Below are 288358 nucleotides of genomic sequence, written 5' to 3'. Positions count from 1 at the left end.
CCTCAAATATACCAGCCTTTTTAATTTTTTTCTAATGGTTTGGGTTTGAGAAAACCCCAAGCAAATTTTGCCAAACTGTTCGTATTATTTGGTTCGTGTATAATTTAAGGAAAATTCAATCCACGTGTTACTGATTTGTTTGCCAACAGAGCCTCACAGCAGGGCTGTTCGAGAAGCATTCCGCATCCCAGGAGATGCTTTCCGGACAACATGGGCTAGCAGTTCTGAAATTTTGGAGGGGGTGGTCGAACTGGGATCATCCTTCTAGAAAAAAAGCACATGCCTATCAAACTCTGGATCGAATTCTGGAAGGTGAACAGGCCTTCCCAAAGCCAGGTGAAAATACTAAACTCTAGAAGCCAGGGTTTGGAGGACACGTCTTGTCTTAGAACATCCAGGGGGAAATAAGACAAAAACCCAGGTTTGGGTCTTCACCCCACTGCTGACTGGCCAAGCTACCCCCATCATAAAACCCCTGCCCACACACCTGTTCCTCTAGGCCCCCGAGACTCACGTTCCCCATTTCTAAAGTGTGGCTAATAACACCGTGTGTAGCTGTCGTGAGGAGGAAACACACGATAACTGAAACTCAGCGGGATCGGGAGCTTCCGGCTCCTATCACGGTCCTGGGGAAGTCACCTGGTCACGTTGCCTGGGTCCGAGCCTCTTCCAGACTCTACTGTCACACTTTTGGAGGTCAGTTCCCCGGCTCACTCCTGAAAATGTCCGCCCTCATCAATCGTGTATTTTTAATGTATTTTAGTTTTTCTTATGGTCAAAGTAACACCTGTTCATTTTAGAAAACCATTACAAAATGCAAAGACGATCCAGCAGCAAATGAAAACCTACCTTTCAACCACCCAAAGAAACTGTTACTATTCTGACATATTTATAATGGGTGATCCAAGTGCAAATACATCCCCTTAGATTCCGCACCAGCCCATGTATTCACACACATAAGGTCACGTCTGTACCGCTGGGGCCAAGCGCCCTGAGTTCTCGCGAGGAGTCCCCGGCGTCTCAGTTACACCACAGCAGAGCCCATGTATTCAGCTCTCCTGTGCCCATCGCTCTGCTCACCTTGGTCACTGCTGTCCATGGCAGTGCCCACGAGACAGTGGGGACATCGGGCCCAAAGCCTGTCTCCTGTGGCCCTGAGTTCCCAGGTCCTTCACTAGCCCCGGGCCAGGGTAGTGTGCAATGAAGTGGGAAAGGCCTCTCCTTCACTCCTTCCCAGTCTGCCCTCTGGGCCTGCCAGTGTGCTGCTCGGCCCTCCCTCGGGCACACAGAGACCTTAACAGCCTCCTCAGCTTCTGTCTGAGGCCCCTAGCTCCCCAGAACTCCTGGGGCTGGCCAGGGGGCTACACCCTACCCCAATACCCCCTCCCATTTCTTTCCCGAGCCTCCACTTTGATGTTTTCTTTCTACCAGTGACATAAACTCGTACCATTAGGCACTTGTTTAATGAGCTCATCAAAACACAGAGACATGCCTAAATCCCAGGAGTCAGACAGACTCAGCTGGGACACAGGCGAGCTTTAGAAAACTGGAGTCGTATTTATATGCACTCTAGCATCATGTGGAGTTCTGCCTGGTATCGAAGATGCTTCTAAAACATGGTTTTTTAATTTGCCATTTAGCATTATTACATGTGATTCTTTCACCGCAATTTATATAAGCAATACCATATTTTTGGACTTTTTTATGGTGTTTATAAAAAGCACTTCAGTAAATGCTTTTGTATATCTGTGCTTTCGTGGAGGCATCCAAGAGTCTCAGTGGTTCCACCAGCTTTCTCTGTGCTTGGCAAGACACACACCCTCCCCAAGGGCTGGTTTTCTCATTCGTAAGTGATTTTCTCCAAGGTTCCCGCCAACTCTTAAACTGGAAATCAGATATTTCTCAGATTCTGGAAACAGAAAGTTTTATCTCAGAAGAACAGGCCCTCAAAGAATTGTCAAACTCAAGTCCTTGTCCAAAGGATTGCGAACTGGTGGCCCCTGGGCTGAATCTGCTTAGTATTGGTTCGGTTTAGCCAATACCACCTTTGACATTGACTTTGAATCCTTTAGCTCTGCATGGGCCACCACAGTGCCATGCTGTACCGTCAGCCTTCCCGTTATATTACGTCACTCAGCTCCCAAAACCCTTCCAGTTGACTGTCCTGCTTTCTAGCTTGACCCATTCCTCCTGTCTTGCCCATTTGGACTTCCAGTTAAGTAATCAGTCAATCAAGCTGATCAGTGTTTATTGAGCTGCCTTCTGTGTGCTGCTGAGAATCCAGCTGTGCACAGCAGGGCTCAGCTTTCCTGGAGTTGATGGACAGATGGGAAAGACAGACAGTTAACACAGACAGACATAGGACTCAACAAGCAAGACACTATGGGGTCCTGTGAAGGGCTGGGAGGAAAATAAAGCAGGATGACATGTTGGGGACACGTGGAGGATGTGTGCCTTTACAGTGGGACGTTGGGTCGGGCCTTTCTAAGGATGTGACACGTAAGCTGGGACTTACATGACAAGGAGGCAGCTCGTGAAGACCTACAGCGGTGACTCTCAGACTTTGCTGAGCATCACCCTCACCTGGAAGGCTGTTCAAACACGGGCTTCTGGGTCCCGCCTTCAGAGTTTCAGAGTCAGTGTGGGTGGGGCCTGCGGCTGTGCATGTCTAACAAGGTCCCCAGTGGTGCTGAAGCTGCCGGCCCTGGGACCCACTTTAAGAACTATTGGACGAAAGGGAGAGCGTTTTCAGTAAAGAACAAGGTGCCCAAGGTGTAAGGTACAAATGGGCTCAGTCGTTTGAAAGAATAGATGGAAAGTCAGTGTGGCTGGCATGTGAGGAGCAGTGGGAGGTAAGGTCAGAGCAGGAGTGGAGCAGAGAGGCCACTGGAGGCCAGGGGAAGCGATGGGGGGGGTTTGGATTTTATTCTAAGGGCAACAAAACATCTTTGGAGAGGTTTAAACAGTGAGTGCTATGCTCTTAACACGGGAGAGAAGTCGTAGGACCAATCTCAGTGTTGTTGTGAGGATTAAAAGAGTCGATACGTGGAAAGTGTTGAGAACAATGCCTAGGACATAGAGAGTACTCAGTAAAGTCAGGTATCATCACCATCACCACCACTACCATTACCATAACACCATCGTCACCATCATCTCCATCACGACCCCTCATCACCATCACCATCTCCATCCCATCATCTTCATCACCATCATCTCCATCATCATCATCTCCATCACCATCATCTTCATCACCATCATCTCCATCATCATCATCATCTCCATCACCATCATCTCCATCATCATCTCCATCATCATCATCTCCATCATCATCATCTCCATCACCATCATCTCCATCACCATCATCTCCATCATCATCATCTTCATCACCATCATCTCCATCACCATCATCTCCATCATCATCTCCATCATCATCATCTCCATCACCATCATCTCCATCACGACCCCTCATCACCATCACCATCTCCATCCCATCATCTTCATCACCATCATCTCCATCATCATCATCTCCATCACCATCATCTCCATCATCATCATCATCTCCATCACCATCATCTCCATCACCATCATTTCCATCATCATCATCTTCATCACCATCATCTCCATCACCATCATCTCCATCATCATCTCCATCATCATCATCTCCATCACCATCATCTCCATCACTACCCCTCATCACCATCATCATCTCCATCACCATCATCTCTATCACCACCACCACCATTATCTTCACTGTCATCTCCATCACCGTCACCACCACCACCACCATCTGATGCATTATTCATGAAAGGTACTTTGGCCACTGTGTGGAGAATAGATGACAGGGCCAGAGCAGAATCAGGGAGACCTGCCAGGACTATTCTAAGTTTTCAGATGAGAGGTGCTTGTGGCTTGTTCTAGGAAGGTAGCAGTAAAAACAGAGACCACTAGACACACTCATGATGTGTTTTGGAGATGGAGTTGACCAGACTTGCTGAAAAATTGAGTGTTTGGGTGGCTGGGGAGCATATCAGGTGGGGGCAGTCAAAGAGTTAAGGATGACCCCTTCATGCCTAGGAATGTGGGCGGCTCAGGGGATAAATCGCTGAGCCAAAAAAATGATGTAGGCAAGTGAGGCTTCACTCTCTGTCCTCCCCCACCCCATGTCTTTCTCTCCCTGTGGCTCCCATTCTGTTAATGATGGTTCAACCCAAGAAAACCCACCCAGAGTGGCTGGGCTAGAGGTGAGCAAGACAGAGCCCTTGCCTCAGTCTCTCCAATCAGCACACTATCTGGGGCCACCCACCGACCCCGTCAAAGGCAAGTGTGTAAACGTGTGTTCTTGTTCTCGTCTTGGCGTCAGGCAGCACAGGAATTGGCCAAGTTCTTGGGCTGTGAGCAGGAGAATGGGTTATTATCTACATTATCATCTACAGGCTTCTGAATGACATGTAAGTGATAAAAGTCATTCTTTTATTTTGTTTCATTTAGTTTTTTAACAGCTTTGTTGATATATAATTTGTGGACCATACAATTCCCCATGTAAACTGTAGTGCAGAACTCAGTGGCTTTTTGTATATTCACAGAGCTGTGCATCCATCACCACAATCAATTTCAGAAGGTTTTCATTATCCCCCTAAAAAAAATCTGCACTTGTCAGCCACCCCCCCCCCATCTCCTCATTGCCTCCGGCTCCTGGCAATCACTAATCTTTCTACAGATTTTTCTTTTTTGGGCATTTCCTATAAATGAATCACATAATATGTGGTCCTTTGTTGGCTTTTTTCATGGAACATAATGTGCTCAATGCTCATCCGTGTTGTAACATGGAGCAGTGCTTCATTCCTTTTCATGGCTGCATAGTATTTCACTGTATAACTACACCCCATTTTGTTTATCCATTTGTCTGTTGATGGACATTAGGGTTGTTTCTACTTTTTGGCTGTTGTGAATAATGTTACTTGAATATTCATGTACAAGTTTTTGTGCGAGCATATGTTTCATTTCTCTGGAGTATATACCTAGGAGTAGAATCGTTAGGTCATATGGTAACTCTATGGTTAACATTTTTTTGGGAACTGCCAGACTGTTTTCCAAAGTGGCTGCAGCATTTTACAATCTCACCAACAGCATGTGAGGGTTCCAATTTCTTCACATCCTCACCCACACTTGTTGTTGTCTGTTTTTTGACTATAGCCATACTGGTAGGCAGAAAATGGTATCTTGTTGTGGCTTTGATTTACATTTTCCTGATGCCTAATGATGTTGAGAATATTTGCACATTCTTATTGGCCATTTGTACATTTTTTCTGTAGAAACATCGTTTCAGATCTTTTGTCCAATTTCAGTGAGTTGTCTAATTTATTATTGAGTTATAATAGTTCTTCATAGTCTACTTAAAAGTTCCTTATCCGATATATGATTTGCAAAAATTTTCTCCTGTTCTGTGAGTTGTCTTTTCACTTTATTGATGGTGTCCTCTGGAGCACAAAAGTTTTTAAGTTTGATCGCATCCAGTTTATCTATATATTTTTTCTGTTGCTTGTGCTTTTGGAGTCGTGTCTATTTTTGCATTTTTTTTCTTTGCTTTCACGCACCTTTGCTCGTTCCTGCTTTCAACTGCTAGGCATCCACTGGGACCTCAGTTTCAAAATCGCTCCTCCAGGTAATATTCTCTGGCCTCCAAGACAGAGCTGGGGGGCAGCCCCTGTGCTCCCCGTAACCCCTACTCTGCCCTGTTGTACCTGCCCGTCCACATGCCAGTGTCTCCCAGTAGGTTGGAGCTCCTTGAGAAAAACGACTGTGTTTTCTTTTCTGTTGAGTGTGCCAGGCCTGGGACAGGTAGTTCTCAATGATGTTGAATGAAAGAAGGAAGAAGAGACGATATAAAAAGCAGTCTGAGCTGAATGTGGGGACCAGTTAGGATGGATCGGAAAGGAAACCTTACGCCAGACAGCATGTTTTATGTAAAAGATAAGGCCAGTAGTTTGTGTGTGGGAGAGAAAGCTGAGAGATTATATTGTGATTGTATTTTGGGAGACCTTAAATGTCAGGTTTAATGTCTACAATTTCAGACCCAAAAGGAAGCCACTCAACTTTACTTGCTTCTATGAAGTAAACAAAACCCCATGTCTTTTTAAAAATCTCTTGGTGTCCTGCAGATAAAAGAGCTCTGGATTGGAGTTCAGTGATTGCACCCAGATCTGAAAAACCCTCTGTGACCTTGTGCAGGTCACTTAATTTCTTTGGGTTTCAATTTCTCCCCTGCCACATGAATTAGTATGTTTTGGCTCTAAGCTAGCAATTAAAACAAAGTTATTTTGGAAGGTTGACAGGGGCCGATAGACTCAAGGGGTATCTGGATCACAGGCGTGCACCGTGGAAGGGATTCAGGGCTCTTAGTTCCAGAGACTGGAAAGCAGAGCTTCAGGCGAGGTCTGGTGTGGGAAGAGCCCCCATCCTGTTTCAGTCCTTTGGTTTATCTGTTTCAGATTTCACTTCTAGGGAGGGAGGGCCCACTTGGCTGGCTTGGGAGCGGTCCTTGCCCGTTAGCTGGGGCAGGATGGAAACTTCAGGGAGCTCCATCAGGCTGTGTCTAATTAGGAAGATAGTCTTCAAAAGGCGATCAAGGTGAAGGGCCAATAGATGCCAGCATTACAGAAAACAACGAGGACCCACCACAGCTATAGCAATGGGTAGGGCTTGGCATCGGCACCTACCAAGCCCCTTTGACACCTAACAGTGGGTGATTCTGTTATTCTACGGGGGAACGAAATCCTCTTTCTTACTCAAGAAAAGCCATGAAATGGATGGTCTCCAGCTTTGTAGACCATGCCGACCTCGATGTCCTCACCCTCTACGAAGCAGGATAGTCGAACCCACTGCTATCACTGATGGTGACAAGTGCCATCAGTTTTATTTCTCAGGCCAACACATGTAGAGCATGTGTTAGGTAGCAGACACTGTAGTTGTGAGTATTGCTATCTGTGTTTTCTCTTTGACTCTCCACAAATGACAATAGGAGTTGCACCCATTTTATAGATGAGGAACCTGAGGCTTGAAGCATGACAAACTCCTGGAATGAGTCGGTGCTGGCACCAGATTTTGACCTGGGACCTGTCTGTCTCCCAGCTAGGATGTATGTTGAATTTATGAGCTTTCCCAGGCAGCAGAAAGCTCCCCTGGTCCACAGGGCCCCGTTTGATCTGATCTCTGTCTCGTCTTGTATGACGAGAGCCTTTACTCTCTGCCCTCAAACCACACTGGCTTTCTTTGAGTTTACTGAACTCATGCTGCCTCCCAGCAAGAGGCTTTTGCCTACACTGTCCTCTCCGCTGGGGACATGGTTCTCTAGCTCTTTACCTGGTTGCTTTCCTTCTCCGACTCCCCAAGTAGATAGTCTGCGCCATGATAAGTCCGTGCCATCTTCATTGCAGTGCATGGTACTGACGCTTCTAATATGTTTCCTCAGTAATCCGTAAGCCCCAGGAGGGCGGGCGCCGTGTTTTGTTTGCCCTCGAGCACGTCTGTAGTGTCTACAAAGTGTCTAGAACATAGCAGGCACTCGAGAACTATACACGGAAGGACTGGCAGATGCTGCTACATACAGTCTACGTGGCAAAGTGGGCTGAGTTCTCCAGAAAAGGGAAGTGTAGCCAGGAGGACGTTCTCTACCAAACCCAACCTCCACGTTCAGCCCTAACACATTTTGAGATTGTACCTGTGGCGTAAGTAAAGCATCATCTTTCCCTTGAAATGTGGCTGACACTCCACCCCCACTGTAACAGAGGGAGCGGAGGTGTCATACGGCCCAGATTCCTGCCGTGGTTCATTAAAAATCAGGCACATGATGGTGATTAATTCCCTTTGTTCTGCTCTCTCTTCCTCTTCCCACTCCCATAAACATTTTCAAAATCTATAAACTGTTAATGAAGAACAAATAAAGTAAGTAACTGCATAAGCTCAGCCTCTGAGACCCCTCTGGCCCAGCCCCGAAGTCCTGCTAACTAATCATTTGCAGGCCACTTGGAAGCTGGAGCCCTGGGAAAAGCCATTAGGTCAGATGGGGCGTTTTGATGAGGGACAGTCCGTGGCCACCCATTGTTTGGGACACATTTTGGGGAATACTCTGGCCTTCTTTGCTATGTGAATTTGTTTAAATCACTTGCTCCCAAAATCGGATTCAAAGAGTGAGCTGAACACAAGCCAGCTACTGTTTGCAGCGCTCGCTATCATCATTTGCCCCAAATGGCCTCTGTATGTCACACTCTATTTAATAATCTTGCTAAAGGGTGAACAATTGAATCAGAGCATTCTTTAAACAAATTAGACTTTCACGACACCGAGATGCACCCCCAGATCAGACTAATAGGCTAGGGTGTTGACAGATACAAGCTTCTCGAAACAAACGACTTCAAAGAGAACCAGCCATGTCCATGTAAAATTGAAACCCCATTAAATTTGTCCTCTAGCTGCTTCTTTCATAGATCTGAGCCATTTCGGTTGACAATGGAGTCTGTTTTGGCTAATTAATTAAATGCCAGCTATTTTTTCATTGCAATGACTAATTCTTTCAATAACAAATGTTATAGGAGAAAATACTGGACAAAGTCTGTTTGCGCTTGTCAGATTTGCAGACTGTGGGCAGAGGAACCAACAGCAGAGGCGAGATCCAGTAGAAACCAGCACAGTTCTCTCTCTGGAGAGGAGGCTGTTGTAATCACGCAGGGTCCATGCGTAGTTTTTTCTTGGATTGCAATATAATCACCATCGATTCTTTCTTTCCATGAAGACCCTTTGTAAACCTCATGTCGCAGACTGACCTTTTCAACCTGGAAGGAAGCTGAGATCATCCTTTCCAAAATGCTCCCCTCCCCACTCAAACATTCTGTAGACACACAAACTGGGGTCCCAAGCGGTCAGGTGAGGTGATGAGGCTGCACAGATGTGAAGTTTATTGCTAGAATGTTCCATTTTAGTTCCCGCTCTGCCTTGACCTCTCCGTGGGCACTTAATACCTTACTCTTCCTTTTTGAGACACTTCCCTCTTCAGTGAAATAAGCACCAAGCTGCCCTGCCTTCCGCCCCATGAGGATGAAATAAGGTAACTGTGCAGGTATCATTACAGAACAGACACTCAAAAATGTGTTGATTCTAGAGACCATGGCTGAGGGAAGGAGCAGAGCCCTCCGCCGTCTGCAAAATGTCCTCTTTAGCCATCAAGAATCATGGCAGATATTTTTCGGCAGGTTTCCCTCCCCTTAGTCATGGCGCCTACATTTATCGAAAGCTCCCCATGTGCCAGGTCATGTTTGAGGCATTGAACTCCAATGCCCACCAGTGTCTGTGTTCTCCCCTTCTTTCAGCACCCGCCGCTGAGCTCCATTTTTGAGCCACTCGTCTGGTTGGCCGTAGTTGCCGGACTGTGGTATCATGACCCCCTCTTCCAGGCCTGATGCTTCCTGCCGTGCCCTTGCTGTCTTTCCCACATCTGCCAGGTCAAGGGAGAAAATTCTCAGGATCTCGAGGAAGGTGCGGCCCAAGGTAGAAGGAGACTGGGTCCCTGAGAGATGCTATGGAGGAGACGTGTTGCGAGTGGCTGCGATCGCGGATTGAATTATTACAGGAGCTGAAAGCACTGTGGGGTCTGAGTGACTTACATGTATTGACTTACTCATCCTCACAAGCCTTTTAATCCTCACTTTGCAGATGAGGACATTGAAGCACAGAGAGGTTAAGTGATTTGCCCAGGTCTCACAGCTGGGACAGAGCAGGGCTCGAGCATGCTCTGCACTGCACTCTGGAGACTTGGGCAGTGTGAAGCTATGGACATTTTGTCTATTTCTTTTGGAGGATCTACCCCTCCACCATCCTCCCTCCCTCTCTCTTCCTTACTTACTTCTTTCCGCATTTACTAAGGGTCAATCTATGCAAGGAATTGGGCCATGTCATAGTCTGAGGCTCTTATGATGACTCGGACATGGTCCCTGCCTGATAATACCCACTGCTTTGTGAGGAAAGAGACTAGAGAAGGGGTAATGATCAGGTCATGTGACGAGTGCCCTGATGGGACAAGCATGGAGTGCCATGGTGGCACAGGTAAGGGACAGTGACTCACGTCTGATTGGGGCTGTGCAGACGTTGTAGGTCAGGGAAGGGGTGATGCTTAACCTGGATCTTAAAGATGAAGAGACGGCACCAAGGACAAGAAGGTAGGGAAGGGTACCGCTTGAGCAAGGGCGTGGAGGCACAAAATACTGCCATGGTTGCAGACTTGGGAGTCTGGAGAGGAGGAGGAGGAAGGGCGGGCATGGAGGATAAAGGGCGCGGGGGTGGGGTGGGGTGTTAGGCTAAGGAGCTTTGATTTAACCCGGGAAGCAGAGGGTGCTGGGGTCAGATGACCAGTACAGGGAGCTCACCCCTGGGGCAGCCCAGCCTGCAGCTGGAGTCAGGAGACGGGCGCTGATGCAAAGCCGGCACCGTCCCCAAGATCCCAGCTGCCCCTGCCCTCTGATGCAGGCAGCCAGGCTCCTTTCCATCCTCTTATCATGAACAGGAACACCAAGCAGTTTATCTCCTCTCTTCAAGAGCCTTCTAAAAACAGACGCAGGGGATGTAACAACTTCAGAGGGCGGTGTTCCCACCAGGCTTCAGACAGCCTCTCCAAGGCAGCTCATCTCGCTTGCCAGAATGGGGCCAGGAAGCTGGCAGGGTTCGAGGAACTGCTATCAGGAAACATTTAAAAATAAAAAAAGCCTTCTCCCAGAGCGGGGATGTGTCTCCAAAATCCAAGAGCCCCGTCCTCGGGATCCAAGCCACCTCGAGTCACTCCTACTTCAGCGTAGATGCTGAAAAGCCAAGGTCAAGTGTTTGGAGAGGGACTTCTAAGTCCACAGAATGAATAGGGGTTATGTGATTCCATCAGGGGTACCACCCGAGGACAGGGCCAGGGCAGCCCGGTGGCTTCAAGGGGCAGCATTCCCTGACCAATTCAGAAATGACTTATCTTTTTGTACCGTTTGAAATCTGTGAATGTCAGATCTGGAAGAGAGGCCAGAAAGCAGTTGGATTCTACTGCAGGTGAGTGCCTGAGGCTCAGGGCTTCCTCATGCTGGAACCTTCTGTGGAGAGCCACCCTGCCAGGGTCTTTCTACCTGGTATTGTTGGGAATTCTGCCCTGTGAAGTGGGGTCTGTCCTGGGTGTCCCCGATTAATTTGGGGTTAATAGGTATTGAGTAGAGGTGAGAAGCAGGGGTCCTGGGGCTGGACCCCCAGCACTTACCTCCCAGCTCAGACACTCCGTGTCGTATTGTGCTGTGAAATTGGGCAGGTTACCTCATCTCCCCAAGCCTCTCTTTTTTCCCTCTGTGACATGAAGAAAATAACATTGCCTCATCATACTGTCACAGGAGGATGACATGAGATTTTGTCTGTGAAATCACCCAGCTGAATACCTGCACGTCAGCATTAGGTCCTTTCTTGCAGTTGTGGAATGCAGGTACATCTCATGAGCCTACTGTGTAATGATGACGGTAATTTTCTTTAAAATCATAGCCCTTCCATTTACAGGGTACCGCGCCGTACTCTGAGAACATTCTCATCCCATGTGGCTCTCCAGCAGTCCCACGTGCAGCCCTGTGAAGTTGGCAGGGCAGGGTGTGGCCTTTACTTTATGGGCCAAGAAGCTGATGTTCTCACAGGATGCTTGGCTTGCCTAAGTTAAGGGCATTGGCCAGGTCTGCTGGTACAATTGTTGTTGGTTTCTTTCCTCTTTTTATTTGTGATCAATCCAGCAGAGCTGTGTGGCAGAAACTGTTCCCTCCTGAGCCAATGCTGGGTGCTGGCCGCTGAGCTCGTGCATGTCATCGGATGGCCCTCACGTCTAGGACATCTGGGGGAACCTAGGCCCACAACTCCAGGACACCACAGATTCGCCATCGCTTCCTCTACCGCCTTGGGCTCGGTCGCAATTCTCAGCAAGACTCTTCATCTTTCTCTTGTGTCTGGAAGAAGAGAGTCACGTCATCTGTCCCCACAGACAGAAACCAAGGCCAATGTGGGCCTGTGGTCAGGAATAGACTCAAGTTCTCCCCAGAACAGCCAGCTCAGAGCAACGTTAGCACATGAAGAGGGTGTAAAACAGGCTCCTTTCCTGATGCTGGCAGACCGCAAGGGGCCCGATTTGTAAGTGCATGAGGGTAGATGCATCAAAACAAGTCCTTAAACACCACTCAAAATAATAGCATAAAGTGCTGACTCCGTGCAGAAAGGGGCATCGCACAAATTATTGGGTGGTCAGGAAGACTTTTGTCTTCCTGCTTGTGACTTGGGGGTCCATCTTCTCTGCAGACTCATGTTTGCTCGCCAGCGAGAGAGCGGGGCCAGACGGCAGGCCCAATGAGCCACTGACCCTTGGTTAATAAGCAGGGTCTGAAAGACGTGAGCAGGGTTAGGAAGAGTTGATGGAGTGGTGATCCATCCCAGAGGGGAATATGGGTTTGGGGAGGCAAGGATGTGGGAATTTGGTATTTTACTATATATACTATTTCTATAGATTTTGAAATAATAAGCATGTATGCATTCTGTAACTTCTCAAATAGAAATTGATCATAGGATAGACCATCATGCCAGTGGGCTGACAGGGGTTCTGGAAATTGCATCAGGACTTTGTCCACAGTTGGCCCATTTTACCCAGCTTCCAAGCACTGTCTTCTCTAGAACGTTATTCTGTGGAGGCAGCTTCATACCCCATTTGATGAATGCGTTGTCAATAGCTCAAGCCAACTGAAATAATAATGGGAGAAATGTCTGCTTCTGCCAAGAACTGAGAACTGGAATGACGCTGGCGGGTGTTTCCTGAAGCCAAAGGCAGGTTTCCTATAATTAGAAGCAATTTGCTAGAAAGTTTACCAGGCTCTTCCAAAGCACACAATATGGCAAATTGTTAAAGGTTTCTTTATTTTTCCTTTCCTTTCATGACACGTTGCAGATGGAGAGCATGGAATACTCGCTGTTCCTGGGCTGAGACTGTTATTTTAGAGGATCACGTCTTTGCCGAGTCAGTGCAGTGGGAAGAAGAAAACCAACTTTTTGTGTCACTGTGGGAAATGGGAGCAAACTCAGAATCATATTCTAAACATTTCGAAGCCCGAGGCCTTTCCAGCTGTCTCCGCTGAGAGACCTCAGCTTTAGCCAAGCAGGATCCAGCAAGTGAAAGGTACACCAAGACCAAGCTCAACGATGTCCGTTCCAGCATGTAAGAAAACGGGAAACTCAGACTGCACTTACACAAACTGCTGTTCCCATTTCTGTATCCACAGTGCAGCGATGGGTAGACGAACATCTCCGGACTTTCCCAGCTCTGAGCCAGGCACCTTGCCCGTTCTGTGCAGTGCAGCGTCCTCATCCCGCCCGCCCAGCCCAACCGCCCTGTCGTAGGTACTAACACTATTCTCGGTGTATAGATAAAATCGAGACCTAGAAAGGCGAAGGCGTTTTCCCAGAATCAGAGGCAAAGCTAAAAGGCACAAGATGGTCTGGCTGCTAAGCCAGTGCCCTTTCTACTGTTCCCATGTGCCTGGCTGTTGAAGCCACTCTTAAATGGATACAAGGCTGGCTCTCAAGGCCAGGGCTGACTACACAGGATTCCCAGATCCTCCCGACTTGGCCTCTAAGAGAGAGTGGAACAGGCTTGCCCCTCCTCCTTGGTCTAGAAACTGCAGCTCTACAGCGTTTGGAGCAGCCCCCTTCCTGGGGGCCTTCTCGTCCAGCTTCAGCGGCCCACCTCCTCTATGACGTAAGCAGTTGTGCAGTCAAGTAATCCCGGAAGGACCCTGACTCAGGACAGCACTGTTCTCAGCCATGCTTTCTAACGTCAGGCATTTGTATTCCAGAACCCTGGGAAGATGGCCTCCTCAATCCTGTTTTCCCATGAACCCAATGAGAAGAGACAGAAGGTGAGTGCCGGGGTCCTGCAGTGTGTATGTGGACTATGGCTCAAATGAGAGGTGGGTTAGACCAGGGACGTCCTGGATGTAAAGGAAAGAAAATGAATTTACTAATTAGGCCATCCACCCATCCATCCTCTCATCTGTCCATTCATCCATCATTCATCCATCCATCCATCCATCATCCATCCATCCATCGTCCATCCATTCACCCATCCATCTAACTATTCAACCAGTGCTATATCTGAAGTAGAACAGGCAATAATTGAGGGAATAGCCCCACATGAAAACAGACTGTGTTAGGATGATGAGATAACATGGTTTATTTCCCCGATGATTTTTTAAAAAAATCTGGCTGCAGCCTTAAAGAAACTGAGACAGAAGGATGGAAAAAGCATGGGCTTAGACACAGAAAGACAAATACTGCATGATCTCACTTATATGTAGAATTTTTAAAAACTTGAGTTCGTAGAAGCATTTGTACAATGGTGGTTACCAGTGGTGGGGGAGGTGTGGGGTAAGGGGCGGGGATATTGGTCAAAGGTGCAAAGTCAGTTCTCAGGTGCATCATTTCTGGACATCTGCTGCACAGCTTGGTGACTGCAGCTCATGCTAATGTATTGTTTACTTGAAATTTGCTAACAGAGTAGATCCTACATGTTTTCACCACACACACACAAAGGTAACTACGTGAGGTGAGGGAAATATTAATCAGCTAGATTGGGGGCATCATGTTACAATGGAAACGGGTATCAAAACATGACATTGTACATCTTAAACGTAATGATTATTTGTTAATCATACTGCAACAAAGCTGAAAAAAAAAAAAAAAAAAAAACCCACAAGGAAAAGAGTGGGCTTTGGCAGCAGAGAGGCATGAAGTCACATCTGGCTCTGCCCCACACAAGTCCAGTGAACCTTGAACATCTTAGCCTGTTTCTTCTTCAGAACCCTGGGAAGATGAGCTCCTCAATCCTGTTTTCCCATCAATCCAGGGAGGAGAGACAGAAGGTGAGTGCCGGGGTCCTGCAGTGTGTATGTGGACTATGGCTCAAATGAGAGGTGGGTTAGACCAGGGACGTCCTGGATGTAAAGGAAAGAAAATGAATTTATTAATTAGCATATCCACCCATCCATCCTCTCATCCATCCATCCATCCATCCATCCATCCATCCATCCATCCATCCACCCATCCACCCATCCATCCATCCATCCATCCATCCACCCGCCCATCCATCCCCTATTAGGGAAGGATTATTCATTTCCTTGGTGGCGATGCGATTTCCGGACCAGAAATCTGGAGCATGGAGGAGTTAGGAAGCATTTGTTGAGTGAATGAAGAAGGAGGCATCTGTGGGATGGATTGCGGGGCCTCTGTGACCCAGGACGATGGGCTTCAATTGATTCTGTAACCAAATGCCTCCTTTTACTTTTCATGATTAGATACCGTGGATTAGCCACAGGGTGGAGGCTTTGAGCGGGGAGGCAGGTGGTATTTCAACTCCTCACCTTAAACCTCTTTATCAAAGTGGCACATTTTCAGTCCAATTTGCTTTTGAAACTCAGCAAGTTCACTTGACCCTGGAGGCTAAGTGCTGCTGGGGCCCCGGCTTGAACACTTTGTCCTGGGAATGGAAAGTTTAGCAGGCTGTGCATTCCTGCCGGAGGCATAATCTGCTTATGAGATGACCCACCCTCGACTGGCTGGAGAGCGGCCTCTTTGGGCGCCCAGAGAAGGACAGTTTTCCAGGATTTTGCTGAGCTTCTTGGCCAGTAAGTGCGTATCTTAAGCCTAAGCGGGCTCATGGCAGAACCAACTCAGCAGGTAATGAAAGAGACAAAGGGCAAGAGAGGGTGACAGTGGTGATGTCACGGGGGCACCCAGGTCCTCAGCTGTACTGGGACGATAGCACATCTGCATGTGCTGTCGCACAGGCCTTTGGGGATGATCAGCAGACCAGGGTCCCCGCTCAGACTCCCAGCAGCTCCCAGGGAGCGAGCTGCCTCCCTCTCATTGGGATTCCTGTGAATCAGAACTTCCAGCTGTGTTTTCTTCAGCAGCAAGGGAGCCTCAAAGCTTCTGCAGGCCTGGCTTGTGCGTGTGTGTGGGGGGGGAAGGGTGGGCACCCAGGAGGGTGAAGCATGGGCGGGTCACAGGGGCACCGGCAGGAGTGTCCTTGTCATGGTGAGATGGCAGACAGAACCATCCTTTGTACTCCAACCTTCTCATAGAACACCACACAACCACTTCCACATTTTAAGAATGAAGTTTGTCCCAGATATAGCAGTAAGGAAAAAGTACAAGCTGCATCATAACAAAAATGTTGAGAGATGGTACATGCAGTGTGATCCTGTTTAATGCAAAAAACAAAATCCGTACCAGAATGATACATTTGCATGGACATGAGTGTAGACACAGAGAAAACGAATCTGTAATGATATAGCCAAAACTGAGTACAGTGGTCCCCTGAGAAGTGGGGTAAGGTGGGGGGATGGGAGAAGGATGAGAGAACACACTTACTGTATATCTAGATAGATATATATAAATCTATCTATCTATCTAGCTATCAATAGATAGATATATTTATATAGCTTTACCGAGATACAATTTACATACTGTAAAATTTCCCATTTAAAGTAAACCGTTCAGTATTTTTAGCACACTTACGGAGTTGTACAACTAGCACAATCTAATTTTACAACCCCTCCATCATCTCAACAAGAAATCTCATACGTCCCACAGGCAGTCACCCGCCATTGCTCCTGTCCCCTTGTCCAAGGCAGTCACCAGTTGATTTTCTCTATCAGTTTTCCTTTTCTAGATATTTCATATAAATATACTTTTATATGATGAGGTTTTTCCTTTTATAAGTATGGATTCTTGTGCAATTGAATAAACAACAAAAGGGGGCACCATCGTTTCCAGGGAGACTGGGATTCGATGCAGGAGAAACGCATTTGCACACCTCTGGGCTAGGCACTTGACCCAGGTCTCCTTTTAATCCACCACGAAATCATGTGACGTTTCTGTCATGATTGAATTATGTCCCCAGAAGCTATACTGAAGTGACCTTATTTGGAAATAGGACCTTTGAAAGTGTCCCGATGAAGTCAGTAGGATGGGCCGTGTCCAATACTAAGAGGAAGAGACACAGACACACACGGGGAGAGGTCATGTAACGATGGAGAGAGACCAGGGTGAGGCATCCAGGAGCCTCGGGCTGCCCACAACACCAGAAGCTGGGAGACAGGCCTGGAACAGTCTTACCTTGAGCCTTCAGAGGGAGCCTGGCCCAGCCGTGCCTTGATCTTGAACTTCTGGCCCCCAGAACTGCAAGAGAATAAATTTCTGTTGTTTTAAGCTGCCCAGTTTTGTGGTGCTGTATCCTGGCAGCTCCAGGAAACTAATATAGTTATTGCTCCCACTTTACAGAAACGTAAACTGGGGCTTAGACAGGGAAAGAGGCAGGTCCAGGTGACATGGGGAGGGGTTAGGAGGTTAGGGAGCGCTGAGCCGAATTGTAACTCAGCCAGGCGGGCACAGGTAGTCTTTCCAGCTGCCCACACAGAGGCTGGGGGCTGAGGCAGGACAGTCATTCCTTATCACAGTCAGTGAGATATCCTGGGAATCCACTTTGCTGGCCTCAAATAGCATGCATGGGGGAGGGAGGGCGGGGATAAACAAGAGAAATAAGCCAGGCAGGAGCTGGCCTCCCAAATCCAACTGGCATCTTAGGAAAAATCTCTTTCCACTAGGCACGTTTCACTGAGACATACTTTTTGCCTCTCCCACCTCCCAACCATATCCTGAGAGAAGAAAATTCTCTTCCTGCCCCTGCCCTGCCAGAAGCTGGTGTGTGCGTTGGGGTGCAGAGGTGGGGTGGGGTGGGGGGAGTGTGATAGCAGGCCACACTTCGCCAAGCTCTGCCCACCTCCAGAGGGACTGGCACCCTGTGACTAAGGGGCAGGTCCAGGAGAAGGCAAAACAAATATGTGAGGTGTGTCCCTTTTCCATCCCCAATGTAGCTAGTGGGTATGCAGATATGGTGCCCAGAGCAACCAGAAGGCAGGAGGTCGCTCTTGCCTACACAAGGTATCCTCCAGCTTTCTCATTTAATCCTCACAACACCACCTCTAGTTAATTACTCACGCTGGCAATGGAGGCTCAGAGAGGGGAGGTAACTTGCCCAAGGACACACAGCATAGGCAGATGCAGGCAGGGAGCTAGGCAGTGTCACTCCAAAGATGAGCTCTGTGACTCCCCCCCGCCCCCAAGCCCCGGGCTTTGGGATCAGGCAGTCTATGTTCAAATCCTCTGCAAATTACAGGGCCTGAGGCTTTGGGCTGTGAAATGGGATGCTATTCACCTCTACCTTCCAGATTGTCCCAAATGCTTCCCATAGTGAGTGCCTTGGAAGGTGTCAGGACTTCACAAAGGTGGCAGTTTTCATTCAGTCCCTGTCCTCTGCTGGAATGTCTCTCTTTGTCCTTGCTTCTCACCAAGGCCAGGGTCCAGGAGGGTAGCATTCCTGCCTCACCCTTCTCCATACTCCTGACTGGTAGGCACACAGTAGGTCCTCAGCACAGTCTCTTGGAGGCAACGTGATGTTGTTAAGAGACCTTGGGATTTGACTCCTGGTAAGAGGGGCTTGGTGAGGGACCTGGGGTCACATGGGGGCCTTGCTGACTTCTGACAGGTTCTCTCACCTCTCTGAGACTCGGTTTTCTCAGCTGTAAAGTGGGCCCATGACACCTTCTTAATAGAATCACTTGGAGGACTTAATTAGCGCTCATGTGAAAAGTACCTGTAAAAGCAAGTGCTCAGCAAGACTCCCATTTTCTTTCTCCTTCTTGCTTCTGTTCTTTCTTCATCCGTTTCTGAGCTTCAGATTTTCCACCTATAAAAGAGGGTGAATCAGAAGGTCCACCTTCCTGGGTAGACAATGGATGAAAGCCTCATATAAACCTAAAGCACTGGACACATCAATCAGAAGTGCATTGAAAGAACATCTACAAGCACAGAAATCATTTGAGTTTCCTGCCAGAGAGGATTGGCAAGATCCCCACCCACCCCAGCTCCGAGGAGCCAGAGGCCAAGGGATATAATGCTTTCTTGGCAAGAAAAGAACAAAGCCCTGCAGAATGAAGAAAATTCTAATGCACCTTTCCAGATTATTATATCAAGCGAGAAATGGTTTCAGCTGAAGCTGTCTGAATAAATTACTGGCAGTCAGAGGGTGAGGAAATTGAGCTGTGAATGCATTTATATAAAGTATTTATATGTCAAGCTTAGCTCCCGCTCTGTATATTTTTCTGGCTTTTAGACATAAGATATTTTACCAGATTCTCCTTCCCTCAGGAGGCAGTTGTGCAGGTTAGGAAAAAGCCCCAGACAAATCTCCAAGTGGGATAGCAATTCTTTCTTCGTCCAAAATGTTTGTAAGAAACTTTTTTTAAAAAAGACTCCTTAGTGTAAGATACACATTTGGGGACATACTTCTTGAAGTTGAACTGGAAAATATTTGGATGCAGCCTTAGGATGCCCTTGTCCTTCTCACTCTACTTGGTAAACTCCTACACATACGTCAAAGCCCGGGTTAGAGTTGCTCTGCTCTGTGCTGCTAATGCTAGTGGACCCCTCCTCTGTGCTTGGACCACCCTTTATAGACCCCTCTGTCATGGTCCATGATGCCCTGTTTATTTCCTTGTTTGTCTCTCACCAGAGGTTATGACCTCCTTGAGGGGAGGCACCATTTCTGATCCATGTTGGTGCCATGGAACCCAGTACAGGGCCCCCCATGGTGCGGGTCATGGGTGATGTACCTGTACTTGTAACAGACAGGTGAACACAGGTTATGGAGAAACATGGGGCCAAAGGTAGATGGGCCAAGGGGTGGCTTGCGTCATTTCATGAAAAGCCACCAGCAACCAGTTTTACTGGACAAACAATATTAAGAAACAGCAAACAGCCATCTCCATGCTGGGGAGGTTGATCTTCCTGGGTGTAAAGACAGCAAATAAGGCAAGAGTAGGAACAGCCAACAGTCACCTCGAAAATCTTTAAGTCCCCATAAATAACAATAAAAGTGGCTTTGTGTGTCCAACCTCACAGGTGACTTTCTCGGTCCACCTGACTTCCTGTTGGTGGCCCTCAATTTTCCCTTCGGTTTTCTCTTTGGAGAAGGATTCCATCGCTCCTCGAGAGTCTGTCTTTAGAAAACTGGATCCTGCCTGGCTGTGGTGGCTGAGATGGCCTTGCAGTCCTCCCATATTCTGTCAGTTTCGGACACATGCGTGGACCACGGCAGGTGAGAGGACCTCCTTGCCTAGGGGCACGTGTTCCCGGAGGGGAGGGCACAAAGCAACTGCTGCGTGACATTGTGCCACTGGGTCCGTGTGTGAGCAGCGTTGCCGTATTTATTGACTTATCTGTTCATGTAAAAGTACTGTTTAACACTATAATTCATTAAAATGTGTACATACCACATGATGTATAGAGACACGATACGCTAGCATTTGCAAATGACAGAAACCTCTGACAAAGTAGTTTAAGAAAACGAGGACAATTCTTTGTCTCATTTCATCAAACTTCAAAAAGGGTAAGACGGAGTAGGCCTTGGAATGACTGGGTATTCTCTCTCTCTCTCTCTCTCTTCATCTCCCTGTACAGAAGACAGCCTTTCCACACATACTGGGGAACACGGTTACTACCAGCCATAAATTCACATTTTTCCAGCTCCATGACTGAAAACACAAACAAAACTCCTCATGGTTCCAGCAGAAAATTCCCAGGGACAGACTGATGGCTTCAGCGCAGGTGGCACTCCTACTTCTATGGTAAGAAGGTGGGTGATTGGGTCCTGGGTAGACATGATATTAGCCATGACAGTGTCTGATTTGGTAGACGTCAGGTAGGACCCTGAATATACACTTTTTAAAATTCCGTTTGTGATTTTGACGCTCACGGTCAACTGTGAGTCACTGATCTATATGTATAAATGTGTTATATGGATATAAATTTCGAGTAATACATTCACAGACGGCAAGGTGGCTGAGAGAAATGAGCTGACCTCTACCCCCCATCACTACTTGTGTGTCTACTCTGTGCTATGCTTAAGGATATGCAGACAATAAGATTTGGACCCAATCATTAAGGAGCTAATGTTTAGTGAGAGAGACAGACACAAGTAAAGAGTGACAACTGAGCATACAGTCTACGTTATGTAACTGCACAGAGAAGGAAGCACTACTGTGCTTGGAATAACTAAGGAAGTCTTCCTTGAGGAGGTGTCATTTGAGCCAGGTCTTGAAGCGTAAATAGAAGCTTACCAGGCAAAGGAGCTGCAGTCAGGCAAAGGAGGGGCATTTAGTCTCAAGGGAACTGGATGTCCGAGAATCTGATGGGTCTTTAGAGCTTAGTCCTTGAGTATGTCACTTTCAAGGTGCTTCATGAGTTCAAATCCCATTCTTCCCGCTTAGCAGGCATGTGACCTCTGGAGAGATACCCAAGTTAGCGACCATTTCTGTACCTTAAGCTTCTCACTTACAACACGGAATTAGCAACCTCATCCTCGTGAGTTGTTATGAAGATCGCACTAGTTGATATTATAAAGTCGGTTTGCATACCAGGACTTTGAGTCACACATACCTAGGTGTGCGTACCTGCAACATTGCTTATTAACTGGGATCCTGGGCAAGTTATGATTCTAATCTCTGTTTCCTCATGTGAAAAACATGGGATAATAACAGTACAGATCTCAGGGGTACTTTTAAAGCTTGAATAAGAAATAATGCATGGAAAGTATGTGCCTCCAAACCTGGTACGTGCTAAGCACTAAATATACATTGCATGTCCTTATGGAATAATTACTTCACAAAGTGCTTAGTGCAATGCCTGGCACGTAGTAGGTGTGCAGTTTCTTCCCCCCATTACAGAGAAGACCGGTTCGTGGCCAGGAATCATCCTTGAAAATCTAACCTACCCACCGTCTTTGCTGAGATGCCGAGGGAAGACTGGGAAGGTGGCCCCTCCACCCACCCGGGTCAGGGTTGCGTGTCAGGCGGGGAGGTTGTCTCTATTCAGTGCAGCTCAGCTTTCTTGGGAAGAGGCCCAGAGTCTAATGAATGGAAAGCTGACACGCCAGGGAGTTCATTCTGGAAGAGAATTAAAGCCCATTCGAAGCAAATTCTTCAATCGGCTGGCCCATTCCACATGGAATGGCGTCTTGGCGAACATAACGGAATTACTAAACAGCGGGAATGGCACAGTCTTCCTTTCCTCGGGGTGTTTGGGAACCGGAAAGAATGCTCGCGCGGCCCATACTATTAGGCAGCTGCATTATGCTAATAAGCAGCTGAGCCTGCCGGGAGCGAGTGGCGTGAAGTCAGCAAGGGACCAGCCCTGGGCATCTCCCCAGCCACAGGCCCAAGCGATTTGTTCTACTTTCTAAGGCTGCATTCAGACAGGGGAGGGAAAGGAAACTCCTATGGCCGGAGTGGGCCCGGAAGACCCAAGAGCTGGCAAGCTTTGCCCTTGAGCCAAATCTCATCGAGGGAGGGCCGTAGCATTTACTGAGTGTCTTCACTTTGCTGATTCCTGATTGCTGTGGTCCCCCAAAATCCTGAGACACTGAGATGAGCAGGAAAGTGACCTGCCTGGGGTCAGAGTCTGTTTCCATCCAGGGTCTGCTGGGTGCCGAGTCTTGGGTTTTTTTCTTTGGCAAACTGCCGAGAAGGTGGCTGTGATCGCGTGACTTGTTTTGGAGTCATCCAGACGTGGGGGCTGCAACTTACTAGCCATGTGACCTTGAGAGCCTTGATTCACCCTATCTGTGAAATGGGAAGAGTCATGCCTGTTTCAAAGGATCACGGTGGGGATTCTATTGCAATAAAGGCTCTGAAAAGTATAAATTCCCCTTTTCTTATGTGCAGAGATGGTTTCGTTCTGAGTTCCCAGAGGGACTCGGAAACCAACAGGGAGGGTGGAGAATGAACCCTTAAAGGTGGCACGCTGGAAATCCCCCAGGGTGCATCTGGACCTTATTGGGCACCACGAAGAGCTTAGCGAAATCTGGGCCCACGGGAATATGAAAGGAAATCTGCATTGTGAGCAAACATGGTACCCGGTGGACCAGGAGCTTTCTGTGCCTCCAGCTCCTGGACCTGCAGAGTGATGCCTTCACGTGTAAATGACCTTGTGAATGAAACATCGAGCTAAAGCGGTTTCGAGCCCTGTGGGATGGAGGATGGCTGATGAGGTCTCTCCCCACGTCCACACGGCTTAGAGACGTCACATGTGCTTTTGTCGTTGTCGTTGTTGTCTTAAATGAATTATTCTTCTAAGGTTTCCTTAAGTGTGTTCCATTTCCTGACAGTCCCAAATGGGCTCTACTTTCCCTCTGCTCAGGACATTTCATTCTCATGTCTACGTGCCTTTATCCGCCTTTAAAACCAGGTGAGACATGTGCGAGGGTAGGGCGTGTCTGTTTTTCAACTGAAAACCTCTTTTGTGCAGTCAGGTGAAGAGAAAGGGCCGAGGTGTTGGGGCCCTAAGACAGGCTGGAGTCCTGGACAACTGTGCACAGGGCGACCTCTGCGCAGGGCTCCAGGGAAACGGGGAGGCGGGCGGCAGGGTGGGGACCGGCCAGGACACAATCGCCAATCACAGCCTGGAGGTGGGAGAGTTTAATCTTCCTCAGGAAATCCTCAGAGTGTAAAAAGTCGGGCCTGATATTATAAAAACCCTGCTGAGAGCTTTTAAAGGGAGCGGACATATATCGGGAGCCTTCTCTAGCTCCAATTTTCTCATTATAAAAGTGACCAAAGTATAAAAAACACCCAATGCACATTTAATATCTCTAATATGTGGCCGCCTTTTAGCCTCCGGAGAAGGACAGGTATTCATTTTCATAAATTACTTTTTAACTATTTTTTTTCAAAGGGGGGGTGGTGAAAGAAAACAGAGACAAAACAGATGCCTTGAGCCCTTTGATCAGCCTCACTGCAGACAAGCAGGCTGCCCGCTAGCACGTCTTTAACTACAGCTTGCCAGGAAGAAAATGACTGGTTTTAACTCTGCAATTACAGTGCCTGCTGAAGGCTTGTCATCGCAGCCAGGGGACCTGATCCCAACCAGCTCGGCTGTCCCCAGAATTACAACCAGCGGGGCAGAAAGTTAAATACCCCCTATGGCCAGCAGCTTCCACAGGCCCAGAAGCTCCGGGCCCTGGCCCGAGCGCCCCCCACCTCTGTCGCTATAAATGTAGAAAACTAAGAACATATACGCTGGCGCGGCCAGGCCAGACGGAAGAGAAAGGAGCAGGAGACAGTGGCCTTATCTCACACCCAGGAATCGGGAATGTCGCTGGAAGGGAGGGGAGGATGGAAGCAGAAGGTCGGGTTTCTGGAGCACCCCGTGCAGAACGGAGGGCCTTCCCTACTGGAGCCCATGGCCGCGTCAGCAGACAGCACATGGCTGGCCTTTGGGACGTTAAGCATCAGATGTCTACGGACTCTTCTCAGTGGGAAAGGAGGAGATGGTAATATCGACTCAGGCCCCTATCCCCAGGCTCTGTCCTCGGCCATTTGTATGTGTTGTCCCACTATATTCTGCCAGTCTCTTCACACACCCAGGGCTGGGCACCATGCTGAGCACGTGGTGGAACCCTAGAAAGTGTCAGTTAGATGAATGAGGGATTGCCAGTTTTGCAGAAGAGAAAATTGAGATTCACAGATGTTCAGCGACCTGCCCCAGGTCACCAGGGGGCGGGGGCGGGGGATGGGGGTGCTGGAGGCAGGATTGGGAGGCTGGTGGGCAGTTAGTTCTCCTGGAAGAGTGTGCTACCTGAGAAAAGGCGGTGCACTTCCCAGATAGGGACATGGTCCAAGGCTGTCCCCTGACTCTCAGGGCCAGCTCTGGGGTGAGGCAATGCCTCAGAAGCAGAATTTAAGGGGGTGTCAAAAGAAACTCAGTGATCAAGATAAGTAATATTTCGATTCAATAATTCCGACACCACAGTTAATGCAAAAAATCCACGATGAGCAAAACGCCAAGTTTACCGTAAAAACTGGGTCCACCTTACTGATCTCACCTTTTACCTCAGGCTATCGTCTGACTTGGCCTGGTGCTCCCGACTTTAAATTGCTGTGTGACCTGGAGCACCCATTTTCCCTGCTGGGCCCCAGTTTCCCGGCCTGCCCAAAGGGAGCTGGCTCCAGGGGCCTCTTCCGTCTCTGACACGCTGGTGCTGGGCTTCGAGCCTCAGCGGCCCCGGGGCGGTTTCTGGGGTGGGCGTGGCCGGCCGAGGCGCCTGCAGGTCTGCAGCTGCGAAGCTGGGGAAGGCATGTCCTTCCCAGACCACGTTCACCCGTCCTTTTGCAGCATCTGGGTTGAGTTTCACAAGTGCCTTCCTAAGAATACGCAGGAAGGCGAGGAGAACCCAGGCCAACTGCAGACATGACGTTGGTACATTCTTGGCTCTTCGGGGCGGAGATGACTCGAGGGGAGCTCTGCTGGCTTTTCGTGGTGGTGGCGATGGCGATGACAGCCCCTCGTGAAGCCTGTCCTCCTGGGATGCTAGCTCTCGGGGTCACTGCTGTTTAGTCATGTGGCTTTTTCATTTATCTTCACTCCCCCCATTAGCAGAAATTCTTTTATTTTAAAAACAATGAGAGGGACCTTGGGGAACCATTGTCGTTATTTGCATAAATTCTTCTGATATGTGCTCGTTGCTGTGTCATTGCGTTTCTGATTCTGTCTTCTCCCACATATGTAGTAGGGCAACAGATCAGTTGCAGCCATTCACTAGCTCATTTGTTCATTTGTTCATTCACATAAATACAGTTACTGCTACCTCCTGAGGGGACAGACTCTCATGGAGGGTCTTCTTCTGCAATGCACCATGCCAAGCAGTCACCGGTTGATCCATCCAGTCCCAACATGTACCACACACCTACTATGTGCCAGGTGCACGTACATTCTAGATTTACACTATGACGCCAACCAGCCACATTGCTAGTCTTGCAGCACTGAGGCCAGGCTGGGGAAACTGAAGTGAACTGAACAGTCATCAGCAAACGGTGGCTACCCTCTCTGTGACGGTCAATGGAGTGTGTCTGTGAAGGTGTTTCCGGATGAGACTAGCATTTGGATTGATAGACTGAGGAAAGCAGATTGCTTTGCCCACTGTGGGTGGGCCTCACCCAATCAGTTGAGGGCCTGAATAGAATAAAGTGGCAGAGGGAGAGTTTGCTCTTTTTCTGCCTAACTGCTAAGGCATCTTCTCCTGTCATCATTGGGACTGATGCCACTGGTTCTTGTGGTTCTCAGGCCTCTGGGCACAGATAGGAACGACACCACTGACTTGCCTGGGTCCCCAGCTTGCAAATGACAGATGTGGGACTCCTCCATAATCGTGTGAGTCAATTCCTTACAATAAATCTCTTTATATATGTAAATAGGGTGATGTGTGTGTGTGTTCTGTTTCTGCTGGTTCTGCTCTCCAGAATAATATCGCCCCTGAGAAGAGCCAGGAAGAAAAGGCACGCAGTGCTCTGAAAGCACATGGTGGAAGGATCCAACCAGGTCTAGGGGTCAGGCAGGCTTCTCCCGGGAAGTGCTAATGGGGCTGGGATATGAGAGACGGCCAGCAGTTAACCAGGTGTAGAGCGGGTGAGGGAGTGCATCTGGCACAGAGAATAGCCTGTGCAAAGGCCCTGAGGCAAGGAGATAGGCGAGTAGGAGGTACTGGAACAAGGCCGGGGTGGCTGGAGTGCCGAGGACAGTGGAATGAGGCTGGAGAGGAACATAAAGGCCAGAGCGCAGGCTGGGCCTCACAGGCTACATTGAGGAGTTGGGGCTTCACATCATCGTCCTGACTGCACTGGTTCTTACTGTTATCACAGTTTTTCAGATGAACAAAATAAGGCTGAGAGAGGTTCATTTGTCCTGCTAGCAAACATTTACTGAGCATCTACTATGTGTCAGGTGCTGAACTGAACGCTGGGAAGACAGCTGTGAGCAGGACAGGCTGGGCCTCGCTGCTGGGGAGTTTCCATTCCATGAGTGGTAGAAACACAATGGGGAGTTGTTTCTGCCTGTCCCAAAGGCTTTGTTGCTCACCCATGTCACAGCTTCCTGGGCCTAGCCCTGGGATGAAAGATGCCCCGAGTTGTCCCCCTCAAGTGCTCCTGGTCTGGGAGTGAACTAGGGGACCAACTGATTTGCCTCTGTGCTTTGTTCACTGGAGCCAGCCCCAGCACCCAGCCCCTAAGCGGTGTCACAGCCTCACCCCAAATCTTCAAAGGAGGAGGCTGAAACTGAGGAGTGGGGGAGTGGCCCTGGCCAGGAAAGTGGCAAAGCTCCTTAGGACCTTCAGCTGTTGGGCCAAATCTTAACCACCCCTTCCCAATCTCATTTCCATTTTGTGGATTAAAAATGGTCACAAACTCTTTAGGGCACTTTTCTTCAAGAGGCGGGGGCTCTTTCTCCTTCTGGGCTGTCTTTGTGACTTAACTTTGAGCAATGCAATCAGCGTGGCAGCAGGGACAGGGGCCAGCCTCGCCCTCCATGCTCTGGGGCGCAGCACCCTGAATGAAGACACTCAGCCCAGCTGCCGAGTGATGGGAGAGCCCGGGGAAGGGCAGGGCGGACGGAGGCCCCAAGGGAGCAGGCCAGGCTGGCCGAAAGCGGTCCCACGAGAACCCAAGGCGAGCCCAGGAGAGGAAACACCCTGCGAACCCACTGCCTCATGTGACAGAATAAGTCACGGTGTTTTATGCCACTACGTTTTGGGGTGGCTTGTAGTCCATCAAGAGATCATTGAAACACCACCAGATGTGTCTGGGGGAGAAATGCAGAGAATGATCATGGACAGGCAAGGTGTTGTTCTCCCTGAGCCCCCATTCCCCTTTCTTCTGCTAAGTGTATCCTCGTTTATATGGAGCTGGTTCATTGCTGAAGAGAGAGAAGGAATGAAAAGAAAAGAAGACCTTGCCCAAATGCTGTTTACGTCACTGTGCTATTATTCTTATTTCTGTGTATTGCACACAGGCCATCATAGCAAGAGTTAGCGACATTTTTAAATGAACCCCCGTCCCTTGATCCCAGTGCTGTCACTGCCCCTTGTGTCCCCAGGACTCCTCCTGGCATTAAGTGGCAGAGGCACCTGGCTTTTTCAAAGGGACCACAACACGTTTTTTAACTGCATTCTCTGAAAGGAAAGGGATTTCACAGAAAAAGTCATCCCCCTCAGGCCAGAAAATTACCTCACATTGCTGAATTTACTCCTGGAAATGACAAATAAGCCAGCTCATTGCTACAGCCCTTTGAAGCTGAGACTCAGATTTCCCCAGGCCCTGCCCATGGCAGTGGCTGCATTTTAGCTGTTCTGCCTCTTCATGTACATGGCTCCCCCAGCCCCCAGGCACGCACACATTTCTAGGAGCTTTGAGGGTCCCACAAGAACTCCCATATAGTCCTCGACTTCTGCTCCAGCGGCCTCTCAAGGCCCACTGTCACTAAGTCATGTTGTGCCCTGGTCCCACACCAGCTCCCTGGGGGCTCCGGTCCAGCTGAGGGAGCCCCTGGCCAAAGAGGCCCCCAGCTCCGTCACCAGCTCCTCGCTGCATGGGGCTCAGGTAGGGGCATCTGAGCTGAACTGGCAGGACAATATTCAAGACAGACCCAGGGGACCTTCCCGAGACTCCGGCAAAACCACTTCCTCATTCTCCTTCAGTCACAAACAACCAACCAAAAACCTCACAAAATTGACTCCCGGAGGGCCTGCCCAGGCCTTTCGCAAACAGGCCCAGGCTTGTCTGAATTCCAGAGTGGGCTCAGCTAGAGTCCTCGCCTCCAATTTGGTTCAGGAAATAATTTCCTACCTGCTCTCACGTGAGCTTCAGCACAATCCCATGAGGTTGGCAGGAAACATACCGTGTTTCCCTGAAAATAAAACCTAACTGGAAAATAAGCCCTAGCATGATTTTTCAGGATGACATCCCCGGAACATAAGCCCTAATGCGTCTTTTGGAGCAAAAATTAATATAAGACTAGGTCTTATTTTTGGGGAAACACGGTAGTTCTGTCTCTTTTGCAAATGGTGTGGCTGAAGCTCAGGAGGTTACACGGTGGGGGTGGGGGTGCAGGATCGGACCCCAGTTGGGAGAGCATAGGTCCCACTCCAACTGTATAGCCCTGCCCTCCACTCCCTTTTGGGCTGGTGGTCACCAGCATAAGTCTGGGGGCTGGGAACCCTGGCTCCTTAGCAAATTCCTTGACTTCCCTCAGCCTCAGTTTTTTCATCTGTAAATCAGGTAGAAACCCTCCCTACCTTGCAGGGCTGCTATGAGGACTAAATGGGACAATGCCTGCAAAGAACCATGCTGGGCCGCTGGCACAGAGAACTACTCTCTGGCTGCCCGCTGTCCTCACAGATGGGCCAGAGACAACCTCCCACCTGGAACTCAAAGCTTTGATCAGCCATTAATCCTTCATTGGAGGAAATGCTCCATGACCCGACTTGACACTTTGGCCACAAAATGGATATAAAAACACATTTTATTCCATGGGGTTCCTGTAAGGATTAAACAACAACAAAAGTGATGGCTAATCGATCATGACTGTCATCCCTGTCCTAGCACCTTCCTTGCGTGGACCCTTATGGAACGTTCTCCCAAAGGTAGAGTGAAAAACTGAGCCGCGCCCATGACGGAGCCCCCAGGATGCTGCAAGCACATTCGCAACACCAGCTCCTCCAGGTCTCGGAAGGAAACTTTCCCTTTTTACAGATGAGGACACTGAAGCTCAGAGGCGTCACCCAAAATGACCAGGGTCGCAGGACACGTGCGTGGAAAACCACGGATTCAAGCGCGGTTCCCTCTGACGGTCCCATCCCAAAAGGTCCTGGAGAAAAGAGTCAACACGCTCGTCGGGAGCAGCAAAACAGCCTCCCTGCTCATTCTCCACGGGGACTTTTATTACAAACCGAGCTGTGGGTTGGTAAGAGGTCAAAGGAACAAATAGTCCAGAGGTGGCCTTGTTAGAAAAAGTCCCCAAATGGGAGACCAGGCAGAGGCTCCTGGGATGGGACTGTGCTGGGAAGGAGGGCTGTGACAGGGCTGAGGCCTTTCAAGCTGAGTTGTAACCTGGGGCCCAGAGGTACCCCCCTCCGCCCCCCCCACCGCCGCCAGTGCCCCCAGGCCAGGAGCAGAAACCTGATCTCAGATATATTACTACTAGTGGGGCGACTGCCTGGCTGGCTGCCTCTGTCAGACAATGGCGCCCTCTGCTGGCAGCACGACGCAACAACTGTCAGTCACAATTAGAAAGCGGAAGGGCACCCTGGAAAGTGGCAAATGTCATTCCACTCATAGTGCGTAGGCTTTAGGTCTCATCCCTGAAAATTATTGCTTTTATTATTTTATGTGTTATTTATTAGTACCTATTAATCTATAGTTTTAATTATTATTATTATTATTATTGTTTATGTGGGCTAAATTTTGATACATTTATAAAATACTTATTTTAACTCATTTTTAAGCCCATTACCTTAAACATAACATGGTTTTATGAAAAATAATTGTCTTTTTGAAACAAAAACTATTTTGTGGAAGAGTGGCATCGTTTTGCTTGTGCAAATCTCTTTAATGTCTGGCTTAATAGAAGACAGCTGTAGTCTCATGCGGCCCCACATTCAATCTGTTGAGCGAGATTGGCAGCAGAATGTAAAAACAATCTGGTCTCTCACACACATGCAGTTGGAAAGGGAGGAGGATTTTAAAAGCCTTTTTCAAATAATTGTGAATATTCTTCTCAGACATGATGCCCCAAATTGACAAATGGTACTTTCTCAAAGGTCAGCTGGAACCTGGAACCTGAAACCGTATCATTGGATGTTTTGATTCCTCTGTGACGTTAAAACCCACTGTTTTCTCTCGGATGGCTCTTCGCTCCTGCCTGGCTGTGTAACGTCGTATGCTCATCATTTGGAAAACATTGGTTCACCGGGTCGTGCAGAGCTTCCAAATCTTGGCACAATTTCATTTAAAAATATCAAAAGACCACACTTGCTAACATTGCCAGATGTCATATCAGAAGAGTATTTAGAGATTGGAAAACTGTCAGTCTCATGGTGGTGGATATAAATTTTCCCCAATTCGAATTTTCACTTGCAAGATCAAATTTCATTATTGGTAACAAATATTATCATTTTTCCCCCCTTAAGGTGACAAGCTCATTCCATTTACTTTCAAGAAAATGTCTACCAAAAGGTGAAACCTGAGGTTTGTCAGCTGTGCTTTCAAGTGAAATGATTGTCAGCAAAAAAGGGGCTAGTTTAGCTCAAAAAATTGCATAAGTGCTTTTCCTCAACACGGCTATCCCTGAGGAGGTGGCAAAAGTGTTTCATGCATTCGTCTTATTTTGTCACACAGAGTATTAAAAAGTTTATAAGCAAGGCCTGAGATGTAATAAAATTAATAATGTACACAGCTTGATCCAGGCCATTCTTTGGCGAGGCTGTTTTGTGTTGTTTTGTTTTGTTGTAACCATGAACGCACGGTGATGAAGAATGCACTGACAGGACAGCAGTTCGGTGCCACTCCCTCTCACTCCTGCTAAAGCCCCAGCAGCTTCGCCAGCTATTGCTTTTGCACACTTGTAAAATTGTTAACATAGTAGAGCAGGCAAATAATATCTTCGTATTGTCATGCAGAGAGTTTTAACTTTGCAGTCCCTTGAAAGATAGTTGGGAGGCCCCTGAGCGTGCAGAGCATACTTGCAAAACTGCCATATTGCACCAATAAAGGGGAGTCAAGAAGTGGGACCCGCAGGGGAGCAGGGGTGGAGACGTCTTCCTGTTTGCCTTCCTGGCAGTGTGGGGGGTGGTGGTGTAAGTGAATGGAGAATGTATATTGGGCTCTGCCTCTGGTTCCTGGCACAGAGCTCCTGAAACCCTTGTGATGTCCTAAGTGATAGGAGCACCTCTTTTTTGAATCTTGATTTTTGATCCCAGTTCCTGACTCAGAGTTCCTGAAACCCTTGTAATTTCCTGGGTGATAGCAGTGTCTTTTGTTCTAATGAGGTGACTCTGGGTGGGCTCCTGGATGGGGGCTGCTCATCAGAAAGTCCAAGCTGTGATGAGAAGCTTGTAATTGTTAGCCCCTCTCCCCATTCTCTTGAGCAGGGAGAAGGGCTGAGAATGGAGTTAATAATGATCGGTGATGCTTCCGGTGATGAAGCCTCCATAAAAATCCCCAAACTATGGGGTTCAGAGAGCTTCTGGGCCTGTGAACATGTGGAGGTGCTGGGGGAGTGGTGCCCTGGAGAGGGCATGGAATCTCCGTGCCCCTTCCCTCATACCTTGCTCTACGCATCTCTTCCATCTGGCTGTTCATCTGTAGCCTTTATCATACTCTTTAATAAACTGTCAAACATAAGTAAGTGTTTCACTGAGTTCTGTGAGCTGCTCTAGCAAATTAATCAAACCCACGGAGGGGGGCATGGAAACCTCTGATGTACAGGTGGTTGGGCAGAAGCACAGGGGACAACCTGGACTTTCAACTAGCACCTGACGTGGGGGCAGTCTGGACAAAAGCAAAAACTGGGCTACGTTAATCACAGGACTTTTTGTTTTTTAAGATTCAAAGTGAATTAAGAACCTAAATGTAAAAAACAAAATGAAAATAATGGGGACATTTTAGGAATATAACGTTGGATGGAGGTGATCTTCATAAGCAAGGCAGGAGACCTAGATGTCTTAAAAAGCAAGGGAAACAGAGCTGACTTCACAAAATGCTTAAAATTTTGTACAGCAAAAGACACCATACGCAAAGTCAAAAGGTTTAGGGAAAACAGCATGTATGACAAACAGAGAGCCAATTTTCCCCTTCATATGAAGAACTCTTTATAAATTGATAAATAAATGGCAAACAACTCAATCTAAAAGTGAGCCAGAGAGATCCAAGATGGCGGAGTAGACAAACACTGTGCCTGCGTCCTTCCGTGAACACATTAAAATTACAACAATAGAACAATCAACCTAAGAACCATCTGAACTCTAGCCAAACAGAAGTCCTATAACTAAAAATCATAAAGAAGAAGCCATGTTGAGACTGGTAGGAAGGGCAGAGGCGAGGAACGGGCCCCAAGCCTCCGTGTGGCGGTTGAGAACCAGGAGGGATATCGCAGCCATGGAGGTTCCCCCCAGAGGAGTGGGGGACCCCAGGCCCACACCGGCCTCCCCAGCCCGGAGTACTGGTGCCGGGAAGAAGAGCGCCACAACATGTGCCTATGACAAACAGTGGGGATTCCTGACCATCTGGGTGGGACGGCGGCTGCAGGAAACCCAGACGTCCTCTTAAACAATTCACGCACAGACTCACTCGCTCGCAAGCACTCACCTTGGGCTCCAGCAGAGGGACAGTAACTCGAGGGTGTCAGACTCATATGGGGGACAGACTGAGGTGTAGGCAAGGGCTGGAGGACAGTCGCCATTTTCCCTGTGAGGGGTCCTCCTTCCTCCCCTGCATCCGACAGGCGGGCGCCATCTTTCCCTGTGTTGAGCCCGCCCCCACAGGCCAAATTTGAATCTGATTGGCCGGTGAGCTCCACTGGGACCCCACCCACCCAACTTCCCCAATGCCGGAGGCACTTTCTCAAGAGCAGCCAGCCCCACTTGTATTGCAGTCTGTCTTGTAAACTATCAGAGCCTGTAGGCCCTAGGCGGGCTGTGACAGCCTCACTGTGCTCGGAGACTTTTGCTGAGTCACTCCACGCTCAACTCTGGCACCAAACCAGAGGCTATATTAACCTGGGGACCATAACTCTTCCCACTCTAGTGACTCCCTGAGACCCTGCCTCACCCAATTCCCATTCCTCATGAGGCTTTATTAGTGGCTGAACCTTAAAGGAGCCGGCCAGTGGCAGCAGGCCTCAGGGTGTTCTGGCTTTTTGCAGGGCTACCCCAGGCCTGGTACTGGTGGCAGCTGTCCTCGGTTCAGAGCGTGGCCTCTAAGTACAAACTGGTTGTTACACAGTAATCATGGGGATGTAGAGTACAGGATAAGTAATATAGTCAATGATATTGTAATAACTATGTGTGGTGTCAGATGGGTACTAGATTTGTTGTGGGGCAGGGTGAAAAAGGTAAAGGGATTCAGAAGCACAAATTGGTAGTTATGAAATAGTCACGGGGATGTAAAGTAAAGCATAGGGAATATAGTCAATGATATGGTAATAACTATGTATAGTGCCAGGTGGGTACTAGACTAGTCAGGGGGATCGCTTCTTAAATTATACAAATATCTAACCACTACGCTGTACACCTGAAATTAATATAAAATAATATTGAATGTCAATTGTAATTAAAAAATTTTAAAAAGGAGTAAAAGGTGAAGGGGAATAAGAGGTCCAAATTTCCAGGTATGAAACAAATAAGTCATGGGGATGTAACATACAGCAGGGGGAATATAGTCAATAATATTGTGACAGCAGGTACAGTGTCAGATGGTTGCTGGACTTATCATGGCGATCACTTCTTTAGGTATGTAGATGTTGAATAACCATGGTGAGCCCCTGAAACTAATATAATATTGTATGTTAGGTATATTTTTAATAAAAATCTTTAAAAAAAAATGAAAGTGAGTCAAGGATATGCAAAGGCAAATCCATCTTTTGCCATCAGGGAAATGCAAAATCAAATAAAATGCAACATTGTTTTCACCCATTAGCTTTGCAATGTTCAGAAAGAGTGGTAAATCGATTCTGAGGTGGAAAACGTTGGTGTGGGAGTGTTACTTGCTACAGCCATTTGGAGGCAATTCTGGAAATATTTGTTATAGGTTCATGAACATTTACTTTTTGGCCCAGGAATCCCACTCTTGAAAACCTGTCCTCTAGCTCATAAAAATACAAGTATGAAGATGTATATTTCAGCACTGAAGGTGGAGACGGAAGAGAAGGAAGCCCCCGGGGTATTCCTGGGTTGGGGGATTAAGCTGAGGTAGTCCTTTCAGCGGCTGCTGTGCACGTCACGGAGCAGATGACGGGTCTGTCTGTGCCAACCTGGAGAAACGGCTGTGATCCTTAAGGGGAAATAACAAGGTGAAGAGAAGTGTGGGAGACACCATCCATTTTTTTTGTCAAACCAAAGCCCCCAAGAGATGTGAATGTATGTGTTATGGACTGAATGTTTGTGTCCCCCCCAAAAGTCATATGTTGAAGCCCTAGCCCCCAATGTGATGGTGTGAGGAGATGGGGTCTTTGGGAGGTGATCAGGATGTGATGATGTCATGAGGGTGGGGTCCCCATGATGGGACTGGCGTCCTTTTAAGAGTCAGGAGGGAGCCTGCTTCCTCCCTCCGCTCTCCTTCACATGAGGTTACAAGGAGCAGCCTGTGACCCGGAAGACGATCCTCACCAGAAACCTCCCCTGCTGGCACCCTGATGTCAGACTTCCTGCCTCCAGAACTGGGAGACATAAATGTCCGTTGTTTCTATGTTCCCCAGCCTGTGGTTTTTGGTCACAGCAGCACAAACAAACTAAGGTGGTATGCATGAACACAGAGAAACATTTAGGAAGCCCGCTCCCACCTGACGACTCCACAGCCCCAAGCACAAGGGACCCCTCCTTCCTTGAGCTTCTCACTCAAGCGTGGCCAGGCTGGTAACATTTCCACCACGGAAATTGGCAAATGGTGCACATTACGGTTCTACCCTCTGGAAGCCAGTTGTCAAGCCTTTACCAGCATGTCACTGCCACAAGGGCCTGAAAAGGGCTGCAGGCACTGTCTCCAGAAGCCCTCATTCAAAGGCCTGATTATTCCCTGCACTGGGAAATGCATGCACACGGACTAATTTTATAGCACACCGGAGACCTTTCAGCTGCAATTACCTGGGAGTCTCTGGCTTCTCCTCCGAGGAAACACTGTTCTTTCCAAAGGATTTTGCGATCCATGCAACCTGAGCCAGTGCAAGGGGCTATACTGCATCCTTGCCACTAGGGAGCAGTGTTGCCACAGCCAAGGTGCCTGCTCAGCCTGGAAGAGCCAGGATGGAGCTCCCACCGCTGCATTCACCTCGGCAGCACCTCAGACCCTCCGGCTCCCTGGGACCCTCCCCTGGGGTTGGAGGAGGCGAAGGGGAAGAGGACTCAAACTTTAGTGTCCTTAAACTCAAACAGTATTGATTTCAAGATTGGGGAGAACTATAACAGCCACTTAGCACATTACGGGCTATGCCACGTGGTTACAAGCCCTGTGACAAGTCACTGCATTACTGTGAGCTTCAATTTCTCCAGCTGCAAAACAAGGAGGATAACAGCACTGACTTCAGAGGGCTTCGTGATACTAAATGACATGATATGGAACGAGCTTAGCCTGGTGCCTGGCAGGCACGTGGTGAGCCCTCAGGGACCTCAGCGACTGCTACTGATACAGTTTACAGTGTGTTGATGGTCTTACCCTATCTGAGCTCATCCTCTGAGGCATCTACCATTATTTTGCATTTTATGAATATAACACTGAGAGACATAGAAGGGAAGTGATGGTCCCAAGGTTACACAGCGAGTAGGGGACTCGAATCTGGCCTACACAGAGCCAAAGTCTCGCCTCCCTAACTCAGCACAGCAGAGGCAATAGTGAGAAGAGTGTTCGCAGCCGGCTTCTCCAGGGCCTGACTGAGCCCTCCGTCCGCCCCCCACTCCTGCCTCCACCATAGTGGGCTACCTGGGGCTCAGCATCCCCCTGTCTGAGCCCAATTCCTTCCTTGGAAAATGAGACTTGCACACAGAATTGCTGGCAGATTCGGTGACAGTGAGTGAGGAGTGCTTCAATACAAAGAAGCCATCAGTTCATCTCTTCATTCAACTCAGGTCTATTGTGATACAAATATTTGCAAGTGCCTGGGCCACAGTGCAGGATAAAGCCCCAGGCTTTGCTCGAATGGGCTGGCAGTCTGGGAAGAGAGGGCTGACGGAGCTTGCTTCTTCCTCTGGGCACAAGCACCACAGCCTGGAAGAGCGGAGAGTCTAAGGGGATAGGCAAGGCACCTTTCAATACCCCCTCCTCCCACCCTTCCCATCACATGCATGCAGGCACGCACGTGCACGTATATGGAAGCCCTAACCCTCGATAGTTCAGAATGTGACTATATTTGGAGATGGGGTCTTTAAAGAGGCAGTTAAGTTAAACCAGGTCATTAGGGCGGCCTCCAATCCAATATGACGGGTCTTCTTATAAGAAGAGGAAATTAGGATACACACGAAAGGATACACACAGAAGGACGACCATGTGAACACAGAGAAGAGGACAGCCATTTACAAGCCAAAGGGAGAGGCCTCAGGAGAAAACAAACCCGCCAACATCTTGACCCAGAATCTCCAGCCTTAGGCAAGAACCGAGACAGAAAAACAAAGGGTCTCTCAGCCGCTGGCTGCGCGGGTGCAGCTCACCACCAGGGGGCAGCGTGCCCTCGCCGAGGTCTGGGGGCGCCTTTGTTCCGCCCCCCTCCCAGGGCTTGCGGGCGCACCAGGGTCACCTGACAGGCCCCACGCCGGCCCTGGGAGCCCCCGCAGACCCTCCTCCACACTCCCGCCCTCCCTCCTCTCCTCCAGCGAATTGGATTGCTTTTCATCTTACAGAGCCTGGCTCAAAGATCTTTCAGTTGGTTCCCCTTTCATGGAGCCTTCCTGGATCTTCTGCACACACACGGATGCTTCGCAGCCACCAGCCCTCACTCTGGGACCCGTGCTATGCAATGTAGATTCCAGCACCCCCATTCTGGCTACAGTGAGTCCAGAAGCCTGTCCTCAGTCCTCGGCAGAAATCTGGAGGCCCCCAAGGCCTCCTGGGTTGGGAGAGCAGACAGGGCCTCTGTCTGCCACTCACTCGGGGCTGGGAAGTTCTGCTTAGGTCTGGGGACCTCCTTACCCAGGCCGACGTCTGCGTTCCCCCTGTGCTCCAAGCCCAGCCTGGTTCCTGATAGTCAATCCCTGTGTGGGTTCCTGGGGTGCCCTGGCTCCTGGAGGCCCCCACAGGCATGCCTACTCTCCTGCAGCTGGCATTTCTCTTGGTTGGGCGTTGTGTTCTTAGGCTGGGAGTCCTTTCAGACCCCAGGTGAGCCCTACACTGGGGAAGATTACTTGGCAATCAACGGAGCAGGCATCTCAACCCAGGCAGGCTGTCCCCAAGGCTGCTCCAATTCAGAGTCCACCCTACCCTCAACCCTCCCCCCCCCACACACACACACAAGTGTCTCCAACTCACTCCACACTGAGCATTTCCTCTGTGCTGGAAAACGTCCTTTATGTGCATCTCTTCATTTCACCCGCAGACAGCCTTGCAGAGTACAGGTGCTGCCTCACCCGTTCCACAGATAAGAAAACTGAGGCTGAGATCAGGGATGGGACCTGCACAAGCTCTGCCTCCACCTGTGCCTCACAGAGCTGTGCCCTCCTTCTGAAACCCACCCACCCCCATTTCTTCTGCCTTAGCCTCGAGTTCTCCGGTATCCTCCTGCTGTCTCTCATGGGTCCCCATCCTGTTTCTTCAGAGACGTCGGTGTTCTCTACTTTCTCATGTGACTGCTGCTTCCTGTCTCCCCTCTCAGCTGAGTTTCATCAGACAGGAACTGTGTTAATTTTGTTCACCCCACACATAGTACTTTGCCTGACATATAGTAGGTTTGCAATGAAATGTGTTGAATGTATGAATGAAAATTCAGAACAACGTTAGGGAGTGTGTGACATCATCTCCACCATCCCCACCAGCCCCACCATCTCCACCATCCCCACCAGCACCACCATCTCCACCATCCCCACCAGCCCCACCATCTCCACCATCCCCACCAGCACCACCATCTCCACCATCCCCACCAGCACCACCATCTCCACCATCCCCACCAGCACCACCATCTCCACCATCCCCACCAGAACCACCATCTCCACCATCCCCACCAGCACCACCATCTCCACCATCCCCACCAGCACCACCATCTCCACCATCCCCACCAGCCCCACCATCTCCACCATCCCCACCAGCGCCACCATCCCCACCATCCCCACCATCTCCACCATCCCCACCATCCCCACCATCCCCACCATCCCCACCAGCCCCACCATCCCCACCAGCCCCACCATCCCCACCATCCCCACCATCACCATGCTACAGATGAAGGCTCCCAGGCTCAGAATGCGGGCTAGTATGGAAAAGAAGGAATGTTTCGGATGTATGTGAAGAAGAAGTCTGTCAAAGTGCATTTGGTTAGTTTATAAACACAAGATGACATGTATTCGTTCATATTGCAAATATTTTGCATGTTTTAATAACAGAAATCCAATGGGCTAAGATAGTCGACTTAGTAAAATGCATCTTGGTGTGTGAACCACACGAAGACGAAGATGACAGAACAAGGAGGCTTTAGAGTGTTTCTCTTGCTGTTACTACAGCTGTGGAATGAGCCAAGAACACAGCTGGAGCTGGACCAGGTGGGGCCTAGGGTCAGCCTCAGGCTGCAGTGTCGAGGCACCACACAGGCTGCCCTGGTCACGAGCCCCCTCCTCCTGCTAATGAGATCATGAAAACGAAAATGCAAGTGAAGGGCAAATAAAGGAAGCAGTGGGGCTGAGCCAGCTGTGGCCTTGCTAGCTGCAGCCCAGTGGGTAATCGGGGGGTTTGCGGGGAACTTGGGCTGCTAATAGAATGACTGCACTGACCGGCAGGTGTGGAGTCCTTAGGGTTCTGTCTTGTCAGGACGAGTTGGGGTCACCCTTCCTGTCTGGCTTGAAGATGGTGGTGGAGCCAAGTCATGGGGCCTTTGAATGCTCATCACTGAACTTGGATTTTACTCCAGGAAGCATGGCGGGTTTGGACAGAAGTGCTCAGGTTTGCATTTAGGAAAGTGAGGAGTGTGGGGGGAGGAGGGAGGCCGCAGGCTGGGTGTGGGGAGACGTACAGGTGTCTGCCTGGCCACGGACCAAAGAGCTACCCTGTTCCCACTGAGGTTCCCATTACAGGTCACCTTGTGCTCTGTCACTGAAGACCCACATCCTTCCTTCCTGCAATTTGGGGCATCCTTATTCAGCTGTTACTCAAATCCTGGCTCCTGTCCCTTTCTGCCCATTTCCTCTAAAACATCAGCATTTAAACATTTTTTCCTAAGGCAGTAAATTCATGGGAAATTGTTATACCAGCAGTAGGAGACCAATGCATTCCTTCCCCTATCTGGACTCTGTTTCCCCACTGAGGCTGTGGACCCAGGGAAGCTTCCTGCACAGGTATGAGTGAGAGGGGGCCAAGTCTGGGTCGGTATAAAGCAGACATTTCCAGGGAGGCTTGGTCTCTCCCCGTGTTCACCATGGCTCCCCATGTTCAAAGCAGAATGGAAGTCCCCAACTCAGATTCCTGCCCCCGGGTTCTGGAAATGGGTGAGGGGGGGCAGGTGAGAGAGGTGATAGGAACTGGTGGGGTCTGTAGGAAACACAGAGCAAAGGCTTTGGCTCCAGGGGCGGCCCCACCGTGTTGCCAGGTGAGGAGGTAGCCCAGGGTGGCAGGATCATCCAGCTCTGCTTAAAGAAGTGAGGAGAATGGGTTTTCACGGGAAATCTCTCAATCCTTAATGTTGCCAACCAATTAGAAAAGAATTAAACATGGAGTGAGCCAAACCAAATACATCTATAGGCCAACCTGGCCTCTAGGCGGCAGCATTGCTGCTTCTAGCTTCTTTTTGCAAACTCTGGGCTCTTGTGGCAGCCAGATTGGGGCTGTAATGCTGGCTAGGCCACTGCCAGGTCACCTGGGCAACTTGCCCGATCTCTGTGAGCCTCAGTTTCCGCATCTGTAATAAAGGAGTTAGAATGCTGAGCTCACTGGGTTGGGGGAAGAGAAGACGATGGTGTGCATAGAAAGTATGCCAAGCAGGGCCAGGCAGAGAGTAAGCTAGTGATTAATGCTTGTTGTTATTGTTATGACTGTTATCTTACTGTGTGAACGGAAGACAGCTGTCTGTCTCCCTGTGCCCTGGGCTGGTCCTGCAGGAAGGGCCTCTGGGTCAACGCTTGATGGCAGCTTAGAGACTGAGCCCCACCGAGGTAAAAGTCTGACAAAGCCTGTTGTTTCTGAGGCCACATGTGTGGCAGGTGTGAAGTGTTATGAATGTTGGAGTCAGAAGTAGGAACAAAGTGGAGGAAAGTGCTATAAAAACAAGGCCACGCACATTGCATCCCAGTTGCCACCTCCCTGCGTCAGCGTCCCATCCTGTCCCTTTATAAAACAACATTTGCAAACCTCAGATCACCACGCCCCACTCACTAGACCGAGGTCCACTTGCAGCAGCCACATCCTCTGCACCCTAAAGACATTTAGTGGACTTGGTGTTCCCTGAACTTTCGTTCCTTACACTACAGCCAGTATCTTCTACTATATTTGCATAATGTGTTTCTCTACGTTGACTCACTTTTTTACACTTCTATAAATGTAGCTCTAGCTTAGGAACGTCGTATATAAAACAATAGCTTTGAGGAGCTAATTATTTTTTTATGCATGTTAAGGAAGAAGTGTTGCTGTGAAAAATGTTAAAACTCATCCGTGTGAAGATGGCAAACGATCCTGCCTGCTCTTGTGATGATTGGGTACCTCTTTGGGGCTGGGCTGAGATAAGGGGCAGGTTTGTTCCAGCTTTGGTTCCCCTGCAATGGGGGCTTGCAGACATGGGAGGCAAAGGTGAAGAGAAGAGTCAGGAGAAATGGGCAGGCTCAGAAAGGTCCGGCCACTTGCCCAGAATTACCAGGTCCCCAGACTCTGGCCATAATAGGCTCAGCACACAGGGATGTGGGGCAGGGGGAAGATGGGGGAAGAGGTCCGGGAATCCGGGGAGACAGGCTAGGAGGTGAGACACGGCACTGCCACCAAGGGGAGGCTGCCTTCAGCAGCTGTCGACACTGATAATTAGAAGCATCATGGAGCCACCTGGGAAATGCTTACATGTGACCGCAAAGAAGAAACAAAATGGGAAAGCAAAACTGATTCTGCACCAGGACCTGAGCTATGCAAAAACAGAGCTGCCTGTGGACAAAGCCTGCAAAACATGCAGTCTTGCACTCCTAGGGCGCTGTGTTTGTGGGAATTTTTTCCCATCTCTTTTCTAAAATTTCCCTGATGTTATCACTTATTTATTTATTTTTTGACAGGAAAAACACACAGAGGAACCCTCCCTGCCCTCCTCCTAAAAGCAACAAAAACTGGAAAGCAAAGAAATCTGAAGCCCCCTGCACACAGCTCCCTTCGCTTGCTCTGTAGATTCTGCTCCCGCATTTATGTCACAGGTTCTGCGCTGCAGGAGCCACAGCCCTGCTGGAAACAACCTCCCCGGCATGCAGAATCAGCTGGGGCTGGCTGGGCCGGGGGAAAGGACAAAAGGAAGAATCTTCATGCCCCCTGCCAACTTCCTGCCATCACAGCCCCCTGCCAGCACCCAGGATCCTGTGCAGGAGGGGTGGGGTTGGGAGAGGTATTGCAGGGTGGGGTGAGGGGAGCAGAAATTGCCTTGGGTCCCCACTGTGGAGACGCTGCATTTGCACAATAAGCTATATTTTTCCAGAGTGCCTGTCACTTATTAATTAGTTATTCCTTCAACTTGCCAGGCAAGCTTATCTGCCAGGTGTTTGGAATACACGGCAGAGGCCCTGAGCTGGGCAGCTGAATGCTTTGGGGCAGAGGCCCCAGCTGAGGGATAGGGTCTTCAAGGCCGTGCCGATTCCTTTCAGAGGGCACAAAGACACGTTCATTTCTCCGCTCCATCATCCAGCTTGCGATATGGACAGCTATATATGGAGCTGCCACTGCGGGCCCCACACAGTTCTGGGCCCGGAGATCAAATGGTAGCCAAGCCATGTGAGCCCTCTGCTCTTGAAGAGCTCACAGGCTAATGTGGGGGACGGCCATCACCATTATCCCACAAACGATACGCAATTCCAAGTGGTAAAAAGGAAGGAGACATGAGAAGTAACTCTGGGCTCTGTCAGATCAGCCTTTCTGTGAAAGAGACGAGGAAGCATTGTGTGCAGAGTGGAAGAAGGCAGGTGGCTGTGCAGGAGTAACATCCCGGCATAGGGACCCGCACGTGCAAAGGCCCTGAGGCAAGAGGGAACATAGCACATTCAAGGGAAAGAAAAGCAGTACAGCTGGGGCAGAGACAGTAATTACAGAGGGAGGTGGAAGAGGGGTCAGGGAGGAAGAGGCGAGCCTCGCAGGGCCAATTAGGATCCGCAAGGGTTTGGGTCTCTGGCCTAAAATAGTGGGAGACACCGAAGGAGTTTAAACAGCTGAGTGACATGGTCTGATTTTAACCCAACGGGGTACCTACAAGCTGGGCTGGAATCCCCAGAGTCATTGCATTGCTCCAAGGTTATTTTCTTCTCTGTAAAGTGGGAGTCAGCAGGACAAGCTCACCAGACCATTACCATTTAATTGGTGTCTACTTAATGCCATGTGGGTATAACCTTCCTTGCTGTGGATGAGGGAACTGAAGCACAGAGAGGTGAAGTGACTTGCCCAGGGACACACAGCAGAAAGTGGCAGATGTTGGTATGACCCTGAGAAGTCTGTCACCCTCTATCGTTATATGGCCCTGGAATGTGGCTGGGTTAAGATAAGAGATAGAAGTGGGCAGGACAGGTGAGGAACTGGCACTCTGTACACCAGTTGTGTCTCCTTCAAATCTAGCCCCATCAGAAGCACAGAGGAAAAGACCAGTGAGGCAAGGGAGAGGGCACGAATGCTGTTTTGGGCCCCGGTCATGCATCACAAACCTGTATACTAATGCCTTGTGTTCACAGGCAGAACTCTTCCTGGGCCTGAGTTAGAACAGAGCTGGGGAGGCAGTGGCCCGTGGTGATTGCAAGGGCTGTGTGTCATTGGACTGAGGGTGCTGACGCAGAGGCTTTCTCAGAAAGATCCCTGGACACAGAGGCCTCCCCCTCCTCCAGCACCTACATGTCCTACCCGGCCACCTTCTCTCCTTACCCGGGCCTTTCCCTGTGGCCTCCTAGGCTCTGGTGGCCATGGGTCCTTGCTCCCTCTTTAGGCTGTTTCAGGACGGTTCCTGGAACAGCCATTTGAGACAGGCAGTTGTGCAATGAATCCCGTTTAGAGATGAGTTTGTTTGGCCTGCACTGTTGTTTAGAAAATGTGAACTGATGCTGTGAAAACAGGAGATTTTGTGTAAGAAGCACAGATTTGTGCCGGGCCCTGTGCTAAATGCCGTGGGCTCAGTGAGAAGAGTCCAGAGGCCCAGGGAGACCAACGGCCAACATGTGTGTATGCACGGCAGTGATGTTATTGGATGGTGGTCAGGGGGTCTTCAAGGTTGAAGAGGAGGCAGCCAGGTGAAGGAGAGGACGTGTTTGGCAGAGGGAGGGGTGGTCCAAGGGAGACACCAGCGTGCTCAGGGTTGGCTGGGCCAGCGCACCAGTGGGGCAGGTCACAGGCAGGCGGGAAGACGTGTAGGTCAGAGGACCTCGGTCTCGCAGGCCAAGGACTTTTGTCATGAGGCCCAGGGGTCAACAAGGGGGGGAGAATGCACAGATGTCAGTAAAGCCCTCACTGTCACTGACTAGTTTGTTGTAGCTGCTACATTGAACAAGAACGACTTGCAGAGGTGGTCAAAAATAACTTGCTTTTTCTCTCCTGCATTAGAAGGGAGGTCTCGTGCCTCTCCTCTTCCTCCCTTCTCTCCTGGGTAATGAGACAGGCCTAAGTCACTTAAATCCGCAGCCGCAGCCTCAGGACAGGAACTGAAGTGTCCACCTGTCCACGCACCCACCCACTCTTTCGCTTCCCCGGGGGGGGAGAGGGGTGTAAAGCAGAGAGAGGAAAGGGGAGTGAGTATGTGGAGGTGACCAGGTGGCTCTACATTCTCTGGCTGGGGCAGGTGGTTAGTGTGTATCTATGGGTGCTCTGGGGGCTCCCGTGCTGGGGACTCTGGCCGTCACTGCTGTGAGGGTGACGCCTCTCATTTCGATGGCTGCTCTTTCCTCAGCCTCTGCTTCCTTGCCCATCCCTCTGTACAGTGCTAGCTGCCTCTTCCAGAAGGTCCTCTCAGCAGAACATGAAGTCACTCTCAGATTTCTCTGCTGCTGGGACCACATCTGTCCCAGGAAACACTCACAGTCCCTGGCCGGCCCTGAGGGAAGTCAGTCACATCATCAAGGTCCTGTCACCACTGTCATTGTCACCGTCACCACCGTCGTCATCACCATCATCACCGTCATCATCATCACCACCATCCATCGATGTCACCACCACCATCATCACTCTCACTGTCATATTTGTCATCACCACCTTTTCCATCCCCACCATCATCAGTCTAAACCAGGAGTCAGCAAGCGTTTTCTTAAAGGACCACATAGTAAATATCTTAGGACTAGTGGGCCATTTGGTCCCTGTCTTTGAAGTCTGCTTTGAAGCCACAGACAATACGCAACGAAGGAGCTGGCTATGCTCTAAGAAAACTTTATTTACAAACATAAGCAGGCTGTAGTTTGCTGACTCCTAATCTAAACCGAATTCAGAAATAATATTTCCATGATGGCATGGGAATCCAACAGCCAAGCCATCCTCCATCACGGTCACAACCCCGCCTTACTATAGAACCCCAGCCCGTGCAAATGCTCCCACACACGCAAAAGCAGACACCAACATAATTCCACAAACCCCTCCCCTCGCTTCCCCAGCCACCGCCTTTCTGCCATTTTTAAGACCATGTTAAGAGGAAAAGTTGAGTGGCAGTGGTGGGGGCTAGGAGGTAGCCCACTAGGACGTAAGATTAAAAAGAGAAAGGAGCCTCCAGGGACCGTCTTCTCTGCTGGAGGAGCTCGCTGCTCTCTCTTTAAGTCATTTCAGAAGCTCTGAAGGTTTGAGGTCAGAGAATGCTTAGATCTTCAAACCTCAAGGCAGAGATATTTTCTGACACAGCTGCCCCAGCCTTGTCTGACTTCCTAGAATAGCTGAGGAGAGCTGCCAGGGTGAGTCTTCTTTGTAAGTTAAGTGGCTTCAGTGATTCTTGCCGATGATGGCACTTTGGGGCCGTGGAAAGTCTGGGGGCAGCTGTGAGTTTGAACATGAGACCCAACATCTGCTCGACCTCCGGCAACCACTTCACCCCTTAACCCGTATTCATGCTGGCACAAGGGGTGGAGAGCACCTGCCCCCAGAGGGGTGTTGCGAGGATTCCACGAAATAAATAAATGTCCTGTTTTCTTAAATATTCTGAACTCCAGGGTAGAAACATGAAACTGTTGTTTTTCTCCATGTCTGCTTTTGGCTGTGTGTCATTGGAACTCGCTTTTCCGTCCTTTGTCAATATCTCAGGCACATGATGGATGCTTACGAGTCCTGTTCTCTGGATCCAGCCCAACTTGTTTCTTTTGATTTCTCCTCCTTGTAAAGCCACTAAGTGTCCTCATTTATTCATTCAACAAATACACACTGGCATCTGTTCTGTGCCATGTGGCACAGAGATGAAATGGGCCGGTTCACTGCCATCTCAGAGCTCGGGGTCCAGGAGGACAGTCACACAGGAAACTGACTGAGGCCCTCAGATGGACGAGGTTAGATGGCCCAGGAGAGAGTACTGAGAAGGGCAGAACTGGTGCCGGAAAACCACCTCAAGGCTGCCCTGGGCCACATAAGAGGCCAAGGGAGAGGCAATGCCGGGATCTTTGAGCCTTCAGCTGAGTGCACAGTGTAGGGGCTTCGTCCATCCCCTCCTCCAGGACCCAAACACGTGCCCATTTCAGAGGTGTTCCAGCACCTTCCACACAGAGGCCATGATAGCCCCGTTAGGTTGGCCAGAGAAGCAGTGACGATCGAAAGACTGAGGAGGACAAGTGCAGCCAGTGAGCAGAGACACGTGTCCTCTTCCCTCTCCCTCCTCTTCCTTGGCCCTTGAAGAGGGTGCAGACAGGAAGTGTCCAGAGACAGATGGGAACAGCTGACTGTCCTACGAGATCAGGTCAGGGAGAGCGCCCAAACGTGCCCTGCGGGTGTCTCTCCACAGGAAAACAATATGAATGGGGAATGTTCCTTTTCAATTCCTACTGATGTTTTGGTATGAAGGGGTTCGGTTTCATGGCTCAGAGAGACCCTTATTTCTACATCCAGACTTGCCTGGGAAAGGGGGTGCCTATGGACTGTGGGGCCATGGGCGCTAGAGGGGGCTGTGGAGAGCTTGCACTGCACTACATGCCTAGGTGTGGGAGGGTTTCTGACATGGCTGCCATGATGCCCAGACCGGGCAGTCATGTCCTGGGGTAACCCCCTCCTGTGAGTGGGGTGGGACCTAGTGAGTTGCTTCTATTGAATAGAACGGAGCAGAAGTGATGGATTGTCACTTGTAAGATTATACAAGACTGTGATCTCTCTCACTCTGTCTCTCTCTTCCCTCTTGATGTCTTTTATCTCATGTTTCACCTGATGAAGCAAGCGTTATGTGGAGGAAGCCCACATGTCAAGAAACAAAGGGTGACTTCCCATCAACAGCCACTGAAGAGCTGGGGCCCTCAGTCCAACAGCCTGTGAGGGATTGAATCCTGTCAGCAACCACGTGAGTGAGCTTGAGAGCAATCCTTCCCCAGCCGAGCCTGGAGGTCTCCACAGCCCTGGACGCTACGTTGTCTGCAGCCTGTGAGAGGCCCTGAAGCAGAGGTCTCCGTTAAGCCACGCCCAGATTCCTGACCCACAGAGACGGAGATAATAAATTCTGTTGTTCTAAGTCATCGTGCTTTGTAGTAACTGGTCACCAGGCACTGGCTAACTAATACATGATTTCTTAGCACAGTACTAGACACATAAATGCCCATGAAACGGACACTAGTTTTGCTACATCTGACTTCTAAACCACCTCCCCAGCTCTCTCTCAAGGTTTGCTGAGAGATATCAGGTGGGTGCAAAAATAATTGTGGTCTAAAAAGTTTAAAATAATTGCAAACACCTAAATTACCTTTGTGCCAAAATAATACTTCCAAGGTTACAGATGCTTTTCAAATATCTTACTTCCTGTTCTCAGCTGTCCCTGAGTCTCACAAAATTAAGGAGCAGATGGTAGAGAAATGTTTTTCTTCCTTCTAGCTGGGGAGGCACTTAGAGACTGATACTGAAGTGAACTGATTGTTTTCTCCCCTTACTTGTGATTTGCTGGTCCTGCATTTGCCCCTCACCCCATGAATTTAGTTGCAGCTCAAATTCCACCCTAGCTGAATAGCTCTAAAGTGGTGTCAGCTAGAAACAGCACGGCCCACATAGAAACAAGCCTCCCATTCTCACAGTTGCCATAGAAATAAGGGAAAAGGTGACTAATAAGAAAGCTTTGCCTGGATCCTGGAAAACGGACCCAGCCACGATGCCTGGCAGATTGCTCACATACAACGTTCTCTGGAGCTTTATTCAGACGAACGTTTCCAGGGGAGCTGGCTCTCCTGGGTCCCAGGAATGTTGTGCATGAACTCGTAAGACAAACCGTGCTCTAGAGGTGTCTATGAGGTGATCTCCCATGTCTGATAATAAGCTGCCTTGGGGAGCCACCCTATTCCTCCCTCTGACATGCCCGCTCTCCTATCTGCACTGAGGATCAAAACACATTTCTGGACTTTTTTCATTCATTGCAGTTAAGGGAAGATCTGTGTGGCTTAGATATGCTAGGGGTGCAGGGGGCCTCATCGTCCACTCCAAGTGGCTCAGCCAAGTGCAATGAGATGCTTTCTCCTAGAAAAATACCAGTGAATAAGAAAAAAGTCTCCATTTTTTTATTTTTAGTAAATATATCCTTGTATTAGTTTGCTAGCGCTGTTGTAACAAAATATCAAGTAACTGAAATTTATTGTCTCACAGTTCTGGAATCTAGAAGTCCAAGACCAAGGTGTTGGTAGGTCTGGTTCTTCTCAAGGTTGTGGTCCAGGCCTCTCCTTGGCTTGTAGATGATGGTCTTTATGTTCATATGGTGTTCTTCTTGCATGTGTGTCTGTCTCCAAATGTCCCTTTGTTAAGACCCAGTCCTGTTGGATTGGGGCCCACCCGAATGACCTTACTTTAATTTGATTACCTCTGTAAAGAACCTACCTTCACATAAGGTTACATTCTAAGGTACTGGGGTTAAGACTTCAACACATGGGAAGTCTGTGAAGGCCTTATCTGTATGAGACTCTGACCACAAGTGCGGCTGCCTTGCCAAAGCTTCTCTGGGAAGCCAGAATGTCAACTGTCACCTTTTGAGTTATTATTGTTGGACAAATGATTAAAATCTGGCTCTTCAAAATTTAAGTAATTAACAGCTTTGGTGATTCTCTCCAAAGGAGATCAGTTGGACTGAATGTGATGGACTTTTAATTAACTCTTATTGGCAACATGGGTTTTCCCCCATTAGTGTGGACTTATGGAGAGGTGTTCCCTCATGTTGCTAAATGTGCTGTCACCTTGCTCATCCATGGTGAATGTGCACTCTCACCCTGACATGCAGAGAGCAGATATAACTCCAGAAGGCTCGGAGGAGGGGTCCCAATGTAGACCTAGTGTGTGCCATAGAGACAGCGAGACTAAGGAGCAGACTTGGGCATTGCCTAGCTAAGCCCACGTCATTTCCTGGGCGGAAGTTATGCTAGGACTACAGAATTTATGTTTGGTGTATGAAGCTGAGCAATAGACCCAATGAGAATAGCAACAAGAGATGTATTATTAGCCACTTTGACAGAAAGGAAAAACTCAACCTCAGAGAAGTTAAGAGATTTCCTGGAGGTCACGTGACTTCAAGCAACTGAGCCAGAATTTCAACTTAGATTTGATGCCCCCCAATTTTTTTCAATTACAGTTGACATTCAATATGATTTTATATTAGTTTCAAGTGTACAGCATCGCGGTTAGACATTTATATAATTTAAGAAGTGATCCCCTTGATAAGTCTAGTACCCACATGGCACCATATGTAGCTATTACAATAGTATTGACAATATTCCCTATGCTGTATTTATATCCCTGTGACTACCTTGTAACTACCAATTCTTAATCTCTTTACTTTTTTCACCCAGGCTCCCACCCTCTCTCCCATCTGGCAACCATCAGTTTGTTCTCTGTATCTATGAGTCTTTCACGAAAGTGTTTGTGACCATATAATATATGTCCAGCCCTGTAGTGGTCGTGTTTCATTAGCCCTGGGTTTTCTTTTGAGAATCTCCATTCCTTCACTCTTGGGTCACTTTTTTTTCAAGTGAGGCTAACCTCACCTATTCCACTACAAGATTGGAGGTTGGACACATGACCGAGCCTGGCCAATCAGAGTCATGACAGTTGGTTCAGGAGTGGGCATGTGACTCAATCGAAGCCCGTGAAATCTGCTGGAGGGGCTCTTATGGGGTGCTGAATTCGGAGCTGCTGGTGGTCATTTTCACCTATACTTGGGAAGAAGCTGCCTGACAATGAAAGACTCACAAAAGAAAACAGTCATAGCTAGAGTCAGGGTTAGCCCTAGACTTTTCATTCACAGGAACCAATAAATTTTCTTTTGTTGCTTAACTCTCATTGAATTGAGTTTTTTATATTTGTGCTCCAAAGAGTAGAGGTTAATGTTTTGGGAATTACCTTTAGATTATTATCTGCACGTAATGCCTACAGTCACCTTTTTTTCCCGACTTTTTTCTTTAGACAATGTCTGTTGGCTCCCTACTCTAGTTAAGCTGCGGCGATTGTTGTAGCTGAGGGGTGTGCTGTTTTCTCTTCTGGTTGGTCTGTGGATTTCTCGGCGACGTGGGAAATTTAAAACCTAGGGTGGTCATTATCCCACAGGAACCCACATGTTCAGAAAACTGGGAAATTTGATCAATTTACTGATGTTTGCATGCTCTGACGCCATCACGGCCTCTTCTGCCACACCACAGTTGTTGAGCTTTGAGAACCCAAGCACCCTGCCCCACCAGGCGATCCAGCAATTACTCTCGGGGGGTGCGCTCAGGAAGAACCATTTACCAGGCATCTTGTCTTCCCAGAAACCGTGTTAGTACCTTTATGCCTCTGCTTATGCTGTGACTTCTGCCTCAGGTGTCCTCTGCCTACTGCTCCATCTGGGAAAATTCCACGCATCCTTCAAATTCTGCTCAATGGCAGCCTTATGAAGCTCCCCCGCCCTTCCCCCTTACCCCGAACTTACTCTGTTGTGTTAGTGCATTTCTGCTTCTACTAGTAGCGTTACAGCATCACTTGGCTGAGACCCCCGCGTTGTGGTATTTGTTCCACTGGACCTAACGTTCATTCCCTGTCTTACCAAACCCAGAAGTCTTGAAGGCCAAAGAACGTGCCGAAGTTGTCTTTGTGTCCCAAGAACCCAGCACAGTGCTTGGCAGAGAGTCGCTGTTCTCAAACCTTTATTGAATGAATGAGCAAGTACCCACACAGCGCACGCCCGGCTTGCCTGGAAGACATGAGAGCAGTCTCACAAAGCCCTTCTCACCATTCACCAAGGCGCAGCCGACATCACAGACTCCAGCCTCCAGTTAGGAAGCACTTGGCTCTTGTATTCTGCTTCATTATTATTTTTTTTTTAAAGAAAACAATATGATACTTCCTTAGTGCTCCCCAAAGCACACCAATCAGCATGCTAATCACTCCTAAGTGTCATCTGAATCTGCCAATTTCATAAATTTGCATATTTTCCAATCAGTCCCTCCCCCCCTTCATTCGCTATTCTTGGAAGAGCTGCACTCCCTCCATATTGCTCAAACTGTCTTGATTTTTATTTTGCTTTGTAAAGACAGATTTGTGAGATGATGAATTAGTCATTGCCAATTTCATGCGTCTACGCTCCCTGCGTTTACACCTTATATTTATTCAGCCTCATTCTCCCCTTCTGGCTCCAGATGGTGTGGCAATATAGCCTTGGTGAGGAAGGGAGGAAACGCACCCTCCCTCCCTCCCGCCTCCCTCCCTCCTCCCATGGTTTCAGCTCCAGCTTCACTGTGCCAGGTTTGAATGGCACCCTCTGACAAACGAGCCTCCTCCTGCAGCGTTCCTGGCCTCTTAGAAGCCCAGAAATGCGAGCGAGACAATGGGGCCATCAGATCCAGACTCCTCACTCCAGTTCCCCAAATAAAACCACAGTGGGACGATATTTTGAAATATTTGCTGATATGTTTTTTTCTAAAGGCTTCCTCTATTCAGGCAGGGGCCACCAGTGTATCAAGAGAAGATTGACACAATGGAATTGTGGAACAAAAGAATCACATGTTTAGATTTTCAAAGTCAAAAGTCCTGGTGACAAATGAAAAGATTTGGAAGCACATATGATTGGGCTAAACCAGCAGCACGTCTTGCCTTCTTATGCCTGCCTGCAACGGGAGTCTAGACAAATATGTGAAACAAGGACTAGGATGGTGGAAAAAGGGTCAGAGACAAAGACGTTGGTGGTCCTTGAAGAAGCACCCTGCCCCTGACACTCCCTAAAGCTGAGTCCCTGGGAGGGAACAGACCACCGAGCATGGAAATCCCAGGTGACATTGGGGCCATCTGAGAGTGGACGAGATGTGCCGTGATTTCCAGAGGGAGACCAAGGCGGTGGCAAGTCTGTTTAGCTCCTCGTCCCCCAGAGCAGAAATGGTGCTGTGTTTATCACATCTCGATAAAGAAGGATGGAGGCTGGAGACAAGCACTGAGCTTCTCTTGTGATCAGAAAGTTTCTGATCCCTGAGAGATGAAGGGGACAGGAGCAGAGAAGGGGGTGGGACCTGGAGAAAATGAGGAGTCAGGAGTGAGTGAGGCCACGCTGACACATGCAGGGGGCACAGCTGAGGGTGCTAAGGAGTGGTGGACACTCAGTCCACACCCGCACGGACACAGGACACCAGGAGCAGATGGCCCACTCCCACGATGCCGTGGCCATACATACACCTCCGGGAACTCAGACAGTAGGGGGCGGGGGAGTGACGAAGACCCTGACTTGCTTGTTGAGACCCTATGTTGCTTGAGGTCACCTGGAATCCGCTGAGATTACCCCAAATGTACTGGTGAATGGAGGCTGGAGCTAAACAGTAAGGCTAGTCTCGGGGCAAGTGGAAGAGAATAAGGTCTGGCACATCTGTTTGGGCCTGGGATTTAGAAACACTGTGTGTCCTATTGAGCAAAAGGACCTGAGCTGACTTCTAAGGTTTGTGACTCTTAGATCCCTAAAGGGAAATGTGGAGCTGCTCAGGGCAATCACATGTTTTATGGATTTGGACATTTTATGCACAGAGTTGGGGGGTCCCCCAGCCACCGAGGAGGATCTCCTTGATCTTCAACTTTCCAACACCTCCAGAAGCCTCTGATCATGTCAGAAAAGCTAATTACAGTTCTCAACACAGATGTCCACACAAAAACATGTTACAGGGATATTTTCAGACATCTGTGGTGTGTGTGTGTGTGTGTGTGTGTGTGTGTGTGTGTGAGAGAAAGAGAGAGAGAGACAGAGAGAGAGACAGAGAGAGAGAGAGAGACAGAGAATGCAGAAAGTGAAAGGCATGAATGGCAAAAAGCTTCCGGGAGCAGAGGGTCTTAAAGGTGTTTAGATGTTGGGGTCCCTCATGTCGTGGGCTCCTCACAGAGCGTTGTGAAGAAGGGTTATCTGGACCAGGACTGACATTGTTGGCAGAAATGTGACCAGTCATTTTATGTTACTTGTAAAGCTTAAATATAGTTCATTTGCAGGCGATGAAATATAATGAGTTATAAAAAGAACGGTCAAATTCAGCCCAATCGGCTTTTCCCAAGTTTTCTCATTAATGTTGATTTGCTGTGTTTGCATCCCATATGTCACAGTCTCACTAAAAACTGGCACGAAGGGTAAGCAGAAAACTCTATGGATGAGGCACATTGTCCCCAGTTCACATTCGGCTTTTTCATGCGGTCTCGTTAGCAGTGCGGCCTCCACAGTCACCTGACTTTGAGACCCCAGCCCAGTGCTTCCCTCCACCAACCGGGACTCAGAATAATAATAAGAGCAGTAATTATTATTACCCCCTGGTTCCCTTCCCTGACTGTCTGCTGTGTGAGGCCCCGACAGTTCTGAATGTCCTCCGCCCCTGAGAAGCTGCTGTCCCCTCAGGCTTTCATTCAAGCATCACGGCACAAGGGAAATATCTGAGAAGTCCCCAGCCCGAAAGGACAGAGGCACTCAAGGACTTGTGTTCGAGTTGTCACAGAGGGAGGGGACCTGGGGACAGCTTCACTGTGGAGCTACAGGCACTTGTCCTGTGCAGGCCCCAGTGAAGATGTCATAGCAGGGAGATGAGCGCAGCAAAGTAAACAGGGCGACAACACAGCCCTATGGCCCCACATTTCATGCAGCAGCAGGTAGCATGGTAGCACAGCTCCAGCCCAGCTGGCGCCTAATTTGTAGCAAGTGAGTGCATTTCTAATGGGGCTCGCTTGGGTCCCATCTCTCCAAACACCCATTTTGCTCCGTCTTTTCCTGCTAATCAGGGTCCCTGGGGAGCAGCTCAGCAATTACGACTCCCCCAGCACATTGGGGCTCTTCTTCCTCCTTACCCCAGTCCTCTGGGCCTTTGTCTGTAGCCACAAAGCTTCCAGCAGCTGCTTCGCCACTGTTCTGTGGCTGTACAGCTTTCCCCTAAGTATACAGTCGGTGGTGTGCAGAATGATTTTAGAGGGTACATGGGTGAACATTTATAGACTCAAACTTATTTAATGTGTGCCATGGACCAACCTATAACCCCCTCAAACTCATATGTTAAAGCCCTAACCCTCACTGTGACTGTATTTGGAGACAGAGCCGTTAAAGAGGGAATTACGGTTAACTGAGGTCATTAGGGTGGCGCCCTCATCCGATAGGACCGGGATCGCTGTAAGAACACGTGAGACACCAGCAATGTGCTCCCTCAGAGGACAGGCCAAGTTTAGACACATCAGGAGGAGATGGCTGCGTATAAGCAAAGAGAGACGCCTCGCCAGACACTGACCCTGCCAACACCGTGATCTTGGACTTCCAGCCTCCATGCCCATAAGCAAATGAATTTCTGTTAGTTAAGCCACCCTGTCAGTGGTACTTGCTTATGGCAGCCCCAGAGACTGATACAATGTGTACCAGGGAAAAATAGATCCTTGGGACATCAAAATGCAATCTCACAGATGATACCTCAGGACGAGGCTTCATTTTCTAAGATGAAGAAATATGTTAAATAACAGAGCTTGGAGGGACAAGAAATAGCAACAATAATTCTAGAGGTGTTCGTCCACTTATTGAAGATTAGATGGCACCGGCTGAGGGGAAAGGTGGAATAAGGCCGCCCCGAGTTTGACGTTTAGCTTTGCCTCTCGTTGTCTGTGTGAGTTTGGGAAAGTCAGCTTCTCTGAAGTCGGGTGCCCATTGGGCAAAAGCAGGCAACAGAACTTTATGTTTTGATTTTCTTTTAGTGTGTCTGTCAGTTCCATGGGCTGTGAGCACGTCCAGGACCAGGCCAGGTCTGTGTCACATCCATGTTCCTGGGGCCCCGCCCAGGACCTGCCACTCGTGGGACGGCAAGTGGGGAGGAAGGCCACACTGTGTGCCCTTGGGACAATCATTCCGTTTATCTGAAACTTGAGTCCTCGTCTCTGAAACATCCATGTCAAAGTCTTGTTTTGTTTGGGGAATTAAATGAAGCATTCCCTGGACACTACTTAGCACAGTACAGAACAAATGTTTATCATTGTTATTAGTTCTGAATAAATGATAGTTGAATAAAACAGTGTATGTTTAGTCAAATGGAGAGATGAGTAGTTAGTGGATGAGTGTGGGGGGGTGGCTGGGTGGATGGATGGTTTTTTTAAATCAATGAGTGTATGTATGTGTGTATTTGTAAGTGAATGAGTTGGCGGATGGATGGATGGATGGATGGATGGATGGATGGATGGATGGATGGATGAAAAAACTTTTTGAATGAAGAGTGGTTAAGTAGGATGTGTGGGTAGATCGGCAAATGGATAGGCTGTGGCTGACCCATTTGAACCATCACCTGCTTTTTGCACAGCAAAAAATGACCAGAACATTAAAGATAGAGAGTGAAGGTGGCCTTGGGAATAGGAGTTTTAGTTAACTGCTATGTGGCAGTTTGAGACTGTTCTCCCTTTTAAATGGAAAGCCTGAGTATGAGATCATTGACAGCCTTCTTTTCTAAAAAAGAACATTTTGTTTTTCAATTACAGTTGGCACGCAATATTATATCAGTTTCAGGTGTACAACCGAGTCGTGAGACATTTATATAACTTACGAAGGGATCGTCCCGATAAATCCAGCACCCATCTGACACCATAGTTACTACCATACTGGCTGTATTCCCCACGCTATACTCGACAGCCCCGTGACTATTTTGTAACCACCAATTTGTACCTCTGAATCCCCTCCCCCTTCACTCATCCCCTCAACTCTCCTCCTCCCCCCCACAATCCAGGGGCCATCAAAATGTTCTCTGTAGCTATGAGCTTGTCTCTGTTTTGGTTGTTCGTTTATCCTGTTCTCTAGATTCCACATATTGGTAAAATTATATGGCATTTATCTTTCTCTGTCTGGCTTACTCCACTCAGCACAATTCCCTGTAGTTCCATCCAGGTAGCTGCAGATGGCAGATTTCATTCTTTTTTATGGCTGTCTTCCTCTTAAAGACACAGAAGGGAGAGGGTTGCTTTATGTCAGGCGCTTTGTCGTCTCCAGATTTCCTGGCCGTTTCACTCCCCCTCTCAGAAGCCCATTTACTCCTAATCTGATTAGCAAAAACTCTTGGAGCCCAATCAGACCTGGCCTCCAGGTATAGCCTTATTTGCAGACAAGCCCTGGGTAATCTATCATACCGATTTAATTACCAAGTGTCATCCTGGAGACAATGAACCTTTCTGTGCAGTCAGGCAGGTTTCTAGTCAGGCTGGGAAACTGCCAAGAAAGCACTTGCCACAGGAGTTTCGTCACAGGCTCTAGTTCCTTTAAAATAATCTAGTAATTGTCTCAGAGTCTCCAAAAGGGCCAGGTTCTCGGAGCGGCCAGGTGTTTGTGGCTTCATCCAAACAGCCTTGCTGGATTGTCAGAGCGTCCAATGGGGGCCGTGCTACAGATCAGCTCTCAGGAGCCCGTAGAGTTAAAATAAAAATGTGGGCCATTACCCACACCTGTTCTCTCTCTCTCTTCTTCCTTTCCTTTTCCCCCATTTCAGGGATAATTCATGGAGCTGAGGCTTTGGTCTTTCTATGGAGACTCCCATTTCTCATTCCTCTCTGCTTTTCCCTCTGCGTCAGAGGTTACCACGGACCGTACCCAGGGACTGACCTTGGAAGCAGGCAGAGCAGAGCAGGCTTCCAGGTAGAGCTCTGGGCTGGTTACTTAATGCCCCTGAATCTCTGTTTCCCTGTCTCTAAAACGGGCCCAATAAACCCTTGCCCATAAGCTTGCTTTAAGAATACAGTGAAATTATATGTGCCTTACTTGCCTCTTTGTTCATATTAAAACCTTGCAAAAAGGTTTAACTGCATGGTGCCATTCAGTCAATATTTTTTAAACACCAACCACGTGTAAAGAACTGGGCCAGACACAGGAGATGCAAATGGTGCCCCAATGTCTTCCTTCTGTGAAGTGGCTCTTGTGCTACTATGAAGTGACCAGCCAACAAGCTACGGCAGAAAATGGAAAGACAGAAGATTGGTCTTTTATGATATTGTCAGGCCACGGCCCCAAGCCTGCCCTGCCCGCCTCCAGTCTTTTTGTCTGAGGAAAATCAATCCCATATACGCTTAAGCTCCTGCTAGGCAGGTACTGTTACTTGCATCGCATAGCTTTCTTAAGTCAGACATCCACGACTGCCAATACTAAGTGATGCTTTTACGGCACAGTGGGAAACTCCAGCTAACAGTAGGCCACTAACACCAGCCTCAGACCAGACGGAGCCACACACGGGGCTCAACTGACCGAGTGGTTCTGGGCTTCGTCCCACATTTCTATCTCATGACGAATGTGCACCTGATTCCACATTTGTTCCTTCTCTGCTTCATATTCAAGACTATTTGGGACCTTGGTTTAATTACCGATTAGTCAGGACCACAGCAAGCTACAGATGGCAAACTCAAGGGTTTACCTGCAGAGGCGATTTACAGAGGGGCAGGCGGGGTTAACAGAACCCACAGAGGCTGATCCCGCTCCTCTGACTTGCACCCCCGGGCCCACGGATGCAAGAGACGGGAACGGTGTTCGTCACGCCTGGAGACAGCTGTGGACGCAAAGAAGGGCCGTGGGACAAGAGCTGTGGCAGTAGACACAGGCAAACAGCGGTGAAGTAGGAAGCACGTGAGGAGGGAAGGGAATACCCAACCTCTCCTTGCTCTGGCCAGAGCTTCCCATTGGCTGACCCCATAGGAAGCCGAGGGACCAGGGAAGGGAGGGAAGCGGGCCAGGGGGTGGGAACAAACAGACGGTGACTAGCACGATGGCCTTTGTTCTTTTCGCCTTAGAGCCTCCTGATCGTGCCACACTAGGAACACAGCTGCCACCGACAGTACAAATGTAATACTTCGTACCTGCTTTGTGGCAGGCTACAAACCAAGGCTGCGCCATTTCATACCTCACAAAGTCCCACCACAGCTCTACGAGAGAGGCGCTCTTAGTGTCCCGATGTTATAGACAAGAAGCCACATCTCCATGGCTCCCATTTCTGCCCAGCCATCCCTCATAGTGGTCCCCACCCAAAAAAAGTATGCACAGTAAGATTCAGGGAGGGGGGGACACAGATTGTCCCCGACACCCTTGCTGTACAGATGGCCCAAGGCATGAAACTGGGCTGTCTGGAGATACACCCCATCACAGTGGCCCAAACCCCTTAGGACAGCAAAGTATCTTGAGTGTTCAAGCCATTACTGATTTAAAATCTTGCCAAGTGCCTGTGTGTCACGAAAGCGTTGACATTTTGGCCCACATGAATGACTGCTGTGTGGGCATCCATCACCTTTCTTCTCCATGAGCCCCATGGCCTGAGACGCTCCCAGAGGAAGCCGGCCCCTGAAGACAGCTCCTTTAGGCTTTTGGGGGGTATTGTTTGTCACTTTATCTATTTATTTTTGACAAACGCGTTTACGACTTCCTTTCACCTGACTTTAAAGAGCTATTTTCTGTTCCTTAAATAACCTGCGTGAGCTAATTAGTAACTCATAAAGAAAATGAAATCGTGTGAAATTAGGCAGAGCGAATTACTCATGCCTGTGTTTCGTGCTGTCACCTTCCAATGGCATCTCCATTTGAGGGGGAGAGAAAACAATAATGAGAGCGTGACAAAGTCCCCCCTCCTCCCCTTCCCACAATATAATCCCATTTACTATCGTGGTGAAACTATGCAGTGGTAGCCCAGCAACATAACAATTACGATCATTGCAATCATGGTCACAACCAGTGGGGTTTGGTTTGGTTTGGTTTCTTTACTGAAAAGAGTAAAAGGTGGTAATACTTCTCCCAATCCACCGTTCTCTACTTATCTGAAAACTGCTTATTGAGAATCCTACTGTGTGGCAACTGCTGATTGTTTTGGAAAACTTGGCCCAGGCAATGTCACCTCCAGGAAGCCTCTCCCAAACCAAGCTTCTTACCACACAGCCTGGAATTTACCTGCTGTCCCCCCACAGAACCCCAAGCTTCCTGATGGCCAGGGTCCCGTCTCATTCACCCACTCCACCTCACCAAGGGCCTGGCTTCTTTCTCACCACCCACAAGGGCTTGAAAAATAGATAAAGAATAAACATGTGAATAGAAGTGATACAAGAAATTGAAAGTAAGCTTAATGATTGATTCATTCAATAAATAGCTATTGAGCCTCTGACGTGCCAGGCAGTCATCTAGATGCTTGGGGAGCATTCTGTCTGCCAGGGAGCAAGACAGAAAAAAAAAATCTCTGCCTTCTTGAAGCTCACAGTCTAGCCAGAGGAAACAGAAAAGAAACACAGCGAAAAAGGAGAATGCTGAGTAAGTTAGAAAGTGGTAAGTACCATGGAAAAACCCCACGGTTCAGGGAAGGGCTTTGGAGTGATAGAAGGGGGATTGCAATGGAGGGGGTGGGCTTGTGGGCCTCACCAAGCCTTCCCTGTGTGAGCAAGGACTCGAGGACTCCATGTGAGGGGGATGCCAGTCAAAAAGTATGTAACCCACAAAACCACATATTTTGCAGCCTTCGCAATAATTGTTATATAGATCTCTATTTCGTAGGAAAATATTCATTTTAAGTAAAAAATAAAAAGATACAAAATGACTTACATTTTTTTCTCAAGGATCGATGGCAAAACTATCTGAAAGGATTATACCAAAATATTAACAATGGTTATTTCTGAATGGCAGGAATATGTGTTTTAATTTTTTAACATTGTTTTTCACATTTACATCTTTTATCCATCCAAAATTGATTTTCATGTGAAGAAGGATTTTGATTTCATTTTTCCCATAGGGATAAAAACTGTCACAACACTAATTATTGGATAATTCTACAATGCCCACTCTGTCATAGGTCAAGTTGTCATGCAACTTGTAGGAGACCTCTGGGTATCCACTTCCTCTGTGCTTTTCCACTGGTCTATTTGTCTATCTCTTGGAATATCAAACTACATTGCTGTTTGATAGGGCAAGTCCCCCCATCCCGTTATTCTTCAGAAACTACTTTGCTATTTTTTGGCACTTTGCCTTTTCACTTTAGAATCAGCTTGTCAATGTCCATGAAAAATTATATTGGTATCTTGATGGGTGAAACATCAAATCTAGAGATCAAGTTGGGCAAAATTGATATCTTTATAATATCTTCAATAAAGTATAATTGTCTACCTATTTTATACATAAAGATCTGGCATATCATTTTAGACATTTTAGAGTTTTGTAAGCGTCAGTTTTTAAATTTAAAATTTCTAACTGTTGCTGGTATATATAAATGCAATCGACTCTATATTTTGGTGGTATATCCAACAATCTTGCTAAACATTTTCATTAATAATTTGTACGTAAATTCCTTTGAATTTTCTAAGTGGACATTTATGTATATCAGCTATGGACATTGAATTATTTCTTTTCTATTTCTCATAGCTGTCATGTCTCTTCCTTCAGCATAAAACTGAGTATTAGTGGAGACAGCACTGTTCCTTGTTTTATTCCAGATAAAAAAGGAATGCTTTTAACATTTCACAGTGAAGTAGAATATTTTCAGTCATTTTTTTAGTGTTCTTGTTTAGTTTTTGCTTATTGTGATTTATATAAACTTTATCAGGCTTCCATAAAAGCTTTGTTTTGTCTTTAATCATGAATAGTGGCTAATGTTTGTCGATTTCTTCTCCTGTATCTAATATGAATGATCAGATGATTTTTTTCTCCTTTAATCTGTTAATCTGCTAATTTACATAAATAGGTTTTCTAATGCTGAATCAACCTTGCTTTCCTGAAACAGAACCAACCTAATCATGGTATATTATCTTTTTTATCCATTATTGAATTCAGTTTTCTAATATTTGGTTTAGGAATTTTTCAGTTACATTCTTGAATTAGATTGGTCCACATTTTGTTTTTCAATATTGTTTCTGTCTGGTATCAAGTTTGTAATGACTTCAGAAAGTGTTTTCTCTTTTTTTCTCTGAATTTGTATGAAGTTTGAAATTATCTATTCTTCCAATGTTAAGTAGAATTTGTTGTTTTATTTATGAGAAAAATTTAATTTTACCATCAACTCCCATAATAATTAAACCATTCAGGTTTTCTATTTTTCTTGAGTCAGTTTTAATATTTTATATTATGCCCGCTTTTAAATTTAATTAAGATAAAGTTATTCATAGGTTCTCTTACTCTTTTTTATTTTTAAAATCCCTGCTGAATCTGCATTTAAGTCTATTTTCCCATTTTTAATACTTTTAAAAATTTGAGTCACTGCCTTATTTGAGATTTCTCAATATTGCTAGAAGACAATATTTTTAGAGTTTACAAAAAAACAGCTTTGGGTTTTATTACACCTCTTTATCTTTGTTTTCTCTCTTATTTTACTTTTGCTTTTATTTTTATATGCCATTCTTTCTAATTGCTTTGAGTTTATTTTCTTGTGCTTTTCCCTAACTTCTTAAGTTGGACACTTAACTCATTCCCCCCCCACCCCATCTCATTTACTTCTTTTCTAATATAATCATTTAAGGCTATAAAATTCCTTCTAAAAAACAATTTAACTGCATTCCACATTTTGTTATATAGCATTGTTATTATCACTCAGTTCTACGTATTTTTTAATTGTCTTCATGAGGTTGTCTTTAAGTCATGAGTTATTCAGAAGTTTATTTTTAAATTCTACCTGTTCTTGGGTTTTATTTTGTAGGCCAGGAATATCAAATTCTGCGACATCTGCTGTCACTCTCCCCTGCCACAACTACGCCTCAACTGACAATTGAGCCCAGCCTCTGTCCCACTGAGCCCAGAAACCTTCCCCACACAACACTCCAGGCAGCCACAGCCAATCGGAGAGGAAACATTTAGATGGAGACTATTGAACAGCCCTGCTGTAGGCTGGGGAGGCCATCCTGTGGACATGAGCTGCCAGGCTCATATTTGTGCTTAAGGAAAGTTACTCTGATCTTGAGACAATAAAAAATACCAACTTTCCCTGCCTCGGGACATTTTACTTTCAATCACAAGGGTACCAATGCATCGATTTAACTCACGGGCATTTATTGAGCACTTACTATGTTTAAGGCAGCTGGGTCTAAAGAACGACCAGGAAGGCTGCGCTGTCTTCCAGGCGTTTCCAGTCTGCCAGGGAACACGAAGGCTTTTGTTCAGCGAGCCTGATGGGGCATTCCTTGTGCCTGGCACGGCTTTGCATGTGCGATCTCATTTCTCAACATCTCTGGGAGGCAGCTGGTGTTACTTCTATTTCACAGATGATGAAACAAGACATAGAGAAATGAAGTAGCTTGCCCAAGGCTGCCCGGCCAGGATCAGAGCTGAAATCCAAAGCTACTTCGGTGCTGCCTCTTTGGAAAAGATTACAAGGTTTTTATTTTTTTTTTTTCTCTCCCATTTTATCCACCTGCTCAGCAATTGGAGAGTTGGAGGAGAATTGATGGCTGTGCAGTCAGTTAGTTTCTCTACCTCGAAAAGTACATCCAATCTTCAAACTGCCCTAAGTTACATTATGGCTAGCTGCCTGCAGAATTTTGCTTTGGGGGCCTGTGGTCTGTTTTCGTTATCTCTTCAGGAGGCTTTGGCCAACCAAGCAGAATCCTTATCTCGCAGCTTTAGGGTTTTGAAAAAAATGTGTTCTTGTTATGCCGAGTGTCCTTCCCTGGGGGCCTGTGTGACACAGTAACCATGGCTTCCCCCCCTGTTTCTCTCTAATTCCTACTGCCCAAGGCACACAGGCCGCCAGAAGTCTAGTGTGTTATGAGTCAGGCCGTTAGAGCTGGACACTTGCTATGTTACCCCACAGTTCTCACGGCCAGGACACCGGCTATACATGGCTGGCTACACGTAAGTCACGTACGTGACTGACACCTATTATCCCATTTCATCTTTAATGATTCGATCAAGGGTTATTATCACCATCTGACCCAGGATGGAAGACTCAGGGAGTACACACAACTTACCCAAGGTCACACAGCCATTAGCGGGCAGAACTGAGATTTACACCTTGGTCTGTCTGACTTTGTCTTCTTTTAAAGTAAAGACATATGTTCGTACAGCATATGCTCCTTCTGTTTCTGCAGATGTAAGGGGAAATAGCAGGGAGATAATGGTACCCAGTAGGTGTGTCCTCACACACCGATGGGTTTGTCCTAGCTGGAAGAACAAATATGCTATACAGCCACTGCTGTAGCTATGATAAGATTTGTCTTCAGTCTTGCTAATCAAAGCATGGCCCTCAAACCAGTAGCCTCCGCTTTGCCTGGAAGCTTGTTAACAAATGCAAATTCTCAGGTCCCATTGCATATCTACTGTATTTTTACAAATCCCAGGTGATGTGTATATACACTAAATTTTAAGATCTCTATGAGATGCCGGAAAGCCCATTAAATTAATTTTTTCCCATTTATACCCAGCTCTTTACTTGTGTATCAACACAGCCTGTAGGTCTAACCCATGTCTACATCTCAAAAATCCCAGTCTGTCCTTTGGGAATAAAATCCCAACTCAAGAGGATGATACTTCCGATTAGCTGGTTAGAGTCGTGTTTTTATTTTCTCTTTCCCTTTCTTATCAATGTTAATGAAAGGAAGGGAGAGGGGAGAAAAGAGGTGGGGAGGAAGAACAGAACAGAAATCGTGAGTGTTTTGGCATTCTGGGCTGTGAGTGCAGCTCAGAGCTCGGTGTAGGGAAGCATCCCCTGGGGGCCATTAGACCAAACAAAGCCTGGATGGAATTTGACAGGGGGACCTAGAGTAGCTGTACCATTTGGAAACATTCAAGCATCCTGAGCTTGTCATGTCAGAGGCGGCAGGGAGGTTTCCACTCTGAAGAACGGAGGAGGCACTCCAACGTTCCCAGGTAGATGTTTGACTGGAGCACACTTTCTAGGGGTGGAGGCGGAGGGGCTTAGCAATCCCAGCTGCAGTTTGGGTTTCACGAATGGTCCAAGCCAGCAGATGCTGAGGGCGGAGACCAGCCCTGGCAGGAGACGACTGAGGCTCTGGTAGGCGTCCCGGTGGCTCCTGCTGACAGCAGAGCTGGGGCTGAGAACTATCAGGGACTCGGCCATGGAGGAGAAGCCCTGAGCTAAGTGTGGGGTGAGCCCGGGCCCCGCACAGAAACACAAGACCCCTCCCTGGCCGTTACTCACACCAGGACGGATTTTGCTGATCTATCCAAGCATGTACCCTTCCTGCCTGGCCCAGACCCCGACTCAGATTCCTTCCCAGCACAGCCCACCATCAGCCACTGCCAAAGGATCCAGGCAGCACCCCGGAAGCCCACAGAGCCATCAAACCCGGGACGGGTCATCCATTGGCCAACACCGTCCGGTAGCACCATCTGGGATGATGGAAATGGCCGATGCAGGAGCCACGTGCCACATTGTAGCTGCGGAGGCACTTGAAATGCAGCCAGCGTAAGTCAGGAGCTGAATGTGTGCTTTCGTTTCATATTAATCAATTAAAAGTTTAAAATGCCACTTTTTGAGGGGAGAGGAGGCTTATGGATGTTAAGCATCTGTCTGGTGAAAAAAACTCTCCTTTCCTTGCTGATTTACCCGGGCACTTTTTGGTTTTTCTCATTCTTGACCTGCTGTGAGGTGTCAGCATTTCAGCCCTGCAGGACTTGCCAAGCCTTAGCTTGGCATTTAAACGGAAGTTCTGAGACCAGACTGCTGCTTCTGTTCCTTCTCTCTTCAGCCTGACACCGGGGCCCTTCTCTCCCCCGTTTTCAGGTGAGGAAACTGAGTTGCACAAAGGTGAGATGGTTTACCAAGATAAGAGAACGCGTACCTGACAGAGCCTGGTGACTCTCCAGTCCCCTGCTTTCCCCTGGACACTGTATGTCCCATAGCCAAGCTAAGATGGCTCCAGCCCCAGGACAAATGGCCCACACTGGACTGGGGACCACCACCTTCATTTCAGCCAGTCATCAGGTGCCAAAGCAGAGGGACTCCCTGGGACTCACCATCAGCTTATATTTATCTCCTTGCTAAATTGGATTTCTTTCGGGAAAGGCTGGGGTGGCAGATAAAAGTGATTTTGTGGCCATCCAATTTGGGCCAGTAAAAGTGGACGTCTTTCAGCTTTCCCTTTTAAAACCTGGAGGAAGCACTTACATGCTGAGGCCAATTTATCAGCCTTCAGGAGGCTTTTCTTATGAGTCACTCACAGCCAACATTTTCCCCTTTACGGACGGTTACCTATTGCAACAAACCTCTCCATCGAGGCTCAATGCTGGGCTGAGACTTGGAAAGCGAGGGGGCATGGAAGGGGGGCATCTCACCCCAAGTGAAGAATGAGGGGATCCACAAAGGCACCAGGGAGAGTCAAAAGGGGAAGAGGAGACTGTGTAACAAATGGTGCCGGAACAATTGGACGTCCACGTACAAGAAATAAACATCAACACTCAGCCCACACCTTATGCAAAAGTCAATACAAAATTGATCATGGATTTAAATTTTAAGCCCAAAACTATAAAACATCTAGAAGAAACTGAGAAAATGTCTGTGAACTTGGTTTAGGCAAAGATTTTTATAGCTAGGCCACAACAAGCAAAACCCATAAAAAAAGAATTGATAAAATGGTCTTCGTTAAAAGGAAAAACTTCTGCTCTTCAGAAAATGCTGTTCAGGAAATGAAAAGACAAGCCACAGAATGGGGAAAGGTACCTGTGAAACATTTCTGATCAAGAACTTATATCCAAAATGTATAAAGAACCTTTACAACTCATGATGAGAAGATCAGCACCACTCAAAAACGGACAAAAAATGTGAACAGACATTCAAAGTAAAGATACAAATGGCATATAAGCACATGAAAAAATGTTCACCATCATTAGCCATTTGGCAGCCGCACATTGAAACCATAATTTGATACCTCAGCACACCCATTGGAATGGCAAAAGCAAACAAAGAAAAACCCCAATACTGCTATGGTTTGAATGTCTGTGTCCCCCCCCCCAAACCCCCAATCCCCTCAAATTCATATGTTGAAACCCTAACCCCCAAGGTGATGGTATTAGGAGGTGGGGCGTTTGGGGAGTGATTCGGTCATGAGGGTGAGGCTCTCGTGAATGGGATCAGTGCCCTTACAGACGGAATCCCACAGAGGTCCCTAACCCTTCCGCCTAGTGAGCACCGGAAGTCTGCAGCCCAGAAGACACCCTCACCCAGCCCTGCTGGCACCTGATCACAGACTCCCAGCCTCCAGGACTGTGAGCAATACATTCCTGGTGCTTCTGTGCCACCCAGTGTGTGGTACTGCGTTAAAGAAGCCCGAACAGACTAAGACAAAAACTACCTAAGAGCAGCCGGTGCTCTCATGCAAGGCTGGCAGGAGTGCAAAACGGTCCATCCTGCCACATTGGAAGAACAGTTTGGCGATTTTTTATCTACAGTACTTACACACCCACTACGCAACCCAGCAATCCTACTCTAGATATTTACCCAAAAGAAATGAAGATATATGTCCACAAAAGACCTGAGTGCACATGTTCACAGCAGTTTCATTCCTAATCATCAAAAACTCGAAACAACCCAAATACCTCTTAACTGATGTATAAATTATATATCATTTTATAATTTCTAATTATAAATGTTACTAAGCTATAAAAAAGGATCAACTCCCGAGAGATGCCACAATATGAATGATCCTCAGAAAACATTACAAAAGAAGCCAGACACAAAGGTTATGCAGGGTATGATTTGATTTATATGATAATCTGGAGAAAGAACAACACTAGCTCCAAGTGGGCTGGGAGCAAGGGCCGGGGGACCGGGAGGGCCGTGACTACAAAGGGCCATGAGGGAACTTTCTAGGGTGTTGGAAATGTGTATCTGGACGGTGCTGGTGGTTCTGTGACTCTCAATCTTTGTTAAAATGCATCAAATCGCACACTTAAAAAGGAAAAATTGTACTCTTTGTAAATTTTACCTTAATAACCCGACTTTGAACAAAAAGCGTGCCAATTCAAATCCTACTCTTCCCGCCAATGATAATACATGAAAGTGGTAGTGGAGATGAAAGTATCAGCACAGCGACCCCAATTATAGAAAATTATACTGCGGCCCGTGCATCTACGATCGTGCGCCAAAGACCTGTATTCTCCAAGCACAAAGCCCGTGTGACATTGGGTCACCTTTTCCTTATCTTCTGTTTGTATCACCAAAAAAAGACTTTCATTTTCCAAAATGTCCTTTTCCTTGCAAAAGATAATATTTTATTTTTGTATACTCTATTTCAATCCACAAAGGAATAGAGGCAGCTTATAAGAACACTTTCAATAAAGTAGAGGCTGTAAATAAAAAACTCAGGGCGAAGGACACGAAACGTCACAAGAGAAAGTCAGGGACAAGGAGGAAGTTGGGGTGTGGATGGATGCACAGATCACGAGTTTCCAACACACTTCCTCATTTAGGCATGAGTTTCCTGATGGCCAAAAGGAGGGCGGTAGACTAATGAGTCAAGTAATTCCTACAGCACATGACCAGAAACCCTCAGTGAGAGCATTGCAAGGCAACTTGAATGATATCAAGGCAACGCCAACCACCAATGGTACCTCAGCAGCGTCCCCCATTTCTAACTGGCTTTGGTCTGGGAGAGACTTAGCTCAGCTGGGAAGCCCAGGGGCAAACATGACCTCTGCTTTCCCAGCTCTGGTGCCTGTCCGTATGGCACCACGTTGTTGTCCAGGAGGCTTCCTTCCCTCCAGCCAGACTGTCCCTAGGAGAGAAGCAGCCTGGACTCCAGAAAGTGCCCTGGACGAGGAACAGACGAGATTTCAGTCCTGGCCTGAGGGGCTGCATGGCTCTGCACAGTCTGCTCAACGTCTGGTGCCTCCGTGCAATCACCTGTAAATGGATGCCCCCCCACCCCCGGGGTTGTTGCACGAATTCAGTTAACAGATGTGAAAGTACTTTGCAAGCTGTGCAAGAAATGCAAGGATGGAGGTCTCCTCCCAGGAGGGAGCACACTTCAGGCTGCACTTGACCTTTCCGGGCTCAGGTAAACAAGGGACTGAGGCTCAAGACAGAATACTCTTAGCACGCAACCTAACCAACGGCAGATCCGTGGGCATTCTCCTCTTCCTGAGGTGGAAACACCTGGCCTTGGATCCAGACCCATCTTTGAGACTAGGAGATGGGGTGAGGGGAGGGCGACTTCCTCTGAGAACGCATAGGAGCCGTGAGCATTGTTTATGTAACTGTAAGCTCTTCATAACACGCTTTCTATGGCTACATCGAGGAGATAGAACATTTCACTAAATTGTTCCCTTATAGCCGCTCTCCCAGACCCCACTGTTATAAAATCTGTTGCAGCCAGCGTCTTCATGCACACAGCTACTCTGAGGGTGTTTCAATAGGTGACCAGACACAGCAAAAGGATAAGGCAAATACCTCCTATTATGGGTTGAACTGAGTCACACCCCCTCCCCCAAATGGTGAAGTCCTAACCCCTGTATCTGTGAATGTGACCTTATTTGGAAATAGGGTCTTTGCAGATGATTGAGTTAGAATGAGGTCATTAGGGTGGGTCCTAATCCAGTATGACTGGTGACCTTATAAAAAGGAGAAATTTGGGCACCATGGCAGCCACACATAGAAGGCTGACGACAGCACACACAGGGAGATTGCCATCTACATCCACGGAACGCCTAAGGCCCCTGGAAGCGTGGAGCACATTCTTCCCACAGACCTTAGAGGGAACCAACCCTGCCAACACCTCGATTTCGGATTTTTAGACTCCAGAACTGTGAGACACTAATCCGCTAGGCTAATCATCCATTTACCACAGTGAAGGGTTGTCACTGGGACAGGAAGGAGTGTCTTTGGTGGAATTTTGCAAACAGAGACACACAGAAGACAGGGTCCCTTTTCTTCTCTGCACGAGGGGGTCTTCCCACGTCTGTAAGTGCTACACCGAGTAGTGAGCGTCCGGGAAGCCGATGGAAGAACAAAGTTCACTGACTGAACTCAGATGGCTGAGTGGAGGATGGAAAAATACCGGTCTTGAACAGGATAACCGAGCTGCTTATCTCCTATGATAACTAGGCAGCCCAGAGAGCTGCCTCACTTCCAGCATTCTTACCAAGTGAGATAATAATAAATTTCCTTATTGTTTAAGACAATTTGAAGTGGAGCCAAAAGTACCCCGAGTCACCGCCTGTCCGAGGACTTAGTAATCCTTAACCAAACCGACTTTTCCTTCCAACAACAGAAAAAGGCGAACTGTCAATATTATACATAGAAGGTTCTATTAGATTTGGGATCAGGGTCTGTATTTGTGTAACAAGTTGGAGAAAAATTGAACTCACCAAAACTCCTCCTAAGGGGCAGCTGTCTTAAAACAATCATTTGCAAATGTTTGAGGTCCTGGCAAAGAATGTGAAGCGCTTGAGCTTCAGCAAAACAGAGGAGATCATATTATCAGTTGCTTGGGAGGACATGAAAGGGTGGAATAAGAGAGGAAAAGAGAGGCAAGGGAGCCAGGAGATGGCAGAGAACTAGGAACTACATGTGTCACGTCCCACTAGACTCTCCCCTCACCTTCTCACACCTTCCATCTCCAGTCCAACGTACAAACGTCACTACATGCTAATAAAAACGAACCGCTTGTAGAAACCAGTGACAGAGTTGATTTTGGCCTCCAGGGGATTGTAGGGTAAAGCACCAGCACACAAGAAAGCAAGCGTATGAAGACAGAAAGAACCACAACAAGGAATTTCTCATGAATTGCCCCCAAATCAAGAAGACACGTTTGGTTCTCATGATACTTCAATCCTGGGGCCTGAGTAACAGGGAGCCCAAAGTTATATCTGGGTTACATGACGAGTTATATTACCATTCCTAAGATGTGTTACTGTATCATAAATTACACTGGGCTCTCGGGCCTGATCTCTCCCACAATTTGGACCCCAGGCCATCGGTGAGCTTTGCTTTGAGCACTGCCACTTAACGCTCCTCTGCCTGACTCTGTGGCAATGCAAGCCAGGTGCCCCAGCCCCGTTGGGGAAAGCACCACCTCCAGTAGTCACACCCTCCCATTAGAACCCTGCGCTTTCTCCTTTGCTCGCTGCTCTTTCTTTTCTGCACCCGTGGCAGTGTCACTCCTAGACCTTCCAGGGTTTTGAGGGTTGGAATAAAGCCTTTCCCAAGGAAATGCCTTCCGAGCAGACTTTCCCATCGTGGGCAATCAGAAATTTGCATAAGCAAGCAGTCATTTGTACAGACGAAATGAGCAGTCGCATATGTGCCGATAGGTCCTAATAGGTACCGTATGCTTCAATTACCCGTTTTCCCAGCCCCATGGACTCACTGGCTATTATTAATGTAACAGATGGAGCAATTTAGCACCAGCAAACTCCCCAATGCCACCCTTCCCCTCCTCTTCCCAGACCCACAAGCTTCTGCTGGCATCCTCCCCTTTGTCACTGCAGAATGAATGCCACTGAGCAGAACCCAACACACGCCCTTACTTCTGCTGATAGTTAAACTGCATTTCTGTAATGAGCGCACCACTCGGGAAACCCCACAGGCCTGCCTTGTTAGGCACCCTCTCCACCAACCAAAGCTGGGTTTCTAAATTGTATCCTCTCAGTGTGAAAGCTGCCTGTTTGGAGTTCTGTCTTTGATGTGTCTGACGTGCAGGGGTAACTGAGGTGTGCTCAGATGACCCAGAGTTCTGATGAAATCCCGGGTGGCTGATGCGCCATCGTGGGCATGTGGCTGGAGCTCATCACACTCATGTCAGACCACCAGAGACTCAGAAACCTTTGGAGGTGGAAGCACACAGGAAATTTGGAGGCCAGCAGGTTTCAGCTGATTCCCTGGGAACCCTGGGGGTCATGGAGGTACCAACGGATGGGGGAGGTCTGAGAGGTGGGGACCCTGCACCTCACAGCCCTGCTTTCATCAGACCTCTTCCATTTTTTCCTTTTGGACTTTGTTATTTATTGGACTTTGTTTTCTTATTCATAGGAATGAAACGATCCCACAACTAAAATAAGGTGTAAACACAAACAGGTGATTGGATTTGGCCCTGGCCTTCCAAACTCTTTGACGTTCTTGAAGTGATGGGAGTAAAGGCGGCGGTGGAACCGAGCTATTTCTCACTATCTTGCAGAGCTTCCCGAGCCTGCCTGTTTACTGAAGGCTTCTGAAATGTCAGGGAGGGATCCGTCCGCCCCCAGCTCCCGCTCCCGCCTTCACAGCCATGACTCACAGCCTTTGTGCCTCCAGCACAGACCCCTTTTCCAGAATCCAGATCAGAATTGACACTTGTCCAAACCTCACCTTCTCTTGAAAATCTCAAGGCACCTCGAGCTCAGCATGTTCCAGCCAAGGGTGGAATGTCCTCCCTGTCAGCTGCTACCCCCACAGGGGGTTCTGGTTTTGGGGTTCCCATCTCAGCACTGGCAGTTTCCTTTACGAAACAAAACCCTGCAAATCACCCTTGACAATGCTCTCTGCCTTTCCTTGTGTATCTGGACCCTCACCAGGACCTGTTGGTTCTCCCTTCTTACTTAACACCTTCATCAGCCATTTGTTCTCTCCGTCTCCTCTGATGTCACCCTCCTCCAAGAGTCACCTTAAGAAGCAAGTGGAGAGTTTCCTACCTGGTCTCTGCTTCCATGCTTTTCTGTCAGCTCTAAACCCCTCCTCACATTTCAACTAAAGTAAATGTGACCGTGTCACTCCTCCACTTAAATTACATCAATGTTGTCACATCTAATAATGAAGAACACAACCTCTACCAGGGCCCAAGGTCTTACAAGGCCTGGCTCCAGCCTCACCTCTCACCACGTGGCTCCTTCTCTCCTGAGCTCCAGCCACTTGGCTTCTGCCAGCTCCTTGTATGTGTCAGGCTCTCCCCACCAAAGGGCCTTGGCCCATGCTGTTCCCTCTGTCTGAATGCTTTTCCTTCCCTTCTCTGACTAGTCAGCTCCTACTCATCCCTCAGAGCCCAGCCCAAGCCCTGCTCCCCCTGGCACTTACCCAGGTCTCTGTCTTCTAGTCCCTCTTGACTCCTATGCCCCTCCTGAGCAGCATTGTGACAATCTGGTTTGCGGACTATTTGCTGAATCTCTAACTCTGTTCTGGACAGTAAAGCTCCATGAGAACAGGGACCACGTCTATGTTTGTTCGTGGCTGTGCCCTGAGCACTCAGCACAGTGCCAGCACGCAGTGGGTGCTCAGTAATACACGTGAGAGGAGGCAAGAGGGAGGGCGATGCTTGCTGAGGCTGGCCATGGCCTGTGTTCTCTGGGATGTCACCTTGACGACCTGATGCTAATGAGGAGCTCCAGACGCACCTTGGTTTAGTGAGGTAATGATCACTCGTGTCCAGTGGTTTTCTTCTGCAGGTGGAATCTTTCAAAAGAAATGGGTACAAAACCAGGAGGGCTCCTTGATGAAGAGTTCAAAGCCTGGTGCCACCGAACCCCTTTATTTCTCCATATTGACCGAACATCTATTGTTTCTTCGGGCTTTTGCATGTATCATCTCAGGTGACCCTCTCAGCAACTGCACAGGTCGGTATATTACCCACTTTTTAATAAAAAAGGAAACTGAGGCTCAGAGAAATTAAGTAATATGCTCAAAGGCACACAGCAAGAAGGTGAAAAGGCCAGGATTCGAACCCACATCTGTCTCACCCGAAAGCTGGACCAACAGTTCCCTCATCACTCTACAGATGCACAGAGGCTACTTGCCCAAGGTCATGCTGCGAGTAAGTGACAGAGGAGGCAGGATGGAACCTCACCTCCTTCAGCACATGTGTATTTTACCATATTCTAATTGCACAAAAGTATGAAAACCGTCAGCACTTTAGAGGAGCCTCGAACCAGCCTGAGGGCACGCAGTTAGAAAAGCAAATCTCCATTGGCAATAGTCATCTAGGTCCCTGAGAAAGCAGAGCCTGAGAGAAAGCTGGGTGCTGAGACTTTATGGGGGATGGGGTACTCCAATGTCAACAAAGCACAATGAGGGAAAACGAAAGGGAGGCAGGGAAAGAGGGAAAGTCAATGCACGCTGGTTAAGTTGGTTCATTCCCCAGCAGGCCACAGCTTCACGAGAGAACAAGCCGTTGCTCAGTCACTTGGAACATTCCAGAAAGGCCGTGTGGGACCACTGTGTCTCAGAAGGTTGCATCAGTGTTGGGAGAGTGACCCAGTTCAACTGCCCATTCTCCCCCTCACTGGGCTCCAACACTCCCCTTCTAGATGGTGTCACGGGACCTCTGCAGCCTCCGTGAGTCTGGCTTGCTAGCATCGGGCTGCACCCCCGACCAGGGGCACGGCGGGCATGCGGGGGGAGACCAAGGCCACGGCCAGTTAGATGCTGAGTCACCCACCAGAGACTCTGGACGTAGCCACACGGCCTCCAGCCCTGGCCTCCCCGAGCTCCATACTGAGCTGTCCCTCTGTTAGGAAACAAAGCCACCGCAACCTCTGAAACACAACCCTGCAGTGCTCACCTTTCCCTCGCCCACCGCCACCTGGCTCCTCTCGTGGGGTGTGTACTGGCATCACCATCTAGCGTGAGCAGCTTTGGTCTGGACAAGAGTAAAAGTCCTGAGAAGCTGCTACACACACTGCATCTCAGCCGCTGAGGGGAAGGTCCTCCTTCTCTCTTGGCAAAGAAGGGAGGTGGAACTGGATGACCACCATCTTGCAGCCCCTAATGCAATAATGAACTTGGGCATTAATGATGAAAGGCCACTAACCTCGGGAAATGAGACAATCGGATCGCAGCCTCTCCCTGTGACTGCACCACACATGCAGTGGGGCTGCCAAAGCAACACACCCAGGTCTGCGAAGCTTCCAGAGCCAACTGCCAACTTACAGGAAATATAGAAGACAAAGGAGCTTCTTACATGCCCCCAAGGAAATGCAATTAGCAAAGTCAAGCCTGTGGGAAACCGAGGACAAATGACTCAGTTCTTTCCGCAGCAATGAATTGCAAGATGATGGGAAAAGAATTTCTAGGTTTAAAAAAGTCTCAGGCAACACATGAACTGATTACAGGGTGAATTTTGCTTGGGCCCCACTTAAAACAAACTTAAAAAAAAATGTATACGACAATTCGGAAGTATAAAAACCGACTAGATGTTTAACAATTTAAGAAATTGCTATTGATTATTTTGAGCTGTGATGATGGTATTGCGATTCTATTTTAAAAAGGTCCCCCCACCCCCACATAGAAACAGAAAGTAGGATGGTGGTTGCCAGAGGCTGGAGAGAGGGGGAAATGGGGAGTTCTTGATCAAAGGGTTTCGGTTACGCAAAATGAATCCATTCTGGAGATCTGACGCGCAGCATGGTGACACATAGCTAATGATACTGCCTTGTATACTTGAAAGTGGCTAAGAGAGTAAATCTTAAACTAAATCTTCTCAACACACACACAGGATAATGTGGAGGCGGTCGATAAGTTCATCAGCTGGATTGTGGTGATTATTCACACTGTATGCATATCAAATGCCACACCTTAAATATACATGTTTTATACAGCAACGATAGTTCAGTAAAGCTGTTAAAATAAGGCAAAAATGGGAGTTTTGCTTTTGGAGATACATTCTGAAATATTTGCAGATGAAGTGATAGGATGTTTGGGATTCACTTCAAAGCCATCTGGGGTGCAGATGGGTGGGGGTGTAGATGACAAAAGGTTGTTCACAGTTGGAAGTTGTCGGTTGGGTGACGGCTATATCGGAGTTTGATGCGCTATTGTCTCCACTATTTGTGTGTATTTGAAATGGACCACAATTCTGAAAAACTTTGAAAAATAATTGTCTTCCACAAGACTCATTAACAAATATTTTTTCAGCACCTATTCTATGTTGGGCACTATTTTAGGTGCTTGAAATACATTAGAAACAAAACAAAGATTCCTCCTTCCTGGAGCTCACACTGAGGTGGGGGGAGACAGACTCTGAATAATAAATAATAAACCTAGTAAAGAAGCAAATTATATGGTATGTTAAAAATGCTATAGGAAAAACTGCGAACAGACTAAGAGGGGTTGGGAGTTGGGGGTCGGGGCAGTGGGTTGTCGTTTTATACTGAGTGTGAGGGATATTTGTGCAAAGACCTGATGGAGATGAGGGAGTAGCCACTGAATATCTGGGGGAAAGGCATGCCTGGAGGGGGGAATGGCCAGTGCAAACGCCACAGGGGAAAACGTGCCAAGCTCGGGAGCAACAACAAGCAGACCAGTGTGGCCGGAGTGGAGTGAGGTGGAAAAGGAAAAACGCAGTTCAGAGGTACAGGGACCGAGGCAGGATCATGGACGGCCCTGCAGACCCTTGTCAGGACGTTGGCTTTTACCCTGAACAGGACGGGGAGCCACGCAGCGCTCAGAGTAGAGGAAGAGTGTGATCGGACCACGCTTAGAAAGAATCACTTTGGCTGCTGAGCTGAGAGCAGACTAGGCGGGGTCACAGGTGGTAGCAGAAGCCCCCTCTAGGATTCTCCTGTGGTAAGGGGGCTGGTGGTGAAGGGCAAGGTGACAGCAGTGGAGATGGATGGAAGGGCCTGGATACTGGATTGCGTGTGGGATGTGAGAAAGAGAGGAAGCAAGGGAGACTCCAAGGTTCATAGCCAGAGCACCTGGAAAAAGGGCACAACAGCCCTGGACGGCTTATTCTGGGCTTGCTGTGCACCAGAAAAATACGAGTTCTATGTCGACTCCCTCAACTGAGAGGGAGTGACATACAACACCCAGAACTTAGCCACGTCTGCCTTGCGGCCAGGAAATACAGCCACTATTCCAGATACCCAGTGAAACACTGGAGGTTTCATTACTGAAGAAAACAAAGCGAATGGCTATTAGGGTAAGCACATGCAGTCTCTGCCATACCCACCCATCCAATTGCCCAGAGCGGAACCTCGGTCCTTCTCAGCTGCTCCTCCTCAAGTAGTGTCAGTTTTACCTCCGCGATAGAATAGCACTCTGCTTGAAAGCGGGGCTTTGGAGTCAAACAAACCTGAACTTAAATCCCTGTCCTGTCCTTTAATAACCATGTGACCTTACACTTCTACTCTGCGATCCTTTGCATAAGCTTCCCCCCACTTTCCTCACTCTTCCTGTAACACACTCCTAGTCATACCTCAATACCCGATTCAAATGGCCCCACTTTGGGGAAGCCTTCCTTGACTCTGTCAGAGTCATATATATCCACCTTCTTTAGTGGTGGATTCTTCCTTAGGTACTAGGTCTAATCCATTTTGGTACGCCCAGCCCACATGCAACATTCAGAAAATGTTTCTTGTATTTCAACTATTTTCAAATATTTACATGTTTGCATTTAGTGAGAATAAACGGGAGCTATTTTTATATTGTGGTTATTATAATTATTTTGCTGCCATGAGCACAAAAGTGTGTGTGATTGCCTGATTCTTAGTCTATATTTGCAAAGGGACTCCACAGAGTGAAAATTCACCAAAGAAAATCCAGACAGGGAAAGGTCTTTGGAAAGCGGCCACAACAAGAAGGGGTGTTTTTATGGGGGCTGGCCACCTTGTCACAGCTAAATGCGCCTTCATTTGCTGTGTGTGGAGCCCAGAGCATAATCCAGGCACATTTGATAAAAACTTCTGTCTTCTTTCCAAAGCCTTAAATCAAAGAGAAATTTGCTTGCAGCATCAATTCTGAGTCTTAAAAAAGCATCAACAATGGGATTAATTAGGCCTCCCTGGAAATTGTTCAAAAAGGATTGTGCAGTTCTCCAGGAAGGTCAGGCTTTTCAATCAACAGTTATCGCCTCTTGCAGGCCCAGCTCTGCAGCAGGCAGAGTGCCTTCAGCCCAGGCTCTGAGCTCTCATGGCACTCACCCCACACTTCTGGTTCCCAGGGGAGGGGTCTACGCGGACAGGCTTTCTCCCAGGGGCAGCAGAAGTCCTGCGTCCTGGGACTGGTGGCTCAGGAAAGTCCAGCACAAGCCCTGCCATCACCTCTTTGGGCTTCACTGTTCTCCTCTGCAAAATGGGAGTGATATTCTCCACAGAAGAGCAAGGCTGCCATGAAGGTTAAAACGTGTCTCTGGCACATACCTATCCACTCTCACCCAAATGCTGTACCTCTTTGGCTATCCATTACTTAATATTTTCTCTTAATCAGTACATTTTAGGAGAAAAAGCGATAGTCTTACTTTAAGCAGAAAAACACAAGATTTTTTAATTCACGGTCAAAAACTATTAAAATGTTTTTTATATGTGTGTACCATCAAAAATCACCCCGTTAATCAGCAAGGTATTATGTGAGCCAAGCATTGGGAAAAACTGTGATGTTACCTGAGCAAGAGACACAGAGCGCTGCGTCTTTGTGTGGTTTGGCAATACTCCTCCCCTACGTGTTCCCACCCAGAGTCTCACCACTGTCTGCGGGCAGAGCAGTCTCCTCACCATCTTAAAAGTCCCATGCTGCCTGGCATGCTGATGTTCATGCACACTACACAGGTGAAATGGAGGGAGACACATCCCCTCGTGCCTGGGTCCCAACGCATCATGGAAGGACCTGGGCCCCATGCCACAGCTGTGGCTCAGCCGTGTGCAGCTCTGTCCCATGACTCAGGAACCCCGAAGGAAGCCAGACTGGTTTCTTTTTCCCAGTGTTATTCCAAGTAAACCACAGTATTTCTTCCTTTGGAATTTCTATAATTAGCCTACTAGAACACTATTTTGTTTCCAAACCAACGTATCATCAGTTGGAGCCTCTTTGATACAGGTGATAGAAAAATAAATCCTTTCTGGATGCACTTGAGTAAATAATAGGAACTTATCAGCTCACATAACTGAACAGTCCGGAGGCTTCAGGCAAAGCTTGATCCAGGGCGAATATCGTCTGACCAGGATGGGCTTCTCTGACCATGTATTAGCCCCATTTGCTTCTATGGGGCTTCCTTCTCTGCAAGCTCCTCCCCTGTGGTCATAAGTGACTAATATGAGTTCCCAGGGCTCATGTGTCTACATTCAAAGCCAACAGAAATATGTAAGCAAATCCTGGAGTCCGTTTTTAGTAAAAAACAGACACACGCTCACGTCTGAATCAATCAATCGCTGTCACAAAGGGTTATGGCACTTTACTCAGTCCTGGGTCAGTCAATTCCTCCAGAAACACACAAGCTGAAAGTTGAGGAGGAGGTGGCCCCATGGAGGGAAACTGTGGGTGGTTACAAGGAGAGTGAATGGGTGTTGGGGGCAGAAACCACGTGTTCGAGGTATCAGTATTATGTTCAGCTCTTTGTATCAGAAAACCAAAAAGAGGAGGGCTTTAAAAATATAGAAATACATTTAGCAGCATCTCTGGCCTCCTCAAAAAAAAAAAAAAAAAACAGATAAAAGAATGAAAAGAATAGAAATACAGTTCTTTCACACATAGAAGAAATATGGGGGTTGGTATTGCAAAGCTAGTGTGACGTCATTAAGAACTTGCATGTAGCTTCCATTCTCAAAGTTACACCCTGGTCTTAGGTGGGTGCTGTAAGTATAGCTGTTACCCTGAGTTGGCAGTAGGAGGCAGTAGATATGTGGGGGGACATGGCAGGCAAATGAGCCCCCTCCAAACTGAGTTAACAACCACTCACGTCTCACAGCCAGACCTAGTTCCTAGGTATGATAGTCTGGGGGAAAAAAGAAAAGTCATCTTTCCCCAAGAAACTGAACATCAAGATTCTGTTAATTACTGAAATCCTTTTAAATATGTGACCTCTGGCTCCAGCTTAGCATATGAGACACGGTTCCGTCTTGTTTCATTTGCTTTTTTTGTTGAAAGCTGTGAAAGCAAGAGCCATGACCTTCTGCATGCTTTATCTTATGTGATGCCTACAGAGCCTGAGGGCGGCATGACTGCTCCCACACATTACAGGTGAGAAAACCAAGTTCACAGAGGTGATGTAACTTGGGCCTCATCACACCAACGGTAAGTACCAGACCTGAGATTTAAACTCCCATCTCCTCATCCCACTAGATCTGTTTCCCCATCACTGCAGCTGGGGTCTCTGAGAACCAGGATGCATAAGAACCACTCACCCCCGGGGTGCAGCCTTGAGTCTCCATAAATGTCTGTTGTGGGCTGCCCGGGCAATGGCAGGCTCAAGGCAGAGACAATAGAAGAGGCAATGGTTGTTATTTGAATAAGAATGAACGCACACACTAACTGAGTCTCCTGAGCAATTCATTCTTAAATCAGACATTGTGTATCAGAGGGGAGGATGCAAGATGGCAGAGTAGATAAACGCTGTGCTTACTGCATCCCATGAACATATCGAAATTACAACTAAATTACAGAACAATCAACCTGGAGAACCATCTGAAGCCTAGCTGAACAGAAGTCCTATAACTAAAAATCATAAGGAAGAAGCCATGTCGAGACTGGTAGGAAGGGCAGAGGCGAGGAACGGGCCCCAAAACTCCATGTGGTGGTTAAGAACCAGGAAGGATATCTTGGCTGTAGAGGTTCGCTGGGGACCCCAGCCCCACACCGGCTTCCCCAGCCCGGAGTACTGGTGCCGGGAAGAAGAGCACCACACATCTGGCTGTGACAAACAGTGGGGTTTCGGACCATCCAGGTGGGACAGAGGCTGTGGGAAACCCAGACGTCCTCTTAAACAGCCTGTGCACAGACTCACTCGCTCGCAGGCACTCACCTTAGGCTTCAGCAGAGGGACAGTGACTCGAGAGGCATCGTAGACATACGAGGGACAGACTGAGGCGTGTGGCTGCAGGAGAGGGTTGGAAGGTAGTCACCGTTTTCCCTGTGTGGGATCCTTCTCCCATGCAGCCAGCAGGTGGATATCATCTTTCCTGGGCTAAGCCCGCCCCCTCACGGCCTAATCTGAATCTGATTGGTCTGGTGAGCTCTGCAGCTCTGTTCTGCTGACTCACTGAGATCCTGCCTCACCCAACGCCATACCACACCAGGCTTTATCAGCAGCTGCACCTCATGGGAGCCTGCAGGTGGCAGCAGGCCCTGGAGTGTCCTGGCTTCTTGCGGAGCTACCCCAGACCTGTACTGGTGGCAGCCAACCTCGGTTCACAACATGGCCTCTCCCACGTGCCTCCAGGTCCAGCACAGGCAACGACCAACTGTGGATCACTTTGTAGCTCCTACCAGGTAGACCCTGGCCAGTCACAGGCAGTGGCTGACCTGGGCCTGCACTGGAGCCCTTCCTAAAAGGCCCCAGAACCAACATACTTGGAGGTTGGTTTCAGACCACAGCAGAACACCACGCAATTAGCCCCACAAGTGGCACACACAAAGGGCGGTCTCAACAGACACCAGAGCCCGAGTGAGCCTGGGGTCCTTCACTCCTCTGGGGGAACCTCTGTGGCCGAGAGATCCGTCCTGATTCTCAATCACCACACCCAGGTGTGGGGCCAGCCCATTTCATGTCTCAGCCCCTCACAAGTCTCGACGTGGCTTCTTCTTTATCTTCTTAGTTATAAAACTTCCGTCCAGCCAGACTTCAGACAGTTCTCTAGATTGCTTGTTCTATAATTTAGTTGTAATGTTAATGTGTTCACGGAGGGCAGCAGGCCCAGTGTTTACCTACTCCGCCATCTTGGATCTCCGTAAAGCAAACTGATTCGCCTCCTGCCTGTCTCTTTACATCATCCTCCCTTCCTACACACCTGTGTTCCAAAGTCTCACCGTCAAACAATAGAGAAATCCACAGAAAAAGCAGCTCAGATAGCTCTGAAATGGGAAAACATCCTAGATCTTACTTATAGTAAGGAGAACTACGACTGCTTGGAAAAGCTGTTTTTCACCAATCGGAGTCACACAGATGAACACAACACGCTGTGCGGCTGAGACTGTGGACAAATAGGCACACGCGTGTGTGGCTGGTGGGTGGCACAGTCTGGGGAAGGGAACGAGGCTCCTCCTGTCCAAACCACAAAGGCACACCCCCAGTGCATCCAGAAACCACACCCCTAAGCACTTACCGCACAGCTCTGCCATCAAGCTTGTGTAAAACACTGTGGGTACCGAGTTCTGTATTTCAGTATCGTGATACCAAAGGATTCATCAAAACACCCTAAGTGTCCGTTAATAGGAGATTGCTCAAGTAAATTGTGGTAGGAGCCATAGAATGGAACACAGTTTTCAAAAAGAAATTAGTTATGAAGTGATGTGAACGAAAAAAGTAGACGACGAAGCACAATGTAGAACAGAGTGTACACGGGGCACCAGTGGGCGGTCACACAGAAAGTGGTACTAGTGGGTGCTTTCTGGGAAGAAAGCAGGGCGGCCAGGGAGGGGTGTGGGGCAGGCAATGGGCAAGAAAGGCATATCTCAACGTCTGTTTCACATGAAGGAATTACCTATTTTAAAATATATTCAAGTATGAAGAAAATTCTTACCATCAGGCCCAGGCCCATTTTTGTGTGGCTTATTCCTCCAGGCAAGACTTGGGCCTTTTAATAGTTTCCCAAATAAATCCAATTAATTTTTATTCTCATTTAATGAATCTAAATTAAACCAGTGCCAGCATGGGGCCAAGCTAAATACAGAGAAGCAACACAGACCACCTCATTCCTTTCCTTTCCTTCCCCTGACCTCTCCCTGCCTTGGCAGAGTTAACCCTTCCCTCTCCAGCATCCCCACCATGATCTGGACCTGTTAGAACTCAGGCCACAGTGACAGTGAGTCTGAGACGAAATGTGGCTCACAGACAAGCTTTGGACAGAGATGGCTTGGAATCCTGGTCTGGCCACACGCATGCTGTGTGACCTTGGTGGCTGGACCAACCTCTCTGTGCTCCGTTTCCCCTTCTGTAACATGAAGGGGAATATTGCTCCCTTTGTAGGGTTGTTGCCAGGTGGACCCCATGATTTTCAGGGCAGCCAGGCCTTCCTTGTCGGCTTGGAGACCAGCCGAAGGGGTGTGTGTCCCATTGCAGAGGCAATGCATGAGAGATGCCAGCAAGACCCCTCATAGGGGGTCAGCTGGTGAACGTTCTGTCTTTTGTAGAGAAGTTAGGTGGTGACTGGGCACAAATAACTTTCCACTCTCGTAAAAACACATGCCACAAGCCAGCTGACCCAGTGCTCTGTGCAAACAACGGGAGGTGCCTCAGATACCTAGGGGCTGTTGGATTTCACCACTTTAGGAAAAGTCTGGCACCTCAGGAAAAAAAGTGTCATTTGCTTGGGGTGGGGTGGGGTGCTAGGTCCCAAAGCAGGGAGGGTGTCCCTGGGCCCCTTGCTAAGCAACCCTGCATGGGTTATAGCCTGACTATCTCAGACAGAGAGAGAGAGAGAGAGAGAGAGAGAGAGAGAGAGAGAGAGCGAGCTGTGGGTGGGGGTTGTGCAGAGCCCATGTCCCCACTCCTGAAGTTTCTGCATCAGTGGGGACATGCGGAAGGGAGCAGAAGGTATCAAGCCAGGATAGTAAAGGGCAGAGGTTCAGAAAGAGCCTGGGATAGGAAGCCAGCCCAGGGGCCGCTCCAGAAGCTGGGTCAGCCTGGGGACCCTCACCTGCGCTCACCTGGGGCTGTCTCTGCATGGTGGACAGTCCAGTGTCCGCAGGGTGGATGCTGTCGGTTGGCAGGCCCAAGAAGCTGGCTTAGCTGTTGACGAGACTGAGGAGCAGCCACTGCCTGCAACTCTCTGGACAGCTCCCGTGGGCCACCCATCACACCCCCACCTCCTGGGACCCTCATGACACCTCTCCCAGGGGGATGGTTGTGGTGGATTCTAAAACCCCCACCTATGTATCGGGTCGGAATAGAAGCAGTCGGCGGTCCCCCTCCATGCACTGTTATAGTCGGACTTCCTCGTGTGTTGGGTTTGGGGCTTTTGTTCTGTTGTCATCACAAAGTCAAATTACATCTATTGATCTGAGACCTGCTTTTCCCAGTTCATAACCCGCTGAGAGCTCTTTCCTTGTCAGAACCTGTAAGACGGCCTTGCTTTCTCTAACAGCTGCAAAATAACCCATAACGTGGAAACAACAAAAATGGTAAGCACCCTCTATTTGGAACATTATTGTTTCCACTCCCAACATTGCAAAATAACACTGCAGTGAACACCGTGTGTGTGCGTGCATGCGTGCGTGCGCGTGTGTGTGTGCCTGCCTTTGTGCTGTTGGAGTGTGGAATTCCTGATGGAATTTTGACAGCTTCTGCCCTTTTGCCTTATAAAAAGGTGCCATTATTATACCTCCATGTTGTAAGCAATTTGGCTTAGAGAGAAAAGGGACTTGGCCAAGAACCCTCAACCTGGAGCAGAAGAGACAGGATTTGAATCCAGATGTGCCACTCCCAGGCCTCATAAATACGCACACAGCTGCCTGGGTTTGGAAGAAGTCTCCGTTGCCGTGGAAACAAGGGGCTTTGATGACTCTGGAGGAACCAGGTATCCACTGGGCCCAACTGGGTATGTCCCTGCCCCTACAGGCTCAGCCCTGTCTCCTAGACCTTTGTCCACCCCCCTCCTGAGGGCAGCCCCCATCCCCTGGAGGCAGGGACTGCCAGGTCAATGACCCTCAGTCTGGAGTCAAGGTTACCCAACAAAACAAATGTGCCGCCTGGGCCTCATGGACAAGCAGATGGCGAGACGGTCTTTCTCCTTCAAGCCCCACTGCAGATCTCTCTGGACTGCAGCTGCCCGGTCTCAGGGGGATGAGGAAACTTCTGCAGTGTTCAGCACATGCTGCGACCCAGCTCCAAATGCCGTCCCCATTAGTGAGGGCTAATGAATTTCCGGCTTAAGCTGATGTGAAGGGCCCGGGTTAACAAGGCAAGAACAGAGACAGATTTTGGGGGCTGTGTTCAATTCCCCCTCTGAAGTTGGGAAGAGGGCTATTTCTTTCTCAGAATATATTACTTACGGGCAGTATGTCAAGGGAGAGGGTCAGACATCAAGCAGAGGTCAGCATTAATTGGCAAACAGTCGGAGCAATTCATTAATCTCCCTTCCTCCCAGCAGGCCAGGCCAGGCCCGTTCCTCCAACTGTTTGTTAATTCACTGTAGCTCTTGCCGACTTCCGGCACAACTGCCGTGTTTCCCCAAAAGTAAGACCCAGCCGGACCATCAGCTCTAATGCATCTTTTGGAGCAAAAATTAATATAAGACCCGGTCTTAGTTTACTATAATAATAAGACCAGGTCTATAATATAATATAAATCATATAATACAGGGTCTTATATTAATTTTTGCTCCAAAAGACACATTAGAGCAGATGGCCAGACTAGGTCTTCTTTTTGGGGAGACACGGTACTTACTATTACACTGGGAGACTAGTGTCCACTCGCCTGTCATGCCTGGAATGTGAGCTCCTAACCGGTCCTGGATGGAAAGCGCTGTGCTGCCGTCCTCTCCACACTCTGCACAACGTCCAACACACAGTAGGTGTCCCATAAATGTCTGATGCATGGAGGCTGGGATCATTATTCATTCATCCATCCATTCATTTATTCAAATATTCCACAGCTATCATATGCTGTGCTTGGCTCTAACTGGGTTTTCCTGACTCGGCAGCCAATAACTAGGCAAACTAAGATATGCGATGGTTCGAGGAATCCTGCTTGGCCAGCTCCCTTCCTGGGTATCAGCTTCCTCCGCTATGACAAGGCCTCCATGTCCCTACAACCAGATTTGCAGAAAAGTCGGTAACCTCTGTCAGCGTGTGCAGCCCTTCAAGGAAACAGATGTGTTGCTTGCTGAGCACCAGATGTTAGACAGCAGCGATCAGTCTTGGGGCAGTGACCTGTTTGTGCTGCTCACAGACAGAACAGACGTGCACCAGTACTGACGGGTACACCCACAGCCACTGGCCGGCAATGAGAGGCTGAGGCCAGGGCAGGGTGGGTCAGGAGCGGGCCAGGGCCCTGGGCACAGGGGGACCTGGGCGTGAGGTCTTGCTCTGCAGCTTCCTGGGGCCTGTCTTAGAAGCCGGGAACCTCTCCCAGCGTTTTACCTCCCACCACTTGCATGAGAACTGAAGGAACCAGGCTTGAGACTCTGTCAAGAGCACAATGGTTAGTGTCCGCTTTCTGGAGCCCCATGGTCTGGGTTCATCGTCCCTGTCTTAACCTTGCGAGGTGGGGATCATGGACAAATTGTCCACTGTCGTTTTTCATCTAGAGAATAAGTAATCATTTTTTAAAAAAATTATAACTTTTCAGTAAATGGGAATTATTAACATGTAATTGCCTGGCACACAGTAATTGTGAAATACAGCCGTGGGACTTCACTTGAAAAACTGACCTCCTCCCTACCCAAATTCTCAGATTCCTGACTTTTCTCCCTCCATTAGACAGTAACCCACCCTCAGTTCTACTCCTTAAGCTTCAAACCCACACCCGTCACTGGCTCAGCAGAACAAAAAGCCCCTGCGCCATAGAATTCACTCTGTTCCGTGTGTGTGCGCGCGCACCTGTTTCAGGTTCCCCTTTCTCTTCCTCACATCGCACTTAGCATCATCCGCAATTCCTTTGTGCCAGTATTTACTTGTTTGTCTTCCAGACGGGTGACAGCCTGCTCGAGGGCAGGCACCAGCCCCTTTTACTCTCCTCTGTGTCCCCAGTGCCTGTGGCACTATCTGGTGCAAGGAAGACAAAACACTCACTCAACACCTGAGTGAGTGAATTCCTAATGAACATGGGAATGAGTTCCATGAAAGAATTCCGCCCGTGCTTGCAACCTTAAAAAAACAAATCAATGTGTTTTCTAACTATAGCTGACACACGATATTATATTAGTTTCAGGTATACAACATAACGATTCGACATTTATATGTCTTTCAAAGTGATCACCATGATCAATCTAGTACCCACCTGTCACCATCCAAAGTTATTAAAATATTATTATTGTCCCTGTGCTTTATAATATATCCCCAATGACTTATTTATTTTATAACTGGAAGTTCGCACCTCTTAATTCTTTCATCTTTGGTCCATCCCCCAACCCCCTCCCCTCTGGCAACCCCAGTTTATTGTTGGCCGCTATGAGTCTGTTTCTGTTTCATTTCATTTATTCATTTGTTTTGCTTCTTAGATTCTGCCTATAAGTGAAATCATATGGCACCTGTCTTTCTCTGTTTGACTTATTTCACTTAGCACATTACCCTGTAGGGAAAAAGAGTTTTCTTTTCCTGAAGGCATGGCTTAGCTGGTGAAATATAAGTTTAACATTACTCGTGGCTATGTGAGAATGAGCCCCACACAATGGGGCAGCAATTTCTCATTGAGCTCGCATTAGTCCCTGGATCAAGTCATGCCTGAAGGTGGACCTCTCTTGTTAAGCCAAGTCAGAGTTGGGCAACTTGCAACTGAAAGGTTCCTGGCAAATGGCAGACATGTGAGTCATCACTATCCCACCAGTAGGAACACACAGCTTGGGGCTCAGGTGAGGCCAGGGAAGGCCTGGTAGAGTGAGGACATTCAAGGTGGATCTTAAGGAATGAGCAAGAACTCTTGGGTGAATCCCTAGGCGATGGGAATAATGTACACAGTGTCTCCACGGGGTCAGGCAGGCCCAGTGCTGCTGGAACACAGGTGGAGTGGCAGACACAGAAAGCGGGATTCAGCATGTCTTCACGACGGGTTTTGAACGCCTCCTCAAAGAGTTTGATTTTATGGTGCAGGCGGTAAGCTCTCATTCAGGAACTTTCAACAGGGGGAGCTGGTGTCTGGTTCTCCTGGAACAGGTGATGCTGGCCTCCTCCCTTCACAATCCTGTCACCTCTGCTTGGGTGGATTAGCGGCCCCCAGCCCCACTGCAGCCTCAGCTGAGGCACCGGCATAATTAAGCCATGCTGGGCATAATTCCAGGAGAGACCCAGCCAAGGCGGAAGAAAACGGTGATTCTATTCGAGTCTTGGATTTCTTTCAGACTCAGGAATTCTCCTGTCCCTTCTTTCCCCCTCAGAAACAAAACACAGCCCACCTGTAACTGGGCTCGGCATGGTGTGGGTTGTGGGGTTTACGGGGTTCCAGCGATCCCTCAGGCAGCGCTGATGGGGCTTGCTCAGGGGGTGTGACTCGACTGCCCAAAAGAGGGGGTGCCCACCACACTGCTCCACTCTTGACAAAGGAAGCCCTGGACAGAGGAAGGAGCAAGGAGTGGGCCTGACACAGGGAGAGGATGAAATGCCAAGATCGCTTTCAAAGCCCCTGTGTCTCCTTAACATCGTAACTGTGCAAAAGTCCCGGCGTTGCCTTGGCTTGGGGGATGGGGGAGGACGTCAGCTGTGACAGTGACCTTGGAAATGCTGAGGGTGTCAAGACAATCCTGCACACACCCCTTGAGCATAATGTCTGCAGACAGATGCCAGTGCAGGACCTATGGGTGTGGTGATGGCCAGGCCTGGAGCAGGCTCATCGTGTGTCACTCTAGTCCCCGCCTACCTTGCCTGTCCACCCCTGTTCCCTCCCAACCCTCGCCCACCAGCTCACAGCATTGCTGTGCCTGCTCTGACCCTGCCTGCGGCCCACACGAGGCTGGATCTGGGGCCGAGGCAGCCACCGAGCCTGGAAAGGAAATTACCCACAATAGCTGAGGCCTGCCACAGCGCTGGGGGCTCCGAGCCGGTGCGAATGGGCTGGGAGGTAAAATTCCAGTCTGACCTGACGAACCTGGTGAGCCCTGTTGTTTTCTTACCTGGCTGCTCCCTCTGCCCCAAACCACAGACCCATGTGCTCTTCCCTCTCCTTCTCCCCATCAGGTCTTGACTCCAGGGCCCCTTCTCAGCAAAGCCTTCCTTGGTCATCCTATTTAAAACTGAACACCGCCTTCCCTTCACACACTCACACGTGCACAGTCACACGCGCACACAGCCACTCCCGAGAACTCCCCACCCTTCCTTCCCTGCTCTATTTTCCTTCTCAGCACTAACTGGCAATCTGTAGACATGCTTGCCTCATGCACGTGTATGTAAACTTTTTTTCACAGTACCAATTGCCCTCCATTGGTCACTCACAATGTTCCAGGCTCTTCACCGAGCACTTCGTATACAGATTGCTCCTCATGACAATCTCAGGAGGCCGTTGCCAGCACTGGGCTCTCTACCCATTGCTGGGTGTCCTACAGTTTTGTGGGGTAGCGGCCTGGGCCCAGCCTGGCTGCATCTTCTACTCAGTGTCAGCTGGGGTCTTACCAGAGGCTTGTGGCTGGTAGTAGAATTTGTGTCCTTGTGACTCTAGGACCGAGGTCCCCATTTTCTTGCTGGCTGGTGGCTGGGGCTGCTCTCAGCTCCTAGAGGACGTTGCTTCTCTCTGGGCCTCAGTTCCCACACTGTGCAGTGGGCGTAGCAACCCCTCCCCTCCAAGCTGGCTCTGTGAGGCTCTCCAGGTAAGGTGTGGAGACTTCCTGGCACATGGCTAGCATCCTAGAAGCAAATCATACCTGCCCATTTCAGGTGGAGGGAAGTTCTGGGCTTTACCTCATTCCTGCTGGGACCCCTTCGTTTGATACTTAAGGCAATTTGCCTCCTTCTAAACTTCTCTCACCTGTGGAGGCTCTGCATTAACCATTTATGACCGCACACACGCCTTTCCCCATACTCCCCTGTGGCCCCTCTCTAGCGGGACTGGAGACTGATGGACCCTTATATGTCAGACCTCAGGACTAGGCGTCACCTCTGCTTTCCCAGGCATGGCCCTTCTGAGCCTCCACGTCTGCATCTGTACAATGGGTGCAAGACCCATGTCTCCCTTTGAGAGGCTGTTGAGAAAAGCTGATGAGTTATGCATTTGGAAGGGCTTTGTCATTTGTGAAAAAGCTTGGGTGGTGATGCATCATCGGAGATCGTGGAGGATGCTGGCATCTCAGACAAGCCCCTGCAAAGTCCCTGCAAAGCACTGGGAGCCCAGAATAGCCCCTATCTGCTCAGGACGCTGGCTGGGTGTGGGCACAGGCTGCCAGGGGCTGGAGAGAGAATTCCCTTGTTCGTTGGCTCCTCCCCCACTCCCATCTCCAGGTTATATTTGGGTTTGGATGTGATTCAGAGGAAAGGGAACAGAGACAGCTTCAGAGAGGGTCCTGGGTCCTCCCAGACAATAGCTCTAACCTCCTAGGACCTCATTTGCCTCCCACGGGGACCATGGCAAGACTCAAAGCAGCATATCCACCACCCCCACCCCCAATCTCTGCAGCCATTCCTGCTCCCTGAGCAATGGGAAATAAATCTACCGCTTTTAAGGGCTAGAATTCTCAGACTCTTGCCGGTGCCTGGTTGCCATGGCAACCTGAAGCTCTCCTGTGCCACCTTCAGGAATGTCATTAGGCTGCGAGGGGGAGATGGCAAACAAAAGAAGACTTGTCAGGCTGCGGCAGCTGCTAAGAGGGCAGCGCTGAGGGGCAGAACCACTTTTTGTAGCAGGTTTTTTTCCCTTTCTCCTTAAATAAAATAGTAAACCATTTCATTACATCACTAAGGCTTTTCTTTTCTATGGGAAAATCAAAGCTAATAAAATGTGCCTCAGTGCCCAGTGGGGGAACTGAAAAATATATACTGATGTTTTAACAAGAACAGCAATCTATAATAAGGACTTTACATGCCCCATCACACTGAGCCCTCCCAACCACCAGTCTCACAGACGAGAAAACTGAGTTTAAGAGTGGTGAGCAGCCTGTCTCAGGTCACCGAGCCAATAAGAAGAGGGGCAGGGATGTGAGCCCATCTCAGAGCCCTGCTCAGCACCAGAGGTGCCTGCAACACAGCTCTCCTGGGAAACAGTGATCACGTGATCAGGGCCTGCATTAGGAACCAGGTGCCTGTGGGAGAAGGGAAGGGATGCTGGGTGCCTTCTCCGCTCTCGTGTCCCAAATCGGTGAGTCCCCGTCACAGGACTGTCACCAAGAGAGCAGATAATGGAAGGGCCATTGGTCCTCTGGCCCAGGAGAAAGTAAGTGCTCAGAAGAAGGTCAGGTGACAAGACTAGAGGACAGAACAAACCGAGGCGTGTGCCCAGCCCCCAGGCAAGGAGGCACCAATGGTGGAATCCTCAGAGGGATTTTTAATAATTTGCTTGTGTTTAACTTCACAGTTTAAGGAATGTGACTATAATTGCATACACCCTGACAAGCAGTAGCAATCGTGATGGTAGCACACATTTCTGAGCACTTACTGCGTGACAGGCACTGACAGCTCATCTTCTCTAAACCTCACAGTGTCTATTGTACAGGTGAGACCCCTACGCCCATTGTACAGATTGGGAACCTGAGGCTTCCAGACATCAGTTCACCAGACCACATCACATGGAGCGACACAAGAGCCCCCAGGCTGACAGCTTCCACTGTACACCCCAAAGCTGAGCTTGAGGGAGGCACGTGCCCCACACGAAGACCTGTGGATTGACCGAACAAGAAGGGGGAATGCACGTCTAGTAGCTCACAGCCCACAGCCCAGTGCACTCCAGCCAATACAACCAAACACTGGCTTTGAGCACCGGCTGTATTCCAACCCCAAAATAAAGCCCTGCTTAAGCCCGGGTGCTTCCGTGATGGAGTCACTCAAAGTAAAAACCTTCTAGATGCATCACTGCCACATGCTCCACATGCTCCAGACCCCAAAGGCGTGTTTCCACAGTTTGCATTTTCCCGGCTTCAGTTAAAATAGTGCTTTCTGACAGTAAAGAACCCAACGTAAGAAACGTTTTTTGTTTTGTTTTGTTTTGTTTTTGCCTTTTTATCTCCACAAAAACAGGGTGTGTCATTACAAAAACCTAATTAACAGCTCTTTCAAAAGAATAGGGCTGCTTGGGCTGTGTTTGTGGTGTTGGACTTAGCACTGAAAATTCTACTTGCACAATATTATAATTGTCACCACCAATTCTGTCACCCTGGAAGCACTAAGTGGGGACCTTTTTGTGGAAGGAAAACAAAGTGAACCCTTTCTTAACGACGACTAAGTAGCATAATGAGAGACAGTTTGCTCAGTGGTCTCACCCACGGGAGAGTTCCAATCCTAGTCCTGCCTGACTAGCTTTGTGAACTTGGGCAAGTCACTTAACGCTTCAGAGCCTCAGTTTCTTCATCTGTAGAATGGGGGTTAGCAAAATGATGTCTGTCCAAGCATGTCCCAGAGAGCCGGGCACAAAATCAGTACTCACGGGCATTATTTCTATTTGATAGCTTGACATTATTTCATTGAATTAAGGTGATGGCTGGTGCGTGCTCAAGGGAATAGTCTGTATGTTCTCGCTCATTGTCCAGGTAAGTTCACCACTTAGACCTGAGGAAGTCACTCTCCCTTCCCTCTTCCTTCCTGGGAGAAGCCCAGATCATAAAGCTCAGAGACATGAAGAAACTATCAGCTTCGGCTCCCAGGCCTCCATTTCCCATCTGGTCATTTCTCCCTCACTGGTTTGTTGTGAATATTGACGATAGTGTATGAAACGTCTTCCTCGGTGCCCAGCACAGTTTCTGCGCCATAAATGACTCTTCTTCCTATGGTGCCCACTCCACCATTCGTTGCTCTCTGCACTCCCAAGAGGGAGGCAGAGGGACGGGTCCTTGTTTTTGCTGGAGCACAGAGGTAACCTGAGCTCTCTGAGGCACTCAGCTGGATAAAGCTGGACTGGAAAGTCAGCCTCTGAGTTCCACTCCTGCTCTCTTTCTAATGCTTCACGCTGAGCCACCTCGTTCATTCCACAAAAATCTGCTTCCCACGTGCCAGGCCGAGGGCCGGGCTACTGCACCAGTCCAGGCGTAATTTAATGGGAGCCTGACCAAGGGCAGCACAGAAGGTAAGGGAGCCGCTTCTGTGCCTCCTCCTCTCATTTCCTCTCTCCAGGGTCTCACCACCCACACAGCCAGCCACATTCTGACAAAGTTAATAACCAGGCTGCCAGCTTTAAATGCCAGTTAGTTCAAGGGAGAGAACCTACTTGCCAAAAAACAATACAAAACAAAACAAACCTGAGAAAAACCTAACAAGAGGAAAATGCCAGTTGAGCTGACCCATTACCACAGCCCATGGAGTTCCGTCTGCAAGAGCTGTTATAGCGCATTCATTCATTCATTCATTCATTCTTCAAACAAGTATTTATGACCATCGATCTGTTAAGTGTTAGACGTTGTTATAGGCCAGAGGTCAGCAAACTTTTTTCCATTCATGGCAACAGAGCGAATATTGAAGACTTTGTGGGCCATATGGTTTCTGTCGCTCCTGCTCAACGCTGTTGTTTAGGGTGGCTGTGTCCCAGAAAAACTTTATTTACAGAAATGGGGCAGGCTGGAGTTTGCCCACCCCGGCTCTGGGCACCCGGACACAAAGAAGGAGACCTGGGCTCCTGCCTCATGGAGGTCAGAGTCTGGACACGGACACAGACCGGGATGGCGCACTGTGGCAAGAGGTAGGCCAGAGGATGCAATGAGAACGATGATTAGTAGTTGGTTATATATGGAGAGTCTGCATACGCCAGGAACTTTACCTCAATTATTGCGTTTATTGTTTCAACAACCTGTTGAAGTGACTTGTCTAGATCACATGGTGGTGACCAGTGGAGCCAAGACTCTATGTATCTCTCTCTCTCTCTCTCTCTCTCTCTCTCTCTCTCTCTCTCTCTCTCTATTAATTATCTATTATCTATCTATCTATCTATCTATCCATCCATCCGTCCATCTTACAATTAGAATTCAAAAGTGGGATAGTTGTCTCAAGGTCAAGTTTTTTTGAACTAAGTAATGAAATTGGGTATTTTCCGACAGTTTGATGTGGCTGATGGTTTAAATGAATGGCCTTGCCATTAGGCAGGGGGCAGACAGTTTTCAAAACTGAAAGAGCTAAATGTGCAGCTTCAAGGTTTCAAAAAGATAAGTGTTTCAAGCAAATACTTAACATACAAGAAACAGTAAGTTCCATCTTTTACAATTGTTTAACCTTATGATTTAAAAGAATCAATGTACCAACCTGAAAATGTGCAAGTGACAACAAAGCTTTTAAAATTAGTATTGTGTTAGGGGGGCTTTGAGTAAAACTGTTGGAAGACCCCTGCTTTCGGACACTGCCCTTCATCTAAACTCAGCTTCTCAAGGTGCGTCTTCCAAATAAATATAGGGCTCTGCTGGCGAAGGGGGAAACCTGGCGAATTGAATTCTGCCCATGTCATTGCATGAAGGGCCCAAAATAATAAAGCTGTCCTTTTGCTTTGGGGAAAGGAAATTTATTGGCAAAGGATTCAATCTGCCACAATAAAGCTGTCCGATGGGCCTGGTTGAAAGAGAGATGTATCGGAGAGGAACACAATCTCTTTTCACCCACATTTTCCAGGCCTCGGTTGACAGAGGCTTTCTTCCCAGAGCTGCGGGAAGGGGTGGCAGGCTGATGCCCCAGCCCAATGCTGTGCTGGGTGTTTTGCAGCAATGCTGAGTCTGCAGCCCCTTTGCCACCTTCACTTGAGGGTGGCACTCCATCCGATGTGGGGGCGTCCTCATCAGCAGCCACCCCACCCACGTGCTTAGGGCGCATGGCGAGAGAGTGGACTGGCTGTGGGGCTGGCCTGAGACCAGCTCAGCCAGGTTTCATCTGTGTTACTGAGCAAAGGGCTAAGGAACAACTAATTAAAACAATACTTCTTACGCTGGAGAAAAAACGATAATGACTTGAGAAGATTTTCCTGTTTTCTTTCCAAATGCAATTAGATGCCAACTACCTTTGCAGATTTCAAGCCCAAATGGCTGATGCTATTTTATCTAACTCATGATTACAAGGGCACTGGAGAGCCAACAGCAAATGTGTGGGGGAGAAAGTTGCTTTTCCAGCTCATCTAGTCCAAATGAAATCTCTGTCCTATTTGTTTCTCCCGACCAGCTCATGGTTGGGCTGTGTGGTGGGTGTCACCGTTGGGAGGACACCAGTTGTTATTATCTGGGGACGGTGCTCCCTGTCACCACACTGTGAAGGCCCTGGCCCCAGAGGCCTCGGCACGCTTCCTTCCCACAGCCCCGATGAGTCCTGTCTCCTAAGGGTCAGCAGGGAGCTCTGGAAGGGTCGGGCCAGGTCCTCCCCTCTGTCAGTCTCCAGCCCCTGATCCAGGAAGAATCGTTGTGGGACATTTCAAAGAACATAAAGCATCACTTACCAGCTGTACGTGTTTGACGTCTGTCACTATCGCCTGGAAGGTGGGGTCTGCACTGTCATCCTCACTGGCTCCCCAGTTCCGAGCAGAGGTCTGGCCCGTGAACCCTGACTTGGGTGGATTCACTCCACCTGGTACCTATTTATAATAATAACTGCACAGAGGTCTGTCAGCCTCTAAGCGCTGTCATAAAAAGCACAACAAACTGAGTGGCTTAACGCAGAAGTGTACTGTCCCATAACGGTGGGGGCTAGGAGTCAGAGAGCACGGTGTTGGGGGGCTGGTGCCTCCGTGACTCTCTCCAGCTTCTGGTGGTTTGCTGGCAGTCTTTGCATGCTTTGGTTTCTAGATGCAGCACGCTGAACTTCTGTCTTCACCTCGCATCTGTTTCTTTGTCCTTTTTAGGACACTAGTCACACTGGATTGGGGTGCACTGTAATGACCTCGTTTTAACTTGATCACCTCTGTAAAGACCCTATTTCCTAATAAGGTCACATGCTGAGGTAGTGGGGTTTCTACTTCAGCCCAACTTTTCTTAGGGGACACGTTTCAAGGCCCACCAGAATCTAATAGACCTGGATACTTTCTCAGATGACCTTCCCAGCAGCCCTGTGAGGCTGGGATTAGCATCTTCACTTGACAGATGAGAAAAGGGAGGCCTGAGAGGTGGTGCGAGCTGCCTGGCGTCCCACAGGCAGGGCTGGGATTCAAACCCAGGTGTGTCCAACTCCAAGCCCGGGACTCTGGACACACTGATCTGCTGACAGCTCTTTCATGTTCTCTTTCAAGAGCTCGCTGATCTGAATCGTGGTTTTTTTTCTCCCCCTTTCTAATTAGTTGGGCAATTTGGATAGAAGGGAATAAATTGCCAACATAAGAGGCACATCCTCTTAATCAAACGTGTTTGTTTAAAGCTGCAGGGGGAAAGCCAGCCCAGTGGAGACGCTGTGGTCTTGCAGGAGAGGGGGCTGGGGGCCTCGAAGCCAGATGGCAGGGGGGGCTGCGAGGAGGATGGAAGAGGGTGAGGGTGAGGGTGGGCCCTCCCTGCCTGGACACTGGAGCAGCAAGGCCGGTTGGAACCCCAGCACTTTTCCTCTCTGAGCCTCCATTTCGTCATCTATAAACAGAAATCATCATAATGATGATCCCTACCACATATTCTACTGAGTGTATAAACAACTATAAACCAAGTCATATGCCTGTTATCTAAATGACTGTACATGCCTACGAACAAATAAGAGATGAACGAATAACTACACATATGGTAGATAATAGACTCATATTTTCCACTGTCAGAAACAGAAGTTACAAGCAAGCAAAGAGGGAATGCTGGGATGAACCCTACCTTGTGTTTGATTTTGATAGACAGATTAGATAGATAGATAGATGATAGATAGATAGATAGATAGATAGATAGATAGATAGATAGATAGATAGATAGGAGAGAGGGAGGTGCATCGTGGCCTAGTATACATGCATCATTTTCTAGCTTTGCTCCCTGAGAGGCCTGGAAACAAGGACAGTCTGGTAGCAAAGAGCACACCTAACACCCAGGTCTTGGTTTCTAAAACCCACTCCTTCCTCACTAAGAAGAACCAGGGCTCCAAAGGGAAAGTGCAAGATGAGCCTGGAGCATCTAGTGCTGCTACAAAGTAGGCAGTGCCCCCCTCCCCAAAAAGTAAAAGAATAAAAGGTAGAAAGTGTCAGAAGAACACAGGAGCTAACTTGAAAGTGCCCCCAATGACAAAAGATGCAACTGTTTGAGCAACAATATAAATAATGATAGTATTTGACTATAACCCAAGAATAAGGAAATAGCCATGAGTTCATACTAATATAAAGAAATGATTGAATAAGCAAATAAATAGGGAGAAGGGACAACGCTTCTTTACCAAAGAATTCCAGTGAATACATGTAGAAAAAATGGGGGAAATAGAAAATGACCGTTGGAACACGGCAGTGGAAATGCTGCAGGCGAGACCCACTGATAAACACTGAAGTGAGTGTGTGTGAGTTTAAGGAGAAGCAGGCAGTTGCATGTGCTCTAAGTACCTGCCCCCAAATGTGCACTAGTTACAAAGGGGAAAAGCAGTAACATCCAGGTGAATGTCACCAGAATAAGACAAGTCGACATCCTGCAGCCCTGGTGTGAGGCTCTGAGAAGGGTATGTTGCCTCTGTGCCACCTTCCCCAGGAACCACGTCCTCAGTGTGACCGGAGGAAAACATCAGACATACACAAGCGGAGGGACAGTCTCCACCACACCGGGCTGGTGCTCTGCACAAGTGTCAAGGACGAGGAAGACACGGAAAGACTGAAAAACTGTCACAAATCGGAGGAGACTAAGGAGACAACTAAATGCAATGTGGGATCCTGGGACAGAAAACGGATTTTCAGTGGAAAGCTGGTGAAATCTGAATAAAGTCTGTAGGTTAGTTACTATTTTTTTAATGCATGTAGTTTGATGCATTAAAAATTATTTCAGGAAATGTGCTGGAGACCTCAAAGCAATAGTTTAATGTTATCATTAAAAATGGTATATTTATGTAACTAAATATAGCAATCAAAACCCGTGGGTAGGCCTGAGGAAAACAGACTGCGTGTGGCTTTGTGTTAGGGGCTCCGTGGAGATGACACGAGAGGTCTGAAAGGTAAGGGGCGCTGCCGTGAGCTTCCTCAGAGCAGGACAAGGTAGGCGGTTCCATGTCCTGGGAACTTCATGGCCATGGCCTTATTTTAAGCTATAGCAACCCCAGGAGGGGCAGTGGTTAAATAATTCCAATTTATAAATGAGAAAACTGAGGCAGAGTAAGAGGCTTATTCAAGATACAGTAGCTACAATTTGTTGTTACAGGTAAGTCTTTAAATATTATTCCACTGAATTCTTGCAAAACAACGTAGGTACAATTATTAGTACCCCACCCCGTGCTACCCCCCACCCTCACACACACACACCCAGCGCAGTGCCCATCAGGGACCTCAAGCTGAAAGAGAAATTACGTTGAGTCAGCCCACAGCCTCTAGTTACCGTCCCTTTGATAGGAGACAGAATGGCAGAGACAAAGACGAAGACAGATCAAGAGAGACTGGAGGCAGGAGAGAGGCAGAGGGCGTCCCAAGAGGGGTAGCCATCTTTGGGGCAACTCCGACTAATGACATCTGGGCCTGGGTGCTCAGAAACAGAGCATTTCTGAGAAAAGGGCAGAAGCAGATACACACCCTGCTGTGCCAGACTGAGACTGATTTGCAGGGAATGTTGCCATGGAAACCAGCCCTTTTCCCTCAACTGTTCGGGAATCCTGGTTTTCTTTTTGTAAGAGATGGTGGTGTGTGCTTCTTGGAAAAAATTATTGGGGATTTGTTTCTTCTTCTTCTACATGACTCCCCAATCAGATTAGAGCACGTCACAGAGGTGGGGGTAGGGATAAATTGATTGACTGCAGTTCTGACAGGCGGTCTTTCAATTTTCCAGAAAAATGTATGTCTTCTTACATATCTTCCGACGTGATCAGTGCTGGGATTCCCCTTGGTGCCATCGCTGCCTCTTCCCAATTGTCTGGTTACTCGTGTCCCTCCTTCTGCTGCTCAGCCTTGACCGCGAGCGCCCGGGGAGTGTAGCAGCTTCCTGTGCCTCTTTAATCTTTGTGCGCAGCACGCACACAGCAGGCATCACAGGAGCATTTGTGAGGAGCAGCCCTGGGCTGTCTCACGCCCACGTCGATGGTGCTGTCCGTCTTCTCTCCACCCTCCTGAAGTCCTCCTGCACACGTCCAGGGCCAGCGCCTCCAGGGACCCCGGCTGACACCCACGACACACCCCACCCTCCTCAGAACTCCTGCCCCACCACGTCCCCTGCACACCTCGCATGAGGTTCGCAGTGTGGGCGAGTAGATTAAAAAGCGCAAATGCTACAAACAGAGCTTGTTCTGTGAACCCAGGAGCTGTGCTCTCCACGCTGTCCCGCTTCTCCCGACCCTCGGTCAGCCAGCCGTGCTCTGTGAAACCCGTCCTCCAAAACCAGAGCTTTCCCTGACCACACCGCCTCTGCTGAAGCTCTTCTAGAACCCACCTCCCACTCCGTGGGTATTCATGGCAACGGTTAGGCACCCTCCTTCTTTGTGAGGAGCTGGTTCTGACTCTGCTAGGAATAGCGCGTGGGCCCAGGGTGCCACTGAAAACAGCCCTCCTTTCCCTGACATTCTCTCTTCCTCTCGGTCACACACCTAGAACCTGCTCATTCCAGAGAAAATACAGGTTTGGGTTTATGTTTTGAGGCAATGGAGTGGCAAATCCATTTGTGACAGAATGTTTGAACATGTGTTCATTAAGTCTTTAGTTGACTTTGTATAATTGAAAAAAATAGTGGTGTTTACATGCTGGCCACACAGATCAGCCTGCCTCTGCGAGTGGAACGCCAGTGCAGACCCCTGCCCGGGCCTGTCCAGCTCACCGTGCCCTGAAGAGAGGCTGGAGGCCAGTGCCTTACGGGCGTGGGACAGCTGGCCTCAGGCCCCTGCTCCGCCCAAAGGGCAGGAGCCACGCTCTCTCCCTTCTCCTTCCCGCCCGCCATGCGCGTCCAGTCACAACGCCGTGCAGCAGTGAGCTTGGAGCCTCAGCCACGTCAGCCTGGTCTCTCCCTTGAAGGGCCTGCCACCTGGGTCTGAGAAGAGCTGTGAACACAAACCGTCAGCTACCAAGCAGGCTGCCGACATGAGCAGTCAGTGCTAGACGGCACTGTGGGGAGACGCTGGTACCAAACCTGTGGTTGGAGTCACAGCTCCGCTGCTTCCCAGACACGGGAGTGGTCACCAGCGGCTGCTTGGCTTGGAGTCTCCATTCCTTCATCTCCAAACAGCGGCGATGGTGAGGCCATGATGACAGTGACGATGACAACGGGGGTACCTGCCTCCCAGAAGGTATATGAACTAAGACACACACAGCACTTAGCACGTGGCACGGGCAAGGGGCATTTATAGGTAGGCTATGAACCGCGGGTATTGAGTCCCAGCTGAGAATAACCTACTTGGCTTTTCTGATAACTCATTTGAGTTTCTGGGAAATGAACTACAACCTCGAGAGCATTGCTCGGGGCTTTACAGAAGCAGTCTGGGGGGCAAAGGAGTCACACACAGCTGGCTTCGAACCCCAGGTCATCTGCTACAGCCCTGGGCCACCTCTTCATCCCTGCATCTATGTTCTTCGGCTGTCAAATGTGGGTGAATAACCCCTACCTTCCAAGGTGATAAGAGGCCTTAAATGAGCTGATCATGAAAAGGGCCCCACTCACTACCCAGCATCTTCCTCCTCCAGCTGGTGGCTAATGGCCAATTGTATTGTGCCAGTGGCACCCTGGCTCCCCTTTTGCTTGTCTGTTTCCACTGGACTCCCCTCTGGACTTCAGGACAGGGAATGTGCAGCGCTCGTTGCTGAATGGCCGTGCTCAGCACCGCCTGGCCCTCAGGTGCTCACTGCAGGACGTTAGGCTGCGGGGCGAGCACCCAGGTGCGTTTCTGGGTCCTTGCTTCTCACCTGAGCATCATTCAAGGTCCTGCTACCTGAGGATGGACGGAGGCTCCCTCACAGCCCACTTCCAGCCCCAGCTTAACAGGATACTCTGCCCCCAGCCTCTTCCTGACAGGCTCACTGAGCAGAAGATAAAGAAAGTTATAAAAGGACGGTCACGACTCTCAGACACATCTATCTTTATTTGTTTCCTGTCAGAAAAATTCAAAAATTACACCAAAAATACTTCAGCCTCTGCTACCTACTGACAAAAATACACCACAAAATTATAAAGCGCTCAGCGGGTTGGCCAGGGACAATTTGTTATTCTGCTCCGGATGACAAATGAATTTACAGGTGACTTGGGGTGCTGGGAGGGTCGGGGGGAGGAAAAGTCAGGTGGCAGCGTTTGGCAGGATAGTTTGAGCTGTGCCAGTCTTATCACCCAGCCGTAGTGTCTGATGAGTTCGGAAACGTAGCCACACACACACACACACACAAAATGCCCTTCAAATGGCCCGTCAGACCTTCGTGGGAAACAGTAGCACATCTCAAAGGACCCACTCTGCCAGCCAGGTCTGGCCCTGTTGGGCCTGGCGCCGACACCCACAGAGTAGACCTGGGAGGACCTGATGTGACCCCAGGGCTGGAGGGCCGGACGCTGCCTCCTTGTCACAGCTTCTAGAACCAGATCAGAGAGTTTGGACCGATGTCCCATGTCAACACATCGGAGTGGGCAAAAGCCTCCTCCAGAAACGCTCTGGCTTTGCTGCAGCCCCATCTCAGCTTCCCTGGCTGTCACCTGAGGTTCCTGGCAATGACCTTTATTGTTCTGCTCATTGTTGTTAGCACTTGGGGAAAACAAACAACCGAACGAAAATTTAAAACTCGGGTGCCTGTGCTTAGGGCTTGGCCCAAGGTCACATGCCCGTCCTGTCCATCTCTTCCCTGCCACCCCTGCCCTCTCACACACACGGGCAGTATCCAGGTGTAGATCTGGAAACACAAGAAAAGACAAAAAAGCCTGCCCGCTTCTCAGTGCTGGCTTACACCACACATATCCGCAGGCCACGTGGGTCAGCCGTGAGCCACCCGTGCAAAAGCGCACTTGGCTTGTCTGCTTCGTGGGCTTACAACGTCACAATCAGTCCTCTCCAACTCGGCCCTCCAACCTCCCCGTGTTCCTCTCCAACTAAGTAGCACCCCCACCCCTACCCCCGCCCCCACCCCCACGTCGTCAGGTATTCTGTACCTTCGGAAGCCCATGCTGAAGGTAGTGTCTCATCTAAGAAGCCCAGAGGGTCTTCACTGCCCTTCAGTGTCTTCCAGATGCAGCCAGTTTAATCCTTTTTGTTGTTGGTGGTGGTGTTCTCTGTTTCTTTCCTTTTCTGTTCTTATCTTTTCCTAACAAATAATAAGCAGCGGCTTTGAAAATATTTTACATGGGAACAGTCAACACGAAACATGCCTTTGTACATGAGCCTGACTCGGGGACGAATCAACAATATCAAAGACAAAAAGAAATACCGATTCAGACAACTCCAGTGCACAACAGTTTAGGTGAGACCCCCGCCCGCCCGCCCGCCCGCCCCACGCCCACACCCCGGGAGCACAGCGTCGTCTGTCACTGGAGCTCGGCTTAGCCAACGGGCCCCCTCTCCCCCCTCCTCTGGCGGTGGGTGGGCCTCTAGTGGCCCTGGCTCTTGGGCGGCTTGGGCTCATGGATGACGGCGGCCGCCGACAGCCAGGGCCCGATGGCCCGGGCCGTGCTCTGCTTGGCCACACTGTAGTGGCTGATGACCGTGTAGAAGCGGCTCCTGGAGCTGGGGTCCTGGGACGAGTAGTAAGCATCCAGGGAGGCCGGGATGCAGCGTTTGTGCTGGGAAAGAGAGGCACAGAGTCAGGGGTGGCTCACAGACTGCTTCCACCCCGCCCTGGGACACGGCCACCCCATCGGGGGCCACGGCCAGAAGGCAAGTGACAGCACCTGGCCTGGGCCTGGCACTCAGGAGGCCTCCCAACCATCACCACTATCATCGTCACCAAGGCTGACAGGTCCGCGAGACACGCCGGAGAAATAAACATGACGCGACAGTCATTCAAGGGCAACCACCACCGGCACTTCCTGTCTGTGTGGCCGCACTGGACACTGTTGGTGGCCCGCAGGCTGCTCCTCACCAGGTTGACCCCCCCACACACACACATACACTGCTTCCCGCAGCCAGAGATGGTTTATCTTATTGCCTTGATTTTATGTGTATCCGCTCTCCATCAAAAGCCTTGGTCCCTCACAATATTGACATAATTGCATATTTGCTCTGTCCTACACTATGTACATATCCAAGGGTCACAAAATAACCCCAATATCACGACTAACGGACTAACTAGTGAACTTGAAGTTCTCTCCACAGCTGTCTGTGGCCTTGGAATATGTTCCGCTGAGGGTGTACAGTCAAGGTCCTGTGCTGCAGTTGTTTGAAACATTTAATTCTTTGTAAGTGTATGTCCCCAGCTTGATATAGGGCTAGGTTCTTTGGTTCATTTGTTTTTAATGTTCAGGAATTACTTGGTCTTATTTAAGGCATGTCAAACATTTACAAATGTCAAGGACAAATATATACAACAAGACACGCCGGGGAGCCTGGATCCTCAGCCGTCCCCTCGACTCTGCTCCCTCCCTTCCCCCCACCCCAGGAACCGTTTATCTTCACTGTTTAATTTTTCCTTCCGGAACTTCTTTCTGAAAATATAATTGAATGTGCTGTACCCCTCACCCCCTCGTCCTCACACACAGGCAGTGCCTGTTTCCCTCCGTTTTATCCTGACGGTAGATATTGCACGTCCGTGTCTGGACACCTTCCTCCCTTATTTTCACTGTTGCCTGGAGTCCAGTGTGTGGATACGTCACTGTTCAGTCAACTGTCCTCCATGGTAGTTGTCAGCAACCTTTCAGACCCTCAGCTTCATACTAAGAATGGCGTCTCAGGAAGTCACACAGCAGAACGGAAGGTCGTGTGTTTTCAGTGGGGGTATTCTACATTTGATACCCTCCCTTTGGAACGTTACTTGATGTCTTAACCAAACACTTCCCATCTCCATTTCCTCAGCTGTAAAGTGGGAGCAAGGAAATGAGGTTTTCAGAATGGGCACGCAGCTCCCTTGAGGGAATGGCTATGAAAATGTCTAACAGAGGGTTATGGCATCTGATAGGTTCTCAGTAAAGGGTGATTTATACATATTAATGTCACCCGCTTTAGCTCTGAAGCAAATTCTAACATCTGCTGAGAGCCCATTCTCTAAAAGGTCCTTTGCTGACTGATTCTACTTAAATTCTCTCCGGAAGGTCCCACAAAAGCCTGTGGGGTGGGCATTCTCAGCACTCAATTTGCAGGTGAGAAAACAAGAGGCTTGGAGGGGAGAGACATGCAGACATTTCAGTTCTTCAAAGGATGGAGCAGTCAGAGTGAGAGTCAGGACTCGGGGAGACCAGCTCAGAAGCATCTGTTCCCTGTCTTCACCACCATGCAGGGCAGAGCTTTCTGAAGATGCAGCAGCATGTCTCGAAAGAGGGTGACTGTCCCTCACTGCGGACGTGCAGTCCCTCTGGTGAGTGCCACCCTGGAGACTGAGTCCTTCATGAAATCTTGGAAACCCTGTGCCAGGCACAAATTACATTTTAAACAGTCTGCAGGGAGAATGCCATACCCAGAATTTGAACGCCAATGAGAAGAACACATTGATAAACTCTAATTGAAGGTGACAGCTACCTGGGGCCACTCACCTGCCAGAAGGCCCTTACCTTATAGACAAACCCCTCTGGGCAGCTGTGGTCGTAGGTGAAGGCTTTGTAAACCACCAGGAACACGATGCAGGCGAGGAAAGCCAGGGCCAGGCTGACGAGGATGGTGACCTGGAGGAAAACAGAACTGAGAGTCACCAGCCTCAGCTACCCGCCTTGGTCCACACGCGCAGCCGCGAATCGGAGCCAGCAGGCAGTCTGGCGTGTCAGAGAGAGTGGGGGTACCGGGGGCCCAAAAACGGACCTGTCTCAGCTCTGTCATAACGTGCACTGTGACCTTGAGCAAACCACCTGTACTCTTTTGGCCGGTTACTTTCTGAGGCGCCTTTTTGGCCCAATGTGTGATTTTCCCCTCGTTTACTTTTCCTGTTAACTGTGTGTGTGTGTTGGGGGGGGGGGAGGTGATCAGTAAGCCCATCAGTAAGCCCATCAGAACGGCACTTCCGGAACTCCTGCCTTCCATCACCACCACGATGCCAGCACCGAATTCCAATCTCAGATATCAACTGCTCATTTCCCCTCCACTTGGCCGTCCCATTGGCACCTTAGACACATTCCCAACCCAAACCGCTCTCCTCCCCCCCAGACCTGGACCCCTGCATTGATCCACATCTCAGGAAATGTCAATTCCACCTTTGCAGTCACGCAGGGCCCGATCTTGAAGTCATCCTTGACTCTCTTTCTCTCACATCCTACATGCCATCGACCAGCAGCAGCTATCATCTCTGCCTTCAAATACATCCACGATCTGACCGCTTCTTGCCACCTCAGTCACCCCCACCCTGGCCCACGCAATCATCACCTCACCTGCACTTTCGCCACAGCCTTCCAACTGTGGCCTGCCTGACCCCTACAGTGCATTCACACAGCGGCCAGAGAGGCCCTTTCAAAACCTAAGTCAAGGCATGTCACACCTCTGCTCGAAAGCATTGAATGGTCTTCAAATTGCTCAGTGAAAACCCAGCTGCTAACCATGACCTACACACAAGCTTTCAAAAATAATAATAATAATATAGCACCAAACAAACCTGGGGCAACCATGAGGATTTGTCAGAAAGGAGTAAATGGCTGATTCCGTCCGTACCCCGAGGCTTGCTCTGGCCCATCCATCGCCTGTGTACAAAGTGGTGGGGAACTAACTCCCACGACATTGGGTATCTATTGTTATATAACCAGTATTGTTTTTATTCATGTTGTTTTAGAAAACTGGTGCCTTTTGAGTCCATTGGTCTAGAAATATGGCAGAATTCCTCTTATGGAGACAAAGTTTCTTTTGATTCAGAAAACAAAACAAAACCCAACTTTGGGGGTCCCCACCCCAGGTCCTCCCCACTCAGGGTGCGGTATATACAGACAGAAGGGTACGGGAGGCTACGTTGGTCCGAACACAGAGTGGTTTGTTGCCAGCTTTAAATAAGGGGTGGGGGGGGGATTCTGAAAAGGAAAAGAAGGAGGATGCAGGGAGGGCGTCTGTCCAAATCCCACAGGCAGGCACTGTCTGTGAGCATGAGGTCTTAGGACAGTGTGCCGTTGTGATCTAATAAGAAATGTATACATTTGGTCCTAGTTCCCATTTCCCAGCACAGAGCTCCTAAAGAGCACCAGGAATATTTGTTATAGTATTTGGTTTTTGTCCCCAGTTCCTGAAATAGCTCAGATCCCTACAGGTGAAAAGAGTGTATTTTATTATTCAACCACAGCTGAGTTTATGTTAATGAGGTGATTTTTGGAAAGCCCTGAAGCAGGGGGGCAGGTTGCCAGGGAACCAACCACGTGATGAGAGGGTTGGACATGTCAGCCTCGCCCCCGACCTCAGGGAGACTGAGTTCAGTGGCCGATGGTTTAATCAATCACGCCTATGTGATGAAGCTGCCAGACTCGCTGGCTGAAGAGGTAAGAGAGCGTGCACGTGAGGGTGGTGTAGCCCCAACCGGCAACCGGGATAGCAGCTCCTGTGCTCGGGACCCTTCCGGACCTCCCCGTGCATCTCCTCATCTGTCTGTCCCGTAATAGCCTTTGCAATAAATGAAGCACTTTCCTGAGCCCTGTTAGCCATTCTAGGAAATCACTGAACCTGAGAAAAGGTTTATAGCCAGTCAGAAGCACAGGCCGACAGCCTGGGACTTGACTCGCGTCCGCCTTGTGGGACTGAGCCCTTCTCCTATGGGGTCTGGGCGAACCCGGGCAGTTAGGGTCAGAGCTGAGTTAAATTGTAGGACTTCCAGCCAACGTCCACCGAGAAGTAGACAATTGCGTAGTGTGGAAACCCCACCCCCCTACATGTGGTGTCAAGTGTTGTGAGAGTACAGAGAAAAGTGCTTTTTTTCCTTTTAGATGGTGACGTGTCAAGTCCAGTTCTAAGCTACTGTTGACACTGTGCACTGGCCACCCTTCCATTTGTCCCCTGAACCCTCAGACGCAGCCTGTTGCACTCTCATCGGCCTCCTGCTTGGGCGTGGGGTGGTCACAGTGTGAGGTGACATGGTACAGAGATCAGGCTGGAGTCACCCGCAAGATGTGGAGAGAGATCGAGAAAGAGACAGCGAGGTCAGTGAGGCTGGAACCTGTACCCCCTGAGGGTCCCCGAAGATAGGATTTGATTAGTACAGGGAAGGGGGACTCCCAAGACTAGGACGCAATGCTGAGGACGGAGAAACAGCTGTTTGGAGTACAGATGTAAAGAATTTTCAATGCCCAGACTTCCCAATGGTCAAGAGGTGGAAACAGCCCAAATGTCCGTCAACTGACGAATCAGGTAAGTAAACTGTCATCTCGTCAGGTGACAGAATGTGGCTCAGCCACACAAAGGGGTGAAGGATGGGGAGATGTCACAAATGTGGACGGACCTCGAACACACCACACTCCGTGGCGGAAGCCAGACACAGACGGCCACACGTTGCATGGCTGCACTTCCACGAAATCCCCCAGGGACGGAATGCAGACCGGTGGTTGCCGGGGGCTGGAGGGTGGGGTGGGGGTGGCACTGCCCATGTGAATGGTTTCCATCTGGGGGGATGGAAATGTTGGGGCACCACATGGAGGTGATGGTTTCACAACACGGTGAATGTGTTGAATGCCACCTAATTGTTCACTCTAAAGTAAATTTGTGTGATGTGAGTTTTACCGCAATTAAAAAAAATAAATGCTCAGAGCCCAGGTAGGTTCTTTCTGTCAAAGGGACCTTAAGCTCCTGCTAGCATCGCCTCACCAGAGCTGCCGCCAGGCTGGGACACAGACGTGCCTACTGGGCAAAGGTGCGGCCGCAGACCCCGCACGTGCAACGGAGCGAGTGAGAGCGGCAGCCCACCTGCCACCACCTGCCACCAGCCTGATGCTGGGCTGGGGTAACCCCAGAAAGCCTCCCAACTGCATGGTCGTGTGCAAGGGCAACCGCTGACTGAGCAGAGGCCCCGGCTCTCGGCAGACTCAGGAGCAGGACAAGACCTCCCAGCACTGGCATCCCCAGGCCGGGCTGGACACTCCCCTCCCCCTGGTCATCAGCTGGCTGGGAGATGGAGCAGGGCCCAGCAGGCCTGGCGACGGGACAGGTTCCCTTACTCCATCTTTCATTGATGAAAGCTCCGCTTGGGAGGGGCAGGGTCTGATCACCACAGTACCCCCAGAGCTCCACCGGGGAGCATAGCAGATGATGGTCTTGGAAAAAGAAAAGACAGGGAGGGATGGATGGAGGGAGCGAGGACCCTAAAGGGGTCAACACTGATGCCCAGAGGCCTAGCACCCTCGGGGCTGACGCAGTGGGTCCAGAGCGCGCGTGTTTTTGTCAGCTTTCTGGGTGGGGACAACGTGCAGCCAGCGGTGAGGACCACCACTCACTATGTAAGAGTGGCCAGAACCACTCGTGCAGCATATGCCACGATCCCGGAGCTCAGGTCCTCTGCATCCAAGTATTACCCGTATTTTACGGCTGTGCAAATAGAGGTGCAGAGGCACTTGTCTGAGGCCTGAAGCCGCAGGCCTGACCGGGATTCCGGAATGTCTGATTCCGAGGCCCTCGGTCCTAACCACTTCTAACCATCCTTTTGATCCATGTCTCCTGGTTCCACAGCTGCATTTGCCACAATCGTGCAATGAAGCAAGACACGGTGTACTGCACACTTCTTCTTGCAGGATATGTCACCACAGATGTGGAAATCCCAGGAGTCAGGAAGGGAGAGGAGCAAAACCAAGCCCTCCCGCTGTCGGCCAGGCCAGGGTGCAGATCCAGGCCCATCCTGGCGGCAGGAGGCGTGGACTTCACTGTCTTTCACGTCCCGCAAAACCTCGGCACCACAATACCCGAAAGCCCCCCCCCCCTTTCTTTTATGAAGAATGCAAACCCTGAAAACCTCAAAGCAATAGAACTACTCACTTCAGGGAAATTAAACTTTGTGGGGAGATAAAAACAGAGCGGCCCCACAGACATTCATCTCGTGTATGTGAGAGCAGGAACCTCCAGAGACAGAATCAGGCCACCCAGCGCCTTGCTCCTGGCTCGGCCTCAAAGATCCTGACAACAGGGTTTGAGTGGAAAGTGTGAGGGGATCACAGCCTCCATAAATTCTGCCCCAGTGACACCCTGGTTTCCTGGCCCGCTGCCTGGCACCCGCCACTGAATGGAGGAGAGACTTCGGAGCCAGGCTGTCTACACTGAAAGCCCGGTTTTGCCACTTACTTGTATGTGACCCTGGGCAAGTTGCTTGCCCTTGGGAATCCTCAACTTGCTTCTGTCTAGAATGGGGGTGACACCGATGGCTGCCTCACACTGGCTGCTGTAAGGCAGAACGTGGTAGTGCATGGAGCCCCAGGATAGGCCTCGCCATGGTAACGACCTCAGTTAGCATCCATGCAGCATAGACACACGTCCTCAAAACCCTGCAGGGAGGTACTATCAATGTGCCCACTTGACAGATGGTCTTTCAGAGGCAGACGGAGAGGCTTTATGCATCTGAGGGCGGAGTGAGGATTTGAACTCAGGTCTACAGTCCAGCTGCCTAACCCCATCTTACACGGCTGATGAATCTAAAACTAAGTTAGAGTTCATTGTTTTATTAAGAATGCACTGCACCATTATTATAAGAACAATATTGGAAATCTAAGAGGAAAAACACCCACTATGATCTTGCCATCATCTCAAGTCTGCTTTCATGCGCTTGCTATTGGTTCCTGCCCATGTGCATCCATGCGGAAAGCACCATTCCTTCTGCTTCTTCCCATTTTACACACTGCGGCCCATCCGCTCCGGATCATATAGAATATTCTCACACACCTGGTCTGGACCACCCCAGCTTCACCATCTGCAAAGCGGCTCTACGTCATTACACTAATTTACACAAAACTGTCATAAGCTACAACCAAGAGGAACAATGCAAATAGCAGCACTGTGCAAATGCCAAAGTGACAAACTCCTGCTTCCTGCGGCCTCACGGGGACTGTTACCGTTGTGCATCCTGAGAGCTGAATTTGGTTCAGGTGTTACCTCAGCAGAGAATCATTGGATGTTATACTGTGTTGCCACCAGCTGTGACCTGTCCTCCCAGACCGACAGCCACCCCCCGCACACACACACACAGGCTGTGCTCTGTCTCTGGGCTTCTGAGGGCCTGTGGGTCCTACTATTTAAAGGGTTTGCTGGTGATTTGTGTTGATGGCGCAGAAAAGCACCTCTGACATGGTCTGCCCACCTCCCCTTCCCAATCCACCTGAAGGGATCTTCCGAAATTACTTTTCTGACCATTTCAAGGTGGGGCTGACTTCCTGTCCTGACGCAGTGGGTCTACGACTTCACTGAGCCTCAGAACATCTCAGAAGACAGAGCAGATGCAGTCCCGGGCCCCACACCCAGAGATCTGACCCCCTTGTCAGCCATCACAGCCAGAAACCAGCATTTCCACGCAAGTCCAGGAAATTTGCATGCACATGAGCTAGAGCCTGCGGTTAGATCAAGACAAGGTCTCAATCCTTTGTCTGGCTTCCGGAGCGAGGAGGGCAAGAAACTCACCTCCCTTGGCTGTCAGCACTGCACACACAGGATCTTCTCAGCCCTACCCTGGACCTACCCACACAGTGGAGACCGTTGATAGTCCTGCTTTCCCAGTGATGAACGTGAGGACTGCAGAGGAAAGTGGTGGGATTTTCTAGCCCGTCAGTAGTGGAGCACAACCTAGAAGCCAGGTCTGGCTGGATCCAAAACACATGTTTTTCCTTGGCACTACACTGTCTTCACCATGTGGCCTCTGCTTATCTGTCCCATGTCACCATTTGCTACTGCCCTAGGAACACACACACACACACCAGGAAGCCTTCCCAGACCTTTGCCTCACGAGCAAGGCCTCTCTGTGGCTCCCAAGCAATTGTCCTGGTCACGGTCACGTGTCACTCTGTGTTACCATGACTTCTTCACCCACGAACCCGCCCCACCAGACTTCACTTCCCGAGGGCAGGGATGGGGCCTGCTGACCCCCTGCCCACCTCTGCCACAAAGAGCATCTGCGTGAGCTCTGGCGGAGTCACATCCATTGCTTCCCCAAGCCCAGAGCCAGGCCCCAGAGCAGGGCTGTCGCTGTCCATACACATCCCAGCCTAGTCACAGGCTCACAGCCGTCTCCCGGCATCCCAGCCCACCCATGTCTACATGTAGCCTGCCTCTCCGTCTCCATGGAGACACCAGCCCTGCAGCCCAAATAGCCTGTCCCATTAAGCTACTTTCATTCCTCAATCCCCTTTCTTGGCAGAACAGCTGATAAAAAAAAAAAAAAAAAAATCAGGTCAGCAAAATTGGTTTGGAAAATTAGAAATCATCTTCTCCCAGTTCCAATGTGTGGCACTGCTAGGCATGCCAGTGGGGGTTTCTGAGCCAGAGAAGCTGCTCCACACTTTCCCGTAATTCATGCAAGGGTGAGAAATAGCGCCTGTCAGCTCCACGACAGCACGCACAGCGCGGCCCTCTGCACACACAGCCAGGCGGGAGAGGCAGCATATGCGCCCCTCTGTCAATGTCTCCCTTTGTCCAGGAGGAGGGGACCTCTTCCTCCAACAGCCGGCTACCTCCTCACCCCTCCAACCCTACACACACACACACACACACACACACACACACACACAGACACACACACAGAGTCACACAGACACACACACACACACATACACACACACAGTCACACAGATACACAGACACACAGTCACACACAGACACAGACATACAGACACATACACAGTCTCACACACACACAGAAACACAGACACACATACACTCCCCGCCTGGGAGGAGTCTTGGAGGCATTTTCACAGAACAGGGAAAAAGGAGCTGGCCTGACGTTGCCACGCTTGCAAAGGTCTGCTGCCAGCGTGGCCCCTGGCAGCCGTCCGGAGCTGGGCGCCCAGGGGTGTCCCCACCATTCCCAGAATAGTAAGAGCAGCTGCCCTCCTTCTGGGAGTCTGGCACTTGGGCACAAAGTCGGGCAGCGGGCGGGAGAGCCTACACGACCAGCCCCCAGTAAAAGCCCTGGCCCTGAGGCTCTCCTGATTCCCTGGTGGACATTTCACACGTGTTGTCACAACTCATCACGGGGGGAGTTAAACGTGTGCTGTGTGACTGCACTGGGAGAGGACGGGAAGCTTGGGCCTGGCTGCCTCTGGACGTCACCTCCCACTCCTCCTTTGCTGACTGTACCTGGTGTCCTTCTGCTGTAATAAGTCACAGCCCTGAGTACAGCTATCTGCTGAGTCCGCGGGTCCTCCTCCTGGGCGACATCCGACGCCGCTCCCCTTGTCCCCCTTCCTGGTTCCCCTGGAGGGCAGGCATTGTGGATCTTCTTTTACAGAGCCTGGCATGCAGTGCCAGGCCTTCTTCTCTCTCACCCAGGCCCTGGCACCGGCTTCCAGCCTCTGACGTCTCCCTTCCGGCCGCCCAGAGCCCAGGGCCCATGAGCAGCTCTTCACTGTCTTCTTGCCTCTTGGGTCAGGGCGAGGGTAGGGGTGTCACTGTCCCCGCACAGGAGGAGCGTGGGCCATCTCTTTTCTGGTCCAACCCTCTGCACCCTGGCGGCATCGTGACCCCGACGTCATTGCTGGGCGGGCCTGCACGAGGCACCGAGAACAAACTCTCCCACCTTCTGCCACATGTCACGCCCTCCGCTGATGATGAGTGCTCGTCGGACGGCTCGTTTCTTGGCCTGTAGCAGAAGACGCCTCCCCGGGGTGAGGGAGGGCAAACCAGGACGAGAAGCTGGACACCCACTTAGGCCTCCCACCCCGAGCCTCGTGCCCAGCTTTGCTCCTGGGAGAGGGTAGCTCTTATGGGTGCTTGCCAGTGCTTCGTCTGCCAGGTGGGACCTGTCCTTACGTACAGACCTCCGTGGCAGGGGGCCGCAGGAGGATTCTGGCAGCCCACCCCTTTCCGAGCCCTGGCCAACCCACAGGCGTGGGTGAGTGGGCTGATTCCACAGCCACTGGGTCCAGTGAAGGCACTTTTCACCTCTAAGTAACACCTAGGGGCCGAGTTTGGCCGCCAAGCCGCAGTGGTCTCAGCTACACATGTATGTTTCAGTGTGGACTCGGGTGGAACACTTTCTGTCAGTCTGTTCTGTCCCAATAAAGGGAGAAAAACAGGGTGGGGACCAGAGAGCCTTGTTTGGATTCCAGCCCCACCACCTCCTGGGTCGCTTACACCGTTTTCTGGGCCTCAGCTTTCTCATCTGGAAATGGGGTCACTGTGTGGCGACACAGAGCACAGCGCCTGGCACACAGCTGGTGCTGAGATGGTCACCTAGTTTTCATTCTCACCAAGCACTTGGGAAGAGCAAACACGCCGCAAGATCTAAAATCCTACTCCCTCTGCGTGTCCCATGGCTCCATGTTTGGAATAATTTGATTCATTAAATACTAGCAAATTCATTCTCTTATTTTGGATTCTGCAGACTCATGGGCATACCTACCCATGGGAGTTAACCAGAGGGACAAAAACAAGGACCTGGGAGGCTTTTGTTGGTCTGTTTGGCCTACTCAGAAGAAAAGAAACAGTTTCCTTGGGGTCTTGTGAAATCTTGGGACGAGGCTGAAGCGGCCATCACTACTGGCCAGAGCTGGTCTGGAGCCAGTGCCAAATCTGAGTACAGACAGCTCTCCCCCCACTTTCTGCTGACTTTGGACAAGCTCTGTGACACCTCCAAGCTTCGGTGTCTTCATCTATCACATGGGAGTTACGATGATTCCTGGCTCCCAGAAGCACTAAAAGGTGACGTCAGAACACACAGACCACCTGTCTGGCTTTGGTCTGAAGCATGTCCGGTGAGGGAATGTACCAGCACAATTTCTGCCATGGTATTATCTCTTGGGTAGAAAAGCCGACACTGAAACGGCAGGGTAGATCTGGAGCGTGAGCGTCTATTGTGTTCAGTCCCATGCACTGTTTAATTCCTCAGGTGGGGTCACTCCCTGCAGAGGAAGTTGGCTTGGCGTGTGGGCCACATTCCCACATCCAAGATGACTTCCTGGGAAAGGTTTACAATGGACAGTAGGAATTAGCAGGCATGGTGTGGTTATTTGAACACTATTTCCCACTAATCCTTTTTAAAACCAGCCCCATAAGGTATCATTTTCCCCATTTTATAAATGAAGAACCTAAGACCCAAAGACATTGAGTCACTTGCCTGAGGAAACTCAAATAAGGCAGAATGGAGAAGCAGGATTTGAACTCAGGTGTGATCCCAAAGGCTGTGTGCACTTTCTCCTCACTCCACTTCCTCTGGAATGGCTGCCCCTGGAGCGGCTGTTTGGAATACAGAGATGCCCTCCGTCCCCAAACCAGAAAGATTGCATTATTACGCTGTTGGGTCAGCTCCCCATGGAAGACCCTAAAAACCCATTAAAGAAGCCCATTCTCTGGGGCCCGCTAAGTAAATTGCCTTTTAAAAGGAAACGGAAAAAGAAACATCTGTGGCCTCAGACTTTCTATGAGCAATAACGTAAGTGTCTCTCTCAGAACCCAGAGGGGAAACTCCCCACAGGAAGGAGGAGCAGTGAGAAGTACGCGTGACTCCAGCCCAAGTCCGCGATGCATTAATATGTGTGGAACCCTTGAAAGAGAAAGCGCAGTTTAAACTGGAACGTTTCAAAGCAATAATTCACTGCCCGGTTTAATTTGCTATTGGCATAAGCATTAGAAAGAAGAAATGAGGGTTGGGGGGCCTGGCTTCTGAAGGAGACAAATTTCTGGCCTCCTGAAGTATTTTTCATTTAGAAAATTCAAACCATCGGTCAACTTGAACCAGAGGATATTAAGACCTTTGACAGTGAACCTCTTACAGGATGGAGAAGCCGAGGCCTTACTTCACAAGGTGGTGTCGTTATAAGCAGATAAATCAAAGGTGAAAGCAAAGCGGAGACCTGAACGTGTGCAGCGACGTCTAAACAAGCTGTCAGGCGGGAAGGCACCAACCTTTCCGGGTCACCCAGGGTGTGCGAACACAGAGCAGATGGACAGCAGAAGCCAGTGAAGAGGCCAGGTGTGATAAACAGGGTGCACTGGGGACTGGAGGGAACACGCCCCGTCTACAGGGACAGCAGCTGCCGGGCCCCAGATGATTCTGGTCAAGAATGGGAATGAGGCCCCAACATGGCTGATGTGCTTTTTCAAGGAGAGACGGAGATCCTAAAATATAAGTGAAACTTTCCAATTTTTAAATGGGAGCAGCAGATACCAAACTGTGCTTCTATTTTAAACCTTTCAACAACCCTGTAAAGATGAGCTGTTCAATCCTGTTTCATAGGAAATAAGGTTCCAAAAAGCAGGTGGTTCAAGATGAGACAGCAGCAAAGGCTGAAAGCAGGACTTGTCCCCTGTCTGGCAGAAGGGAGGTGACGAGGTCCAGGGTAGATCAGGGCGTGTGACTGGTCTGGGGCTGGGCAGGCAGCTCCCAGGTGGCACCATGAGCACCTGTGACCGATTACGGTACAGGGCAGGGTGGGGATTACGGGGGTCAGGGGCAGGTGTCCATGAAACGGCGCCACAGAGGCCGGGCGCCCTCCCCGGAGGAGGAGGGGTTGACTGAGCTTCTGCTACAAGCCAGGCACTGCCTTCCTGAACCCACACACAGCCATCTGGTGAACACGTGCTTATCCCGTCTTACTGCAAGGACTTCCCAGGGTCACACAGCCAGGCCAGGTTGAGCCTCTATTTTCTAATGTTTGCTCAGCACACCTGGGCCTTCCTCCTGTCTGAGCTGCTGGGCAAGGAGACGCCTTGGAGCTTCCACTGCAAGCTTGTCAATCACCAGCATTTTGTAAAAAATGGTCCAGACAGGAAGGCCCTCACAAATTTCACCAAGGATTTTGCACAAAGTGAAACTTGGTAAGTTCAGATGTGACACAAGCCTTGCTGTGTCCACAGGGAGTGACTGTAGGTACAAATCTGCCCCAACACGCAGACTTTGAGCAAAGAGGTCATGAAGTTTATTTATTGCTGCCTTGGTTATGATATTAATTTATTATTAAGAAAATAAAAGGCTTCCAAGGGTTGGGGGTACAGGTGGTGTGGCAGTTCACTTTTGGCTATTCTGGGATGCAGGGGTTTAAAATGGAAGCAGTGGAAGAAGGAGCCGGGCTCTCGCACCAGACTGGCCTGAGATCCAGTCCGCTTTACCTTTTACTGGCTGTGTGACCTTAAGTAAGTGGCACCACCTCTCTGAGCCTCGGTCTCCTTATCTGCAAAAATGGGATTACTGATAACACCCACCTAGCAAGCACACTGGAGGATGCAGAGACACTGGAAGTAAGCTCCCAGCAGCACAGGATATAGTTACTGTCATTGTCATTGAAACACATTCTGTAAGCTGTTGCCTATAGAGCCAACTGCTGACTTCCTGTCACTAAAATAGCAGGATGCCCAGCAGGACCTCTTAATTTCATCAAAATGATCTGCTGAGTCACAGCCTTGATGGACTTTCCCCTGGCTTTCCTGGAGCAGGAATCCCACCCTCACCTTTCGTCCAAGCTACTTGGCTCCAAATAATGGGAGTGCCTGTCCTTTATGAACAGTTCTGACTCTACAAAGACAAGCAAATCAGCAGACACAGGGCTGCACACACAGCCAGCCTGCGAGGCCACAGAAACCTGTCCACAGAGCACTAAGGCAAGGGCTTGGAACGTAATGAAATCACCTCCCCTCCACCGAGTTCCCACAGCGCCTGCAATCTGGGCCCCAGTTTGTGTGCTTATTTAACTGTGACCTCCGGCCGTTCCCTCCCAGCAGCCCCAGCAGGATGCACTGGGCATTGCAACGGAGAGTAGAGTCAGCTACTCTTTGCAGGGTTGCAGAAAACCATGGGGTGGGGTTAGGGGGTGGAGAGCAGGGGGTTCAGGTCAGGGCCGCTTCCTTTACACGGAAAATACAGCAGAGAGCATGGAAGTTCTAAGCTCCAGCATCCAGGGAGGGAAACCACAACAAGCTGGATGAGAAAGCCCGTTTGACACTGGCCTGGGCAAGTCCTGAGTTCCGACTGAGCTCTTTGTTCCTTGGGGGCCCCTCCTGGAGGATGCCTCCTAGCCCCTGCGTCTGGCCAGGGCTTGGCTGCGGAGGTGCTCACTAAATCTGTGCTAAGTCAATCAATGCCACCCAACTGGTTTCATTCATCTTCTTTTTATTACACCCTCTCTCTCTTTCCAGAAGTGATTTAAGGCAACTTCCAGGCTCCACGATTTAGTAATCACCGACACTCACGGCGTGCTCACACTGTGCCGAGTGCTGCCCTGAGCACGTGACATGGGGTCCCCACTGTGTCCCCACAGCAATCCTCTGCGGTAGGGATTTTTACTGTACCTCCATTCTACACGAGGAAAACAGCAGTGAAGTAAATGGAAGGATCAAGGATGGGCATGAACCGGAGACAGGACTTACAGCAGTGCCCACGTTATAAGCCTGACAGGACAGGAAACAGGCACGCGACCCATTAAAACGTGCACAGAGTCTGGGAGCTACAAACACACTGCTCAGAGGATGCACGGATGGCTCCTATCTGACGTGTGGGGCCCTGGGGGAGTCGCTTCTGTCTCACCCGTGGAGTTTTCTTCTGTGCAAAGGGAGCGGGGACAGCACTGTCCCCATGACCAGGCAGTCATGCAGGTCGCAGGAAAGGCTGACTGCAGCAAGCGCAGGGCTGGGACCCCGGAAGGTCTCCCATCGATGTTCACCCTCCTGTTATTTCTGGACGTTGCCCCTCCACGTATGGAACGAGGCTTCTTGGCGTGTGGGTGTGTAACTGTAAAATCATTGGCAAGGCTGCCCAGTCAGCTCACTGTTACTTAAAAAGAAGAAAGAGGCCACGCAACGTGGCTCGGGGCTTGTCAAGCGCCTGCTCTGAATTTCACGAGCGAGCGGGAGGCTGAATGGTTTGGTGACTCCGCCTGGGCCCCCGCGTGAAATCCACATTCACCTGAGAAGTGCCTCCAACGCCCCCTTATACGGCGGCACCCTGGGAGGCTTCGGAGAGCCACGCGTTTCCTTCATCTCCTGCAGCTGAGAAATGCAATGGATTTTCCTGGCCTCCTTTTTTGTGTTTTAAAGAACCATTTCCCCAGGGCTCCTCTGAGAACTGGAATGGAGAAAATCTCATTCATATTTTACCATGTAACCCAAAGCCTTATTGTGTACCTGACAACAGACAGTGGAGGCACAGCTAGTCTACAGCTGGCCCAGGGCCAGGCACACGGGATGCACAGGTGACATACGTGCAGCCTCTGCCCTCAGCACAGACCTTCAGAAGGCAAGGTGAGAAGCACTGTGATAAAGACAGCGCCCGGGAAGGGGGCTCCTAAGCAGGAAGGGGAGGGGAGAGGGTGGCCCAGACAGAGACAACAGCCTGTAGGAAGGAATGGAGGTGTGGGTGGTACATGATGTACATGACGATGAAAGAGGAAGCTTGTAAGGTAAAGGGGGCTGAAGAAGGGGCACGGGTGTCAGACTGAACAGTTTATTGGGAGTCCTAGGGAGCTAACAGATGTTTGACATTTGGAGTTCACTGAAGTGGCTGCATTTGAGTTTCAAAAATTACTTTGGCAGTTTGGATGGAAATTCTGTTGAAGGGGGTGAAACTATGAGGTAGTCAGGGGCTCTAAAAATAATCAGACCTGAACAAATATTCCATGATCGTCTTCTTCCTAGCCCAGTACCGAGCTAGGTATCTGGGGAGATACCAAACTGAGGAGAGAAACAGGTTTACTGGGTGCCAACTGTGCTCTGATGCTTTATATGTGTTATCTCACCTAAGCATCACAAAACAAAATTAGTATCCCCATATTTAGATGAAAACCCTAAAGCTCAGGGAGGTAGAGAGAAATGAGTCACAGAGGGAGCTAGTGAGTAGGCAGGTCTAACGGGCTCCCCCTCCTGTAGACCCACGTGGACCTACTCTGCACACCAGGGTCAGAAACAGCAGCGGCTCCAGCACAAAAAGGAGAGACAATGTGTTGCATCAGTATGTACTGTCTGCAGTGAGACGTTTGCTCTAGATCCAAGAATGACTGATGGAAGCCTAAAGGTAACTGTAAATACAGAGCCCCGAGCTCTAGGAATATTCCATGATAAATGACGCTGCTTTAAAATCAATTTCACAGAAATGGAGGTTTCAGCTACAGGGCAGCATTCTGGGAACATCAACTGTGGGCCATGCCTGGTACTTCCATGAATTACCCACACTACCTACCCCAAGGCCTGGGACACGGTGGCTACTCTGCAAAAACTTATTAACTGAACGGGGCCACTTTGAGAACGATATCTGAAGGGAGTTAGAATTAAGAGAATGACAATGGCTTCGCTTCAAAACGTCATCTTTCAAAGCTTTAGAGGGGTAGCTGGGTACAAATGGAATTCATTTGTTTATTCTTCACATATTTACTGAAAACTACTCACATTCTTCCAAATATCACTAAGCCAGATGATTTTACGAATCCTGTTTTATTTATTTATTTATTTATTTAAAAAACAAAAACAAAAAAACAAGAATACCTAGAGAAACAGATTATTTCTCTACTCTTTCAAATTTTCTAGAGCACAGAGAAAGGAAAAGGCAAGTACATTCTCTTTACAAAGGCAGGAAAATACTAATACCATACCTGACAAAGACAGCACAAAAAAGAAAACTCAATACAACCTCATGATATTAATAACGCAAAAATTTTAAATGCTATATTAGCAAACAGAACTCAGTGATACACCATGACCAAATGAGGACAGGTAACAATGGCTTAATATTTAAAAATCGATTGGCAAAATATACCATAGTATTAGGTCAAAGAAGCCAAACAGTCTGATCATGTCCACAAATGCAGAAAAGGCACTGGGGTGGGGGCAAGAGCCATCAAAATGTAAATGGTAAAACACTAGAAACAGATCTGAGAGTTCTGACCAATGCAACCAGACAAGAAAATGATATTAAGAGTCTAAAAGTTGAAAGAAGAAATAACATAAGAACACTAAACACCAGAAAGGGAAGCAATATTAGCATTATGGACAGATGATACAATTTTATATGTAGAAAATCCAAAGAATTGAATTATTAAACAAATTTTTTGAAACAATAAGAAAAGTTAGTACCTGCCTGGTGGCAAATGTACAAGATTCAAAAGCATTTCTATTAAATATAAATATAACCAGTGAAAAACTACAATGGAAGAAAAGGTCACCTTTACAATGTCAACAACAAACAGATAAAATACTTTGAAATAAATTTAACAAGAACTGTAGAAGTGATTTTAAAACTCAGTTGAGAACCTTGAAAGAAGACTTCAATAGATGCAGTTAAATCTTGTCTCCAGATAGACTCGATATTTTAAGGGATGTAACTTCTCCTCAAGTTAATCTATAAATTCACAGAACCCAAATTAAAAACTAGCATGAGTTTTTGGGAACCTAAATAATACATTGATATTTTTTCTGAAGAAATAAACATGCAAGAATGAGTAAAGAATTTCTGAAAAGTAAAAGGAATGAGGGAAAGACAGTTTACACAAGTTTTAAGATGTATTGTAAAACTATGTAATTGAGACAATTTGGTATTGCCTCAGTTTTCAATACTAAATAATTGTAAGATCAATGGAAGAAAAGGGAACACAGAAGTAAACTCAAATACACATGGGAACGTGGTGTCTAAAGAAGGTGAACTGTCAAGTCAGAGAGGAAGGATTAACTAATGAGCATAGACCAATTAACTGGCAGCTGGCCAATCACAAGGAAATAAGCTTGGATTCCCCCATCAGACTCTACAGATTCCAGATTGATCCAAATTTTAACATAAAAAACAAAACCATGAAAGTACCAGAACAAACCATGAATTTAGGGTGGGAGAAAGCCTTCATTTTGGTAGAGTCGAGTATGTCAATATTGTCCTTTATGACTTCTGGAGTTTGTGATGAATTTGAGTTAAAGCAAAAGTAAGGAATCCCTCAGGCTTGAAAAAGAAGTTATACCATAAACAAAACCAAAAGGCAAAGAAAAAACAACTGAGAAAGTACCGAATAAGAGAGGATGAATGTGCCCCTCGCTTTGGGAGGAGGCCGTGCAAATCAGCACGAAGGAGTAACAAGTGGTCCAACGCGCAGGATGTTTCCCAGGAAAGAAGCAAAGGTCAACAGTCAATCAGGCCAGAGAAAGAGGCTCCATCTCACCACTAATGAAAAACACACAAATTTACACAAATCGGAGGTGTCATTTTCTATCTGTCACATTGGTGAAAATTTAAAGATTGGTACAGCTCTCAATGTGGGCAGAACACATTGGTAGGCACGGGGGAGGAAGTAGAGATTGACGGGAACCTTGGGGAAGATAATTTGGCAAAATCTATTAAAATGGAAGACTCACATACCCTCTGGCAAGGATCTAAGATGAGGATTCTCATACCCTCCAAGTACACCTGTGAAACATATGAAGGGTGCACAAGTGCGCACGCATGCACACTGAGAAGGAAACTGAGAAGGATTATGCGTCTCCTCACTGTGCAGCGATTAACGAGAGCAAACGGGATCTCAGTGTGCTGAGGCGCGATGACCTGAGATATGTTATTAAGGGGAAACGCCAGGTACAGAAGGACGTGTACAAAATGGACCCATTTTCCCATTGGAGAAAATGAAAAAGGATATCAAATGTATACATGCGTATACATGGGGATATATATATATATATATATATATATATATATATATAACGTGTATACAGACAGACATACACACACATGCACACAGACATGCAGAAAATACCTCTGGATGAGAACGTAAGAAATGATTCCTGGGCTGCCCAATAGAGCTTTCTGCAATGATGGAAATGCCCTATAAATCTGTCCAATATGGTAGCCGCTGGGCTCATACTGAAATGTGGCTTGTGCGACTGAGGAATGAAATTTTTAATTTTATTTTATTTCATTTTGATTACTTTACATGTATGTAGCCACATGTGGACAGCACAGACATAGATATTTTCAGCAAGAAGGGTTATGAAGGGAGAAAAACAGAGACTATTTCTTTCTATACTGTTGCAATTTTGCAGCTGTACGTGTGTCACTCTTATTTAGAAAGAAAAGTTCCTGACCTCCTATTGTTTTCAAGGTCCCAGGGTCCATAGTCAGAGGGGATGCAGAATTGAATCCAGGCTTTCACAGGGCCATGGAAAAACGCAGATACGGAACTACGTGCACGAAGCAGGTCAAGTTGACAAACTCTCCCCCAGGGAGGAAGGTCCCAGAGGAGGAACCAGTCATCTCCACATCCCACAGTAGGAGAGAGAGGAGCTGTTTGGACAGGTGATGTTTGCGCCAGACCTATGAGAGGAATAGGTGTGCACTGGACGTTAGGGGGAGAAACGCATTCAGAGCAGGGGAACAGCTAAGCTGAGGGGTGGGGGCAAGAGAGGGCAGTGTGTTCAGGATTCCACGAGTAATTTAGGTTGGCAGGAAGGATGTGCAGGCAGGTAGGAGAGGGGGTTGAAGAGATGAACAAGAGACGGGCTCTGAGGACCAGGTACTATGGACGAAAGGGCTCAGAGTCCTCCCTGAAGGCCAGGGGAAGCCCCAGAACGGTTTTAAGCAGAAGACGTGATCACGCTTTGAGACAAGACCCTCACTGGCTGTGACGTGGAATGTCAAAATCAAAGACTGAAGCCGGAAATGAGGGTGCAGTTGAAATATATACAAAACTTATTTTTATTCTCTATGGAAAAATCACAGTAAGGCTATTTATGGATCCAAAATTGCATTCTATACATGTTATTTTGTCCACGAAACAATCACATTTGGTCTGTTTAGAGTTATGCAGGACCCAGAGAAAAGAAAAGGCAAAGGAACGTGTTATTCCCACCGTCCACAGCCATCTCATTTTTCAGTAAGCCCCCTAGGAGTTGGAGAAGTCATGTGTCTTTCCGTTACTAATTCTTCTAGGGCTTCAAATCTCCAGGAGATGAGTAGGATAAGAAACTGAATACCCAACAAATCATACATGTCTCCGTAGGTTGACTGTGGCATGATTTCTCTTTTTATGTCAATAAACATGGTGGTAAATCCTAGACCAAGGTTTCTTAGCCTCCGCACGATTGACATTTGGGGCAGGATCATTCTTTGTTGTGGGGACATCTGGTCCCTTACAAAGCTTAACAGCATTTCTGGCCTCTGCCCATTAAATGCTAGTAGTGAGCAACACAACACAACACAACACAACACAACACAACACAACACAACACAACACAACACACACACACACACACACACACGCCATTTCTGACAACCAGAAATGTCTCCAGACATTGACAAATGTCTCCTGGGAAGCAAAATCATCCCTGGTTGAGAACCACTATCTTTGAACCTCAAAGATAGAAGAGCCATCGGGACCAGCCCACCCAGTTTCCTCATTTCACATGCGGGAAAACAGGCCCAGAGACTGAGACAAGAAACCAGGTTTCCTTACTCCGTTTAGACAATTGTTTTTAGAGATTAGAAATCCTTTTCTTAGCCTCAGAGAAATGCAAGAAAAGAAAAAAAAGTTGGAGACATTTTAATTCAAGTCAGTTTCATCTAGCTGAATATTCATTTATTCTTTCTCTCTCTCTGATCTGCACGATTCATCTTAGAATTTCTATTTTCTAACTTGGTTTTCTAGCCACAAATGCTATCAAAAGTAATAATAATAATATAAAAGATGATGGACACATCCGCTCACTCTAATTCAGCATTTTTCCTTTTTTCTTCGTTCATAGTGAAGAGCTCTGGGGAAGATGTCTGACATAGGGGCTGTCCTGTCCCAGGCCCTCTGCGAGGCCCCTCACAAACATAATTGTTACAAAAGCCCTCTGAAGGGGTCACTGGCATCCCCATTTTACAAAAGAGGAAACTGAGGCTCACAGAGGTGAGGTGACTTGTCCAAGATCACACAGCCAGTGAGCCAGCATTCGAACCCAGGTCTATTGGATCACAGCTGAGTTCAGATGGTGGAGAATCAGGATGAGTTCATGATGGTCACCCTGGTGAGAGCAGAGCCTGCTCAGAGAACCAAATTCCCTCCGAATTGCTCAGATCACAGAGCTAAGGAGCTTGTCAGCATCTCCAGGAGAAGGCTAGATCTATATGGCAGTTGCTATGACAACTAGTTTTCTTATAATTATAGAACACTTCGGTGACACGACAAGCTGCACATACAGTCACTTTGTTAGGACCTGTCTTCCTCTGACAGTTCCTGGAGCTTAACCATCATAAGTTAAAAAAAATAAAAAATAAAAAAACCCACATTTAATATAATCATGCATTGCAGCCACGGAGGCCCAGAGAATGAGAAAGTCAGGAGATTAGACCTCCTGCCGTGTGATGGGACCCGTGAGGCAGGCCACATGACAAGCCATGAAGAAATGGCATTTCTCCCTTGGGAAATGTTTGCTTCTGTTTCTCTTTTGGATCAATGCCTTTCAGGACTTGGCCAAAAGTGTATTCAAAGAGAAGAAAGAAGAAAGGAAAGCCAAAGCAAAATTAGCCGAGTACTTGGCAAATAGCAGGGATAGACAGCAAAATTTTAGTATTCTAGAGACCACTTCTCAGTATAATTTAGCCAGTTCCCCAGATGAGCAGGGTTTCCCGATGTGGGAGACGGTACAGACAGAAGAACACACACACACACCCTGCGGGTCTAACTGCCCTTATTGGCTGTGTGTCCCTGAGTATCTTAACTAACCTGGCTGATCCTCGCTTTCTCCATCTGCACATCAAAATAATGCCTCCTCCATGAGTTATATAGTAAAGATAAAATGGAAAATGACTAGCCAACTACCTGGCACATAATAGGAGCTCAATAAAATGGAAGTTATTGTTATTAATTACAAATAGTAATTTCTAAAATACGGCTTTACTTGCCATCAACATCTTCCTTTTATGACCCCACGTGGGATTTGAGAAAACTTTATGAGGCTCTGCCTTCAGAACTACCTTCGGCCATCCAGCCAGGTAGCAGGAAAGGCACCGTGGAAAGGCTGAGCCAGGAGGAAGAGCGAGGCCGGGGCAGCATCAGTTGAGACAGACAGCCACGGAGACAGAGCCAGGCGCAGCTGTCCTCTGGACACCCAGCCCGGGGGGAAGCCTCCCATCCAGTCAGACGACCTGCTCCCCAGAAACGAAACTGCCATGTAATGACAAGAGGAAGCTCTCGCGGAAGGAGCTACCATGCGACAGTGTTGATTTGTTACCTCACACCAAGCCTACGACACAGCTGTCACCACCCCATTTTACAGACTGGGAAACACCGCTTCAGAGAGGTGAGAGGACTTGCCTTTGGTCTCACAGACCTGCAGTATCAAACCCCAACACAGCATCTTTCTTCTTCAATACTGCCTTTCACACAGTTGTGTGCTGGTCAACCAGCTCTTGGGGGCGGGGGCGGGGTGGGAAGCATGATTTGTAGGGTTTGCACATTTCCACGGTGTAAATACTCCCACCGGGTAGTTACAGGCTTCCAAGAGTTCAACAGCTGGTTTACAAACTTTTCCTCGTTGTCTGGGGAGCGGGTGTGCACCAGCTGTAGCCCACCCCTGCAGGAGACCCTAGGAACCAAGAACATTCACTAAACTCTACAAGGCTCCTACTAACGTCATTACCAAGTGACTGTCTTTACTGGAGCTTTTATTTCCCAATGTTTGATTCCATGAGAAGCAGAAGCTGGCAATAGAAGCAGCCTAGTCATTTGGCCGTAGAGCAGTTGCTGGATCACCCAGTCCCTCATCCAAAACCCCAGCACATCCCTCCTGACACAGCACCATGAATGGTTTTGTAAAAAAAAAAAAAAAATTAAGCCACATTTGCTTTTCGATAATCAATGAATCACAATATACATTCTGGAAGGTCGCTCACATAGTATAATTCCATCGGGCCAGGAGAAAGCACCCAGCCATAGTCACAGACAGCATCTTTATTCTGCATCTTTATTCCGACTTTCAGGAAAACCCTGGCCAGACGTCAACAATAAACACCAAACACCACAGCAGCCTTTCTGGGCCAGGTACTCACGTGCAAATCCTTTCTGCACTAGGTAACGACTCCGCTCCTAACCCAGCGGGCACTATTTTCAATAACTTACCAAAAATGTTCCTCAAATAATTTTTTTAAAAATAGGAGAACAATAAAACCAAGGTAAGACATAACAAAGTAAAATCTCGATCTCCATGTGCTGCCGTCAGCAAATATGAGAATCCCACCGATGCAAGGCGGGCAGAAGCAAAGGGCAAAGCTACAAATGGGTTTCTCACCTCCCTAGGAAAGAGGCATCGGGAAGAAGCTGCTTATGGGGATGTGTCATCTTCTAGAGGCGGAGAAGCAAAGTGAGGGCCCCAATTTTAAACAGAGATACTGAAACGAGGAGCCACAGCACTGGTGTTTATGACCGCCGAGTTTCTCCGTCAGCTGCGGGGCATTTCTGTGTGCTCAGTCACCCCTCTGCTCGGTTATCACACACACCTTTTGGTGGCCAGGTACTGGCAAGGCTCCTGGGGGGGGCGGCAAAGATGAAGAAGACACTAACCCGGCCTCAGATCGGGGGGGAGACACCGCAGGTAACTCAGTTACGCCAACACTGTGAAAGCGGTGCTGGTATGCAGGACCGGGGAGCAGGTGTGGGAAGCCCGAGGAGCAGGACAGACGAGGAAGAAAGGGGAGGCAAACAGGCAGGCAGGCCACAGTGTGGCCAGGACACGCCGGGTGGCGCTGAGGTGTGGCGGAGACACTGGGAGGGGGAAGCACAGAGCTGATTCTTGTTTTGTTCTGACAGGCCCTGGCTCGGTGGCTTTGGGAGTCACGTCACTTCTCTGAGCATCAGTCTCCTTACCTATAAAGTGGGGAGAGTATTAAGGGTACCACGTTGCTATAAAAGCATTTTTAACAGATTCTAGATTATACGTGTTACAGCTGATGTGTGGAGAAATAGCCTACCAAAAAATTACTGCCTACTCCCCAGGAATCAAAGAAATGGCTGCAGAGGTCTCTGTTGAGAGCCAGAGGCCCAACAGTGAACTGGCTGCTCTTTGAACAATTCCAGGTTTCCCAGCCACATTCCTGGGGGAAAGCCAGGAAAGGGAGGCCGAGGTCTGTCTCAACCAACAGACAAAATCTGGCTAATTAGTCAAGAAGCTAAGAACCCAGGAGGAAGAAAGGGATCCGGACAGGAAGGTAATAAAATGGTCATCCAAGGCCTTACACTATGTTATGTCAGGATTGTGTCCTGGCTTATAGATGAGGAACCAGGTGCTCAGAGAGGTGACGGGACTTGCCCAAGATCGTGACACTAAGCGGTAACAGGGACATAATCAGCTGCCCGGGGGAGTCCAGCCCCAGAGCCCACGAGTGCCCCCAGAACACCTCTCATCAGCTTAACACAAACAGCCTCCAAATGTAACACTCACTTCCTTCCCACACCAGCCTGGGGACAACCAGGTCTGAGCGTGGCCAGATGCACCAGTCCCCTCCATGCCACCAGCACCCTCCACAGAGAAGTCAGCATTAGAAGCACCCCAGCCCCTGGGAGTCGGGAAGGAGGTGCTTCTCTCTGCATGCACCCCTCTTCTCAGATAAGCCCCATGGACAATCTTTCACATCTGTCGCCCTCTGCAATGACTGCGAGAGCCCTCTTGGTTTTAGAAAAGACAACAATTCCAGGCGATTCCTTCAGCCAGTCTTGCGCAGTTCACCCCTCCCCACCCTGTTCTCTCCTCTCGTTCTCTCTCAGCGTAATTGCTGTGAGCTGCTCTCTCCAGGTCGGTTTTGAAATGTGCAGTCACGAGCCGTCCCACCTCTGTGAAGGTACTAAGATGTGGGATGCAGCATCCTGGCTGCTCCCATGGTTACCTCTGCCGTGAGCAATAGGCTGGAGGGGGGCCCAGTGCCACGCTCTCTAAGACCAACTGGAAGCTCTGACTTCCAGCCCTGGGTCTCCAGCCCAAACCTCCATCCTGCCTCCAGACCAGTTACGTCCAAGGGCGGGTGGACCACCACCTGCCCCCACAGCCCCCAGGCTCCTCCCACCCAATGCATCACCCCCAGCCCAGGCCCCCCAGCTCCCACTTGAGTGGATGGCATCCTCCTGGCCTAGTCAGCCAAGCCACACACCTAGAAGCCCCCTGACTCCCCCCTCTCCAATAAGTCCTGTCAATTCCACCTCCCAACAGCCCACCTGGACGGAGCCCCGCTGCAGCAGACAGCTCAGAATCCGGGCGCTGCTTACGTGCCCCCAGTCTCCTTCCTAATGTTTACCCTCACCCCAGCAGATGCCTCCTCCACAGGACCCAGAGGGCGCTCTCATTAAGAACACAGAAGAGGCTAACGAATGCTCACAGCTTTATATAAGCAAAGGAATTGCTCCATTCCTCTCATTTTGTTCCAAGTGGCAGGGCCGTCCGCCCACACCTGACAGTCAGTGCTGACAAAGGGCTGCCCCCAAACCCAACGCCCTTCCCTTCTGGCCCCCAGGACTAACTGAGTCCAGCTGTGTGGGGACTTCCTTCCGCAGGCACTGGACCCTGAGTCAGCCCCTCCGTTCCGCCCAGCTGACGCACTTCTGTTCTGAATTATCACATGTCTTCATAACCATCATTTTAAATGACTACTAAATAAGGAATAATTTCATCATAAACTTGTAATACTTTGTTTGGTAAAAAGAGCTTTTTAAAATAATTCATTTCCCCCCCTGATTATTGAAACGATACATGCTCGTATGAATTCTGGAAAGCACAGGAAAATAAAAAGAAGATGGAGAACTCTCATAAGCCCCTAATTCAGAGTAAACTAAATACCCTGGAAAATCAAAACAAAACAACAACAACAGTCTCTTAGGAAACTGTTAAAAACAGTCCATCCTATGGCTGTGGTCATATTTACGGAATCATGAGAGTTGAAAGTCTGGCGTTGTTTCCAATACTTTGATTTTATAAATAATACTGCAATAAATAATCTTGTATGTGAACCTGGGCATGTTTCTGAAGGTCTCTGCTGCCAGGACAGGTGAGCTTCACTCCCCGGCCCGGGGCACGTGATGCCCCAGGATACGCCCCACCCTCCCCACACAGCTACCTGCTGGTTCTCGCAGGTACCTGCGGCCCCTCCAGGCCATGTCCACCTTCACTGGGCCCACACTGTGCTCCAGACACTGAAGCCAAAAATAAGAGTCACCCCTGCCCTCACAGAGGGGATCAGCGTCCAGGGGAGTCCCACATTCGGGGGGTGCCCACAGAGCTGCCACATTCCCTCAGGCCCACTGATTTAGCAGGGACAAAGTGAGGGACAGAAACAGACCAGCATGCTTATCAACATACACGCACCAATTCCCAGATAACCAACCAAGGGCTGCTCCCCTTTCAAAGCCCCCAGTCGCAGTGGACACAAAATAGCTGCTATTAGTTGTGTGCTCACCATGTACAGAGACAAGTGCTTTGCATGTATTCTGTATGTTACCCTCCCAGCAATCTTCCTATGACGACCATGCGATAAGTGAGGTTTACTGCCCTGCTGTGGCCTCCTGGCTGCCATAGGGGGGAAAAGGGCTCAAACCCCGCCAGACTGCGCCAGTATCCGTCCACAGAGCCACTGTTCTGCTGTCTCCAGGGCTGCTTTTGCCTCCTAAATCTGTTAGGTCGGCCCGCATCTCTCTATCCGCTTACCATCCTCTCTGAGCCGCTGCTGCTTTTTCACTTGGATGCCTGCACTCAGCTGACAGTCTTCCCACGCTCCCTCTTACCTGCTGCAGTCCAGCAGCCACGCAAAAGCCAGTGCTTTGGTCCAAACCCAAATTCAATCGTGTCTCTCCCCTTTCTAAAGTCTTTCAGGGGCTCCCTTTATGCTTCTAGCATAAAACCCAAACTCCCCCACTCTACAAGGCCTGGAATTGTCTGCCCTCTGCCTGCTTCTCCTGCCTCATCTCTGCCTCCTCCCCACACCCCTCCTACAGCCCAGCCTCCCCTCCCCGAGTCCTATTCAGTGTTGGACCAGCTTCCCTCCAGCCTCAGGGCCTTTGCACAAGCTGTGCTCTCCTCAGCCACTAAGTCCTAAGCGACCCCGCCAAGGTTCCTCGTACATCCTCAGGTGAATGCCTCCCGGCTCCTCCAGCAACTCATCCCAGGGACATAGCTGTCCGTCCTGGTGACCCCTCCACCAAGAAACAGAAAGTCACCTGGCTGGTCTTTACCATTAAGAAGTCAGCTTTTCTCTCCCTTTGTTTTTATTGTATTTTGTTGCAACCCTCCAGCGACTAACACCTGAGTTTCTTTACACATTTTCATCACATTTCCTGGCAATTGCGATGGAAAGGCAGAGAGATGGGGACAGGAGGAAGAAGAGGAAATGAGACACATTTATCTCTTATCAAATTATCTGAACATGCCAGAGCAGGAGAGAGAGTCATCCTCAAGAGGCAGAGCTCTTGTTATTTGATTAGACGCAGTGACCCAGACAGAGTGGCCTCACGGTCTCCTCCCGAAATAGCCCACATCGGTTTGCACTCCAACGGCACCTGCGCCATAGCACCAGGTGTCTGCGCTGGCTGAAGCCAGCCTTACCTTTACTCTTCCTGTTATACCATCGAGAAACTGACCGTAAATTCAGCGATTTTCGGCACCCGGAACGTCCCTTTGTTCTTCTGTTCGGGCTGATACTCTGTTCTTGTCTTCACAATCACCTGAAACGGTCAACCAGTGTTAGCTCGCATGGCGCTCAAATACTTTCCTTTCCCTTTTCCACTGCCAGTAACTCAAATTCATTATACAGCACATAAAGATCAGGAAGGAAAGAACCTCCCTCCCTCACACACACACACACACACACACACACACACGAAAGTTCAAATTACCCATAATACCTCCCCATTCCAACAGAGACAACCATAGGTGACCATTTGGGTCATACATTTCTAGATGTTTTTATATGTATATTTGCCACTTATAAGGATCTATATTTTCTTTTTATGATGGGTTTATACTTTATGAATTATAACCTGCCTTTATCGCACAGCATTATACCAACATTTTTTTCACAAATATATGATTGTATTTTGCCTTTTTCTTTTTGAAAGATTTTATTGGGGAAGGGGAACAGTGTGTACTTCCAGGACTTTTTTCCAAGTCAAGTTGTTGTCCTTTCAGTCTTAGTTATGGAGGGTGCAGCTCAGCTCCAGGTCCAGTTGCCGTTGCTAGTTGCAGGGGGTGCAGCCCACCATCCCTTGCGGGATTCAAGGAGTTGAACCAGCAGCCTGTGGTTGAGAGTCCACTGGTCCATGTGGGAATCGAACTGGCAGCCTTCGGAGTTAGGAGCATGGAGCTCTAACGGCCTGAGCCACCGGGCGGGCCCCTGTATTTTTGCCTTTTGATGTAGCATAATACTACAACTAACCTAATTAGCCTCTCCTGTTGAATAGTTACATTGTTTCCAGGGTTCGGGTTATATAAACAAGCTGTGATGAACATCCTAGCTGAACCTTTGCACATATACTTAATCCCGATTTGATTTAGGGACTTCCACAAAGGAAAACATAAAGGTCTATCGAATCTATTGCATCTTCTTAGTTTTCCCAAGACTGAATATTTTACAGAGGTGATTAATACCTTATCAAGAAACGCTGCCAACCTGCCAAGGCATTTATGGAACTCCCTCCCACTGTGAAGGAAAAGGGGGAGAAAACTGGAGAGTGACAGATGATCTGTGACTACTAGTGCGAGTGCCACAGTGTCCTGGGGAGCACAGCAGCTGGGGGAGCCTCAGGGCCTCACCTACAAAACATGGAGAGTGATCAGAATACAGCCCCCACTTACCAAGGCTGTGCGCCCTGTGAGCCATAGCCTTGGGGCAATGGGTGCCTCCGCCTTGTACAGCAGGCAGCATTCTAAGACGGCCCCCTAGCTTTCCGCTCCCAGCCCCCACCCTGCGTGCCCGTACTGGATAATCTCATCCCTCAGAAGAGTGTACAGCGTCTGTGAATGTGATGGCCCAGCCACGCCCATGATTGCATTACGCTGTGTAAAACTCCATCAGAGCAGACTGGAGAGAGAGTCTCCCGCTGAGATACTGTGAGAGGGCCGTGCAGCTAGTACCTTAGGGCAGCCTCTAGAAGCTGAAAGCGACCTCAGCCAACAACGGGTCACTCAAGGAAATGGGACTTCAATTCTACAACCACAAATAACCAAGTAACTGAATTCTGTCAACAACCTGAATAAGCTTGGAAAGGACCCCCACCGCCAGGGGAGAATGCAGCCCAGCCAGCACCTCGATTTCAGGCCTGTGAGACCCCAAGCAGAGAACCCAGCATCTGTGCCTGGACCTCTGACCTACAAAAACTGTCAGATAATACATTTGTGTTGTTCTGAGACACTACATTTTTGGTAATTTGTTACACAGCAATAGAAAACGACCCCAGCTTCCCACATTGCCAAGTTCACATCAGCCGTCTCGTGGCTTCATCTCTTTGTTCCAAGATTCTTAACCATCACACTGGTCTTCAGCATCTACATATCACACATCAAATGTTGCAAAGCATTTGCTTCCTAGTCCTTCCCTCTGCCCCTCTATTTCTATAAATATCTTTCCCAAAGCTGCTCATAAAACTCAAAACCATTTTCATCATTCCATGTAAATTTAAACGGCCCTATGCTGTAGCTGACATGCTGAGACAGGAGACAGAACTAAAAATATAGGACTGTCAGAATAAGGCAATGAATAATCATTATAAGCAATATCATTCTAATTGTCATAATAAACATTGTGTGGTTGTTCCTCTAGCATCCACCTCCATCATCAATCAAAAGCCTTCCCCCCCATTCTTTTTAGGAGCTCACCCCTGCCCCACTGTGTGGCAGCCATGTGGTTATGTGGGATCCCTCCCTCCCTTGATGACTGGGATGGTCCCTAATTAGGTTAAGCCAATCAGAGCATACTATCCTATTGATTACAAAATTTTGATTGGCTCAGAGGTGGGCATGTTACCCAATTTGGGCCAATGAGGTACAAGGCAGTGCTGACTAGAGACTTGGGGAAAGAAGCCTCCTTGCTCTTTAAAGGTGTTCCTCAAAGAGCATCCTCTCCCTCTGGCTGTTGTAGTAAGGAGTTGAGCTCTGGAATTGCTGACGTAATCATTGCCACTATGAGGAGGAGCCAGGATGAGGACAGAGGCAGCACACAAAGGAGGTCAGAGCCTAGAGGGACACGGGAAATGGACATGGGCCCAGAGGACGCCCTGCCCTCTGGGTCACATCTTGCCTGAAGGCAGATCCAACTGGACTCCGCAGTCATGGGGGTAAATATGCACTGTTTGCGCCTTGATCCAATTTGGGTTAGGTTTTCTGTTACTTGAGGTAAACACTTTATATCTGATACAAATGGGTTCCAAGAAAAATGAACTGAAAAGCTATTAGAATTCATTACGACGGCCAAGTACTAAATAAGTATAACAAAATCAATAAATGTCCTTAGCTCCAGCAAAAAAGATACCTCAAAATGCAACGAGTCCACCTAAAGATATATACAAAAATGTATGCAGACACTTTTCTCATAATAGTTCCAAAATGAGAACAACCCAGGCATCCATTAACAGGAAGATGGATAAACTGTGGTTTATTGATAAAAATGGAATGTGACCCAGCAACACTACACACACACACACACACACACACACACACACACACACACGGGTCAATCTCACAGACTTCACATTGAACAAAAGAAATCTGCCACAAAAAGTTTTTCTTATATACTGTATGATTTCATTTATGTCAAGTTCAAAAAATATATTTATATATTATTTGTTTATATGTTTATAATATATAAAGAATATATGTGATATTTATAACATATAAGATATTTCTTTTAAAAGTATCCCATTTGCCATTTACAGTAATGGGGTGGGGTGCAGAGTCTAGGCAGAGTTGGGGGTCCTAGCCCCCTTCAAACCCATGTCCTGTACCCCCTAAGCTGTTGTTTACGTCCCGAGTGACTTTCTAATGAAAACTGTTCCTTTGGCTTCACAGCCTCCCTCCTCACACCACCAAGTTCACACACAGGCCAAGGGACAGGTGGGCACCTGACCCTGTGTTGGTCCGCAGGCATCTGTTCCACGTTTTCTCCAAATCAGCCCAGGTTCCGACACAGTACTTTACTTCTACCCCAGGAAAGTGCTAGCTTGTCAGAACCCCACCTCCACGTCCTTGCCCACCTGCCTGGAACAAATGGACGGTTGGTCCTCTGGCCTCATCCTCTTTGACCGCTCAGTGGCCTCTGAAAGGCTTACTCACTCGCTCCTCCTTGAAACGCCCTCCTCCCTGGGCTCCCTGGGTCCCTGGCAGTCTCTCCTTGCTTCTCTCCCTACTGGCTGACCAGACCGCCTCCGTGTCCTCTCAGGCTCCCATCCCCCTTCCGCCTGACCTCTCAATGTCAGGGCTAGGTCACGGGCACTCCTCCCTCCTCCTACAAGACCCCCCCCCCACCTCCCACAGCGTGTCCCCACGCCTGTCACTTCCAAGTCCCTCTTTATCCTCATACGTCACATTTACATCTCCAGTTGGGACCTCCCCCAGCACGCAGATCACCCCACTGGACCTCTGCCTTTGGGTCAGCATCCTAACCGTACCGTATCCACGGCAAAGCTCTTGGGTTCCCCGACTCACCTGCCCCTCGGCATTTTCTTCCCCATGTCATGCCCAGCTCAGAAAATAGCAACATTATCCACCACCGTTTATGTCAAATCATACAGAAGAATCTCCCATGGTCCCTCCCTTCCCTTTATTCCCCAAATCCATTCCATCACCAGTTCCTGCTTTCTCAACAATGTCTCTCGAGTTGACCCATTTGATCAGACACACGGCTGCCACCTGGCCCAGAGCATCATCACCTCACCATGAAGGTTTGCTCTGGCCAGCTTCCTGGTTTCCATCCGTGCCCTCCCCAAACTCAGGAAAATGCTTTGAAGACTGAGAGAGCAGCGTCTACCGGCAGACATTCAGAAGACAGCAGGAGGCTGGCACCTGAGCAAACTACAGAAGTGGTTTTGAGTGTCCAGAGGACAGGGCAGGTGATGTGAGGGTCTGACTGAGGCTCTGAATGCTACACCGATCATCTTGAACAACAACTATAGGGCAGCGAGGAGCGGAAGAAGGGTTATAACCAGAGAACTGCTTTCCAGGTACAGGTACAGTGGATCTGCCATAGCGGAGATCACCATGGAGATGGAGAAAGCAGGAAAATCCAGTCCTACAGTTACTGGAGTCAACCAGCTGTTAGGCGTGGCAGGAGGCGGGGTGTTCTGTTCCCAGGCAGGGAGTGGAGCCAGAAACATCTCCTTCTTAAAAGGAGACATAGTAACAGCCACTTTTTTTCAGTACTATGAAGAGGAAAGCATAAGAAATGTTAAGCAATCATTATTAATTGGACCTTGGAGGAATCAACTTGCATAAGCAAAGAAAGAGAAGAGCAAATAAATTTGCAAAGAAAGTCTCTATGCTCAGCAGTTAGGGAAAAAAAAAAAAAGAGCACAGCAGAGCCCTGAGCGCCTTCCAGAATAAAAGAAATGGGTGAGGGGTGGGATGAAGTGGAGAGAGCAGAGGAAAAATTCTTTCTGCTCTTTTTATTATTCAGAGTGGGGTTTACAAATATTTGAAAAATGAACTTCCAGATTTTTAAATATCATTGTGGATTTGGGCAAAGAAGTAAATTTGTTTTCTTTTCATATTTATATATGAGCCCCATTGTCCTGTCGGCAACTGATACGAAGAACACCATTTAACATAATTGGCATTGTGAAAATGGGATAAATTATTCATCCTGAAAGGACCCCTCTTCTGGATCTATAGCCCTTCGCTGGCAAGGCCAGATACTACAAGGTGGTTCAGATGGCGCCAAGTACAGATCATGAAAATTTAAAATATTGCTTCCCAGGATTATCAGGAATGAAGAGGTTCCCACATGGAGAGGCCCAAGGATTGGCAGGATCAATAAATAAAAGTGCGGAAGGGCTGACAAGGAGCAAGATTGTGCTTTGATGAGCTGGACGTGCACGGGCCAAAAATAGATGGAAGCTGCAGCCTTTGGCTCAACCCTACAGCTGAAAGAGAAGCTCAGAGCAGGACAGTGAATGGCTGGCGGCTGAGGACCGACTGGTGCCACGCTCTGTGCTAGGGGCCCTACCGATGTGCACTCAGCTCATCTCCATAACTCGCCTCACAACATTCTCTCCAACCCTCACATCTCTGCTTTAAAATCATTATTATTCCCATTTTTCAGAGGAGGAGATTTAGCCAGAGAGGGTTCGGTCACTTGCCTACGACCAAATGGCTGGTAAGTGGTTGAGCTGATATTCACACTCAGGGTTACCAGGCTCTTTCCTATCTATCACGTTGTTTAACAGGGGAGACACCACTACGTGCGTGGCACCACGCCAAAAGCCTTACTCCTGTATCACAGCAAATCCTCCCAGTCAGTCACTCTGAAGGTGGAGGGATTACCCCCCTTCTACAGATGAGGGACAGAAATGACTTCACAACCTCACACAGCCATCAAGAGGCAGAGAACCTGGGCTGCTGGCTCAGATCCGAGTGCCACCCACTAGGAAGGTCACCACTCAAGAATCACTACACTCACACTCTGACCCAGTGGCACCTGGTACACAGCAGGGGCTCCATAAACACCGCTGAATGAAGGAACAAAGGAACGCATCCTATCTCTAAAGGGACAAGGCGAGGTTGCCAGACAGGGCCTGAGGGCTTCGGTGGGAACCTTCTCCCATTTGCTGCCCTCACTCCTCACACCCGACTCTGTCTCTTTGGGTCTGAGTCTTTCCCTGGGTCCTTCAAGCTTGGTATTGGGCCCCGGACACAGGGTAAAGTGTCAGTGCAAAAGGACGTTAGTGGGATGTTGTCCAGCCCCATCAATTCACAGATGGGGAGATGGGAGCCCAGAGCGGAGAAGGGATTGGCTATAGCCGCACAGCCAGACTGGGCAGAAGCTGACTCCCAATCCAGGCTCCTTCTGTGGGATCAGGTCTCTTTGCCTTGCCCGGCCTTTGCTTCTCCAGAGGCAGAATGGAAGGTTGGCCAGTATGGCCTCAAATGGCCTCAAATGGACGACTGAGTCCCTGAGTCTATGACTCTCCAACTATGGGGCAAGATGAGCAGGTGTCCATAGGGCCTTCCAGCTCCTTCTGCTCTGGGTAAAAGCTCACTCCCTGGGCTGGAACCACCGCAGCGGAAGTCCACAGTGATGGACTCCACCGTCTATGGTCAGGAGGCCCGGCCGCTTCCCGGCTCAACTCTCCATGTGGCCTGGGGCCAGCGCTGTGCTCTCCAGGAACAAAGGTCCTGGCACTGAGCTGATGAGGATGAGAACTACAGCAGCAGCAGCAGCAGCAGCAATAATCGTAACGACCTCGCGTCAAGCATTTCCCCTCTGCCAGACCCTGTGATAAACATTCGACATGTGTCTTTTCTTTTCATCCTTTGAACAAGTCTCAGAGGACGATACTATTGTCCCCATTTTAACACTGGGAGGTCAGAGTGGTTAATAAACTTCCCTCGGGTCACGTAGCCAGTAGGTGGGGGAGTCGAGGTTTGAACTCAGACGGCACTGCCGTTCGCCTACCTCTGCAGGGACACCGGCTCACCCCACAGAGGCCTGTCGTGTGTGAACGTGAGCAAGTCACTAAGCTCTCTGAGACTATCTCACCATCTATGAAACTGGCGGGACATTTTTTAAATAGAAAATTTGACACATGCTCATGGTAAAAAAAACACATTAAAAATTATAGAATAAAATTCTTCAAAGGGCCCCACCCACCCCCATCCCTACACCTTAGGTGTTTAATGCTTTCTCATGTGTCTTTCTGAAATTGTTTTACGAATTATAAGCATAAAACATACACACGTTTCCACAAGCGGGATCAGTCCACGCCACGCTCTTTAGTTTTAACGGGACGGCATTAGCACAAGCAAGTCTGCTTCATTCTAACAGTCACTTAGGACGCGGTACCCACGAACCAGTGTATTTAGCCATCCTTCTCATGGAACATTCGAGTTGTTCCCAGTTTCTTTTTTTACATATAGGCCTTTGCATACTTGAGAAACTGTGCCCATAGGATAACTTCCTACCAGTAGAAAGCATACTGGTAAATGGTATAGTTTAAATTTTATAAACAATGGAAAAACATCCTCTGGAAAACATGGCACCCAATTATATAACCAAGAAGAGGTCACTGAGGAGAGCTGCTACCTGCTAGTGCTAGCAACACGAGGCGTTATCAATTGGTTTGGGGGTTTGGGGTTTTTTTTGTTTTGCCAATTTGATAGGTAGAAAGCTATATTTTTAAATTATGTTTTTAAATTATAACAAATTTTCCATATGCTTAATGGTCATTTTATATCTATTTACTGGAATCGCCTAGTCAGAGCCTTTTCCCCAGTTCAGGGTGATTTATAATCCATCTCTTGAGGGTCTCTGAAAAGCAGAACATGGGGGGGGGGGGGTCTATGAGCCTGGAACCTGCAGAGAGGGGTATTTCTGTTGCTCCCTGGGGAAAGGCTGATGTCCTCTCAGCCTGTGTCCCAGGGAGAAAAAGAAATCCTCCCGTGAAGCCATGGGAAGGGCCGAGAAGGGACACAGGACTCAGTTACGTATAAGAGCGGCAACTCCTTTGCCCAGCACCCCTCCCGGGCCACCCCGACCAGCCTCTAGGTCCCCGCGCTTGAAGCCCCATCCTTCTCAGCACCTTTCACTTTTACAACTGGCCTCCCAAACTGTCAACTTAGGAGATATTTTCTTGATGTCCAGGGAAGGAAAGAAACTATATCAATGAGTGCCTTTAGACAATTTTTATGTTTTTCCCTCACAGTACCCCTGTTAGGTAGATATTCTGCTCACTTTAGAGCTGGGAAAAAACCCAAAGTGATGCTAAGTGACCAGCCTAAAGACACACAGTAAGTGAAGAGCTTAGCTGGGACTGGAACCCAAGTCTCTAGGACTTCAAAGCACACGTGGTCTACCACACAAAATAGGACGTGTGCCCTGCATCAATAACTGACCTCTAAACGTCTGCATTCCTTTCCTCCCCTACGCAGGTGAGCCAGGATGTGTAAAGAGTAATCAGTAGAAAGGAAAGGCACGTTTGCCCCGAGCCTGGCAGCTGGCTTGCCAAATGCACGATTCATCTGGGGCTTCTCTGAGGCAGGGCCGTGCCCGTCTGTGGCTTGCTTTCTGCACACCTGTCATCCACTCGCTGCTGCTGGTGGCTCCCAGCATACCTGCCTCGGCTGCACCGTTTTCTTTTGGTGCGTCCTAGGGCAGCGTTTCTCTCTGAGCCTGTTTCTACATCTGTGAAATGGGGATAACGATAGTGACCTCACAGAGGGTTTGTGGGGGTCTCTTAGATAAACCAAAGGCAGCGAGGCCCCAAAGGCCTGTCCCGAAATTTGGTGTCTGCAGACTGATGTTTCAGCTTCTCAGGAGCTTGCCCCCATGGCCTGGAGAAGGCCACGCAACTGCTCAGATTCAAGTCTATCCCCGCGCCTGTCAAGTGGCCAGATTAAGTCCCGCTTTCACGAGACAAGGGACGGGGGCCTCACTCCGCCAGCACGTCCCACTGCCCACGCCATGCAGGACTACGGCTCCAGGTGAAGCAGAGTCAGGGCACTCAGGCCTGGCGAGCGAACCGCCTAGTGCCAACCCAGCACCCAGTCTACACAAATCCACACACCTCCCCCTTTCCAATGCCACCGCCCTAGGGCTCACCCCCACCATCTCCTCCACGAACATGGCAATGGCCTTCTGGCTGGTCTCCTGACATGCACTCTCTCCTACCACTGCTGCTGGGGAGCTGCAGGAAACCCAGTCCCTTCTGTTTTGGGGAAACAACTCTGGTGCTTCAAGGAGGACTGATTGGAAGGGGAGAGGAAGAGGCTAGAGACTAAGCCTGAGCCCCCTGTCTCTAGGGTGGCCCACGGCAGCCAGAGGAAGCTTCCTAAAATACAAATCTAATCCTGTTTCTCTTCTGCTTTAAAACCCTTCCAAAACAACACACCAGGCCCACATACGCTGGCACCCACCTCAGCTCACCTTCCAAATCTCTCCCCCTCACCTGGTGTGCCTGGCCAACCTGGCCTCCTGACTGTCCCTTCAACTCCCGCAGTGCCCATCTCTTTGCCCCCCGTTCCCCTAACCGACCCATCTCAGCCAGGCCCTCATCTCCAGGACGTCCCCTGACCGTCTGTCCTCCATCACAGTGAGGTCCCCTGAAGTCTTCTCCTCTCTTACATTACAGCACCGTATTCTTTCCATAATAGCCCTTCTCACACCCATGTCTCTGGGCTTCTAGCTGTGCGACGGCTTGTGTGAAGTCCCTCTTCCCCATTGGACTGGAAGCCCCATGAAGGCAGGGGCCATGTCTGGCTTTCCGTGGCTGTATATGCATCGCCCAGCACAGGCCTGTCCCATGGAGGGCGCCCGACAAGACGTGCTGGACGAATGAGTGAGTGAATGAATACCTTCCAGTGGGGAACGTATAAGCACAGCTATAATTACGGGGTCAGGGGTGTCCAGGAGAGCTGCCATCGGAGCTGGGTTTAGGGAGACAAGCACTGGCTTATAGAACAGGCACAGGGCTGAGACGGGCACTGAGGGCAGAAGGGATGACCTGTGTGACGGGGAGGGAGCACGCAGCACCCTGGGGAGTGTGGCAAGCTCTAGGCAGGGTTTCTGAACCTCAGCTCCAGTGACATCTGCCCGCTGCTCCCCTTACCCACCCATCTCAGCCAGGGCTTGTCAGGATTCCACACCAAGCACACTCTGTAGTTTACATTTTCAAAAAGAAAACCTGTGGTTGAACACTGGGGTTAAAGAGACTTCCTTCTGACTTCATTTTAGCTTCCAACACGCACCATCTGACTGGAACCGAATCAAAGAGCTGACCACCGTGTCAGGACTCACTTCGCCCTCCCTAGGTCGGGTCCCGACACTGTCCTCCACTTTCCACACGAGGAAGCCGAGGCAGAGGCAGTTTGAGGAGCGAGGCTAGGAAGTGGTGAGCCGGCACGGAAACCCATGGAAACCCACCTGCGGAGGCCGCTGCCGTCTACGCTGGTAATTGAGCACGCGGAGGGCCCATTTGGCTTTTGGAGTGGAATTCACTTTTAATACATCTGTTCTCATGTCAGGGGGAAAGCTTGTTCGCTCTTGTAAAGATTATAAAAGCCAAATACCAGCACAGGAGGCTGCTAATGCCATGTCCCCCTCAGAGAAGAGAAGACAGAGGCCTGAGTGAGGAGACACAAGGCACAAGTCGCACTGGGTTGGCAAGTGAGCGCAAGCGTGAGCCCAAGTCTAGATGCCTGGGCCAGCTGGCTCCTTGTTCCTGCAGAGGTGGAAGCTTCTGGAGCAGCACTGCCTGGGTTCTAGGTCCTCCAGACATTGCCAGGATGCTTGCCAACCGTGTGCTTTGGGCAGTGACTTTCCCACTTGGTGACTGAGTGTCATCATCTTTGAGAACTGGATTAAAGTAGCAACTTCCTGATTGGGTCCTATTAACTACTGAAAAGGTAAAATTGTGTGTGTGTGTGTGTGTGTGTGTGCATCTCTGTGAGTTGAAACAGCATCCAGCATTTAGGAAGCACTTGAAAACAGTCCTTACTACTCTCTTATAGTTTCATGCCAGGCACTCTCCACATGAGGCCACGTCTAACTGTGTTCTGACTGCTGCGAAGGGGGTGGAATCCTCCCCGCCTCACAGAGGAGGAGACTGAGGCCCGCCAGGTGGGAAGACTTCGTCATGAACATCAGAGGAGCCCGTGACGTGCCCCTGCGGGACGTGCCCCTGCGGGACGTGTCCCTGCGGGACGTGCACCTTCCAGGATGCACTGCCTTCCCTTTCTCTGCAGGTCCACAGTGCTTCTTTCTCCGTTAGGCTTTGGGACAGCTGCGTGGTCCATCTGGACTGAGTGCTCAGAGGCTGCTTCCCCTCTCAAGGAGACAAGGAAGCCCCTGGAGGCAGGAGGATGGGGCAGGGTGGGAGAATGTGGGGCGACAGAGGCCATGTATCTCTGGATGACCTGTGGCTGCAGGTAGGGGGTCGAGGGGGAGGTGACCTCACCACAATTCCTCTCCTTGCACACATCGCAGGGACAAAATCTTTACAACGGTAAAGATTTTTCCTGAAGCTTCACAAAACCTCAAGAGAATATCTCCCCTTCTCCTCCCCAATTTCCGTTGTATCTAGGCTCAAATTCCAGCACTACTTCTGTGAGCTCGGATAACTATAACTAACTACATTTCTCTGCTCCGCCCTCTTTTCACACATAAATGAGTGCAAAATCCGGACTCCCAGCGTAATACGCGTCCAGCACAGTGGTTCTCAACGTTGGCTGCACACAGGAGTCACCTGGAGAGATTTAATTAATACTGACGCCCGGCTCTCACCCCGGAGATTCTGATACAATTGTTCTGGGGTGTGGCCTAGATTCCAGGAGTTCCAAAAGCTCGCGAGGTAATCCTAACATGCAGTCAAAAACTGAGAACTTCTGCTATCCACGCAGCAGATACCCAATTAACATTGTCCCTTTACATTCCTCTAGTGCTAACTGCCTGTTCAAATTTTATGTTTAAAGATCGAATCTGTTTCTCAGGATGGCTCAAGGCTTCTTTATTTCTGACACCCTCACACACGTTCTCATATTGACAACCTCTGCACTTTCAAAACAGATGACTCAACCCCCAGCCAATCGCCAGGGCCCTATTATCTAGCTTTGGCTCCTCTTCTGTTCATTGGGTAGAGCCAATTGGTTAAGACACACAAAGCCCGGAGACGCCAATGAGAAAATCAAACAGATGGAATGATCCACTGTTCACTCTTCAGCCAGGGAACTCCCTCACTTGCCTCTACATGTATCTCTTACAGTGTGAAGAGCTCACACTATAAAACCCCAGGGATTCTCTGATGGATCTTAAACAATAATGTTTCTCTCCCCTGTGTCCATGGGATAACCCCCCCCCCATACACACACACACACACACACACACACACACACACACCTTTGTATAAATGCCCACCTCCATTCTTCATGGACTACTCCCACGTCAGGAGATGTGCCATCAGCCAGTCACTCATCTCCAGCCACGCCTCCCACCACAGACACTCGGCTCCACTCCTGCTATTTCCCCAAAGCTCTCCATGCTTTGCACACGAGTGCCCTTTGCCTTAAATACCTTTGCTCCCGGCATCTACCTGGAAGGTCTTCACTCACCTTTACTAGCCAAATTCAAATGTTCTCCTCTGCAGCTTACCTCACCTGTCCTCCCAGTCCCCTCCCCCCACAAGAGAATTTAGCTGTTCCCACCCCTGTACTTTCACGATCTTTGTGATGCTCCGTCAGGAAGTGTGTTTACCATGGTGCATATATTAAGTGTTGGCCTGGATGGGGGTTTGTAATCCATCTTTTTATAGCCCCTTCCAGCACAGGCACAGGCTTTAGCAGGTGCAAACTACATGCTTGGGCTGCATCCAATTCCCTGCCCTCAAATCCACACCAGCCGGTTTCTGAAACACCGCCCCCGAATAATCCAGCCCATTTTCTCTGTCACCATTTAGAAGCTTATCAGTGTTCATCTGCTATGATCAAACTTTAAAAAGGAAAGGTTACTTTTCGTGCTCATGTATGTATACGTGAACCAAAACAAGATGAATAAACACTTACCACCAATCTGAAACCACACAAGAAATGGCATGTCCCTGGAAGGAACAACCACAGTTTACAAGAAAGGGTACATATTAGGCTGAGGAGGAAATGAAGGGTTTGGGGACGGGCGTTTTTGCTGCTTTATTTCCTGCGATGGGGGGAGGGGGACGGGGGTGATGAGACGAGCACCTGCTTTACCTTTTCTGGAGCAGGCAGCTGCAAGTGGTTAACCTCCAAGGGCGTGATGAGAGGAACGGTCTGGAAGCCATCCTCAACGGAAGGCGGCTTGGTTCCCTTCTCGCTGGGGTTACTGCTCAGCTTCACCACCATCCTTAGGCTTTTCTTCCCAGACCTAAGGCAAGCAGGGCGATCCTCGTTACAGTGGGAGGTGAGGCCGGGAAAGAGAAAACAGCGCGATCCTCAACGGCTCCACCTGGGCGGTTTTCAGTGTACAGACCAGGGTCACTGAACTTCCCCTACATTTCCTGACAGGCTTCTCATGATCCAGGAAAACTTTCATCATCAAAATATGCCACCTGCCCACAGGGCTCCACAGCCCTCAAATTTGGGAAACTCAAGGAGAATCCCAGACTCACACACACAAAAATACAAGCTTGAAAAAGAAAGATCCAAGACACTAGAGCTAATGTAAGCATATAATCTCAGTGAAAAGCTTATTCTTACGACAAAATTGAATCCTACTATTTTGGATTACCCTGCAGTATGATAAATTTCACCTTCCCACCCTGGCTGCTGTTTTATGATACTGGTTTTTCTGCAGCCCTCTCCCTAAAACACAATAAATACATTCAATGTCCCTATGTGTAGTGTACCCTTTTACATAACATGTAGGTTGCACAGGCGATACAATTTCCTAGAACAAAAAAGGACTGGCTTAACCTCAATCCGGTTATTCCACCACGGAATGCCTGCATTTCCTCAACAGTGAAGGGCCATTTTTTTTTCCTTCCATGGAAAGTTAACAACCCCTGTATCGCAAAATTGCCAACTAAATAAACAAATCACATTTATCCCTCTCCAGCTCTGTTGGACGTCGAATAATGCCGCTCCCACCCCACCCCAGTAGACCAGCACAGCTGAATTTCTCTTGTCAGTCCTGCTGATGGAACGTTATTAGACAAAATAGGGCTGTGGTGGGGGGTGAAAAGGGTGGGAGAGGGCTGGAGGCTATCGGGGAGTAGTTATAGCAAAAAGACAATCGATGTGAAATGCGTACTTACTGTGCTGCACTCTTGGGGTCCCAGCAGATTCCAGCCAATTTGCAGAGGCGGAGGACAGCCAGAAAGTCCTCCCTCCCGAGCCCGAGCTCGTGGTGCTGAAAGGACAGCGCCTTGCGTGTGTCTGGATTGGGAGCTTCTGAGAGCGAGGCGCGAGCGAGCGGGGAAGAGCTCCTGGCAGCTGCCTGCCTGCTCGCTCGCTCGCGTCCCCTCCCACCGGGAAACGGGCTCCCACACCATCTGTCATCTGGCACCACCTGCTGTCTCTGTGCATGGCCACAACCACGGCACGGGACTAAATGGTTTCAAGAAAGTGGGAGGGAGTCTGGCCACAACACAAAACAAAATAAAAAACAGTAAAATGTAATATGCACCATAAAGCAAGCAATCCTTGCACATGTAGAAAAACTGGAAAAGCACATTTATTAGGAGAAGGCACCACCCATAAGATCTTCCAGAACAAAGCTGTGGAATACAGAATGGTTCAGGACCTGGACCGCTCTGCCCTGTGGGAAGGGAAAAAGGGAACGAATATTTTTTGAGAATCTCCCAGGCAGCGGGCACTCCTCCAGGCTCTTTCAGACGATTTCCCTCGTTTGCAAAATGTGATTTCTAATAGTACTTACACGGTGGGGTTGGTGTGAGGTGTGAAGGAGACAAGGTGGGCAAAGCAGTTAGCCCAGAGCAAGCCCAACGTAAACACAGACCACGATTCTCATAACGCCCCTGGGATCACACAGGTCAGATAAGGTCAGGGCTGGCAGAGCACCAGTCAGTGGCATCTGAGCCCTGGGCCATCGCCACCTGGTTGAAGTGGACAAAAGCATTTCTTGGAAGACAGGAAGGGATCATTTCCCAAAATGGAAAGGAGTGCTGTCGAGCGCTGCAAACACCAGGTGTCTATCTGTAAACCACAAGACCACACGCGACTGCCGCCAGTGCATCATCTCTCCTCCTCCCAACTTAATACAACACCCTTCAGGCAGTGGATTGGCACTGACCTGGATGAAACACAGAAATACTTCTTCTTTTGAGCATCCTCTGATAATTCTAGGTGGCTTTCACTATGAACTGCTTATAAAGAACATTTTAAAATTATCCATGTTTTTAGCATAATACATACGCATTTTCACCTAGAAAAATTGAATTGCTCTTTATTTTTTCTATGAGTTTGTAACCATTTTCCTTAATAACTGTGCATGTAGTGTGGGAATTAAGCACAGCCTTTGGAGCCTGACTATCTGGAATCACATCCCAGCTCTGCCACTTGCTAGATTTATGATCTTATGTAAGTTACTTCACCTCTCTGTGCCTCAGTTTCCTCATTGAACTTGAGGGTAGTACAAATACTGCACAGGATTGTTATAAGGATTAGATTAGTTAATAGATGTAAAATGCTACAAGTGCAAAACAAGTATCTACTCTTATTATTTGATTATTAGATAAGCAGTTTTTAAAACTAGCTCATACATTGATGGCATTTCTCAGTTTTCTAATTTATTAATTTATACTTTTTTAAACATTTTCTTCTTCCTCATTTCCTTATCTCATTTTTCTCTTTTGAACTTCCTGGGACAAATATCTAGTTTATTGATGTGCCTTCTCCCTGTCTGATAATGAAAGAAATTAATGCTATGACTTTAACTGACCTCTGAAATACTGCTGCCCTTTCATCATCATTCCTCACATATTTAATATACAGTCGTACCTCGGTTTTCGAACATCTCTGTTGATGAACATTTCGGTTTACGAACGCCGTAAACCCGGAAGTAAATGCTTCAGTTTTCGAACATGTCTGGGAAGTTGAACATGTCACACAGCGTCCGCTGAGTGCAAGATCCTGAGGCCTAGCTGTCGGCTGTTTCCAAACGTTTCAGAACCCGAATGGTCTTCCGGAATGGACTACGTTTGAAAACCTAGGTACCACTGTAACTAAAGGTTTGCTTCTCTGACTCGAGGGTCATTTGGTAAAATCGTTTTGTTTCATTTTAATTTCTAAATGTCTGGTTTTCATTGTTGCTAATTTATATCTAACTAGTTATATTATAACTAGTTTCTAATTTTATTGCATGTAGTCCAAGGGCGTTTTCTGTGTATTTCCTGCATTGGGGAATGTATTAAATTTTCTTTGTGACCCAAGATATGAATTATTTCTGTTAAAATTCTCAGAGCATAAAGAAAGAAGTCACATTCTATATAGATTTTTACACGTAACTATTAAATCAAGTGTGTTACTCAAGTCATTTAAATCTTCTACATCTTCACTATTTTTTACTTGCTTGATCTGTCAAGAAATTAGAGAGTGGTGTTGCTACTTACCATTACTGTTGTGATATTTCTCCTTGATTAAAGCTATGTTATTTGGCACATAGATATTTGGTACGTGATGTCACATCTTCTCATGACTTTTCCTTTTAGGATGTAAAATGATCTATTAGTCCCATTTAGTGTTTTGTGATTTGAATTCTAGATCTAAAATACAATTGAAAACCCTTCTTTCTATGGTTTCTATTCCCTGCCTTTTATAATTGGATTTGATTTCTTGGTCATTTTAAGTAACCTTTTTAATATGGGAATTTAACTCTTTACAATCAACTCTTATAATGACATGTATTGTCTAATACTTGTCATAATTTTTATGGTTCCTTGTTATTTCCTTCATTGTTTTTTCTACATAAACTTTTTCCTTCCAGTTATTGGGAGGGACACATAATGTTTTAAAATGTTGTCTTTGGTTATTTATTAATACATCAGAAATATATATGACTCGACATTCATCTCCCAGCTTCCAGAATAAAACAAATACTGTTGCTCTCCTCCAATGTAAAATGAGATAATTGGCACTCATTTCTTTCTCTTCCTCTTCCTGCTTCTCATTTTCCCCATATTTATCAGATGTTAAACCTTAGTCTTTATTTTCACTGATGCACATTTTCTCATTTTATTTCCATTTTCTGAGACACTCTTGTCAGAACTGGAAGTGGGAGAAAAGTGAATACAATGTCTTTTTCCAAAGGCTCAAATGATGCTTTATCTGAAAATAATTATTTTACATACGTAAGTTTCAAAGATGCTGTGATGCTTTTGTGATTGGTTTCATTATATCTTAGCATTAAGTGTTTTGTTTTGTTTCCATGTATAGATATATCTCCAATGCAAGAGATCATAAAAGCACTTTAAATGTCTCATTATAAATCTTAAGCTGCCAGTTTAAGAATGTTATTCAAAATTTAATGGTATGATAAGAATATAAGCTTTTTAGAAATCTGTTCTAAGAATCTCCCAGAAGCAAGTATAAAAGGAAGCTATGATCATTCTATTGCTAGTTCTATATTTAAATTTCAAATAATAGCAGTCAGAAAACTATGAAAAGCATGAGATTCTGTTTCCTCTTTAAAAGGAAGTGGGTCATTGCCTACTTTTGATTTAATGGGGAAAAGGACAATAGAGAGGCAGAAAGCCAAGTGGCAGAAAGGCCAGTCCAAATTTCTCCTCTGATTGGCTGGAAATAGTTGATAAAGGAGGCAGCCCTGGGGGTGAAAACTGGTATCAGCTTAATACAAGCAGGATAAGTACAGAGAACCCTTCCAATTACAGGACCCACTTAGAAAGAAATAAGTTGATAAGAAAAAAGGCTTTTTGAGAAAGTTTGTGAATTTTGCCTAGAAATGTATGTCCTTACAAGGCATTCCAAGAGACTCTTTTCCTGTTAGATGATCCATTCATCTGTCCTTTCTAACAAAAGGGACAGTCTATGTTGTAAATTCAGTCACACTTGAATGGAAAGTTTGGGTTGGAGGACAGTTCCCCAAAAAGCCAACTCTGGGGGTTTGGAATGCAGGAAGTTAATAGGGAGAGCTCTCAGGGTGAAGAAGGGAAGGAAACAGAATTGATCAAAGGGAGAACTTGAATGGTTATGTCCGCTTAACAAAGCCCTCAGCCAATCTCACAAGTGCCTATGAAGCTAGGATGGCCCTTTAGACTTGTCCTGTTTTGAGCTGCAGATGGGAGCCCTTCCCCAGCAGGGCAAGACCTTGGGCAAGGTGGCTCCCGTCGACCAAGGGCAACTTTTGGAGAGGGCTAATGGCCAAGGCTGTCGGCCAACGGCTGAGGGACAAAGACTTTCAGTCCCAGGGGGCTCTATCTGGGCCGCACAGTCTCCACGGGGGCTCCGTCCCAGACATGTCCTCATACCATACTCCCTCGCTTGACAAGCACACACTGTGACTTCAATTACTCCTCGGGTTTCTCTCCAGCAGAGTTCTTGTGGACTCAGACCCACAGGCACAACTGTTCCCTTCACGCCTTCATTGGGTGGTTCACAGGCACTTGAATCAACATGTCCAAAACTGAAGCCCTGGTCTCCCCTGGAACCTGCTCCCCTCCATCAATGAAGTGCTCCACCATCCAGGCAATGCTCCAGTCAGAACACTGAGAATTCCTGACTTCTTCACTCAACATCCCATCACCACTCCTGATACTTCTCCCTCCCGAATCTCTCTCCAATCAGCCCGCCCGTCTCTATCTCCATGACTCCCCCTAATCTGCCCTATGTCCGTCCCTAACAAGTCTCCTGACAACTGTGCTTTCCTCCCCATCTATTCTTTGTGCTGTAATCCAAGCAATGTCTGTACAATGAAATTCTGGTAATGCCACTTCTTTACTTAGAACTCTTCAGAGGCTTTTTAAAAAAGGTCGGACCAAACTCTTAAACTTAGCTTACACAGCTCTTTATGATTTGTCCCTGCCAACCCTACAAGCTTCACCTCCAGCCACTTTCCCCCTTACAAAGCCACTTTCCCAGCTTCCCTGGCCTCCGAACACACACGCCTTCCCAACCCAGAGACTTTCCAACACGGTGTTTCCTCTGTGGTTTCCCCTTCAGAGAGGTCTCCTCCCGCTCCTTTAATTAATTTCTTAGGATTCTTCAGAACCATTTAATTATACTTCCTCAGAGAAGTCTCCTCTGAGAGCCCAGACTATATTCAACTCCTTTGTATATGCTCCCTTAGTTCTGTTCTTCTATGTAGCTGTCATTCTTAAAAACTACACAATTATGTGTAGTGGTGGTTTAATGAGAATAGGGATTGAGCTCTTGCAACCTAAATATCAACCACCAGAAGGTGGATGGGTACATTTTGGTTCATCCCATATGATGAAATATTATTCAGTCATTAAAAAGATGTCATAGAATATTGAATTAACATGGGAAATGTTTATAATGTTGAGTAAAAAGAGGAATCAAATTGTATAGATATTATCTCAACTATGTGAAAACATAAAGACTTAAAGATATTAAAATGTCTATAGGTTATTTCCTGGATGGTTTTATGGGTAATTTTCATCTTTTCTTAATACTTGTTTTTCTCTTCTCCACAAACATGTTATTTATTTTTAAAACTCTGGGTAACTGAAAGCAAAACTATGCATTGGGGGGACTACTGTATATAATACAGCATATCAACTACCATTGATAATGTCACCATTGTGTACATTAGATCTCCAGAACTATTCATCCTGCATAACTGAAATTTTGTTCCCTTTGACCAACATCTCCACATTTCCCCCACCCCCTCCCAACTCTTGGCAACCACCATTCTACTCCCTGCTTCTGTAAGTTAGACCATTTCTTAAATTCCACAGATACGTGAGACCATTCAGTATGTGTACGTCTGTGCCTGGCTTATTTCACTTAGCATAATGCCCTCCAAGTTTATCCATATTGTCATCAATGAGAGAACTTCCTTCTTTTTTAAAGGCTGAATATTCCACTGTTTGTGTGTGTGAGTTAGTGTGTCACATTTTCTTCTCATTCACTGATGGACACTTAGGTTGATTCCACATCTTAGCTGCAGTAAACATGGGAGCTCAGGTACCGCTTCAAGACACAAATTTCATTTCCTTTGGCTGTATACCCAGAAGTGGGACTGCGGGATGACATGACAGTTCTGTATTTATTTTTTAGGAACCTCTATACTGTTTTCTATAGTGGTTGTACCAGTTTACATTCCCACCAATAATGAACAAGGGTTCCCTTCTCTCCACATCCTCGCCAACCCTTACGTTTTGCCTTTTGATAACAGCCATTCTAACAGATGTGAGGTGAGATCTCACTGTGGTTCGGATTTGCATTTCCCTGATTATTAGTGATGTTTAATATTTTTTCGTATTCCTGTTATTCTTAAACAAAGTGCATCATGGATGTGAGTGTCGCCTCCCAGAAGAGGGACTACATTATCTTCGCCAAGGAAAGAGAACTTTAGTATTTGCAAATTCCTCATGAAAAGTCCCTCTTTGTAGAGAAGTTTTACTTGCTTGATTTTTTGTGTTTATATTAAAAACCATGGAGAAAAATTATCCCTCACTGACTCCTCTATAAAGTAAGAAGGCCTTTGCCTTCCTTCAATCCATTCTCAAAACAACTGCCAGAGCAGTTCCGCTAAAAGTCAGTCAGAGTCAGTTCACGTCCAAACTCTACTCAGAACCCTCCAACAGGTTTCCATCTAACTCTGAAGAAAAGGAAAGTGCAACAGGATCTGGTTTTGTGACCCTCTCCCCTCCCCTCCTATATCTTTCTTTTCTTCTTTCCTCCAGCCTCAGGATCCTGGCCTCAGAATGTTCTCATGCTCGTTCCTCCTACAGCTGCATGTCTGGCTGCCTTACTTCAGGGTTTTCTCTCAAGTCACCATCTCCGCGGCGCCTTCCCTTCATCCTCCTATTTCACACTGAGCCCCTTCATAACCCTCATCTCTACTTTTCTCCATAGTACTTACTTTTTAAACATACTGTATATTTTAGTTATTTATTTTACTATCTGTCTTCCCCTGAAGACAGGGAGTTTTATATGTTTTGTTCACTTACGTTCCCCCAGTGCCTAGAAGACGATCTGGAACATAATATGTACTCAATAAATATTACATGAAGAAGTGAGTTAATGAATGTCCCACTTGAACCTGAATCACAAAGGTCGGAGACTTGTGCCTAGACGTCACCACCCTTCCACAACCTCTGCCCCAGATCATGATGGGACTGAAGGCGCCACCTGCGGGAAGGCTTGAGCAATACATGTTTGGTAACTACTGTACTTGGCTTTGCCTTTTGCTGGGATAATTTCAGTTGTCAGTTGATCTGCGTCTCTTGATGTCCAGTAGATTCATTTCATGGTGATTTTTTTTTTTCAAATAAAAGGTCTAGCTTCTGACATATATGCAATTACATAATACATACACTACTAAAATGACATACAGAAACACTGGGACTAAGGGAGTCACCTACTGTCACATAGGGTATTTCCAGTTGTTCAAAAAATATCTCTAAACTTCACCAGATTCCTGAAATAAGAGTCCAGTGAGAACAGGCTAGGGTCTCAGAAAGACCAGCATGGCAACTGACAATGAAATGGAGCCATTTGAGATGATATTAGCGCTCTTCCAGAAATATGAGAAAGGTCCCTCATACTCAGATTCTTAGAAAGTGTAGAACAGGGTAAGTGAGGGTGCTCTGCAAAGCTGTGAGGCAGGCTCTTCACTCAGGGGTCTACAGACCAACTTGCTTTCCTACTGCAACCTTTCTGGGAATACATGTTTCTGTAGTACACACAATCAGATTTCTAAAAGCATAAAGGTCAGAAGACTCATTCAGGATTATCATCAATAAAATTAACCAGATTAAGCAAGTGGTTAATGAATTTATCATGAGGAAAAGTGGGATAATCTGGGCTCAAATTATATTATTCCCAGGAATGTGGATATCGCCTCACACTTGACTTTTAGAAAGCAGAATAAAACCAATGAACCACAAGGACAGTCAACAACATGCGTGAATTTTAGGAATGCAATATTAAGAGTCCAAAAACAATATATGTAACATAATGTCTTCATTAGAAAATTAAACACCTAGATTTATAATGCAAGTTTTAGGAAGACATATAATTGCAATAAAACTATATGAAAAGGAAAGAAATCATATACATGAATTCAGTATGATGGTTATCTTGAGTAGGAAATCAGGGAGGGTGGGACAACAGGATTAAATGTAAATTATTTTCAAGATATTGTTTTGGCGGTAGGCTCACAGCTGCTTATTGCATTATTAAAAATAACTGAATAAAAGCAGACCATGCACCACTCAATGGGATAGCACATGTGGGAGTGAGGAGTAAGTGGGATCAGAGAGGACAAGCTGCCCAAGCAGGGGGTCCACACTTGTGTCACCCCTGGAGCTGTACTAGTTTGCCGCCCCTGCCTGCACCTACGGCCATACAGGTGGTCCTGTACAGCCAGATGAAAGAGGAGAAGTTTGAACTCCGGATTAGACATGGATGGAGGTGGATGATCATGGACGAGCCACAGGGATGGCGGCGGCACTACAGCCACATCCCACTGTGGCTCTGAAAGGCCCTGCAAAGGGCAAAGGGCAGAGGTGCGAGCAGCACGCCTTGTCATCCACTTTACGTGGGAGGAAGAGGCAGGTATGTATTTAGCAAGTGAGAGCTCCTGCTCATGGGAACCAGACAAAAGGAGGCGGGACCTCATACATAGTCTGAGGGCCGTTCTTGTGTGGATCATTAACCCTCTGGAATTACAGAACCAAAACTAAATCACAGTCCCAGCACTGATACTCAGTGATGTGTCAAACAAAAGTTAGATTCTGTTTATTATATTCTACATAACAAAACAGAGATTTAATACATTTTCACCAGGAATTGTTAAGAAGATTCAGAGTGCCTATCTAGAACACTCATTTCAGTAGGAGTCGTCATCACCTCACGTTCTAGAACAGTGAGACAAACTAAGTTTGTAGCCAGAATTAGACGCATATTTTAAATCGAATAAACATTGGCATACTTGATAAATTAAAACAGACTATTTTACTATGTTAAGCAGTATAAGTCACATAAATATAAACCTACAATGAAGTGAACATAAAATCCTCATTCGCATTCACCACAAAACTTTATGCAGCATACATTACAGTATAAACAAGTAAATGTCTCCCTTTACAATGACTTAAGTTGTATAAGCTAAAATTTGAAACTTTACCCAAGATTTTGGCAGCCTTGACACTGACCCAGCACATTCCTAGTAAGCTGCATGACCCCCCTGCCAGGGACCTTTGGACAATGCATGACAGGCAAGGCCTAAGTCTCTTGTCCAGGCGATGTGGCCTTCAGCTGGAACACGCCGATTTACTAGAGTTACTAGAAGAACATGTTGTCATAAATCCCAGGCTGTTGTAGTCTCACAGTAATTAAGTTATAACCAGAGGAAGAAACAAAACTAGAATTACTTTACTGTCCTTACATCTTGTACTATTCTGTGAGAATTCTGTATTACTGCCACTTTGTAATGCCATTGTAAGAGAAATGAGGAAGCCCACCCTTTCTATGCCCTCGAGAAAGAATGATGTCATCGCTGTCATCACCCTGAATAGAAAAGGGGACCTTACACGCCAAGGGGAAGCAGCAGGAGTGTGCATGGAGTTTGATCACGGGCAAACCTCTTTTTGTCTCTCCCTCCTAATTTTTCAGCTCCACCTAAGCCTTTGATACAATTTAGGAAGAGAGACCGCATCACCAAAAGGCACAGAAACAGGTGTAAGTAACAGGTAATTACCACTGAACACTGAGTCAAAAATAAAAAGACTGCACTGGAAAGCACTTCTAAATTATTTTCAGTGTTCTAAATCTCTCATCCATTGACTTAAAAAAATGTATTAATTAGAAGCCTGGAAAAGATAAGAATGTCTCCCTTAATCTTTGCACAAAAATTTCCCTAAAATATTATCATAGAGAATTTGCATAAATTTACTACCTTTCCTTAGGACGAAAAGATGGCTTAAATAACCATTAGTTTTAACACTCACAATAATTTTTGGTATGTAAACTGTAGGCTTTATCATAAAATAATTGAGAAATTTTTAAAAAGTGAGGAAGCCAAAAATAATTTAAATTAATTCAAGTTTAATTTCAAGGTTACATCTAAATGAAAGGATGAATAAAGTAGCAGTTGTAGCTTCATTAATAAAAGGGAAACGCTGGCAATTTAAATGCATGCTAATTTAAATTTCATGTATAAGTTTAACTTAAAAGTATATGGATAAATATTAATTCTGAAAATAACACTTGTATGCATACAACAATATTTAACAAAAATTTTACTAACTTGTAAAGAAATAGTATTAATTTATAAAGGTCATTTTTCTATTCAACTACTTAAGTCCCTATTCCAACAAAAAACACCAAAATGAACAAATAATTATGATTCAATTTAAAGTTCTATCTTTAAACTCTTCATAATCTTCTTTGGTAAATAGATCCAAAGATAGGTTAATCCTAAATGAAAGATGACAAAATTGAATCTTGTTAATATAAAATGTCATAATCAGCAGTCACTAAAAAATTTTAACATTTCTAAGACTGTAAAGCAACAGTTAGCCCTCCCTAATTTACTGTTTTGATAACTTGTACATTCTCTAGTTGACCATAAAAAGTTTCTGATGGCCTCAATGTGTAATTCATTATTTTTCTTCTCCACTCCAACTCCTGCCAATAATATTGGTGACTTCAACAGCCCCATTTACACAGACTGTGTCACAGAAGCACTGCATCACACGCCTTTATCTCCAAGCCACCTCAGCCACTCATGAGGTCATTGCTGGGACACTGGGATCGCTTGGAACTTGGGCTTTGCTTCTAGGTGCCGGAACTCTTAAAATGTTCCCAGCTGCCATATGTCTGTCCTCCTACTGTCTGTCCCCTACCCTCATTGAGGTCACTGCCAAGCCCTGATCTCCTTCGAGCTTCATTTGTGTCCCGCCTGAGTTCTACAATCTCCTCACGGCTCCCGACTTAGCCCTTGGGACCCTCTTTGAAACTGAGAATTCCTCTTCATCTCAGACATTGCCCAGCACTGTGTTCTCGGTCCTCTTCTCCTCCCTCCTCACACTGAGGTCGTCACCTCCTGCCAGAACACACAGGACCGTTCTGCAGTGTAGGTATCACACCAGCTCCTATACGACACTGCCAGTTGGAAATTTCACCTGAGTACCCTGCTATCAACCTAAAATTCAACATGCCAAATAAAACTCAGTAGCCTGACAAACCCATTCTTTCTCCTGATTTTGTATCTACTCATTCTCAAAACTCAGCATCACCTTGCTTATCCCCTACAGCCGATCCTTTATCTCCTCTCCAGCCCCTCTGCCACTCTCATTCAAAGCATTTTATTCTTCGCTTGGACTGCTTACAATGCCCAGGTTTCTATTCCAAACCCTTGCCACAAAATGACACCAGGTTATTTCTAAAATGTACATAGATCTGATCAACCCACTGCTTTAAAATGGTCCATACCGATGATGTAAAAGATAAATGCATGGCATCTCATTAACTTTCCATAAAACACTAATTACAAAAGGAAAAACAGTAACTACATATGTAAAGAACAAATGGACAAGTGAACCAACAGATCAACATCACGCCATCAATAAGGGATAAAAGAAGATCACATTACTCAAAACGTGACACGCTGAGAAGGAAGCAACATGACTTATACAATTTTTCAGCCAAAAACACAAAATATGAATTAAATCATAAGATGCTATTGGCAAGTCCGGAAGGGTAGTCTGAAAAGTAACTGGCCTGTACTATTTAAAAATGTCAATACCATAAAAGACAAAGAAAGGCTAAAGAACTCTTACAGATGAAAGAAAACTAAAGAGACAACAACTAAATGCAATACGTGATCCTGTACTGGACCTGGTACCGGCAAAAAAATCCCATTACAAACATTATTGGGACAACTGAAAAAAAACTGGAATATAGACAACAGATTACATAAAAGCTTTATATACTATATTAATGTTAAACTTCCTGCGTTTGGTAACTGTAGTGTGGATACATAAAAGATATCCTTGTTCTTAGGATATACACTCTGAAAAAGTATTAAGGGGTAATACTTCATACACTTACACATAGACATACAGAGAAAGAGAGAGCGTATGAGAATGCTAAAGCAAATGAAGCAGGACGTTTAAAATCGGTGAAGCAAGGTAAAGCTTATTCTGGAGTTCTCTGCACCATTTTTGCAACTTTTCTGCGTACTTGAAATCACTTAGAATAAAAGGTTTAGAAAATGATTCCTGTTTCTTCATTGCCTACTGAACTGAGTACAAATCCTTGGCCCAGTATTCACATAAGACACTTTCAAATACAGTTGCAGTTTACTTTTATACCTTCCTTCTCTGTGACTGCCTTAAGCAAGGTTTAATCAAATCACACTTCCTAAACATTTTCTTGGACTCCATGAACTTGCTCACGCCCATGTCTGAAATATACTCCCCTCGCCCACATTCATTTCCACTTATAAGAGTCTATTTTCTCTTTTCCAAGGCCCATCTAACTTACCTTTTCTATTACTTTCCAAATCCCACCAAACTAGGTGTAATCTCTCCCCAGAACTTAATGAGTCCAGATGATTAGTAAACCAGAGCACAATTCAAAAGAAAGGGGGAAAGATGATATGCTGTTTAAAACATGGGAAATTTAAAAGTAACTGCAGACTAGCCTAAAGAAATTTGGAGGTACATAATCAGAGGTCAGGGGTAGAATAGACACTTAAGGGTCTATACCCAGAAAGAGTAATTGAAGCTACAAAGATGGGTGAGTTATCTCAGAACAAATATGCAAAGAGAAAGTAGGCCCAACAATCACACCTCGGGCAGCATTTGTTATTAGATGGTAGCAAGAGGGACAAATAAAAAATACACAGAAAACATGGTCAGAAAGGCAGAAAGAGAACATGACATAGTATTCAGAACATTAAGAAAGATGAAAAATTTGAAGGCGTAATAGTAAGATAATATTAAATGTGACAGCATGTTCAAAGAGAAAAAAGAACTAAGCAGATATGTGAACAAAAAAACAAAACGAAAAAAACCATGGACCACGGAGAGAGTAGTTTCAATAGTATTGTGAAGATGGGACCCCAAATGAAGTTTATTAAATTTCAACAAATATTTAAAGAGTGCTGACTATGTGCCAAATACTGGGCTTAAGGAAGGAAACTGGCTAGAATTAGCAATGGGTACATACTAAAGGTTGGAGGAAGTTGAGTGTAAAGGGGGAATAAAAGAAGTCTATACTTTATAATTGTTATCAAAACGGATTCTTACCAGAAGATGATAAGAAGATTCAGCTTGTATAATTTGAGTCTAGGAACAACATAAAATATAAGGAAATTCAAGTTGGCCTCTAGCACTGGTTTTCCCATTAATAAATGAATATTAAGGAACAAAAGTTATAATACATTTTAAAAACATAATTATTAGTTTTTGTAATACTTTATCTACTTTAAAATTGTAATACAAAATAATGAATTACAAGTATACCTTTTGTTTATAAGAGGTTATTATTTCTGAATTTTAAATTATTAAATAATACTTACAAGATTGTTTGATGGTTAATAGAAGGCCTCTTGCTGAGGCACAAGAGAACGCAACAAGTTCAAGGTTTTATGGCCAGAGCAAAATTAGATGTAATCTAACATGCTTATTAAAGTAACTGGACCTGGATTAACACTCAGAACAATGTCTAGAATTTTTACACGTTGCTCTGCCTATTCAAACATCCTTTTCACCTAAGGAATCACTGACTACCTTTTTCCCCCTCATCCCCACTCTTGCCTCATTCTTTTTTTTAACTGGATAAGTAAAATAGAGTATCCCTAAGCTGAACGTTGGTTTATATGCCATTATTGCAAATAATTTATGCTATTGTTGATGTAATATTCCATGAACAGTAATGAGTTTCCAGTGCCACACTGCTTACAAAATGGCATTCTGTTCTAATTATTATTGTTTGAAAATATTCTTCTCAAAATTAAATTCTGCAGATTTACTGACTGTCAAAATAGAAGTTGTCATCAAGTGACTGTGCTAAGAACCTACTGAAGCATTCAGCATGGTAGCGTGTATTAATGCTTGTGAAGGAAAGAAAATAACTACTATGATTTATCAATTCACATGGCATTATTGGTTACACAGATTTTTATCCACTTTAATTGCTTGAGAATCCAGAACTTCCAATTACTTTAATAAATATACCAGATTACATCTAATTTTGCTCTGACCAAAATATCAAACTCAATTATTAAAGCAGCTTTAGAACATGATTTAATTTATGAGATGTTTTCCAGGAATGAAATAATGACATCAAGGCCATAACTCATGGGCAGATTTTGTTAAATGCATTCATTTGGACAGCAGCGTCCATGTGACTAAAGAAAGCGACTATATGAAGTGAGACAGAATATATAATTTTTATATTGCTGTTAAAATGTTTTTCTTCGTTAATATGGATGAGTTTTGTAATCTCTATTAAAGAGTTGGCATTACAATTCAGCTTTAACAAACAAGTGCGTTCCCTCTGCTCAGTAAATTCCAGTCGACATTCGCCTTCCGCAGTCTTCCACTCACACCTACACCTGTGGTCTACTCGACCTCACTGCTTTCATGTAAGTGGTGCTTTTAATGAGGATGAACAGTGGTCATGTGGCAGCTTCATTTCTACAGTTCTGTACATTGCATGTGATAGTTTGGTCAACTACTGGTGTAACGTGATCCAAGAGTAACTAAACTGTTATAGAAGACAGTCCTTTAATACAATAAAAATTGTAACTTACTTTCACTAGATAAACGTTGGCATTTCAGCCTGAGTCTATATTTTTCATTTTCTTCAAGCATTCTAGAAATGATTTTGTGTACTCTATTCCACACTGAAACCTTAAAAAGATAAGCACAGTTAAGGAACACTGAGCACAGAAGCAGGGATACATTTTGATGGAGGCAACTGAAAGTGATTCAATTGTGTTCCATGTCAATCGATATCATGACAAAGCAATATTAGTACTTAGAGACCTAAAACTTAAATGTAATTGTTTTGCCACGATCCCTGAATTCTCTGATCTCTTTTTCCAACTTCCTAGCATTTCCTCTCTGTAGTATTTCAGTAACTGTTCTGAATGAAGTTTCCTTTCAAAGTTCATGTCTATAAAGCCCTACCTAAATGGTTCCAACACAGTCAATGTTGTTTTGAAAGATAATAAGAATAATGCATTTCTATTTTTACATCTAAACCACTGGGCAATAATTTGATTCTTAATGTATTTTATTCTAGTTAAGAAGTAAACATTTCTCCTAGGACATACCAAAGCAGAATTACTAGAGAGCATGAATATACCAGAATAGAAAGAATGAGGATGATGGAAACAAACAGGCGAGGCTCAAATTCTGGCTTTTCCACGTACCAGTTGCTTGACACTAGGCAAGTGTTTGACTCTCATCTAGAAATAACTTTAGACACTGGATTATTAGAATTAATGAAAAATATCTGTGAAGCACTTACCCCAGTGTCCGGCACACAGTAATTATAAGTAAATATTGGCTATTGCTCTTTTCTCCTCACCCAAAAGAAACTGGTTCTTGGAAGAAAGGTTTCTTAGTGGGAAGATTAGGTGCTCTCACAAAATACACGTGCTGCAAGGGTTAGTCACCTGGAATGCTTTTTTATGCTATATGTGGATTATAAATCAAACAAATTCAAAGCTCAAAAACAATACAATTTTATGTGTACTTATCAACTGAGAATTTCTTAAAAATGAAAAATAAAATATATGGTAGGAATCAAAGATTAGTAGAGTAACTGATCTTGAATATGTTTAAAACACTCAAGTTACCACGACATTTGGACAACCAGAGGTAAAAAAGGTCCAGGACTAAAGGCTCATCCTTGTCAGCTATTCTGCTAGACCAGGGGTGTCCAAACTTTTTTCAACGTTTTTCACCAAGGGCCATATGCGGTAAAATACACAAACAGCTGGGCCACTCACTCGAGGTGAAGTAAGTATTGCCTCACCTGGTTTATTTAAGAAAACTAAATATATTTTTGGAATTTGCTGCGGGCCAATGAAAAATGGATTGCGGGCCGCAGTTGGCCCACGGGCCGCAGTTTGGACACCCCTGTGCTAGACACTTAATGTACATCCCTTGTCTTTAAATGCAATATGACACCAATATAGATACATTATGCTTTTCTGTGAAATCCATGATTTTCTAATATTATCGATCAGTTTGTTACAGTCTATGCATCATACATTTTCATGCTTTGAAAAATCTCCCAGTGGTTACACTTTGATTAAATTGTGTTTTTATACCTTCAATCACTGCAAGGACTATTCTTTATGGTTAATAAATATTTCCCAACCAACTTCCATTTCTGTTAAATTAATTCTATTTTCTCATTTCAGTAAATTAAATTTTTCAAAAGATGAAATGATTTTTACTGTCTTGCGTATCTTCACACTTTTATATTTAGAGATGTTAATATAAAATTCAAATATTGCTCATTCTCCTTTTCAATAATATACCTTTTTCTTTTTCTTCATTATTCTGGAAGTTTCATTCAAAGGTCTGGGAAAATCAAATTTTTTCGCTAAAGTCTTCTGGGTTAAACCTAATTTAAAAAAAAAGAGTGTGAGAAGGTAAAATATCAACATGTATTTAAAAGGATTCACTATCCTGAGAACAGAGGCAATTATAAATGTCTCTTGAGCTCTCTTTGGAGAGTTTTATCATAAGTATATTTCTGATCACTAAGTAATACCAGTTTACCAATTAGCTAATACTACGCTGGGGGAAACAAATAAAACAGAGATAAACAACCTTGGAAGTGCCTAGGAAATCTTCCTTTCCTGATTTGAAAAGTGAGTCCCTGAAAGGTCAGCAACAGAGGAAACAAAACCCAACGCACAGTCTCCTTTTGTCTCCATTCCATTTCAGGTACATTATGCTTACAACTACACAAAACACCTGGCGGATCCTCAAATATGTCTTGTTCTTACCCCTCCCGGCCTTGGCACATGCTGGTCTATCTGGCTAGAACACTGTACACGCAAGTGTGTACACACACACACACACACACACACACACACGCCAGGCAAAGTTCTATCTGCACTTCAAGACACAGCTCACATGTCCCCTCGTCTCTAAAGCTTCCCCTCTCACATGCCCAGCCCCGCACACAGGACTGGCCAGGAACACCTTACTCAGCACTTAGCGCCCTTGCACAGCGTGTGTTTATACTGTTTCCTCCACCAGCAATGGCCTGTGTGCCTCATTCATCTTTCTGCCCACACCAGCAGTCACACAGGAGATACTAACAGAGGCCCCCGCCTCTACTCACTGAGCCACGCTGCACGCCCAACTACTAACTGCTAGAAGAAAGCCTAAGGCCTGTGTGTCCACAGACAGAATCACGAACCATTGAGCATGGGTTCCCTGAAAGCCTTTCTATTTGTTCCCCTTTTGTCTGGAACACGCCCAACCCTTCCTCCCCTCTTTCCTGCCTTACCATCACTCTATACCTGGCTTTCTTCTACTCGTTCTATATCTAGCTTCCCAGGGGCCTCCTCCGGTCTCACAAAGCGCCCTGTGCTCAGTTAGCATAGGATTTATCGCATTGTTTACCTGAGGAGTGTACTTGATTCTTCATTAGAAATCCAGCATCTAATACTGTAGGTATCAGATACACAATAACTATTCCATTTGTTGACTGACTTCGCGTATGTTCTAAAATGGCATTTCCCGATTTGTGCACAGCATGTCACTGACTCTGGGTGGGGCAGACATAGCACTAAAGGACATTGACTCACATGGCAAGAAACTCAGCCCCCTTCCAATTCTTCTCCAGTCTTATCATATCAAGGAGTTAGTACGTCATTAAGACTTATCTAAGCCTTGCTAATCTCTTCATGACCACAGACAACCTTCAGCAGACAACCTATTGGGCTAGAATTCAATATTGGTTTGCCTTTATTAGATTGTTTTTAATTAACTTCTATTTATGGCAAGTGGTTCAGATTTTCCACTGAGGTAATGCCGTAAAGTGTTCTAAAAATAAATTTGAGAGAGAAAAATGCACCTATTTAAATAAATATATTAAGTAAGGGACAGTCCAAATGAGATCAGTATATGATGTACCGTGTTCCCCGAAAATAAGACCGAGCTGGACCATCAGCTCTAATGCGTCTTTTGGAGCAAAAATTAATATAAGACCCGGTCTGATATTTTGTTATATTATTATATTATATTATACCCGGTCTTATATTAATTTTTGCTCCAAAAGATGCATTAGAGCTGATGGTCCAGCTACATCTTATTTTCGGGGAAACACAGTAGGAAAATAACTCAAGTTTGGGAAACCCCATCCTCCATGCCCCAAATTACCCTTCCCTCTAAATGCCTATGATCGTTGGGACACTACACTTGCAGTGGTCCCAGGTGTCTTCTGTTTGTGAGTCCTTGAGCTCAGGATAGGAGCCGTGAAGTCTACCGGTAGTTAGATGGGGATCTGAAATATGTCAAGTAGAGTACGGACAATGTGACAAAGAAAAAGGACGTCTTCCATTTACTTTGTGGCTCTCACTGAGGCTGCTCCCGTGTATGCCACGGACCTTGATCTGACCTACGTACCTTTCAAATCTTTCTCTAGTCCTCATTCTACACACTCTGACCCAGTCAAAATATACTTCCAGAATTTCCCTAACCACTTGCCATCACTGATCCATACTTGGGGCTTGCTTCACACGTTTCTCCCAGCTGTAATTCCCTCCTGTCTCAGCAACATGTGCAAATCTCATGGTGCTTCCCCACCGTGGGGCCTTCCCTGATACCTTTATCCCCAAATTATTCACCACTTCCAAAGCATCTATTTGTACCTCAGTAGGACTCATCATCCTCTGTTATATATAAATATGAAACTATCTCCCAAGTTCTGGGAGGAGAGGGAGCCAGCCTGATTTATTAGTCTTGTTTGAAACATCAGAAGTTACCTGATTTGCCTGCTGCCCCTGGATTTCTCAACTACTCCACCCTACAAACAGCACACAAGTTTATCTTCCAGAAGGGAACCTGTCTCCGATAGCCTCCCTCCACCATTCAAAACTCTTCAGTGACTATACAATGACAATCTCCGGGGCCTTCCACAGTCGGGTCCAAAGCTTCTTCATTGATTTGATAAATGTTTGGTGCACGGGCCCTAGGTGCTGGCACTGGGATGGCCACCTTCCCTTCAAGCCCCCCCTGTGCCGAGTGCCCCCATTGCCTGGCATTTGTTCTGTGCGAAGCCTGTGCGCGGCACTCTGCCTGATAGCTCCATTATCTTCACAGCCCCTTGGTAAGGGAACTGTTACCCCCATGATACCAACAAGGAAACTGAGACTCAGTGGTGAACTAACCTGGCCACTATCACACTGCGAACAAATGGCAGAGCCGAGGTTATGTCCTTCTGACTTCGGAGCCAATGCTCTTGATAATCTCCTGTCCCACTAGCCATTTCTCCATGCATGTCCCTCGATTTCCTACCTCCGTGCCTCTCCTTTCCCTGAACTATCAAAGCCCTTCTAAGGCGTCTCTCTCACAGCACGCATGCCTACTAGCTTACATTTCCATGATTCATACATAAGTCTCTTGAAAGCAGAATCTTTGTCTGATATATCTGTGTCACTAGCACCCAACCTAGTGCCCACAATATGGTAGATATTAAATAAATATTGTTGAATGGATAAATAATTCAGCTTTGTTCCCCACAGAAAGCCAGGCATGAGGATTTAACGAATGTCTAAACACACCCCAAAGTGAGTAAACCTAAGCACTTTCCGTCTTAGCCTTAGCCCAGGGCCGCCTTCCCGACCCTATTCCTAGTTTCACAAGCACAGCAGGGCGGCCACTGTGGGTCATGGCTCCATCATCTGCCCCGATGCCCAGCACAGGAACTTCAGACATGGCCTCGGCCCCTCCTTCGCCCTCCTTCAGCCAGACACATCCTGTCCCTGCGCCTCCACTGCCACTGCCTTAGGTCAGGGCTTCCGTCTTTCCAACGGGTCTCTGGCCTCCAATCTCCCTTCCCCCCGCCCCTGAATCCCACCTCATTTTCCTCCCTTCAGATCTGATCATGTCACCCCTGCCACAGAGGAACACCAAAAAGTCCCAACTTTCAAAAGCAAACTTCAGAACCAACTGCATTTCTGTCATTCCCACCCCCAGAGCAGCCAGCTAGGGCAAAGCCAGGCTGGGGGAGCACAGCCCAGGTCACAAAAGCAGAGCTGCCATCATCATGGGGGCTCTTTGCGACCCAGTTTTCTCTACCTGGCATGTGGGGAGCTCCCGCACTGATTTAAGCATTCCTTCCCTTCCCCCCATGAATTTCTGCATCTGTTTTCAGTGCTCTCCACTTCCAACCCACTATCTTAGAGCTGGACTCCTGTCTGTGAACAGTGGTGCTAGAGCAACACGAGCTGTGCACTGGATGCATTTTCTTCTTCCCTGGCTTCCTGCTCGCTCCTTCTACGGCTGAACGCTGCACTCCCCTCACCCATCACCATCCTCTCTCTTTTTCCCAGAATAAACCTTTTATCTGTTTTTATTATTCAAAGAAGCTGGAAACCCAGGGCTCAAGTGTCTTATACTGCGCCTGGATTTTTAAATCACCAGCACAGGGGCCAGAAAAAAACAAAAACAAAACACGCGAGTGTCTTTTACCAGTGGAGACTGTAGAGGGGCATGAAGTCCCAAATAATGCCCCTGCTTAAATATCTTTGAAGACCTCCCCCCACAGCTCATTCTCAGGGGTCAATCACGTTACACAGAGTACCGGTGTATACGTCTCAATTGTCAAAGGAAATTCGGTTCTGGAAGCATACCAAACAAAACATGTATTTTTCAGCATGGGCTTTAGTCTTGCCTGCCTGCAATTCGAGCTCCCCTACGTAGCACGACCCAAGTAAACCTAGCCCTATCATTTCTGTTCAAAACCTTTCAGTGCAGGATTTCTGGGTAGCTGAAGACAATGGGGGGGCAGAGGTGTAGGAATCAACTTCCCAAAATTTCACCCCAAACAACTTCACATTACAAAAATACTACACAAAACCACACTCTCAGCAATACTTGATAGAAAATGCTGAAAGTGCAAAATAACTGTAAGTAAAAATAAGAAAAATCATCAAATTGTGGTGCTATAATTCCATATACTCCAGCCTCACCCCAAGCAGGGCTGTGTGGCCAGTAGGGAAGGAAACAGAGGGACAGAAGAAAGAACATGTCTGCAGGAGAGCCGGAACAAACAACAGAAAGATTAAATTCACCCTAAATCTGAAAGCAGTAAAACATAACCAGCAGATCAGAGCACAGAATTATCCCACAAAAAGCACTAAGCCTAGATCGTTTCACAGAAGAGTTGTACCGAACCTTTAAACATCAGAGTCCCAATGTTCTATAAATTATTCCAGAGACTTGAAAGGGAGGCAAAGTTCCTAACTCCTTTTATGAAGTAAGTGTAACTCTGACACCTAAACCTGATGAAGAAATACAAAGAAAGAAAAACTACACATCACTGTCTCTCACGAATACCCATGCAAAAATTCTAAACAATTTATCAGCAGAGCCAACACTACTGTAAGAAACCAAGCAGCATTTATTTCAGGAATGCAAGGTTGGTTCAATATTAGGAAATGCATTACATCATACGCCATATTAATAAAGCTAAGAAAATGTTTATCTCCATAAACCTGAGAAAGCCTTTGACAAAATTCAACGCCTACCCATGATCAAAACACTGAAGAAAATAAAAATTGAGGGATACTTTTCTATATTTTAAATATATATGCCTGAGTCCGAAAGCCAGCACCTATTTAATGGGGAACACGAGAGGCATTTCTGCTAACATCAGGGGCAAGGCAAGGATGCCAGCAAGTTCCACTGTGATTCAACATTGTACTGACTGCGTTGTATTAGCCAATGCAATCAGACCAAACAAACCTACTGCAGATGTAAGAATGACTAAAAAATAATCTCTACTCATAAATAGTACCTGGAAAATCATGAGTATCAACTATAAAGCTAACTCTATATAATAAAAGAGTTCAGTGAAGTATGAGGATCTAAAAATAACACTCAAAAATCACTCGGCTAAATGAAAGAAGCCAGTCAGGAAAGCTCACATATTGTATGACTTGATTTACATGAAATGTCCGGAATAGGCAAATCTATGGAGACAGAAAGTAATTTAGGGCTTGCTTAGGGCTGGGACTGGGGATAGGGGAGGGCAGGGAGGGGGAATAATGGGGGGAACAGTGGGTATAGGGTATCTTTTGGGGGTAACAGGATTGATCGTGGTAATGGTTACACAACTCTGTAAAGAAAACACTGAACTGTGTGCTTTAAATGGGTGAGTTGAATACACTGTGAATGAGATCTTAATAATGCAAAAGGTTTTTCAAAAGCACAGGTGGAGGGATGAGCCCTCAAAAGAGAGGCAGGGCTTTTTGAAGTGATGGAAATGCCCTATGTTTTGAGTGGGGTGGTGTGTTACTAGCACGCGTAACCTTGTCAAACCTCCTCAAAATATATGCAAATCAATCCGAAAAAAGGTTGATTCTTTTTTAACGATCAAGAGGCTTCATAAGCAGAACACAATAAACACTTAGGGGACCTGATGGAAAAGGAAACGCCTTCACCCTAGCAGAGAAGATCAAACACGCAGGAATACGCTGAACAAGACACAGGCAAAACCTACAGAGCGAAATTTTTAAAATGCAAACCATTCCCGAGAGACACAAAAGTAGACCGAACAAAAGGAAAGTCTGCCTCGTTTTTCCAAAGACAGCGACTCAACGTCTTACAGATGTCGGTTCTCCTTAAGTGAATGTATGCGTTCAGTGACTCCTAACGGAAGCCCCCTCATTCTGGGGACTTCGGGGGCTCCACCCAGAGACCTCCCCTCGGACGTAGCTCCCTCCTGGTCGCACGTGACTGTCACGTGCCCCCAGCGCCTTTCCGGGCGCACCTGAAGCCAATGACAGGACGTGTCTGCCCCCAGCGCGGGCTGGTGGACCCACGGGAGGGCGGAGCCTGGCCGCCCCCGGCCGCAGAGCCCACCCGCCGGGGACCGTCGGGGCTGAGCCGCCGGCAGCCCGCCCGCCCCGCCCGCCGCTCCCCTGCGCGCCACCTGCACGCGCCGCCGGCCGGGGGCCGCTCCGCGCGCTCGACGCCGCCGCGGGTGAGGGGGCCGCGGGTGAGGGGGCCGCGGGGGCGGAGCTGGGGGGCCGTTCCCCGCCGCCCGCGGCCCCCGCCGCCGCTCCCCGGGGCTCCTCCTGGCCGCAGCCCGCCCGGAGACCGTGGCTCCACCGGCCCTTCGCCCGGCGGCCGCCCAGCTGTACGACGCTGCCACACTGGTGCGAGCCGAAGCAGGTCACGTAGACGAAGCGCGCCGGTTCCCGCTCCTGCTCGCCGCCTGTCGCCGCCATCGAGCCCGTGGCTCCCAAACGCCCCCGACGGCGCCCAGCCACCTGAGGCGCCACCGACCGGAGCGCGGGACTGGAGCGGACCTTAGTGTGGGGGGCGGGGAAGGGGCGGGGAAGGGGGCGGAGAGCTGAGAGGACGGACCACTGTGCGGGGGGGCGGGGGGAAGACTGGGGCGGGACCACTGCGGGGGGGCGGGCGTGTAGCTGACGGGAAGGACCACTGTCGGGGGGGGTAGCTGAGGAGACGGGCTGGACCACTGTGCGGGCGGGGGGAACAGACCACTGTGGGAAGGGGAGCTGGACCACAGTTGGGGTGAGCTAGAGGGCACACTACTGTGGGGGATTCCAGCTGGGGAGCCAGATCACTTGCGGGAGGGTGGCTGCCAGTGGGGGGGGGGGGCAGAATTCAGGGCTGGGAGAAGCAGTAGGGCTGTGAGAGAGGCTAGGGAGCCAGATCACTCAGTGGGCAAAGGGAAGAGGGGAGTCTGGAAGGACCAATCTGCAGGGAGAAGGGAGGCCTAGCGAAACTGGAGGAAAGGGGGGAGGGGGGCACAGGAAGGCACTTGGTTGGGGGGATGGTGGGCCACGCATCTGGAAAGTGGTGTTAAGAGTTTAGAGACCAGATCACTGGGGAGGGGAGCAGACCCGAGGGGGCAATGCGCTGACTTGCTGCCATTGGGTTCCAGTGGGACCTTTGCCTAGCATATGTCAGTGCTGAACCAGGGTCCTCAAGAGAGCCTGCACAGAGAGAACATGGGCCTGACGCCCATCCTGGCTCAGCTCCTGACCAGCTGGGCTATTTGGGCAAGCTACTATACTATCCCTCTCTGAGCCTCCAGTTTCCTCAGATACAAACTCAGGATAATTGAGGTGTTAAGATAGAACAAAATAAAGCATATTAAGCACCTGACACATAATAAAAGGTAGTTCCCTTAGGCTTGATTTTAATTTCACATTTCTTAAGTACCAACCCTGTGAAGTGCACATGGCAGTATCTTTACATTTATACTTTACAGATAGCTTTCCCATGGACCATCGCTTTAAACCCACGCATCATCTGACAACAGACAACTGAGGCTCCAAAATGTGGAGTGACTTCCCCAAAGTAATAGGCAGTGACATACTTTCTTAAAATAAATTTTTAAAAATTGAGTGATAAATATGTGCAGAAAAGTGCCACGATCAATATACAGATGGATGAATTTCCACACAGTGAATATTCCCGTGTAACATCCACCCCCGTGAGGAAATGGCACACGGCAGAAGCACCTCGTGTCCCTGGTCAGTCCCAATCCCCTTCTCTTTCTTGGTTTCAAACAGCATCAGTCAGGTTTGCCCATTGTGCTTGGCTTCTTTCACTCAAGTGATGTTTGTGAGACACATGTTATTGCATGAGTTGTACATCATGGAATATACCTCCATCGTGGAATATTCATCTGTTTCACTGTTGGTGGACATTTGGTTGTTTCCGATTTGGGGCCATTGTCGATAGTGTTGCTAGGAACATTCGTGTATGTACCTTTTTTTTGAACATCGGTTACCGGGTAGAGTCACTTAGGGTGTTCATATGTTCGGCTTCAGTTGATACTGACAAAAAGGTACCAAAGTGGTTGTAGCAATGGATACTCCCACCAGCAAAGTGTGAGACTTCCAGTTGCTCCACACATTCACAACCATTTGGCATGGTCTTTTTCATTTTAGCCATTTTAATGAATCTGTGTATTACAGTTCTCTAGGGAAACTGAACCAACAGGACATGTGTATACATAGAATAGAATCTCATATATATATATATAATATATATATATAATCATATATACAGAAGGTGCCCAAAAATGTATACACATTTTAAGAAAGAGAAACTATATTAAAATTGTAATACTCAATATATACTGATAACAAAAGATGAATACAAGTCACATTTGACTTCTGCAATGACAAGAGGTGCTCAAAATGGTGCATCAGAGTCCAGACACTTCTGATGACGGCGAACTACTGCTTGAGCAACGTTGACCAAAGTGTCCACGTGTATACATTGTTTTGGCACCCTCGGTATATTATGAGCGAGAGAGAGAGATTTTCAGGAACTGGCTCAAGCAATTGTGGAATTGTGGATACTGACTGTCAAGTCCAAACTCTTCAGGATAGGCCAGCAGGCTGGAAGCCCAGGAAGGAGTTGATGCTGCAGTTCAAGTTTGAAGACCATCTGCTGGCAGAATTCCCCTTACCTTGAGGGAGGTTATTCTTTTTATATTAAGGTCTTCAGCTGATTAGATGAGGCCCACCCACATTATGGAGCGTAATCTGCTTTACTCAAAGACTACTGGTTTAAATACTAATCTCATCTAAAAAATACCTTCACAGAAACATCTAGAATAATGTTTGACCAAATATCTGGGTACTGTGGCCAAGCCAAGATAACACATAAAATTAACCATCACAATGTAGTAGTTCTTTCTTGTAATTGACATTTCCCTGATGATTTGTAAAGTTGAGTTCATTGGCCATTTGGATACCATCTTTGGTATTTTAATCTCTTGTCTGTTTATATGTGGTGTTGTCATTGAGAGGTGCATCCAGATAATTAACAAATTGCTGTATATTAGCAATTTGTTAATTATATGTTTGCACATTTTTTTCTTACCTTTTTATATTCTCTGTGGGCTCTTAATAAATTTTACAAGCCAGATTTATGCTAAGCATTTACATGGAGTGTGTATTTATTTCTCACAGTCATCCTATGATACAGGGACGGTTGTCACCCCCATTTTACAGATAAGGAAGTGAGGGCACAGGAGATGTTTAGCAGCTCAGCCAAAGTCCAGCGGGGAGGTCCTAGAGCAAGGATTCAAACCCAGGCTGTACGGTTCCTGTATCCACGCCCTTAACCCCTACTCAAGACCGTCCCTATCACAACATCTGTCACTGTGGGGTAGCTGTTCCTCTCCTCCCCACCACGGAGCTTCTCCCCCCCAGAACAACCCAACTGAAGAGTGAAGACAGGAATGAACGGTTGACTCTTAAGTAGCCTTTTTAGTGGCTCAGCTAACATCATCCACCAGGGGGCAGTCACAGCTCCCAGATAAAATGGTCTCTCTTCCCTACCCAACCTCCACCTTTAAGAAAGAACTCAATTTTTATTTTTACCGGGGAGTTGCCTGAATTCCAACCACGACTCTTTCAGTTGAACTTTTTGAAAATAGCACTTGGAGAAAATGCATTTCCAATCCAAATGCGCCTGGGTGAGTGGCCCCGGCTGCTCGCCCAGGGCTTCTGGAGAGGTGCAGACCAAGCTTGCTGGTGCACTGCACCGGAACCCAGGAGCGAGTGAGTAAGATGCCATCTCAGTCCACAAAAGACATGCCTTCCTTCTCCCTCCCCCAGGCCTCATCAAACAGCCGCAGCAGCTGAGAGGAAAACCAAAGGATACACGTCCTGGTCATGAATTCCAGTTGGCCAGCTGCAGGCATGGATGGGGATGTACGGTCCCTCGAGGAGATAGTCACTGATAACTGTCAGAAAATGGCCTTCCTGCCTCATCTGCTCTGAAATGCTGTTTCTTCACCCTCCACTGCTTCTGCCATATGCTTCTGGCAGCTTCCAACATGTTCCTGACAGTGGAAAGGGGACTGATTCCAAAGGGATGGGGGAGCTGGACTGGCCCTAGCTCCTAATCCAGCCCCAACTTTCAAAGGGCTGACCCCAGGACTTGCCCAGAGGAGAGAGGCCCAGACGAAGTTCATGGTTGGGGTGCAGGAGGGAAGGCATATTTTTCTAAATGGAGAAATTGTGATATATTTTAAATGCTCACATTAAACAAATATAACCCACAAAATACAACATAACAGAATGATGCTTCTCTCAAGAAATGACAGGACTTTCGGGTGTTTCTTTATTGAGGTATAATTGACATAACATTATATTAGTTTCAGGTGTACAGCATACTGACTCGATACTTGTATTGCAAAATGATCACCACAGTAATTCTAGTTAACATCCACCACCAAACATAGGCACAATTTTTCTTTCCTTGTGATGAGAATGGGACTTATTTTTTAAGACTAGAGTCTTTGTGCCGTGCAGGTAGAAGGTTTGATCGTGATAACCATGAATAAAGGTGTAGGATGGCTCGATTCTATTGTCACGCCTGCCAGGGGATCTCTGTGGCCATTGTTTCATCTGGAGATAATGTCAACTGTCTCCGTTTTCTGCCCTTCTGTGAACAAGAGGACCTTGGGCTCGAGGGGACCGAGCCCCAACACTGATTTGGTGGGACTGAATGGAGGGGAGGACCCCACCCCACCTTGTGGGGAACTGAGAAGTCTCTAGACCATTCCCTCCCTGCCCTGCTGCCTCACTGCCACTAACCCCCCCCCACACACACACACACCTCATCTCCTGGTTTTTGAGCCCCATCTCTAAGATTAAATAGTGTGCGTCATTCATCCACCTCATCTTGCTCCCATAAGCCCCCTCTGTGTTAGAATAACGCTTCCTCAGAATTAGAGCCTGTTTAACGCATCTAAGCACCACTCATTACTTGTTCAAGCAGGACAGCTCATGCCATTTCAAACAAGCAAAGCATTTAAATGAGGCTCCAGAGGACAGCAAGGGAACCAGGTAAAAATCTCCCTCAGTAATCAATCGACACCCTCCTTCTGAAGGTCCCGTGCATCTAGGCAGGATTAGGACAGGCCTTGTTTCCTCCGGGTTTCATGAAGGTTTTGCCTTTGCTGAGGTGTTCCCAGGAAGTGGGATTAGTACTGCTGTGAATTGCGTTTCCTCCCAAAACAGCAGAGCATGTGGGATTTTGCCAAAGCCCAAGTCATTCTCTGCATCTTCCTCACTCCCCACGTTCCCTCCAACATGCAGCCCGAACGTGCCCACCTCTCTCCATTCTGCTGCCATCGTCCTGGCCCAAGCCACCGTCATCTCCCGTCATCGCTGTCCAAGCCCACTGCCATCCCCTTAAGTGACTCTTCTGCTCCCACTCATGCTTCCCCCACAAGCTCTTCTCCACACAACTGCCTGGGTGACCGTGAATTAGCGCACATCCCCCCCACCCCCCACAGCTACTCTTCAGTGACTCTCTTTCTAATTTAAAATAAAAGCCAAGCTCTCTACCCTGGCTGCCAAGGCCAGGCCTTGTCTGGCCCCTTGACCTCTCTGAGCTCAGCTATGACCTCTCCCCTTTGTCACTTGCTGTGCCCAGTGCCCCTGATCTTCCTTGAAAATAACAAACTCAGGTTGCCTCAGGACTTCTGTATGTGCTGTTCCCTCTACCCAGAATACTTTCCCTCAGATTTCAGCATGGTTTGCTTCTCTTGATAGTCAGATCTCACTATACATCTCACCTGTCAGAGCCGCCTTCTCTAAGCTCCCACTTCAAGTTGCCTGACTCCCAGTCTTCACCAAATTACCCAGTTTCCTTCCCACAAAACCCTTAGCACTAACATTTCATGGTTTCCATGTGTTTACTTGCCGACTGATTTCCCCTCCACGTGCACATGCCAACAGGACAGGGACGGTGATAGCTTTGCCCCCCAATAGCCCCAGAGCCTGGAACAGTGCAGGTCGATAAATGATTATTACACGAATAAGGAAACGCCTTGATGTGCTTCTCCCTTGCAGATTTCCTCCTTTGGCTCAGAGACAGCAAGTTCACAATTCAGACTAGTGGGTCTGTGACTAATCATAACGCCTTGTCTTTGTAAGGCGTTATCTCCTGAGTTCTTCCCAACAACTGCCTGTGTTGGGTGTGGCCTCCCATTTCGCCAGGGCTCAGAGAGCTGAAATGACTCCCCCAATCTCACACACACACCTGAGGACTCAAATCCAGGTCTGTGTCCAAAATGTTAACGCCAAGAGACTCTGCCTGTCTTGTCCCCACAGCATTCTCTGGGCCTAATAATGTGCAAATATTTGTTGAAGAAACGAATGGATAAAGGAATGAGCAAACTCCTGGATAGAATTCTGTCTCTGGGACCCAGGGAAAAATCTAAACAAAAATAGTAGATTCCAGCCTCTCGGGCATCTGGCTGGTCTGCGGGGGTGTCCGGAGGAGCCAGCTCTTTCCTCTTCCCCTCCCACTCTTGCCTCCTGGGACCCAGCAGCTGGGACCCCGGGAGGTGCACCCACAGCCCATCCAGGCTCTTAAGCTCACCCTGTCCTTGAGTCCAAGGTTTGAAAATCCGAGGCTTTCGCAGGGACGAAGTTCTTGCTTCCGCAGCGTGCATGGTCCGGGAAGCTGCAGCATCACGTGAGCTCACGGGAGTTTGTCAGAAATGCAGAATCTTGGGTTCCCAGCAGTGCTGAATTAGCACCTGTATTTGAACCATCTCCCCAGGTGAACTCAGTGGATATTAGCATCTGAGGGCTCTGGCTACTTTATCAGGCATCACTTGTGAAACACCTGCTCCTTGGGGCCCCATTAGCTGTCAGGCTCTCCTGAAGAACAGCCATCCTCTTGGTGGCAGTTTTGCGGCGGGGCCTAGGAAAAAGAACTAACATCTGGATCCTCTGAGTCACTCATCCAGCAAACATTTATCAGACACTTGTGATGTGCAAGGCACATGACAGGTCCCGAGGACAGAACTATGAGAAAGACAATCTTGGTGTCCACCACCAACCCCCCAAAAAAATCCTGGTAAAAAAATTACATATGGTGATAACGACACATTGTAATCAATGCCAGTACGAAGGAAGTGGTTCTGATGACAGGTAAACTGTAATGATGGTACGACGTGGGGGGGGGGGGGCGCTCCAGAAAGAGACCCAGGAAGTTCTCTGGCAGGAGGTGCCAGCTAGGCTGAGGCCCAAAGGATGACAGAGATGCCATATCTGTTCTGAGTTGAGCTGAGAGAGGAGAGGGTGGAACAGGACAGGACAGCTGATAATTTGTCACCTAGGAAATGACGGGAGAAGACCACACCAGGAAAGGGGGCTTGCATTAGAGGGAGGAGAGAGGCCCATCCTGAGTGGCTGCAATGCATGGGACAGGGAGAGGAATAGGAGACAAGTTGGGGTGCGTCCAGGGCCAGATCACGCAGGGCCTACGGGCCTGGGAGAACATGGGAGGTGGATAGAGGGTTTTAGCCAGGCAATGGCAAAGCTAGATTTCTGCGACACCCTCCGTGCAGGGGGGGAGGAACAGCAGCAGGGTGAAGGTGCAGTGGGGGGAGGGACCATGGGGTGGGAGGGTACAGAGGAATGGATTGCAGCAGGGTGAGGGTGCAGGGGGAGGGATTGCAGCAGGGTGAGGGTGCAGGGGGGAGGGATTGCAGCAGGGTGAGGGTGCAGGGGGAGGGATTGCAGCAGGGTGAGGGTGCAGGGGGAGGGATTGCAGCAGGGTGAGGGTGCAGGGGGAGGGATTGCAGCAGGGTGAGGGTGCAGGGGGAGGGATTGCAGCAGGGGGAGGGTGCAGGGGGAGGGATTGCAGCAGGGTGAGGGGTCCAAGGTGAGGTGCTGGGCTGCAGCCCGCTAGGGTGGCAGGTCACTAGGCATTCACCTAACCTGATCCTGAGGATCACTGTCCCCTCCGTGCAGAGATGGCAGGGTGGGGGCTGGACGGTATAGTAATATCTCAGAGAGGGGAAGGGGCTTTCCTCAGGCCGTTGCAGCCGGTCCGGGACAACAATGGTACCAGGGGAGAGTCTAATGTGCGTTGTGTAATGCTTTTCTCCTGATCGCCACGTTTAGTCCTTCCCGAAACCAGAGGAAGGAGAGATTAGTATTTGCTCCTTCTGACGACTGATCCTCAGAGATTTCCCGATATGGCCAAAGCCACTCAGCCAGAGGTGGCAAAGGGACAGAAATCCTGAAGGTCTCACTCCAGTGCCATGTCCCTAACCCTAGTGACCCGTGTTTGGGGTATGAGCCCCACTTCGCTTGACTTTCAAACCCAAGTCGCCTCTGCTTTCCAGGCACACCCTGCCAGGGTCCGCCTTCACCTCCATTTGCAGTTTATAAGGGCAAAGAAGAAGTAATTGAGGAACTAATAATCTACTTCCTCAAAGGCAGTATAATCGAGCTGTCAGCGGAGGGACTCGAGGCCTTTTCCTTGCTTCTTCCCCAAAGGGAAAGACTCGGCTCCTCTGAGTCTCCTGCAAACCAGAGGCCCGGGGCGGCCCCTTGGAGCTTGTGTTCACGTCGACAGCACACGCTGGTCACCCCGAGCGGCAGTGCATGGTTCCCACCACCAAGGAGCACTTCCTAAAATGGGAAGAAACATAGGAAGAACTGGGCACCTGAGTGGTGGGCACTGGGCCTGGAGTCTCCCGCTTTCTCTGTCACCATGGCAACTCCTGCAGGAGGGATGGGGTGGCAATCCTGAGAATGTGCAGGAGGAAAATGCCACCAGCAGAGGGCTCCTGCCTGCCGCTCAGTAACTCTGCTGCCTGCTCCCGCCCGCAACCCAGCACCGGGACCGGCCCTTCGTAAGGGCCTAGATGCTAATTGTAGCAAACACAACATCATGTTGACGCTCCTAATAATAACTAATAAGTATTGTGGGCTTCCTCTGGGCCACCCGCGGCGCTAGCAACTATCAGGAACAGATTAATATGGTATAGACGCCAATTTCTGAAGCTTATGGGGCTCCACTCTCCACGTGTAATTCAAAGGAAACAATATTGTACTACAAAATATGCATAAGGAAAGCCAAGAAAGACCCCAATTTTTCCTATGATGGGTGACGACTGTGTCACGGCAAAATCGCCTCATTCTATGAGAGATGAGATTGAGACAAGTGTCAGATGCTGTGTCCCTAGCTATGGGGTGTGTGTGTGTAGGAAGGAGCTGGGGGCTTCTGGACACAAAATTGCTTCTGGCAATTGAATTCTATTTCCTTTCTCTTCCTACTCCCCCTCAACCCCCCCGTTCTTCCCCCTCCCACCACCCCTAGGGGAGGGCTTCGGATCCTGACTTAAATAGGATACTTTGGGGGACAAAATCCAAGTTCCCAATCGCATGCACCCCTTCCAATTTTAGGATTTCGTGTTTGGGCTTTGTTAGATTTGAATTCTCCGGGTGGCAAAGAAAAAGGCAGTTGCTGATGACTGTATTTGGCTGTGGCCGTCATAGCTCCCTCAGGAGGACATTTTACTGCAAATGTATGTTCAAACATTGTAAGGTGGCCCTTCCAGGCTCCACAGCATCACAGCTGTTCAGGCACAGCTGTTAGGCTGCAGCAATGGTCCAAGCTGTGCAATGCAGAGCTGCGGTGCTCTAATAACGGTGGCACTTCTCTTTTAAAAAAAAAAAGTGTATATATATATATATACACATATATACACCTATATGTATAATATATATATATATATATATATATATAATCAGGAATATAAATTCTCTGCAGAAATCTGTTTTAGTGATTCTGCCATCTCAGCCCAGAAGCTAGATATTCAAGCGCGGTTTTACAATTCACCAGGACACACCAGTAAGATAGCCTCTCTCGCCCCTTTGGAGTTTAGGACTTTCTTTGTGAGATCAGAGAGCTGCAGAGTCTCAAAGGACAAGGTGCGTGGGAAGGGGCTTGATTTCTATATAGAACGTATTGTCCAATTAGTGTCCTATAGAAAGAACTAAAATCCTTTCTCCTTGGTGGGATTTTCCTTGAATCTAAGAAAAAATTTTTTAAAAATCCCATGTATAGATGTATCTAAATCTATGTGCCTACCTACCTACCTACCTACCTACCCATCCATCCATCCTTCCTTCAATCTCTCCTTCCCCCTTTCCCTCCTTCCCTCCCTCCCTTCATCTGTCCATCTGTCTAGTGAGCTAGATTTCCTTTCCTGGCACCCATGTGATTTTGGTTGATCGGTCCACTTCTCAATCCCCTGACAATTTAGTTGGCGATGTAATGACCACAAGGAATAGCTGTCACACATTGTTAGAGACATCCCTGCCAAACAAAATACTATATGGGAAATGATTTTTCACTGGGTTTGTAAAACGGGCTGTGTCCCTTCCGTCTGGCTTCTTTGTGCCCGTGTTTGAATCCTGGCTTTGCAGTTGGTTAACCACTCTGAATCTTGGCCACTTTGAAATGCATGGTGCCCGTCTCCTATGGATGTGGGGACACTGGAGAAGAGCCTACAGCACCACGCCCTGTGCTCGGTGAGCACCCCACCAATGCTGGCACTTGTTTCTGGAACTTTGGGTTTCACAGTACTCGTTTCCTGCCTCAAAGCGATGTTGTTTCTTTCCTTGGGGGTAAAGGGAACGGAGATGCACTGAGAAGTCTGTAGCTCCTCGCAGTGAATGGAGATGACATTGACTCCCTTGTTCCTACTCCTGGAAATGTAACCCCAAGTCTGGTCACCGAACCACAGGCACACGTTTATGAGAGGCCAGCAAGGCTGGCAGCGGTGGACCTGAGCCCCCAGTCTTCACAGACCAATGGGCTGGTCTCCACTCCCCGAAGCTATGACCTTGAGCAAATCCCTTACCCAGGAGTCAGTTCTTCAGGAGCAAGGGGCCTCATGTGAGGAATCAACAATCAAAACTCATCCTCATCAGCAAACTTTGCTTCATCCCCTTATCGCTCTCCTTTCAAATATGGTAGCTTGCACCCAGGTCAGGTTTAGGAAGGAAACTTCTGTTTGGAACACAAACCCATCGCTATTCCAGGGGCAGTGAGGCGGCTAGGGGACGAATTTGGGATTTGGTAGACGGGAAGTGGGATCCAGGCTTCCTCACGCATTAGCTGTGTACCTACCTTCCCGGTCACCCACTCCGAGGGCCAGTTCTCTATTCTGTTCAGCACAGTGGGTCCTTGAACTATGACATTTCGCTTAGTGTCGTTGACGAGATGCCACAGGAACTTAACTTGTTTGCCTCAATGAGCCTGTGGTAAAACTGGTTTCCTTATACGTCGTTTCACTTCGCAGAAGCCATCGATGACATTGCCTGAGGCCCTACTGTACCTCGTGGGGGTGTTAACATGCCAGCGTCTGTACGGAAGTGCCTGGTACACCACTGAGCAGCAATGATTAGTTTCCTCTCCCGGAACCAACCCACTGCCTCATCCCAGAGCCAGGAGAGTTGAGAAGCACGGGACACACGAGTCCACCCCACACCCCCCGCAGCAGGCCATCCTCGGCCAACAGGTAAACACACAAGGGGATGCTTCACTTTCCCATCAGATAAGAGCAGAGAATTAGGCCTCCATTCATTCAAATAAGGAGCCTTGGGTCTTCACTGGATCCTGCCTTTCATGCAGTTCCACCGATTTCGATCACCACCCGCTCTCTTCCTGAGCAACTTATTTCAGAACAAGTTTTACATGCCCTCATGTTTTCAGTGGGTCCTGGGGGGTCGTTCCTGGGTATGTTTGGTCCTTCTCTGTTTTGGTGTTGGGAGTTGCTGGCAGAAGAGTTGGAAATAATCTCTTTAAAATGGTGACAGTTGTTTGATCACATGTTTATGGTATCAAAGCCCTGCTTACTGCACTAGGACTCCAACGAAAAGGATAAAGAAAGCTCCCGCGTAGCTGCTGGCATTCCTACTCCCTGATTCACCCCCAGCGCCCTCCATCTACCCACAGGCAGTTTCTACTGACGCTTAATCAGATGAGAGGAAACAGAAAACACTGCTGGTTTGCCCACACACTGAAACTGGACGCTGCTGCTCCTTTTCTAACTTCCTTCAGACAAACTGTTCTTTTCCAACTCGGGTCACCCCACTGACTCACAATAAGACACTTCCTTCCAGCCAGCCAACAAGTGACACCCAATCGGACTAGAAAAAGGTCGAACATAAAATATCCCGACAGGACGGGGGTGTACCACAATAAAATGTTCTCCAGTAAGACAGACAGAATGGGTATTGCTAGATAAAGTGCTTACAGTAGGGCACAAATGTTCATTTTCTGAATTCTTAAGAGTTTACTCAAAGCCTGTGGTCCCTATTCTCAGAGCATGGGGAGCAACGCTGGGGGACGTTTACAAAGGAAAATTTTTGAAAGGGGGAAAATGATATGAATTATCAGCAAGATAGAAAGCGTATCAGGGAATGACAGCGTCAAAGCATAGGCTGCCTGTCTGACATGCGTGTAGCACTTGTGAGAAATGAGGGCTGATGGAGCCAGTCACCAAAACAGCTTTGATGAACCGAGGGGATGGTTCATTCTGCAGGCCGACTGCTTTTAGTTCTTCTGAGATGGGAGAAGACGAAGAAGGGAATTATGGAGCTGAATTGGAAATGGGACAGGGGCTAGAAGCCAAGCAACTAGGGAGAACCCCAGTAAAGTTAAACGTGGACAATGGCAAGAGCTCTTGATGTGACTAAAGGGAATCCTTGCAGAAAAGCCTTCCTGATTCCAGGAAACACACTGTGGGATCCTGTGTTACCTGTAGAGATTCTGTAGTCACAGAAATTTAGGGGGCAAAACATTTTAAACAAATAGGTTTCTGCACTGTAGAACTTCTCAAAGCCTTAATAACCTAATTGCCTATTTTTGTCTTTCCAAGAAACAGGGTGCCTAATTTTCTAAGTTTATTTACTGACAAAACTTTTCATTTTTTGTTCTTTTCTTATGGTAAGGATTATCCTAGTACTCTAAAGATCATAATCTGAGAAGTAAATATTAGAGTTTCTTGCTGTTTATTATTCTGTCATTACATACTTCAGAAAAAACATTGCCCTGTAAATGTTTCTAACTCATTAGCATTGATATTTTCTATGTTCCCTAATTTTTAAAATCAGGAATTTAGTTTCTCCATGACTTCTGATCAGACTTTAAGGGAATATTTCTCAAACTTGAAAAAAAAAGAAAAAAACCCTAAAAAAATTACTTATTTTTCTTCTGAACTGGGTGTGGATACAAACCCATTACCAGAAGAGGTTATGAAATAACTTAAGAATGGTTAAGAATAGGGCAGAGAACTTGCCTCGTCAGGTGGGTTTACGTGAACTACCAGTTGAATAAGGAAATGCAGCCCAGATAGTATCTCATAGACTTTCCAGATTCACCATCCTGTGATTTCAAACACTTACATAGTATTTCAAGATATAGTTGTTACATCACTTGCAGCTGATAGAGCACTTGCCTAAAATAAGTATTTCCTGCAGTAAAACTAAATCTACTCGAACCTTCTCTCTTTCTTTCTCTCTCTGCTGAAACCATCTCCGAATGCCTAGGAATACTGCAGAGGTGGCAACCAAATGCCACCTCCATTTCCAGTGTCCCTGGGGCGTCCCCAGGGGCCCTTCACTGAACTCTGAACAGAAGTTTTGCTACTGCCAGGTGAGTTCTGCCTATTGCCAGCCAAAGCTTCTGTGACTTGGTCCTCCTGGGGGAGCCTAAGCACCGGGGGTTCAAGCCTCAGGAACCCCTGTGGTTGGCAGAATTGCATCCTGGGAAAGAAAACTGAGAAGCAAAAGGTCTTTAAGCCCATTGGTCTCAGGACAACTACTGCTTCTCGTCTTAAGGATCCTACATTCAAGGTGTAGATGCCTGACCACTGCGCTGTACACCTGAAGATGACTACTACTAAACATCAACTATAATTTTATATATTATATTATATATATATATATATATATATATATGTGTGTGTATAGTCACAGGATGTGGGGTACAGCATAAGGAATAGAGTCAGTGGAATTGTAACAGCTACATACGATGTCAGAGGGGTAGGAGATGGGGGAGGAGGGTTATCACTCTGTGAAGTGTATAAATGTCTATTACATTGTTTTGTACACCTGAAATGAAAAAAAAAAAAAAAAGAATACTACATTCAAGGTAACAAAAAGAGCAGAAATTAAATTTGACAAAATGAGATATTCTCAGTGTTATGTTTTGTTATGAGAAATCCTTAAGCTGAAAGTCTGGAAAGAAAATTTAAACTATAAATACTAACACATTACAATACTCAGTTGTCCACGTGATTAAAGGACCAAAGCACAGACAATACTTTCAATTCACATGCTATAGAGAGGACGCTCCCTGAGGCCACATCCTGTGAGGTTAGGATCTAGGCAGGGACTGGGGGCTGGAAGTCAAAAGAGGCTTGCTAACCAAGACCCTCGGGTTGAGTGGCCGGAAATCCAGACGCTTCATTGACAAAGACCCCAAACTACCCCTCCCAGATCCCCACCTTCCCTATTAAACATATACCCGTTCCCTGACTTTTACAGGACATTGGGCCTTCAGCAGACGACTGAATGCATGGGTCCAGGGCTTAGGCATCGACAGCGTACTACTAAAGACTACAAATAAAAAGACCTGTGCAGGGCAGCAGGTGAACTCACAGTGCAGGCTGAAGACATAAGCCAGCGGCATCCATGGGCTGAGGTGAGCCACGCACACTTCACCACTAGCACTCATGTGACTGGACATTTTTGCATATGCGTTTGTTCTGCCTGGGCCCACCAATATAGTCTTAACATTGCTTAAATGTTATTTCCTCAACCATGGAAGCATAACCTACTTATGTTGAAAATAAATAAGTATATTAAAAGAAATCTGAGTTAAAAGTTTTATTCATTCAACATCTCACATTACAAATATTTAAAAATTATATGCATACTGGTATAAATAGTCATTTGCAAACTATTTAATAACATTAATTTTCCACTAGCACTTCAACAAATGAACTCTTTTAAAAAAGGAACTGTGTTATATAACTTAAGAGTAGAACATACAAAAATAGGAACTTAACGTGAAAATGACTTTAATAAAAAATGAATTACCCTTATTTAAAATGCTATAATAAATACTACAAGCTCCCCATACACAGTAAAAACTATATGGAAATTCAGCCAAGTAGTACAATTAACTGACATACTTAAATAACTTTTCCTTCTGATAATATGAGCAATACACTGGAAAAAAAAAACACATTAGGGATTAGTAAAAACTAGACACCCACTTGCTAAAAGTTTCACTTCCAAAAAATATAACAAAAATCTGATGAAAATTATAAAAACTAATTATACTTTAAATTTTAAAAATATAAAAAATAAAACAGTTGAATACAATATTGTCCCAATTCTTACAATGCTATCAATCACAGTAGCTTTAAAATAATAAAATAAAGCAAATGACCAAAACCTCTTTTATTCCATTTTTAAAAATAATCTCAAATTTACATTAGTAGAAAGATTGATTTCTGATTCTTTTCTTTAGAAACACCAGCAAGAAAGAGGATTACTCTTAACAGTAGAAAATGACATTTTTAAATGTCTGCAATTAAAAACAAAGAATTACACTGCAAAGATCTTTCAAAAGTTTGAAATAAGTATTGCACATAACTTGAAGTTAACTTGCCACAATTCATCACATTCAAGTTTTAAATCACCTTTTAACAGAAGATTCAACTCTTCAAAACAAAAGGGGTGAATTATCAAGTCTTTCCAACAGCACTCTCATAAAATGCTCAATTCATTCACTGCAAGTTTTATTTTGCATTCTGTAGAGGTCTGTGTATGGAGAAGTATATATATTATACCAAAGCGTGGGGACCAGAAGGGGGGAGGGGCGAGGGTTCCTTTACATAGAAAATAATCAGAAACACTTTATTTTACATTGCAAAAATAACCATGTAATTACTCTGTAACTACATTGTAAATACATGGCTGGTGCCATGCTGGTGCGCTAAAGCTACATGCTTGGTAAATTGAAGTGATACCCTAAAATCTGTAAACTAATTACATGTTAATTCTGTTTTGAGTTACATGGTAACTCCCAACTACAATCCCATGTAATCTGAAGGACATGTAATCAAGAAAGCTCAGAGTAATACATAATAATTGGTTATGCCCTGTAAATTGAAGTGTAACCAAATAATCTGTAAACACGCTTGTCACACAATCACAAGTAAATATTAGTAGAATAACGATTTCTTACATTAGTCATGCATACTAACATTACACACCTGTCCCACGGCAGGTTATTTTTTTTCTTTATATATAATTTAAAAGAGCAGACATCTCTGAATCAAACACCTAACATCAATTTATTAATATTAAAAATGGCTAAACATTCACCAAAAATGTCTGCGTTATGAATAATTTTTAAAACTCAGTAAGAAGCTGTAGACAATTTTGTTATTTTAAATTTCTATCCTATGCTTATGCATTTAATTTTTTTTTTTTTTTTTTAGGAACTACAGTGTTATCTGTCACTTTCATGCGAATTTTTTTTTCATTAATTTGTGACTTTACATAGACTATTTTCTTAAATTATAGGAACACCAATAGCTGGTGCTGGGGAAGGCTGTTTAAGCAACATGCTTTCTCTTTTCTGCAGACTCTAAAATAGCATTGCCAGTGCACAACATCCATAATTTAAAATGTATGCAGAGCACTGAAATGTATAAAAAGCAGAATATAAGAAAATAAAATTTATTAAAATTATTTATATTAAAAAATGAAGTATATGAAGATCTCTCAGTAATAAAAGTACAAAAAGCTACTCTTTGCAATATGAAAAATTGAGGTATTGCATAAAGAGATATCCCGTCAGTGAAAAGTGTGCCTAAAAATGTTCACTGTTGGAAAAACAAGATATACAAAAGTAGTGCATGACAAATATACATTATGTGCATGACAAAATAAGTTAGCTACAAAAACACGGTACCGAAATTCAGCAGGTCATGTACAAAAGGAAAAATTATTATTCAAAGCTAGTTCTCAAACAGTGTTATTTCTTCATCACACCTGTTTACTGAGTGGGAACAGCACAATAGCACACCCCAAGCCACCTACAAGCATTGAAAAGAAGAAAAAGAGGCAAATGGACATTCCAATTAGAATTATGTAGTTCAGGAGAAAAGAAAAAAGTCCCTGACCAGCTACACAAGAGCACCCTCCATTCGCATGACTGCTTTCAACGTTTGCAGGGAATTCTTTAAAAGCAGCTCCCTTTCTATGTTGGACTATTAGACAGCAAATGCTTCCATTTTGACCTTTGGAACTTAACAGGTATATAGTTCATTAAAGCCTGTATTAAAAATAAAGGACTGCTTTTCCTAAAGATAATCAGTAGGGGTCATCAGCCAGGTGGTTCCACCGTAATGCTGGGGCAAGTCTTTGGTTTTGAAGGATCTAAGATGGTTCTGTTAGGTAGCACAACTAGCAAGATTGCCATTAGGCTTTGTTTTGTTTTGTTTTTAATGTTTTGCACACTGATTATAATCCTTTTAATGGTTGGTAGGGCATTTAATAAGAGAAAGTCAATTAAAATGAAAGTTACTTCCATGACCAGGGCTTCAAGAGACTATTTTAAATTTACCCCTGAAGCATACTTTTCAACACATAATAATAACGTCTTTCAAAGCTAGAATTTTATTTATAGTAAAGCATGCATTACTTGATGAAGTTGGCACTTCAAACACCGACTATGTCCCATGCTAAGTTCTGAAACTGTAATGTTATTTTATTTTATAGGAAGAGTAAGATAAACATACGTACCTTTGCACAGATTTACACAGTTACTTAGTTCAACAGTGCAAAACACTTTGCAACTACTTAACTTTTTTAAAAAACTTTTTTTTCATTTTCTATGTTACAACTAAATTACAGGATACCCAAAGTAACTTTAAATCTAAAAGTAAGCCAATCAGCAGCCAATTTGTATATCGATTTTTGTCTTCCAGTTTTGGCTACGAGTATACTATAACACAAAATCAAAAACGATATCCTTGAGGTATCTCTAGATGGGGTTTTCTGTTGTTTTTTTTTAAACGTCAAAATGGAGAGCAAAGGCTGACACCTGATGAGTGTTAGTAAATTAGGATATAGAGTTTATATATAACATCAAAAATAAAATTTATACATTTGTTCTTCAGGAGAGGAAATGCTAGTTTTCCCACCAGTTGTAGTTAATTCTAGCTTTGGTAGGTTTCCTGGGGCTGTGACCAGATAAGTGAGTTTAAAAATAAATAAGTGCACTCCTTCAGCCGTAAATTTCCCCAATTTTTACATTCTACAATTTTAAAATTGTTTCAAAGAAAATAAACCTAGCTCTGCCTACTTTATTGTGTTTTTTTGTTTTTTGTTTTTTTTGTTTTTTCCTGTTCTGATGTGGTAACTCTGAGGCAGAATGAAATTATATTCAGCCTCCAAACCCTTAAAATGAGTGATAATGCTGCTTCAATCTTGCTCATGCATTTGTGTTTGCTTTCATGCTCTTTCCTGTTAATAATTGTTAACTTCCTCTGCTGCTGTCAAAAGAATAGAAAGGGGATGGAAAACGAGAGGCAGGAGAGAAAAGGAAGGAAAAGGCAAAAGCTTCCCTGGGGCACAGTGTCAGGGCAGACTGATAGTGTTACTGGTGCATGGTTATTTTAATAAAAGTATTCTTATCTGTTATATTATTAACAATAATTTAATTAAAAAACCCAAAATACTCTATTGTTTCATTTCTCTTTTAATATTTCTCTCTCCTCTAAGAAAATGTTGCAGGCAGTTTGGATCCTCTTGCTCTCCAACAAGAGAATAAAACTTCCAGGCAACATGATGGCAATACAACAAAGGAGTTCATATGTATTGTTTTCAGTGACACGAGAACCTACAAAACCCCTATACTATAGGCCATTCTTTTCCTTATACTATTGTTAAGTTACAGACTGCTATAAAAGGGCATGCCAGCGTGAAGAGGTTGAGGAAGGGGTGAGAATTAACAGAAGAGTGCACTTATTCTGGGGCCTGGAAACGAGCACTGCAGACGCCCTTTAGTTCCAGCGGAATGAAATATGTCGAGGACGGTCGCCGCCTTCCTTCACCAGGGGCTTGTGGAATTCCCTGCCAGCGCGAGAATGAATAGCAGCCCAGCAATATTCACAGTAATACTGCAAACAGGTAACATTAGCGCAGAAAAATGGAGCAAATTTCCCCCCACAACGGGCCCCCTGACATTCATCACACAGCTGATCATCCAAGACATATGGCTTCACTTCCACCTGCAATCAAAAATGTAAAAAAGGGGTTTACATTTTCAGTGACTGGACCAGGCAACTCTTATAGTGTGTGCACACCTCCGTCTCCTGTCTGAATGACTCTGTGCCAAGACGCCCACTAGGAAGGCTCAATAATCCTCTTACTGAAATGAAGAGAGTCCACCTTTTAGGAACCTGCTGAGGTTTCTATACCCATCACTCTACACTTTTGTCTTATTAAATAAACGCTTTTCAAAGGACAAAAGGATTCCACCAGAAATTTTAAAAAAGTGAAGGCAACTGTTTAGACTAGTACATTATGAAATCAAACCCACAGGAGAGGCTTCTTCATAGACACAAACTGTCATTTTAATTAGTGGACCTCTGTGTTCACCATATGTGGAATTATAATTTAAACAAAACCAACTAAGAGCTTCCCAGTTCCATAAAACAGCACTTCAATGTTCCAATCAGAGGGCAGAGGCCTGGTTTCAGCGTCACAAGCTTCTGAGCTGTAATAAAGCCTGGGGCATGGTTTCTATTTGCAGTGTACACATCTTGGGTTATAATCACAAAGCTGGAGCTCTGGGAAAACAAGATGCAGCCATAATACAATCTAAAACCCTGCGCTGCTCTTTGTCAGTAGGAATGGTTTACTTGAGTTTAAAAGTCAAAGGTGAATTTATAAAGTGGGCCTGTTCCGGTGTTTCACAGGCCAAACTGTCATTTGAGCCTCTTGAGCATTAAAAATAACCTGGCTATTAATTCACCAGTGAGAAAAGTGCTGGTTATTTTTAGTTTTGGAGAGGCTCATGGCTGAAACTCCCTTACACAGACTATCATTATCACTGGTGCCATCCAGTTCTGACAAGCGGGCCTGACAGAGGTTAGCTATGACAAGAGGAGAAGAGTGACATGGAACATAGGAAGAGCAACATGACTAAGGCATTTTGGGCTCTGGCCCCGAGGGCCTTCCATAATATCTACTGAGTGGCAAGAACGCTGGTCGAAGAATTTGATCATAGAGGAGTAAGTCTGAATTTCTAACGACTAACGTTACAACTCTGAAGGCTATGCTGGAATGAGGCAATAAGGCAGGAGAGGCTGTTTAGTCAGATGTACATATTTTTTAGTGTGAATAAAAGACAAGGAGGCATGTTTATGTACACTGCAGCTAATACTGCCCTATCCCTCCATGTTTATATTAGAATCTACACTTTTCTCTTCAGTATATGCACAGTATGGTTCGATGACCACTATGACCTTACACTTTGTACTGTCACAGAAGTAGAATATACATGAAATGAAAAATAAGCAGCACGTGTAAACTACTATTGACCTGATAGTTTCTACATGACAAACAGAACAGCACAATACAATCAATCCTTTTGAGCACAACGCTTCATAGCAATGGACAGCTAAGTCAGCCCTAACGAAAGAGCCCGTCTCCCATGAAATAAGGAGCTAACACCAGAATGTAAATGAATGCATTCCGTCCTTCATATCAAGAAGGTCTTTCTATGAGGAAAGAAAAAGTCAGCCGAATTAAACACTGAGCTTCCTAAGGTAGTTGATTCACATTCTGGTGAAAATTCCGATCTCATCACAAACTAGGAACAAACTGTTTGCCTACTGGCAGTCGATTCACAAACCGACTCTGAGTAGCGCCAGTGTAAGACAGAGTCCCATCTACCAGCCATAAACTCACGGGGATGGGGACTTCTTGTCCTAGGCACAAAAACGTTTGTTGAATGCATGGAACACAAAGACAAGAAATAAATCTGCGAATGCAAAGAACCAAGATACAGAATGGAACACAGCGTTTCAAATACATTAGGAAAGAGAGGAAAGGATTCTCTTTGAGGTTTTCTGCAATCGTTTGATTCAGAGGATAAACTGAACGAAGAGGAATCTGAGGTGTTGGAAGGAGCGCTGACTAGTTATCACCTCATTTCCAGTAGCAGGACAGATTACAAGTGAAGAGGTTGTGATTTCTTCTACTTCACGTGCTCTAATGAGAGAATTCTAAGACATGCAGTCCTAGACATGAATTTATTCAACCATTTGTTGCACAGGGCGTTGGAAAATAGTGCTTACTGAGGTACTCATGATGTCCCAGGGTGAAAAAAATGGTCAGGAGACCTCAAGGGCATTCATGCCGGTATAGGGATGTAACGCAGCACAAAGGATTTGGTAAGTATTTACTGAATGACTAACCGAATAAATGAATGGATGTAGGTGACAGTGCAGGAAAAATTAAATTGACTCAAGTAAATTGATATAGTGCTCTGGTCAGGCTACTCAAAAAACTAAGAGATAGAAGAAATCACAGGAAATTCCTACATGCGTGATACAACATACATCTAAGTGGTCCTTCAGGCATAACTGTCAGCTGTCAGTTTACTGTCATATAAAATTCCCCCATTCCAGGCTTGTTAATGGCACATTTAGAGGGCCATTTCTAGAACTTTCCAGAATGTAGTCTAGGACTTACCCGTTTATCTATCTCTCCGTGCTGCAGCTGAACAAAGCGGGCACTGATAGCAGCTATGTAACTTTGTTGATTAGAGAATGCAACTCGCCCGGCTCCTTTTGGGTATTTCAGCTCAGGGTCGGTATCAATCCCAGCATAGCACACACCACCATACAGCCGATCCATGATCATGGCGAGCTCCACTAAATAACAGAGAAGCAAAGAAGGTATTTGAAACCAGGAAAACTTATCTGCCTCACCAAAGCTTTCATCAAAAGCAGGTCTTCTATACTCTGAGCTCACGTCATTATAACAATTATTTAAAATCAAACGTTATTATAACCAGTTGTCCATTGTTTTAAGTTTTTTTTATCTTTTAACTAAAGACAAAGGTCTGCTGGGTGTTTTACATATGTTCTCTTTTAATCTTCACAGCAACCCTATGAAGTAGGTAGTGATTTCTTCAGGAAACTGAGGCACAGAGGATGATCAATCTGTCCCAGGTCACAGGTGGTTAAGTGACAGTGCTGGGCGTGGCACCCTGGTCTGCCTGCTCCGTACCATGCTGCTGCCATATATTTACCAGTTAACAAGGTATTATTTAATATAAATAATAATTTGAACACTAGAAAGCTGATTGGTAGGCTCTCTGTTTGGAGGTCCTCCTAGCTTATTTCCATCAAAATTTTATTACCTTTCCCCATAGTCTCGCTATTCACGTTTTTTCATATGAAAACTTGAAATAATGAATGTATCATTTCTCCATGAAATGGTACAATTCTGAAACTGCATTCTTGTTCATTTTATGTTCTTTACCACACTTATACTATTAAACCTCAAGTTAGTTAGTTGGGGATGAAATTCTTCTGTAAGTACTACTCTAAAAACACAATACACTGCTAAGAACCCTATCATATTGCAGAGCTCAGTAAACAGCAGATAAGCAACTCAGGACATAAGCACTAAACATCTCATACACAATCTGTTCTTGAAGGGTGGCGTCTCCTTTTCAGATGATGAGAGAGGATTACTGGCATTCTGACACATCACACAAAGCACTTGGCATTGGTTACCTCATTTAACCCTCCAAGAAGCTCTATATAAAGTACATCCAGTTATTACTCCATTTGACTGATGAGGAAATTGAGAATTAGAGAAATTAAGTAATTTGTCCAAGGTCACTCAACTATTAACTGGGAGCAGAACACATGAATTCAAACCCATACACTTTGATTTTAGAACTCGCACATGCAGACCTTAACTCAAATGCTTACAGAGAATTTATCCTGAAAAGCCTTTATAAGATATTTCTTATGCTAAAGGAGAAAGAGGAGTTTCCATTTGTCTGTTCAATCATACCAGCTCGTAACGGTCGAGGAACACCACCAACAAATATAGTTTTTCGTGGGTCAAGGGGCTGTGAACCATCCATCACAAAGTCACTGTCGCTGAGATTCCAAGGTCGAATCTGTACCTAGGAAGTGTGCAAACCGAAAAAGCTCATTCTCAGAACACTTTATACGGAAAAAAGTTTAAAGACGTTGCAGAGTATTTTATATTTTTAAAAGCAATAATCCACATCATTACATCAAAGCAATAAAGCTGTAAAACTAGAAAAGACTTAAAAAGAATGTGTTCCAACCCTTCATTTCATTTTTAAGAGTAAGCTGAACCAAAGTGGAAATTTAATTGCCTATTATAAGCTAAATCTATTTTACAGAAGCAATTCAGCTACTTTACCAAATGCATTATCAAGTGAAGTCTTTTAATAGTAAAGATTTACCAATGTTTTAATTAACCAAAACTTCAATGTCAAAATAATACGCACAAATATACAGAAGGTCAATGCTAGAGTTGAAAACAGTAACAAAACTTGATTTCTATTCTACTCACAAACGTGTCAATTAACAGAAACATCAAGCTGTCTGTGGGTTTTTCAAACAGAGTAGAGATGGAGGCCAAAACAAGAAGCTATGCTGGGATGCACTTACTGGCTTATCTTTGATAGTGGGACTTGATACACACAGGTAGAGTTTTCCATCTTCTTCAATACACGCATCAATGAGAGCCTGAACAGAGCTTTCGTCTTGAAATAGCAGAAATGCGTAGCCTGATGAAAAGGAAAAAAGCTTATATGGTTTCCTAATTTTTTTCTAATTCTTCAAGAGAAAGTTAGTATAAACAAAAATTAGGGAAGGGAAAGGAGTTAAAAAATGATAAACAAGAATTAAAACTTAATATTACTATCCAAAGGCTGATATTATCAACATTAAGTTCAGTTTGATATCTTGAAACATCTTTTGGGGTAAAATTAAATTTGAATTGAAACTATATGTTAGGTAGAAATTTTAAAGACGCATTTGGGAAAACATGAGTTTAACAATGGCAAATTTTCCAGTGAAGATAGACATTTATGAAAATGCTAACCATTAAACAATATAAGGATAAACTGTATGTGTATACTGAATCTTGAGAATTACCTTTAGGAGGAAAATAGGATTTGCTCTCTGCTTTGTGAGGCCAATCCACAATCAAAGGGCCAAAGCGACGAAAACTAGCTGTGATCTCATCTGATGAACAAAGCAAAAAAGTAGATTTAAATATTTTAATGATCATTTGGGGAAGTAGTTTAGAAAAGGCAGTTTCAAACCTACTATTTACAAGAACAGGACCCAAAACTCCTACATCCCTTCATCTAGATCCCTCAACTGCTAATATTTTGCACACTTGCCTTCCCCTCTCTTGCCTCTTTCCCTTCCTCCTTCTAGCTATACTCATGCACGATTCTACCTACCTACCTACCTACCTACCTACCTACCTACCTACCTACCTTCCTGTCATCGTTTTCTGACATGACACTTTATAACCCAAAACATAACTGTTGGAACCTGCTCAAAACAAAGTCACTTCCTTATATTCCACGATATAACCCTCCCAATCAGGAAGTCAATTCTTACACAATACTACTACCCAATTCACAGAACAGACTCCATCCAAATTCCAACCTATCCAAACAGTATCTCTTTTCTCCTTTCTGATCCAGCACACCTGCTGCATTTAGATGTCATGTCCCTAGGGCTTCAGTCTTCTTCAGTCAGGAACAGCTCCTCATTCTGTCCTGTCTTTGACGTCCTTGACAGTCTTCAAGTTCACAGACCATTCATCCTGTAGGATGGCTCTCAACCTGGGTGTGTACTCTGCTTCCTTACAACCAGACTCATGCTATGCATTTGAAACAGGATTACCACCTAATGATGCTATGTCATCCTGTCCTAACTGGGCATGTGAATCTTGTCACCTGGTCATGTTGGTATCTGCCAACTTGGTGTTGTGTTACCACCAATATCCTATTTCCCCATTGCTTTGGCATGGACTAAAGACTCCTGCCTGCACCAGCTACCGCAGTGATAGCTGCCAAATGGTGAGTATCTAATCTTATCATTCCCTCTGTATTTACCAGTTAGTATTACGAGTGTACAATAAGAAAGAGCTTTCTCTTCTCACTCATTTATTCAGTCACGTATTTGTATCAACACAGACTTGTTTTATTCAATGAGGTATAATCCAGTTCTCTCCTTATTTATTTTGATGCTCAGTTCGTCTCCCAAATTGTCCCTGATTTGGCCAGTGGAAGTTCTATGTCCTTTTGCACTAGCCCACCATTCCAGGGTTTCTCACCCAAGAAGGTACTCCAGGCTCTCATCTTGTTCTTTGTCTGCATAGCCCTAGAATCAGCTTTTTTTGTTTGTTTTTCTTCAAGAAGTCCTTTCAGCGACTAACGATCGTTAGAAACTAAGGTCTGGGTACTCCATGTGCTCATTGCTAGTGAATATTCATTATTTCTAAGTCTTCTCAGTGGACAAAGCTAGGAAATATATAAATATATACACACAGACTCGTTTATGACTATTTCTATATCTGTATGTGTATATCATATTGATACTTCCAATTCCACTCCAACAGTTCATGGTTCTTTAGTCATCCCCTTTCCATGTTTGTAAGCTCCCTTCTCACAGTGAGAAGCCTAGCTCCCGTTAGCCTCAATATACCCACCTCCTTGCTCAATGTAACCAATCTTTCAGCTACCCTGGGAGTTTCTGCTACCTCTGCCTCTGCCTCAGCGCCCGCTGCCCTGATTCACTGGACAGCACACACACTGCTGCCAAAGCCTCTGAGCAGGCAGCCCCCCACCCCACCCCCCACCCCCACCACACCGCCTCACACACCCTCACCAATCGACTTCCTTGGACACCGTATTTCTGAGCCTTGCGAGGAAGGGAAAGGAAGGCAAGGAAGACTTGACCGCATTTGACTATTAATTTAAAAGTACTACTTATGTTATACTATATATTTGGACAACTAACGAGTAGACTATAGGAAAAAAATGTCCAAGGAACATCTGGATAAGACCTGGGAGTAGGGCAGTACAGAGGGACAGAAAAGAGAGATGGGGAATATGTTGAAAATCCAGGTTGGTGGAACAATTTTGAAAGCATAGCCCATTGTGCTCTGAGACCTGCTCTACAGAACCATTTAGCTCGTGTGAGACTAGTAAATGGGGGAATGACTTCAATGTAACCTGGAAGTTACTGGTTCACAAAGGATTTTTCCTAGGCTACGTGAGCTAGCATAGTGGGGGTAGAATTATAAGGTTCATCAGGTGAGGAAAAAGTCCCGAGCTGTCTGATGTGTAGGCAGGCACCCTCTCGGTTCTCTTAATAAGAAAATGAAGACTGAACACAGCATCCAGGGCTCTCTTGCCAACCAGGTGGACCCCAAACAAGCAGGGCTCCCACCTCCTGAGAGTCCGTACTTCTCAGGTGCTCACAGGTCCACTTCCACCTGTGTTGTCTCCAAGCTTGCAAGCCAGTATTTCTGCTCAACCGGTTTGATGCATTTGCAATGTTCCTTGAGACAGCCTCTAACCTCTGCTACATGAATTGTCCAAGTTGTCTCCAAAGGACCACAGCCGACCCTTGAACAACACGGGATTGAACTGCAGGGTCCACTTATATGCAGCTTTTTCTCAATAAATACGATAAATGTATTTTCTCTTCCTTATGATTTTCTTAGTAACATTTTCTTTTCTCTAGCTTACTTTAGTAAGAATACAGTACATACAGCATATAAAATATGTGTGAATTGACTGTTATCGGTCAGGCTTCCAGTCAACAGTAGGCTATTAGTAGTTAAGTTTTGGGGGAATCAAAAGTTATACCCAAATTTTTGATAGTGTGGGGGCAGGGGGAGGGTTGGCACCCCCTACCGGCACCTACCACGTTATCCAAGGGTCAACTATAATTCTCTTTTTGTTAATGCTTCTGGTACAAAGTTCATTGGGTTTTAAACGATCTTCCTCCAACACTATTTTCCCCATAAACCCTGTGATTTTTAGTGCATAATTCTGCAGAACACAATGTTCTTTAGGAATACATACTTCACATCATAGTAGAAAGGCTTGCCAACCTAAATTGCTACTGACTTATCAACATACTTGGTCTTAAGGATAAAGCAAGACGACTAGCACAATTCCTATTAATTTTGCTCAGTTTAAACTACCTCCTTTGCCAAATTTGTCAGATTTACCTGTGCCTCTAAGAATCTTAGGAACTGTCTGTTTAAGGTTGTTCAGTAATTTTCCAAAAAGGCGTGGGTTATCTAGGCCAGAGGAGTTTATCCCAGGCAAGGTCAGGGAAGAGTCAGTCTTCTCTCCTCTTTTTGTGTGCAGGCATATAATTTATTCATCAAAGACCATGTGGGTTTCAGGAGTGCTAAAGAGTTGACCTTAAAGGGAGAAAAACCCTAGAATCCGAAATACTAAGGAACATGAGGATTCCAGTCAAAGAAAAGAAAAGGTCACCCCAGGAGCTTACTAGAGTGGATAATACTGTGATGGGACGTCAGCCCAGGACGAAGACTATGAACACACGCTCTGCCCTTTGAGGAAAGGAGGAGATTGATTCAGGCTAGCCGGAAATTTCAGCACAGCTTCCACCAAGACATTTTATTGTACATTAAAAAAAACCCCAACAACCTATGTTTATTTCAATCTTTGGCTTTTTGAAACGATTTTTGTCTCAACCTTCCAAAAGAATGATCTTCTTAAGGGAAATAAGGTGGCTCAATACATTTAATCTCAGTCTAAATGGGACATTATTAAACCTTATTATTAGACCTTATAGATTTTGAGAGAAAACTCTTTTATTCTCTGTAACATTAACTAGTTTACTTCCATTTCCAGTCAGGACACCAAGACAAAAGAGATTAAGGGAAAAAGCAACCAAAGACATATAGCTGCTACACAGTCTGCTACTTTGATTTTTATTAGGGTCACTTACAACCACAGATGAATAAAATACTTAGGGACAACTAGTCCTCTAAATCTTTGCATGGTTGGCTCCTTATTCAGGTCTCAGCTCAAATATCATTTCCTCAAAGAGAATTTCCTTAACCGCCTACTCTAAGAAGACTCCCTACTATGTTGTATCACACCACCCTATTTTCTTTTAGAAACTGATTCTCTGCTCTTTTCTTGCACGCTTCCATGTTTTTTATCCGCTTCCCCCACTAGAACGTAAACTCTCTGCATGCAGGGACTGTCTGCCCTGCCCACTACTGTCCTCCAGCCTACGAGCCGGGCATGGCAGTTAGGATGCAGGGAAGGTTTGACAAGTAAAAAAACACAAAATAATATAACGCTCATAGTGCAACTGTAGGCCATATTTTTCAAAAGTTCATGCTTAATCTAAGATTGCAAACTTTTAAACATTTATGGAACACTCTTAAAAAGGTGGGAATAGGAAAACACATCATTGATTTGGCCCAGGAGGCACACAGACAAAAATGCAGTTAAGCGCCTCCGTCTGCCCACCGCAGAATCCTGGAGGTTTCACAATGTTTACGCTTTTTCATTTAGTCCAGCCACTTGCTTCAGCTGGTTCACTGCTCCCCTTCCTCCTGTGAACTAATCTCATACACCAGGCTAGGGAGACGTGAAAAGAGCACAATGCAATCAAAACTGAGCACCTGGAGCAGGTCAGACTCCCATTATACCAGTAACCACTATCTACGAATCACCTACTGTGTGCCACAGTCTGTGTACCGTGCTATTAATACTTGTTTTTAATATACCTTCATCGATGTCAGGAGGTAATCCACCCACAAACACCTTGCGAGAATATCGTTCCACTCGTTCTCCATTCTGGTGAGTGAAGCAGTGAGGGGAACCTAGGCCACTATGGAGAGGCTGTTCCCCACGGCCATCGTCCAAGAATCCATCTTCCATTGGAAACAGTGAAGACTGACCTGGAAGAGAAAGCAGCAGAGAGAGCTAACAGAAAATGTTCCTGGCCACTGATTATCTTGCACAACAAACGAGGACAGCTGATTCAACAAAACTGCTGCTTTTGTATTTCCCACTGAGTAACAAATAGGATTACTTACACATATGCTCTTGAATTCCTATCCCCTTAAAGTCCCATTGAGTCAGAGAGAAAGTACAGGGTTAACTAGAGGGCTGTTCAGCTCTCCCACTGGGATCCAGAAACTTCTGTGAGTAAAATGGAAGTACAGCAGAGAGAACTCTTCTGAAAGCAGCTGGCAGCAGACTGCACTGCCTGGGCAGGGCCCCATGGCCACTGGCAATCTAGGCGTGCATGCTAAGAATTGGGATTGATTGTCAGATGCTAGATCACTTAACATTTTTTTAAAACATCAAATAATATAGCCTGTACAATTTCCTCTAAGAATGTCCTTAAAATGAACGTGTCCATTTTTAAAGTGAGTACTCATCTTAATTTACCTTAACTAATGGGAGATCATCAAAACCCACTTCATGCTGTTATCTAGCTTCACTGTCTCGTCTCCTAGAAGTTAAGATTTTTAGGCATGCTAAAGATCTATTTGTTTTCAGTTGAGTAATAATAAGCTGCTATAGATGCTAATTCTCAAAATTAGTCATAAAGTTTGCTGTTTGAAAATCATGTCGTGTAGGATACGTGAGCAGAAAAGACCAGACATGCCAACGTAGCCACTAGTCTTCCCATATTGCCCTGACAGCAAAATGCAAACTTTTAAATCAGAAGCAAAACCCAGAGCTACAAATAACTGCAGAATCTCTCAAGCACTCTTTTGTCCCTTTTAGGCAGCCAATTTCCTTCTAGGTACTAGACAAGGAATTTGTTAATGGATCCTCCAGAACTGTATCTTAAGTGCTCTTCCATGATTGAAACATTCCAACGTCTTTTCACTGCCACACTTGTCTCCCTTTCAACTTTCATTACTACACACGAATAATAACAGAATATTTGTTATGAATTTGTCCTGTAAAACCACAGCTCAAAAAAGTTATATAATGAAGATGAAAAAAACGACTATAAAATTGGAGGCTATTTCCTGAATGATCTTCAAACATAATTTCCATTTTGAAGCTGAACTATTTGACTGTCTTGACTTTCTTGTAAAAAGGCAAAACTATCACACACGGCAAAAATCAGGTTTACTTAGGCACCTCTAGGAAACGATACTTTAAATTTTTCTAAAATTTCTAGAGCTTCCCACCCGACCCCATGTTTGAAATTTATAGATTCATCATTTATTTAGCTAATCTCATTTTAAACCAAATGTATTATGCTGACTTGGTTAAAAAAAAAAGAGTAGACACAAAGTATTCAAGCATAATTGAACCTCTAATATAATTAGGTATTTTGAGATGAGTCAGACTGTATTTTCCTGTTTAAAGAGTCTTAATTTTTTTCTCCTACAAAATTCCTTTCAGAAATATAAAAGTAAGCAAGTCTTTAGATATAAACGAGTTGAGGTTATAATACAGTAGGGAAAGTATTTTGATTCAAATCTAAATCCTATCATTCTGATCCCTTGAAATTAGAACATCTATAATGTCAATTACAACGTGTCAAATATGCATGGATCAAACTTAGGTTTCATTCCCCCTCCTCCCTTCCCCACAGGTTAGAAGCTGAGCAAACTTGTGTCCTTTGCAAATATAACTGTACATTCAAAGGTTAAAAACAACAATGTTACCTCTCCTTCGCCCGTATGTCCTTGCTGCATGTCAAATGAGAAAAAAAAACACACAACCTTTCAAACATTGTAAAAGAATCAACTGTGATTTCATCTACCAGCTTTTGAAACGGAAAAAATTCAGCTATATATAATTTTGTCTCAAAAACAAAGAATTTGGATGGTGAGAGGTCAATTTAATACTTTCTTTTTCAAGTTCTTCAAGGACACTGTAAAGCTGTATTGAACCTTATTTGCTTTCAGGGAAGCCTTTTGCTGTAACTGTCACTCAGGTCCTAACTAGTATGAAACTAAGGGAGAACGTGACAGGATCTACACCAACTACACCACATTAATCTTATTTTCTCTCAGAATTCCCTGCTAACTTGCAGTTCAGTAAATATTACAATGTTTCATTCTTGGCTTTTTCACCACTACAGGATAAATAGGAATCATTTCTCAATTAATCCATAATAAAGAATATCAACAAATGAAATCTTTAGGTAACTTATAAACTTCCTTTTCGCCAAAGGTTTCTTGTCAATAATCAAATCTTCCACTATGCTCCAAATGTTGACAATAAAAGGCTTGGTACTGTATGGCCAAGTAGGCTGTAGCCAAGAAGACAAGTATGTCAATATACTTATATAATTTTATGTACTTCACTGAATACTCAAGAAATGGCAGCATAAACTTTAAATCAGAAAACTCTTGAGAAAATGTTTTCCCTGAAATAAATTGGCCCTTCTAAGCCTAGCTGTTCCAATACCTCAATTCTATCCAACAAACATTTCTTGAACGCCTCATCTTGCTAGGCACTCTGCGGACACAGCACATGCCCTGATGCCACGGCCACATGAGTCAATGATGACAATGTGGCCTATTTGCTACCATAGTTATGCGATAGGTGCAACAGGAACAGAGAGCAACTGGGTTTGATGAAAGAATCAGCAAGAGGAGAGTGTGGCATTTGAGGTGGACCTTAAAAGGAAAACAGAGACAGGCCATCGCAGGGTGACAATGGCGCCAACAGGGATCCTGTGGTGTTCAGTGACCAGTGCCCAGGACAGAAGCACATGGAACAAGTGGGGTCTTGGTCGGAGGTTAGGTCTAATCAGGAAGCTGAGATAGGTTTTCGAATTAGAAGGTAGAATGACATATTTAAGAAGTCATTACACAAACTGGTCAGGGTTTTAATTCTTAGCCCACTAGGTAAATGCTAAATAAGCATATCTCAGATCTGAATTATAAGCAGTACCAGAGTATACTTGAGATTTCAAAAATGTATCTCTCTGCTACTGAGTAAAAATTTTCTAGTCCCCATCAAAATTAAAATGAATACTATTTATATGTTTATTTACTTTTATTTTTACTTCTTAGTTTTGATTCATAAAGTCCTCAATGATTTAATGTTCAGTACTAACAGGATTCAAGAATGTGCTAACTGGGCTGGAAACATTATGGCTATAAATTTTTGTAACTTCTCAATGCATGTTGTTATTAGGTCTATTAATAAATACTTTATTTTCAAAATGTCCTTACAGGACTGCTTACAAATGCCCTCTATTCATCATTAAATTCCTTCCAGTAAAATATTCCACTAATCTGGGATGCTAGACTTGCAAAGAAAGTACAGAAAGACTTATCATGTTATTTTGATATACTATATATAGATTTCATTATAAAAATGAAAATATTTATCTCTTAAAAAGTATCTTTTCTCATTTGTTGTAACATTTGTCACAATCAAAAAAGAAACAAACTATCCACAATAGTGATACATCCATAAGAAATACATAGTTTGCAGCCATTTAAAAAATATGGCACATGTGCTGGTACTAAGATGTTGTTTGTATGAGGTGCCTAAGTGTCTACTGTATGATTCTTACCGTGTAAATTTGAAAATAAAGAAAATATAAATAGATATGTGGGCATACGCACAAATCTTTTTTTCTAGAAACAACCACAAGAATCTCTGGGGAGAGAAATTGGAACAGGGAAAGAAAAGATTTCACTTCTTGTTTTATCCTTTTATTTTTTGTACTATTTAAATGTATTATTATTGTGTACACTTTATTGCTATATTTTTTTAATGGTCCCTTTTTGGTTTTCTTGGTACTTACATTAGAAACAAATGCTGTACTAAAGAAAAGTATCCTTTCCTAATTCTGTAAAGAACAGGACTGTAGGCCATGAGGGTTAAAATTTCCTAGGTTTTCAGAGGCCACGAAAGACTGCTCCTATTCGGGCGCCCCGGCCTACCTCAGCCCCCCCCCCCCCCCCCCCATTGTTCCAGGGCTGAGAAGGCAGACAGCAGGGCTGTTTGGAAGAACAAGGGGATAGCGCTCAGATTAGGTGATGTTATCAAGTAACTGATGCTTCTTGTAGGACTAAAAAAAAAAAAAAAAGTATGTGGGGGAATTAGTCAAAATAGTAAATTGGTTAAAAACACATAAATCAAAGGCTGGAAGGAAGCTAAAAGGAATGAATCTGTAAACAAAAGAATAAAGATGTTAGAACCAAAACACAGACAATCATCACAAAGACTGGGGCATACAATTCAACAAAGATGCAAAGAATTACTTTAAATTATTTTATACATCAACCCCTAATTTAATGAAATTACTGTCACAAAATTATTTTAGATTTATGTTTAATAGAATTTCCTATGTCAGATTGGCTTGCATTTCTACTAGCTTGTTAGTACAACAGTCACAGAATGTTGATGAGATATAGTAAGTCTATGAGACTATTATTTGCAAAGAGCTATCATAGAGAAGGGCAGAGACTATAACTAGTTTCTGCATAACTGCTAACCCTCAGTTTCTTATTTATAAAAATGGAGAGCTGATGAGAGAATAAATGATACCACATGTATATATGATGGTCAGTCAGATGCTCAGTAAATAGTAATTTTCCCTTTTCTCAAAAGTAAACTCGTATGTATATATTCTTAGGTTGGTCTTCAACAGTTACTCTCAGCTTTTCATTATTATTCTAAGGCTAACAATTGTAAAGCACTTTAGAATTTACAATATGTTTTCATATTATCTTTTTCATGAAGGGATCTTTCAACGTGCTCCTTATGTGGCAACTAGAACCATACTGTATACATTTTCAGTGACTATAATCTACATTTCTCCTTGGTAAATTATACCCTCCCTTTTCATAAATTTCTCCCCTCTACCTCACCCCTTAAGTGAACGAACAATCTTCCTCTGTTCATTCCAAAGAACTATAATTAAGAGATGTTGTCCTACACTAACCTTTAAAAGATCTCTTACTAATCTCCTCTGAGACAAGCAAATATTTTAAATGATGCTTCTAAGTGAAAGACATCTACAGGGGAAAGGAAATACGCACAAGTCTGTTAAAACTTAATATATTTTGTTGTTGTTCTGTAACTTTTCCTGCTGCAAGGTTCCTTTTTGAAGCAGCTAATCATGAGGGCTAAAGCAGTGGAATGGGAGGTTGGAGAAAAAAGTACAACACATAAGCACTTTTATAAAGAGGTGGTAGTGGCTGCATGTTAGTTTTCTTAGGCAAAATAAAGCTCCAAGCTGGATAAAGGGAAAATTAATGTTTTAATATGATGTCCATCTCTGAGCTAAATCAAAGCACCAGAGGAAGCTGAGGTAAACCAATGTATGCTTGACACTCCTTTCTGACTTAGCTGAGAAACGGGAGTAAATTTCAGGCTTGTTTCCATAACCATAAAATGGATATTATAACTATACTCCTGTTACATAAGATTTAAGAAATCTTATTATGTAGAAAGAGGTATGTTATTGGATGAACTGCTTCCTCTCCTCAAAGTTCATTTGCTGAGGTTCTCACCCCCCATTCCTCAGAATGTGGCTGTATCTGGAGAGGGGTCTTCAAGGTTACATGAGGTCAGTGGGGTGGGCCCTAATCCACTATGACTGTGTCTTTATAAGAGGAGATTAGGATAGAGACGTGCACTGAGAGAAGACCACGTGAAGACACAAAGAGAAGACAGCCATGACTAAGCCAAGGAGAGAGGCCTGAGAAGAAATCAACTCAGACTTCCAGCCTCCAGGACTAAAAATTAATTTCCGTTTAAGTCACCCAGTCTGTGGTAGTTGTTATGCCAGCCCTAGCAAAATGACACTGTATCTAAAAAGTAGCTAAACTGTTTTTTATATATATACACTTAGGATCCAAGGATTCCCTCCCAAAAAAATCTCTACATTAATAACCCGGCAATAAATTGAATAATTCCCTAGAATGTGCACAATATTCTTTGCATAGTTATCGTTTATTGTTTGTTGAATTATACTGACAATGTATTTAAAAGACATGATGATATATGAAGGTCACTGCATAGTACGAAAACTGATAATTGAGAGTGCCACCCCACCCCCAAAATGTAATTTGACCAACTGGATGAGTCAGCCCTTTTAATCTTCATACACGCAAATTCCAACACCATTCCAACATAAACTGATGAAGCGGATAGAACTACTGTGAATCTTTTTTATTTTTACTTATTCAGGATTTAAACCCACTTCTTTCCAAAAGGCTTTGAGATTGCTTGAAATTTTCAAAACACGTTATACAATAAAAATCATAGTCGAAATTCAAATGTTCATGTGAGAAAGAGAATAAACAGCTCTTTCATCTTTTTGTCCAAACAAAACAAGAAATGGCTTTCAACTCAAAAGGGGCTTGGAAGAAAAAGCTCTGAAAGTTACAGTTGAAACAAAGTAGAGCAGCTATATAATCACCTTTCTAAAGGCTTTAAAAAGCAGAACAAACTATTTATGTTGGACAGGGAAGAACAGCTCCTTATGGTTCCTTAAAGTCTTAAAATTAAATAATGAATATAAAGCGACACAATGTGTTAGGCTTTTATTTTCAGTTGGATTAAGATGCAAAGGGACTGCATTTAAAAGTGGATATATTAAGTATTAGGTTGTCTCTCTTAATAACAGACAAAGAAAGCATGTTCAACCACAGACAATTTTTACAAATTCATCTTAATCCCTTATTTTGTGTCTTTTTCTTGTAAAACTCTAGCACTAACAGTCCTAACAACAACAACAAAAATGACATTCTATTTTAATTTTATTATGTGCTAGGTGCAAAGCTAAATGATTTACATGCATTTAGTTTTCATCCCAGTCCTAGGAGATGGGTAGTATTTGGTGATTTCTGAATTTATCTTCATTAATCACAATTAATGCATTATACTAGATTTGCAATATGAGTACTCCCAAAACCTGAGCTAAAATGAGAGCAAAGCTACTCAGAATCAATACATGAATGAGATTAATTTATTTACAGAAGCAATCCACCATAGATGTTTCATAAATTGGACTGAAGAAAATGGGCTATGTATATGCCTAAATTAAGGTGACTAAGAAATTATTTTAACGCCTCTCCATCCCCAACTTGTTCTAATTTCATAATTTCTAAACAATCTTCTGTTATAATCTAGACTTTACTATTAGAAAAACACTAAGTCTATCAGTCAACTCCAGCATCTGGTCTACCTAGAAGCTTTAGTCCCCATTATGTAAATGCAGAAATTGACATCTGGTCTTACTTACTTGGTTTTGAGGAACTAACACTTTATCAAATCTGACAAAATCAAGTTCTGGTGCCCTGGATCAAAAATACTAGATCTGAGACTGAGGCCGTCATAACCCCACACTCTGGGGTCTTACTTGAGGAGCCAGCACGTCTCTTTGACGACTCTTGGTTCTTTCTTTATCTTCCTATCATTGGGCTTAAGACAATGTTAACCTCAGCCAAGTACACCTTTAATAATAAATAAAGTTTCCATGTATGCAATGGTAAAAACCATCTAATCCCCTTCTAGAATCTATGGACTAATAAAATTTCAAAACATATATTTTTAGGGAGATAAGTTACTTATTTTTCTTTGCCAAGTGAAGATCATTAAAAACTAATCTATTCATTAAAAAAAAGGATATTTACAGGGGAGAAGGGGGAGAAGGAAAAACAATCTCATAACAGATTCTTTAGAAAATTGAGTGAATTTAGTTTTAAGGAAAACCCACTAGTGTTTATTTTTCTCACCTCAACAAAGATGGATCAACTGATCTAATTTAGTGACTTCATGAGGAAATTGGGACAAAGAAGAGTTGACCACGTTGCCTAAGATCACACAGCAGTATCTGAAAGCCTGGTTCACTGTAATTGCCACACACCCAGACCTGACTCTGGAACTTGTTCCACAGGAAAAGCTAAAGCCCCGCTACAATGGCAACCCTTACAAGTTATTCCCCCTTATCCGATGCCACCGTCACCACTGGGTTTAGTTTTCAATCTACACACATTTATGCTGAAATATTATATTTTGTCTTTATTTCTGGCAGCTGTAGCAGGAAAAGACCAAAGTCTGATGGACAAGTGAGGTTTTTATCAACCACATAGTCTCCAGAGGACCTGCTGCACGCACAGCCACTCTCATAAATCAAATCTCCTCACTTTTCCTGGCTTCACCTACGTTCTACAGAACACGGATTTCAAACACAAACCCCAAAGAGGTCCAGTCATAGAGATAATTTTTAATTCCCCATTCACAATATACCATAGACAAGGAGCAGATTTTTATTTTATTTTTTTGGTTTTGCTTTGTCTTTGGAATGACGAGACTACAGCTACTCAGTCAAGAACACTTAGAAGCGGTGGGACTGAAGATGCATTTAGGCAAATGGAAGGCACCATGAGCGCATAGATTTGAAATCCACTTCATAGTAAATGAGTAGAAAAGAAGTACACAAGACCTCTGTGTTCCACCCAATTATTTTAAACTATAGTATTATCAAACTTTTTGATTCTTTAATTCCTTCTGTCTATAGCTGCTTCCTCCTTCCCTGTGAAATTCAGTGTTTTAGCTGAAGCTCATACAGTAAAAAGCGAGCTCAACAGCACACTGGGAATATTGAGAACAGGTGAGGAGACTTTCCTGCGGCGCTGTAGAAGCCAGTAAAACTCCGTGTTTCTTGTTCTCATTAGACAGCAAACAGTGAATGACCTTGTCCTGTGCGATGTCAAGCCCTGTGGTCTCAGGCTGCTTTTTCTGGTTTCGGATTTCTGATTACCCACCCTTTCTCCTGGAACAGTTTTCCAACTACATGGAAATGGCTTTCATGTTGACATTTCAAAGGTCACTCTATAGAATCTTAAGTTAGATTAAGCCATCCTTTATGTATCATTGTGGGATTCTCATTTATTCTCAGGGTCACCAATTTCAAGACAGAGAATCAGGGCTCTCAAAGTTTAAAAAAAGTTCTTGCCACAATAATTATTCATAAAATATCTGATAAAGTAATAGCAACTTGCAATTATCATTACACAACACACTCAAGTCGTGTCTCTACTTGTTGAAGCATACCTACTATGTTTTCTCACCTAGTACTAACTAGCTTGTTTCAGTTCCGTGAACTTCCCTGGGGTGAATCAATGAGCACTTACCATTAATAAGCAGAGAGCTATCGGATCCTGGATATGAATAGTTTAGACGACCTGAAGGTAAAAGAAGGCCGTTACTAAATTTATTTCTTTCATGGATGGTTTCAGCGTATTCAATAACCAAACTGAATTAACTGTTTTAATACGTAAGGTATTTTAAAAGTTCTATTATGGGATACAATTTTGTTGTGCTAATAAATGCAATGAGTCAGAGGACACATCAATCAGCATATTCACAAACATTCAAAACGGGAAAAGTTTGAAAGTAGGAAAATAAAATATCCCTCATGTTTAACTATTCGGTCATTCCAGGTTCTAAGTCCCTATCCAAAGTAACTTTCTTTATACCAGTATGTTCTAATACCAACTCATAACAACCTTCACATTTTTTTTGCCCCGTAAGTGTGAAAAAAATTTTCATGTGTATAGTTTTTGTTGCTTTTTAGAAGTATGTAATTAGCAGTAATATTTTTCTACATGATTTGTAAGAAAATTGCCAGGCTTATGCCTACATGTACAGACACGCTAATGGGTTTAAATTTGCGATTGGGCAAATCAGTACAGAAGGTAAAGAACAACCTACCATTGCACTTACACATTCTAGAAAATACCAAAGCACACAGCACAGTGGCCAGAGCAGAGCAGGCACTCAACAAATGCTCGGTTAGTTTCCTTTGAATTTTTAAGTGGTCCAAAATCTAGTTTGGGACCTAAAATGGACACCGACAATGCCCATCCAAAAAGAATTTGTGACGGTACTAAAATTTTTGGAGGATGCGGCATCTTCCTAATTGGTAACCAACCACAAATAAAGGGGGGGGAAATGGCCCTGGGATGTCTCCATCTATGAGGAATACCATTTCTGTTTGGGAAGAATTTTTGTATGTAAGTTGAGGGGTATCCAGACAATAAATCCTTCCTGAATGCACACCATACACCTAATTCTAGGTTGTAAGTTATAAAAATCATTATTGGCAACATGTTGAAGTCTCCATATTCCACAGACACCCACCTTCGTAAGAATGGTAGAGAACCCTCAACAAATTCTTGCTCAGCTAAGGAATGACTGGACAGGGGAACGGGACTGCTAATTATCTATCACAGTCCAGCATTGTATAAATCAGCAGTAGTGTGACAATTTCAAATTGACTCAGAATTACAAACATCCCATTAGGAAACAGCAATCTAACCTCTGCCCCAAAGAACCACAGTAGGCTCTCCAAGGCTAAAGGAAAGTGGGGAAGCAGAGGTTCTCGAAGGCCTCGAGGCTGGAGCAAGCCTTCCAAGATTCCAGGAAGACACTTCCTAGTTCCACTGAGCACTACGGGAACCAGAGCTAAAATGTGGCCCTATCAATCCAATAGCCATATACTTACAACTCTAAATAGTCTCCACAGAAATGAACTCATGCTGTGAAAAAAGAAAATTGTTCTCTACTGCTAATATAGCGTTAATTAATCCATATCCAAAACGTGGGAGTCTAGTATGAAACAAAATCTGAACTTAATAATTTTCCTACAATTTAAAATCAAATATAAGGATTGTTTTTGTGGTTACTGTTAAGTGTTCTACTTAAAATTTCAGGTTGTTCCCATTTAGGGAGTGGAAGTAGGGATGGAGATGGGCAAGGAGGAGGTAAAAATTAATTTCATTATTTCAATTTCTTCCTAAAAATTGACTTCATTATTTAATGCTAATATGTAAAGTACCCAAGTCCAGTGAATTCCATCTGAATTGCTTTAACGACAACCCCAGATTGTATGACCTGTCACAAGTATATTTTTTAAAAAGCACAGACTTGAGATGATGAAATAAGAACATGACCTTAACAGTTAAAAACCTGGGAGTATTGTTTATGAATCACTGAAGTCAAAGTAGCAGCTGATTTTCTATAATAGAACACAGCATCCATTTTATAACTGTAAAACCCTCTAATAAATGAACCAGCATCCGTCACACATACCATTTTTATTTATCATAAGACATTTTTTAAAAGATGACGTAAGTCAATACAGAAACAAAAATATTTAACAAGCTGAAGTTAAAAGGACATGTTTGGTTATTTCTCAGTGGATATACATGAATTCTAATATTTTTAATGCTAACATGCCAGCTGAAATCATGGCTGTTTCCTAAGAACTATGATGCCTCTTCTTTGATGCCGTGCAAGAAGATTAACAATGGGAATCCAAGGACAAATCACCAAACAGGCCGGGCCAGTTTAACAAGTCAAGTTCTACCTCATCAGAAACTCACCTTTTGGGTATCTTTTAAGGAGAGAGAGAGAGGAGAATTTCAAGTTGACAGGCACAAAAGTGTCCCGTGATTCAGTTCTGAGTTTGCCTCACAGCACGTCTCCTAAAGAGACCCCACCCTCCACCCCCAAGGTAGGCAGGTGAACTTTGGTATTTCTTCTGCTTTTCAGACTTCTGAATGCAGTAATTCTAGCCTGCAGCTAAGACAATAAGGCACTGAAGAATCACTGGCAGGGCTCATAGTTTAACTCTGTAAAGTGATACTTGTTTTTAATTTTCTGACCTGGTCTTATGAGTCCTGCCAGGCTGGAATCAATTTTGGCCTCTGAGTAGCAAAGGCATCTGTGACATTTTGTTAATCAGTAATGCTTTCTACTTCAATTTTAAAATATAAGCGGTGACATTTAAAAAACAAAAAACAAAACCCCCCCTTTTTGAAAAACTTTCTTAATGTTTCCCTAATCTGTGTGCCCTATCCTGCTGTAAATTCTTTCTATAATTATAATATCTAGAGTCACCCATTCATGACATCTATCATGGATAATACCTGTCACTTCCTTTCTGGAAATCTCCTGAAAGCCATGCCACTTTCACATTCTCCTCCTCTCATTTCTGCCCTAATATGCTCGCTGGGGTGTGGATCGCAATTATCACCGGCATTTCTGCCTTTTCTAGTCCAGGGCGGGATTACCAACAAGCCCCTCCTTCATCTGAGACAGCGGCCCTCTTTCTTTGTCCCAATGGAGGGTATTTTTCAAACGTTTTTCCCCCCAGATCCACCATTTTTTAGGGTACCGTTCCCCAAAAGGAATCCCCCCCCTTTTCAGATTAACTTGCCAAATTTTATTTGTAGCTGTGTTGCACCAGCCGACCTTCTTGGGTAATCATTTCTGCTACTGGCTAACTTGCTGAGCTCGCTTACATAATAGCTGCCTTTAGGAACTAGAGTTTTTGTTGTTGTTTTTTTCACCTAGTACCTTGAGTTTCCTGTTTGGGCACCAGGTAAGCATTCAGTGAGTTCATTCCACTGAGCTTAAAACACCAGCGTTTCACAAATGAATAAAGTGAAGTAAAATAAAAACAACTGATGGATCTAAATATGACTGTCACCCAGTGTTTGTGGTTTTGGTTTGTTGGTTTTTTGATATCTATCTATACACATAATCCAGGTTTTGGCACAGTTAGAATCGAATTCCTCAAGGAAGAAGGAGGGCATTAGGATTTCAGGCAAGTGAAACTACTTGGTGGAGAAAAATTCAATCTTTGAAGGCTCTTGGTATTGACTGCGTTATAAATGTAAAGAAATACTGCCTGATCAGCAGTCCTGGTCTTAAGGGACGCTATGACAGGGAAGTAATGGTCTCGGGAGGCCAGGCTGGCATTTGGAGTCAGAAGCCTGGCATACATCATGCAGAAGGCAGAGACTATATTTGGTGACATGACTCAACCTGGCCAAATATAGGCAACTGATACAGTGCGACTCTGGGGAACTACACTACCAAAATCTACAGCCTAGAAAACATCACACTCCAGCTAGCCGATTCTATGCTAGATATTTGCGAGTTGGACAGAACCAGTATTTACCAACCGGACTAAGAATTAACTGCTGGGAGGAGGAGGTGCTCAAAGGAACAGTATGTACTATTGTGCTCTTGTAACACACTAACTAAAGTAACCCTAGTCAATGAGCTGAAAGGAGAAAGGACGAGAAGGAAATACTCTAATATATTAGCAATATATGTATACACTACTTTCAAAATGAGCTAAGTGATTTTCTAAAAAATAACCCAGATATTCTTGCTGATGATTCGGCAGGAAAGGATACAATAAATGCTGCTATTACAAACAAACAAACACTGAAAAATACCAAGTGCTCTACAGTGCTATTAGATTTCCGCGATGACCTTCTGTTTTTCATAGTCATGCCAGCTTGCTGGTGATATGGTGCAGGCCAAGGAATGACAACAGGGGATAACTCTACGAGGCTGTCCAAAATAAAGTCATGCAGTCCTATAAAGTGCCAAGTAGTATGAAATTCTACATCAGTTTTCTTTATTGACTCACACTATAAAATCTTCCATACTCCAGAGAAAAGGAGGGGTCTTCAGTGAACATTATTAAAATTTTCTGATAGGGAAAGGGTAAGTAAGGGCTTAGGCCCATTGCTGAGGTAGATCAAAGATTTACACAACACACACACACACACACACACACACACGTTGTGGTTGTCTAACTAGAGATGCTCCTACCACCTTTGCTCCTGCTCTTTTTCTGTAGCTCTAAGTATGTCACTAAGTATGTCAAAGCTAGAATGCCATAAATCATTTTTTAAAGGTGCTCCACCTGCCTTTCCACACCTATTTTTACCAACACTGCCTGAGATCTGCAGCAAGATGGCGCTGTGGGGACCTGGACCGCGCAGAGCAAAGCTCAAGAAATGTGCAAATCAATTCAGTTTTTGAACACCAACTTTATGCTGATACAAATGCAGAACACATATCAATCTGAACTAATAAAAATGTGTTCCATATGTTCTATCACCAAATGATATAAAGGTAACTATCTGTAATCAGTTATTCCATTGACCTCAAAATAACGCCCCAAATCAAAATCTGTATTCCTATTCTACCTCCTGACCTACCTGTGATACAACCAAGTTCCAGGAAAGATGTCTGCATGCAATATCACGACGGGGGAACTGGCTGGGACAACTTGTCCCCCTCCGAAAGAGCCCTTTGAATTAATAAACACACAGAGAGTTCAGGCTAAACGAAACCCCGCTAGGAGATAGAACTGGCTTTCGGTTTAAAAACCAGGGCTTATAAACATACTTGTTTCCTTGCCTAGCTCTGCAGGTTCATTTCTGTACACGGCCCTTTCCCTTCCCACATTAGGCACTTCAGACACTCAGAATGACTGGCCCGTTAACTTTTCCTTCTGGGTTCCCCGCTCTGCCTAGAATGCCCCCCTCCCTGTCTGCCCCAATGTCTTACCACCCAAGCCCCCCACACTTTTGCCCAGGTAGCTTCTCTCTCAGGTCTCACCTCCTCTGGGAAGCCTTCCCTACCCCAAGCAGCGTGCTCCATACAATACACTTGACACTGACTACACTGTATTTACACTGTCTATTCCTAAACTATTTCTTCCTTTAGGGCAACCAGATCTTTGAGGACAGATTTTGAGGTGTTACATCCCAGAGCTTGGAGCAGAGAAAGGTGCTCAGTGATAGCCGTTGAATGAATGAATGAAGCAAAGCCAGCAATTGGTGGGCTCTCTGCCATGGAACATGCAGTGAAAAGGGTAGAGAGTCAGACCAGTGCCATCTCGTGACCAAGGTCAAATTACTTAGCTTCTTTGAACCTCAGTAAAACAGGGAAATTTCCATTTACTTCACAAGGCTGTTATGAGAAACTCAGGAGACAATTTTTGCAGACTGCCCAGAAAAATCCCCAATACAGAGTAGGTACTCAATCAATATTAATTCCTGTCCCCTCCCCAACTATACGCCAGAGATAACCAACAATTTTCCACTTGTGAGAGAAAGAAAGAGGAAAGATTCCTTTCAGCCAAATAAGACCCAAACTGGAAGCTGGAGAAGGGAGTGGTCATCTGGGGGATTTTTCAGCTTCAGAGAAATGAGAGTTTGTTAAGTGTTCTTGGTTGCAAACAGAGATATAATTCTTCTCTGGGGGAGAGGAAGAAAAAAAACCTAATTCCTTACTTTTTTTATTACAGCCAAACTGGCAAAGCAGCAGAAGTCTTGTAGGAAATGGAAACTTAGAAAATTCAACTTAAAAATTTTCCTTTTAATAAGGCCTGGGAAGATCTTCTTTTTGTACCAAAAGCTCAAATTAAATTTTCAGTTGTGATATGATAGTTGAAAAACAGATTGTAATAATGGCAAAAAAAATAACACTCATCTGAAAGTAAGGTCAATGGGCTAGGTTCCTACAGATTGCGGAAGGTTTCATATAAAAGGGATTGCTTTGATTACTCAGGGCAGGTACAAAGTTGCCAGATCTAAAAGCATCTAAGAACTTCAGGCAGGCAGAAGGGAATGTCTAGAGAGAGACCAGCAAAGAGCTGACCTAATTAAGGAATTCCAAAGATTTCCCACTGCCAGTAAACCTAACAACAAACCAGCACGCAAGAAGGCTATTTTTATCCCTGCCAGAGGATTTCTGACTCTCGATGCTACATTTAGAGGACAGAGCAACAAGATAACTTGCCTTAAGAGGATGTTATGATACCAGTGATAAATGGCAGTTTTTTAAACTTTCAAAAAAACATGGCACAGTTTTCGTCTAAATTAAACCAGCCAAATCCAGTTTAAAAAAACAAAAACAAAAAAAGGATAATACAATGGAAAGAAAAGTGGAAAAAAGAGACTAACAGGTAGTAGAAAAGCTTGAAATAATCTTAAAAAAAGCCAAGGCAGTAAATTAATATTCTCCTACCTTGCAAAAAGTTGATTAAAAACAGCATGTGTAACAAGAGACCCATTTTAAAAGAATCAGTGAATAAATATCAAGAATTGTAGAACCAGCCCCAAGGTAAAAATGGTTTTGAGCAATGGCTCTCTGCACTGACGTGAGCATAAAAGATCAAGACACACTTATGAAATCTCTAGGAACCATAAGCGAGTGATTTAGAACTTCAGAGAGAAGAGAAGCCACTCTTTAAACTGGTCTCTAAAGTCCAAACCCTAACAGGCAATCTGCAAAGTCACTAGTTGGCTTTCCACGCACACCTGTCATCGGCTCTAATCACTTATTTCATATAAATTCTGATGACTTTATGAAACCTTAGTCAAGAATGTGCTTGAATTTCATAGCTGATCGAATTTCACCTTTAATTATTTCTCTCTCAGAAGGCCCCCTTCCTATTTTTTCCTACTGATACTCAAGACACCGAGTCTTCCTCTTATTTATCAGCCTTCAAAACTAAATACTTAGCGGGCTGTTCAGACATCGGCTAATTATTTGGAGGATATGCTGCATGAGGCCAGAAGTCTTTGTTTTTATTCCCTGATATATAAAATACATAAAATAATGCCTGGCACAGAGTAGAAGCTTGATACACATTTGTCGTATGAATGGCCTCCCACAGCTTTAGGCTTCACATACCATGTTTCCCTGAAAATAAGACCTAGCCGGACAATCAGCTCTAATGCATCTTTTGGAGCAAAAATTAATATAAGACCCAGTATCATATCATATCATATCATATCATATCATATCATATCATATCATATCATATCATATCATATATCATATCATATCATATCATATCATATCATATCATATCATGACCCGGTCTTATATTATAGTAAAATAAGACTGGGCCTTATATTAATTTTTGCTCCAAAGGACGCATTAGAGCTGATTGTCCGGCTAGGTCTTATTTTTAGGGAAACAGTATATGTCCGAAGTGAAGAGCGGTGGGGAGGGAGAGAAGTATATCTGAATCACTTCAGGAATACACATGTGAATCAGGGAAAAGAATGAGCCAGCTTGGAAAAGTTTCCTCAGTGATTCTATTCTAGTTTGACCTCTACTCTCAATAAGGCACCTTTCTATAAGAAACCAACAGGTGTGAGATCTGACTCTTTTACAGAAGATTATGATAAAATACAGGTCTTAAATTCTGTACCGTCTCGTAAATAGAAATTAACAAACTTGAATGCCTATTCTCTGTCTAAAGCATACTAAGACAAAAATGTATACTTTTTTTTTTTATGTTTGTTTCCCTCTTAAATGCTACACAATAAATACCCAAGCTATCGAATCAGGAGCCAGAGGCTGTGTGTTCCGATCTTGATCCTCTACGTACCAGTTAGCTGATCGATTTTACAGACGCTGCAGCATCTCTCTGAACTTCAGCTTCTTCAGTTGTAAAACGGAGATCACACAACTCACATAAAAGGACTTAGGTTAGAGATAATTCTCAGAAGGGGCACAGAACAAGAGACAAAAGCAAGAGCCCTTTCACTGGGAACTGCTTCCTATATAGAATACCCAGGTCTTCCTCAAGAAAGAAAAGTGGAGACCAGCACCAAATGTGTCCTCTGAAGTACTACTGCCTGGTAATGGAACATACTCGAATGCCAGTGGAACTGGAATATAAGCAGAAGCTAAGATGTAGGATACTCCCACAAACCATGTCGCTTAAAAAGGGCTGGCTTCCCCTCCTAACCGGGGCTACCACATTACCCAACTCCAGGGTGCACCCCCCTTGTCATATGATGCCCCTGCACCCTGCCATGTTGCCTACAGAGCCTGCAATCCTAGACCTGCCTCAAAGGATAAAAAGATGGCTTCAGATGTCAGAGACAAAATTCCAAAACGCTATTTGGTGGAGCTAATAATGGAGGCTAGGGTAAGTGACCTCCTCATTCCTCTCTGTCCTCCTCACCATTTCCTCTCTTAAACTTTTTATGTTGTGTTCCTTTTGGTCATGGGGACCAGTCTAATGGTAGGAGGTGACAGCAGAACAATTAGAGAAGTTCTCTAGAGCAGTGTTTCATAACCTTCTATAATTATTAAGACCTACTTTGATCAAAATATTTCAGAGAGGCTGCCCACCATGATAAGCAGTGAAGCCCCCACTCCAGTGACTACTGTATGTACGACAACTACAAAAAACAAAACAAACAAAAACCCCTTAATAATAAAAGGCTACTATGAATTCAGCAACACCTTTAAATGTATTTTAATTGCATTACACCAGCATCCACATGCTTTGGGAAGAGCATCATGCCTACCCAAAGGGCAGATCTATGATCTAACTGGAATGCTTGGTCCTAATGGGTTCACAGGCCCCATCAAATAATTCCCACCAGTGACGAGGCCCGTGGTGCACAAACTGAGAACAGAAACATTTCATGAGGCCAAGTTTTAACACCTGTTTCCTAAACGTAATATTTTTAGGCCTAACTCAAAAAGAAAAGATGCAGTCTGCAAGCAAAGCCCTCACTCAGCCAACTCAATTCGATTTTTGGTTAGATCCTTTTTACAAGCTACTCAATATGAAATCCTGCCACACCCAGACTCACATGAACTTCATATACTACTTTCAGTCATTAAACTACCAATACCTTCAATTTTGTCACTTAGGAGTAGCACGCTAGAGAGACTGTATGGGATTGCTGATGGGAATTTAAAGCTCATGAAGTTTAATCCCTCTGTTCATAGGTGAGGAAAACCAAGATCTAGAGAGAAGTGACTGATCTAAGGCCACATAACTGCTAATGGCAGAGCCAGGTATGAACACAATCCTAAATGCTTCTCTTTTTATTTCTTATGATTTGGGAAAGTCTGTTATAAGCTAACAACGTCTAATCATTTACAATAAAGAGATCAAGTGGCTGATTTAAATCTATTTCATTAACCATGCCAGGCATTTGGTATTTGGAATCTTATAGCCAGAAAAAGTTATACTATTTTTTTAGGTTCATTATACTTCAGTTAATCATGGCTGCTCTTCAGAATTAAGATTTGCACTTTATTGTTGGTTTCTCAAGAATTACAAAAGGGTCCTCTAATTGGTCGATTCCTCCTTCTCTTTCCCTATGTACAGCAACCAGCACCGACCCAACTGGATTCCAAAGAGATTATGGAACTGCTTTCCCTTCAGAGTTCCACTGATGTTCTTAATTGACTGGTTACCAGGTAATACCCGGAATAAAACAAAGCCTTGGATTTAGAACGGAGTGCACTGGTGTGGGACTACATTCAGAATCAGTCAATTAGACAAAATAATAAAGCCCACAGGCAGCCTGGCCATCTCAATATCTGATTCAAAAAGTAGTAACTAGTTTAAAAAGTATTCCTTTTGCAAATTTTTACTGCTGAACAGCAACAAACTCACTGAGTTTTCTCTCTTTTAACTATGGTAGTGAGGATAGTGGCAATAGCAAGGGGAAAAAATAAAGAGCAGTGAGCAGAGAAATTCAGAAATCAGGCCTGTACAGCTGATAAATCAATCAACTGCACACAATATCCTGGCAGAAATTCCACGGGCATCAGGAAGAAATAATTGTGTGGCACAACTGTGCAACTTTTCCCATCCTTCCTGTTGCTAAATTGAAAGCAAAGAGAATCCTGGATATTTTATGACAGCTATGAATTAGGTGGCACTGCTTCCCTTCCCTCAAAGTCAGCAAATAACATGTTCCAGGCTTATGTAACAGGATCGAGGAAAGTCTTAAGACTATCACGACAACCCCCTATTGTATTTCTCCATAATCAAAAGGGCTTTCATTAAGCAGAGATAGTAGTCTGTAGGGCTGTTTCAGTAGCTGTCAGGAAATGAGACAGCAAGTCACCTCTCTACAGAATTTTATAACACAGCAGAAAAAACAGAAAAACAACAAGTGACACAATCAAAAGGTACACAATATACTATTACTAATTTGGACGTGGCACATGGACAAAAGGATCTCTATAAATGTGCAGGACCACCTCCTACTTTTTGTACTGCAGTGAGGTTCCTAAAAACACTGACGAACTGGTGGCAAAGTCTGAAAACCTTATTACTTAAATGTTAGTGCTCAGATTTCATTTCTCAATGGGAAGCAATATTATTCCTGTGTGTCCATATGGTAATACCTATACTTACTGAGTTATACACAATACTTAATGTGAAATGTAAAACATTACAGAAAAGCAGTGGTTAATTTGCTACCTGCTTGCTGCTTGTTTTCTGATTTATTATTTCTAAGTGTCACATATAATTCATTTCTTTACCCATTATTGCCTTGAATGTGTGTCGATCAAAATTGAGTCACAACAGCCATAAGATATGTTAACCTTAATACATTTAAAAAAAAAAAAAAAAAAGGTAATGAGTTAAAAGACTCTTTAAAAGAAAAGTTTAGGATCTTTAAAACTTCTAATAACATAAAATGTTTCCTGTCACTCTCTCCTCTGCCTACCTTTCCTCTCACCTGTCACCCAGGTAAAATTCAGAGTTGCAACAATGTTTTAAGATGACCACTCAATTATCATGGACCCAAAATAAGATTCTTTGTGCTCAATGTTCAGGATTAAGCTAAGAGGACTGCTTAAGTAATATGGACCTACGTCATGGATGACATAATACAGATTCCTCTTTGCGACAGACAACTGCTTATATGATTTTCAGAACAAAGGAAAACCCAGGGTCACTATTCTATCACACACATGTGGAGGGTAGAGGGCGGAGGATCACTACTTCCTACTTACCAGAACGTGTTACGTAAATAAACTGGGCAGACGAGGAGCTGCACAGGGACAGGAATGGTTAGCATGAACCCAGCTGGTTTCAGTTCAGAGGCCAGAGCAAAGAAGACTTCAGCCCAATACTGTGAGCACATGGGTGTTCACAAACATCACATTTTGTTCTCCCAGGCATTTCCCTTTCCCCTCCTCCTCTTAAAAAAACAAAACAAACAACACACAAAAACAAAACGACACCAACAGCCACCCCCCGTCTGAAAAAGTGTAGTCACACTGTTCAAACTCCATACTTTCGTAAACTCTGCCTCCACGGTGCTGGGAGGAATCTACCAAATCCTGATCAACAGTAAACCAGAAAGGGCCAGTGGTTCGGAATTCAGAATACATCCTGCACCAGTAACACAAAGAAAATCGTGCCCCACTACTTCGCCCTCTTCTTCCTCACAAAGGAAGTTACCTCAACACAGAAGCCCAGGTCCCATCCTCTGGCACAACTAAGCCCAGCAGAAGAGAGAGGCTATTTTAGGATGTTCCATGGCAGCAGTCAGGAAAGGGAGAGTGCACAAGAGAAGGAAAGCGTGTAGTTTCTAAACAGTCACACAAAAAAGTTCATTGCCGCCGAGTTTAAATTGTATTTTTTGCTGTGTACCTTATTACTCCACGACTCGGAAGGCTTCTAGAACTAGGGCTAGTTTCTACTCCCCAGAGACCGCAGCCACTCCCCTGCTATGTGACTTCGAATCACTTGGTATCATCCACACAGAGCAAGAAAGAACCAGCCCAGTTCAGGAAGGCTCCCGCCTGGCTCCCGGGCCGCTGCCTGGCTGACTGAATCTTAAGACTTGTTGCCTTCAAGGTGCCCCAATTTGCCGGAAGACATCTGAACACCAAATAACGGTAACTGACTTGGAAGGAGATATTTGATTATGAGTCCAAGTAAAATGAGCTGGTTTGCATTATCCATTTCTTTTCTATGGCACTTTGTACCAGGCTCCATAAATTTCCCCTAAAGGAAAATGTCCTCCTGGTCCTCGGAAAAGGTGACGGGAGTAGGGTGCAGAGCAGTGCGTAGTGGTCTTTTCTCAAATCACTACAGGCAAACTGACTTAAGTAGGAAAAGGTTAAATATTGTAAGAAATGATACCGGCAATCCACTTGAAATAAATCATTTTAATAGTATAGCAACAGAACTATTTTAGTAAGAGTTCCTTTGGCTTTTAAAAATTTTATTTACTCAGAAATTCAAATTCAGAACTCAATGGTATAAAATTTAGTCCTATTTTCAGCAACTCTCATAGACTGTAGAGCTCTCAGTCTACATAAAGTTGGTATGCACTTTCCGTTCTTAAACATCTGTGTCAGTACACAACATGTGTTCTTTAAAATAGTGACTGCAATTGGAATATGTGACTGCAATTTGGAATACAGGAATATTAATAGCGGATCAAAGGAAAATGTAAGGTTTCCTGGTTATTATTTATGGCATCTTTTTTCAAGTAGCACTAACATCATTCTCCTACTGTAAAGATACAAAATTTAAATAATTATCCCAATAGTCACTCTCTTACTGAGACATAAAAAATCTTATATAAAATTAATTAAACAGGCTTTGTGCACTAAACTTTCAAATGAGCCTCATGATCTTCTAGAGAGATTATTATGAATTGTTTTGCTAAGCAACGAAGAAAAGAGGCACAGATGGAATTTTCACTTGCCCTCTCACTGATGCATTTATTTCAAACCCACAGCAATGAAATACAGAGGGGGAAAGGGCATCCCAATTTAATGTGTAAATAAATAAAGAAAAATATATCAAAAGTATTTTAAAATGCAAGGTCATGATACCTTCGGCAGTTAGGAATTAAATACAGAGCATTTTTGAAGCCGATCCAGCCCTTAAATTCTTATTAAATGAACGCATGAAGCAAGTGAGGCAGTAATGTCTAACTGTATAATGTACTCCCACTACTGACGACATACGCAAAAGGTTTCTTGGGCACTCTGGGGATGGGTAAAAGATTGTCACTTTAAATAACTTGCTTTTCTGAATGCAGTCATTACTGCTTACATTCTAATTAAGTATTTTAAATGTCTGACACTCGAGGGGTTGGGATGGATGTGTTGAGGTCCCCCTTTCAAAAACTGAAAGCAAGATACACTCTATAACAATATGAAGAGAAAAAGACTCCAATTTCACAATGCTCTGGGGAAAAAGAAGATGATGTTCTGACTCGTAATTTAGTTAATTAATATCTGAAGGACAACTACAATGTTTTGACAATTTACAGATTGCCTTTATTCTCAATAATTTTGCTGTCTCATTTAGCTTTCTAGAGAAATGAAGCAAATTGGATATTAAACTATTTTCATATATAGCATATAAAATACTCGACCACTTTTATGAAATTGTGGATGGTTCTACTCCGTTTGACATCTGCTAAGTTTCAAGTGCTGTTTTCTGTTTCTTTATTCCAGTGCTTTCTCCCTCTGCCTCCAGTCCACAAACTACTGCTTTTTGGTTGGTATCTATATTCCTTCATTCCCTTCACACACAGGAAAGATAAAAAGGCTCCTTAATTTTCAGAGGTCTTTCCTACTATCTACTGAATGTAATGCCGCTTCATGAATCTATTTATTTGTGTCCAACCTGTGCTTCAGAAGCCTGAAAACAGACATATGCACATGTGGCTTTCCCCTGGTTCATGCCTTGCCATGACTAAACAGTAAGTCCCAATTTTACAGACAAGTGAAAACACAAATAACAGTAAGATACAATATTCCCCAAACAATCATCTGAGCATCTACAAGAGTAAAAGACTTTCCTGTCTAGGGGAAGAAAACACTTGATAAGCCTAATAATATTTAGTAATGCACACCTGGAAGATCAAAATTCAAATTCGGTTTATAGCTCGGGCTCTTGGCTTATGAGACTGGGCAGGAAAGAAAATAAAGTTGGTCTTTGGAGAGGAGCGTCTGTGGATTGTCACTGGCTTTGGTTATACAGAAGGCGACACAATTTCACAGATGAAAATAACATACAGACACGCCAGCTGATCAGAGAAAGGACATGGAGATAAAGTAGAGGGATAAAGTAGAGGGACCCTCTTCCTTCCCAAAAGCTAAACCTCTGCACATGGAGAAAATATTAGCCTTAAAATTCTTAGAAGAACTGTATTTAAATAAACTGTAAAATAAAATTAATATAAATTATGAAATGAAGGTTAGGTACTCCTTTTGCACTTTTGTTAAAATATTTAAAAAATAAATAAAAGGTTTCCAAAAGTCAGTTGCAATCAATAACACATTTATACAGAAACTCAAAAAGTATATTTGAATGTTTCTAGGCATATTAAGCATTTTGCCATCTGTTGATGGCAAAAATAAAAATTTTAAACCCCATTATGTTAAGGAAGATTTCTTTTTCCCCAAAAGGGAAAGGTAAATTCAGTTTTCTGTTTTCTTTTTTAAACTTTAGCAAGTAATATAGCCATATCAATTCACTGAACTTGTAGTTCTTGTATCAATTTTAGGCTTTATTATTTAAATACATACATACAAATAGCATTTCTATGAGGAACCGCAAATGAAAGATAAAAATAAATGAGGCCATTCGTAATATATTTTATGAAGTTATTTTTAAGATAAAATGAACCCAAATATAGAATTTGCCTTCATATGATGGAGTCTTATTAAAACAACTCTCAAATTAGTTCTTTTAATTAAATTTTTACACTTTTTTTCTGAGAGGCATATTATTCTCTATTAGTCTCATAGAATTAATGCCCATTTTCTGTTTTCTCCGTTTCTAAAGATGCAGAGCACGTGGAGAGGCAATTTCTCTTCAAAGTGGACAGTCAGGTTTTATATACTTATTTTAAAAGGACAATACGTTACTTTTTAAAAAAAGATATTCAACTTTTATTATCACTTTAAACAAAACCTCACAAAACAAGCAGAACCATTGTTAAAAGCAGGCCTAGTTTTCCTAACAGCTGTCTAAATCAGAAGAGAGTTGCCGAGAAATAAAGTATTCCCCCGAGCAAATCTACATTTTGGCAGTGCTAGACTACAGTGATATAAAGTTCATTATCTTGGTTAAAAAAATATATATGTCAAGCATAACTATAATCTGGCATGTTAGGACCATAACTCATCTGTGAATTCTTTATTGCTCTTTGAAGGAAAATATATACAAAGTTCAATTAATATATTGTCACCTTGGCACTTCAACTTAAATTGAAACTGGCTTTCTCATTTGATAAGCATGAGAACAGACTTAATAGACGTTTAGTAATAATCCATATCATTTATTGAGTGTCATTTATGAACGAGGCAACATGCTGGGTTTTATAGATACATCATGTCATTTAATCTTCACAAACTGTGGTGGCAGAGTGGCAATTTAAATCCAGATCTATCTGACTCCCAAACCCTTGGTCTTTCCATTCTGCCATATTTCCTCTTATAAACCACAATTTTATAAAACCTTTATATTCCCAGACTATGCCAATCAGATTTAATTTTTTTCGGTCATCAGACTTAACTTTTGGTTATCCCTGCAGAATCAGGTTGAAGAAACTTAATAATTTAGGTAAAAATTGGTAAGAGGAAATTAGAAAGGGAATATAAAGGCAGAACGTTACACAAACATTCAACAATAAGAGAGAAGAAACAGACCTGAGAGAGATGTCCTTACTATGTCTGAGAAACCACGGAAATGCTACTGTTATCCTGAGGATAACGTGTGCAAGTTCTTATACCTGACTGAGGACTAATCAGAGCCTTGCATCTTAGAGCATCACATAATCAATTGTTTTCACCTGCTGCTGTTTGTAAACTGTGCTCTCTCTAATACAAGAACAAGTACATATCAAGAAAAATGATTTCTAATTATTTATTATCCCTAGTATCTAGTATATAAGATGCTCTCAAAAAAAAAAGTTGCTGGAGTCAAATACATTAAGAATAAACAAATGTCCGTTAACTTCTTTTTCTGTACTTAACGTTTAATTTTGAAATAATTATAGATTTACAGCAAGTTGCAAAAAGTGGTACAGATAGTCCCATGTACCCTTTATCCGGTGTCCCTAAATGGTAACATCTTACATAACTACTGGGGGTGCCAAAAAAATGTATACACATGACTTGTATTAATCTTTTGTTATCAGTATATATTGAGTATTACACTTTTAATACAGTTTTTTCCTTTCTTAAAATCTGTACACATTTTCTGGGGCACTCCGTATGGTACAAAGCCAGGAAATTGACATTGGTACAATCCACAGACCTTATTCAGATTTCTCCTTTAGCTACTTTTTAAGAGTGTGCAGTTTTTTCTGGTGCTAGAAAGGGCCTTAGACTCTCCTCATTTTTCTGATGAGAAAACGAGAAGAAGGGTCAAAGAGGCTGAAGGACGACCCACGATCCAAAGTCCGAGTGCTAAGAGGTGGGAAAAGCAGAGCCAGACGGTCTCTGAGGGAGAGAGGGATCCCCTCTCAGACACAGAGTCGGCATCCAAATTAGTCAACCAGCAGAATTCTGTGAGGACATCAGTCAAAACCTTCAAAAGAATCTTATTTCAAAGTTACCTCATCAGATGGATGCATATTTTTTTCATATATTTTTCATATATACTCCAGACACCAAAAAGCTTTCCTCATTAAAAAATTAACCACTATTCATTTGTTGAAAAATATTTAGCTTTACTATATCAGTAATATGATAAACCAAACTCAAGGAAAAACTGGACCAGGCTGGTCACCACTTGAAGCAGCCGGCTGCCTTGCCACCTTTGACCCCAGTGCAAGCTGTGTCTGGCACAAAGCAGGCTCATAAACATTGAATGAATGAATGAATGAATGAATGAATGCATGAATGAATGAATGCATGAAATGAACGAACAGATAAATGAAGCACGAATAACTTAAGTGAAATGATTAAATATACCAAACAACACAAATTTTTTTTAAAAAGTGCTTTCAAGTAAAATATGATTTTTGTGCAAAAGTATTTTATGGGGTAGTTTTCACAAAATCAGAGCTGGAAGAACCCTTAGAAAATATCTAGTCTGGTCATTCTCAACCCTGGCTACACATGAGCATCAATAGATACATTAAAAAATAACATGTCAAGCCCCACCCACACATGGGACAGGGCCCAGGCATCTGTCTTTTATTTTTAAAGCTCCCCATTGTAAGTTCCATATTGTAAAAGTGATTCTAAATCCCTTGTTAGAAAGATGAAGAAACTGAGGCCTACTCGAACTTAAATGTCTTATTCATGATCACACAGCTAATCAGTCACAGAATTGGGGCCAGAATCCGGGTAGGAATAGCACTGTTCTTTACTTAACATAATACATAGGAAATATTTCAAAAACCACAAAACTTCATTTTAACTTTGAAACTTGGCCATTTAACAAAATGTGAACTAGGACAAAAAACTATCAACATTTGAACTCTTCCCAGTGTATAGTCACTGTCATGAGTGGACAGACAAGATTTTAGTCACTAAGCAGGTCTTACCTGAGATATAAGGAAAGGATATGTATGATCCAGGTCTTTCCCGTTACCTGCCCACCGTAAGCAATTAGTAAGTACTCTTATAGTTCTCTTAATTAATGTTATGATGGGCCTACAGTGGATGCCTATCGAATATGTTTGATTTTTTAACAAAAAGAGGTACATGCATAAAATTGATGGAAGTAGATACAAAATATGAATCCATAATATTTTCCATATTGTTCATCAGATTACACAAGTAATACATAATTTTAACTGATTAAAATCAAAGAGTTACATTTTTAAAATTACCTTTAATTGAATCGTTTTCAGCTCTCATTATGTCAATGAGTGAACTCTCCAGGGAGTGCATGTCAAACGTCCGGGGGCGATCCTGTAACACAAACAGCCACAGACCACTTTTAAAATAGCTTTTAATTATAAAAGAGGACAATAAGCTACACTGAACGGGACACAGATCAAAAGGGAACCTTCCCTCTCTGCGGAAGGTACACTATTACTACATTTTATTTTTAGCACTTACAAAACACCAAAACCACAAAAGTAAGTGCCCCGGGCTCAGCAAAGAGTGATGTGATTTCTAATAATAATTTCAATAAAAACATTAGTTTTACTAATAAAGGAGAAACAATTACAAATAATTTTACACAGTTAAGGGCATTCAATAAATATAAAATTCATAATCCTCTGCCACTTGCGGTTGCAGTATCTGCCAGAGCTTTCCAAACTGGTCCCAGCCGTGACTGACTAAAATAGCATTTACGCACGCTATTCACAACAGCTATATCTTCCTACAGGACATGGTTTGCAAACAGTCATCAAATGTTTGCAAGACCTCTAGATGGCAAAGTATTCTTCTGCCGTGATTTTTCTGCCATTACAATTAAGGGGAAGAAAGGGTGTGTAGAGAACACTGCTGGTCGCAAGCCTGGCTGGAGTGGGTGAGGAATCCTAAAATACACACTGACCCAACTGCGCTGGCATTCTTCTGGATGAAAAGGACTAGAGATAACTAAATTGAAAGTTTAGCTTGCTAAGTGCAAAGTAGGATACGAAAACATTTTCAGATTCAACTGAAAGCAGTAATGCATGCTTCTGAGTCACCCTGTAAAGCAGCACACAGAGACCACCGCCTGAGTATTGGAGAAAAGGGGCTCCCAGAGGATCTGACAAGCGGTACCTGTAGTCCACAGCCTTCTCTGCAGTGGTATTTTCTCTTGCATTATTTAACTCAAAGCTTTGGCTTTTTAAAAAAATTCACCTAATTTTATTCCTTAAAAAAATGGGGGGGCGGATCTTCCCTTTTCCACTTTCTTAGCTATCATCTTAGAAATTTTAGACTGCTTCTAAGCATGTCCTTTATTCAGGGAGCATTTTTTTGATCAACTTGACTTTTCTCCTCCATCCTTCCATAACACAACTCACACTGCACTATTATTATACTTCCCTGAAACAGGGACGTCTCCACCCCCCGCCCGCAGTAGTCAGTGATGGTCACTGGATGAATTCTTTTATGATACAAGCCTTTTTTAACCCCTGCAACTTGAGGAGTCCAAGGACAGTTCCATTTGGATATAACCTAGTATTTAAAGTAGAGAGTATTACAGGTGTTAGTTACATCATGTTATTCTGCTCTAGGCTGGGACAACACACTCCAGCACATCTTTCTTTCCCAATTTTCCTCCTAATTCTCTCCTCGTCATCCTCATCTTCTCAACATGGTCCACAGAGAGGCAGGAAGACTCCTTAGAGTTCTGAAGGCTTGCTGTTCACAAAAGAGACTGTCCTGTTTTTATCCTTCCTCATTGCAAGCACTGAATTAAATCAAATCTCTTTTTGCATATTCTTTCGGAATCAGAGGCATTCTTTTGGAAGCAAAGTGGACTTGAGGCATAACTTGAGAAAGAAGTTACTACAAAGTTCCACCAGCTCATCCTACAGTAGCTGGACTTAGCCTTTTTTCAGCAATCTATGAACCACACCCATACCGGGCTGTCCACTATCTCCACCTCCAATACAAAACCAGTTTTGGGGGCAGTAATTCTTGGGCTGTTTGCTTCCCACTGGTAGGAAGTGTCTCACATCAAATGTTCCCCGTGTGTATAACTCCAAAGATCACTCGTATATTCATCTCCTCAGCCCACAACACTGCCCAGAGGGCCTGACGTGGCAGGAACTGGCTAGCAGATGATTTCTGTTTCAATATTATTGTTGTCTATGTTGTGCCACGATGTGAAACAGGTTGAGAAGCCTTGACCTACGTTTCTGCATCACTGGGCCTCACACAGGACCTGGCAGGTGGAACGCAGGCATATGTTTGCTAAATCAATGAATGAATGAATTCCTTCAAGCAATTTTTAAATGTTTAAAATATTTCTTCTCTCCTACTTCCTTATCTTAGGTTTGTTTTTACATTTCCCTTTCCCACTATAGAGTTGTAGGTTTTCTTGTGCCAAAATAACTGCAATGGGGTGGGGAGACTCAGCCTTTTTTTTTTTTAACACAACCTTGTGAATTTCCAGAACTTGGATTTTGCCAATCACTGAAGGACAACAGCACCAACAAGCAGCAGTGGATAAAGAATATTACACAGTGTTTTTCGGTTTGTTTTATGACAGCTGTTTCCACTATGTAAAGAAGTCTCCCGTTTACCTGTAAGTTGCTAACTGTGGTACTGAAGTTTAGCGAAGCCACGTCATACTCCTCCCCCCGCCCCAGTATATTTCCTGGAACACGAAGATTTTTGTTAAAATAACAACCACTGACTTCTAATTGGTGGAGTATATTAAAACTAGAGTCCTAAAAGAAATTTAAAATTTTCAGTAATGCTTTATGGGACTTAAAAAAAAAAAAAGCCCTTCTATTCTTTATTTACACTTATTTAATTTACAAGGAAAGTCGGTACTTTGCTTTCATTTGTCATGATTTCATACAAGGGTGACACGTAAATTACCAATATACAAACTGGTCTTGATCTCAGCTGCAATGTGTTGAGAATTTTCAGGCGCTAGGACTCAGAAGCAAACGGTCTAACAGATGGCTGACGCTCACTGAGAACGAGGTCCAGGACCCAATGGCACAGTAGCCCACCCGGGCCTGTCCTGGCCTAACATGTACTCCTCCCCACAATCCGACCTTATCAGCAACTAACATTATCATAAACTACTTTACATTTGTATAACACCATTTCTTATGATGCTTTGGTAATTCAAAGAGTTCAACGACCACACATTTTGTCAAATAAATATTCTGCTCTCAGAGAGGGTCTCAAGTTGATCATTGCTTGATTTACTCCCTCTCACTGATCTTTTCTGTTTGTATGGAACCTCTAATTTAAAAAAAAAAAAAAATCAAATGTAAGTGTCTGTGCCATTAGGAAGTAGGTAGAGGAGTAGATACAAATTTAAAAACCCAAGGAATCAGAACAGCACAAAGCTGGCTTTCTAACCCAACAAAGTGTCAACTCAAGAGTGCTGTGATTTACATAGTTCATTTTTCAAGTTGGCCTTTTTTGATTGCTTCTTGGGCCAAATATCATAACCACTGATGTATTTTCTAGGACCCACTTCCCAGAAAGTAAACTGACTGTAAGATAGAAGCCTTGTTAAATGGCAGTTCTTCTTGCTTGAACTTGAGCTGATGACCAAAACATGACCACTAGCAGAAATCAATGGAATGGGCATTACATTCAGAAGCCCCAGCTCTGCCACTTGGCATGTCATGTGAACTTGGGACTTTCATCCTCTTGACCGCATTCCTGATCTGAAAAAGGAAAGAATTTGGTTCGATCTCTAATGTTCCCTTCTCAGCTCCAAAATATGTTTGTAGTCTAGCTTTCCAATATCCTTAGTTTCTGCTCTTCCAAGATTTACAGTTTAACTTACGGTGATTATTATGGCAGGAACCAAAAATGTGAATGAGAATGACTAATCAAAGTGTATCACTTTTTGCCCACAAAAAGGGGGGGGGGGTTGTCAATGACAGCTTAATGAATAAAAAGCTTTTTAAAAAATCTACTTCAAACAATTCATTGAAGGGGGATGTCCTGATCTCTGAAAAAAAGGTCAGAGAATCTATTATAAAACAAAAAACTCTGACAACTCTATTTGCTTCAACCCACCATTACTAGATTTACAGCTGTAAATCTCTTGGTAACCGACAAGGAGAAAAGGTAGAAAAGCAGAACTACCTTTATTGGGCATCTACTTAGTAGATACTTTACTAATACTGTCTTATTTCATCCTCAAACCTCCTCATCAGTTAGACTGTATTATTCACCACTTAATGACAAGAACTAAGACTGAGGAAGAGTCAGTTTACTGCACAGACAGGTCACTGCATAGTTCAGTGGCTCAGTCAGGATTCAAGCCCAAGTTTCACTCCAAATCCGGCGATGCTTCCCTGTGTAGGGTCACGGTCATGGCAGTCAAAGGACCACACTAATTACGACACACATTTGAATAAATGAAACACTCTGCTGTAAGAGTCCAAGGGGCAGGAATGTGCTCACTAGGGCCCAGAAAACAGTACGCACTCAAATGTCACTCAATAAATGAAAGAAAGAACAAAATGTATGTATAAGAGTAATATAGGATGATATCAGAGATACTAAAATATAAGAGAAAGAGAAGCCTTATTTTCCTTCTCTGTTGAGATGACAGATAGATGTGGTGCACAAATGAGTGACCTATCACAAATGTTATCTTTAGGTTATCTACTGCCAACTGCAGGAGTAGAAGTGGTAGTAACAGTAATAGTAATAATAAAATCAGCAGCTAACATTTACCTAGCTCTAATGCTTTACATGTCTAATCTTACTGATTACTCACAAAATCCTATACAATTAGGGATGTTCAGTTATTATCCCATTTCACAGATGAACAAACTGAAGCTCAGAGTGATAAATAGCTTTATCAATAGCAGATAAGTGGAGATGGAAGAATCTGAAGGAGGAACCAGGCCTTCTGACTCTAGAACATGTGAGCTTAATCATGAATGAAACTTGAACAATTATATCCAACGCTCAGCAAAGCAAACTCGATTACAATGCTTAGACCTCATTTTATTTTGTAATTTTAATTGTTATATTTAATATATTGAGTTGCATGTCATTAACTAATTGGTTTCAGTTTCTGTCATCTCTACTTCACAGGACAATTTCTAAAGGAAAAATCATAGAAGTTACTATGAACATCAAAGTTCATAAAAAATAACTTCCTGAAAGAACAAATTAGTATTTCCAAGAGCAGGACCCATCCTTTTATTCCACACCTGAACAGTCCTGACTGTCACGGCAATACAGAGAGACCTACGTCAGCATATAACTGATGACATGACGTGGCTTTTCATAACATTCCAGAAGCAGCCACAAGAAGCATGAACCTCTTGGTCTATTACGATCAGAAAGAACTAGGTTGCAATTAGGCCACAAATCGAAATCATCATTCGTGGTTTTTGGTTTGAGTTTTTTTTGTTGTTAACATTCAGATGGATAATCTAAGCCAGTGTTTCTCATACTTGAGACGACATCAGCGCCCTCAGGAGGTCTTGCCAAAACATGGATTACTGGGTCCACCCCCAAAGCTTCTCTTTCAGTAGCTCTGGGCAGGGTCCAAGGATTCATAGGTCCAACAAATTTGCAAGTGAAGCCAAGAACCACACTCGGAGGATCACTGAATGGAGCCGTTCCATTCATCAGGTCAACTTCATTAGGTGCTTGGGGCTGTGATGTGTGGCTTATATCCTGGTTGGCCGGTCATGCTACAGCCCAGCTTGAATATTCTACACGAACCATTTTAAGGTTTCCTTATAAAGAGAAGGGCTTTGTTCTCAAAACCTGAAACAAAGCCGTCTGTTCCAAGCTTTAAGGTTATAACTTGGAAAAAAATTACAATCAAGTTCAATTTCAACCAATCAACCCCCATGACCACTACATTACTGCTTCTTTCCTTTCATACTTGAGTTCATATGTTTAAGCATTACTAGACTGGGACTAAATCACAAAATGTAATTAATTGAATGTAACCACATTAAGAAGCAAAGCCAAACTTCAGCTCCTCCCTTTATCCATTCCCTTCCTATAAAGACAGACATTGCTCTGATTGCCACTTGTCAGACCGCTGTGGACCTGTATCAGCCTATGGAAGTTTCTCTTTCTGGCTTAAATTTTCCCGGTGAAGAAAGGAAAGGAAAACATTTTGTTTTGAAAGTAAAGTGTATGCCAGTGTGTCAAATATGTGCCAAAATAAACAAGAAGTTATATATGACAGTAAAGCTCATAGTTAATCAAAGGAAACTATGGGAGTTTTAATCCAAGATTTTCCAAGGTGTAAATATTCTTCTTGGATTAAATATTTAAGTCCACGGCCATCAAAAGTTGACTACGTAAGTCAACTTGGAAGATCTCACTTCCCGATGACCCACACGTCCTGGTGCAGGCACAAGTCCCTTTCCCCGTGTCCCCCTAGCACGCTGACATTCCACATGACAGTAACAAGCCTTCTTACAGCGGTGTCCCCACTGGACTACAAACGCCACTCATCTCCATGGTCACACACTGTGGCGTACGTGTAGCCCACAGTAAGTCCATCATCATCACCGTCAATATGCAAGTGGCTAACATGTTCCTCCTGGCTCTGTGTTGTGTGTCTCACATGAATCATGTATCATTTACATAAATTAGTTCCTCAAAACCATCATGTGGAGTGGGAACTATTATCATCCCCATTTTAGGCAGATGAAGCGATGAGAAGTTAATATTAATAATTGCCCTCAAAGTCACACAGTAAGTGGAGAAGTCTGACTTGAGAGCAGAAGCTCAGAAAAGTGCCATTTCAATGAACCTTGTCATGACCTAGACATGTCAATCTATTACCACCTGCAAGGCATGGGATCTTTCATTGTACACAGGGCCTGAATTCAGAGAACTGTCAGAGGACGAAGTCAAAGAGGTAAGTATCTGCACATTTGGTAGCTTCTCATCTTTCCCAGCAGGTTCCCTCTTCGGTCAGTGCTTTCTCATGATGACTATTTTATAATGAAGGCAAGGGGTCTTACAGATCTTAGACTACCAAGCGCTCCTTGATAGAACAATAAACTATAACGGAATGAATGAATGTCTCTGGTGTATCACCCTGATTATATCAGTAGCTCCATTCCCTCCCTGGCGAAGTGACGCATCAGCTCTCTCCAGAAGGCCTTGGAGAAAAGTTTCTTTCATTCCACCTTCACTAAATAAACCTCACTTGTTTTGAGCATTAGAAATCCTTAAAGTGGCAAACATTTCTTGTCACCACTTAACTGTACTGAAAACACGAACCGGCATGTTCTAGACTTGATGACTCGGTTCCTGGATCGATAGACTCCTTCTTCTTGTTGACCATTTGGTTATTCTCACCTTGCCCAGCAGACAAGTAATTAAAATCGATTCCAAGACCTGCATTTAAATCACCACTTACTAGACAAGCGGTCTTGACACTGCAGCGTCTCTGAACCGTGGTTTCATCAGCAAAATGAGGATAACACCCCATTTAAAAACTGTGGTGAGGAGAAATGAGATAAGGTACGTGACAACCTGTGCACGACGCCTGGCCGTTAGCAGACCTTTTCAATAAACATTCCATCTGCCCCTTCTCTCTGGTGCGATGTATAAAAACCTGAAACCAACATTTTAAATTAGGTGTTGTTTATATCTGCATTATTTGGCTGTGCTGTGATATTTCCCATTTTAATAGATCATCAAAACGAACCGAAACCTATAAACCCAAAAATACCCGTATATGATTTCTTGTACCTAATAAGCTATCCAGGGCAAAGGTCATTAAATAAAGTAGGTAAACACTACGCACGTTCATCCCTAAGGAATGATGGAATGAGCACCCTCTGGCCATTTGTGTCAGAATGGTCACCCAAATGCACACACACTCTGTTCCTAAACTGAGGCTTGTGTCCTGTTGCCCATGACATCTCTTCTCTTTAGCCTTGACAGGAATTGTCAAAAAGCAGCCTGTGCCCAGCGCCAGGCTTCCTTAGCCCTCACAGCTCCCCCCCCCACCCCGCTCCCCAATCCTTAATTCTCCCGAGTCTCCTGAGCAGAAGGCATTTCAATACTCAGGCACCAAGCAAGAGGTCACCGGACGGCACACTTCATGAGGAGAAGGAACATGCTCCCCTTGGCCATGAACTCCCAGCCATGAGCCACTGAAAGAAAGCATCGAACATCTGTGGTTGAAAGAAAGAGATGAAAAAGTTTGATGCAGTCCAAAGGCCTGCAAAAGACCCCAAACCTCTACATTCCTCTTAAAAACAAAAACAGACAAACAAAAATAAAACCAAAATGCTCTGTCTTGTCCTGTTCCATCTCCTTTCAAGGATCCTTCCCACAAGTCCACAGAAGACCGAACCTGGGGGAAGGCTGAGACTGGGAGAGGAAAACTGGCCAATCTCCTCCCAGATTTGGGTCACGGGCTGATGTTTTGGTGCTTTTGCTAGATCTCTCTCTTTTTTCCTTTCTATTCTTTTTTTTTTTTTTTTTTATGGCCACGTGACCCCAGCATCTTTCTCGGCCCAGGAGGGAGGACACAAGGCCAACAGTGGTTTCCTTCCAGACTAGCACCAGCCTGAGTGGTGAAACAGGCTGAGCGGGTGCAACAGAAATGTGGGGCTTGCTTCAGTTACTATCTTTCTTCTAAAAACAACTAGAATAAACATTTTCATGTTTTTAAGGGGGAAAAAAGGCTCCTTATCTTTTAGAGACACACACTAAACCATAGATGAAATGATACAATACCTGGAAACTGCTTCAAAATAACATGAAAAGGGGAGAGAGGGTTAGGAATATAGAAGAGGATCGTCCAAGAGCTACTCCAGGTGAAACCTGGTGACAGGTACATCGGGGTCTGCTGAATATGTACTATCTACTACTGAATATATTTAAATTTTTCCATAATAAGAAATTTTAAATACGTGGGGGGAACCTTACCAAAAGAGGGAAAAAATACCAAAACAGTTGGTCACTAAATTTTTCAGCAGTGTTCAAGAAAATGAGAGCATCATCTAAGCTGATTTCCACTATTATTTAACTACAGTGACTTTATTTAAAAAAAATAGTAGTTCAGTTTATAAAATTGTTCTTTAAAATCAAGCTCAATTACTACACGCCAGATATACAATGTTTGTCACATTTGGAGAAGTGGTGCTATTTGCAAGATTTTGAATACTTCTATTTGTGACTTGCTTTCTTATAAGAACAGAATCTTTTGGAAGATAAATACTAGACATATTTCATTTCATCCTCAAAAAGACCAGACGAAAGAGGTGACAAAATGAAGGATCAGAAAAGTTGAATAGTTTGCTCCCTAGGTCACATAACTAGTAAGTGGCAAGAGCCATATTTGGAGCCCAGATCTGACTTCCATTGTATAATTAGGAGATTTTTTTTCTGAATAGCAATGTTCTTATCCTGAGTTTTGTTTTGAGGGTTTTTGGTTTCGTTTTATTTTTTTTAAGGTTCTACAGAGAGTAAGATGATAGCTATTTTACTGACTAGCAGTAGATACATTCCTCAAAAACAACTAGAAGAACTATTATTAAAAGTATGTTACATAATATTTAAATATAAATATGGCTCTGAAATGTATAATACTGAGGGATTAACTAACTTAGTTTAGACCTATGATATAATAATGATTGGGATATATCTGGTAAATATTCATCAAATTGAAATTGTTCAATCTAATTACTATACAATAGGAAAAGTACTTGTACAGCTTAAGGCTTTGAACTTGAATAATTCAGTTTGTAAACATGGCAGGGGACCTGTAAATGGCTGATGCAGTTTTTCTTTGACATATAATGGGACCTGCATTCTGCTATCCATAATTTAAAGCTTGCCTTTTGTGATATCATTTTGTCACCAAACTTAAAACGAGAATGTCTGTGTACAAGGAAGCTTGTATAACTGTGTACTTATAAATGTGACCATTAATAAAATATTTAGAAATGCCATTTACACATTGTTTTTGTTATACCTAAATTTGAATCTGTTAGTTTGCCTTAAATAGCTCATGGATTAAAATAAAATGAAATATTTGGGCTAGTTGCTAATTTGTTTGTAATGAGAAAAAAAATACATGTTCGGTATTGTCCAAAGATGATAGCACCGATCAGAAATACATTAAGTAAACCAAATCAAAACAATTTTTATGAGCTATCTAGTCCTGTGACTAGACTAACAGAGCAGGTGCTCAATGAATATGAGCTAAATTAATTAAAATATGAAAAACAAAACTCAATTCCAGCATAAAAGCTAATATATACCCAATTCAAATCTATGGTACCTTTTCCTACCTCTTAGCAAAAAAAAAATCACAAATTCTCCATTAAAATATAGACACACACACACACACACACACACACACACGTTCTACATTTCTTATAATAACAATTGTAAGCAAAATCTTTCAAATACTGAAGATACAGGCTACCAATACTAATGAAAGTTTAGGTATACATACAACTATAAAATTTCTTTTCAAGAAAATTAACAATTGTGCTAAATGTTTTATCTATCTTGTGTTGCATCTAGATTACTCAAACGGAGTACTCTGAGGAATAAAGCGTATATAATAAGACAAGCAATACTAAGGACCCGTTCCAGCCTTTCACAGATGCCCAAGCTATATTTGTAATTATGAAACCACAGTTTCATAATTTTACTCAATATTAGAAATCCATATTTTAAATTAAACAAAAAATTTAAGCTGCCTAATATGGCCACATACTTAAGGTCCCTCACAATATCCTTCACTGTTAGGTATTATTATCTTGATGAAGTACAGTCTTCCTGAATTTAAGCAATTTGCTCAAGGTCACACAGTTAATTACAGTTCAGAGTCAAACTTAAGTCTGGATCCAGAGTCTGTGCTGCACTCTACTACATTTTTGGACACACAAAATAGCTTTTCTCAGTAATTATTCAAGTTTCATCTTCAGAAACAGATTAAAAATAGGATCTACACATTTATCTTTCTATCTACTAAGAATTTTCTGAAAACCTGAAAGTGGAACTCCTTCTGTTTCAAGAACTTAAAATGTGATGAGAATCTACACTAAATTTGAAGTTAAAAACTATACATTGCTATAAAACATACCTTAATTATACCTTAATTATATATTGCTATAAAATATACCTTAATTTCTGCAAGAGCAAATTTCTTTGAACAATTAAATATAAAATGAGTTTTGTCAGGAAAACTTAAAATGAATGCTCAAGCTATGGGGTCCCTCCCTGACTTTAAGAGAAACACATTACACACATTATCTTGTCTGTGATGGGAACCAAAACCAAGGTACAAAAGAGTGCTGAAAAATGTGATAATGGATCTTCAAGCTTATTTTCTTTATAACAAGACAGAGAAAAGTCATAAGAAAAATAAATTTATACTGTAAAATTCAAACTAGGCTTATGTTAACTTTAAGACTACTTTTCCATCCCTTTCTCATGAACACCAACAAGGATTGTTCTCAAAAGCATAAACTCATAAACTAAGTAAATAGCATCTTTCTAGTTGCAACTAGCAACAACCACATTCACTAGACTTGCAATAAACAGATTTTTCCTGAGAGATGTCAGAACAATGTGTTGATCATATTCCACGGCTTCTCTGAAGACAACAACAACAAAAATAATCAAAAAACTCTACCCCACCCAAATTCTACTCCATGAGAAAAGCAATGAGACCTAGTTAAAAGGCTTTCTACAAAAAGGCATAAAATTGTTTCTGGTTGGCTTTTCCCAAAGTTCTTCCAGTATTTAAATTCTGCTGGAGCCAGAACCATCCAACCCATACTCTCCAGTTAAAAAATTAGTTTCCCCTCTTCTAATATAAATAAATACAAAGTCAAAGACAATGTTTCTTATGCAAAGATCCCTCTTGGGACTATATTAAAAAACAAAAAATGTAATAAGGTTGTACTTTAGGCAATTTAATAATTCACCATGACTTTCAGAACTGAAGCAATGCAGTAAACTTTGTTTTCAAATATGACGTATAATTTGAAGGCTCAATAAACTGACAACACAAGGAGAGTTACTGAAGTGACGTGAATTATTTGCCTGGTTAAGACAACTTAACAAATCCATGGTGACTGTGTCTAAAGTAAGAGCACATGATCTCTAGGTCCTAAAATGTGTCCCTATCAACCAAATTTCAGTATCATCTTTGTGACAGATTTTTGCCCCTTTCTTTTCCTGCCTACTTCCTGGTTCTTGGCTAAATGAGGTGTGAGCATAACCGAGCTGAAGACAGGAGAGTACCAGAATATATACCACACTAGTCTTCTTTACTTTCCTGTAAGGACAGAAGACGGAAGCACCCCTCCAGAGAAGTGCTATAGTCCAATGTAATTACTGGCCGGTGCCTCCAATGTATTATTTGGTTTGGACATCAGGATTCCAGGATGTGCTTGTCAGGATGGGGCGGATTTCTCCCTTCCCTCCTTAATGTAAAGGTCAAATCATGCCTTTAGTCACATGAATGTGGACCTTGTTTCTTCATTTTGAAATTGGGACAATAAAACTAAACCTCAGAGGGCTGCGAAATCCCACATAGGAAGTGAGAGAACATGTGAAAGCACTAGCTCAGTGCCTGATATATAGTATGTGCTAAAAACAAAAAAATATTGACTTGAATACTAAGTTTAACATTTCAATGTTGACAAATAAATATATTGTATTATTTCCCACTTTCCATGGTAACATTTCTATAAAATGTTATCTATAATCAGCTTTTGATCATCAGGTATGTTATTCACTGTAAGATGTTTCCTCTCATCTTACATGCTTCTGGGAGGCGTTCCCTCCATCCCTCTCATCTATATTATGTCTTTGTGAAGCGGCACTGCCATATTAGTGGTTAAGAACCAAATTTTATCTGTTAATAATAATAATGATAATAACAATAATTTCTACCTTATATGACAGTTGAATGAATTAAATGAGTATATACATGTAAAACACTTAGAATATCGTAAGCATGTTAGCTATCATTAAATATGTATTAGTTTACTTATATCTGAAAACTGAATTTTAGGCTTGTTATCTGAATTCACATAATGAAAACTTCAAGCTTAACCAAAATAACTTAGAAACAAATTTTAATACAAAAAAATCCAAACTATAACGAATGGCTTGTTGTATCAGTTATTTAGAGGATTATTCACATATTTGAAATCTTTGCTCCTGCTCCATAATATTAATAAAAAATGGTAAGATTGCTAAAAAAAAAAAAAAAAAAACTAATTAAAAATGTTAGCACTCATTTTAATTCACTGTATGTACCCACACCTGCATTCAACAAATGTAAAAAGCATTCTGATTCACTTCAAATTAAAATAAACATTGCCCAGTATTAGTTATATTTCAGGTAAATTGTTTCCTTTTAATATAACAATACCATGTTACCCTTTGATTGGATACTAATATTATAATGTCGCTATGTAAGCTCTAGCCTATAATTTCTGTGGTAAATTTCAAGATCTCTTATAACTAAGGAATTTTTTTTTAATAGCAATTGAAATTGAATTACTAATATCTATACACGTCCCTAAAATGAACAGTGCTCAAGGTAATACATTTAAATAAGATAGCAGTGTTTTTAAAAAGAAAAAAAGAAAGAGTGGACTGTGATAGTAGTTTAAATTTCACAGTGGCTTGCTTTAGGATCAAAAGGAATTTAGGAATCACCTAGGTCACCCCCTACATTTTATGAAGAAACTGAGCCCCCCACTCCCTACCCCAATGTAATACTGACAGGGCCAAGACCACAGACAGCTCTCCCGGCTCCCAGGCAAATGAATGTTCGTTTAGGTTTTTTTCATATCAAATTTAACCAAGTCATATCAGCTCAGAACTATTTAATTTTTGTGCCAAAAAATTAATTTAAAAGAATAATTGTTAAAACACACACACAATTACGTTCATTTAAGTAGGCACCACAGCAGTTTACTAAGTTCTTATGACATTTTCAAAACCCAATTAGGAATTTCTCATCATAAAGATTTTTTCAAATCATTTATTTTTATTGACTTTCAAATCACCCTAATGCTAGCGCTCAATCTCTCCTCTCTCTCTCTCTCTCTCTCTCTCTCTCTCTCTCTCTCTCTCTCTCTCTCTCCCTCCCCCCCCCCCCCCCCAAGAAATGGTGGGGACAGTGAGCAGAAACCAACCACTCACTTTCCAATCTAATCCGACCATATGTGAGCCAGGTGTACTGACTCATCCTGTTTTCCATCCCTAGCAAAATAGACAACAATTCTAAGGGAAGAGTTAGTTTCTAACAACACCTTTTACTATCAATTTTAGTCTATTTTATTATTATGTCATAAACTAGCTTAATCTCTAAAGAAACCATCTGATTGAAAAGATATCACAGGTTAAATACATCCATTAGCCCCCATAAAAATATTAATCATGTGCATACATGTATAGTTTATTCATCTTCTGAATTTTTTATTTTTCCCAAAGCAAACCTTTAGCAAAAGTAACTGAGAATGGAAGAATAAACCATGAGGTCACATAAATTTATTCCATCAATGTATAGTAGGAAAATAAAAAAGAATAGTGTATTCAATTCTCAGCCAATCTTAATCTAGTTAAAATGTATAAAATGCCATTGTAGATTTTTAAAATTAGCAATATAGAATAACTCATAAAAACCATCTTTGCATTAAATTTCCCTTTAATTTATGTTCAAAGGAATATCAAAAGTACTTCTTAAAAACAGATTTCATGGGATTGTCAGTGTTTTAAACATCCTTTTACCTGACCAATAAAACACAATAATTGCTCTCTTCAGTTTGAGTAAAATCCCTTTATATATATATATCATACATACATACATACATACATACATACATATATATATATATATATATATATATATATATATATATATATATGTATGTATGATCCAAAAGTTAATTTAACCAAACATTTTAAGATACATCTAAAAATTGCACCTGAATCCTTAGATGAAGGATATTAAATTCCTTGGAATGACACAGTGTTTTCTTGGCAAACTTCCCCTACCAGTAAGTAAACCATTAATTAAAACAGATAATTCTGCTTGTGCTGACATCACATTTGGGGACATTGCAACTATTTATAATCTGTTTTAGCCCTTGCAGAAAGAACTCTAAAATAAAGCACATGTGTAGGTATACACATGTATGTATACAGATATATTTTTAATCCTCGTTTTTTTCAACCTAGAGTTTACTCTTATCAGCTGTGTAGCTCTTGGACAAGTTATTATAGCTTTCTGATACTCAATTGTTCTCCTCTGTAAAATGGGATGATAACAGAACTTACCTTGTGGGGTTGTTGTGAGGACTGATTCAATGTTAGCTTACTAATCCACATAAATTTCCTAAACACATATAAATGATCATACCCCAAAAGTATACAAATTTAGTAGGGCATCTGTAGTCCAATTAACTATGAAATTTCCCTTTATCTTGCATCTATCCACTAGACTGGCAGCTGATTAATTCAAAAACATCAAACAATGTGACTTGCAGAATAAGAATACACCAGTGGCAAGAAAGACAAGTGATTTTCGCCTGGATCTATTTTTAGGCATGGTTTAATTATCTACACCCCTAGTGCTAACACTGGAAAATAAACAAATGGGTGAAAGACATCATAAAAGAGTCACTCTGAGATCTACAGTTTCATAGTATTCAAAAAGAAATGGGGATGAAGACAACATTTAGATCATTTCTTTAGCAGTCCTTACTGACACAGGGCAGGCCAGAATTTGCAAGACGTTTAAGAGGAAATTGATGAATTCAGACTGTTCAGACCCAGGGTTCAGAGAGGTTCCAGGTTTAAACATAACCAGTGAGAAAACTATAATCCAAGAGTTGGTTTTCAGTGACTCAGTACCATTTCTTTGGTTAGAGTTACTGCATATGGGCAGAAAATGCTCATCAGTTTCCACAATGAAAGGTATTTACTTCTATATATTATTCACTCTCAGCTAAATAAATAGGGAAACACCAACCGATTCTCTTGTCAAGCTAGAAAGGTACTACAGTTAATAATTATGACATCACTAGCTACCTGGTACTCATAATTATGCCAGTTTATACAGTTATCTAGGGGAAGATTACAATTAGAAATTTGCCAAAGAAACAGATGAATATTTTATTTCAAATTACACTCTTCTCCTGCCAGAATAACGTCTGGTGATTAACTTAAATTCTAAGAAGAGCTCTGATATGAACATAGACAATTCCAACTCTCTTAGTTAAATAGATATTACACCATACCATTTCCTTATTCGTCTCAATCTATTAGTGGAACATAATCTTACCGGAAAAGGAAAAATGTTGTCAGCCCTGTTCAAGCTATCTTCCATCCAGGGTTTGGGAGCAAAGGCAGAGCTGGGGCGAGCGTACTTCTGCAGCTGAATATGATTGCTTGCAAAATTTTTCTTCAAAGGCGAGATGGAGTTCAGGGGTGTTATTCCTCCATTTAGCCCTCTGCGGTGATCCCGGCCTTGGGAACCTCCCCAGCCACCATATCCGCCACCTCCAGGGCTCCAGGAAGAAGAGGGTGTAGGAGAGGGACTCTGGTAGCTGCTCCAAGGAGAAGGAGGTTTGTTCAGATTATTCGCCAAATGAGGCAGCTGGTTAAAAGCAGCATTTCTATGTGTGAAAGGTGGGGGGTGGGGACTGGCAGGAGACCTCCTTTGCTGCTGATGCTGGCTGTGATGATGCTGGAAATGAGGGTGATGAGGGTGGTGCTGTGAGAGAGGCCCGATTTGAGGGGAGAAGCTGCCTCCGAAGCCAGGGCTGACATGATGGGGAAAATTTTGAAACAACAGAGCACCGTTATTAGCCGAAGCAGCCGGGACCCCTCCCTGGTGAAAGAAACTGGCATCTTCGTTGATGATTGTAGAGGAAGAAGGTGCGATCGCTGCTGACCAGTTACTGAAACCAGTAAGAGATGACGCACTGGATGTCAAGGGTTGGGTGGAAGTACCTAGCCCAGTGGCTTCTTGATAATCAAACCCTGTCAACACTGGCGATTCGATTCTGATTTTCTCCTTCCCATTGCCATTTTCTGAAGAATTGTCCCCTTGGTTTTCTTCCGATTTTGCCTTCTCAGTTTCAGGCAGTATTCCAGCTTCCTGACCTGGACTGGGGGAGAGCTGCTGCTTTTCCAAAGGGTCTTGCTGTTCCTGTTGCTGACTTTTTGCTTTTTCTGACCCCAAGATCTCATCCTGAATGTTGTGGGTAGCTGGGGCAGGGAAGAGCCAAGCTGACCCGGCACTGCTGCCATTGGCAGCTGTGTTATTATTTATAAAAGCAGCAGGGCTGGGGGTGGCATTTTGGTGATGGTGTGGAGGCTGCACATGTGGATGGAATCGGACTGGAAAAGCAGATTTATTCCCAGTATTGCTTTGCACTAGCACTCCAAACCCGTAATCCCCCATTTATTATTTTTACGAGCAGAATCTTAACAATAAAAAAACGACAACTTGATGTCTCACGCCTTTGTATCCTCTACCCCAAATTTAAGTTGTTTGTTTGTTTGAAATGTCTTATGTATAGCTAGCTCAAAGATCGCAGCTTATCACTTTAAATAGTTTTGATTTGGAATTCTGGTCTCCGAAAGAAAAAAAAAAATAACTGAAAAAAAAAAAAAATCTCTTAAAACATGAACATGAATCCAACCGGGCTTATTTCTAGGAGGGAATAAAAACAAAGAGGGTAAAAATCAAGTCTTTGGTTAGTAAAATAGGCGCTTTCTTTTTCCAAAAGAAAATGTACATGAAGGACAAAAACACAGCTTCTCTATGGATGTAGAAGAATAAGCATTGCGCGAAGTAAAAATATATATAGATGTATATATATATAATTTAACAATCACATATGGTCTTCCTCAGCAGTTTAGATTCACTCACATAAAAATTAGAATAGGGCTAAGGGGAGAACACGTTCTCTTCTTGGCAGCTTGGTTAAAAAAAAAAAATCAGGAATAATTTAAGAACATTATATATTATATATTTATATATATAGATTATATTAGGTTATCTGGGGTGGGCGGTGAATTCCTGGTTGCGGGGGGGAAATCAGCGTTGACTAATGGGAGGATGATGGCAGGGAGGTCTCTGCTGTGCCTGGTCCTGTTTCTGCTCCTTCCCGGGGCGCAGTTTTGGCCTCTGGGGCTTTTCCTGAGGCTCTGGGTGCAGATCTTGCCGCGGTCGCTGTTCTCGGGCTCCCCCCGGCCTCCTCTCCCCCATGAAATGGGCTGGAAACACTCGTGTCTCCCTCTGAGGGGGGTCGCGACCAGGAGGGATTAGAGAGACTCGACGAGGGCGAGCCGGCGGCCTGGGGGCGCGGGGACCAAGGGGGCGACCTGGAAGGTCCAGCGGTTACGGCCTCTTCCCCTCTCTGCGGCTCCGGGGTTTTTTTCCCTCATGGGACCCAGGGGCGGTTGGTTCAGTTCTCAGTTCGATTCTCCGCAGAGGGGGAAAAAGAGGGGAAAAAGGAAACACCCACTAGTGTAGTTATCCTGAAAGAGAAGGGCCTCCCCCCTGTTCGCTCTCTCTCTTTTTTCCCCAAGATTTTGTTTTTAAAAAACTATAATTTAGAAGGCTTTTGTTTCTCCTCACGGTTGCTGGGCCGTCGTCGTCGTCGCCGCCGTCGCTTTCCCCTAGTCCCACAGTCCCCGCTGTTGTTGTGGCGAACTCCGCCTGGCTCTTCTTCTTTTCTCCTTCTCCCTCCTCTTCCTCCTCTGCTGTCGCCGCTGTCGCCGCCGCCGCCGCCGCCGCCTCCTCCCGGTGCCCGGGTCCCGCAGCCGCGGCTGAGTCCTTCTCCTCAGGACCTAGCCGAGTGAAATGACAACCAGCTGGAAAGACCGAGAGATACTTCCGGTTCGAAGAGGGAGGGGTGGGGTATCGCGGACACCCCGCCCGCCTGACGAAAGACCAATCAGCTGTTAGTATTTAGGCTGGGCCACGCCCCCCCGCTCAGGTCCCCTCCTAGGAAGGTCGAAAACTTATCTCGAGAGACGCCCCTTCCGTCTGCGCCTCGCCCAGTGAGGCCAGGCGCCTGGAACCCGCTCCCCCACCCAGCGTGAGCGAGGCACGTCGCCATCTTTAGTATGGGCACAGGCCTCCTTGGCTGTTTATCTCCCTAAACTAGGCTTTGCAGGAGGAGCGTATGGGGACTCACGATAGAGAACGGATTCCGTGAGCACTAAGGAAAAGAGTCTAGGTGTTGGGTAACGGAGTGGCGACCCGAGAAACCGCGGATGAAGCGGACGACTGCCCACAGTAAAGGTGGGTCCCTAGGCGTCACGTGCTTTCGGCCGAGCTCCGCCCTAGAGGGCTCTGGAAGGGGAGGTGGGTCTTCCCAGCAGCTGGGCAGTGCTTAGAACTGCGTATGTTCTTGTCCTGAGTGTAGACCTCGCGCGGGACTCTCCCTTCACCTTCCATTCCACCAGCCCCTACTCCCCCAGCTTGGTTTAGGCTCCGATCTGGTGCGGCTTCCAAGGCACAAACATACAGCTGCCAGGCGCCCATGGCTGAGCCCTCATCTCTATCCTGGTCTAGTCCCCAATACACACTGTACCAGAAGGACATTTCCAAAACGAAAATCTTATTGTGGTCCTCGCCTGCTTAGATCTCGTCTATGGCTGCTTATTACGTCGCCTTAGTCTGGGTTCACGTGTTTCCACCCTGTGCGTAGTGTATCGTAACACCCATCTCCCTCCAAAGGGCCCACACCAAGCTGCTTCAAACATACTCTCAGTGCATTTTTACCTCCCTTTCCTCTCCTCTCCACTTGGAAAACTGTTAGTTTTAGGAATCAGTTCAGAAGCTACTAACGCTGTCTTCTGAATTCTCTCTTAGGGGCACCCATGGCCCTGTGTACATCTCATGCTTGTTTGTCACAATATATTGTAATGGTTGTGTATGTCTGCAGGACCTGTGCTCAACTGTGGGCTCTTGGAGGAGGGGACTTTGCAAGTAGGAGGCATCAATGAATGAGTGCTGAGGAAATGGATGAACAAACCTACCTCACTGAAGTTTTTCCTGAATGACAGTTCCCTTTCCAAATCCGAATTATTTCATTCCTTCCGCCACTTGGTTTGGAGCTCACACCTCAAATTTTCATCATTTGGGTTATTTGCTGCTCAAGGGCATGTCTTGCTCATCTCTGTACCCCACTATGACCACCATCAGGTCTAGGATAGTTAATGCCTTGCTCTCAGCTCAAGCTCTAAAGACGTTGAATAAGTGTTTTCCTTTAGTAGGAAATGGAAAACATCAGTAGAGCCAGAAGTGACTATGGAAGGATTGGGGGGGGCAGGGACAGAGAGAGAGAGAGAGGTCAAAGATCTTTAAGATTAACCTTATGAACAAAGGTGGCTTCTGTTTCATTTCTGTAGCCTTCCCTCAATGGCCCCAACTTCTGCTGCCTCAGTTTCCCAATCCTACTACACACCCATGTAGAATACCTGTTTGGGGCCTTCGTGATTTTATTGTTTCATTGTGTCATGGGCATGAGTCTTATCTCTGCAACTCTACTGCAAGTCCCTTGAGCATAGGGATTGGGTGTTACTCTGTTGTTTATTCCCCACAACTGGACATACCTTGAAACATAGCTGGTTCAGTCTGGTGTCATTTCCTCCAAATTGGTTTCCCTGACTGCCCCTCTCTCTAGCATCTTGTAGATTACTCTCTTTTAATTACTGCTGGTTGTCAGTGCTAGTTTCTAGAGCGCAAAAGTTGTATCTGATTTATCTTTGTGTCTCCAGTAGCCAGCAGAAGGTCTGGCATTGAGCAGAGTGAGGACATGTTTATTAAATGAACAAATGAGTGTTCATCGCCCCGTAGGTGGTTGAGAGCCTTCTGGAGCTACCAACTCTCAATGGCTAAAATGGCAGCGATAAGTTGGAGGAAAGAGGACTACCTTTAGAATCTACCAGCCTGAATTTGAATCCCAGCTCTGCCACTTCCTGTTGTGCAGCCCCAGGCATCACCTCTACAAGTCTCTGCTTCCTCATAGGTAAAATGTGAATGATATTTCCTCCCGCGCTAGGTTGGTAAATTACCTGAGATACATGAGAAGCGCTGGGCTCATAGGAGATTTTTTTAAGTGTCAGCTCCTTATTAATATATTAAGTGCAGAGAACTACTTCACGGATGTCTTTTGCCTGGAAGCAGCTGCAGGCATGAGTGAATCCAGGAACCTGTATTGGTTTGTAGAGGGAGGAGACACCCCTAAGCTATAGTCAGGGTGCTGCTAGGTCAGCCTGATCTTTTAAGGCTGTATCAAGCATGAGCAGTAGGTTTGGCTGGGCTGAAGCTAGGCTGACAAGTGTAGCTGTCAGGCTTCTGGTTAGGGACTAGAAGCATGGGAGAAGGAAGAGGAAAGCAATTCTCTTGGCTCAGTTGCCTACTCAGAAATCTTACCCAGCTCAGGGCTGCCCTCTTTGAAAACATTCTGGCCTCAGAAACTGTCCCAGGTAACCATGACAACAATTCAGCAGCTCCATTTAGGATCTCCAAACCCATCTACAGTTGCAGATGAGTGCTGGCTTGAACACTGCAGGCAGAAGAGAGCCCCTCCCATGAAGCATGCTCACTGGGAAGCTTTTGGGTTACAGAGAAAGCAATCTCTGCCCCAATATTAAGGTACTATCGGATTTTTCAAAAGGGAAAAAAAGAAAAAGGTCCTTCCCTATCTCGCAAGGGCTGACACACCTTCAGAGAACTTGTAGGTTGGTGAATGCATGGACCCTGCTGGCTACTGCCCAGCCCCCGCTGGGTTTTGAGGTCAACCACACCCCAAACCCAGAGCCTCCCAGGAAGCAGAGCCCTAATATCTCCTTCACTAGCCTGTCTTAAAGCTTGGCAGGTGATATAAATCTCACCCCATAATCACACAGCGTGAACTCTGCCCCACTCCAGCTATACTGTCCTCCACCACTGCCCTTGAAGCATACATCGTCAGCCTTTTCCCAACAGTACACACCCAAACTCTCAACAGGCCGGTCTGATGACTTTAGCAATCAGGGCCACCACCCAAGGCGGCCCAGGCTGTGGCTATGCAACTCCGCGCAGCACCACAGACCATGATGTGAAAGCCACGCCCCCTGGAGTTGTACAATGCACCAGCAGCCCTGCTTCAGTCATTACCACAAGACACAGAGGCACATGATGGAATGGACACCCATACCAAAAAAGCCACCAGATGCTACCAGAAATTACACGAGCACGTGCTCATCGCATGCAGGAATATTTAAAGCAATGGATCCTTTTAGAGTCTGTGGCCTAGGAGCTTTCTGTAATGGAACTGAAGGGCATGGTGTCCTTGGTGTTGTTTTGGGTACTGAGCTATATGAGAAGACAAGTCTGGGCAGGTATAAGGTCCAGTCCCCTAAGAGATTAACACGCAGCAGTGACTTTGCCCAGCAGCACTAATAAACATTCTAATGAAGCTGTGGAATATATATTTTACTGAAACTAAAGAAATAGAATAATGATATTCAAAGGCAGGTTCTGTGAAGATAGGGGAAAAGAGCAGAATTACTTTTGGAATACCCTCTTTTCCAAGAGTGCCTAGAAGCTCACTACCAAAAGGCAAGCTAGACAGAAACAAAACCAAGTCCCGAAAGCAGGTTTTATGAAACCCCACCTCTGTTTCAGTATTGGAAAGTGTGCGTGTTTACTTAGAAAGCACCATTGTTTTTTTTAACAGTTAATTGCCGGGTTACATTTTCTCTTTTTGTTAGTTGTTTCATACCCCACGCAAGCCCTGTGCATTTTAAACACTGTTTTCCACCTCCTTTCCCATTTAAGATATTATCATTAACATAAAGTCCATAGTTAACAAGCCACTGTGGTGGGGAGTGGTGAAGCCAGTTCCTCCAATGCAGTGTTACCAAATAAATGCTTTGGAAAGGTCCAGGGCACAAATATGCTTCACTTGAAATCGCTGTATCCTGGCAAAGATTCAGGTGAGCTGACACGGGGGTTGGCCTTCCTGTGACATGTGTCACGGGGTGTGACTTGGATTCTTTTGTGCTGCCAGCCACCTACGTGGACGGGCTGCTGTCCTAGATGACCCCTTGCTGTTTTGATTGGACACACTTCACTTCCCTGTATCAAAACCCTGGCCATGCTGCCAAACAGCTGCCATCTCACACCCTGTGGCTAGGCCGGAGGATTGTCACCTGCGATGCTGGAAAAAGAATAACTTTTCAGAGCTTGCAGGGAAGCTGCAGGGTCCAGAGGCCAGAGAGCTGGGAGTCAGAGACCAAACCTGTGGCCCCAACATAGCCACCAACTCACAGGCACTGGTCCAGTTTGTCTGAATTTCCTTTCGGCCAGAGTGTCATTTCAGTACTAACCCTTAAGCAATAAATGTTCAAAGAAAGTCATTATATTAAAACAAACAACACTAAAGATGGTCCTTTCTTTACATGTCCAAATTGCCTGCTCCTTATTCTTGGAGTATATATATTACTAAAGGAAACCTGTAAGAGTTGATTCATAAGCATCCAACCTCAGACTTCCGTGTGCATTAGTCCCCACAGGAGCCCAACAAATGCAGATTCCCAGGCCCTGCCCCCAAGAATCCTGATTTCGCTTTCTCACAGTCTTTTCGAATAAAGTTATACGATACAAGAGATTTTCTGATAATAATAAAGAGCACAGAAAAGCCAGAATAAGAAGCTAAAAAAAGTTCCTTTCTCTCATAAAAGAAGGTTGGGAGAGTCAATATACGAGTAGGGCTGGTAGGCTACTTTCAAACGTCATCAGAAACCAGGCTCCTTCTATCTCCTCTTTTTCCCACCACAGAATGTAACTTCTACCTTTTGATCTAAGATAGCTGATCAAGCTCCAACCCTCACGTCTGCGTTCTAGATGGAAAGCAGGAGGAAAAGACAGAGGAGGACATAACTCTTCTCTGAGAAAAGTTTTCAGCTGACGTCCACATCTCTTTCATTGTCCTCCCATTGGCCAGAACTTGGCCATGCGGCCACACCTAATGGCAAAGAGGTTGGGAGTATGGTCTTTATTTCACGTTCAAGTACTCAGTTAAAAGCTGATATTTTATTACCCAAGAAGAAAAGGGGAGGTGGGTATGGGGGATTGGGCACTTCGTCCCAGATTGGGTTCTTGACTTACCTGAGGTCTTATAGCCAAATCAATGCTCTCATTTTGCAGCTGAGGAAACTGAGGTCCAGGGAAGGGCTTTGTCTAAAACAACTCCGTTATGTTGCCTAGGTATCTGGATTCAGAACTCTTTCCTCTACCCAGTGGTCCTCAAATTTGGGCACTCATCAGAATTACCTGGGGGGCTAGTTGAAACAAACCAAAATTCCTGATTGAGTAGGTATGGGATAGAGCCAAGAACTTGCAACTCTAACAAACTTTCCAGTGAGGCTGATGATGCTGGTTTGATGAATACACTTTGAGAGCCAGTGGTCCACAGGCCACTCCATCTGGGTTTTAACAAGGGACCTGCAATTCAGTGTGGCCGACTGAACCCATCAGCTGCCTCCCAGCCCAAGTCCGCTTTCCACATTCTCTAGTTCACCCATTGGTGCCATGATTCATTCTCTCAGGTGCCTAAGCCAAACGTGGGAGTCATCCTAAACTCCTCCCTCTCCTTCTCCATCCTCTTATAATTGGACCCCAGGTTTTCTTCATATTCTTTCCTCAGTATCTCCTCTTTCTCTCCATCTCTGCTTTGGTTCAAGCCTGATCCTTTCTCATCTGGATTTTTTGGCAAAAGCCATCTTCAGGCTTACTATCTGGCCGTGCTCACCAAATCTTTCTAAATAGAGAGTCTAATTACATTAATCCACTGCTTAAATACCATCAGTGGCTTTAAACACATTTAAAACAATGGAAACTAAAGAATAATGGCACTGAATTTCTCCTAGATCCTGTATGTATATCAAAGGCCCTACCTCTGAGACCTTTCTTTCCCTTTGTTAAAAAGGAAGATGAATACAGTTAGAGAGGTGCTAAGGACTTACCAGCCCAATCTGGAAAGGTTTTCTTCATGTAGTTAGAAGGAGTGAAAGAGAATGGAAAAGCAACTGCATTTCTCAATGTGTGATTCAAAATGTCGTGTCCCGTCGGTGTGCCACCTGCCGTCATCGAAGGTCCACGACCAGGAGAGGATGCTGGTGGGGTACGAGAAGCACTGCCAGCCTCCTGAACATGGCATGCTATGCACCGGACCTGACACCTGCATGACATTTCAGCATCATCTCTTGCAACTCTGGAGAGCACTGCTCCAAGCACCCTGAAACGCTTGTGGTTCCATGGACTTTCAATCAGCCATGAATACTATTTACTGCAAGTTACCCGAATGGGTGCATAAGAGTGACTTACACAGTCAGGGGTTAATTTTCTCAGACATTAAGAAGTCTGGAGGTGGGCGGTCGCTGGTGCTGGCTGGTCAGCAATGTCAGGCCCTGGGTTGGGACCTCTGCACATTCTCAGCCTTCCCTTCAGGGTCTTAAGGTACCCGTCATGGCCCTAGTCCTCTCACAGCGCATTCAGAAGCAAGAAGCCGAGGGCTTCAAAGAGCTGAGAGTCTCTGATCGTGAGCTTTCTGTGATCAGGGAGGAAAAGTCTTTCTCGAGGGCCCCCAGCACACTTCCTCTTATATTTTTTTTGGTCAGAACTGAGTCACCTGCCTGGATCTAGACCACCTTCCTTGAGACCAAAGGACCCCAACATGAAACGTAAAACAAAACCAGATTCTGCTCACAAAGGAGAACGGAAAGTCTTTGGAGGAGATGGCAAGCGTCTCCCGCGCCCCCCACACAATTTCCTTAGGCCTTTCCATGTGTGTCAGGCTGCCAAGAGCACTGACTTGCTTTGCTAGAGGAACTCCCACTCGAGGACCCTCGCCGGCCTTCCCTAAGCCCCAGCAGAGGTGGGTGTCTTCTCCTAGGTTGGCAGAGACACTTGGCCACGTAATTGACTATTATGTAATTGACTCTTCCGATCCCATTAGAGTTGCTCCTCCATGTCAGGCACTCTTTTCTTTGTCTTTTGTATCCCCTGAACCCAGCAGTATGTCCGGCACATAGTAGGCCTTTAAAGAGCATTTGTCAAATTATTGTTGAATTAATCCATGTTTTCTTTATATACAAGTCACAAAGTTCAAAAGTAATAAATGTTAGGTTGAATTTAGCTAACAAGCGTACTTTGGAAAGTCTTACAAAGAGTTCAGTAGGTTTTATTGTTGCTGTTTTGTGTTGCTTGGGGGGAAATACAGCAATCTCCTGATAACGTACATCAAATTACTAGTGGCAGAAAACTTCTACCGTGCTGTTGATCTGCTGGCAAATCGGACACTGTGAATCCTGGAGAGCGGTTTTATAAACCACTGCAATCTCGTGTAAAACACATTAAACAGGGAAAGAGCTTCATTTGGCCGAGTCATCTCAGATCCAGTTCTATGGCTGCATTAAGCCAGTCTTTACTAATACACCCTTGGTGTTAAACAGCTTCTTAATGAAGTGGATTGCCTGGAAGCCATTGGCTAGTGCCACACACACGCACACACACACGCACACACACATCACCGCCCAAAAACAACTGCAGAGGCCGTAATTATATAATATTAATGAGCAACATTACATACAATTGGATGTGCCAGTTTCTAATGTAGCCGAGTTGATTCTCGGTAATGGGTTTCTTGAAATGACCTGGCCCCCACAGAAGTACCGTCAGGTTCAACAGCCCATGTAAAGTATAATAAACGCATAAATAATTTAGCAAGGGAAATAGGTAGCGTTATGGCCACACTTCTGTGCTGCTGTTATTTAAAAGCCTGGCAGCTTGGCAGTTAGAAACCACTATGGCCAGGGGTGTTGTAATTCACCATTTGCTCGGACTCGAAATGAGGCAGAGGAGAGCTCCAGGCCCCCAGCTCATTTTTTATTTAGAGGCAATTTTTTAAAATCCATTTGGCCATTTAAGTTTCAAAAATAGAAAGAGGAAAAAGAAATAAACACGCTTCAAATTTGGAAGTTTAGAGGCTGGAGTTCTTGTTAAGCAGGTCTGGGATGCATTTTTTAAACAACATCCTACAAACTTGTAAACGCATGGTAAGAGTTTATAAATTAGTTTCATTGTGTGTGTGTGTGTGTGTGTGTGTGTGTGTGTGTGTGTCTGTGTGTTTTTTTTTAATCCATAATATGGTGGTTTATGAGGCATCAATTCTAGTCTTTTTTTTTAATATACTCAGACACATCATTTTGCTGTGTTGTTGTATTTCCTATCTTATTTATTATTCACCTAACATCATCTGTAAATGGACTCGACTTTTTAGACTTTAACTCAATAAGTTTAAAAGAAAAATTTTGTATCACCGATGTAAATAGAAAAATCAATATGTCGTGCCATAAAACACATGCTGTCATTAATTTTTTTTCCTAACACACACTGAGATAAATACATATTGAGTCAAACAAATGCCGAGTAATTAAAATAAGAGCTCCTCTGCGTACTATATACAAGCGTCTCAAGGAGTGTCCGTGGCACTTTTAAGGAAGCACTGGCTTACTGGTTAAGAACACAGATCTTGCAAACCAGGCAGGATTGCTTCAAGTCCCACCTCTGCCATTGGCCCGCTGGATGACTCAGCAGCAGGACTTTTTGTCTCTCTGAAAAATGGGGTAAAAATTGTTGCATCTGAAAAATGGGGATAAAAATTGTTGAGCAGTTAGTTGAGCAGATTCTATGAGGTAATATACGTAAAGTTCTTCACGCAGAGCCTAACTTACAGCGAATATCCAAGAAATGTCAGCTATGATTATTATTAACTTGTGATTGCGGAGATGCGGGCCATCAAAGAGAACCCACCAGCAATGAATTCAGTTCAGAACAAACGAAATGTACTAGGCATCTACCAAATGGCAGGTTCTGTGTTAGGCCCTGGGGACACGGAGATAATTCTTGAAGTGACCGACATGTAAAGAGCTAATGACAGCAGCATACGGGCAGTGCAATGACAGGTATGTGCCGAGGTTATCATGGCTAAAGGAGGACATGAGGGAAAGCAGCATCCGGGAAGAAAATGTTCACAGCCAAACATCAGGCCTTTTCTGATGGCATGTGAGGACACACACCAGTACTGGAAGGTACCAACTAAACTGGATTTCTGCTGGGAAACAGAAGATGCATGAAATTCAAACACATATACAACAATGGAGACATCTCATCATCAATTGATGGGCTTAACAACATTAATGAATTGGGGAATATCATTTTCAAAACCAAATAGTGGTGAAGCAACATGGAAAAGGAATTTTCATTTCCTCTCCTTCCACACAGGTCACAGGTGGTGCACAGATACTTTAGGTTTGAACTGCAGAGCAAGTTACCTTCTTAAAAAATTATTTGCCAACATGTAAAAATCATACAGTTTCATAACAAAACCCAGACTTGTGGCTTCTCTTCCAAGAGTGGAAGATGTGGCCACCCGGAAAAGCCGCTGCTGTCGTAAGATGCGGCATTCATTCTCCAGGGCACCAGAGTCCCTCCCTGCCCAGAATAAGTGCTGCCTTAAGACCCAGGTAAGGGGGGACGTCCCGCCTGCCGTTGGCCCCACCTTAGAGGCCCCACTCCAAATGTACCCTTCCCTACTTCCCTATGCAGCCACGAGTCCGTGGAGGGGGAGGCAGGGAAAGAAGCTTGGCTGTGTCCACGCACCTGCACAAAACCCCTTGCTGTGCGAGCCGCAGTCAGGCCTGAGAAGAGAAGCAGAGTAGACGCTGTGTGTTGGGGAGAGGCAACCAAGGTCATCTTCTTCAGGTAAGGACATCTGAGGAGTGTTTGAGAATTCGAGCTTCGAACTTGGCCTTCCAGGCCATTATAAAGGCTTATTTGTCAAGGTAGGAGACTAGAGAGTACTTCGATTTATTAACTCGATTTATCACGTGTGAATATTTAGACGTGGTAAATGAACTTCCATTTATACTCCTTCCCTGGGCCTGCACATGTCAGCAAAGACTAGGAGCCGGCCCGCGGGTGGGTTTCACCCCTTTCTCCTCGCCGCCTGGTCTCCATTAGTACGTGGATTTGTGGCTTCCACTAGACTGAGGGTTGTGTGAGGGTACCTGACGTTCCCCACTGTGTTCCCGGCCCCTATACAGTCCTTCGCACCTCCCAGGGCCCCCAATTAATATTGAACTAGTGACTATGTAATCTGAGAGTTCATATTTCTGGTTAGCCCTCTTGGAATGGTTTTCTCCTGTCGTATATGTACACACATCACAGACGATTTTCAGAATTTTTCTTAGAAACTTCATTAATGGCTAGACTTTTTTTGGTTATTTCTAGCTTTCCTATTTAAAATGAATTTATGTACATGGTGAAATAATCTGAAAGGTTTAAAAAAAGTAAAAAGAAGATCAGAACATCACCCATCACGCTAAGGCCCCTAGTGCCACAATTTGGAACATTTTGATACATTGAGTTCCAGTCTTGTTTTCATACATTTCTTTTCAGAGCTGAGACCCTACCCAGAGGTTGATGATGAGAAGCTGCCATAGACCAACGGTTTGAGCGGTGTTCTCCCTCCTGTTTGTTATTCTCTGTGATGCATTTTAAAAGCCAAATTGCTTCAGAATCTTCTAGATTCCATGGAGAAAGACTGAAGTGAGGAGTGTCACAAACACTTTCCAGAGAGGTGGATGACGTGGTTCTCAACTTTTGTGTGCGTGAGAGTTTATCATTGACTGTTTTATTATTTTTTTGTTTCTCATTTTGAGCAACACCATGACTACCATCAAGGATCAATTATCAGCCACCTAATTTCGTACAGCCGTTTTCTGGTAAGCTCTGTATGAAGCACTCGGCATACACTTTGCTCCTTCTCTCTCAAAGCTGACAGACTGCCATTCATTCATGCTTGTCGTTTGGTCAGCAGTCCACAAACATTGATCAGGTGACACCCCAAAGCCAGGCACCATTGAAGCCCCGAGACTATCCAGTGAAATGGGGGAGAGACGGCGAAATTCCAAATTGCAATAAGCATGACAAGACAATACCTAAGGGTGCCATGGGGACACAGAAGAGAGGCTTTCTTATTCAGCCTGGGCTCCAGGGAGGCCTTCCAAGAAGAGGCGATATTTGAGCGCTGTCTAGAAAGCTGAGCTGGGAGTTGGCAGGTGGGGAAAGGAATCAGGTGTCGGGTTGAGGCCCCTGGAGGGTGTGGCTGGTAAAGAGGAGAGCACCTAACCCACATTCATCGACTGTGGACTACGGATCCAGGACCGTGCTGGGTCCTCAGGAGACAGACATGGGCGGGCTAATGAATGAATACATGCACAGGACTTTGGGTGACATCCTACCTAACAGGACACTTCAGAACCACATCCTGATAATTGAGCTTAAATCCAAGGCAGTCTAGAATATCCCTAATAAAAGTCATTCAAATTGTCCTCTACGATTTGGCCGTTATCTATTAAAATTAAAAATGTGGATGTCCCATGACCCAGAACTTCTATTTCTTGATTTCTACTGTAGAAAAAAGAAACTTGTTCAAACCACTTGCTTGTGTAAAAAGGTGTGCACGCAGCACTATTTGCAAAAGGGAAAAAAATTGGGATCAACCCAAATATTGATGCACAGATGAAGGGCTGTCAAAACTAGGCTATAGCTATCCCACAGAAATGCATGGCAAGTTAGAAAGAGGTAAATTTATATATACACAAGACAGACAGCTGAAGGAAAAGAAACAAGTCACATAATGTACATGCCATATGCTATCATTCATGTAAAAAAAGCTACACACAAAAATAACATGTTTTCTATAGTTACAGAGATATGTAAGTTTTTGTTACAGTTCATACTTGTAGATATACATTTGATGTACTCATAAGTACACAGAGAACCAATTAAATGCATTGAGGGAAGACTTTTGCTGAACTGAAAAGCTACCTCTGAGGGAAGGGTTCAGAGACTGGAGGAGGTGGTTAAAAGAAATGTAGGCCTTACCTTTTAAAATTTTGTGCAAGGAGCATGTGTTCTGTGAATTGTTTTTGCAATGAAAGATTAATTAAAGCAATGAAAATGTTCTAATTTTCAGGGTAAATCAGGACCACCGATTTAGAAACAAATTGAGCGATGTAAAACAAGACGTTAAAATGTTCCTACCCTGTGACCCAATAGTTTTCCTTTTAGGAGTCCATCCAACAGAAATAAACCCAGAGAGAGGCAGAGATTTTCATATGAAGCTGTTCATTGAGGTATTGTTCATCATTGTGAAAAAACTGAAGAGGCATCTGAAATGTTCAATAATGGGTGAAAGCTTCAATGGTAAGTTTACGTAATGGAATGCTGGGTAGCCATGGAAAACTGGCTGCTGATGAATTTCTATTGACTTGTAAAAATGTTCACAAACTAGTATTGTCAGAATATAAAAATGTGAGGGTAGTAAGATCCCATATATGATATAAGCACAAATTCACATACCCAAGGCCCGTGGGGGTGGGGTAGGAGACCCAGGGGAGCATCATGTTCAGCTAAGGTCTCAGTTTTAGACTTTTGACACGATCTCTAAATACAGTTATGCCAATCACCGCAGGGATGCCCTGAATGGGTCCACACAGTCACAGATATACGCTTGCCGTTTATCACGTGACTCTGATTGCTGCATGTAAACATTTAATACACAGTACTTTTGTTTTTTCCATCCTGCTTTAGAGTCACTTCAGCTGGAGGAAGCCCAGGTGGCCCCCATTTGGTCTGAGGACCCATTCTACCACAGGCACAAAGGGTCAAAGGGGATACCCCAAGTGGGAGTGTGCATGCCAGTGGTCTCTTGGTGGCGGGAGTCTAGATTTTTTAAATGGATAGTTTTCTCCTTTTCTACATTTTCTACAATGAGCATGTATGTTTTCATAATTTAAAAATATTAATAGCTCCTAGAGCAAAATTAAAATTAAAAAAAAAAACACACAAAAAACAAAACAAAACAAAAAAAACCAGCAGAGGGAATATCTTCCTTTAAGACACAAAAGCGAGCCAGGCTCTGGAATGTGCCACAGAATGGCCCCAGGCAGAGGCCTCGGCAGGCTGGCACCAGGGCTGGACAGAAAGAATGCAGCTGGACCCTGCCCCAGTGTACACCGGGAAGGGCAGTGCTGACTCCTGCCCCTGCCCCTCCCCACACGGCTAGGTGAGGCCAGAGCAGTTCTGCAGGCCAGAGTAGCAAGCTGATTGTGGTTCAAAGCCGCCTGATCGTTGGAGGGGTTGGGGAGAGAATCCAAGTTCTGGCTAAGCCAGGTGAACCTGGGGCCCTGGTTCTAGATCTGGGTTAGAGAGAGCAAGAAGGAGCCACTCATTTGCAGGGACAAATGGGATATGCAGGTCGACTTGATAAATAAATCCCTTTATCAGGGGACTTCAGAACAGAGGATTTATTTGTGTGGCAGACAAGCTGCACGAGGGATGGCAGGTGCAATAGGGTGAGAGAAGAGAAGAAGCAGTAGATTACAGAGGAATCTTCTATTGATGGGTTTGGGCCCAACTCTTGACAGGTTCCGTGTGTGTGTGTGTGTGTGTGTGTGTGTGTGTGTGTGTGTGTCTTAGAGCCAACAAAAATGAACACTCCTTCCCAGCCCCCTCCACCTCTGTGCCTTAAGCTTTTTCTTCCCACTAAGAAAGCGGGTGGAATTGGTTCTATCCACAGAACAAACACCAGGCGTCCAGTTTTCCCTGCTGTGAGGAAATCGCTCCTGCCCCTTCACCCAAGGAGCACGGGCACTGATGGGTCAAGGAGCAGAGTGTCTAGTGGAGAACAGCTGGGGCCGGGGCATCAACACCCTCATTACAGGAAGCCGCTGCTATTTCCAGCCTCCATTCAGTGAAAGCAGATCATTACAAACACAGCGCGTCTTTGCATATTAACTAAATAAAATAATAATATTTTCTCTCCTTTCATGAGCTATACTGATAAATCCCAATTTATGAATGAAAGATGCCGATTAGTTAGTTAAAAAATGGAAGCTGGAGATTTAATGAATGCATGCAAATAGGTCTTCCCAAGTCCTCAGCACCTGAGTCTTTTAAAGAAAAATATTCATAAGATGCATTCATGAGAGACAAACGATGAAGCAGCCTGATTTTAGTTTTCTTTCTTTCTTGCTGCGTGGGGTGAAATTTGGATGTGATTTTGTGCCTGTCAGTCTGGGTCACTTTAGAAATAAGGATGCAAACAATGGCTGTTATACTCAGTTGAGTTTTGCTGTTCAGATTGTCAAGAGAAAAAGTCTCAGCTGAGAAACTCCTTCTTGCCCTGGCCAGGACCTTCCAACTTTGTATGGAGCCTTCATTTCTGGGACCCAAAGGTTAACCACAGAAAGAAGGGGCAGTGGAGAACCAGGAAGTTGCATCCGCAAGACCAGAGTGGGACCTATTAGATTTTCATTGTGTTCCCATCACTGGGAAACCAATACTGGGTATTGGATAATATCTGGGTGCTTTGGCCACTGAGCATCAGAAGTTTCTAGACACTTCAAGGACAAAGGTGAATAACGATGACCGCCAGGGGCCTTGAACCCACAGGCTAGCTGACCATTCCTGACGTGGGAGGCTGTCCACAGCTCAGTTGCACTGTACTGGGGCCTTAAATCCTACAGCTTGTTCTGTGTTGTATATCGTAAAAGCCACCCTCGAAAATGCCTTCACTCGCCTGTCTGATGTGAGTGGTACAGTAAAATGGCTTAGCTTCCATTGTTGGACCAGGTCACTGTTTCTTTGACTGAGCCTCATAATAAGTACAGGCTTGCAGCTGGGGACCTTGTTGTGTGGAAATCACATGCAACACACTGAGATGCTGTGGCCACGAGAGGCCGTGGGAACAGAGACGAGAGCAGGGAACCGCAGGGCCACAGCTCTGCCCCGCAGCCACGCCAAGGTGCGGGCTACTGAGCATTCTGATGAGAAGAATGGCCCAGGCCCTTACAATGTCCTTGTTTTCCAGGTGTGTGTAGTAGAATTCACATAGTTAAACAGTCCTAGTTCCCTCTGCGGCATGGGTTAGGGGATGGACTCGGTGTCAGACAGACCTGGCTGTCCAAACTGTTACCTTATTTCTCTGAGCTCCCATGTGTGTATCTGTGACTTTGGGGTATAGAACACTTACTATGTGTTAGGGACTTTTTATAAAGATCTCTCTTCTAGTCTTGGCAATTCACCTACTGCTGACAAGGAAGCAGGAGCAATAGTCTGTGTGAAGGCCTGGCACATACAGAGTCGACGCCAACAAACGGGCGTCTTACTGCCATGTTGCTGCCCATCAGCCTCATCTCCATGACTCCCCGTCATTCATTCAACAAACGTCTGCTGACCACCGTGCGTCTCGAAGGTATCAGAGACAGAGAGGCCCCAAGAGTTCCCCTAGTAGACGCCCTCCTGCCCCTCTGCCTCTAGTGCTCCCTCGACCCGGAGTCACGCCCCACCCCGGAAGTTTGTCTGCCTAGCGAACACACCCTCACGACTCCCACATCGCCTCCTCCGTGAAGCTCTGTCATCCACCACGAGCTGACATTCACCCAATTCCACGTGGAGGCTGGGATCTGTTCTGATGGGTCAGGCAGCCATTCGTCCTGATCCGTCAGTCAGTGGTGAACTATCTTGAAGGTCCCCTATAATCTCTCCTGTCCCCGCCCCACTGTGTGGTCTCCCAGCACTGTGTGTGCCTCCATCTTTACTCTGTTATCCTAGATTTCCCCTGTTGCTTTTCCTCTCCCGTCTCCCTACCTGATTGGGAGCCCTGGCAGGCAGGTTGGATTATCACTGAGCTCTGCAGCTAGCCCAGGACTAGCCACTAGTAGGGGTCAGTAATGGTGGGAGAGGGGGACAGAGAGAGGAAGATGGGTAGAAGGTGAGAAACATGGCGGGAAAGGGAGCTGGTGTATTTTTGGCCCATGTGCTAAACACCATGAAGCAGTGGCCACAGGCCATAAAGCTGTCTGGATAGACACCTCCCCCAGTCACCTGCCCCAAAAACTCTGGCACAGAATTCCCTACCTTTCCTATTAAAAACTTCAGCTCATATGCAAATTGTATGTAAGTGTTGATTATGATCTGGGTTGCATTTAGAAAGAAAAACAAATCTTTCGCCCTGGCCTGTGTCTGTTTCATTGTCCGACCCTTTGAGGCTCGGCTCTGTGAGTGTCCGTGCCAGTGTGTGTGGCTGAGAATGGGTGCTTTATGTGCAAAGGAAGCAAGGCTTTTCTTTGGCTGGTTCTCCGAACCCAGCTGCCAGGCACAGGGCTGGCCGCCGCGATCTGCTTCAAGGAAGCCTCCAGCCTGTACTGAGGAGGCCGCTGCCTTTCCAGGCAGGCCTCGAGGACATCCTTTGAATCAGGAGTGCCCTGGGCCCCGGAAGGCCCCCTGCCCTAGTGCCAGGCAGTACGAAGCAAGGGCAGCGGTGTGCTGCAGTGAAAAGGAGTCAGGCTCAAATCTGGCTCTTAATTTCCAGCCGTGTGATCTTGGGCCAGCTTCTTGACCTTTCTGTGCCTGTTTCTTCATCGGACAAATGGGGAGAACAGATTCACCACCTCAGTAGCAAGCTGTGAGGAGTAGGTGGGATAAGGCTCTTGATCACATTTTATGAATGGGAAGGTTCAATGCACATGTTGATTTGCTACTAATGGGACTGGAAGCTAAAGCTGAAGTGTTAGTGGAGGCACCAAAGTAGGATAGCTGCTGCATTCCACGGATGGGCAATGCCAGCAAAGTGCAGAATTTACAAAAGAAAAAGCCAAAAATCCATCGCACACTTCTCGAAGCTCTTCACCACTTGGGACAGTAGAAAAGAGTTGGGTTGTTGAAATTTAGGGAAGATTCTGTGATGTCTTCTTCAGAAAAGGCACTTGGACCTTCCCCCTCATGCCCTAAGTTATCTGGACTCTCAAACAGCTTGTTCTGTGTGCCCTGCCACTCGAGGATGGTGGCTCTGGGCTGACTCATGCCCAAGGAAGCTACAGTGATTGGTGGCCGCAATGGAGGGGAAGTGGGGACATGGCCCTATGATGGCAGGTCAGAGGTACGGGAGACAGGAGTTGTAATCATAGGTGGTCCAGTAGGGACGTGTCCAGAAAACCTGGCTGCAAAACTGTCAACTTCAAACATCCGTGAGACTCAGAGAGCGCAAAGCCAGTCTTTGATAGGACCAAGCATCTGAGAACTTTCCCATCCTGCTTCCCTTCCTTCTCCATATCTGTGTAATCCTTGCGGGGACCAGAAATTAGGCTAGCAAGCTAGTAAGGAGCAGATCCAGCAAACCCACAGGTTTCTGCTGGCAGCAGGCTCTCGTGGGAAGAGGGGATAAAAGGCAAGTAATGAATTGAGGCGGTGTCCCTGACGTAAAGTGACCACGGGATCTTCCATTACCTAACAGTGACTAGAAAATTCATATTCTCATTCTGGATCAAGGAACAGGTTGCACACGATGAATAGGTTTACAGGGAAATGGGAGACAAACATTAAGGTGCTTTTATAAGAATCCTCTTTGTTCCCTGTATCGGATACATCACTATTACTGATCTTGCATTAACCATGTGCAAAGTACTTTATATATTCAAAATAATCCACAGAGGTGCGTGCCAGGATAATTCCCACTTTGCAAAGGAAGAAACTGAGGTTCAGAACAGTTAGACAACCTGCCACAGGTTGCAGGATGGGTGGGAAGGGTGCCAGGCCTGGAAGCCAGGCTCCAGAGCCCACGCCACCTTCCCATCTCGCAGACTCAGTGGGCAGATCAGACAAGGGCTAACGTTGTCCCTCACGCCTCCAAGTGCACTTGGCTAAAAATACTTCAAGAGCGTAGAGGAATTTTCACCAGTCCCCTGGGGGAAGGACTTCAGGGAGACATGCTGTTTTGGTAAGAATGACTTGGTTTTAAATATCAAGGCCCACTCAAGCTAGCTGAAGGAGAAAGGAGGGGAACATTCTCATAAGGGTCCGGGGAAGCATTCGGGAAGCCTGTCCGGACTCTCTGCCTCCATCCCTCTGGTTTCTGTTTCTTACTCTTCCTCCTTTCCCTCCACACATTTCTCAGTCCATTTTTCAGAATGTGGCTGCCTCAGCTCCAGCGCTGGGGACACTCAGTGCCATCCCTGCTGAGACCAGTTGGCTGAATCCTGATTCACAGTGCAGAGAAAGATCAGCTAGCCACGTACTGAGTACCTACTATGTACCACATACTGAGTACCTACTGTGTGCCAGGCACCTGGGATATAGCAGTGCACAAAATAGAAAACAACAAAACAAAACAAACCCTGCTCTTGAGGGGCGTCCCTTCCAGTGAGATTCTGGTTGGTCTATGTTGGGTCAGCTGACCTCTTCCCCTTGCCCAATCAAACATGCCTGAGGGTAGGGTCAGAAGATCTTATCCTACAGCTTCCACCCTCCACAGTGGCAGCTGCCCGCTGCTGGGTCCTACTGACCTTCTCTCTCAGGGGAGCCCCTGCCTCATCAGCCTTGTCCCTGGTCTCTTTCACGCTGGGTTTGACACACATTGTCCTTTCTCCCACTCCCTTTTATGTCAGATGAAGCCAGGTCTTCTTTTCCCGTTGCCTTTTGTCCTTCTCTCCAACCTTGAAGGGAGCAAATGCCTTTAAGGGGGAAATGGGGCAGTCTCCCCACCCTGGTGCCGGCAGCGAGCGGAGGCAGAGCCGTGCGAGGACAGCACACACAGAGGACGGACTATACTGGGCTCTTGTCCCCCAGATGGTCTCCTCGGAGACAGTGACACCGCTTTGTACAGCTGGGCTGGCTGTGGGAGCCTGGCTGAACGGAGCCTTGTCAAAGTGCCTTCGTCCTTCATTGTCCTACAGGCGGGGATGGCGATGAGCTGGACAGTGAGGGTCCTCCCTGCTTCCTGTTTGATGGCCACTGTGATCAGCTTCGGTAATGCCAGCTGCTGCATTTTAATTGGCCGGGTTCTGGGCCTCCCGCCTTCCCACCATTTCAACAGCCCCCTTTTTTTTTTTTTTTTTTTTTTTGCTTTCTTTCCTTTTTTTTTTTTTTTAGCACGAGCTACTGCGCATTCAGTAATGGAATAGATTACGTCAGATGCTGCGCTTGCCAGCCTCGATGCTAAGCTCTGTAGCAGAGGGTGCCAAGCTGCCATACACTGGGATGCAGTTCACAGTGCAGAATCCCCCAGACAGGTCTCGGTGGGATCCCCACGCTTTGTCAGTTGAGAAGCGTGGTACGCTGTCTTTTCCTGGTGGGTAAGAACACGAATGTCTGAGTGGGGGAGACCAGGATTCAATCCTGCCAGAGCCACTTGCTATGCATGACCCTATGCGTGTAAATTAACCCTTGGTGCCCCAGTTTCCTCATGTAAAATGAGGTTGAGAATGGTTTCCTCATTGCATCGCTGTAAGTTGAAAGAGAATAATGTATATAAGGTACTTAGCATGGTTCCTGGGACGCAGTAATGACTCAGCACATGGCAGCCATTGTTAATATATTTGTTACACCCCTTCTTGAACTCTGTCCCCCAACATAATCTCTATGGCCATAGAGAATGTGCTGGAACCAGGCACTGGAATCAGACCTGCAAAGTCGTGACAATCACATATACCTCTAGGGTCGTAACGAGGATTAAAGGAGACAAAGGGCCTAATCATAATAAACCTGTCCGAGTGTTTTATGCATCTTACTCATTTCACCCTCACAGCAACTCGAAGAGGGAGAGACAATTACTGTACACATTTTCCACATGGGGAGACACTAACAGGGGCCTTAAGCCAGTGGTTCAAGGTCACGGGCTAGTAAGCGGATAAGGCAGGAAATGGATGGAGTAAGAAGGTCTGCTCACTGTGTCAATCCCACTCTACCCGCGGACTTAAGTGTCTGACACCAAGTGGAAGTTCAAAGACATGTGAATTACATGTCTACACACTGCAGATGTATACATGACAGGGCAGAGTGGACGTTTGGGACAGTATCTATGGGAATCGTTAGGGAATGAAGTCAAGTCAGTCATATGAGCAAATAAGGTCAAGAGTACCTGCTGTGTGCCAGGGAGTCTCCTGAGGGCTTGGCATGTGTAATTGTGAGTGAATTCTGGGCATCACCATGTGTGGTACAGATGGATAGGTGCTGGGGCTTTGTGCGAATTCTGTCCACACATACGTCTGAGGTTCCTGATCTCAGATTAGGCCTGCAAAGCACTTTTCCTTAGAACTGGGAGGGAAAGTGACTCTTCTGGCTGGTCCAAACTGAACAGCAAACAGGATATGCAAAGGTTTGGAAGGACAACCTCATCATGGCCAAATTTCCAGGCTTTTTTTCCCACCGGTCCAGAAAACACATGCACAGAGTGAGGCAATCTCCAGGCCGAGAACCTGGAGGTGTCAGTCAGGGGCTGGCAGGAAACAGATGGCACACACAAATTAGGGGTATTGAGGACAGTTCGATAAAGGAGCCTTTCCCCAAGACGTGGGGGAACCACAGGGACAGTGTAGTTCCCCGGGGCTGGTAATAGCTGAGTGCTGTCACCTCCCCTAGGCCAGAAGGAAAGGGACAGACTGGAGACCTGAACCCTGAGACAGAGTCCTGGGGAGAGAGGTCCGCCTGGCAGGAGCTATGGCCTTTGGAAGAGGAACTCAGCCAACCCACAGTGGCCCAGCGAAGGGGAAGCAGGGCCGTAAACACTTGAGTTCACCCACCTCCCTCCTTCCAGTCTCCTGCCAGATTCCCCATTGTGTGAGCCCAACCAGGAACCAGAGGGCAAAGGGGCCACCAAGGCCAGACTCCCTGGGGCACAGAACAGGGTGAAAGAGGATGGCATGTAGGTCTGGACAGGCCAAGGGAAGATTTCTGGTTCTCAACTGGAACCATAGAGAGGCCACTGCCCCACATCCCAGGACTGAAGATTCCAAAGGCAAAGAGAATTTGGGGAGCTCAGTGAGGGTGGCCCGTTCCTGCGACTGTGGAGTGTGATGGCTGGAGCACGACAAGACTTGTGCTGGCCAAGCTGGGAGCCTGATGTCACCTTCCGTTCCTCTACACTTTGGAGGAGGCCTCTTAACCAATTCTAACTGAATCAAGTATTGAGCCTTGTTTTTCCCTCTCTGGCTACACTCTTCAAAGCCAGAAATAAACTAAAGAGGACTTTGCAAGCTCAGGAGAGCTCTGACTGCAAACTCATCCATGGTCTTCAAACCTGGGCACACATTTCACGTCTTCTGTGATGTCTTTTCTGACACTTGTGTATGTCTGCCCCCCTGTCTAAAATACAGACCCCACAGTGGCATGTTTTATTCATCTCCATATGCCTAGAAGCTGACACAGGCTGACATACTATACGGTCCCAATAAATATTCGTTCAATCTTTCTGTCCCTGTCGTCCTCAACAGATTCCAATTTAACCAGCATTTATTAAGCCCCTACTTCTTTCCAAGCACTGTGTCAGCTCATTTTCATATGAATTCTCTACTTTAAATATTCCCAACAGCCCTGGTTATTATCCTCATTTTTACCAATGAGGAAACTGAGGCTCAGAGAGATGAACGATTTGAATAAAGTTCCGTTTCTCTGGTCTAATGCTCGGCCCTCTCCTGTTCAGAAGGTGTCTCTTGATTGGTCGTTGAAGTTACTTCATGCATATGCATGAGCTGACTGCATGAACGAGCCCCAGGAGCCCGTGTGTGCACGCGCTTTGCGAAGCGCTAACATCCCTGATGGTGCTGCCTGCTCACAGTGCTCGTCTTAGTTTGATGGTTGCTGCCAACTAAAGTGCTCATGGATATCCTCCTGTACCGTCGACCTTGAATCTGCCCTGCAATACTCATATGAGCATGAGATGAGCTTAGACGGATGCTGCCCTTGAACGTGGCTCTAAATTGGATGCAGGAAGCCTGGCTTACTCCCATTGATTCAAAGCACACATATTTCTGACAGTTTCCTCTGTTGAATAGTGAAAACATACAGTTGTCAAGTGCCTACCCTTTCGTTGTTCTACCATGGAGCTGCCAAAATTCTAACCGGCCAATAAAATCCACCTGCTTCAGAAGAGTCCCAAGCACACCCTCACTTACCAAAAAGAGAACAAGAGTGAAAAGCTGCTAAAAAATACATATTCCACATACCCTGAACTTGCACAGTTCTCTCAGTCTTCATAATGGCCCTGAAGATAGAAACTATGGTTAGCTGTATTTTACAGGTGATGGGCCTGAGGCTTTGGGGTGGGGACACTTGTCCAAAGTCACACAGCTGGGAAGTAGCAGAGCAGGGTCTAAGGCAGACCTGGACTTCTGGCTTGCCCGTGGAGGGGGCCAGCCCGAGGGAGCTCTCTACTGCTTCGAAGCTCGTTGGCCTCAATCACAGGTAGTATCATCTCGATTCCTTCTCATTACCTTCTGCCCTATTTTACTAAAGATTCAGGGCAGATTTGGCTCTGGCCTAGAAAAACATCTTTCTGACCCCCTGGAGAGAAAGAGAGAGAGATAGAAATGTGTTTCTAGGCTGTTCTGTAGAACCGAAGGCACTTTCATGACAAGCCTTTCTCCTTCCTTCGAGTCCTTAGGACACTTTATCTGCCCCTTCCTATGGCCCTGTCACAGCCAGCCTTATTTCCGCCCTGTCTCCCCTTCTAGGCAGGGAGCTCTTCCAGGGCAGGGTCTGCATCTGACCCTTCAGTCTCCTCTCACACCAAAGCCCGAGTGTCCATCAATATTTACCAAGTACCAACTATGCTCCAAATCCCACGTCAGACACTTCCACAGCTGTGAACATATTTCTTCTTTGTGGCTGCCTATTAGCCCGTTTTACAGATGAGGACACTGAGGCTGGGAGGCGTGAAAGAACTTGCTCAAGGTCACAGAGCTAATAGAGGGCAGAGCTGGGCTTTGGGCATCGCCCTGCTCGCCCCACCATCAGTGTCCTTCCTGCAACATGGCAGCTGCTGGGCAAGTGCTCAATAAGCATCGGTTAAAAGACAGGAAAGAAGCAAGGGAAGAGAAGGAGGAACATTGAGAAAAGTTCAAAGACAGCAAAAAGAAAGAACTACTAGAATATTTCAAAGCAGTAAATTGGTGGAAGATTAGAAAAACGGGTCTTGGGTCGAGGGCCTAACTTCCATTCTTCTAAGGTCACGAAAAGGGAGGCACATACCCCAGATCAGAAAAAGAAACACGGAAGCAGCTCGGACTTTAGCTTCAGAATGGAAGCATCTCCACAGGGCTTTCTGAAGTGATGGAAACACTCTGATGGTAGTGACAACATCAAGAGGCAGTGCAGAGCATGTGTGCTCTGTGTTATAACGGTAAGAATCTTGTCAATAAACATGAGCATTTACACAAAACAGTTCGGAAGCCACTGCCCTCGGAGTTAAATGAGCAGGGTTCAAATTCCAGGTCTGTCCTTTCCTAGCTGCCCAGCCTTAGGTAAAATTTCTCATGTCTCTTAACCTCAGTTTTTCCATCTGTAAAATGGCATGACAAGACGTTTCATTTTACAGTGGCTTAATAAATCAGATTAAGTAGTGAACATAAGCCCCTAACGGGGGCTTAGCTAAATGTTTCCTACGTTGTTCTGTGTGATTAATTCAAGCTGATCACCTGGGCTACTCACTTAACCTCTTTTCCCCTCAGTTTTCTCTCCTGTAAAGTGGGAATCATTCTAGGATTTCCCTCTTCGAGTTCTTAAGAAGAGTACGGGCCCTTGGAACCCTGCCTGGCACATAGCAAGTGTTCAGAAAATGTTAGTTATTACCGTATTGTCATTATTACTAGCATGCGCTGAGTGGTTTTCTTATGGTTTCAGTTCAACTCTTGTACTGTCCCCTCCCTCACCTCCCCCATATTTCAACTGCTGACCCGCCTCCCCCATATTTCAACTGCTGACCCGCAGGTCCCCGATCTGCAGGCAGCGTGGCATTACTTAAGGGAGGAAAGAGCCTCGTAGTCTTTCAGTGACGTCAGGAGGGCTCCTTATCAATAATTGAACAGTTTTCCAGGAACCCAATCTAGAGAGCGCAGTGCCCCGGCTGCAGCAGGGCCTGGCTGGCTGGGGCTCCCGGAAGGCTCTGGGCACAGTGGGGATGGTTATCTGCTTGCGCTGTGGGCGGAGGAGGCTGGCTGCTGCTGCAGGGGCGCAGGCTGCAGGCTCCGCGGGGCCCTAATCGTCCTCCAGGCCCTGCCCTCACAGTCCTCTTCCAACAGCCCCCGAAAAGCAGGCCCTATTCTTCAGCTGATGTGCTGGAGCCCAGAGCCTGGAAGTGGTTCTGAACAGCCCCCGCCCTCACCACTCACTTTGAAGCCATCGATAAGGCCTGATGATTTGCCTCCAAACATGGCGCAGGCATGTGGGGCTCTCACAGCAGCCCGTCACAGGCTTCCCAGACGGGCACCTGCAACTGCCCCCCCACCCCCCACCAGCGCCCCCCCTTCCCACACACACCGCACCAGCCAAGAGTAAGCTTTCTAAAATGCAAATGAAAATCTGGTCCGTCACCTCCCTGCCTAAATGCCTCAGGGCTTCTGCATTGCTCTCAGGAAAGGACTCAGCCCCTGTGGGTCCCCAAAGGCCCGTGGCTCCCCTGTGTCCAGCTTCACCCCAGCCCTTCCTGTCTTCATTTATGAGCTTCCGGCCACACCACCCTGTATCCGCCCCTGTCACAGAGACGTTGCCCCTCCAGGTCTCTGCCGGGCCTTTTTCTCTCCCCCATTGCTGCCTCCTACTTATCATGCATTTCTCAGATAATGTCACCTCCTCACAGGAGCCTTCCCTGACCTCCCGTCTAAAACTGTGACCCCACACCCCCAGCCCCTGCATATTTCCACCACGAGACTCACCCCGACCAGGATGGTTTTGTCAACCCATCAGCTTCCTTATCTATGCCTGTCTCCCCCATGCGGAGGTGAGCCCATGGGGACATAGGTCCTGTCTGTCCCACTCACAGCTGTGCCCTTAGATGCACCAGCTCCTGGTACCTGAAAGGTGGGCAGTAAAAATGTACTGAATGGATGGCTGGAAGCTGGGAGGCTATGTGGTAGAGTGTGGTGAGTGCCGGACTCAGAGTGTACAGTCCTGGGTTTGAGGCCCAGCTCTGTGACCTGTTCTCTGTACCTCCTGACAGTGCTCGTAGAGTCAGGAGACCCGGGATCTGGCCCGTGAGCTCACCTTATCCCTCGGAGTCCCCATGGAGCGTATGAAATCTGTGCATAGATAGAGTGGCACGTTCTGGGGGTGATGGATGGGAACCCAGGGTCTGCCAAATCCTACAGGCATTCTGCACTGAGCAGGGCAGACACACCCCGGGATCACCCCACAGAAGCCACAGCCAGAGGGGTGAAAAGCAACCATCCGGCACAAAGCCTGTTAGATGGCGCACCACTTCCAAGGAGCCAAGTGACAGCAATAGCACCCAACGTGTGTGCCTGCTCCATGCAGGGAAGGCAAGTTTCCTCCAGACTTACTGACTTTCCCTACGGGAAGGGGCTGCCAGGGAGTTCAGACAGACCTTGGCCTTCAGCCGCAGGCTTTTCTCCTGCAGGGTGAGTGTCCATTATGCAAATAGGCTATAACCCAGTAGTTAATTTATGGTGCACAGGGTCCCTGCAAGGGTCCCCTGAGGGATCGCCCAAGGACAAGAAGTGAAAGGCTTTGAAGTTGTCACCTTTGCTTTGAGAGACTTTATCATAACACTGGCTGGAAAAGACAAAGAGGATAAAAAAGTACCTCAGATGCTTTGCACTGATGTCTGAGCTGGTGGCCGTAAGGGGGTCGCACGTGATCTCACACTGCAGAAGCTGCTCACATTTAGGTTTTAAGGCTATGATCTCCCAGCTGCAGAAACATCCTTGCTGCTGGCTCTCCTGTGGGAAATATTATTTTTATTAGTGTGACTCTAAAGCTCTCCAGTCCCCCTTTTTTTCTCCCATTGAAATAATTCATTTTATAACCATGACCCAGAACTCAGGGTTCTGCTGGCATTAGAGCCAGAAAGGGCCATGATGCCCAGCAGATATGTTTCCACCTGCTTGCCAGCATGTTGCATTGTTTTTCAATCTTTGAAAAACCATTAATGCGAGTAAGGCATTTCACTCAGTACTTGGCATACAGTAAGCATTCTGTGCACATTAACTGTCATTATTCCTAGTCCTATTGTATTAACCGTAGTATATATAAACACACTTTATAGTAAACAGCCTCAGATCCTTATTTTTGGAGTGAGATGAGCGATAAAGAAATTCTAAGAGTCTGGAGTGCATTCTAACGGCCTGGAGGGAGGAAATGGTGCCAGTGCCAGGTGACCCTTATCCATCAGGGGATGCCTGGCTGTCTTGTTCCTAAAGCTGACCCATAGAAGAAGCTCCCAATTGGATGGGAGGAGGAAGACACATAAGGTAAAGCACCTACCGGGTACCTCCAAATAACTCGTGTTTAAGTATCATGGCAGCCTTTGGAGGTAGGAATCCCCCCCCCCCCGCCCCCCAATTTACAGGTAGAAAAACAGGCTCAGTGCAATTCAGTAATCCACCAGAGGAGTATAGCTAGAAAGTAGCCTGGATTTGAACCCAGATCTTTATGACTCTGAAGAGTGCAATCTTCCACTGTCTGGAATCGACTCTTGGGTCCTGGCTAGCTCTTTAGGAGCCTGTAGCAAGCTTGACCTTGCAAAGTTGGCATTTGTTTAAAAAGTGACATCCTAAGTTGCGATTTATTTTGTAGTGTCTATTCCCTGCTTTGTAGGCAGCCCTGCGCCAGACCTCTGACTTCTGCGTCTTAGCTGGTCAGACCTCTCATCTGTAACCCAACCCCCACTCCTAGCAGAATCCAGTCAAAGTAAGTTATCTGCTGTCAGGGCTGCTTAAATATTTCATGGTGGCCTGGATCAAGGCAGACGACAGATCGCAGTGCTCTGGGGGCAGGCGGGGCAGCTAATGGATCAACTACAGGCACCAGATGTCCAGGGTTGGGATAGATGGCCCGTCAGACTAGTCAAGCAGACGATGGTGGCTTCAGGTCATGCATCTTGCTAAGGATAAGGCTGTATGTTTAAAGGGGTCAAGATTTTAAATCCCTGATTTACATGGACCCTTGGACCAAGACTTAGAGAAGCTGCTTTAGTGTTTTTGTGTTCTTTGCATGATTTTCTAAGAAACACACACACACACACACACACACACACACACACACACACACACACACCATGAGGAAGCTGGCTGAGCACCCCAATCTGCAGATGGGTAAACTGAGGCTCACAGAATTTAAGTGACGTGCTCCAGGTTACCCTGCAGCTCATGGCCACTCTGAGATCTGATCCCAGTTTTCGCTGTCTCCACCTAAGAGAATTAACAAGTTATTGAAAAGATCTTGGAACCCGGAGAGAGAGGAAACCTAGGTTCTCTTCCCATGTCTTCCAGTTCCTGCCTATGACCAGATCACTTCCCCTGTTGATGCTTCACGAGAAATGACGACAATAATAATGGATTTCATAAATCCAAGGCACTGAGAATTGTAAGGCACACCATTATTTCATGAACCACTAAGAAAGATTAACCATGTCAACTGTAAATTACGCTCTAATTTCTGAGATGTCAAAATGTGAAAAAACAATATGCGTGAGTTAGAATGATTGAAATATGGTGGTACCAACCTTTAGGGGCAAAGGCAGACCTGGAATTTAAACCCAGATCATCTATTTCTATTTCTATTTCTATTTTTATGTTGTTTGATTTCTGTTTATTTTGTTATTATTGTTGTTTTTTTCCGGGATGGTGAATAAGTTTTTGTGAGGTTTGTTATGACCAGACCTTAAGAATAGGCCTGGCATGTTTGACTCAGGGTGGGGAGGAAAGCACAGAGTAAAACATTCCAAATCTGAATTCTTCTTGGGCCACTCAGCTATGAGGGGACCTTGGACAAGACCCCTGCCCTCCCTGAGCGTGTTTCCTCCTCTGCCTCTCCTGGGGCTGTGAGGACTCGCAGAACCAATGTGCAGGGGCTGCCAGCCCATCACCCCACACGGTAGTGGGTGCCCAATCAGTTCCCTTCCTGGGGAAAGATTTGAATGTGGTGCCCCAGAGACAGAAACAGCCTTTAATCTCAACTTCCCTTCCAAGCCCACTGGCCCTAAGGAAGCCCCGTCTTGCAATTTGCCTTTGAGTCAGCAGTCCCTGGAAGCGGACATCAAGTTGGAGTGTTCTGATGGCAGCCCAATCAGCTCTGTCCACCTACCACACGCCACCAACGCACTTGCTATTTCAGGCACCGTCACGAAGCGTTTCCGTCTAAAGCTCTTTAGACTACAAGATACCCAATGTTTTGAATTAATTGGCTTCTATTTTCCTTTCCCATACACGTGCCTAGGTGCCTTTTTAGGGCAAGATTGACTAGAGGAATCCTTCCTGAATTCTGGCAGCCCTGCTTCAACTTGGAGTTAATTATCTCTAATATGCTGTACAATTCCCTCTGTACCTTTTATGACATGGAGTGGAGGCATAATTTACCCAAGTCTATCATTTGAGACCTTTTTTTTTTTTTTGCACAAAGAAAACTGTGCATGTGCCTTATAAAAATATTATTTAGTTCATCATTGTTTAGTCACAGATGTTTATCGAAGACACACCTCGGGGCCAAGCACTATAATTGGTTACTAGGTTAAGTTCTCATAAGCCTATCAGGTCAGCAGTCTTATCCCCGTTTGGCAGAGGAGAAAACTAAGTTCAGAATGAAGAGAAAGGTTGAAGCCTTGGGTTCCCACCCTACCTATTGAATGCTACGTGTCTGCCAGAAATCATGTCCTTCTGTGACCGCATGTCCCAATAGACTCCAGTAACACCATTTCGTCCCCAGTCCCCCAGCCCTAGGGCTGGGCCCAGCTTCCCTCTTGCTCATCTCTCCATGTTTCCCCATCTCTCGTCCCCTAGCCACGCGTAGCAAATGGCCCTTTCCCCAGTCAGCTCAGAGTCACGAGCGATTACCTGTGCTGGTGATGGTTTGTTACACAGCATCAGACACCGGAAACACGAGGCACCTCCGTCCTTTGCCAGACAATAGCTTAGAAACTAACGGCTGGTTGTCTCATGTGCTGCTCTATACCCGGGGTTCGTTTCTATTCTATTTAAATAGGCTAGAATCCTGACTGCAGTGGGAACCTTGACTGACCGCCACTGAAGGGCTTTTGCGAAAGAGTGTCAGGATGAGTCTGCATTTTAGAAAGACCACTTTGCAGGGACTCGGAGAAGAGCTGGGAAAGGATGAAACTGGAGGCCAGTTTGGAAGCCACTGGGGTGACAATGATATTGTCAAGTTGGCAGTGACGGGGTCAGTGAGCACATTGGAGAGAGTGAGCATGTGGACGCTCCACGTCCTGGAGACACACAGGTAAGGGACAGGGAGGAGACAGGGAGGACGCCCAAGTTTCTGGCTCGATCAACTGGACGGATGGAGGTGCCAATTACAGAGATCTGGACCCTGGAGACAAAGGGCAAATAGGAGCTTCCTTCTTCCGTCCTGGGCAATAGCACTGAGCAGCTGCTGGGCGCAAATCCACTCTCCCATCTGTCCTCCACCCTTGGGAGATCTGCAGCCTGGGTGATCCTTCCCATAAGTACGTGTGAGCACGTCACCCCCATCCTCAAGACCCGTCATGGCATCTGCATTCTTCCAGGATTAGTCCACAGTGAGCAGTGACTTGCTCCTTGCCCTTCGGGCCTCCTCCTAACCCTACTCCGTGTTCCCGGAACAGGCAGGTCCTACTATGCACCATGCGTGCTCGGCCTAGTTCCAGCCTTTGGCCCCACAGCTGCTTTCGCCCGCGTCATCCTTCTCTTCTTTGCCTGGCTGGTCCTTGTGTCGAGATGTAGTCATCGCCTCCTCCAGAAGTTTTCCCGTCTCGGGGTAGGTGCCAGTTCTCCGAGATCCGGGACACCCTCTGTTCACTTCCAGAGCTGCCCTGATCAGATTCCATCGTAATGGCCTGTTTATGTGTCTGGCTCTCCCACCGGACAGGCAGAGAATTCCCTGAGTGTTTGCGCCCTCAGAGCTGGCACAGAGCTGGGCTACGGCTTTCCACGTGCGTTACCACATTTCTTAGCTATGCTCCTATCTGCAGCATTTTAAATATTGTCATTGCTTCTCTTCTTGGGACACAGTGCTCCTGGGGCAACACTGTCCACACAAATTCATAAAGGAACTTAAGGAGAAACTAACAAACTTGTTTCAGAATTGAAAAGCAAAATAAATAAATCCAGGGTTTATACACAACTTCCTCTGGTTGTGCTTTAAGCGCGAGGACAATGGCTCCCAGGTAGTGTTTTACAATTAACACTAGTCCTAGAGAACACAGGGAGGCTCCGGGGAGAGGGAAATAGCACAGGAAAATCGGGGAGCGTGGCTTCTGGGAAGGAGAGCAGCCCGGCTTGCCCCTATCTCCTCAATCCCACACCCCTAACCCAAACTGCAGGTTCAGGGGCCACACCATACGCCCTGAGTGTGCCACACATGGCTGGCATTTGTGGCTCACATTATATTTCTGTTACAAAATACCGTTCTAGATCATGGATGCTTCGCCCAGATGGCCACGAGCCCGTTTCTGGAAACTGTACAGCCTCCTTCCTCAGGTCTGTCCTCACAAAAGCTGAGCAAGCTGCCTGGTGCAAACCTTGGGGCCCGATGGAGGCCGAAAGGCAGCTGTTGGTGGGGAGAAGGGCAGATGACGGGGCATGGACACGAGGCTGGGGTACCCTCAGGTGTAGGCCTCAGTACAGCACAGAGAGCAAGGTGTGGGCAGGGGCCAGGCCTGGGCCTGCGAACCAGCTCTCCTGTGTCATCAGACTCAGGCACAGAATTCTGAGGCACCTGTGACTTCTGCATTCCATCCTGGCCTTCCAAACCGTTAGACAGGTAACACTTGTCAAGGTATCTGGCTAGAACCTCCGTATTTCTTTAACAGTTTGCCAGCCTGCCTTAAAACTTTAGTGTTTAGATATATGATAAGTGGGTTCTATTTCATATCTTGTCCTGGGCAAGTAAGGTAATTACCATACAGCTCTGCAAGGGCGGTGGCGCTGAGGTACGCAGTGAAGTGGAAGCCCGGGGGTGGGGGTGGGGGGAACACACTGAGCCTGGGACACAGTGGTCTGTGAATAATATTGAAATCCAGAGGAAAGGGTCATAGCCAAGAGACCACCAGTGCAGTGGGAGAAAGTTACACCCATTTATTTTACCGTGGCAGGAAGGCAGGAGGAATGTTCTGGCATTTAGCTGCTGGGCTGGGGATACTCATAAGCGACTAGCCCACCAGTTTGCCCCCACCCCCACCCCCACGGCCTCGCATTTGCAACCATTCAGCATCTGGTTGCCACACATTCATCTGCCTCCTCAGGCTAAACAGAGGATGATTAAACAGCGTGAAGGGCCAGGCTGGGCCACAGTTCTTTTAAGCCTCCTAACAGCAGCCATCCACGCATGCGGCAAGGCTGCTGGGAAGTGAATTCCAGGTCCCCCTCTCTGGGTCTCAGTTTCCCCATTAGTAAGACGGGCTTGATAACAATAGGACCGTAAGAGGGTTCTTAGGAAGGCGAACTGGAGGCTGTTTATAAACAGGACCCGGCTCGGGCTAAGTGCCATCAAATGCGGGTGCTTACTAAGTGCATCTGGCAGGCGGGACACCAAGGGGTAGGCAGGACAGGTCGTCTGGCTTCAGAACCGCCCCTAGCTTAGTGACAGAGCTGAGGTTCGAGCCCAGCTTTCCCTTCCTCCCAAGCCCAAGCTCTTTCCTGCTGTCACGCTGCCTCTCACATGTGAGCAGTTCTCAACCACAGAGATAAACTCGTCTCCTCTTTCATGTGGGTGCATTCTCCGAGCTGGAGGGAGAAGGCTAAAAATACTGCTGGGTGTAAATCTGATCCAGCGGGAAGGGGTCAGCCTAGGCTGGGGGTGGAAGGAACGGCCCAGCCCCCCAGGCTCCTCCTTGATTTTTCAATCGAAGGCCTTTTGTCTGAAAATGCACAGGAGCCTGGGATGGGCTTCTGAAACCAGCATCGTGATGACAGAGCAGGAGACCTTGCTGTGACCCTGCCGTCTCATCTTCTTCAACTTCCTCTCCCACGGCCTCCTGCCCACTCATCTCTGTGCCCCAGCCCCACGGACCTCACTTCCAGCCCAGGACAAGTCAAGCCGCTGCCCTCTTCTGGGCTGCATGCACGTGCCCAGACTCAGAGCCCCCAGGGCTGGCTGCTGGCTCAACTGTCCCAATCAAAATGGCTTTCCCTGACCGACCACCCTGCCTAACGGGGCCTCTGCCACCTCCGCATGCCAACCCTCTCTCTCTAGCACGGTGCTAGAATCTATGTATCACTGAGCATGCTCTGAAATGACCTGTCCATGTCTGCCCCTCCAGAATGTGAGCCCGAGCACGGCAGGTGCCGTGTCAGCCTCCACGGCGGTCACCCTGGAGCCTGCAATACACTAGATGCCTAGTCGTCTTCAAAAACACTTTTTGAATAAATAAATGTATGCATGGAGGAATGACAGAAGAAAGGAATGAAGCCTCAGTTCTGGTCTCCACGGGGCCATTCACTTGCTGTGTGACCTCATGAAAGTCCCTTTCCCTCTCTGGGCCTCACTGTTCTCAATTGTTAAATGAAGGGGTTGCACTCAATTAGGAGGCTGACTTTGTGAGTATCACTGAAGGGTTGAAGTAGGAGAGCCACGGGCTCAAATTTGCATTGAAAACAGAAAGAAAAGTGCTCTGGGATCCAGTAAAAAGTACACTGAAGGTCTCCATGGAGTGGCCTAGAGGCTGTGACAGCTGTATAGTCCAGAGAGAAATGAGTCACCCAGGCTTATCAGACAGCAGATAAAGCTCACGAGTACTCTCAGGTGACAAACTGTCACCAGGGACCCAAACAGACTATAGAGGGATCTATGCTGTGGTTCAAGCATTTCTCTGTCTCTCTGTCTCTCTGTCTCTCTGTTTCTCTCTTTCTCTCTCTGTCTCTCTCTCTCTCTCTCTCTGTTTCTCTCTCTCTCTCTCTCTCTCTCTCTCTCTCACACACACACACACACACACACACACACACCACCACCACCACCCTCCCTTCATTATCTCCTGGGTTAGCCAGATTATGTGATTATGGCAAATTTCTAAAAATTTAGTATTTTGATAATTCATCTTCTCAATGACTATATATAATTAACCCTTTTCTATGCGTAGCTTACAATAATATATAAAATATGTATGTACAATGATATAATGCAATATAATAATACAATAAATTAGAAAACTATGAATAGAGAACAAAGTAAGATTAGGGATAGATTTAATAGAGGAAGAAGGAAGTTAAAACATAAAAAGCAAACAAAGGATTCTCAGCTTTTATCAAAGGCGGGCAACAAATTTAGCTTTGAGCTTCCTAGTGGCTGGAGCAAAAAGGGAAATATGACCAGCTACATAATTTGCATCACATAAGGAAAAACAATACAACTATCTTAGGAGAAAAACTTTCCTTGGCACCTAAATTGGAAAGAAATGCCTTACATGGGTTTTTATAGAGAGAAAACTAACTGGTTATGTGTGTTTTTCCAATTAAAAAAATAGAAATCAGTTGTATTAGCAATTGTTTTATGAGAGGAATGTTTTTAAGAAAGGGAGATGAGACATAAGGAAGAAGAAAGATTGGGCTGCTTCTGGATCAGCAACATGTGTTTGGGTTGGGGAGTATAAATTAATTAATCCAATAATGAGTTTAAAAATCAACTTTTCCTCTCAGTAGAAAAATGAATAAAAAGAGCCACCATTTATTGAGTCTTTCTTGTGTGCCAGGCACGAGGCAGATCAGGCGACATCACTCAGCTCAGTCTCCTACCTGAGAGGTGGTGTGACCATCCCACGGATGGTGGGGTTAGCGAGTTCCCGTACTTTGCTGGAGATCAGACATCTCTTACTGTTGGCTACTCTGCTCCCAGACCCCCGCATAGAATACAAGACGACCCTGCCCCAGAACACAAGACTCTTCCCTCCCAGGAGTCCGTTAAATGTACTGAGGATACGGGTGATGGCCACAAAGCCAACGGTATTTCATATCAAACCAAAAAGAAAGAATCTTACTAAAGATTTCATCCCAGGATGAATGCATGAAAATGTCCACATCGGTTTCAGAGGGAGAAACTGATCAATCCACCAAGATGTAGCAGCTTAGGATAACCGGGTGGCATTTTATCCAGAAAAAAAGAAAACGCCTGTTATTATAAGGCAGCAAGTATGTCACCCTCACACTGCTGGTAGGAGGGAGAGGGGGACAAGCCCTGGCAGCCAGGCTGTTCAGCGGGACCCTGTTTTCCTTGATTTTGTCCAAGTTGTACCATAATGCTGGCCTCACTAGAAGACAAATACTTTAAATTAATACTGTTGTTTGGAAAAATCACCCACAGAGCACTCTGTGTCTACACTCACACGTAAGTGTTAGCCTGGGTTCCGGAGTCAGAGAGAATTGAGTTCATCCTTTGGCTCTGCCCTCACTGGATTCCTTTGGCAAGTTACTTATCCCATCTAATAATAATTGCACTCACCCCACAGGATAATTGGGAAGGTAAAGAAGCGAGATGCTGGTGGCTACGTGTTGTGTCCCCTGTCCGGCCCACAGCAAGTGCTTACTAGATGAGAGTTACAATTAATCACTGGCTTGAGTTACAGCTCGCCCCCTGAACCAGTCGCACGGGCCAGGAGGCTGCTGTGCTCTGATTGGCCAGGCCTGGGTCGCAGAGTTACATTCTAGGAGGTGATAGCGATTGCTGCACCAAGTGGGGCTAGGTGGTTGCAGGAAGGCGGGAGTGAAGTGATCAGAAGACTAGTGCAGGCACCTAGGCAAGAGATGATGGCGACTGGAAAGAGGGTGGCGACAGTGGTGTTAGACTGGAGGTCCAGCCTTTGTGCTTCTGGCAAGCTGTAGGGAATGAGTAATGAGTCAGTTCTCCAGCTGTACTCATAGCTCTGCTTCCTTGTATCCATGTGTCCAGAGAAGCAGGAGAACAGCCAATGACCAGAGGCAGAGGAACACACACCGTGGGCTCATATACAAGGCCAAATAACACGCTATCTTTCCTACACCAGGTCAGACCACCAAATACTTCCCTTCGTGGCATCTTGGGTTTCTGAGAAAATGCACCCCATAGCATAGAGGAAGGGTGTACCACTGAGCCAGACGCAGGCTTGAGAGAACACGGCCCCTCGTGCTACCCACAGGTGTCGGACAGCCCTTTACGCGTGGGGTGCTGGGAACTGTCTTCCCCAACCCTCTACTACTCATCCTTGATTGCAACTGAGACCCTGGGTTTCAACACAGGAAGTAGCCCAACTTGGGGTGCTGTTCTTTCTGGCAGCTTCCCTTCCCGGCAGCCTCTCCTTCAGACAGAGACAAGGCAGCTGTTCCACACACAGAGCGAGAGACAACACCCTTCATGGAGCCCTGGGGCAGGAGACAGCATGTGCAGTGGCACTGGCCAGGGAACCTGGGAGGGGACAGCATGGCAGAACGTCAGCACAGCCTGCTGCCTCTGCAGAGGACACGCTTGGAATTGAGAAAGCAAAACTCATAGGAGAGGGGACAGGGCATTGAAAGCTGGCCGTGGACCAAGCGTAGGTTACGATATTTTCTCAAAGACCCTGAGAGGTGGGCATTGCGCCTCGCATTAGACAAACTCAGAGTTAGTAAGTGGCACAACCAGGACTCACCCCCTGTCAGACTCCAAAAGTCCATACTTTCTTAGTCAATCACCCAGTTATTTTCACCTCCACAGTGACCCCATGACTGCAGCCAATTTTTTTCCGCGACTGGTTTGGATGAACCAGTGGGAGAGCAGTCAGAGACCACCAGCATCTACTGCAGGAGAAAAGAGCAGCCTTGTAGCTGTGTGTACACACACGCATGCACTCTGCATATTGCAGAGGGTAATGAAAATGTCGGGCTTATCACGACGAGCAGCTCCCCCATTTATCACACTGCTCCCCTCTTAAATTAGGATGGTCTCATTTCCTTGAAGTCAGCACCTCTATCGGTTTCATCTTGGTCACCCAAAGGATGGCACTCCGTCAGTATCTCACATAAGGCAGACGCTCCCTGTATATTACTTACATGGAAATGAATTGAATTGTATGTTTTATCTGTGCTTCACAGTTCTTGGGAATTTAAAGGCAGCTGGTCCTCCACACATTGTATTGCCTCGTCAGTGCTGAAGAGCTTTTCAGAAGGGAGTATTTTCTTTAAACTCCAAAGGGGTCGGTAAACATTACACAATATTCGGGCTCATTTCTCAGAAGGGGGTTTCATGTCTAACACATACACAATTGTGCTGTGTCCAAGACTCTTTTCAGTTTGGCTTTCACGAGAGCCTGACCAAACACCCAAAGGCTTCTCCGGCTTAAAGGAGGCTTGTCTTGCCAGAAACGAAAGTTCCCAGCCATTAATCAATGTCTAGTCCCTACCAGGCTGAGAATACACCACTTGCTTGTAAAGATGTTTAAGGAAACGGCCAGTGGCTTCCGGTAACAGCTAGTGTGAGTGGGAAAGATATAAATTATGAGGGGGGTGGGGTCGAGTGCATAGAAAATAAGGAATCGCTGTCAATGGTTTTATCCAAAGGGTTTGATTTATAAAATAGTAATAATGATAACAAAATCAAATGAAATAAAAAGAGCACAGTAAGGTCAATGTCACTTCCTAGTTCATCCTGAGTTGGACTTCAAACAGGGATTCTTTGTTTTCCGTCTTTTCTATGAGACAAGATGTGATTGCGAGTGAAGTACATTGATTAACCCAAAATAACTTTCCCTCAATTTGCTGGATGTTCAAGAATACTCTGGAGACCCTGCTTTTGTTTTGAGTTAGCCATTTGGGAGTTTGGCACCGACCCTCAGACAACCATTCAAACTGAGTGAACCAGAAAAATGTCAGCAACTAAACAAGGACATATAGTACAGTTTAATTAGTTTAGAGAGAGGGTGGGGTGGATCCCCCCCCCCTTCTCCCTAAACATCACTCAAGCAAATTGTTTTTTCTTTTATGGTCTTGTTAAAAATCATTTCATGGTTGCAGTTTTGTTCTCATGCTAACCCAGCAGGACTGCGTGGGTTATTAAGAAGGGCAGTCAGCCTGGCGAAGGTGGGTGCAGGAAAAGCATTTCCTTTGCTTTAAAAAAAAGACAGAGGGGTTTAATCACCTGGCTTGTGCAGCGACATATTAAAGAACCCCATCCTGAATGTCGGTGCAAGGCTGAAGCTCCTGTTAATAACAGTAGCTAGCTAGGAAATTCTTCTGCTGACTTTAGTCAGGAATTTTCCATAGTAACCAAGGCTGCCCACGGGTAGCCGGGCAGGGGGGTTTTCATTCCATCACGCACATTTTTCTGTTCGTCATGGTAAGGAGAACATTACTTATTACAACATGTGAGTGGGGCTGTGCTCTCCGGGAGTGGAAACCTTACTGGTTCTCCTCCTTGGGAAAATTCCGCCAAGAAATTGGAGAACTGTTCTCTTTAAAGGAAGACAAGCCACCAGTTTCAAAATGCTGTTCTGTTGCATTTCATGCCAAGTCCCCAAGTCTTTCTGGTGTCATTCTGACTTGTCATATAAATCTGGGGGTCATGACAGCAATGGAGCCGTCCCTCTACCTGATGTGGGGCCAGGTTCTGAGGGCCCAGAGGTGTCGCTCCCCATGGCCCATGATAAAAATCAGACTTCTTAGCCTGATGTCCAAGGTCATTCACAATCTATACAACAAATCATTTCTGGCTTCATTTCCCTTCCCCCATGTTGTTCTGGCCACATCAAGTGGCCTTGCTGGGCTTCCCTGACCAGGCTCTTCCCTTGGCCTTAGAATGTTCTCCAGTTCACACCCATTAGGGTGGCTACTACCAAAAAAAAAAACAAAAAACAAAAAAAACACCCCAAAACCAGAAAATAACAACTGTTGGCAAGGATGTGGGGAAATTGGAACCCTTGTGTGCTGTTGGTAGGAATGTCAAATGGTGCAGCGCTGTGGAAAACGGTATGGCAGTTCCTCAAAAAATTAAAAATAGAATTACCATATGATCCAGCAATTCCACTTCTGGGCATATCTCAAAAAAAATTGAAAGCAGGAACTCAAAGAGATATTTGTACACCATGTTCATAGCAGCATTATTCAAAAACCCTAAAACATGGAAGCCACCCAAGTGTCCAATCGATGGATGAATGAATAAGCAAAACGTGGTCTATACATACAATGAATAATTATTCAGCCTTAAAAAGAAGGAAATTCTGACACAGGCTACAACATGGATGGACCTGGAAGGCATTATGCTAAGTGAAATAAGTCAGTCACAAAAAGGCAAATACCGTACTTATATGAGGTCCCTAGAGTTGTCGAAATCATAGAGACAGAAAGTAGAATGGTGGTTGCCAGGGGCTGGGGAAAGGGAGAACGGCGAGTTGTTTAGTGGGTACAGAGCTTCAGTTTAAAAAAAAAAAGAAAAGAATGATGGAAATGGATGGTGGTAATGGTGGCACAAATTATGAAAGTATTTAATATCACTCAACCATACATTCAAAAATGGTTACAATGGTAAATTTTCTTGTGTATATTTTACCATAATGAAAAGAAAAAAAACAGAAAAAAATGGAATGTCTTTTTCCATGTCTGTTGGACAAAATCCCTTTCATCTTTCATCTTTGGAGGCACAGCTCAAATGAGCTTCCTGTAGGGGCTTAGAGACTGTGCAGTGGGGACAGTAAGTCTGACCAACAGCCTTTTGCATCCACACTGAAGCATTTATAGAAGGGTGTGTGTGGTTCTTTGTGTGTGTGTGTGTCTAATATAAAACTGCCTGTTAAGCCATTTACCCTTCAGAGGAGACAGGGACTCCTTGGGGCTTCGCTACTCCAAGGGTGGTTTATAGCATCAGCCGCAGGTGGGATTTTATTAGAAATGCATAATCTCAGGCCCCACCCCAGGTCTACTGAACTAGAGCTGCATTTTTACAAAAGCCTCAGGTGAATCATTTCTGCATTAAAATTTGAGAAGCACTGGTCTCGAGGGCCCAGCTTCATGAGGGTCATATTTAAATTCCTCCACGGTACGTGGTTATACAGCAGAATCAGTACGGAAGTCTTAAATATCACATACACCTAGGCCTTACCTGATTCAATAGGTTTGGGGTGAGCCTGGGAAATGTATATTTTTACAGATGCAGTTAGGTAGGGAACCATTGGCCTAACCCAGTGGTTCTTGAACTTGAATGTTGTATCAGAATAACCCAGGAGCCTTGTTAATGCAAGTTACTGGTCCCACCCCAGAACTTCTGAGGCAGAGATCGGCGGTGGGGTTCAGAATTGGCATTTCTAGTAAGTTTTCCAGTGATGACATACAGCTGGTGTAGGAACTGCACCAAGAGCCGCTGGCTTCACACGTAGGAAATATTTGTTGGATGTATGAACAGAAGGGAAGATTAGACAATAATTAGATTCAAGAAATGCTAGCGTTACAGTTATCAATTGTGGTGGAACTAGCCATCCTAAAACGTAGGGGATTCAAAATAGTGTATTCTTCTCACAGTCCTGGGGATCAACTGGGCTCAGTTGAGTGTGTCTTTCGCCTCACATGGTGTCGCTGAGGGCACTCACGAGGCCACCGTCCACTGGGAGCTTGCCTGGAGCCACAACGCCCCAGACAGCCTCTGCTCTCCCACACCATGGCTTCTCACCCCTTAGTAGTCTGGCCCAAGCTTCTTGGAAGCAGCTGGCTTCCAAGGCGGAGAACACAGACATTGTCAGTCTCCCCTGTAAGGCCTGGGCTTGGAAGCCCCAGAATGTCACTGCTGCCACATGCTATTAGTATCAGCCAAGTCCAGGTCAGCTTCAAGGGGAGAGGACCTAGACTTTGCTCCTTCAGGGGACGAGCAGCAAAGTGTAGCCATCATTAACACACCATATCTAATTTGTTTATTTTTTTAAAAAAGGCCAAAGGAGACATACCTAAAAATCCCATGAATCTGTCTGTTGGTCACATTAGCTATGGCTGCTGCAGCCTCTGTCCGTCCAGGCTGGGCCTCCATGGCTGGGAATCCATGGTGGGCGTCAGCTTTGCTCAGCGGTCCTGCTCAGTCAAGCTCGGATTTTATTAGAGATCTTGTGACCTCATTATTTTTGGAGCCAGGCTTTCTTCCCGTTTCATCTGTTATACCAAAGACAGAAGGGGCTTGGGAGTATCGGTTTGTGGGTATAAAACAGCACTTCACAGAGCGTTCTAGAGAACTCAGACGCTGAGGTAGTGAAAGCCCCTAATTAGTGCTTAAAACACCGATGAATCTCTTAACCCTTGATCATTAGGTGGTAACAAAATTAAAAAGTCGGGGGAATCAACGGGAAATTGAATGACGGCAACAGAGGACTCTACCCATGGTCCATTCGATTGGGAGTTGTTATTAGTCATCGTATTATTTTGGTTTTCATTAGTTCAATAACAAATCGCTTGAATAACCATACTTTCCGTTCAGTCTACAGAGCGCTTTTCCAGGGGCGGAGTCGCATGGGATCCTTTATAACCATGCATCAGGCGGTACTTTCAGTCTCACCCTGCAGATAAGGAAACTGAGTTCCTAAGAGTGGTAGTTGTCCACGGTCATGATAACTAAATAGCTGCTGGAATTCAAACCCACGACTCCCAGCCACAAACCTTTTCTATGACTGTTTCAGGAAACTCCTTCTAGGAAAGAACTTCATTGAACACCCTGCAGTCAGTCACCCTACACAGCAAGGCGAAACAGAGCGTCATTTAGATCCCTTTATTTGAAGTGTGTGCTCAGATGAGCAGAGCAGCGTCACGTGAGAGTTTCTTAGAAATGCTAAATCCTGGGTTCTGACCCACAACTGCATTTTAACAAGGTCTCAGAGGGATGTGTACATCCCCAAAAGTTTGAGCAGCACAGATGTGGGGCACAGTTTTAGAGACAGGCTGAGGCCAAATCCCACCTTTGTCACTTACTAGTTGCATGACTTACACAATACATTCTCTAAGCTGCAGTCTCTTTATCTGTAAAGCACTGATGAAGAATAACACCTGCCTTCCCAAGGTTATCGTGGACATTCTACAAGTTAATGCACATAAAGTGCTTCGCAGGCTGCCTGGCTTACATTCAGTGCTCAGTCAACGTGAGCTACTATTATTCTTGTTCAAAATAATAACCTTCCCGATCAGCCAGCCAGATGGTCTGGGATTCTGTGCTGTGGAAAACAAAATTTTCCACACATACACCCAAAGTGCAGTGGGGAGAGAAGGCAGAGCCTTTGCCCTTGCGATGCTCTTGGAGCAAGGAGAGAGGAAGGGCGGATGCATAGGAAAACAGAAGAGCAGACTTCTCCCACAGACATAGCCCCACAGCGCCCGCACTCTCGCAGGCTTGATGGGCTGTTGGACGAGGTGCCACAGGGAAGAAGGATGGTTCTGGAGCTTAACTAATTGATGAGTCAGGGGTGACAGCAGTCGAAGCATGAAGATAGAAATACACAACCAGGGCTCAGCGGCCCTCCTGCCAGGCACACATCCCTCCCCTCGTCCCCCCACCCACGGGAGTTCAGAGAGGTACCCCTTGCTGGGGGAAAGCCTGCAGGCCTAGGGGGTAATGCGGTGTCAGGGCTGGTCCCACCTGGGGCAACAGGGCACACTGGCGCCTGACGGGCTGACGAAGCCAGGATCTATAGGGGAATACTGGGCTCCGAGTCCCAGGGAAAAGAAAGTGAATTCCAAATCCAGAGTGGGTGCTGGCAGGCTAGACGTCAGCACTCAAGAGTCGTCTGGAAGAGACCGAGGTAGCTGTGCTATAAGCACCACAAGCTGCAGGGGCCACAGTGAGGGTCAGAGTCCTTAGGGCTGCCTTGAATATACTATTAATGATAACAATTGATGCAATAATAATATTTATCACACGCTTAGTACATGTCAGCATTTTCTATGTATTAATTCACTTCAGCCTCACAAGTAGGTAGAAATCGGTACTTTCTGAAACAGATGAGAAAACTGAGACATACAGATGGTAAACTATTTTGCCATAGTTACACAGCTAGGAAATAGTTACACAGCTAGAGCCAGACTATTTGGTTCTCAGAACTGCCCTTTCAACTATTAAACTAGACTGAAAATCAGCTGGTCTTTGATGCTGTTTCTTTCAGGGGGAGAGGGGCTGAGGTTTGAGTTGAATCTACCTGGCTTAAGGAACTTGGGAGAGAAAAAATTGGGATGACTTGTGACACTGTCTTTGGAGGAGGTGGCCACCTTAGACATGATATCAGCTCTTTGGACGAGACGATGTCACATGGTCATCTCCAGCTGCAAGGGAGGCTGGTACAGCGTGTATCTCGCTTCTCCCTGTAGTGTAAAGCTGGTGACGGAGAAACGGACTGCAAATGTCTGTTGAGTGACCAAGCAACATTGTCTGCTGAATCCCTAACCAACATTTTGTCCCTCTAGCGAACTAATCCACTCAACGCTCCCACCAAAAGCATAAAATTTCAGCTTCTATGTGCATATGCTGGTTCCCTCTGCCCAGAATGTCTTCCCTTGCCTTCTCCATCTGGTAAATCCCCCACTTACCTTCCAAGATTCAGCTCTGTGACGCCTTCCTTTAATATCACTTCCATTCTAATCTGGATTAGACAGAACTCCCTTCTGTTAACCAAAAGCTTCTCTGATTTCTTTCTATATCCTAGAGTCTAGCATATTACCTAACATAAAACAGGTGCCCGTTGAATGATGATTGAATAAATAAATGAAAATAATAGTCATCACCTTATCGTCATTGTGAAGTTGAAAATGAGATAATTTATGAAAAATGCTATACATTTTATTAGTAATAACTGACATAATGATATTAGTAATTTCTGCTAGCGTTCATTGAGTACTCACTATTCTAAATATTATACATGCCTAACTCATCTATTCCTAACAAAACCCTACGAGTGGAGCAATTAGCTAGCCTACGCTAGGTTTTGCTGAAGTAACAAACAATGTTCAAATCTCAGTGGTTTAAACACCAAAGATTTATTTCGCACTCATGCTCATTGTTCCTTGTGAGTTGAAGGAAATTCTGTATTCATTTTAATCATTCAGGGACCCTGCTGAGTAGCAGTTGCAACATCCAGGTCACGTGGCCTCTTTGGTCAACATGGTAGAGAAAGAAAGCGTGGAAAACACATAGCTCTAAATGCTTCTGTCTGGAAGCGATGCACACCATTTCCCCTGATATTTCAGTATTCAAGGCAAGTCCCAGGGTCTTAATGCCCACATTTAAGAGAGTGTGTGTAACTGAAGGAGTTGGTGAGTTCTGGTAGTAGTAGCTCCCACGTGACTCCTACTATTACCTTTAACTAACAGATAAAGAAACTAAAGCAGAGAACGGAGTACAGTACTTTGCACAAGATCACACAGCTAGTGAGTGAGTGGTTGATCCAGGATGCAAACCTGCCTTTTGTGAATTAGAACAGAGGCCAACAGACTTTCTGTCAAGGGTCAGCTAGTGACCATTTTAGGCTTTGCAGGCCATACAGTCTCTGTTGCAACCACTCAGCCCTGCTGTGGTCATGCAAAAGCAGCCACAGACAATATGCAAATGAATGGGCACAGAGGTACTCCAATAAAACTTTATTTGCAAAAACATGGGAAGGGCTAGATTCGACCAGTGGGCTGCAGTTTACTGAGCCCTAAGAGAGAATCCTCGCTCACGATCTCAAGGTTACCCTGAGTTCTGAAGACTGTGAAGTGATGAACAAATGTGAGTTATTAGAACCGTGTTTCTACCAAATATCCACAACATCACTTCCCTAGCCGGCCAGAGTCAAATGACTCCCCAGACTTGAATGGGTCACTGATCTCTCATCTAGCCAAGGTTAAGGGTAACAAGCTTCCCTTTGGGGCTGGCTAATTATTACTGTACAAGTTTAAAGGGAATGACAGACGGGTAATTTTCTTACTAAAAAAGAGAATAGGAACCATACCAAGGGCCGGGCAAGCCAGTATTAGAGCCCCATTAGCTGTGTGGGGTCATTTCTAATGGCACATTCGCTGGTGGGACAGTTGTTCTGCTGGCCTGTGCTAACCAGCAATTGAAATCAATGGGCGGCTCTCGGCACCAAAGCAGGTTTTTTTCTGGGCCACCTACCCCAGGCCTTGTTTTTCCAGCTGACACTCTGCCTGTGTCAGCTAATTCCCGCTTTGGAAAATGCATTCCAGGGCTAATAAAGACTTGAAAGTCACACTATTTTCTCACCATGTTATTAAAATCCAAATTGCTTAGTCCTGGTACGACCAGGAGGTTTCCTGGCTAGCTTACAAATGGCCCGAATGTCACAGAGTCTGGGTGTCCAGTTGGAAAGCCAAGGCCTGAAGTTTATTTGTGAATTAGCTGTTTCTAAATGATTCAGGTGAGGCAGTGGGGTTAAGTACAATGACAGAAGAGCATGGAAACCACGATTTTACTAAAATGCACCTGAGTTTGAAACTCAGTCAGGCAGCATGCATCTTCACTGCTGGGAACCTGGGCCAGTCACTTCCCCTCACTGAGCCTCAGTTTCCACGTTTGTAAAATGGTGACAGTGAGACCAAGTTCAGAGGGTTGTGGTGATGGTGGCAGCGTGGTGTAAGCGCCCAGAACACTCTCCCCAAATGGCAGCTAGCATGCAAGCAGGAAGGTCCTGCGTCTGGCCAAGCCAGAAATAGCTGAACATTGGCTCCAGAAACTGGCAGAATCAAACCCAAGCGAGGCTCCCCAGTGCTAATTGGAAATTAATCAGGAGAAACAATAACCAGCCAGAAAAAAATTAGGAGAATGAGCTAATGGAACCTGCCCACCCGGAGCTTTGCTCATTGTGGGATGGCGACCAGTCCTCCCCCAGACGGGTCTGAAGCTGCCTTGAGGGAGATGGCTACATGGGGGCAGAGGCAGACACTCATTTCAGTGTCTATCTTCATCTCCACCATCAGTTCTCACGAATGCTGCCCTTAGGTCTCCAGAGAAGGCAGCCAGGGCCATCCATGGGAGACCTCGGAGACTCACGGATGTCCCCAATAGGACAGGGCATCAGGTGCGGGAAAGCGCCAGACGTTGCTCAGAGCCCCAGCTCTTCTGTGGCAGAGCTGCAGGCAGGGGCCAGACTAGAAGATTTAGAAACACAGATGGAGCTCACCCAGACTTTTCACACCCCTTTTTCAGATAAGAAAACTGAGGTCCAGAAAGAGTCAGTGATTTGCCTAAGGCCAGGCAACAGGGTTGTGGCCAGGCTAGGAACTAAACTCAGATATCCTATCACCTGGCCACCTTTAGACATGGGGTGGGCACCAGAGTTGGGTAGGAGAGGCTGGGGCTATGTTGGAACTGAAGGGGACAGTGTGAGGTCAAGGAAGCAGATTTCTAAAATTCTGAGCAAGGTAAAAGGAAACATCTTTCCCCACTGTGACGTTACCCACAGTGGAACAAGCAACCCTCCCACCCGCCTCACCCCCAGGTTGTATTCAAATCAAGTATCCCCCACAGAGGGAAGTGGACCAAGAAGAGTGAACATAAACACTATTGTTGCCTGATTTGCTTTGTGGAAGACTTTTAAAACCTGATCCTGCCACTTCCTCTCTGTGTGTCCTTGGGCAATTCACTTCCCCTCTCTGAGCTCTAATTTTCCCACCTGCAAAACTGGCGTGGTGGGAGAATGGAGAACCTTTTGTTAAGTCGCAAAGTGTTAGATAAATCTAAGGC

The 288358-nt window shown here is 45.7% G+C and overlaps 3 protein-coding genes and 3 long non-coding RNA genes across 12 annotated transcripts; 2 read left to right on the top strand and 4 right to left on the bottom strand.

The window, feature by feature from the left end:
* The first annotated feature begins 6718 nt into the window (after positions 1–6718).
* LOC148758302 (uncharacterized) lies at positions 6719–14970 on the top strand. Its single transcript, XR_016021385.1, has 4 exons — positions 6719–13213; positions 13317–13434; positions 13890–13952; positions 14892–14970. It is a non-coding gene; the product is annotated as an uncharacterized LOC148758302 (long non-coding RNA).
* LOC141567312 (uncharacterized) lies at positions 14291–81035 on the bottom strand. 3 transcript variants are annotated; one of them, XR_012489888.2, is made up of 5 exons: positions 80259–81035; positions 21273–21436; positions 18749–18841; positions 17212–17274; positions 14291–15026 (listed from the first exon to the last, which is right to left on the bottom strand). It is a non-coding gene; the product is annotated as an uncharacterized LOC141567312 (long non-coding RNA). The 3 variants fall into 3 exon arrangements; XR_016021384.1 differs by lacking the exon at positions 80259–81035 and adding an exon at positions 21926–23526; XR_012489887.2 differs by lacking the exon at positions 21273–21436 and having other exon boundaries at positions 80259–80617.
* A 19290-nt stretch (positions 81036–100325) lies between these two features.
* Positions 100326–144556, bottom strand: NSG2 (neuronal vesicle trafficking associated 2). Its single transcript, XM_019741508.3, has 6 exons — positions 144367–144556; positions 143324–143477; positions 130027–130110; positions 103942–104052; positions 101395–102021; positions 100326–100823 (listed from the first exon to the last, which is right to left on the bottom strand). The coding sequence occupies exons 2-5, from the start codon at positions 143453–143455 to the stop codon at positions 101830–101832; spliced, it is 519 nt and encodes a 172-aa protein (XP_019597067.1). The 5' UTR covers positions 143456–143477; positions 144367–144556; the 3' UTR covers positions 100326–100823; positions 101395–101829.
* Positions 144557–153000: 8444 nt separating this feature from the next.
* Positions 153001–167803, bottom strand: C5H5orf47 (chromosome 5 C5orf47 homolog). Its single transcript, XM_074313906.2, has 5 exons — positions 167420–167803; positions 160785–160870; positions 159042–159141; positions 157534–157572; positions 153001–154696 (listed from the first exon to the last, which is right to left on the bottom strand). The coding sequence occupies exons 1-4, from the start codon at positions 167715–167717 to the stop codon at positions 157553–157555; spliced, it is 504 nt and encodes a 167-aa protein (XP_074170007.2). The 5' UTR covers positions 167718–167803; the 3' UTR covers positions 153001–154696; positions 157534–157552.
* A 14380-nt stretch (positions 167804–182183) lies between these two features.
* Positions 182184–242475, bottom strand: CPEB4 (cytoplasmic polyadenylation element binding protein 4). Of its 4 annotated transcripts, XM_019741467.3 has the most exons (10): positions 239927–242475; positions 223842–223923; positions 205560–205610; positions 198114–198137; positions 196203–196376; positions 191552–191641; positions 191063–191181; positions 190431–190545; positions 189093–189274; positions 182184–186622 (listed from the first exon to the last, which is right to left on the bottom strand). In XM_019741467.3, the coding sequence occupies exons 1-10, from the start codon at positions 241049–241051 to the stop codon at positions 186395–186397; spliced, it is 2190 nt and encodes a 729-aa protein (XP_019597026.2). In that variant the 5' UTR covers positions 241052–242475; the 3' UTR covers positions 182184–186394. The 4 variants fall into 4 exon arrangements, with proteins under 4 accessions (XP_019597026.2, XP_019597035.2, XP_019597044.2 ...); XM_019741476.3 differs by lacking the exon at positions 198114–198137; XM_019741485.3 differs by lacking the exon at positions 205560–205610.
* Positions 242476–242655: 180 nt separating this feature from the next.
* Positions 242656–258681, top strand: LOC109452489 (uncharacterized). 2 transcript variants are annotated; one of them, XR_016021383.1, is made up of 2 exons: positions 242656–242902; positions 252263–258681. It is a non-coding gene; the product is annotated as an uncharacterized LOC109452489 (long non-coding RNA). The 2 variants fall into 2 exon arrangements; XR_016021382.1 differs by lacking the exon at positions 242656–242902 and adding an exon at positions 243957–252180.
* Positions 258682–288358: the final 29677 nt, after the last annotated feature.

The sequence above is a fragment of the Rhinolophus sinicus genome, chromosome 5 (assembly GCF_057876585.1).
Source record: "Rhinolophus sinicus isolate RSI-liver-muscle chromosome 5, RSI-T2T, whole genome shotgun sequence".
Lineage (NCBI taxonomy): Eukaryota > Metazoa > Chordata > Mammalia > Chiroptera > Rhinolophidae > Rhinolophus > Rhinolophus sinicus.
The sequence above is the reverse complement of the archived record's forward strand: the minus strand, read 5'-3'. Positions and strand labels throughout refer to the sequence as shown.

Coding starts and splice junctions, on each gene's coding strand:
- CPEB4 (XM_019741467.3), bottom strand. CDS start 241,051: ATGGGGGATTACGGGTTTGGAGTGCTAGTGCAAAGCAATACTGGGAAT. Junction 223,924..239,926: donor ACAACATTTTTCCTTTTCCG/GTAAGATTATGT, acceptor TTTGTGTTACAG/GATCGCCCCCGGACGTTTGA. Junction 191,642..196,202: donor ACCTCCTGACATCGATGAAG/GTATATTAAAAA, acceptor TTTGTTCATCAG/ATGAGATCACAGCTAGTTTT.
- C5H5orf47 (XM_074313906.2), bottom strand. CDS start 167,717: ATGGCGGCGACAGGCGGCGAGCAGGAGCGGGAACCGGCGCGCTTCGTC. Junction 159,142..160,784: donor TAATGAAGAAAAAGAAAAAG/GTATATTATTGA, acceptor TATCTTTTTAAG/GTTTCAGTGTGGAATAGAGT. Junction 157,573..159,041: donor CCAACGTTTATCTAGTGAAA/GTAAGTTACAAT, acceptor TGTTGTTCCTAG/ACTCAAATTATACAAGCTGA.
- NSG2 (XM_019741508.3), bottom strand. CDS start 143,455: ATGGTGGTGAAGCTGAGCAGTAACCCCAGCGAGAAGGGAACCAAGCCG. Junction 130,111..143,323: donor AGCTGCCTGCTCCAGAAAAG/GTAAAGCAGGTG, acceptor TGACCGTTTCAG/GTGATTGTGAAGACAAGAAC. Junction 102,022..103,941: donor CAGAGGGGTTTGTCTATAAG/GTAAGGGCCTTC, acceptor TCTCTTTCCCAG/CACAAACGCTGCATCCCGGC.